Here is a 225183-nt window from a genome sequence, read left to right as displayed (position 1 = left end):
ATATTTTTTATGTATATCACAATAGTAATAGTATCCAAAATGTAGTTAAGTGGAAGTATAAAGTAGCAGATAATAGCAAAGAACTGAACTGAAACTGAAATACTCAAATTAAATACAATTACTTCATAACTAAACATAGTTGAGTTAATGTAATTAGTTAGATTCCATCACTAGTTATTCTTAACACCTTTACTGCAAGTGTGCATTGTTTCCAAATACACTGGTGTACAGTGTACAGTATATAAGTACATGGAAAGCCATTTAAGCAGTTTATTTTTTATTAAGAAAATAATTATGTGCTTGGAAAGACCTATGGCTTTTGTATATTTAGCACTGTAAATCATGATTGTACCACATGATGTTGTTTGTCAAACCACAAGTTTGCACAAATATATGCTGCCTTTGTCTTTTTTGTCAACAACACAAGCAGCTGGTGCCCCAGTAACTTCCTGTTGTTGGCCAAGGGTACAGAGAAAATTGGTGGGAAGTGAGAAGTTTATTAGCCTCATAATTTCCACTTTGCCTGCGTAAATTGTGTGTGTCCAGTGTGTTCCCATTGTTGTGGGTGTTAAGCTGGATAAACTGTCAGGCTGTCAAGCAGAACATCATGTACAAGATCTGTCACACTTGTTGTTTGACAGTACGAGTCTGTTTAGTTATAGGAAGAAGGTTCAGCTGCAGCACTCAGATGGCTGTACATGGGAAGACCTTTGCAGAGCATACGGCTGTTGTGAATGACACACATACAGTAGATACATCTGTTCTCTAACACTTTTATTACTGCCCCAATCACTTAATGCACTCTTACAGCAGATAAATGTGAATACACGAGGTTTTCCATGGAGACTGCATAATATTAATAATGGATAATGTTAAAGCAGCCTAGTGTCTTTGGAATTACAACCTCAATTGACTGTTGCACTTGAGTAAGCGAAAATGCAGAAACTGGCATGGTGAATGTGTGTAGCCCTTCACACTTTAATGCAAGAGATGGACGTTCACATTCCATCACAGACCTGCATATGATGTTGTATAAACTGTAATAGGCAGAGGCCCCTAACCCTTAGTCTTCTATCATTAAAGCTCTATCTGTAGTCATGTCTCCCCTAAAGTGTTTTGTTACAGGGGTGGCTCAGTGTGGGTGTGTATTTTCAGCAGCACAGACATTACTGAATGATCACAGATATCCTGCAGACGTGTCTTTATTATCCTCTGCCTATTCAGCTACAATAGGTAGCTATTTGTCACTCATGAACGTGACTCTATTGAGTATAAAGGCTACAATACGGTATTGAGTATTTACAGTATAGAGTTTGGAGACTTCGATAGTGTTGGATTTTCTTATCTTGCTTTATGCAAAAGTGCCCTGGTGTTTCAGATTTTGACAGGTGCTTTGGAAATGATTGCCTGCATTCCGACACTATCTTCATCATAATGTAAATTTCTGCAGAAATTCTTCCAGAAATTATTGGGAAGAAGTTTTGCATCTGTTGATGGCAGGTTCAAAACTGCTGCTGGCATTTCTCATAACAGGAAAAACAACACTACAAAGGATGCATGAGAAACAACAGCTTACCTTTTATATCTGCCTGCCCTTTGGAAGGTGGAACACAAGCAAAGCAAAAGTCCATAATTAAATGTGAATGAAAGGAACGAGAACAGAACACTACGACTAAGACAAGACCAGTCTTCAAGGCATTCTAAAACAATCACCATTGTTTATTTACAATATATTAAACTGTAATGCAAAATTTATAACAAGTGGTCAATTTGTTCAATAATGAAAATAAACAATAACTATTTTCAAAGCTAGCATGAATCATACACATATTTATATATAAATACTGTGTGCAGTCAGCAATATCATGCCTGCACTTTTGTTTTTTTTGTTTCTGTTGAAGCCAGACACTTTCATCAGGGTCAATGAAATCAAAATGCATTTCCACACTGGTGTTGACTGCAGAGAGAATAAAAATGAATAGTCTACAAAAAGCATGTATAGTAGAATCGCACACAACTTCTCCCACAATGGAAAAACATCCACAAATGTATTCCTGTCTTTCCTGGACCTTAAATGGCTTTCATAAATATCTTAATGCTACTCAGTAAATACCAGACAGATGACGACATGGAGTGACACAACAGTCAGCGACAATGAAAATGCAGGTTTCACCTTCTTGCTGTTTACATGACTTCACAGTATTGGTTATATTGGTGGCTGTAAGGTGTCCAGTTAATAAGGTTACAGTTAAATTACCCAATGAGCCTTTAAAACAGAAGGGTGGTGGTATTGTGGATCCTTCTTATTTTCACCAAAATCCACAAATCCATTAAGGATGAGTTAACACTGGTTCATTAAAACTGCATCACGGCGATCAAATTCAACTTATGAAGTTCAAATTTTTATCTCTAATCAATAGCAAATCATCCTGACAGTATCTACCTTTGAGGGGACCGACAGCTAGAGAGTCCAAAGCATGAGCTATCTCATTGGATTGGAAAACTTGTGACATGGGGGGGAAAGTGATATTGGTGTAATGACGTTGCTGTATTACAGATTCTCAGTGTATAACTGCAACAGGATGTGCCTTTCACCGTCATCGTCTACTACATGCCCTGTCGCCGTAACCGTAAACCAGGCTAATGTTCTATTAACTCGCATCAAATGGAGAAAACTTCCTAGCAGTGCTGAACGAATAATCATAACAACAAAAGTAACGTGTGGCAGCCACGGATGGAAAAATCCTGGATAGATCAAGTTGTTTTCGGACTGCGTAAGGTGCAACAGACTATGCAGTAATGCAAGCTTGTCACTTAGGGGAGGCAGCAGAGGCACGGTGAATGAACAAAACACTAATGGCAGAACACACTTCAGGACAGGCTACGTGTGTTGTGTTCACGGAACTCAAACGGATCATGCATTGCATCAAGTTTGTTTGAATTATATATTTTAGAAAATGTGTTTTATGATCTGCATTGTACTGTTCACTTTTAGAGTAACAAGCAATGTAAGAAATTACTGATCCTTTTTTTCAATCTATATATCTGTGAGCCATTTTTAGATTTATGTCTTCAGTTGGAACCAACAGGTTTAAAACTAAGAGTGTGTGATGACACCTGAGCCAGCTCCATTTGCTGAAGAAGACCAAAATACACGGCTGAAAGCTCCAAAAAAGGAGCGTTTCCAAAGCCAAAAGGCAACGTTGTTATTGGTCTTTCCATGTGATTAGTTGGCAATAAAAAAATAGAATAACACAAGACTTTTCCTTTGAATGCTGGTTGAGGATACCATCTGTTCTGTAAGTTTTTGTGAGAAACCAACAAATGACTGGTGCCCAAAGTAGAAGTACATTCTCTTTGGTAAAGGAAAACACATCAAAATTATGAAAACACAGATGGCAGAAAGGACAAAGCCAAAGTCTCTTCATCACTAAAGAATTTTGGCAAGTACTTCAAATCAAGTGGAAATAAACATAGAAAAGGCATAAAGGCATTTCTCATAACTAAACTTTGATGGCGGTCCTGTGAAAAATAATTTTGTTAAACACCAAAAACAGAGGATTCAGATGTTTCACTTTCATGGTGGAGCAGTTAATGATGCAATCCATTTGCCCTGTAAGGAAGAGATCATTTGCCAGCGAAAAAAGCACAGCAGTTCATGAAAAACAACAGCTGCAGTGAGGCCAGCTGTAGATGAGTCCACTTAAATCAAATATCACTTGTTCCAAAAAGGAAAGAAAAAGAAAAAGCCAAGGACTTTACCCAGGACTGGCAAAAAGTAAAACAGTGCACACACATATTTGAACAAAGGCTTTTTGGCAATACATATTATTTTTGTGTACTATAAGGAAAGAAGGTAAGAAGAGAGACAGAGACAAAACAGGGAAAGGATCTGTTATCGTTGCAAGCTCAAGTTCTTTGGCTCAGTTACAACCATAATGACGGGAATTAAATAGGATGGCTGCTCAAGCCAAGCAACTGCTGCTTACATGCAACCAGCAGAGTGTAGTCGTCGTTAATAACGGACGTGGTGTGTGTGCAGTAAGGTGCACACGCAGCAGGTGCTGTGTTCTGTTAGCGCCAAGTCCAAAAGACCATGTGGATTTAAAAAAACAAACAAAAACTATGAGGATTTGCTATAGATGGCTATAGCAACACTTTTGAATCATCCACAGTATGCGAATGTCTGGATTTTCCTATAGCAAGGTTGTGAGTGTTAAAGTGTACAACTGTACTGACCACATCGTCAATCAACTTTGCATGCAAGGCGAACTGTCACAGTAAAATGAGGGTGCATTTCAGACAATGAATGTTGTCAGCAAGGATGATGATGCTATGATGTGGTCTCATAAGGCCTGTCCTCGCCTTCATTGTCTTTCACATGACTGTCATATCTGTATCGAGAGTAGTGGGAGCCCTGGGCCGCCCTGCCTTCTTCTTTGTCTTCTTCCTCTTCTTCTTCATCAGATCTATCAAAGCAGCAGCGTCTTTGGCCAGGGGGGCTAAAGCGGGAAAGAAAAAGTAGAAGCTGATGTTAAAATCAAAAGAAGTGAAAAAAGTGGAAAAAGGGAATAGTACAGTGTCCATGAGAACTCAAGAACCCAAGCAAATATGGAAATCGACATCATCATTTTGACAATACATGCTGTATGCTGGCTTTAGAAGAGAATGTGAAAATTTCCTCCAAGGAAAATATTCCAAAATATTAACTCACTGGTCGGCAGGTAATCTTTTTAATGACTAACCAAAGAACAAAGGAACCGATTTAGTGCTACTGAGAAAAGTCAGTATACTGAATATGAACGAGACAGCAACATTAGTTTGCAGAACTGCTGCAACACATTTTTACGGCCACATTCACGATAACTTTTTATTTTATTTAGTCAGCAGTTGGGAAAACTACAATGTCACAGCCGTATTGCAAAGTATTGTGGGTAATTATATCACTGTATTCTGGGGAAGCCTGCACCCCGAGCAGACCCACTGGCAGTTTGCAGACAGTGGACAGCTTGGACAGCCCTCAACACTCAGCCTTTGATTTAAATGATTCATTTTATAGAGGAAACCATTGCTTAATAAAAGTAAATCAATCATTGTTTTTCTTGCACCTGGAAGCATATTGCCTGTCATCCTGTGAGTTCATCTTGTTTTAGTGTCTTCAATAATTTTCTGTTGTGTTATGTAATGTTAAGTTTTAGTTTTGCAGTGTTTTTTCCCTAAATTTTAAATAAAATTTCCTTTATTTGCTTGGATTGGTCGTTAAAGTACAGAGGTAAAACATGTGAGTAACTGTTGGCCACAAGTGCAATGCAATGTGGTGCAATGCTAGCATGCAAAACTGTTAAGAAGATACTGGAGTACTAAATGTATGATATAAAACAAATACAAAGCAAAGTGATTCCATCCTCTCAAAATGTTAGCTATTCAGTGGATTTGCACAAAGAAGAAGCCTACTGAAAGTGAAACAAATCATTACCAATATCTAAATGTGATTCAAGTCATTTTTTTAACATATTTTAATGAACTCTGCAACAAAGAATTCAGTCCCATGATCATAGCGTCATGGTCATAGTCCAGTCTTTCCACGTTATTAAACATTCAAACTACCTAAATATTGTAAACTGGGGTTAATTACTGTAAACTGCGCATCTCAAATGAATAAGCTCATTGGTGTAAATCAAGGCTTTGGATCTAATTATACAATTATGGAACCTTTAATTGACTCCTGTTATTTTTACCTTTCTGAGGCTATAAATCAATATGACATCTCAGGCTTAACTGAACCCTGAGTTAATGTCAGTGTTGAGTGTACCATATCACCAAATATACTTTGTGCTGTGACAAAATTCAAAAATCATCCAAGACATTCCTGCTCCCAAACAATCCTCTGTGAAAGCCTTAAGAGTATAAAACTCTGTTAAACAAAGTGACAAAGCAGCAGCAACAGAGGCTATTTTCACTACTGCTGACGTGTGTAGTAGTAACAATGAAATACTGTTAGCATGCTGACAATCACACGTCAAAAATGCAAAACACAAATTAGAATTTCAAACTGTGAAAGTCTAATCCTAGTCAGACTGGATGGAGGACATTTATCGCGCTGACTGATAACAGTGAAAATATCTTTGATTTGTTAGGTCACACCATGCTTCAAAAACACTCTTCAAGCTCAGTCTGTATCAGGCTACCACCTATTGAGTGCCTCAGTCACTGTCTGGCCGGTACAGGTACTTCATCACCAGGCTGTCCACCTTCTTCTTCCTCTTTTTATCTTCCTTTTTGTTAGCAGGCTGGTTCTCACTCTGTGTCCTACCTCCTCCTTCTCCCTCTAGACCGGACACTTTGTGAACTGGAGCCCTCTTAACACTACTGGAGCTCCGGTAGGAAATAGTGGAGGCACCGGAGCTCGACTCTGACCCCGTGTCTGACTCTGAATCTGAAGAAGAAGACGAGGAAGAAGAGGAAGATTCATTTCTCTTTTTGGACTTCTTGGACTTCTTGGACCTCCTCTTGGAGCTCCTGCGATGACGGTCATCTCCTGAGCTGTCAGATTCAGAACTGTGGCTCCTCTTCTTCTTTTTGTTCTTTCCTTTGCTCTTGCTTCGACGGTGACTGCTGCAGCTGCTGGCATTGCGGGAAGGTCTCAAGCAGTCGAGAGCAGATGCAGAGCGTCTGAGACTGCTGGCAGGGTAAGTGCTGTCACTATTATGGATACCTTTGCTGTCATCTCCATCATTCTTGGATTTTTCTTCACCGTCAGAGTCTTCCAAGCTCCTACGCTTGAATTTGATAGGTTTGAAACTCAGTACCTCATCAATGGCTTTCTCTAGGTCAGGGTCGAGGTAGTTGCGATGACTGACTGTTTTTATATCCCAGTTATCTACTTTGTCATAATCCCCAACTGATGACCTGGCTAGTGGCGGTGGCATGGAGATACTGCGGCCAGTAGATGAGTGTGGACTGTACGCTGACCTCTCTGTGAAGGCCACGCTTCGGCTATCATCGATATCAACATCAAACTCACTTAAACGGCAGCTGCGCGCTAGCGACATATGGGAATCTGCTTGGCTAACACTTCCAGGACTGCGACCCCCAGACCTTCTACTAAAGCAAGGGCTACCGCCATACAGTGACCGCCCACCTCTGCCTTCATCGAAGCAGGAGGTGCGCTGGCGTCGTCCAAGTGGGCTTGACGGATCTCGGCTGATGGTAGACTTGGCATCATTCTCTGGGCTTAATCCAAGACGCATGGAAGTGTGACTCGGTGCAGAGACTAATATAGCTGATTCTCTGTCAAAGTCACCCCAGCGACTGTCCATGCCTTTCCTGGCTCGGCTGCTGGCCTCTGAATAGGCCTGGGATATAACTGATTCTCTGTCATTCATGTCATCCCCTGCCTGGGATTTCCTTCTGGAGCTTACTGAGTAGGTATCATCCTTAAGATCTGAGGTTTTGGGTGTCGCCTTTTGGAAGGATAGAGTGCCTTCTGACTCTGCATTCTCTTTGAGGGCGCTCAGGAGGGCATCCCCTTTGCCACTGATGGAGTCAAGGTTGGATCGTTTTCTGTAGCTGAGGGAGCTCATCACTGACATTGGCCTGCCCGACTCTACCCCTTTGCCTTCTTTATTTACCTCTTTCCATTCCTTACCCTCCTTCCACTCTTTCCCTTCCTTTTCGTCTACATTTAAAGCAAATCTAAAAAGAAACAACAGAGGAAAGAACAAAGAAATAAAGAGAGAGAAAAGATAAGGATGAGATTTTGGCTTGAGTGGCGGGAGTAAAGGAAGAGAATAAGAAACAAATTAACCAAACTTGAAAAATCAGAAAAACAGAGATGTGACGAAATATTTAAGAATTGAGCAAAATCAGAATTGAGCAATGGGAAAAAACAAACAACAACAAAAAAAAAAACAGGTTAAGGAGAGTGCAACTGGAGACAAATTTGTGTGACAAATATAGAAATATATAAAAACCTGGCCAGCAAGTGCACCCTGGATTTTGAGAAATATACAGAAAATGTGCTTTTTTTACATCAAGACCTGTACTGATAATGTGACTGTTGACAAACAAATCAGGGTTTATCCCAATCAAAAGCCCTGGATGAACAGGGTAGTAGAAGTACATTTCTATCAAAAGCATGTAACTCTGCCTTCAGGTCCGGGGACAAGGCTGCCAAGGACAACTAGAGGAGGAAAATAGAAGACCATCTGACACAGAGCAACCCATGGCAGGTGTGGCAAGGTTTACAACATCTCACCAACTATAAGGGCCGACCATCTGTGACTGTAAGCGCTAACACTGAGATAGCAGAGGAACTTAACCATTTCTTTGCCCAGTTTGTGCTCAGCAAAGTACTGAAGGCTTGTGCAGACCAGCTATCAGGGGTTCTGACGAGGATATTCAACAACTCCATCACAGGCCTCCATCTCCACCTGCTTAAAGTCCGCCACAATTATCCCTGTCCCCAAAAAGCCAGCAGGCTTAATGATTACAGGACTATAGCAATCACTTCGGTTGTAATGAAGTGCTTTGATAAAGTCCGATCAACAGACAATGGCATCAACACAGCCTTCCATACCACACTGGCCCTTTGAGACAAACTGCTTGTAAAAATGGGCTATACAAATAAAGTTGACTTGACTTGACACTGTGCCACATGACGAAGCCGGGGAGCTACGTTAGAATGCTGTAAGTGGATTACAGTTCAGCATTCAATACGATTATCCCAGAGATACTTGTAGACACACTGCTACACCTAGACTTCCCCGCCTCCCCTTGTGCCTGGATTATGACCTTTCTCACAAACCGCCCGCAGCCTGGGAGGATTGGTCCCACGCTCAGCACTGGCTCCCCACAGGGCTGTCCCCACAGTCCCAGCAGAGACAACATGTTTTAAGACTGCTTCGCAACAATAACCTGAGGGAAAATCTGCTGGTGACATCCACCCGCTACACCACCGAGAGTCTGCTGGCATATTGCATCACTGCGTTTTGCACTGTTTCAAATGAGGCACATCTAATTTTGTTGTAGTGACGTACAATGACAATAAAGCATTCATTCATTCACATGGGACCAACAAATTGTCAAGACAAACACCAACAATATTTTACCGTCGATCCAGGACAAATGAATGCCACAGTAATGATTGGCAAATCTCAACTTCAACCCTCTTTGACCAATGTGATGTTATGGCGAAAAAATAATACTGTAATACAACATTAACACAGACATTTCACTAAAAAGCATATTTACAGTACTTCTGGAGAAAGGGAAGTATCACAATGAAGTGAGTAATGTTTGACTTTTAGCCATTATATGAAGTTATTTTTGACTGTTGTTGATCAAAACTAATAAAACCTACATCTAAATAGTTTGACTGAAAAATATGAATTCATATGAATGAATAGCTATAGCTAGAATAGAAGGATTCACACCATCTGGAATGAAGAAACACTATGTCCTACTTTGTGAAGTAATGTTTATATTGTGTATGTCTAACTGATAGGGTTCATTACAATATATTTACAAAAACAAGGTAAATGTTGGCAAAAACTGATGGGAGATTAAACAAATTATCCATCCATCCATCTTCTATACCGCTTATCCGTCAGGGTCGCGGGGGAGCTGGAGCCTATCCCAGCTGACTACGGACGAGAGGCGGGGTTCACCCTGGACTGGTCGCCAGTCAATCACAGGGCCAACACACAAAGACAGACAACCACACACTCTCACACTCACACCTAGGGGGCAATGTAGAGCAGCCAATTAACCTAATGAGCATGTTTTTGGTATTGTGGGAGGAAGCCGGAGTACCCGGAGAAAACCCACGCAGGCACAGGGAGAACATGCAAACTCCACATAGAAGGGCCCAGACCGGGATTCAAACCTGGAACCCTCTTGCTATGAGGCGACAGTGCTAACCACTGCACCACCGTGCCGCCCACAAATTATCCAATTACTCAAATTTATTAGTAATAGGACTTCTTTTCTTCACGATCCTTTCTCTAATGTTAAACCAAGACACTAGGTTTAAAACAGATCCTACACAATGTATCTCTATGAGCATTACCAAACATGTCAGTAACCTCATTTGGGTAGACTCTTGCACAAAATGTTTTCCATTTTCAAAGAAACTTGACTCACTCAAGTCACTTATTACAAGTATTACAACAAGGGGAAATGTTTGCTAGTTCAGTGAATTAGTCAATATCTATAGGGACATGCTGCTGAGAAAGAGTTTAAAACTCTTTTAAGGTTGGGAGTGGCTCAGCTGAGGGAGGGAACTTAAATCTTCTGGTAAGGAGACAAATCTGGGAAAACTGAAGATGTCAGCTTGCAGACACATTCATTTATCTCAGTGAGTGGCTCAGGTAGACTATGCCAGCTGGCCATTGGGAATGTTGATAAATCTACCACAGAGGTGGTTTGTTTGTGGAGGGGGGGGGGGGTCACTCCTCATTGAGTGGGTGACAATAAAGATGGAGTAGCTAGACAATATATTTAAGTAACAGCAACCACCTCACTTCAGCTAAGTATTCTGCTCTGCTTTCCTTGCATTTCCTCTGGGTCAGGTCACATACACCATTTCATACAGACAGGCCAAAAGCAGTTAAATGTCTAAGTAGACTGCTTACTAACTGCTGCTGAAGTGAAAGCAAGACACCTGCCTTCGCACTGACCTGGAGCTCTTGAGACTTCCATCATCGGAGAGGTTCTTCGCAGAACCTTTGCTTTTGGACAACCAGGACTTCACTCCATCCACACGGTCCTCCACCTCAGAGTCTGTGTCTGAATCCCCCTGACTGGTGAGGGATCACACAAGGAAAAGAAGTCAGCAAAGGAAGAAAGAAGCACAGGAGAGATGCAATGGAAATGAAGGTTAGGAATACAGAAAAGAGGCAGGCATAAATATTCAGCGAGGAGAGATTAAGACTGTGAAAGGGGAGTCAACTCGGATAAAAACATTCCTGTAATTTTCTGTCTCTATGGAAGTAGAGAATGAAGAACTGGCTGTAAGTGTTAGTGTGGAAGAAAAAAAGGATTGTGGCATTTATTCTCGATCAAAGTCAGCACATGCAGTCAGCTCAAAAAACCCTGTAAACACACAAACATGCCTGCAAGAGGTTGTATGGATTTAAAGATCACACAGCAACTTCTTCCAGTCGTCACTGTTAGATGAGTGCTATCGCAGTCCAGCCGTTTCAGCAATCTCTCCTGTTAGATGTGATAAGATTTTACACAACAAATGTATCGCTGAGATCTGCTCACTCTGACATCCAACACCAGTCATCACCCAAGATGACAATCCTTAGTACTCAGTTCTACTTTGTTATCTAAACTACTTATTTGAAAGTGAGGAGGAAAGCCAATCTGAGCTGTGATTGAGGTACTAATTTAATAATAAGTAGTTTGATGACATGCTGACAGCGACCAGATTTTCTCATGATGCTGGAAAGGGGGAGGTACTACTGTGATTTGGTATTACCACTTCATAATTGAGGGGACTTTTGAGACAAATTTAGAAAAGAATATCCAAATTGAAAAGAGATTCATTTGCTTGAGTTATCTTGACATCTCACAAACACTATATAGACATTCTAAATACAGATTTAACAGCTTCCACAGTGAGAAGGCTTTCAACAAGATTTTGGAGTGTTTCTGGGAATTGTTGTCCTTTCATGCAGTAGAGCATTTGTCAGGTCAGGCACTGATGTTGGACAGAAAAGCCTGGCTCACAACCTCCGTTCCAGTTCATCCCAAAGGTGTTGGATGGGGTTGAGGTCAGGGCTCTGTGTGGGCCAGTCAAGTTCCACACCACACTCAACCAACCATGTCTTTATGGACTTTGCTTTGTGCACTGGGGCACAGTCATGCTGGAATAGAAAAGGGCCTTCAACAAACTGTTGCCACAAAGTTGGAAGCATAGCATTGGCCAAAATGTCTTGGGATGCTGAAGAATTAAGATTTCCCTTCACGGAAATAAGAGGCCTAGCCCAACCCCTGAAAAACAGCAACAAAGAAGTGTCTCTGGATACTTTTGTCTATACAGTGTACATACACAAACACACATTTCCTCAACACAACTTAGCGTCTTTCATTAGACCCTCACTGCCTGTTAACAACTACAACTTTCAAACTCATACAGCCTGCTATGCAAGCTACGTTAGCCGCTACTATTATACACATCAGAATCTCTGATCGAACTTCAACTTGCACTGTAGTTTTGACAAGGAAGAAGAATTCATGACTTAAAAAATATCTCTCTGGTCTTGTAGCATTGATTCCGGGTCTTACTTAAGTTTCATCATTAGTACAACAGTGTTATAGTAAAGGAGTGCAATGCTCTGCTTTTTTACACATTCTTTCGGTACCACAGACAACATACAACTAAAAACACATACAAAAAATCTCAAATACTATGGCCCCAGTTCACCATTTAATTTGATATATTTCAGCGAAAATGCTTTTATTAGTGGCACCCTCCTGCTTTTACAGATGCTAAGCAATCAGGGCCTGCTGGAACGCAGCAGAGGTATTGACTTCTATTAAGACAATTAGCATTAACGTACAACGGCCTCTTTGCATCAGAGTACATTGCACCTTGATGTCAAGACTATTTGTTCTTTAAAATGAGACTTCAGAACGGGATTTGATGTTAAGCTGCAATCTGTGTTTGGGGCTACTATCCTACTGCTTTCTCTGTTTCTAAGTAAATATACCTCACAAAGACCAAACCACCTTCTCCACATTAAGAATAAATGGGAAAATGTTTTCAGATCTATAAATTATATCACAACCAATGATTGTGGCAAGACGGCAAAACTATAAAAACAACACTTATGTTAAAAAAGCATTTTTCTTTCAACTGCACATCAGAGAAACACCAGATTTACCTTTCATCTGGTAATTATTTTCATTGCCAGTCCTGCAAACACATGCAGTCATATGCATATAATCGTAATTTCAGTTCTTGACAGAATGATTTGGTACACAGCTGGGCACTGCACTGTTTTTCCTCTCAATTATCATTACACGTTCACAAACCACTGCGAGCAATGGAGTAAAATAGAGGGCTTGTCATAAAATTTGACACGGATGAAAAGAGCGCAACACTCATTAAGTGCCGTCAAAGCCCAGTGCTTGTGTGGCGCTGTGAAATTAAGTTGTTACAGCTTAATAGTCCTATAGAGACATCAGAGGGGTGGCTCAACAGCTCTGCATCTGTTTCAGAGAGCCTCCCATCTTGCTGAGGAAGAGAGAGACAATTTTTTTTTTTTTACAGAGCCCTGAAAGGCCCAGTACCACCTATAATTAAAGTCATTAGCAATCAGAGACAAAAGCTCCCTGGATTTCAAAGGGGAGATTTCAAATAATGGCTTGCCCACTGAGAGCCAAATGCATAGCCTACTAGCTCTCATGGAATACAATAACCTTGGATGGCAATGCTGGGCCTACATTCATGGCAAAGACATGGAGGAAGGGAGAGGAGGAAGAATGGAGGTGACGGACTCTTAAGCTGTAATTAGTTTTGCAGAACATGCCTCAACTATTAGACGATCTGGGGATTTGCTGCTGCGTGCTGTCATGATGACAAAGCACCCCAGTGTCATTGATTTTGGCACTGTGGACACTCGGCGAAGGGAGACGATGTCTACTGCCAGGTAACAGAAGCTAAAATCCAGATGTTTTCCTCTCGGACCCTTCTTAACTTTAAAGCTTGACAGGGTTTCTGTGTGGATCAGCCCTCCTAAATTAGTCTTTTACCTTTGGGGAAATTAAGTACACTAAGGTATTCTTTTCACCTTGTAACCTTGGTGACAGTGCATTTACTAGACACCAGGCCTTACAGTAGAAGTAAAAATGACAATTTAGCTCTTAGAATTGCATGCCAGATATGTTTTTTGAGGGATCATAATTGCTGCCTGGATTGGCTGCTGTGAACTGACAACATTTTTTACAGTCTAAAAAGTGTTCCATTCTTGTACTTCACAAAAGTCATAGGGAGGTGCTCAGGGTAAACGGTGGGCTTACAAAATGAAGTACTTCGACACCAGTCGCTCTCTCTCTACATTCTTTATCCACATGTGGCTATGGTTCCATTAAACCAAAACACTTGGCCTAAACACAACCAACATGGGAGCAGAGGCTGGAGAACTGGCTTGTGACTGGAGGGTCGCTGGTTCAATTCCCCTGGCCAGCAGGAAAAACTTGGGCCAGGGGAAGTGAATAATCAATGTTACCTCCCTCCTTTAGCACTGGCTGACATGCCCTTGAGCAGGGCACCTAACCCCCTAACTGCTCCTCAGGCACCACCTGCACTACCTGACATGGAAGCCCACTGCTCCGGTGGTTGTTAACTGCATGCAGTGTGCTGTGTTGACAAATGTCTCTTTTTGGGACATGTCAACTTCTGTGAAACTCCTGTACACTGTTTTCTTTAATACTTTGGTTCTGTTTTCTTCGAAATGTTGTTATTTTACTAAGATTTGCGCATAAATACAGCTGTTGTCTGCCACAGTCCCACATTTTCCATACATTCTATCCCACAGATAAAAAAAATAAAAAACACACAAGCTGCACTACATACAATGCACTACATATGTGTACATACTTTTGTGTGGATAAAAAAGGTGGAATCTATCTTTTCTGACATAATGCTCAGCACATATCATGTTACTTCCTGAAAGCCTCCTTACTAGCTAGAGACTTCTAACCGTGGTAATCCAGGCCAAAATTAAACTAATTTAATACATATTTTATGACAATCAAACCTTGTACTTACACTTGCTGAAGCATTACTGAACTTACACCAGAGCTGACTTGATCGTCGTCCATCACTGTCTGTCATGTTCTTGCCATTATCACTACTGCAATATATCCCAAGAAACAGTGTGTTTTGCACACTATAGGTTTCATATTAAGATTTCAGACAGAATAAAAAACAGGGTGACATACTAGTTTAGCCAACTCAACAGCCTAAACACTGTGTAAGATAAATATAATGCTGGGTCTGAGTAAAACTTACTACAGCATAATCGTCCAGCTGTATAACTTTGACTGTCATTACTCTCCAAGACTTTCTTATCTGTGTGCAATTTCATAATACACTAAAGAGCACACAGAGACCTCTCAGGTCTACAGCCAACAACACAATGGTGGGCAGTATGTAATTGAGTACTTCACACACGGTGTCAACCACAATTTATATTCTTGACCACCATAGCATTAGTTAAGCCCTTCTGAAAGCCTGAGGGAAGCAAACAAACACAGTGCTGAGGAGACATTAATTGTCTGTGACATTCTGCCGCCATTGGTTGTACATCTCTGTTACAGACTACTGCATTCATCATTAGCTTCCGTGGATGCTCCTGCTCTGCTCTCCTGTGTCCCTGGGTCTTATAGACGCCACTGTTTATGCCTCTGATATATGAAACTGTCGACCTAGCGAAATCCCCGTGGCTTTGGAGCACAAACAGGCACGTGCATCATTTCCAAGATAATCAGGAAACATTTGCTTGTAAAACATTCACAGCATCACATGAAAAGGTAACAATGTGCAACAAAACTTCCACAATGGGTTCTGTGCAATATAAAATGCACAAATTTAGTAATTTTTTTAGCCATACATAAAACTAGCTATGGTTGCAAAAAAAAACATCCCCTATAGTCAAAAATCTGGCCTAAAAAACTTGGTGTGAAAATCTTAGAATACTAGAATTGTTCCTTTATCCTCCAAGCCTTTGAATCAGTAGGCCAAGAAAAGACATGTTTGACCAACAGCTAAGTGAGCAATGATATGGGACACAAAGTGAACAGGTATAGCTACAGTGGCTTGCGAAACTATTTGGCCCCTTTGAACTTTGTGACCTTTTGACACATTTCAGGCTTCAAACATAAAGATATAAAACTGTAATTTTTTGTGAAGAAACAACAACAAGTGGGACACAATCATGAAGTGGAACAAAATTTATTGGATATTTTTAACTTTTTTAACAAATAAAAAATGAAAAATTGGGTGTGCAAAATCATTCAGCCCCATTGAGTTAATACTTTGTAGCGCCACCTTTTGCTGCGATTACAGCTGCAAGTCGCTTGGGGTATGTCTCTATCAGTTTTGCACATCGAGAAACTGATATTTTTGCCCATTCCTCCTTGCAAAACAGCTCGAGCTCAGTGAGGTTGGATGGAGAGCGTTTGTGAACAGCAGTTTTCAGTTCTTTCCACAGATTCTCAATTGGATTGAGGTCTGGACTTTGACTTGGCCATTCTAACACCTTGATATGTTTTTTGGTGAACCATTCCATTGTAGCTTTTGCTTTATGTTTTGGATCATTGTCTTGTTGGAAGACAAATCTCCGTCCCAGTCTCAGGTCTTTTGCGGACTCCATCAGGTTTTCTTCCAGAATGGTCCTGTATTTGGCTCCATCCATCTTCCCATCAATTTTAACCATCTTCCCTGTCCCTGCTGAAGAAAAGCAGGCCCAAACCATGATGCTGCCACCACCATGTTTGACAGTGGGGATGGTGTGTTGAGGGTGATGAGCTGTGCTGCTTTTACGCCAAACATAACGTCTTGCATTGTTGCCAAAAAGTTCGATTTTGGTCTCATCTGACCAGAGCACCTTCTTCCACATGTTTGGTGTGTCTCCCAGGTGGCTTGTGGCAAACTTTAAACGACACTTTTTATGGATATCTTTAAGAAATGGCTTCCTTCTTGCCACTCTTCCATAAAGGCCAGATTTGTGCAGTATACGACTGATTGTTGTCCTATGGACAGATTCTCCCACCTCAGCTGTAGACCTCTGCAGTTCATCCAGAGTGATCATGGGCCTCTTGGCTGCATCTCTGATCAGTCTTCTCCTTGTATGAGCTGAAAGTTTAGGGGGACGGCCAGATCTTGGTAGATTTGCAGTGGTCTGATACTCCTTCCATTTCAATATTATTGCTTGCACAGTGCTCCTTGGGATGTTTAAAGCTTGGGAAATCTTTTTGTATCCAAATCCAGCTTTAAACTTCTCCACAACAGTATCTCGGACCTGCCTGGTGTGTTCCTTGTTCTTCATGATGCTCTCTGCGCTTTAAACAGACTTCTGAGACTATCACAGTGCAGGTGCATTTATACAGAGACTTGATTACACACAGGTGGATTCCATTTATCATCGTTAGTCATTTAGGTCAACATTGAATCATTCAGAGATCCTCACTGAACTTCTGGACAGAGTTTGCTGCACTTGAAGGAAAGGGGCTGAATAATTTTGCACGCCCAATTTTTCGTTTTTTTATTTGTTAAAAAAGTTTAAAATATCCAATAAAGTGTGTTCCACTTCATGATTGTGTCCCACTTGTTGTTGATTCTTCACAAGAAATTACAGTTTTATATCTTTATGTTTGAAGCCTGAAATGTGGAAAAAGGTCACAAAGTTCAAGGGGGCCAAATAGTTTCGCAAGCCACTGTATATAGCTTCCAAAATGATGTGCCGTTTGGTGAATACAACTTATTAGGCAAGTGAAAACTGTAGCAAAAATTGATTACATCAATAATTACATATGAAACTATAGTGTCTTAATATTTAACATCCAAAGCTACACTATTTTTTATTTAGATTTGATTAAAATGGAGCATGTCTTTTTTGTTTGGGTTGATTTTTTTTTTGTTTTTTTGGGCAGAGCTAAGCTCACTGTGCTCATTAAAAAACTAAGCAGTTGTCTCTTTGACAAAATCCGGTACTTTTCAGTTCTGATTAATGATCCTTTACACTATCAGAGAACCAAATGATAGGGGACTAGAACGGCTGGGTGCCAGAGGTCACTGCTGTGTGTGTACTGCTTGTCTGGTGAGCAAGACAACTTTTTGTAAGACATTACAAAGTTTTACATTATTAAGCAGGTGCGAGTCAAAGATTGATGAGAAACACCCTTTTTTTCCCTCCCGTCAAGAGAGCAGTCACCACTGTGCCACAGTCGCATCCAGCCCTAGAGCTGGCCAATGAAATATTAAGAGAGCAAAGGGGACGAGACGCTGACTGCTGTTCAGACACAACACAGCAGTGTCCAACACGTCACCGTCAGACCAAGACAAGCTGGTAGACACAGCTGGATATAGCCCTTGGCAACATAAAGGAGAACTGTGTGGAAGATCTTGGCCTCAGGGGAGTTGACATGACATTTGTTCCTTTCAGTTCAAAGCTTTGCAAAGTGGTTAACTGCACAGGGAATCTGAGAAGGGAGGCTTGTTTCATGCTGGGGCTCCAGAAACATATTATCAGTGGTATTCATGCATCTCAACATGTGAGGGCATGCAATGAAGAGTGGAGTGGACTGGGGTTATAAGAGAATATCTGCACTGTTGATGATGCACTATCCCAGAGCCTTCAGACATAAAATCCCCCCCCTCCGGATTTACTGTAACTCCATCACTTCCAAAAGGCATTTCTTCCTGTTTGCACTGCTGGACAAGTGAGGATCTGGAACAGAGCAACTGGTCTTTGGTTCTCAGAGAGCCTGACACCAAAAGCTGATGTCTTAAAACATACCAATAATATCACAAGAATCAAAGCAAAATGAGCAAACAATAAAACTGGCCCAGGTACATTCCACATATCCTGTTTTTAAATTATTTTTTTTCCCATTGTTTGTTTTTACTTTAGATACCAGCTCATTTGTACAGTGTGACAGTCAGAAGTGATGGGCTAACTGGACCAAAACTAAGCCCAGAGAAAAATTTAGAGTTCTCTCTCTCCAGTATCAACATTTTGACTAAATGTTCAAAGACTGTAGAATGCTGCATCATATACAGTTGTGCAAAAACAAAACAAAAAAACCCCAAAATAAATAAAAAGTAGGTGCCTCACATTCGGTTTTGTCTTTTCTGATACTTTGTCACCATGTCTTGCAAACTAGTCATGATGATGATGGATGAAAAGACAGACAAGAAAAGAAAACAAGAAAACACAACAGAAAAGAAAAACATGACATGAAAATCAAGTTAAAAATAAAGCTAACATATGAATGATGCTTAAGATATCTCAGGACACATGGATGTCGTAATAAATGCTGATAACCCAATGTTCTTTTTGACAATATAACTGTATTCTATGCATGTTTTTAGGAGCATTAAGTTATTGTATCACATTGACAGGGTGATAAATGACAACTGAAACCAGCTCAACTTAAATGAGGACCTATACTTGCTTGCTTTCCTCTTAAGGAGTGCCTGTGAAAATGAACATCACATGTCTATGTTTGAAGCACAACAAGAGAACCAGGACATGGTTAACCTGGATCTGTATGAAGGCTGGAAGGAGGGGAAAGTTCAGAAATACACCTATCAGTCTCTCTAAAGCTCACTGATTAACGTGCAGTATCACCATTGTTTAATCTGATAATGTTAAAAAGATAAATCGTGATTTCACAGTTAAATGCTGAAACTCATTTCTTGACATACAACAGTTTATGTATCTGCTCAGCACATCTGAACTGGAACAATGGCTACAGCATGGATTTGCAGATACAGTTGATGAGCACAGGTTATTATTTTGGTCACGATGGAAACAAGTAACCTCACTGTGATGACAAGGCTCCAGGACCTCTATGTACCTGGCTGTTGTTCATCAAAGCTCGGTTCTGCTCAAAGACATTAGAGTTAACTTTGTAGCTTACTCTTCAGTAAGAAAACAACCAGCAGATAACAGCAGAAAGGAGATGACATTTCACCAGTGATACCTCTCACGGCAAAACATTAGATGCTACTTATTCTTATGTCACGCTATCATTTTTTTCATATTTTTTCATTTGCATAATTTCATAGGGACACTGCAACAAAGTCCTCAAATTCTTAGATACAAAAATGTGTGTTCCACAACCTGTAGAAAGAACAAGCTATTTGGTCACCTGAAAAGTAAGGTAATAACACATTCAACAGCAGGCTGTGAATAATATAGTTTTAAGAATAATATTCTTATTAATGTCTAGAGTAGAATATTCAATTAACTGTGAAAATTTACTGGCCATGAGAACAAGTAGTGTGACAATCCTTATCGTCCACTTGCTAGCCTTTTCTAGAGCTTTCAACTGCATCTTCACCACCTAACAGAGTTTGCACTATTCTTACAATAACAGCAAGAGCTTAGAGAGCTGTCATGATGATAACTAGAAAAAGCTAGTGGACGGACCTGAAGCATTCAGCACCTCATGGAAGTTCAAGCAGCTACTAACCTAGAAGTTCATTGTTTTGTACCTGTTAATGAGGTCTTCATTGTCATCACTCTCCATCTCATCCTCAATGGCTGCCTGGAGGTCACCAATCCTTTTGAAGGCCAGCTTGAGGTCAGCCTGCAGGCTCTGATTAGCAGCCTCTAAGCTCTCAATGTCCATTTCCTGTTAACAAGACAAGAATCAGCTGGGGCACCTGAGGTTGATCAGCTACTCATTTGTTGTTGATGGATGCTGTGCAGCATATCCTAAAATGTCAGGAGTGTCTGACTAAACTGCTGGCTCAGTGATAACTACTGTCTCATTACTGTCAGTTGCATCCTTACCAGCTCATGTTTTTTGCGGCTGGCCTCAGCTTCCTTTTTAGCCAGCTCACCCATCTCCTCTTTGAAGTCGCGGATCTGTCTCTGCAGACGTTTGTTCTGCTCCTTCTCTCGATTCTCACTGCTGCTGCGCTGGTCTCGTTCCTCTGTCAGCTTCTCTAGGTTCTCCTTAAGACGAGCTACAAGGCTCTGCACAATAATCGAGAAAATGTTCAACAATATGATCAGATCGTACATTTCACATAACCCAGAGACTTCAGAAACAAGCACGCAGGGCTAAACCTGGGTCAACATTTGACTATAAGCAACAGAACATCATCCAGTAAGATACTGAGACAGCCAATCAAATATGCGCAAGCAGGGATGATCAGTTACGCTCCACCCCAATATCTCCAATCAAGTCTTCTACAAATCTGAACAGTGTGACTGATTACCAACAAACTTCAGGGAACATGTTGCATCTGTCACTGCCATATTGTTTTACACTATCTAAATAATATCAGGTCCCTTCTGACTCAGTATGCTGCAAGCAGGGCTGCAGGCATGCACAGTCAACCTCTGCAGAAGCACGTCTGGTGCTCAACCAGTCAAATGCGCACGTCATTCAACTCTTCATTACTGTCTACCGGTTCCCTGCTAACGCTCACTTTGTTATTAATAATTCTTTTTATTTCAAAGGGGTGTAATGTATAATAAATCTCAATAGTTACAGTATATTTTAGAGATATCCCACAATAACAGAGATTTGTCATCTCATCTTGTCTTCTTTTCTACCACTTATCCTGGTTCGGGTCATGGGGGCAACAGTCTAAGCAGGGAAACCCAGACTGTCCTCTTCCCGGTCACTTCCACCAGCTTGTCCAGGGGGGTCACCACGGCATTCCCAGGTCAGACAAGAGAGGTAGTCCCTCCATCCTGTCCTGGGAATGCCCCGGGGCCTCCTCCCAGATGGAAATGCCCAAAACAACTTCCATGAGAGACATCAGGGACGTATCTTGGCCAGATGCACGAACCAAATCAACTGGCTCCTCCTGATGCAGAGTAGCAGGGACTCTACTCAGAGCTCCTCCCAAATGTCCGAGCACCCTACTTCTAAGGCTGAGTCCAATGTGCCAATGTGTTTAACTACCATAAGATTTATAAATCCCACATCTTACAGCCAAATTAAGGTTCATTAAGATTTCCAAAAATTGTTTTGGTGCAGATAATAGCTGCAAACTGAAGCCGAGTACTGAAGAGTTTTAAATAGCCCATTCAAAAGGTATGTGGTTCTGGATAAATGAAAAACATATGACGTTGACTGCAGGGAGCGTTAACATTATTTCAAATGTCTATGTTCCTGAAAATCATCCCCCGTTACTATTTAGTTTTCATTGTACTTTTAATTTTTAATGAGATGAGAGAGTTATGCATTTTAGAAACTAATGCTCTTGATGCAGACCTAGTTGTTCTAGGGAAAGTGAAAAACTAGAACATAGAGGAGAGACACAGTGTCTCATTTTAAAGTATCTGAAAAGATGAAATGGAGGTAGCCCAAATATGGACAATAAATAAAAAAACTGCTCCACCCACATACAAATCTTTAACATTCTTTTCCTTTTTCTGTATAATCTGAGTGTAAAAATGAAGGGGGGGGGGGGGATAAATAATAAATAATTATTAAATACTGGACCCTAAGTTAATGCAGAGAAGGACTTAAAATGGTAACTACACTGCTGCCAGGTTTTTTAAAGTGGTAAGGACTAGTGGGCTATTTGTATAATGGCTGAATTTTCATCAAGGAAAAAATACGCAATGTTACACCGTTACTGAGTATCACCTCTGAAGTAGAGATTCTAGGCACTCTCCCATCACTGATAAAGGAGCTCAGTCAAGCAATTTAAAGATGTTTTAAGACAACAATAAATGAAATACATAAAAAAAATGTAAGTAGAGGTTCATTTTTACTGGATTTAAACTGTCAATCAATGAAAGTGGCAGAATACTCCAACACTGGAAGCCAGTCCTAGTCTTGGAGATAGGGTAACTTAATAAAGACAGGAAGAGGTTTAATTTTTAACCTGAAAAGGGACTAAATTTTCCAGGATAGATAAAATAGTAGTAACACCAGACACGGAATCAGCCATGAACAATATTAATTCACCTGCACAGTGGTCGTTTGACTGACTGACAATGTCATACCTAGAGTACCTCTGCTAGCATAGCTATCCTTATTAGCATAGCTCCTTATATTATATGATAAGCTTGTTTGTATCAATAATGAACTAGAGTGGTGAAGCAGAATTATACAGTATACAGTATGTTTATATGTCTTGAGCAATGTTTTAATAGGTGGCTCCTACATGAGTCTGTTACATCTGTGGTCAGTTTGTGCATTAATGCCAGCAGCACACTGAGCGAGCTCCTGCATTAACCATTGGCCCTGTCCATATTTCACATGCTGAGTGGGTGTTGCACTGTGCCTGCTCTCATCTCTATCGATTGAGCTCCACTGCCTCCATCTTTGGTAGGTTTTAATACTCAGGTCAGCTGAAATGTTCACTTGTGGCAGTTTTTAATGCTGGTGAGAAAAGCAAACCAAAACGCAAAATGTGTCGAACACTTTGTATGTTCTCCAAACTATGGGTTACACCACAGGCTTCATCACATGACTTTGGAGGGCAAGTAGCAGAGGGTGTCCCTGTTGATGAATTAACTGGACAGCTGATTACTAAACTGAACCTGCTAAATTGAACACAGGGTCATTTTATCTCTTGGCAAAAGAGAATTTCAGTTTATCCCTGGGAGCATATGGATTTTTGTTTTAAGCAAAATCTGAAAGAAATCTGAAAATGACAGAATAACAAATAGTATTGTCAAGTGGGAGTAACACACTCTACAGGACAAAGTAAAGTGGGAATGGCTTATCTAACTGGTAGTAGTCACAAATTCTATAGAGCAACAGTACATGTTCATGTGGTGCCTTTTATGTTCAGTTCATCATGATCTTCTTCTTGAGCTATGACCACAGCATGACATTTGACCCTTTAACCAAACTCTCCTTTTTTCCACATGCTGGAGCTTTCTCCATCAAATGCCTACCACTCCTCTCAATGTCTTTCGCTCTCACCTCCAGACGTTTGACCTGTGTTTTCTCAAACTCCAGCTTGGACTCCAGTTCACGGATCTTGGCCTCCTGACGACTGACAAGGGACTTCTCCACCATGGACTGTTCCTGGAACTCCAGCTGGCTCTGAAGGGCTTGCATCTTAGACACAAACACATATTTGTGTAACATGCTGCATGGAATAAAATCAGATCATTTTTTTGTCTTTATTCAAAAAATGTTTCATGATCAAGAGTAGAAGTTACATGGGGGGTGAAAAACTGGATGATATATTTTGGAAGACTGCAGGGCCTGGGTCATACTAGGACAACTTTTCTCTTGTCATACTGGCCTAATCACTCTATTCTTCTTGGCTGGGTTTGATTTGTCTGTCGGAGCTGTTTCTAGTGAAGAAAAAATTCATGCAGCAGCAGTCATTACGTAGATGACAGCCCTAAAATGTTCCGCATTATTACTTGGCTGAGTTGGGAAACCAAGTTGGCCATCTGTGTCACATATTGCCAGTGCCAATCCTGCTTGAATGACACATCAATTACATCAAGGGTTGTATTTGTCAAGATAGCAGTGTGAAAGAAAAGAAAATGGGCTGAGGCAGTGCTGCTCATTCATGCAAGTTTGTAAATGCAGTTTTAACTGGACCCTGTAACAGTGGAAACTCTAGAAACATCACTGTGTCAGTGGAGCAGAAGGGCCTGCAGCATAACACTGACTGCCATACAGAAAACAAAAACTCAGCTAATTATGAGTCAATATGCAGAAAACCATGAAAGGAGTTGTCTGTTTCCACTTTAAGAAGCTGGAACCAGCAAATGATGATGGCACTCTTGCTTGAAAAGTTGCACAAAATCCAAGCCCAAAAATGAGACAATAAAAATTAAGTGGTTACTGGTCTTGAACCTTTTTAAATTACATTCAAGAACTTGTTCTGAAGGGTATCTCTTTGAGATAAGTATCCAAAAGTCAGAATCAGTGAAACTGAACCAGAACCATAAGAGATTGTTTCTCCATTTTTAACACATTAATGTACTGCCATCTATATACTTCAGTTACAAATTGAGCAACTCCCGTTCTAGTAGTATTTTTAACAGTTTACACAGATAGAGAGGTGAGATAGGTACTTTCATGTGATGTATTGTTGTTATCAGTGTTAAGTCAAGATTTAAGTCAGACTCAACCTGAGCAAATCAGTCAAATGGTATTTAGATGGTCAGTTTGGTTTGGATGGGAAAGCAGCTACACAGCAACAGATAGACGACCAGTGATACATTTTAATACAATAAACAAACAGCTCCTGTTTTCTTATTCACTGTGGGGCATCAATCAACAGTTCTGTGAAATGACTTCAGGGGTGGACACCAACTCTCTTACCCTGTTCACCTGGTTCCCTCCTCTGGTCTGATGAATATTTTAAAGCTTTTTAACTGGTTATTCCCGTCACATCACTGGTATGCTTAGAGCAGAAAGCCAGCATTTACCTTCTCCTGAATCTCCTGCTTCTCCTTGAGGGCCTCCTCCAGCTGGGCTTGCAGGTCACTGATCTGAGCCAGGTTCTGGGCTGACTGAAACCACACAGACACAGGAAGGGAGGAAAGTTCTAAACACTAAATTTAAATCCTTCGAATGCCAAACATTAAAAATTACCAAGAAGATTAAGTAAAACATGATGTCACCACGGTAACATTACCTAGGCAAATAAATCTGCTGGAAAGATTTTTTTAGGCTTGTGAAAGCGTATCAATTTCAAAGTGACCTGTGTGAAACATTTGAGACGAGTGCTTTTTTCCACAGTAGATGAAGCCCTCTGCTACAGCGAGTCCCACTGGGAATTCAGCTGCCTCAATTTAAACAAGAAGGATGGATTCATATGGAGCTGGTGGAGGGAAATCACTCATCATTCCATCAATGATAGAAAGGAGGCATTTTTACTCCATTTTCATTTTCACTAGCTGCTGATCTGCTTATACAGCTACATTAACATTAATTTAAAAATGACACATTTGGCAGCAATCGTATCATTTTAGAAAGGACACAGAAATTTTAGCTTTTACAAATCAACTTGAGATTTTTATATGGACCAGCAAATGTGCAAAAAAAAAAACAAAAAAAAAAAAACAGAACGCTGACATAACACTTAGCTTTCGTGTAAAGAGTCTATGGAGTATGGCACTGTGATAACTATAAACTGTATTTTTAACATAATTAAATTAGAAATGTTACTTATTCTGTTAAAAACATATTACTGATTATTTTATTTACTTAAGACTAAATATACTTTTTTGAGTTAGTAAACTGTATGTACAGTTACTTCATTGTTGTATTGATCCTGGTCGTCGTCTATAGTGTTAATCCGAGTGGCAGGTTTTTGTTTTTCTAATTATTATGTTCTCAAGACACAAATAGGACAGTTAAGCACTTGATCTCCATGAAAATGTGCAACTGAAAGTAGTACCAGCTTGTAGTTTACAATGTTGATAAGTGTTACAGTGTGTTTATAGTGTCCCTCCCACTCATTCACATACCCTATTCTTTCACCATCTACTGCCTCTGCTACTTCTGCTGAGGTTTACAAAGCTAAGCTAGCAGTGTAAACCGACTGGGCTCTGAACCTCTATCTGGGATGAATGCACAAACTTTGGTAAACTGAATCACTGGCACTGCTTTTCATGGCTGTAGCCAACCAAAGTAAATCATGGCTGACTTTCCACTCTTAAACAAACTGATTGTTTGATTGGGAAGAAAAAAATATCAGCATTTTATCTCAAGCTCAAATAAGTAATTTGGTTCATTTGGTCCAGCCCAAGTGAAAAGTGACACACTGACTTTTCACAAGCGAACCAAAAAACATAAACGAGTCATCCAGACTGACAGGTTACTTGTAGATTGTACAATGCTGAACGATGCATCAACAAGACCCCCATTTGATTTTTAAGTTGCCATATTAAAACAATCACAAAATAGAACCTGTAAATGTCAAAAGTAGGAAACAAATTACTTGCATGGTGGAATACAGATACATGGCAGGTGGCAGATACATTAGAAAGAATAAAAAAAAATTAAATCTTTTTTGAAATATTTTGTTTCATGTTCCAAAAAATCAAGTAATTAGTTAATAATTTAAAAGTTAAAATTGCATCAGAGGCATCAACTTACACATGTAATTTTCAGGTCTTTTATTCAATCAATTATTCTAATAGCACACTAAAGAAAAGCAGACCTGAGCCACAGCGGCCTTGTGTTTCTTCATCAGCTCGTTGAGGTCCTCTTGGTCTTCTTCCATCCTGGACTGCAGGTCATTCTTCTCCCTCTGGACCCGACTCAGCTGCTCCTCCAGCTGACAGACAGAAAGCAAATCCATGAGATTTGTAAACAGTGTTGTAATTAGTAGTAGCAAATAGTGTCGTCACCATGCCAGATAAAATTAGACAAAGAACGGTATTTATGTACAGAAAAAGACCAAAATTCCACAAGTAGCACCCGTGTTTCATGCAGAGTCAAGCTCTGAACATTCTGTTTAGATTACTAGTTAAATGATTTTTGTATCATAGCTTTATTATGACTTGTGAGGGAGAAATTTACTCATAAACTGTTGCGAGTTGCTTTACTAAAAATGCTTTTATACTCCTCCATGAACCTGAAATTGATTCACAACCTTATAGTGATGGAGGGGTTTGAGTGCCCTAATGATCCCAAGAGCTATGTTGTCGGTGATATTTACTCCTGGTAGGGTCTCTCAAGACAATTTGGTCCTGGGATAAGGGTGAGTGCGGTTTACAGAGACCTTGATAAAAGGCAAAGTCAAGGACAAGTGTACCCTGCCCAGAGGGTTACGGGGGCCCTGCCCTGGAGCCAGGCCTGGGGAAGGGGCCCGAATGTCTGGCTGAGGACACGGTCAGAATGGTCTTCAACTCCCACCTAAGGCTAAGCTTCCACTGCATTCCGGGGGTGGTGAGGGACGTGGAGCCTGAGTGGGCCATGTTCCGCGCTGCCACTGCTAAGGCAGGTCTCTGGTGCTTTGCTGGCAAACCTTGAATCCACTGGTGGACTCCGGGAATGAAAGGTGCCATCAAGTTGAAGAAGGAGTCCTACAGGGCATGGCTGGCTCGTGGGACTCCTGAGGCAGCTAACAGCTACCTGCAAGCCAGACAATGCGCTGCTTGGGCAGTCACGGAAGCAAACACCTGGGTGTGGGAGGAGTTGGGTGAGACCATGGAGAAAGACTTTCGGTCGGCCTTGAAGAAATTCTGATGACTTAGCATGGAAAAACAGCCCTTTGTTTACACTGTTTACAGTGGGGGTGGAGAGCTGCTGACCTTGACTGAGGATATAGTTGGGCGGTGGAAGGAATACTTTGAGGATCTCCTTTATTCCACCAACACGCATTCCTTGGTGAAAACAGAGCCGGCGGGCTCGAGGGAGGCTCTCCCATCACTGGGGCGGAAGTCGCTGAGGTAGTTAAACAACTCTGCAGCGGCGGTGTGAGGCTCTCTATTTACCAGTAAATCTTACAAATGGTCATGAGCTATGGGTAGTGACAGAAAGAAGAAGAACGCTGATACAAGAGGCACAAATGAGCTTGCTCCACAGAGCGGCTGGGCTCAGCCTTAGAGATAGGGTGAGGAGCTCGGACATCGGAGAGGGGCTCAGAGTAGAACTGCTGCTCCTTCACATCGAGAGGAGCAAAATGAAGTGATTTGGACACCTGGTTAGGATGCCTCCTGGACATCTCCCTGGGGAGTTGTTTTGGGCATTTCTATCCGGGAGAAGACCCCAGGGCAGACCCAGGACACGATGGAGGGATTATATCTCTTGTCTGGCTTGGGAACCCTATATCCCTCAGATGACTTGGTGGAATCTGGGCCTCCCTGCTGAAGCTGCCCCCGCAACCCGGCTTCGGGTAAGCGGAGGAAGATGAGACATGACGAACATCTATACCTTCCAATGCCCAACTCGCCTCATAAAGTTGCTTAGAGTAAAAGGTGCACACTATAACCAAGGAATTACCGTATTTTCCGGACTACAGAACGCACCTGAGTATAAGTGTCTTACATGATGAGGGTGTGTGCATGACGCGCAGAATGACTGTTAAAAGTTACGCTTAAAACGAGCATCTTCCTCTTCCTCTCTATGCACAACAAGATGTTTTTCCCCTAAGGAGAACCCTTCTTAGCACCTAAACAGCACAGTACATCTCTGATCACATGAGCCAGCAGCAGTTATTTAAGGTCCCAGTCATAACCAAAATATCCAAAGCTAAAAGTTATGAGTAATTACTTCATATCTTCAGGATCTATGATGAGGTAATCCTATTTCTGTAATGACTTCGATAAGATAGAACAAGTGAGGTTGGCGTTCCCGGGCGATGGATTAATAAATTATGACAAATGTGACTAGCCTAATGTGAAAAGGCTTATGAATTCATTTTCACATAGTGAGTAGATGAGGAGTCAGGGACAGGCAGAGCTGACACTGTCTGAAAAAAACAGTCCAAACAAGATGTAGAATGAACTCAAATCATTGCATCACAAGACAGCTTCAAAGTATGGTTTGCATTGAGGGTAGATTTATTTATTCCTTATCTATTTTTCCTAATACCACCCACTGCTGAGATGTACTAAGGTGTACTTCAGTAACTAAAAATATCCATGTGAAATCTGGGGCAAATTCATTTACATATCACACTTTCTTTTTTTAGATCCACTGTTGGCTTAAAAGCTTTGAAAGCAGCTCTAGCTCTTCCACGAGGGAAAAAATTGTGATGGACATGTGAAAAAAATGTGACAGTTGGCAGCAACAAACTTTCATTGAACACATTTAACAATAGGCTGTCAGTGCAATTTCAACACAATTACATGTCTTGGGACTTTTTCCTGCTCCTTTTCTCCCCTCTGAGATTGCTGTTGGCTCTCTGTGGCAAAATAAAGCTGCTGAAAACATGCATGACAATTTTCTCAAAAGACTGCAATTATGGCAACAGAACGGCGGGAGAACAGCAAAAACGTCAGACCATTTGAAAGAAATGTTATTTGCATGTTTTTCTCTTTGCTGAATTGCGGTGTATGATGTGGCTATGGCCGCCTCAAAAAAACCCCTCCATTTAGGCAATAACTATTTTTGTCATCAGTTCTCGAAGCCATTTACTTTCCCAACAGGCTGGATGTGTGCTACAGTGGTTGTCCTCAAAAACACCATTTTAAAACAAACAGCTGATGATGCATTCATGGTTGTCTCCATAGTATTACTTTCCCACCTTCTACAGACCAACAACACTGTGAAAACAATTAATTTGCATACAAAACCAAAATGATCACTCGGATTAAGTCATCCATGGTAAGTGAAATAGGAACAAAAGTTCAGGAATATGGGACCAAAAGTTGCTTTGATTAACTGAAACTGAAGTGGGCGACTCGCTTTTAATATTCACTTAAATGTTACCTGAATTAATGTGTTCCCTTTATGTTCCCTGTTTCTTTTTTGACATCAAGTAGCACTACGGTGCAAAACCTACGGTAACATCGCCCACTGGTTTGTGGATTACCGTATTGTACCCTTAAGTGCTCCATCTTGGTTTCTGGAGTGAACACATTTGGATAAAGATGGTGGAGATGAGGAGGATACACACACCACTATTCTGATTGGATCTACCTGAGAACTCGAGGACACACTGCAGCAGAGACTTGTTAATCATGCCACACGCTAAAGCATTATCTGCTTTATTGTCTAATTTACAGTAAATGGGCTATTATTAACAAAATGAACATCATGCTGTATTGATGAAGAATCGGAACTAGTGACAAAGACCATAAGCTCATTAGTAAACTTTTTAGTGAGGCAATAAATCAAAGGAGAAGTAGGGTCATTTTCCAATAAGCTACATACAATCAGATTCTTTCTGAAACCAGTGGAGTTGACCCCCGCCAGAAACAACGCAGATTTAAGGCACTTCCAAATTGGCTTCACTTTTCGGAAACTCAGCTTTTTCAGTTGTTTAAAATTTTTTGATTTCCCATAATTGCAGTCAAATTCAAAAAGTGCGTTAATAAATTCATTATTACTATAAGGTACTACAAGATGTTATTGGATAATTAAAAAACAGAAATACTTTCGGAAACAACTGACAGTAACATTTTCATTAAGGCTTTGCTGCCTTTCTGTTTACACAATGAAAGACAAAAATGAAAAACACTTGAAATTGAGGAAATGCAAAATCTATTGTATATCCATCCATCCCTCCCTAGAATCTATTCCTGACCTGGGGCTGTATCAACTTAATTATATTTACCCTTCACTGTGCCTTTCAAAAACAAACGGTCAAGCTTGCCAATGTGCCATATCTTATTTAAATCATGTCCCACAGCGTGTTTACAGTCACTCTTAAACATGTATGGGAAAAAGCACAAGGAGATTGAACAGCAATGAATAGCAGGAGAAATGTGGGAGCAAACAAGGACTGGCATGAGGAACCATACTGTCATGGGAACAGGGTAAAAAAGAAAAAAAACAGTTATATTCAGAAGGACAAAAAAATATAAAGGTCAAAAAAGAATAGTAGAGGCAGCGATAGGAAAAAGAAAAAAGAAGCAAAAACTAAAGATGTACAGAAAGAGGCACAGCCTGAATAAAGAGTAGAGTGACATGTTCAAAAAAAGCAGAAAATGAAGAAGAGGAGGATTAACAAGGATCAGGAGGATGAGTTCTGAGAGAACAGGTGTGTCCTCTAACCCCTATTTCTGGCGAAAGGCAAAAATATGACATATCTGATGCAGTCTTGCTAACACCACAGATGCCACAGGCTTATAAAAGCCTCAAAAACACAACCTAAGAGATTACCACCTCAGCTTTAGTTTTTTTCTTCTATTCACCAAGAATATTAATTAAATTTAATCATAAACTCAAATTAGCCACCTGTCAAAGATTCACTCCGTTAAACTCATTAGAAATGAAGGGAGGGAGCTGTACTGACCGCCTGTTTTGTTTTGGAGATGTCCTCCATCTGAACATGCAGGTCTTCAATCTCCACCTCCATGGATTTGCGAGCCTTAACAGCAGCTGCACAGGTGAACTCGGACTCCTCCAGCTAGATCAGACACAAAAATAGAAGAAAATTTATCTTTCTTAAGTCTAAAAGCAATTTAAAGTGATGACAACCTGGATTATGCTTCAAAGTTTGGGACAAGGAATTCGGTAATCCATCTATGGTAACACGATCTGTCATGCTCCTGGTAAAATGTCTCTAGCCTGGCCTTTCACAGCTCTAAAACCTTCCTACTGTATCTTTGGAACTGGTGTAATGAGTGTACATACAGCAGTGTGATCATGGCTATACCTGGTTCTTGAGCTGGGCGATTTCCCTCTTGCTGGGTGCATTGTTCTTTATGTGGTCCAACATGATCTGGGCGTCAGCCAGCAGAGCCTTGGTTCTCTTCAGGTCTTTCCTCAAACGCTTCTCAGTTTCTAGGTCACCACTTCTCACCTGGGAAAAAGGTACAGTGATGTTTCATGGCTTAAAAGATAAATCAGGTCAGGACTGAATTGATTTTAGCATTTAAATGCCCAGTTTTTAAATTTTGTAGCATTTATTTGCTTATATAATTACATTAATAGCTTAAGGAGTTGTCAATAATTGAACTGTTAAATTAATTCAGATTGGACATCTGGTTAAATAAATGAGTCTGTGAAATTATTCAGAAATAAAACGAGTCACATGTCTTCCCCTTTCTACAATTTTATAAAACATTAATATATTTTGACAAAATAATGATGACTCAAGGTAAAAAAAAAATTGCAACTGCTGCTTTTAAAAAATATGTTATTTTCTCTTGAACGACTAACTGTTAAATTCAATTCAATTCAATTCAATTCAATTCAATTCAATTCAATTCAGTTTATTTATATAGCACCAATTCACAACAAAAATTATCTCATGACACTTTCCAATTAGAGCAGGTCTAGACCAAACTCTTTAATTAAACTGTAAATACAGAGAAATACTGTAAATACTGTAGTTTCTGTTCTAGACAATGGACAGTAATGTTGAACGTGAGGAGTAGGGTGACAATCTGATCAAAGATTGTGAGTTTAAGAAGACAAAAAAAAGAACTCTGCTGATAAAGTCTTGAGAATTAAAATGACCTATATTTTGCATTGCCAATATAAGAAAATCTGGGGAAGTTCACACACTGGGTACAACATGGTCAACAACTTAATATACTATAAGCTGCGGTCACAATTGACATTCACGTTATATGAATCTATTTTGACTTTATTTGTTGCAGCAGCCAACATTCCTCTGTTCCCTGGATGTCCAAACTGGACATTGATTAAATCTGTAGAAACGACTCACCTCAATTATATAAACATATCCTTCAACAGCACTGGTGTCCTAGCTTTAAACCAAGTGAAATAGTACAGGACTGGGATCTACCCCACTGTGTACAATGTTACCTTGTCCTGTGCTGTCAGAAGCTTTGACTCCAGCTCTCTCTTTTCTTTCAGCACCTTCTGCTTCTCGTCATACTCTTCTTCAAGCTGGACTTCCATTTGCTTCAGCTAGTCAGAAACAAACAAAAACATTCATGGAAATGAGAACATTCCTGATTGTATCTGGTCACAAATAACAAGAGTTATTTTTTTCTTAATCTAGGTGGACTAAATATATAATGATCAGCTAAATGAACCCATAAATATTCATAACAATAACGTGGTTAGTAGATTTAGAAATGTCTTAATAATAAAATACAAAATAAAATGCAGTGATTTACAAATATTTTCCAATTTATAGTCAACTGAATACAGTGCAAAGACAATATATATTTAATATTTATATTTATATATATTTCACAAACCTTTTGGTATAATATGAATATATACTTTGAAACTGATGCCTGCAACATCCTCTATTCATTCCTTTCCTATTTGTGCTTGATGTACAACTTCAGTTGCTCAACAGTCCGAGGTCTCTGATGTCATACTAATCACCATGCACTTTCAACGGGAGACAGGTCTGGATTGCAGGTCTGCCAGTCTAACAGCTGCAGTCTTGGTAACTACAGAGGTGCACCAATTGCAATTTTCTAGGTCAGTTCCTATTTCCGATTGTTTTTGGGAGTATGACCTGCTGCTACTAATTTTATCTGATTCCGATTTTTTTTCAGAGAACTATAATTGACAACACATACAAAGAAAAATCAACTTTTCTTCAATGCAAAATAATGAAAGAACGTATTAAACTTTACCATTTCCTCTCAAAATACAACAACTGGAAAGGGCTACAAATAACAATCAACTGAAAATGAGCTGTGTACACCTCTTCATCTGGCATATTTTACTTTACCAAACAAAAGCAGGTGCAAAAGATTTATATAATAAAACAGATTTCAGATTTTCAGTTACTCTACTCTACTAATCATTTCACAGTATGCTTATAAATCTACAAGGCTGCAGTAATTCATCAGATTTCTGAGGCCTCTTGTTAACCTTATCCCTACTTAGTTTCCCAACCGTGGCAGGGAAGCAGGGGAGATTTTCCACCTGTGTTGAAGCTAACTTCCGCTTCGGGGCTAACACCTTCACTTTGCAAACAGCACTTAAAAAGCACATGGGAGCTCTGCTTGGTCTTGAGAAGTCATTGCATTTATTTACTGTTTATTAACTGCTGCCTCACAGCAAGAGGGTTCCAGTTTTGAATCGATCTGGGCCCTTCTGTGTGGAGTTTGCATGTTCTCCCTGTCCCTGCGTGGGTTTTCTCCGGGTACTCCGGCTTCCTCCCACAATCCCAAAAACATGCACATTAGGCTAATTGGCTACTCTACATTGCCTCTAGGTGTGAGTGTGCCCCCCCCCCCCCCGACAGACAAGCAGTCCAGAAAATGGATGGATGTACAGTTTTCATTTGAATATGGGTTGAAAACAACTTAGAAATGTTCTCATTCCTTGTTTATCTATGTTTTACACCTCTTCTTTTTGGAATCTAGGTATAGTTTTTTTATCACCATAATTTGCAATGAGATAATGCATAACTATATGTAACTAGAAAACACAGGGTAGATACAGTGCTCTGAGCTTGTGTTAGTGCAGAAAAGCGAATTATGTTTGGGCTAATGGGCTCGACTGGTGGAGGCCAATGATGGAGCATTCAGTACTGGTAAAGCAAAGCAAATACAACAAAACATTAACAGCAGTTAATAGCAACAAAGCTATAAATGCATCCAGATTCCAATAACAAACCACCCACTCACTCTCTCTGTCACTCACAAACACACATTTTCATCACCTTGATAATGTGGCAGTTCAAATCAGTGAGAGCCATTTTACTGACAAATGTGACTCAAGTAAAGGTCAAATAATTTGCATGATCATCTTAAACTCACAAGTGAAATTATAAATGCAGCTGGAAATTCTGTTTGCTGAAAGTACTGGAAATAAGTGACTGAAAACTGTATTTCTCTTCAAAATACAAAAATGAGAACACCAGTGTTGAGTACAGCATGACTGTTTTGTCGTATGAAGGAATTAATGCTGCAAAGATGTAAGTCATACTGAATTAACCCAGACAACAGGTAAACACGGAGAAAAAGGTAAGTTTGTATAAACAGCAAAGAGCATCAGCCACAACTCAGTCAAACATGATAAAAAGGAGGGGCGAGATATAATCTTATTTCAAAAAAAGGCCCCTCAAATGTTGGACTTTATATAGGCCCCAGGAAATATACGCATGGTGATCAAATAGCCCACAAAACTGCTATGAGCTACGACTAACACAAATGTTAAAGAAGTGTCGGACTGCAATTCTGCATTTTTCATGTGGGAAAGAAGGCAATATGTGAGGAAAGTCACTTAATGTCAATTCAGCAAAAATTATCCATGCTTAAATACAAAAGATGTCCTGTAGTCATAAAAAACAAGTCTGATTGATTTTTTTTTTCCATAAAACTACAATAAATGCATTATCGATTTTTATCAGATTTTTGGACGTTAACCCTCACTGGGAACTAAAGGTCAGGATATCTCTGTCTCTGCTTCTTCAACTTTTGCAATTCTTCATTAATTTGTCTCTTGTGGTTCAGTGTCTGAATCAGTCAAAATGCACTGATCTGAACTTGTAGTGAATACATGAATCCAAGCAGAGGATCTGAGAGGAGGAGCAAGGTAAGCCAGTTAAAATGATTGGAGATTGGTCCAAGTTTCAACTGAACAGTCTTTATGCCGTTTATTCTCAAAACCTGCACACACTGAAATACAGGCGTGTGTGCGTGATACAAGAGCATGGAGCAGCATCCACAGGCAGACAGCTACTGGATACTTACTGCAGTAGCAGAAAGCTACTGGAGGCTAATAAATACATAAATAAATAGGATGCAGAACTGAGTAACACAGAATGTGGTAAACATTGTGTATCTCTGTGTCCTGAGGCCACTCCGCTACCACTTGGTCACTGCTTTTATCTGGTTACTTTCATCTCTGACAGAAGCTTGGTCAAATGTACACTCATGTAAAGTGTCAGTAACTTCAGACTATTTTGTTATTTGTTATTGTACTGAACACTGAACTGTACGCTTGTACAGCAGCATTTAATTTACTGCAATATTCTTTGCTGTCGCCAACAAAGGTCAATGCCTCATTTGACTTTTTTTCATCCATTCTCTTGTTTTTCTTGCTTTCTGGCACCATTTCTGTTGCTTCTCCCACAACAATCACAACTGTAAAACAACAGTTTTAAATGTGTGCATGTACATTTACCTTCTTGCTGCACGACTGTCTGATCTCTTCTACTTCATCATCTTTGCTCTCAATATCCTTGGAATGGGTTTGACGCAAACGCTCCATCTCCATCTCCAGACGTAGTTTAGCCTGACAAAAAACATAGACATTGTCAAGTCTGCTCTCAGGGCTCAAAGCCTGATTTTTAACCTTATTTCCATACATTATTCATAAATTATGCTTATGTTTACAGTACAGGTTGTTCTACATACTGCTGAACTCTGAGATCACTACAGCTCAAGCAGTCATTCACGTTGAGAAATGTTTTTTTAATACACCAAAAACTACAATATATATGTATATACATATACATGGATATATACATACACTATATAGACAAAAGTATTGGGATGGGGCTGTGTGTCAGGGGTTGGGCTATGCCTCTTACTTCCAGTGAAGGGAAATCTTAATGCTGAGTCATGCCGAGACATGTTGCACAATGCTATGCTTCTAACTTAGTGACAACTAAGTAACTAACTAACTAACTAACAGTTTGAGGAAGGTCCTTTTCTATTCCAGCATGACTGGGCCCCAGTGCACAACGCAAGGGCCATAAAGACATGGTTGGATGAGTTTGGTGTGGAATATATATATATACACATATATATGCGGATGGATATAGTCACTGTTTCTGTCAGGCCGCTGAGGACTTCGTCATCAGCAAAGACTGTTAGTCCAGCCAGAAGTGGCTAATATCCCCAAGCCACACGACTTGCAAAATGTTTGTTAGGACAGCTAAATATCCTGATTGACTGGGCTTACTCAAAGCCTGTGACCTTTGTGTGTGCGTGCATGTGTGTGCGTGCATGTGTGTGTGTGTGTGTGTGTGTGTGTGTGTGTGTGTGTGTGTGTTTTCTTTTTTTTGTTTTTATGTCTTAGTAGGTGTAGATACACCTGGTATCAAAAAAGCAAAAAAATACACAGGGCTGTCAGTTTTGTTGCTGTTGTTACTGTCAAGGACAGTAATACTTGAACTCAAGTAAACAAGTACAAGCAAAATATATAAAACATGTCCCCATCAAATGCGGCACAGTACTGTAATAGTTGAATTCTGAGCACTTGCTGTGTGTCACTCTGAGAAAACAAAGCACTGAAAGCACAATGTGTCAATTTGGTATGCCAGTGGTGAACACAGCACAGCCTTTAGCAGCTTCAGACACACACACTTTTCCCAGGAGCTGGTGAAGACCCAAAAACAGGATATAAGGATAATGACTGCTGAACTGCTTCGCAGAGTGGACACAAACACCACTCCGAATGAATGTCAGGGCTTTGTCTGTCAGTTTATTTCTGTGTTCTTCTGTCCCCGAGTGATCAAAAATGAACAAATGCTGCTTTAAGACTGTCTTCAATATTTTCTTGTGAGGGAATGTTGTGCTTTGTCTGTACCTGCTCCAACATTTGGATGGTACCAGCCTGCTCATCCAGCTCTTCCTCCTGGTCCTTCACCTTGGCCTCCATGTCGCGAAGTTGCTTCCTCACCTGAATAATCAAAAACAGTAAATATTATATAAATATATAAATATTCTATCTTTCTATCTATCTCTCTCTCTTAATATATATATCTATATATATAGATATATATGTCAGACTCCAGGCATGTCTTAAGGTCATAAAGGACCGAATGACCAATTCTTTACTATTAAACTAAAAAAAGGTGAAACTGAGGTCATTATTTTTGGCCCCATCTTAGAACATCTTAGAACTAGAATAGCTGATAATATTCTCTCTCTGGACGGCATTACTTTGGCCTCCAGTACGACTGCGAGGAACCTCGGCGTTATCTTCGATCAGGACGTGTCATTTATCCATCACATTAAACAGACCTCTAAGACCGCCTTCTTTCACCTCCGTAATATTGCTAAGATTAGGAGTGTCCTCTCTCAGAGTGATGCTGAAAAACTTGTTCATGCTTTTGTTACTTCTAGGCTGGACTACTGCAACTCACTATTGTCAGGATGTCCAAATTATTCTATTAATAACCTGCAGCTGATCCAGAATGCAGCAGCTAGAGTTTTAACAGGAATCAGTAAAAGGGATCATATCTCCCCCATCTTAGCTTCTCTCCACTGGCTTCTGGTAAAATTCAGAATAGACTTTAAAATTCTCCTACTTACATATAAGTCCCTAAATGGACTAGCCCCATCACACCTGCAGGATCTAATAGTCCCATATACTCCCAATAGATCACTCAGATCACAGAGTGCAGGTTTACTTACAGTTCCCAGAATTCATAAAAGTAGAACGGGAGGACGAGCCTTTAGCTATCAGGCATAGTAGTCTCCTCTCTCCATCTCCTTTCTCTCTCCATCTCCCTGTCTCTCTCCCAACCCGCCCCCCCGCCTTTTGTCTCTCTCCATCTCCCTGTCTCTCCTCTTCCCCCTCTCCCTCCCAGGCGGTCACAGCAGAAGGCCGTCTACACTGAGTCTGGTTCTGCTCGAGGTTTCTGCCTGTTTAAATGAAGTTTTTTCTTGCCACTGTCACCATATGCTTACTCAGTGTGGGGCTTTCAACTGGGACCTGTTTCTCTCTGATTCTCTTTTTTGCTGTTTACACACCTGTAAAATGTCTATGAATTGACACTTTAAACAAAAAATTAATTGATCACGAACAGGCACTATGCCAACCAAGTGGCTGGCATAGCATACAGGAGCACCTGCACTAGAGTATGGGCTGGAAGTCCCAAGGTCAGAATGAAAAACATCTCCTAAGATGGTTGAGCTAAGTTAAAGTTAAGCTAAGCTCTAAGTTCCTCTGGGACTTCTAGATCCGGACTTACAAAATGGTGGTGGTTGAACCACTGGACATTGTGGTGGTTGACAAACAAAAAAAGGCTGTGGTGATAGATAAAGCAATCCCAGGCAACAACAACATCAGGAAGAAGGAACACCAAAGACTCAAAAAATACTGTGTGTGTGTGTGTGTAGAGAAGTTTTTTTTTTGTATTGTATTTTATATTGTGGGTTTATATTTATATAACAGAGTGGAACTTCAGTAGCACTGAAAAAAGAAGAAAATTCTATATAGAGTTTCAGCACAAAGAACTTGATGGCAAAAATGTAAAACCCAGCAATAAATACAACAACCTACAAAGATGAATCATAATAGGAAAAAAAAGAAATAAGACCTTGGCCAGAGATGCTTCATCCTTGGATTCCTGGGAGTTGAGGTCCTGCAGCTCAGCCTCAAGCTGGTCCAGCTTCAGGTTGACCGCACATACCTCCAGGTCCTTGTCCTGCAGGACAGAAGGTTACAGTCAAAAAAGATAAGAAAAGGTGAGTGAGGAAACTGCAGTGTTAACATGGGACGTGAACAGACACACATACATACATGGGTGGAGAAAAAGCAGAGCAATTACTTAGTCAGCTGAGCAGGCAGCTGCAAGGTGTGCACACACACAGAAAAAATAATCATATGACTTGTGCTCAGAAATAGAAATTAATGAGATGTGGGCATGTGTAGTGCAAACCCACAGAACTTTATTAAAGATGTAACAAAGCTAACAACTTTCTAAAGAACAATTAAGAAATGTTGTATCAAAAGATAAAGTTCAGCCAGATTTGCACAGGGCATTTAAATTTTTAAAAATATTAAAAAAAACCCAAAAACTTTAGTTCACGTAAAATATCTTTTTACCATAAAGTTGACAAAATCACATAAAAATTCCTGAAAATAACATATGAAACATCATTGCAAAACATAGCCACACCTTTGTGTCGTATTATGTTTCTATTCCATTTATCAACCTCTATGGGCTTTGTATGTCCTGTTGGGTGGTTGTTACATTTGAGTTCTTTTTTTTTTTTTTTTTTCCCCAGACATTAATTTTTAAGGGTGCTGTCTCTGCTAGACTTAATAATGCATTTGTATTTGGGGCACTGTTTCCTTTATCTTTAAAAAGTTGCATGTCAATTCACAATATAATAAGTAATAGAGTCACTATCTACAATGGCAGAGATACTGTACTGATTTCATTCTAATATGACCCACTAGCCCTAACATTTGAACTTGTGTCTTCAGTTACGATTGAGTTAGCTCAGAGTTAAGCACACAAGTGTAATTTAAAGTGACATTTTAAAGTTTTAAAGCTACTAAAATGAAATTTAAGCCATGTACTGGGAACACACACTTACTTCTTTTTTGCTTTGTGCATAAAAACATCAACTTCAGAAAAATTGGAGCAAAAACAAGTGTTGCATTTATACTTTTGTCAATTATATTTATTGTTTTCATCATCCATTGTTTTATTCCTCTTTTATTCCTTAATGCAGGCCTGTTTAATTCATATATGATGATGTTTATGTTTGTTGTAAACACTGCCATGCTGCCTCAAAATCATTAATGTAAAGGTTAAGCTGAAATAGCAGTTTGAACCAACTAATGACCTCCCTAATAGTTTTTTATGCTACGATTCAAGTTTCAACTGAACAGTCTTTATGCTGTTTATTCTCAAAATCTGCACACACTGAAATACAGGCGTGTGTGCGTGATACAAGAGCATGGAGCAGCATCCACAGGCAGACAGCTACTGGATACTTACTGCAGTAGCAGAAAGCTACTGGAGGCTAATAAATACATAAATAAATAGGATGCAGAATTGAGTAACACAGAATGTGGTAAACATTGTGTATCTCTGTGTCCTGAGGCCACTACGCTACCACTTGGTCACTGCTTTTATCTGGTTACTTTCATCTCTGACAGAAGCTTGGTCAAATGTACACAAAATATTTTTTTACCTCCAAACTGGACTCTGAAAGCTCTGTAAGCTGCAGGACTCTGCTGCTCACCAGCTGCTAACGGCTAACAGCTAACTAGCTCTCCTCCTGCCAGTTTTAATACAGATTTGTTGTGTCCTCTTGGTTTAACCAGCTCAACATTAGTAGCAAGGTCCTGCCAGCAAGAAGGTTGTGACTGAGGGACGGACTGGAACTGGCAGAATCTTCATATTTTTCATAGGCCTCATGCTGAGTAACTTTCCAGTGTAATTATAGCAACAGCATGAGATGTGGTCAGCACTCAGTTCAGTTTGTTATTTGCTAAGTGACAGTTTGTCTTAAACACAGCTGTGGACACAGGTTTGTTTCTGTAGCCTGGTTAGTTAAGTATTCTGCTGGTGACAAAGGAACTGGTCGGTCCAAAATCTGTATGTAATTACACAAATCAATAAATAAATAACCCCTATCATCTCAAAGTTTTGTGACACAAACCGGAGCACACGGGCACAAACCTCCAGCTGCTGTCGGAGGCTGAAAGCTTCTCCAGACAGCATGTCTTTCTCACGGGCCAGTTTCTCCCTCAGGCTCCTCTCTCTCTGCACCTCCTCCTGGGCTGCACTCACTTCACTGTCAAACCTGTACCCAAACACACACACTCAACCGATTAACACTGTCAAAACACGCTAATGCAGCACAACTAATGCTACTATGATGAGGAGTAAAATTCATAGCTCCTCAGTACATAAAAAAAAATCTAATTGTTTACAATGTGCTGAGCAATAACAAAACCCCCAACAACCTCTGTTTTAACTGCAGCCTACATATTTAGGAAGAGATATACAGCTACAGAGCAGGTCCCTTGCTAATACACACACTGACACACACTTCACACTTTGCAGCCAAACAAATGAGCTGGAGACTTGTCTGCTCTCTCTGCACAGCATGATGCTATAAACAATATGGAACACAATGTAGTTTTTTTTTTTTTGCTTGTCTGTTTTTAATCTTTGTTACTACAGCAATACCAGTAGATCGTACACACTTTATTGGAGCAGAGCAGAGTAAGGTAATACAACTGTGTGAAGTGTTGCTCAAACAGAACCCAGTGTCTGTGTACTAACTTCCTCTGCTTCTTCTCCAGGTCATGATTGCGGCTCTGTTGGCCCTCCAGGTGAAGTTTGGTGTCCTGCAATTCAGCTGTCATTCTTTGAGTTTTCTTTTTCAGCTGCTGGATGTTTCGCTGGGACTCCTCGTTATCGGCCTGCAGGTCGCCGATCTGCACAAACACACACATATAAAACAAATCAAAACTGAAAAGAAGACTTTTCAACACGTTGACAAGCCCTGAAACAAACATCACAAAAAGTGGGACAACTCGAGACCAATCCAGGCATGAATATAATCTATACAAATGGCTGTGCAAATGTTCACTGCAATCCATGTAATACATGAGATTATGCAAGTGTTCTATCCACCACAAATGCAAGGTCCTGCAGTCATTCCGGAGATTGTAATTTCATCACCGCTTTTCCTGTTTTCTCCATGAACCGTCCGATTTCCTCTCGTAGATCAAAGAAACGTTTCAGCACAGCACCTCGGCTTAACCATCTTACTTCAGTGTGGTATGCCAGGCCCTGGGTAATGTTATTGTCACTGAGAAGGCAGTCAACCTGACGATGATTCAGACCTCTGGCTCGGACGAAATCAACAGTTCGGAAAACCACCTCCATGATGTGACATGACAGCACACCGTTGGCTTTATCAGTCTGTGACATTCAGCATGCACAGGAAGTGGTTTGGATGGGGTGCGAATCAGCACCTCCAAATCTGAGGCCATGGTTCTCCTCCAGAAATAGGTGGAGCACCTCCTCTGAGATCTGAACTGGGGGTGGGGGTAGGTGTGGGGGTTGCTGCCCCATGCAAAATACCTTTGGGTCTTGTTCAAGTGATGGGAAAATGGAGAGTGAGATGGACACATGGTTTACCAGCCGATCTACGTTCCAACCCTCACCCACGGTCATGAGCTTCGGCTAGCGACTGAAAGATTGAGACTGCGGATACAAGCGGCCAAAATGACCTTCCTCCGTAGGGTGGCTGGTGTAGTAGGGTGACAAATATGGACATTTGGTATGAGCTGGAAGTAGAGCCATTGTTCCCTCTCATCAAAAGGAGCCAGATGAGTTGGTTTAGGCATCTGATTTGGATGCCTCCTGGGCGCCTCACTTTGGAGGTTTTCTGGGCATGTCCAACTGGGAGGAGACCCTGAAGTAGACACAGAACTTGCAATAGGGATTAGACATCCCATCTGTCCTAGGTATGCCACAGGACCCCCCAGGAGGAGCTGACAAACTTTGCAAGGGAGAGGGACACTTGGAATTCTCTTCTTAACCTGCTGCCATAGCAACCTGACTGTTGATAAGTGGATGATGCATTGATGAATAAACAAATGCACAGGATTTCATTCATTTCTTAAATATCTAAATTACTTCGAAATACCTAAAAACACAAACAGAAGGTGTGTGTTAGTGAAATGCACTCACCCTCCTCTCTAGCTGCCGTTTGTTCTGCTGCTCCACTTCCAGCTTGTCGTCAAACTCCTGCTGCAGTCTCTTCTTGGTGAATTCAATCTCCCTGATGGCTCGTTCATACTTCAGCCTCCACTCTCCTCCTGTCACATCAGCACGTTCACAGTCACAGTCTGCTTCATCTCCTTTATTTCTTACATTACACTTGCTATAAATCTTACATATTTTCAATACATTGTCACAGAAAGTGAGCAGTCCTTTGACACCCGGATTTCAGTAAAAAAAAAATAATAAAAAAATAAAAAAGATTACTCAAAGTGAAATGTTAAAAGCCAGCTTAATCTATGCAAATAAGAGAGCAGGGAAATGCTAAATGAAAATATATATACATATATATCATCATTATATATGAATTTATCACATAAGATGTTTCATTACAAGTGTTACCACCTCTCATTGCTTTCTCAGCGCTTGTGTCCATGTAGCATTTACATCCCAGCACCACTTTCTCACTTGTTCCAAATTAGAAGAGAGCATGTGGCTGTTGAGGGAAAAAGCACTGTTCCCAGTGTCTTTTTCCAGAGCACACTGCCTCTTTTGCGCAGTCACTTCAAACTCACGGCAGATATATTTTTGAGCCACAACATTTCTTGTGAGGCTCAGCGTCGCTTCACGTGTGAAATTGAAAAATGACTCCAGCAGATTTAGCAGAAAAATTCTTCCTTTCCATCAGCTTTACACAGTTCGAAATATATTCATAAATACTTGAAACAGCTTTTCTTTTTCTTTGTGGTAGTTTCCATCACATTCCACCTAAATCTGCATACTGTGCCTTTGTGGTGACTCACAATTTTCCCAGTTGGCCATAGCGCAGGCAGTAAAGACAGCAACAGGTTAACCTGCACTTGATCCACACATGCACAGTTTGATGTCAAACACTTCCCTGTGATGATAGTCACCCCTGCTGTCTTCACGTCCACTGGATAAAAGCCAGATTTCAGAAAAGCGTCTGTCATGCTGTAATGTGACTTTAGAAAACAATAGCTAATCAACATGAGGGACATCATCATAACGTGGGAGGCAGGACAAAGGACTGAGGCTGTGCAGTTCCACATAAACTCAAACACCTGGTTCCCCTATTTGATTTGTGACTATTTTCAGCCAAAGTATGCAGTATGAATGAACACACTTAGAAAAATCAATTCTACATTCACTAAGTCTGCATGCCGCACAAAGGCAGCTGGCAGCCCTTCCGCAGGGCATCTGGAACTGAACCCTTGCTTCATTTTTCACTTTAAGCCGATCCACTTCTAATGTACTTCTTCACATCTTGACTTTTGTCAAAGCTTCGATTAGACATCACCCCTGCAGTTCCTGCACCTCTACTGAAAAATTCACACTGGGCTTTCGGGAGGAAATTACCACTATTAATGTTGATGTGGGAGTATGCGTGTATGATTCACACTGAGAGTGGACAAAAATACAAAAACAGTTTGGCATTGAGACCGTTCTAGGTGTTCAATCAACTCAGGAACCTCCACATATTGAGGTTCAGTTTACAGACTGTTCAGAAAATTAAGTATGTTGTTGACAGACTAATCAATGAATTTCGTTTTTATCAACAATGTTTCTTTATGCTTAAAATTACCCCCCAAAATTTGTCTAAATCAATTCCACAATTCTGGCCTTTGATTTGTCACTGTTATTGGAACTTTGTCAGAGAGGCACTGATTCAGCTCAGAGATAATCACATAATTAATCAACAACAATTTTAAAAACCAATACATTTTCAGGCTTTAAGCCAAACTACCAAACCTCCTGATTCAAACTTGTCTATAAAAACTATTTACCCCCTTGGATTTTTTTCCACTTTTATTACTTTTATAAATGTAATCATTCAACATTTTATTTCCATAAAGAAGTGTCAATTAATTAAAAATATGTCATGTAAAATAAGTGACTGTATAGGCATTCATCCCCTTTTAAGTGACCGACTTAATTAGGCAGAGGTCCAACCAACTGATGCTCTCACAATTAGTGAAATGGAGATCACCTGAGTGCAGTGAACGCGTCAATGTATAATTGCACCATGAAAACAAAGGGACACCCCAAAAAACTCAAAGTGAAAAAGGTGATTGAAAAGTATAAGTATGGGGATGGATCCAAAAAAAATTCCAAGTCACTGGACATCCTGTGGAGCTCAGTTAAATCTATCTTTAAGAAATGGAAGGAATATTGCACATGTGTAAATAGGCCTACTGCAGGCTGTCCTCACAAACGGAGCGACTGAGCAAGAATGAGACAATTGAGGGAGGCCACCAAGACAACTATGACTACACTGAAGGAGTGAAAAGCTTTAGCAGCTGAGATGGGAGAGACTCTGCAGACAACAACTGTAGCCCTGGTTCTTCACAAGTCAAAGCTTTATGGGAGAAAGCCACTGCTGAAGAAAGATGACATTAAATCTTGATTAGAGTTCCCCCAAATTCCCAGTCTGAAGAAGCTAGCAAAGGAAAAGCAGCTAAAGCTAAAGCTAGTCAGACCTCTTCTGTCCCACTGAAAATGATGGAATTCATGACCCTTGATGATCGTTAGATAAGAACAGAGGCTTCAGGAGTCTGATAAATTCCTTCAGCCCTGATGAATTTATAAGCATATGTAAGTGATCGAAATTTGCAAAGAATCCGCCTGCTTTTATTAAAAATATTAAAAAACACGTCACATACAGTTGGATGTACAGCTCATTTTCAGTTAATTGTTATTTATAGCTCGTCCCAGTTGCGGAGCACATTATTTTGAGAGGAAATTGTAAAGTTTAATAATTACTTTAATTATTTTTTTAATTACAGACCTTATCTTTTGCCATCAGTGCTCCTCTAAAAAGAAAAAAATTAAATTTCACAGGGCTGGACATTTACATTTTCTGTCTGAGCTGTAAAGCTAGGAACTGCCTTAAAATCATATAAATTTTTATTTTTCTTCATGTTTAATAATTTGAAAGTTGAAAAAGAAACATTCCAGTTACAAAATTACAGATAAAAACAATGCCCGTTTATAATCTGAGAAGTTTGCAAACTCATTAAATTCCTTCTAATAAAACAGCCTTGGTCAAAACTGAAGTAAGAGTATTTCTGTGCTTAACAACAGACATAATGAATGGGTGAATCAGCTAATAATATGATCAAATAGCCTCATTCAGGCCACCATTTGAACAGGGCTGATATACAGTTTTCATTTGATCAGACAAAGGGAGTCTTCACATCAGCTTCTTAACAACCGGCACTGAAACATAAACATCCATTACATCCATGAGTATATAAGCGTCTGCTATGGTCAGCATGACGTAAATTTCATCATTACATCATCACGGGGTATACGCCTGGATACCTGCATGTCTCAATATTTTTGTGAGAGGAATGCGTCCTCTCATTTGCAGATGTTTGTGTTATTTTGTCATATAAACAGAATCACTACATGTCACTCAATGCAGTTCTATGTTCTGCCTGAATACTTGTTTACTACAAAGTAGTATGGAACACAGCTACTTAAGTTTTCACTTTAACAGATGTGAAAAAGCTCACAGAACTGTCAGTCAGGCTTAATTCATACGCACCCACACAGTCCTGAGAAGACAGCTAAACAGTCAAACACCTGTGTGGGTGTCCAAGAGCTTCGTTTAAACATTGACATTTTTATGGTATGAGTTTTTAAAGCAACATAATGTGAGCACCACATGTCTCTGTGGACTGGTAATTACTGCTTTGGTGGGACACTTATGCGTCTGTGTTTAGGAGTGTGTCTGACCTGTGTCATCATCATCCATTTCTCCATTGAGTTCAGAAGCCCTGATGAGTCGAGCCTCCATCACCTCCATCTCCATGGACTCCATCTGTTTCTTCATGCTGTCAAACTTGGCCTGGCAGATGAGAAATAAGTGAACATGTGTCTCCCTATAGATTCGTCCAGGAGTTTTGCAAGTTTTCATAAGATGTTGGCCAGCATGTTGGAAGCATATCAAGATATCTGAGAGACACACTGGACCAGATTAAGTCTCCACGGCCCATAAAGTAACATTTTGGTTGTTGCTGATGTAGAACTGAAATGTCTCCTAGTGAGATGATGTGATTATTGCAAGGTATGTTGAGAGTGGCTCTTCTGAAAAGTTAAGATGTTATTTTTGACCATCAGTGTCTAAGATTTGCAATAAAGCCCTGAAAAAGTTTGTGGAAAAAAAATAATTGATATTTAATTTTACAAATAGACAATTTTTGTAGAAATAATGAGTATGATGAATTCCTGGACTTTATTTTGAAACTCAATAACTTCCATCCATCCATTTTCTATACCGCTTATCCGTCAGGGTCGTGGGTGGGGGGGGGGCTGGAGCCTATCCCAGCTGACTATGGGCGAGAGGCGGGGTACACCCTGGACTGGATTCAATAACTTACTATGTTTTAATACAAATATCATATGTATGCACATCTGGTCCATTCCAGTGCAACATTCCCAACATGCAGTGAACCTTTCCTTCTGTGGGTATACCCACAATGTGCCTTTGCATCAGACTTCACTGTGAAGCCAGGCTGTGTAGAAAAATTGTATTTCCTTACTGCTAAAGAGCTTACTGCGCTATAAACTGCTACCCAACTCGATTTACAATCAAAAGAAGAGAGAACCATCTTCATTTGCCTTAATGGAACTCTGCTTGAAAAAAAAAATAAAAGTATCAAGCTAAGAAATGGTTCAGTGCTTTAAATGTATATGGTGCAGAATTTCACAGTATTCGCTTAGAAAGGTTATCCCTTTAAATCAACATTTATGAGTCCATGACTCATACAAGTATGTACAGGCATGTAGCGGTGTATTTGTCTGCAGAGAACGTGCCCTCTGCCTGTATTTTGCTGGGTCAGAGACATTTCTGGGCGTCAACCTTTGGCCAGTGTATGTGTAACCCCTGGACTTTCTAACAGTGGATGGAGCCATCCATTTGTTCACAGGCTACAGTTTTGAAGTCTAGGGTTTGGCATTATGGCTGTCACCATCTTGAAATTTTTTGGAGACAGAGGTGACCATATTTAAGTGAGACACTGAAGCTGGGGAAGACACACATAACCACACTTCTGTCCTGATTGGATCTGGCTGACAACACCGAGGACATGTCTTGTCAATCTTAGACGTCAGCTTAGAGCCTGTCAATCTTAGACGCCAGCTTTAACGTTTATTTCACCCTAAATTTCACTCTAATTTTCAAAATGAGCATTATGCTGCACTGAAGAAGACCTAAAACTGGCAACAGAGACCATAAACCCATTAGTACACAGTTTACTGAGGTAATGAATTAAGTGGTAAATATCCTTTTTTTTCTCATAAATTCACATAAGATCAGACCTCCTTTTGCAACCACTTGAGCTGCCCCCTGCTGGTCATTAGAAAGTATGCAGGATTAAAGTACTTCCACACTGGCTTCACTTTTCAGACCCGTAGTAACTTTAACGGACACAGTGAGGTTGTGTGTTTCTACCTGCAGGTCCTTCATGTCCTTCTCCAGGCGAAGTCTCTCAGAAGTCTCTGTCTCCAGCAGCTGGGAGGCCGACTCCCCAGTGTTCCGTTCATCAGCCAGCTCTGACGAAAGCTCTGTGATCTGATGAAAAACACAACACAGAGTGAGACTCACTCAGTCAGTTTTTGTTTAAGGCCAAGTTTGAGAATTGAACATATATCATTTCAAAGATGTGAATTACTGATACACATACGAACACAAAGAACCCAAGAAACTCTCAGACTTAAATTCAATTCAAGATTTAGTTGGGGAGAAAGCTGACATTGTCATTGATGCAGTAAAATAGGTCAGACCATATCACTGCCAAAGGAAAAACCAGAGGAAAAAATGATACTGACTTCCTTCAAAATGACTCATGTTCTTGATTTTTATTTGATCCATGTTCCTCTATGGCTGTCACCTTTACATTCCCTTTTTAGAGTTACTTAATACCAGGGTGCTTCTCATTTGCCTGAATTCATGTCACCTTGCGTCCGACAGAAATCGATCTGCTCCACCATCAGGATGGATGACTCAATTCATTTCTTCTGTTGGGAGAAGTGAGAAAGCTACACAGAGAAGGCTTGAGCCAAGGAACAAGACCATCCCTTGCTTTGTTAAAAATCTGTGGATGATTGGGTGTTGCAACTGACTGCATGAGAGTATAACAACAACTTCATCACATAGACTTTCCGTTTTGGTAATTTCCACATTTTACCCAGTATCTTGGGTAATATAATAGTCAGACACATGAGGAGATTGTTGGCTTTAAGCTGAAAAACATTTTAATATTGGTTAAATAAATAATTGGTTCATCAGGTATATAAATGTAAACAGTATGCAAATATATAATTCAAGGGGTGATTGCTGTCTTTACATATGGTCCAACAAAGTGATCTTTCTTAAGTAGAGAGAATAATACGCAAGTAAAGGAAACAAAAAAAGAGACTCATGACAAATGAAAAGCACCACAGGCTGAAAAGCAGCGATTTGCTTCCGTCTCTGGTTTGAAGTTCAAAGCGTGTTCTACCACTCACCATGCACACCATCACACTGTTCTACCTGTAACGCTTTACAACAATGAAGTTACCGTGCAAAGACGCACCTTGGAGTGTACTTCAAAATGTACATTCTTTTTTCTATTTGCCTTCGATTTGCCTGCAAACAAATCTCATGAATTGTGTTATTGTTGTGTAACATATTCACTAATGTGTCAATCTTCTGTTGTCTTCACACTGAATCATTATACTAACATAAGAAAACTTGTATAACGTGGCTTCAAAATAAAGTTTAATGGTAAAGCCAATTAAGCATCTCATATGCCTGATGTTTTTGAGAAAATGTTCAGAATTCTTTAAATATTTTCAGTGGATTCTGACAGATTTTGAAGATTAATGTGTGTTCAGTACACATGCCCGTCTCTTTCTGTGTGTTTACCCGACTCTCGAGGCGGTCGCTGTTGAGTCTCAGCTCATTCCTCTCTTTTTCTACCTTCTCCAACCTCTGCTTCAGCTGCTGGATCTCTTCCTGAGCGGCAAAAGACAGAAGATGTTATTGAGAGACACGATTATGAAGATACAGCAGATGGAGTGATTTAATCAGCATCCAATTATACAGCAAAGAATCTGGGTGTCAGTCTGTCTGTCTGTCTGTCTGTATATTCTCCAAATATTTTGACAGCCATTCTTCTGATGGACATCAAACTTGGCACTTTTATTGCTGAGGAACCAAGGAAGCACAATGTTGAGTGTGAAGCAGTTTGGATGGTCTATAACCAATAAATAACTGAAATTATTACATGCTGAATGAGCGATTCTATTTAAAACGATGAAGATTTTCTATCGTTTATGGCAGGAAACCAGTTGCATGTGTTGGAAATCTTACGTGACGCTACTCAAAACTCTGTGCCTTCTGATAGTAAAGATGGCTGCCTCCAGTCAGAAAATGGATAAACTGCCAATAAATGACCTGGCACACAATCATTTAAAGTGTGGGGGTATTTTAGACCCAACAATGTGGTTTGTAAGCTGTGCAAATTGGAAACATTCTTATCACAACAGGATAACTGTTACGCACAACATCTGAAGTGAGGAGCGCTTTGACAAAATGTTTACTTTTTGGGGCCAACCACGTATGATATATTAGGATTATCAACACAAGAAATGTCTTCCTGTGTGTAGTACTCACACAAAATTTTCCCGATGTTTCTTCATCGCTACCATCATGTATAAAGTAATTTCTGCACTGCTGCTATTTTGGTAACATAACATTACACATGTTTATTCAAACTTACTTAAACTAAACTAATGTTACAAACTGTTTGTGCATTATTTTTGTTGCCCCACACTGATTCAGAAATACATCTGCCAGTGACTGCATATTGCTCCAGTGATTATATAAATATATAGTCACAAACAACTACTCAAGTGAAAATAATGATTCTCCAGTTCAAGTAAAGGTGACATGACATACAGTAAAATAATCCATGTCTCTGCAGTCCTTTTGCATTTATGGTTCAGTGTTTTTGTGATAAGCAGTCAAACAAATAAAGTCTCTTATTAATATCATAACACAGCAGTGACACTGAAATTAGATGGTGATTACACAATTAAACGATTAAATAAAATACTAAGATATTATTAACATGTTTATGTTTATATTTAGGGTAAAATAGTATATTGAATAATTAAAAAATCAGATTAAGAATAACTGATAAATTATTTGCTAATTGACTATTTTTGTAAAAAAGGGTTAGGGTTAGTAATCATAGTAATTATAAGGTGCAACCCTATACTGTAAGCCATAACCAATAACAGCGCTGTATATACTGAATAAACTGTATATACTGAATGAGGCATCAATTAATTTGAGTTTTATAACTGCAGCCTAATTCTTCCTAAATTGTAGGGGTGTGCTGTTTGGTGTGCGGTTTTTCCTTTGCACCACCTCTAATACTTATCTGATAAATATCATGCAGTTTGATGGATTAAATATTATTGTCAAACAAATACTCACTGTGAAAGTGTGTATATACTCACATCTTTGCCGCGGATCTGTTCCTCTGTGAGCTGCACTTCTATCAGAGGTCTGACTGTGGTCAAGAGCTTCCACCAGGGCCAGTCTTTGACACCACGATTCTTCTTTATGTTCTTTTGGATGCAGCGGATGGCCAGATCCTGGATCTGTCACACACAAACAACAACAATGTTTAGCAGAGGAATGACTGAATAGTGTGTGAGTAGCATAGTGCATTTGCCACTGCAATCAAAAGGAAAGTGGGAGGTTTGTCCATGTGCTGTCTATGAAGAAACATCAATCTGTGTCCCCCCCCCCGCAGTGTGATATTACACACTCTACAATTTGCTGCACTGTGTCACTTAATGAAGGCACAAAATCCTATTTTTGGTCACTGAGATAAACACATTAATTTCAAAAATGGAAATGAGTCAGATTGTTTCCTTCCCAAAGGGTTGCCATATTGTGACAAAGGCTTTTTGATGAGCATGTTCAAAGCATAGGCCTCAGTGTCACTACTGATGATACACTGCCGCTCAAGGTGATCAAGTGCCAATGGTAACTTCAAATGACCATCGAAAGATCAATTCATTTACATTTACAATTTCTGACTTTCTGATAAGGTTGCAAGTACATTTGTTGTACACCTATTGTTTACACTTGTACTCTGAATATTTTCAGGACTTATTTGTGAGTAGGATGAGCTTTTTCATACACAATAATACAGGGTCATTTTTACTTTGCACTAGAATGTACACTTGTGGATCTTTATGAAAAATGTGAACAAAACAAAAATGTCTGAGCTGATCAGGGACTCCTCCAAAATAGAGGGAGAGGGATAAAGACAGGGAGAATTAAGTACTTCAAGTTTACTCAAAACAAAATCCTAACAGTACTTTGCCTCAGACTCTCCAACATTGTTTCTGTTTGTAGAACCAAACCAAGACAATCTTTTCTCTGTCATTTTCACAATACAATGTGTGTTATGATTAAAGAGAGGATTAGTCAGTCCTCACTGGCCCTTTATTATCACACACACTTAAAAAAATCAGTTGTTTCCCAGGGCGAAATCAACAAATTACAATTACTGCAGTAGTTTCTATGGTAAGTATTATGCTTTGCTACATTTCAAGGTGCATCACATACAGCAAGAGTAAAAGCAGAAGTCAAATGAGAAAGCCATGATGAAAAATGTAAGACTAGAACAGGAGAAAAGCAGCAAAAATCTACAGCAAAGAAGAAGTTGTTGTGCCTGCGGGAAGGCAGAGCTCCAGAGAGCTCCATGTCAGGAGAGGTGAATCACTGCACACAGCTGACACTCTGGAAAACACACGCATTCTAAATGTTTACATTCACTCGCCAAATATCAAGCAGCAGAAAGCAGTCGCTTTCCTGCTGGGGTCATTAAACAGGACTAAAATGCATAACAATGCAAAAAAAAAAAAAAATTAAGGTTGTTTACATCAATTATGCTTGGATCTCAAAGTCAAAGTGGAGGGTGGATGTTTGTGAGAGATTTAATGCTTAATCTCATCAACCATATTCTGTTCACAGAGAATTCACTAGTGTGTTTGTTACTGTTGTTTGCATCAATCCAGATGAAAATTCCAAAAAAAAAGGCACTACAGGAATTGTACAAAGCCATCCGCAATCACGTGACAAAAAAGCACTATGTCCACATGCCTACCCCTCAAGTAAATTTGGATTTTTACAGAAATTACTGATGCGTCAACACGACTACTATTGAGAAGTGTTGATGTAGAGCAAACGTGTGTATGATGTCGTGATCGCAAAGACAATTCAAGCTCATGAATGGAGGGTTGAGGGGCCCTATCCAGAGTGAAAATAATGGGGGCTCTCCGGTGACAAGAAAGCACACACCACCAGAACAGGACTTAAAGCTGGTATGAAGAAGGCAAAGATCAGTTGAGACTGGAGAGATACCTCAACACCAACAGCACTAAAGAAACGTCACAGGCGATCCAGAATATCCCAGGCTACAATAAGCAGGAGGCCATGTTGCTGACTCACCTGGAGCATCCCGGAACATATGTGAAGATGCTGTTTAGAGATTTTAGTTCTGCATTCATCATCCCCAGCAGAATGGTGAACAAACTGTTCAACCTGGGTGTCAGTGTGTATCGAGGACTTTCTAACAGACCACTCACAGACCGTAAGAGTGCGGTCTTATCACGCCACAGGTTTGTGTCCTGAGTCTCATTCTCTATAACCTTTATACCTGTACTACACACCAACTCACAGCACTAACCAAGTCATTAAGTTTGTGGACGACACAACTGTGGTGGGACTGATCCAGAACAATGACGAGGACGAAGTCCAAAATCTGTCCGCAGGTGTGCAGCATTTAGCACTGTCGCCTCACAGGAAGAGGGTCGCAAGTTAGAGTCTGAATCTGGGCTCTTCTGTGCAGAGTTTGCATATTTTCCATGAGCCTGTGTGAGTTTTCTCCCAGTACTCTGGTGTCCTCCCACATTCCCCCGAAAAAAGCATGCTCATTAGGTTAACAGACTACATTGTCATAGATGTGAGTGTGTGTGTGTGTGCTTGTCTGTCTTTTGCCCGCCTCTCACCTGTTGTCAGCTGGGATAAGCTCCAGCCTCATAACATCACTGATTATATACTAAAAATACGTTCATTAACATAAACATTTTTAACATATCTGTTTTTCAGGTTTGGGCTGAAGGGAAATCTTTATGCTTTAGCATATAAAAACAATTTGTACAACGCTATGCTTCAACAACAGTTTGAGAAAGACCCTTTTCTATTCCAGCATCACTCTGCCCCAGCGAACAAAGAAAGGTCCATTAAGACATGGTTGGGTGTCTGGTGTGGAAGAACTTGACTGGCCTGCACAGATCCCTGACCTCAATCCTACCAAACACCTTTGGGATGAACTAGGATGGAGATTGCGAGCCAGGTCTTTTCATCAAACATCAGTGTCTGACCTCACAAAAGCTCTATTGCATGAATGTGCAAAAAGTGCCACAGAAACACTCCAAAAGAGTGGAACCTGTTATAGCTGTAAAGCTGTCTATATATTTAGAATGTAAGGTCATTAAAGTCCCCGCTGATGTCACAATACTTTTGTCTATATAGTGTGCATTGGAAAGAACAACACCAGAATGGCGATTTCAGCTCACCATTCAATATAATCTCCCCCATGAAACTGGCAAACACAGCACATAGAAATGTATATTGGCCAAGAAAAATATCCCAAACAGTTGGTTGGCTGGTGGTCACTGACAGAATTCCATTGGGAAGTATGCAGGCGTCAACACCATCATTGGCTGGATTGATATCAGCAAGAAATCAGCAATCTTGCAGGGTGGGGCACCGAGAAGAACCTACAGCTCAGGGTCAACTAAACCAAGGAGCTGATTGATGATTTTAGAAAAAAATGACATGCTTTGTCCCTTTTCTTTTTACTTCATTTTTGATATAACAAAATATTGGAACTGTTGTTTTCATTTGCTGAAAAAAAGCATTTAAAAGTTGCCAATTTATGCTTTTGTTGCAGAGTTACAAAAACAAAGAAGTCCAAAAATATGCTTACTGGTGGACTTCACATTCAGATAACATTCAATGACTAAGTGCAACTTAGTCTCCAAATTTTTGAACACATGGAGTGCAGTGGGAGTGCAGTAGGACAGAAGAGCTGAGTAGACTGCTTTCATTATTCTTTGAGAACACGTGAACAGAGAAGCCGAAAACAGTGCAGACTGTGGAGGATTTCAAAAACCAGCGTTGTAGCTTGCTTTGCTTTAATATGCATGGCTGCGGCTGTAACTGCTGCGGAGTTTATACTGTTTACACATCTCTGTGGTTTATGCTTTGATGATATTTTATTTTGCTGTTACTTCGATGAGAAGAGTCAGCACAATATTCTCGTACTCTTTCCATCCCAAGTTGTTTCCTTTACCCTGACATAAGCGCATGTTGTTTGCCTGATGGCTGTATCTCAGACAGACTGCTAACATTTCGAGCACAAATTGAACCATAAACATTACACTAGCAGCTTGTTGAAGGGGCATTAAGAGAATTTTTCCCTAACTGCATGTAATCTAGAGAGTCATTCATAACACACAATAGGGACAAACTGCTCTCTACAGCAAAGACTGGCATGACTGGAAGGTCCTGATTACAGAAATGTTACTCATCAGAGAGACATTACAGGAAGGAAAAAAAAACTAAGTGTAGTTTTTGGTGAAATGGATCACTGAATAACTGGATGATTCCAATGAGGAATTTTCTGAAATAAACATGCTGTCTTCATTAAGAGACTATTGTCCCAAGGAATACACTGGACTGGTAGAGAGTTTTATCACATGGTGCAACAATAATCACCTCGAGCTCAATGTCAGCAAAGCCAACGAATTTGTAGTGATGGATGGAGGAGGGTCCATGGAGGCATGATCATAAAAACGAAACTATGTCTTTTGTCAGACATAACGCCCAGATTAACTTTTCAGATTAGATTAGAAAGTCCAGTTATAGGCCGAGGAAAAAAACATCTGTACAGCATGAGTGTGGCAATATGAAAGAAAAGATCAGCAGCTTTGAAGAGCAGGCTGAGAAACACTGAATTTCACTCTAATCTTCATCTAAATACTTCAGCAAATGTCTGATTCTCATATTCTGTCCAACCTCATCAAGAAAATATTCTTCCCTAAAACTTTCACTGAGCAAAAACTCAAGAAAGGCTTTTATTTTCTTTTAGGTTGATTAAATTGTAAATAATAGCTGTAAATAACTTTGAGGAGCAAAAGTTGGCAGGGATTGTCACCACTGTTTCCAGATGTTACATGTACGTGACTGATGAGCCTGAAAGACTGTTAAAGGTTGTTCACTTATGTCACAAAATGTCCACTTATTTGGAGAAAATGAAGATGAACACTGCAAATACTTCTCTTGTTCCTTTTCATAAGGGTTATCTAGTTCAGAGAAGGTCAAAATAAGTTCATTTGTAAAGGTTATAGTGCATTTTAGGTGCATTCTGAAATTTCACCCGAAAGTCAAGTAACTTTTTGTGAGTAGTGTATGCATAACAACAGGTGAATGGAAGTGCATTCAGTATGTGCTGCTGAAGCCCAGGAGCATTTTTGTTATATCTTTGTTATGCTTAGTCTACTTACATTTGTAGTGCCAAACATGGGGACAGTTTGTGTGTGTGGCAGCTGATCATGACTCATTCAGAGTAAGAGAAAGTAAAACCCTCCAACTGTTTGCCAGTCATTCATTAACACCTTCTACATGAATGACAGTAATATAAAGATTGGGTGTGCTGCAGCTGTCTTCCACTGTCCTCTACCTCTCCTTTGTAACAGACACGCACTCATGCTCGCTGCCTGAACCCACCTGCTCACAGTTGAGGAGGTAGAGGTAGGGCGGGGGGGTTCTGTCTTTAGGCAACTATTTAATTAGACTGGTTGGATAGCAGTGCAATCCCCCATGCTCCTTCACTCTCAACTGTTCCCCATGAATGTCAAAGAGATAGAGAGGGGAGAGACAGGCTGCATGTCTTCAAAGCAGCCAGTGGATATCTTCTATTTGTCTATTCCCTCATGACAGAGTCTCTCTCTCTCTCCATTTTCTCGTCCTTTCTCCAGTTTCTCATTCTCATTCTCACCCTCCCTCTCACTTGTTTCCCTGAGTGCTTTGAACCCTGCTCTCCCATGCAGGGTTGGTGGGGGGAAAACAGCGGAAATTCCTATGAGCGAGAGAATAGACTAGGAAATAAAATTTCTATCTACCTCTCTGTGTATAGGGATGCTTATCAATGACAAAACTAGGAGTCAGCACAAAACAATTGATATTAATATTATATTAATATTTAAATATTAGAAGACAATTTGGCAGATCAGTGTAATTCACCTGTCAGTGGTTTTTAGATGATTTCTGATGGGTGTAAATACTGATTATTTCTGAGAACCCAAAATTAAGTACAATAATTTGTACCATGTGCTGACAATAAAAGCAAGTGAGATGCTGCATGAGATGGCATAGACAGATGGAATCCCACAACCACTGAACAATATTGTCTGGGTTGAAGAAGAGACAAGGACTTCGCTGGAATCAAGGTGGAGAGGAGCAGCAGACTGAGAGCTCTTGCCATCCACTCAGGACTGTTTTGCTTTGGCAGACTGACTGTTCAGATTTAATGTTACACTAAAACATCAGTCCAGGAAGGAGTTCAGAGAGTCGAATAAAAAAAAGCCACCAGGCAACAACATCAGTAGTTCAAGTTCATCCCATCATGGAGGAAATTATTTCACCAATGACATTGTTGTGCTCTCTTAAGATTTGGCATGTGTGTTTTGAAAGTAGCAAATGAATACCCAGTTCGAAACACTTTATTAGGAACTTACAGAAAGCCTGAATGCTACATCTCAATCTTACTTCTCAACATTATCAAATGGAAGTAGCATGAGGCTATGGCATTGAGTTCTGTTAATTACATTATCCATGTTAAATTCAGAGGGATGGCAGATGACACTGATTATCATCTCTCCATAATCAAAACTAGGGCCACTGATTAAATAGAAAGGATGCACAAAAAAACCCTAAAACACCCCCTCCTAGTATATATAGTTTCTACAGAGCTCACTGTGTTGGTTTTTATTGAAGCTGGGGTTTTCCATACAGTACATGCTCCAAAGATGTCAAATTATTCCTTCATCAAGAACGCCTTGGAAATATTTAAGAACAGCAAAAACAAGGCTACAGTTTACTATGACGGACCCTTCAAACCTATTAAAGTGATCGTCAGCATTCTGTGCAGCAGTCTTACCTTCCTCTTTTTGAAAGCATGCCTGGCCAGGTATCCCCTGCAGGCAGCTTGGAACAAAGTGATGTTCCTCCTGGTCTGAATGTCTCGCTGTTCCTCCAGCCTGGACAGAGTCCCTGCTCTGAAGAAAACCTACAGGTGGAGAGGGGAATTCAGACAGAGTCATACACTTTTCTTAGAGGCAGGGACATCTGGTCAAGCACAGATGAAAAAAAATTTCAGTTGTGGAAAATATTTTCTTTACTCTGTTACACAATGACTTCAAATTTGGCACAGTGATAATTGGTAGGACTTCAACCAACTTGAAATGCTACAGGTTTGTGAGAGCGATTATTTTTAGGAGAAGTCCTAGCCTCCCTTTTGATAACCTTATGAAGCTATCAACAACTACAGTATCAAAGTTTTGACAACCCCGTAAAAATGTGTTCATTCATATAGCTCCATGGATATATATGACACAAAATGGAAATTGTCCTCTCAGATACAAAGACAAAATCAGTATGGCTCTTATATAACAGAGCGTGTATAAATGGAAACACAATGCGCTTAACAATTTCACAAAGAGGTCCCTATCAAGTATTATCTTGTGAGTGGGATGCTTATGACTTCCATGATTTTATATCCTCTAAACATTTACCATGACCCACCCAGTCATTCTTATCTCCTGCACATTACTGACCTCTGACATGCAACTGGCAAAGCACCGAAGTGGCACCAAGTAGAAACCCACCAAGTCAATTCAGTTTATTTATATAGCGCCAATTCACAACAAAAGTTATCTCATGACATACAAATACATACAATACATAGTCTTCAGAATTCCAATTATAACAACCTGTCATGTTTGTCCTTTGTAATGTATAATGTTGATTGCATGTGTGTTTCTCTCTCTCTCTTTCATCCTCTCTGTCCTGTCTACCTCTTCTTCCCCCCCTTCACCCAGCCGACTATCAGCAGGATGGTTCTCCCTTGTGAGTCGGGTCCTGCTCAAGGTTTCTTCCTGTTAAAAGGGAGTTTTTCCTTGCCACTGTCTGCTTGCTCAGGGGTTCAGGCTCTGAGTCTCTGTAAAGCATCTAGAGGCAGTTTTGATTGTATAAGGTGCTATAGAAATAAAATTGAAACTGACACTTTCCAATTAGAGCAGACTCTTTAATTAAAACATAAGAACCCAACATTCTCAATCACTGCTGCAAACTTTCATCCCCGGCTGAGGTAATTCCATCATGGCTGATTTCTTCCAAAAACACACCTGGTAGTATTAACCACAGACAGATTATGAGACGAGCCAAACTGGACACAGACCCAGGGACCACACGGGACTCCACTGTGACTTATCATTGAACTCCATGTGTTTCAGTGGAAGAATGAGTCTCCCTAGCAGTTTTATGTCACTGAAATGACAATTATTTGAAAATATTTAAATGCTTGATGAGTATCTCACAGTAGGGATTAGCAACTGCACCATTAGCTCTATCTGTTCAACCAAACAAATGACCTGTATCCTGAACATGACCTTACATTAGAGCCAACTGACAAACTGCAAACCTGTTCATGCTGGCAGAGAATCCTCACTTAATCCTGGGAAATATGCCACTTACTAAATAGGAAAAATCTTGAAAATGCATATTTGCATTATTGCTATGTGTTGTTACTCCAACATTTTGCTCAGTGCTTATGTTATTTGTTATCCTCTTCCCTGTCCAGAGCAACTACTCAATATTTCTTGCTCCTCTGTCTTTTATCATCTTAGCAAACAATTTGGGCAGCAGTAGTGCTACTTTCTGAATGTCAATAAGTGCCCAATTACAATTTTGACTATGAAGAGTGGGGTAACAATGCGTTCTCTGTAAAAGCATCATACATCATAATGCCTCTAACTCCTTCGAGATAATTTGCGTCTGGAGACAGACACTGCTCTCTGCTCTGAATTAGCTGGCAAACTCTTTGTGAAAGTAGATTAATTAAACAGAGTGACACTTTGTCCTTCAGAGGGTGTCACTGTTTGTAACTCCGACTCTAATTTCTAAAATTGGCTGAGCAAAGGATAAAGTACAGCTTGGAAAGTAGCCAGGAATTAAGAACGCTGTTCAGATGAAAAAAAAAAAACCCAAAAAAACAACTTTCTTTGACAGTCCACCATAGTAGGCTTTTCTGAAGCAGCTTGGTTGTGCAGTAGTATGGTCATCAGACAGTCTGCAAACAACTGTAAGAGGCATGGCCTCTACATGGAGCCACGTACAGGGTGAGACGCAAGGGACCCTGGCTAACCACAGCTCAATTTATAAGGATATCGATGTGTTTTCCCATGGTGCTGGTAGTCAGAGCTAACAGAGCATGAGCAGCCACTGTAGGACTCCTGTTGGCGTTCCTACATTCACCAGAAACAAGCTTGTGATACTGACTTAATATGTTTTAACAGTGATTTAACAATTTTGACAGAAGAAACTCACATAAAATACTTCTAGACCACCTGTAGTAGATCCCCATATGCATGCATGGTCTACTTCTTCCCACATTGTAGGCGAAGCAGAGATGAAATTCAGTGAGCCTTTAGAAGATGGCAAGATACATAGCATCACACTCACACAGGCAGACAAGCAGACCTTTTCAATTTTGAGTAAATCACAGAGGAAACTAAATCTATTGAAAAAGATCTTGCTTTGGAGGATGTGATCCTCATCATCAGACCTATGGACTGGAGGCATTGGAGAGTGTCAATGATCACTACAGGTCGCAGATAGGGTGACCAGACCCCAACAAACCTACCAACCTAAATCTGCATACTGTAACTTAGCAAACTGTGCTACTTTCCCTGCTGGCTGTAATGCAGGCAGCAAAGACGGTGACAAGTCAACCTGCACTTGGCAAATGTGTGTCCAGTTTCATTGACATCAAAGCCTTCTCTGCTTTCCTCACAGTCAGTGGATAAAAGCCAGTTTTAGAAAACCGTCTGTCCAGCAGTGGTTTGTCAGGTGAAAGCATCAAAATAAGCTACACTGTGTTTTAGTGCCCTCCACTTTGGGTGATAATCATTTCAGCAGATAAAACTAAAATGCAATATTGTGTGTTTAAAATGAACAACAAAAAGCCTCAGTACAGTATGAATGGGCCACTCTGAGCATAGCAGAGTTATGTACATGACCCAAAACACTAGCACGACTAAATACTGTTACAAGTTAAAGATTCAGTATGCTATGTCTTGGTCACACAACCATCCGCCTTATAATCAGGAATCTCTCAGTCACTGTTTTCACATTACATGATTAGCAGCAAGGGGTCTCACATTATAAACTCTTTCATTAGGAGGAATCCCTGTCTGGTCTCCAAACTATGTCTGTTTGGGTTCTCAGTAATCTGAACCATGGTAATTAAAGTGCTAGAAGGAAAGAAAAATTGATTTCTTTTTGGCTGTTTAAGACCTCTCATCCGAAAGGCTTCTTCAGTTCTAGGTACTTAACCTCTAGTGGAGTTGTCACCTTGGGGGTGGTCCTGAGGGTCTGTGACACCTCTTGCCATCTTGTGAGTCACTTGGGTCACATGAGCAAGGTGTGACTCATTAGTGTGCCCTTGTCCCACTCCATCATGTGAGTCGTTGGAGTTGTTACAGGGACGATGTGAACAGGGTTAAACTGTATGGAGAGGGATCTCAAGGCTGCACTATGGGTGGCTGATAGTTGTTGCTGTAAGCCCCCACTTCTGTTCAACAATGGTCAATCAATCCGAACACAGATGGCCACTTTTACTCCTCTCTCAAACCATCTGCCTTCTTTGTCCAGAACGTGAATGTTTGAGTCCTCAAAGGTGTGTCCATTTTCCTTCAGATGCAGATAATACAGATGAGTCTTCTCCAGATGAGACAGCTCTCCAGTGCTGTGCTGTGCATCTGTGGAGGTGTTGTTTGGTACCCCCGATGTACAGGTCAGAGCACTATTTTACAGCAGCAACACCACAATTCTCAGTTTGTGACTAGGCAACCTGTACTTAGGATGAACCAGTCTTTGTCTGAGTGTGTTGCTGTGTCTAAAGGATATCGGAATGTTGTGTTTTGAGAAAATCCTTCAGAGTTTGACAATACTGCCGCAAAGGGAACAACAATGTATTTGACAAAGGCCCAGTTTGGGTAGTCACATGTTTTTGGTGTTTTCGTAATGTGTATGTATGCATTCACTTTCTCTTCCCTCGTCCTTGGAGGAAAGACTCTCTGCCCGGTGGTGTAGGGTACTGATGACTCCAAGGTTGTGCTCCAATGGGTGGGGGGAGTCAAAGAGTAGGTATTGGTCTGTGTGTGGGGGTTTTCGGTGGACCTTAATATTCAGGCTCACGTCATCCTCAGTGAGGTCCACACAGTCCAAGAGTGGCAATTCATTTCCTTTAGTATACTCCCTGGTGAATCTGATGTTACTGTCTGCTGAGTTAATGTGTTCGGTGTTTGGCTTCTACTTCTTGGGTTTTGATTTTGACTGAGGTGTCGTCCACATACCTAAATCAGTGGTTGTAGGTGTGGCTCCTCTGAAGGAGCTCAGTGCTTTGTTTTCAACCTCCTCCATGTAGAGGTTGGCTGACCTGGGGTAAAATTGGCTCTGGTGTGTAAGGAGCTGTCCTGCTGCAGTCGTTCTTGTGTGTCTCCACTACCTCAGTTGTGATGTGATGAGGAGTGCGAAATACTCCTCATCACATCTGTAACTCCACAGACTTCACCAACAAAGTTCAGGAGCTCAAACTGGCCCCAGATGAAACCATGGTGTCCTTTGATGTCACCTCACTTTTCACCTGCATACGCACAACCGAGAAAATATGACTCCTTACCCAGAACTAAATTCCAGGTGGGGTTGGGTGCATAACAATGGCTGTAATTCCTAAATGGTTAATGCTACATTTGTCAAACCCCTCTAATTAATGTTTTCGCTTCGCTCACATTTTGAGTGTTTCATTTCAAATGGCTGTGCACAGGTAAGGCAGATTTGGTTAATACCAGGCCATTTCTTGCATATCACAGATAATCATTAATAGTGATAAAATGGACTACAGCTAAACAACAAACTCAAGCAACTATATTACAGCAAAGAAAAAGCATGCTTGGGGTGTGTGTGTGTGTGTGAGAGAAAGAGAGGGGGAGCAAGGATGGCGGATGAGGTCACGTGAGTGACGTGTCTCGCTGGGTTCAATATGGCGACTCAACCATGAGGGTTTGAATCACTCAGGTAATTATGGATGTGTGAAGTGTGTCTAAAACGGTTAGTAAGACAGGAAAAGGAGAAGAGGAAGCAGATAAAACAGGAAGGATCCTAACTGAACTGAACTGTCGTTCGGCGGGCTTGACACCGGTCCATCAACTGGCAAAGTATCAGATTATTGTTTGGCGGTGATGGGCTCAATGAGGAAAACACTTGCGCAAAGTGTAAACAAAACAACAGGCAGATCAAATTAAATTTAGCAAACATAGGACGCGACGGCCCAACAACAACAAAGTAGCTAGCAGTAAGGAGTTAAGAGCATGTTACGAACGTTCAACAACAAGAGACACAGCAGTCCTATAACAACAACACAGTTAACAGAAATTAACACGCTAACTAAGTCTCTCCCCAGACAAAATCCTCTTATGTTGCGTTGCTTCAATTCGTTGCGGTTGGAGTGAGTGTGGAGTCCGCTCTCTCGTGTACTCAGCGATCCTTAACTGAAGCTGGCAGGGCAGTTGCACGCTTTTCCGGTGGCAACGGTGCGCTTATTTCCTTAATGGGCAGCGGGAAAACAACGGAGTCCATTCAATTAGGAACACGGTGTAACCCGTGACCGGGACCCCAAGAAAAGCATGGAAGTCACCACAAGGGACCGTAGATCCCCGGGGATCCAGTGTCTCTTACCCAATGAGGTGTCAGAGTTTGAATTAAACTAAGCCTCACACCTAGAAGTGAAGAGTGAAGTTTTGACGCTCATTCAAAAAGTGAACCCTGGCTTCAGGCTCCTGGGCCATACAGGCCTCTCTATTGTTGATCTCAGCACACGGCCTGAGATACCAACAAAATGCAACGTGACGGTGTGCAGAGGCCAAACGCCAAAAAACGTATTCTTGTCCCAATATATATGGGTCTGACAGTAATTAAACAGACCTGGTGTGACATCCGACAGTAAAATGTATGCAAAACAAGAAAAATTTGTAGCATTAGTAATTAGTAATGAACAAAAAGTTCTGATTTATCTGAACTTGGGAAAAGTGGTGGGCTAACTATAGACTGACACACACCAACATTAAGACAAGGTTAAACTCCCTGCAATGTCTGAACTTCTCGAACTGACAGCTTAAGGCCCTCACTGTTCTTTATTCCACAGACATTCACACATCTAATTAACAAAACCATCAACCTGTCTTTCTCCTTGTGATTAGCTTTTTTCTCTCAAAAACTTTAAGTCTGGCAGTGTCTGACTGCTATTTGGTAACTCCTCCCCATAAAAAGGATAAGATTAAAGACAAAACAAAACATCTCCAGTCCTAGACTGATGAAGGTGAGAACAGGAGTATGAAGACTTGTCACTGCAGAAGAACAAAACAGCACTGACGTCTCAATACACACATACACACAGGTTTTGTTAGAACAGCATGCTTTCTAATTATCTTGAGTGTCACCAAGTTGAAAAGATGTTGGAACCTGAAGCAAATATTCTCCCTTGAAGATGCAACTGCCAGCAACGTCTGGTCGAGACAAGTTGCCCATGCAGAGAGCCAAAGCTTTTGACATATTGGATTTGAAGCATGGAGTCTTTAACATCATTTTTCAGGGTTTCTTGCAATGAACTTACAACTGCCATCCATAAACCACGAATTCTCAAATGAAAACAAAAAATAAAATAAAAAAAAAAATCAAATAATTGCCTAAAACAAAAAAAGCCCCAAGTAAGATCAGATAGAATTTCATGCAGTATAACAGTTCACACGATAAGTTCGTCCCATACGCACCACTCTACTGCTTTACTTTGTTAAACACAGATACTGTTCAATCTGTACTCTGCTGGTTCTCAATCCAATGTTAAGAAACTGTCAGATAAATTCAACACTTCCGGCACCTTTCACATTAAAATCTGACAAAACTGAGCCTTTCAGGAATGTAGGGATTACATCCTTTGACACACTGAAAGGCTTATAAAATAAAACTGACGGAACATAAAGTCAGCAAAGCAGACACGATTGTTATAACATGAATCACTATTGTGGCAGGAGTGTTGAGTGCACAATAGGAGCAAACAGTATCAAAATAAAGATATGATTCCACCAATGCTAAAGTAACAAGACCTTTCTCAATATACTCCTGTTTTAAATAAGGACTCCTGTCTGTAGTTAAAGTCAATTAAGGCCCTGGCCACTATTTGAGAAGTTACAGCATTATGGTTACAGTTCTTGTATGTATCGTGAGATGAAAAGTGTGAAGTGTGTAACTCCACTCACCCTGCTCAGCCCCATGTGGTAGTTGCTCTTCTCCAGCTCCATGGACTCCAATAACTCCTCCACTGCCTGGAAACCAGAAGAACAAACAGTCAGTAGAACGATAAACAAAAATAATATAAGAAACAACCTTTGTATGTTCTGGGCCTTACATGGATGCCCAAAGGACGCTATAGTACCATAGCAACAAACACCAGCTAACACAATGACACACACACACACCCCTCTGCCTGGTCTGCCTCAGGGGAGTTGAATGGATAAAACAAGTCAGACAGAGAAGCTTCTCAGGTACCTTTTCTTTCAGGTCACATCTATCGTGGCAACTCAACTATTAGAAGAAAAACTATAGGTTGTTTGGTACATGGGTCTCAAGATGGGGCTGATGCTGGGATTAAGACTCTCAATATTTTAACTTGAAGAAAAAGCAAAAATACTCATTCTTGATGCTGCAGAACAAACTACACTATATGGCCAGAAGTATCCACACACACACACACACCTCTTTATGGGGATGTTTTTTCAGGGATTGGGCTAGACCTCTTACTTGCACTGAAGGTAAATCTTTATGCTTCAACATACAGAAACATTTTGGACAATGCTATACTTCCAACTTTGAGGCAACAGTTTGGGCAAGGCTCTTTTCTATTCCAGCATGACTGTACTCCAGTGCACTAAGCAAGGTCCATAAAGACATGGAAGGATGAGTTTGATGTGGAAGAATTGACTGGCCTGCACAGAGCCCAGACCTCAACCCCATCGCCTTTGGGATAAACTGGAACAGAGACTGGGCACCAGACCTTTTCATCCAAAATCAGTGCCTGACCTCACAAATGCTCTATTGTATGAATGGACAAAAATTCCCACAGAAACACTCCAACATCTTGTGGAAGTCTTCCCAGAAGAGTAGAAGCTGTTATAGCTACAAAGCAGGGACTAACTACATATTAATGTCTATGTATTTAGCATGAAAGTACTTATTGGCATAATGGTCAGCTGTCATAATACATTAGTCTGCATAGTGCATAGTCGACAATAGCAAGGCGCTGAATTTGGTTATTGTTATTGTGTCTTACCAGAAGTAACATTAAATATGTGCAGGCCTGGGGTGGTGCTACAGGCAAGACAAAGGACATTTAAATGACACAATTATTCTTCAGATATGGCTCATTTGGTAACTCTAGTGATAATAGCAAATGTGTAAATGACACAAGACCATTCAGAACAATATGATATGATCGACCACTGGAGGCAGCAAACACATTGTGAGCGGCCACTCTGTCAGACATGCGAACCAGGTTTTTGTCTATTGTATCACATCTGCAATATGCATGCAGTCTTTGTGTTAGTTAACTAGTGTACCCTGCCTCTTACCCAATATCAGCTGGGATTGGCTTCAGCTTGGCCTGGTGTGGAAAACCTTGACTGGCCCACACAGATCCCTGATCTCAAAACCCATCACACACCTTTGGGATGAACTGGAATAGAGATTGGGAGCCAGGCCCTTTTTGTCCAACATCAATGCCTGACCTCACTATTGCTCTACTACACTAATGGACAAAAATTCCCACAGAAACACTCTATAATCTTGCGAAAAATCTTCCCAGAAGAGTGGAATCTGTTATAGCAGTAAAGCTGTCAATGTATTTACAATGTCATTAAAGTCCCTGTTGGGGTAATGGACTGTAATGGACAGGTTTCCCAATACTTTTGTCTATATACTGTATTTTGTGCACGAAGTCAACATTTTAACTTGAGTATTTTAGAGGAAAGCTCCTGGAGTGTCCTGAATGGTTAGGACATCTATTCTGGGAAATGCTCAGTACATTTAGTGACATTCCGCCCATCAGACCACTAGAGGAAAGGTCAGGCATTCAAAGTCACTAAAAAGGGTAACTCCACCGGTTTTAAATGTCAGAGTCATTTAACAGGAAGCCACCATTAAAAACTTAAGGTAATTATCATAAGTGTAGGGATCAGCATTTTTGTTTTAACAAATACTACTGCTAAAAACTCCAGATAACTCCAGATATATGTAAGGCCACTGAAACTCTCTAGTGAAAATCAGAATAATAGTACAACATGATAATAAAATAACTTCAGCCTCTGAGGAACAGGGCATTGACAGCATTTGTATGACGTGGTGGATTTCCTCATCATTGCTTGCCAAGTTGTCTGAAAATCTTTTGACAGATATAACATCTGGCTACATCATGACCTTTTCACACTGGAAGAGGAACTGACAGAACTGGGCTATAGGCAACAAAAAGACAAAACATTTTGTTTAGCTAAAAAAAAATTAGACAGGCTCAGCAAACCAATATTATCTTTCTGTGAAAACAAATTCTTTCATATTATTGCTAGGATTATATACCATTTTTTGTCTCAGAGAGCCTCCTTTCATTCATGTTCTTTCTACTCTGCTTTTCTTTCACATTTCCCCTGAAGACTGGATACCATTAGTTCTTTCTGAGTGGACAATTCTGCCTAAACACAACTCCAATCAGAACTACTTTACTAACAAAGTGTTGAGGTGTGGTAAAGAGAGCATAGATTGATTTGCTTAATGAGTCCTATTGGACCTTCTCTGTTGACACAGGGTATCCATTTGAATGTTCTTTTCATATTCCACACTGATCTATCACATGCAAATAGACAGGCATTTAGCCAAATAGAGTCACGCTTTTAAATTAATGAATAGCCCAGAAAACATTATTACACTATAAATTTTAGCACACCAAATTGAGAAGGTTTATATTAGAAGGGAGAGTCTTTCAGAACTGCTTCGGAACTTATCCACCCGAAATTTCCAAAGCAACAATACAAACAACTGATCTGACCTAAAGGGAAACTGTAGAACAGAATAAGTTAGCCTCCATAAGTAACATTATACAGGCGAGGACATGTAATACCAAGGGCCATAGCATGTACAACATTTTATACCAAGTTGGCAAGTTAGTGTCTCTGATGTTCTACAAGTTTCAATGCAATCATATAGCTTTATTCCTTGTGGGCAAGAACATTGAAGAGGGAGAGTAGCTAGCAGAAGCAGAGTACATTGGAAGGTATAGTGTTGTTTGGTCTAAGTCACTTTGTTTCCCATTTTTACAGAGCCAGGGCTGTGAACAAACACACAGAATGGACAGCTAGTGGACTGTGAGGAGATATTCACTGAATTTGACAAAATACGTATGGTGGATTTAAATCGCTGACTGCACCTTTAATAGGCACATTTTTTTTCTTCCTCCACCAACTCCTCCCCCCACTCACAAAGGCAAAACACACCTTTCTGCAAAGCTACTGTAAGCTGCCTGAGCAGAATGTAGAGAAGACATTAATCATATGCTCAGGGATGCTCCTAAACTGTTGTGCCTGTTGTACTATATAGAAGGAATGAGAAGATAATGAGAATAAAAAAAAAGTGGAAAGAGACAAGAAAATGGAGGGGGGGAGGGAGAGAGAGGAGAAAAGAAAGAGCTCTTCCTACTGTCGGTAATTAATCAGTACAGTAGCCGTATGCTGCCAGCCTGCACAATCATAATTAATTATACACAAGAGTGCTCTTGGAACAGGGAGAGGACAACGAGGAGAAGAGAGCAGGAGGAGAAGAGGAAGAAAGGGATTCTGTTCACACTGGGAGAATAGAATGTAGAAGGCAAGGAGAGAAATACTCAATCTCCACACTTTATAATTTCAACATTCTACCAACTTGGTCTGGATAGCAAATAGCTGAGATTTTTTAGACGGTACAGCATTGAATCAATGCTACCTAAAGCTTTTTTTTCTTTTTCCTTTTATTGGTAGGAGAATCGATCCCAAAATTGTTTGCGATGCGGCTGTTTAATTGGTGTATGAGTGTTTTTAGAATGGCTGAGCATAGAAATATCATGTGGAGCCTTGAATAGGGAGTGTTTCATCATCAGTGTGTGTGTGTGTTGAAAAATGCTTTGAGTAGTCAGTAGTCTAGAAAAGCATCATGTAAATGAAAGGGACTGTACCATTAAACCCCAAAAAGAGGGTTCAGCAGTCACCAAAACATATACAGCTCAGAGTGCTGAATGGTTGGAGAGAGAAATTGCAACTAACCAAACTTTATAATATTTTACCTATTGTGACTACACATTCAAAGACAGCAACAAAAATTTCCATACCTCAGAAGAGTTGAGTGTTTTAACAACTGACCCTACTGTATGTGACTTAATGACCAACAAAAAAGAGATATTTAATTTCAGTTTTACAACTCCACTCAAAATAAAATGGATTTAACTTTCAATTAGTTAGCACATCCTGACATGTCTGAGCAAGTTGTTACAGTTACAGCTACAAATGATCATTTTCTTCATCTATAGAAAAATTAACAAAAGGTCAAAAAAGATGAGGTCATTCATATACCTCCTGAAAAATAACATGGAGGATTCACAAGATACCAGCATCAGTACTGAGTTTTCATTAAACAATCCGTTTTTTTCTGAATTGCGTAGTACTAGCACTTTTAATGACTTCAGTTGTCTTTGTCTGCTTTTACTGTATTTTTGTTTTATGTTTAACTGAAAAAAAGAATTTCTTCTTCTGAAGCTATAAAGAGCAGAAAATAATTCTGTAGACAAGCGCTGCAGCCGTTTGCTATTACAATGTAAAATCATATTATCATATTATTACATGTTACATATTTTTTTTTACATTCTGTTGTGGCTCATACGTTTTCTTACTGATTGGATTAACAGAAAGCTGAACTGGGATTTTAGTCAGACTTTACCCCTAATTAAGAGCAAGCAGAATAACACATAAAGCATTAATAACGTTCAAAAAAGCAACTGTGCTTTCTTTTGTCTGTTGTTCAAGATGAAATGGTATGTTGTATGGCAGACGCAGGGGTTTCTCTATGGAATTATCTCAGACAGAAATGTCCTCGACAGGACACAGCATACAGCAGGTGGGTCAGGATAAAAAGTAAATAGGGTCCTGTACCAGCTTCAAGGGGTACAAGTATGTACTGAATGCATATGTGTACATGGGAATAAGATTAGAGTAATTGTGTGTACAGCCAAACCACTAAAGAATATGTATTCTGTTAACATGCACTGTGTGTGTGTGTCCAGCTGCTGATTATATTCTGCCTCTGTGCTACGGAGTCCTACTGTCCAAAAACTATGAAAAAAAACCCCTCAGTGATCCACACCATCACACACTGCTTCATGACCAAGAACACAAGACTCCATCCCCCAAACACAGTCCTTCTGCCAGAAGTGCAACACCAAATTAGCTGAAAATAGTGCCAAACAAATGTACAGTTTACTCTTTGAGTAATGTTTGTTAAAAACTACAGTGGATAGGTGTTTTAGGAAATGACTTAGTCTTTTTGAAAAATTAAACTACATATTTCAAGTTGTGTGGCTTCTGCTAAACATATGTGTCTTCACTAGGAACCAGTGGGTTTGGGCTCAGAGCCACAGATAGGATTGAGCTACAATGTTTTATCCATTCATATCCATGTCACTCAGTACATTTTAATATGGGGAATCTTATAAACGTTGAAAAAGTGTCAGCTGTCACTCTGCAACTACACACACTCACCCTCCTCTCATCTGTCACAATGTAGTGGCGACCGTGTTTCTTTGTCAAATGTGGCGTCAGGACATCAAAGCGCCTGCGGAACTCGGAGAACACCATGTGGTCTGGGTATCCTAGAGGCAGGGAGTGGGCACAAATACACCAAATCTTTAGGTTATTTGCATAACCCCGGTTCTCTGAGTAATATGAGTGAGAGTCAGTCAGCTGTTATAGCACTTATAAATAAGCAGGTGAAAAGTATTGCTTTTATAAATGGAATCATGGTTAATTTAATTTGGCTTTTTTGACTCTCTTTAATGTCTAATAAAAGCATAAATATTCACACCCCTAAAGTTGGTATTTAGAAGATGCACCTTTGGCTGCCCAAAGCCCAGCCCAGCCCCAAATTCTCCACTGGACTGAGGTCTTAGCTTTGACTCGGCCACTCCACAACATTCTTGTTGTCTTTAAACCATTTTGTAGCTTCCTCTGTATGCTTTGGGTCACTGTATTGCTGGAACATAAAAATAAGACCCCCACTTAAGCCCCCCTGGATTTAACTGTTCAGTGACTTGGAAATTTTTTTTGTATACATCCCCTGACTTTTCCCCTGAATTTTCAATAACCTTTTTTCACTCACAGAGTTGCTTGCAGTGTTCTTTAGTCTTTAGTTCTTTTGGTGTAATTGTAGGCAGGAATACTGATTGACCAGTGACTGGGCCTTACAGACACAGGTGTCTTTATACTACAATCACTTGAATCACTTGAATCACTTGAATCACTCTCCTTTACACTAACTGTGATACTACTAGCATCAGTTGGCTGGACCTCTGCTGAATTAGGTCAATCACTTTAAAGGGGGTGAGTATTTATGCAATCACTTATTTTACATTATATATTTGAATTAATTGACAGCGCTTTGCTTAAATCCATTTTTACGTAATTCCATTTATAAAAGCAATAAAAGGGGAAAACATTCAAGAGGGTGAATTTATTTATTTATTCTTTACAGACACTGTAGAGGACAACCATGTCAGTGGAAAACTTGTATTTTCAGGAGAAATCACTTCAGGGGCAAAGACAGTTGCTTGGTTTCTTAAGCTCTTGAAGTGGTACGGACAGTAAGAATGCTTATGGGAAAAAAGTGTTATATTTGGAAGAATTCAAAAGTGCACACTTTTCAACCAAAGGTTTTTCTTACTTCCTCTACACACCCACACGGGTGCTGTCAATTACATTTAACAAAAAGCAAACGTCACAGGTACTTCATTACCTTGCCTGTAGATGCGCAGTGCATCCAGCAGCTTGGATCCTCTGAGCTGAGCTCTGAGAAGGCCCACATCCAAAGTCATGAGGCCTGAGTCCGGGCTCTCTCCATGCGTCACACGGGGCTCACCTCCACCACCCACTGCCTCTGCTTTGGGCAGCAGGCAGTGGACAAAGTGAACCCTGGAGCGGCGCACCATGTCAATCAAAGCATCCTAAAAACAGAGAGGAGGTGACCAGGATATCAGCTTCTGCTTGCAGACAAAACAACAGCAACATAGCCAGTGCAACAACTATAAAATGGTGAAGTTGTTGCACTGGCTGCAACTTCGAAATGGTGAATATCGCTCCACTATCTTTGTATAGTTTTTAAATTGTGGTGTATGTGAAAAAGAACTAGCAAATTATATATATTTATGGTTTAAACAGCTTCCTAACTCTTTGGAGTCAGTGCTGTAGTTTAATCTAACATTGTCATCATAATGTGGTAGCCTGTGCTAGATTGCAAACCAGCAATATACCTGCAAACTGCATAAAAAAGTTTTCTTTTGTTTCCCTGTAAACCCACACATGCAGTGTCAATTCCTTTATTACAACAAAACAATTTAAGGGGAAGGAAAATGTCAATCAATGCCATTTGTACACATCCAAACTACTGCAGGAGGTGGGGTATTTATGAAGCAGAAGTGAAATCAACAGTGTGGGTGCAACACCGGTGTGCAGGGGCAGTTAATCCCCAATGGAATTAAAAAAAAAAACCCTTCAAATGCTTGAACTCAACTTAAAGAGAGAGAGAGAGAGAGAGCAGTAGAGAGAGAGAGAGATAGACAGACAAGGACAGAGAGGGGGGAGGGGGGCATGAGAGAAGGAGCACACAAGCAAAGATGCATAGGAGCAGTAATAATACCAGAAATATTGGAACTGTAGATAATGATAATGAAGTATATAGGAGGTACTATGTTCTCCTGTATATACTAATCATTCTTCAGCACAGGTAACTGGATTGTTCAAGACAGTTCAAAATATTGTTTAAACCAGTGGTTCAACACTACAAGGCAGCTTGTGTACCATTTAGTGCAGTTGACTACAGCATTTGCTTTAATCTAAAGTAATAATGGAAATTATTTAAAAATGCATGTGATGACAAAGTCCCAGTGTGCAGTTGCTGTTGACCAACACTCCAGTAAGCCAAGCAGTAAGGCTTCTATATGGATCCACTCACCACTTGGAGCTTGACCTGGATACACATGCTCTTCTTCTTGACGGCAGCCACACCTGTGGTGAAGGTTTTCCTCATGCTGGTGGCTCGTCGCAGTGCGAGCTGGGACCCACCCTCTAGACCGGCAATGGAGCCTGACAACACTGTGGCCCCGCTGGCCCGGCCCATAAACAGCCCACTAATGTTCTTCCTGTGGTGGCAGAAAATGGGACAGCATTTTGAATGCTTGCACATGATTTTACAGTTTGTCTCGTTGCCTCAGCCAGTGATTGAAACTACAATATCTAGGAAGCTGATCTGGCGGCATTAGTACTGTTTGAGGAACCATATGTTGAAGAGTTTTGTATATTAGAGGTCTGATTTTGATTTGGATTAGTTGCTATCAAGCAGCAGCCTGCAGTTCCTTGAATGACCACTTGAGGCTGGTTCCAAAAGCAAGATGATTCCTGTAGAACCCAACATTAAAATACCAAACCTTACAGGATCCTACAAGTTTTAGGATCTATAACGAATTATCTTGTTCATAAAGTTATGCTTAGAATTATGCCTCTATGAGTGAAAGCTAGTAGTGATCTGTCTGCTAGGCGTCACTCAACAAATTTGAGTGATTTAATTTGACCTCTAGGTCATCTTTGTGTTACTGGTGTCTTTTGGGGAACTTTTTTTATGATAAGTGTGCAGTAGTTGTACTTATAGACTGTCCAACAAGTCTATGCTCCACCTCTTTGTGTAGTTTTGGATTAGCCATGAGTTGGGTGGGGTCAGGAAATAAACATGGTTATCGTAAAAACATGCATGTGAACATACTAAGCGCTGTAATTCTTAAAATTATTATATTCAACAACATTGTATTGGGGTGGGGCAAGAATCTCAGAGACAGATAGTTCAAAACCTGGACAAATAAGGGGTGAAAGAACATGTTTTTTTCTGTCCAGAAGCAGTTTCCATAATCAGAACCTATTGTTCTGTTATCGCCGGGGTCTGCTCCGAGGTTTCTGCCTTCTAAAAGGCAGTCTTTCCTCGCCACTGTCGCCAAGTGCTTGCTCAAGGGGGAATGTTGGGCTCTCTCTATTTTACAATTTAATTAAAGAGTTTGGTCTAGACCTGCTCTAATTGGAAAGTGTCATGAGATAACTTTTGTTGTGAATTGGCGCTATATAAATAAACTGAATTGAATTGAATTGAATTGTTCTTTTCAAAAAAATCCCAGGAATTTTCGATCTCTGGAATTTTTTTCGTTTTGTTTTATACTCTCAGAATAGAAAGAATAACATAAAGAACTGGTTGATTTAAAAAGATAACAGGACAGGAAACCTGTTTGACCAACGTGCATCACATGAACAACACAGCACTGAATACTAATCACCACAGACACAGTACTATGTGGAACTGCTGTGAGCGGTCATACTTCTGGGAGTCCTGCAGCAGTGTGGCAGCATTCTGGGAGGCAGGATTATGCTTGGCGTGGCTCAGCCAGCCCTGAGTGTTGTACTCCACCCAGTCTGTCCCATGGCTGTGTCCCAGTAAGAACAGGTGGGGCTTCTCTCCTCGAAACAGCAGACTGACTCCTGCAACAAACAGGAAATGTTTCCATTAGTCCCCCATGATGTAAGCCTGTGGCATGGCCCCTCCAGTGCTATTCCTGGAACTTCCAAGAACCTTCTGCTGATTGCTTTAGCAGCCAGGGACAGGTTGAGTGCTCACCTTTGTTTTCTCCCTGTTCAGAGCCATAGTAGTTGAAGAGTCTCTCCAGCATCGTTTCCTCTGAACCTCCAGGTTGAACAGCCTCCTCCTCCATCAGCCACAGAAGTCCCCGAGCCTCATCCGTCCTAGCCAGAGTACGCACCTGTGAAGGAAACCAAGAGCCACAAATCCTAATTCACATACGTTGTTACTTTGCTTTGTCCTTGACAGAAAAAAACCAGACTTCAAGCCAAGATGTGAATAGAAATCTTAATTCATCACTTAAAATAAGGAGACAGTAGGGGTGGTGGGTGACTATTTACAATATGACACTCAAAAAAAGAACACAAAGTAATTCGTCCAATCAGCATAGCCTTCTACTTCGCCACATCTCTCTATTAGTATGTTCAAGTAGTGCGGATTTGCTTAACAATGAGGTTATGTGAAACAGAAAGAAGAGGACATTTAACGCCGTAGTCTCTACAAATGGCCTGGAGATTGTGGACTCCTTCGAGATCAATCTACATCTACAATTGTCAGATTGGTAGAGATTTTCTGTTTACTGTACAGGATTCTCTGAAGTCAAAAAGTTGCTGTGAATTACCACATGGGGAGGTACCTACAGCTTGAGCAACTCACGGGTTTTAGCTAGTGTTGCTATGGAAAAGAAGACAGCCAGATCTGCAGTAAACTCTATCATCACAGCTGTGAACAAAATACCACGCAAATATCAGGTTTCTACAAGTGTCATCAACAGAATTTAAAGTTTGTTGATTGCATATTGATTATTTGATTGATCCTTGGGTCGCTGACTTTTCTCGTTATGTTTTTATGCACCTCTGATATCGTGTTCTAATGCGGTTGTTCACTGTTGCACTGATGATTCGAGTGTGAGAGAAAGTGTATTACCTGTAAATCGCTCAACATTGTCTATGCAGAAAATAAACAGGATTTCTACTTCCAAAATTTTAGACAAATAAGTCTTAACACTGCTCGAGCTGAGTACTGACATCACAGGACTTGTGAGTCTTAATCTTTTTATTTCTTGATAAAATCAAACCAACAATGTGGGAGATATGGCCCGAGGATGAAAGTCACTCTACAAATAAGGCGGAGCACATGACCAGAGTAACTGCTAACTGCTGCTCACTCTTTGCTGTGGTCATCTTTGACTAAAGCTACTAGCTGCCGCTTAGCTCACAGCTGTTCAGCTAGTTGTCCTATTGACTGAGTTGAGTCTGCATGGACCACGACCCTGGATTATGGGGGGGCTGCTGGTGTTTACACTGCAAGTAGTGGGACTCAGCTCAACCAGGCTGGACACCAGACTGGGACCTAGATACGAATGGGCATTGAAACACAATATTAAACGTATACAGGGCTAAATTATGAAAGACAGCAGTGTCGCTTATTGGTTCTGCTCTTGGTACTGGAGAAAGTAAGAAAAAAGCATTTCAACATTTATTAATGCTACATAAATTCTTGCATATTTAATTTCACTAACCTCATTTCCCTTGTGTGTGAGGAGCTGTGAAGCTCACACACTGTAGTGACAATGGCAGAGAGAACTAAACAGCCAAAAGCGTGGTTACCATTCCCCAGAGCCGAACAAATCTTTTGTTCTGAAGTCAGGCTGACTTCTTGGACATTCTTCATACAAAACAGTGCTCAATCAACTTAAAACTTGTCCATCCATGTCCATATACTAGGAAAAATTAGGAAATAAAAGTCCCCAGAAATAAATGTGGAATTGTGAAATAAAGAAAATTTTCTTTATAAAATTAAAAACCTAATCCTTTATTTACTAGGTTACTTATTTATTGAAGCATACTGACTCATTTATATATTTACATTTATAATTATTTATATACTTACTGCCTAATTCATTTATTTCAGCAATTATTTTATGGGTATATTTATTTATTTCACAGGCATATTTATGCATTTATCTATTTATTTTTGTTTGAATATGTTTAATGTTTGACTATTCTGGTTACCTGTCTTTATCCACTGTTATTAGTTTATTCTTAGAGTGTCTGGCCCCCACTGGCCCAGAGGTCAGCCTCTCTAAAATAAGGAGGTGGAACTTCTGCAAACAGACAGCCTTTGATGAAAATCCAAGGTTATCCAATTCTCAAGGTCTTTCAAAATCAAAGAGAAGCTTTATCGTGCTGCTGAAACCTAATTAGCAGCAAGGTACAGGCTGGATCTTTTACATTGATAAATTCTAAATATATTTGTTGTCGTTTGACCAGAAACCACAAGCCACAGATTTACCACTGTGGCCTGTGCCAAGTGAGATATAATGTGTTTGCATATCTCTGGGTCTTATTGTCCTCTTTGTGTCCCATAATTTTGGGGCAATTCCATTCCCAACAAGTTCTCCTAACTAAATACAATATTTTTCATTGCATTGTTGTCAATGCCTTTCAAACCCTTTAATAATGATGAATTACACAGCTACTCTACCAATTGGCAGATACTGAGCTACTTGACAAGATAAGTGAAAAATACTGGTGGTGCTTTAGGAAAAGCAATGAATGGGATCTTCAAAGCCATTAGGTGCCATCCTCTGGACACCTAAGCCAGCCATTAGCCACCTACAGTATTTCAAGTGTCATTCTCCTTCCCTCTTCCACTGTGTGTGTTACCATCCATCACAAGATGAAACAACCACCTCTAAACCAGCAACCAACACGCTGAAATTGTTAAAAAAAAACATTATATATATGTGCTGTATATTATGATACAAATTTATTTCTCTGTGAATTTTCTATTTAGTGTTGGGGGTACTCTCTGCACTTTCTTACTGCTACACCGCCTGCTCTAAATTTACAATCTATGCAACTACACACACAAAGTTGTCATGAGAATTATGTGGTCTTTAATAAATCAGTAAGATCTTTCGTATTATAGAAATTCCTTACAAAGTCTTGATCAAGGAATTTCTCTTCACCAATACCATAATCCTGCACATTCAGAAATTATACTATGTCAACAACAGCTTGGGTCGGGCTGATCCATTCCTTCATCTTTCAGGTACAGTGAAAGATTTGCTAACTGAATGGCCACTGAATGTGGACCCGAAAACCTCAAAAATTCACTGAACGCAATACTTAAGATGCGTTTTAATAAAAACTACGCATTTCTAAAGGTTTCTAGTAGGTGCAAAGCAAAATGACATCACATGCACAGAGACAGTGTAGTGCAGTTTCTTGTGCTTACCAGAGCTTGGGTTGAGGCCTGGTCAATAGCTGCTACAGACAGTGAGGTACTGGACTCTATGTCATCTAAAGCAAGCTCTATATTTTCCTAGACGCAGGAGGGGATAAAGGCTTAGGTTAGTAACCTACAGACAATTTACCAGCAGAATTACACATTACAATCATGTTGATTGGGTTGTGTGAGTGAACATTTGTGTGCAATTAGAGCGATGTTTCTAGAATTTTTCTTATTTGATTTTGCAAAGCACAATAATTAATTTGTCTTTGATGCTATATTGCATGAATGTACACAGTTTGTACATACATACGTTACCTCCTGAGAAACCCCTCAGGTGGTATATGCTTGGACAGATACCACCTGAGGTTCATTCTTTATTCATTCATGATTTTGAGATAATCCAAAGGGCCATAGTGAATAAAATCCAGAATAGATTGTAGAGAGAAGAGCACCTCTGAGATAGACATGCACTTCTTTGCAGCGCGTTGGCAGCATTGTTGTTTTATCCATCTTTCAAGCCAATAAAGCCTATTGAATGCAACTGAACTGACGGGCTGTGATGTGGACAGCTTTAACTTCACTTAATAAACTATTTCCAAAGGTACATTTGCATATACAATATACAGACAAAAGTATTCGGACACCTCTTTGTTGTTGAATTCAGGTGTGGTATAGGTTTTTCATGGGTTGGTCTCAGCCCCAGTGAAGGGAAATCTTATGCTTCAGCATACCAAGACATTTTGGACATTGCCATGCTTCCAACTTTGTGGCAACAGTTGGTTGAAGGCCCTTTTCTATTCCAGCTTGTGCCCCAGTACACAAACACAGCACCATAAAGACATGGATGGCTGAGTTTGGTGCGGAAGAACTTGAACTTGAACTCCACACAGAGCCCAGACCTCGACCCCATCGAAAACCTTTGGGATAAACTGGAATTGAGACTGCAAGCCAGGTCTTTTCGTCCAACATCAGCGCCTCACCTCACAAATGCTCTACTGCATGAATGGGCAAAAATTCCCACAGAAACAAATCCTGCCCAGAAGAGTGAAAGCTGTTACAGCTGCAAAGGGGGTGGTCGCCCCTTTACAGGAATAACAGCTTTCATTCAGGTTTCATGTATAATGGTCAGGTGTCCTAATGCTTTTGTCTATATAGTGTATTTCATTAGATGAAGATCTTTTCTGTCACCACAGACATTTTCAAGGTAGAAAACAAGCTCAAGTGCTAATATGTTTATGTTCTGTCTGTATCACTGTGGAAATGGCAGCACCTCCTTGTATCTCTCCAGCTCTTGAACAAAGGTGCGTTCATGGAACAGGGTCTGCAGCCTTTCCTGGGTGTAGTTGTGGCAGAGCTCCTCAAACGTGGCCCCCCGCTGCTGCTGAGCCATCCGAGGGTTCTGGAAACCCGGAGTATCCACGATCAGCAGGGAGCACAGAGAGTGTTGACTGGACTTCAGAGCCCTGAGGACCAGAATTATAGCTTAAAGCTTTACTGATTTTTGTAGGATTATTTATTGTTATTGTTGGTTATACTGCTCAGTCTTTTCCTTGTTTGTTTCCTTTATGGCAACTTTAATGGCTACAAGTCATATCTGTGAGTAACCCTGTGTGCAGGGTATAAAGTAACCCTGTGTGCAGGGTAAGAACTGCAGCTGAGCATATTGACATAAAGGCACAAAGCAAATCTGCACAATAAGAAAGCAGACAGAAGAAATAGCACACTTATGTCACAGACACCCGCGCAACACCGCCAAGACTAATTGTTTAAGGCAAAGACACGTGCCAGTGTTTGATTTTACTTGTTTCCTAACAGAAGAAACGTTGAATAGAAGAAAAGCTGAGAGTGAGGGAAAAGTTGAGGGAGAATGAGTTAAAAAAATGTTACAAGTGTTTTATTGCTGATTTTTAAAATTTTTACTCAGTTCTTTTGAGTGTCAAAAGACTTTGCAGAGACTAGATATCTATGACTGATAATGTGACATATAAATTGTATATAAGAAAGAAAATCATGCAGAAGCACTACCGGGACAAAAAAAAAAAAAAAAATGGTGATTTTGTTTTTTGCTTTTGTATTTGCAGAAGCTCCAGAAGGAGATGCATTATCTTCTTAACCCTGCATTCACATGCTCCTCAGACGGTCTCATTTGTCCAGATGAGAAGCTGTCCAGAAGTGTTGTATTTTATGGCAAGCTTTATACCATAAAGTGATTTGGGCCCAGACTTGCTGTTGTACTAGTACATTCCCTAAAACCACTGAACCACCTTCCCCTAAAACCAAATATTTCTCTACCTTGTTGTTAGGATTAATGCTAATACATAACTTTTTTAACTAATCCAGGTCATTCTACATGGACAGTAACAACCAAATGCTACATTACAAATTAGGTTTGGACCAAAAAAAATGGACATACAATAAATAAATTAATAAAAAGCTTCTGCCAACCAAAAATTTACTTACATCCACCAAGTTTCCCGGTAATTTGACGTCAATGTCAGCAAGTCATGGTACAAATTCTGAGTTGTTTTTCGGACTTTAGGGGAACTCGTTTATTTGATTATTCTGACACCCCAAGAATGCACTGTAAGCCTAAGCACTAAAAGCACAAGTGTACTAAGTGGAGTAAAGACAACAGTTACGGTGGAAGGAAAAAAATATAAACAGAAGGAGGTAACAGGAAGGGAGGAAGGATGGACAAAGGGGAAAAAAAATACATGCTGCTAAGAAAGTAGACATGTATGAAATGTGGCAAATACATTGTGAATGCTTATAAAAAAAAAAAGAATCAATAGAAACACAATAATAAAGTAAATATACATAACCTGTTAATGAGGGAGATGACAAGAGTGAAGAGCTCAGAGTACAGACCAGATGCCATGGCCTCCAAACACTCCAAAGCTGTCACCTTAGATCCTGCGCAACAACAAGAAGAAATGCAGTATTTATCAACAATATAATTAAACTGCATTTCTCTAAAGTTATAAGTGACCCCAGTCTATCTGCTGGTGATTGATGCCAGCAACGTGGTTGTGAGCTCTTCTGCTGTGGAGTTCAGAACTGTGCACATGATCATATAAAGGGGATTCTGCAGACTGCAGTTTTGACTTTTTACCTGTGCTGTCACCTTGGCTGGCTTCATCTGATCCTCCTCTGAATGAGGTGGAGTGCTGCAGTCCCTTGGCCTGGTGCTTAAAGATAGAAGAGGATAGCTCTTCCAGAGTACAGCCCAGCAGATAGGCCGCCTTCTGAGCCCATTCATGACGGGCAAACTGTCTACGTCCCGCTGCAAAGAAAGTCAAAATTAGTTAGACAAAAGACATACAATAAAAATCTGAGGAAGGAAGATAATGAAGATGAAAGGTAAAGAAAGATGAAGAGGGATGAGAATGAAGGGGGTAAAAAGGGGGTTTGATTGAGATTCATCAGAAAAGCTGTAGTTCCTGCTCTAGCCATTCTTTTGCTTTCTCTAACTTAACTTCAGCTGAAAACACACTATAAAACTGCAAACACAACATCAGCCATAGCTGAGCCTTTAACCCAGACAAGCATCCTTTCATGGGACATCTGTATATCCAAAGGAGATATGGTCTCTCTGTTGCTTACGGGAGTGGAAGCCACTTTGTCTGCACTTGGGAAAACAACTGTGGGAGTTGTGTGAAAACTGACGGAGGGAGGAAAACTGGAGGAGGTTTAAAGAGTCAGTGTAGGTTCTCAGTCATCCGGGTCACGGTAGTTGAAGTGCCAGAAACGAAGGCAACCGGATATCTTTAGGTTGTCGAGGACGTTTCATCTGAAAGGGGAAATCCAGCTATTTAACCTCTAGCGGAGTTGTCACCTTGGCGGTGGTCTTGAGGGTCGTTGACATTTTGTGCCATCATGTGAGTCCTTATGGTCACATGAGCCAAGGTGTGACTCATTAGCGAGTCGTTGTCCCACTCCATCATTTATCAGACATCACAATCACTCCTACAACGCTGCCATAATTAATCTATAATCCCATCATTGTCTTACAGGCAGAATTACAGATCGACAGCAGTCAAGTGGTCGGCTATGTCCACATTTAAAATGAAAGATCACAGACAAAGTTGAGCCTTCTTAACTGTTTCTAACACGTCGTGTTGATCGTTTTGTCCTGTTCAGAACAACTCGCAGGATCACAGCTGTCACAGAGAGCACACCTTCATTTCTCATTTCTAACAGAGGCACGATTACTGTGCTGGACATTTTACAAACTCCAGTTTGGATTTGTTCTAAGATAAAAGAATTATTTTCCCATTAACTAAATAAGAACTCATTAATCCATTAGTGTCTATAATGAACTGTCTTTTTTAAACATAGAGGATTACTGATTAGCAACTATATTTGTAGCTTTTGTCACCACACTGCAGACATAATATCCGGGATGTTGGGGCTGCTTCCAGACAGGCATGGCAAACAGCACACTGTCAAATCTACAAACACAGCTTAATAAAACACAGTATGCATACAACATGCTCTCATGGCAAGCTCTGGCTTTGTGCATAAATAATGACAGTAGTCAGTTAACTGTGAAAGAACATATGACAAAGTGAGAGTTGAGATCACTCAAGGAGCGAAGACCAAGTATTATTAATGTGATCATTTTAACAAAGATTCTCCTCTGACCATGTCAGGTGTGGAAAAACCACGAGACAGCCCGGTGTCCTAATAAGAGGCATCTCATTAAACTCCACTCTGTCTGCCCTGCTCTCTGTGATCTCCTACACCATGTTGAATGCTCTCATACTGAATCTACATATTTTTCTGCTTTCACTGAAAGACAAGGAAGAAACAGCCTAGTGACTCAAACATCGTCTGTTTATCTAATTATTTCCAATCACAACATTGTTTGGCAAAGCACCTGTGTCACTGTGTTAAACAGATTATGACTGCGTAGCCCCTGTGTTTGATATGAAACACATGAGACACAAGGTGTATAACGTTACCTGTAGCTCTGTTGGGATTTTGGTAATTTATGTCGGTTGGCACATTTATAACAGATAGACTGCATTTTAAACTGGGGTCTGGAACACCTGCATTATGGGTGTTTTCTGATTTGTAATGTGCTCCAAAGCACACTGCAATAAAGCTCACTTCAGATTCGACAGCTAATCACAACTGATCACGTTCTGAACTGAAGGTCATTCAAAGACCACATCAACATGACGGCCCGCCCAGCCAGCCAATCAAAAGCTTAGACACAGAGCCAAAAGAATCAACAGAATCGCCGGCCAAGCAGAAACGTCAAGGAGATACAAGGACGGGTAAGTTCTGTGGTGGAAATTCAAAATGCTAACTAGTGAAGTGAAAACGAACAAGTTTTCCTTGGCTTTGGAGAAGCTGCTGAGGCGTGACTGTGGCTCAGGAACTGAAAGGTAGCTGACGTGGGGAGGCATCAGAGAGAGGACACTTTAAAGGGACAAGCAAGTTCTGATCCATGAGTTTCCATCACACACAACAGAAGGGTGAGACGGAGGAGAGCAGGGGAGAATCGTCATGAGGAACACACAACAAAGGAGGGGGAGGCAGAGCAGAAACAATAAAAATGCTAATGCTTAAGGCCTGGAAGGAATGATAAAAGCATTAAGACAGAAAATACAAACAAGAGAGGCCTGAAATAAAGTTTTTTCAAGTGAAAAACAGTCAACAGTTTGTGAGTAGTTTTTCCATTACCTTCATCTCCATCTGTGTTTGATATGGCGCAGCATGCAAACATGCAAGTAAAGAGAAGGGGGGGAGGGGGTTTGAGATCATTTAGTCACAAAAAAATATAAACATTAGCATGAAACAACACTCACAGACCACCATGATGTTTTGGAAGAGAAAGCTGAGAAGTTAGACATGACATTCCTCTGTATAAGGGCTAGCAAAGTTCAAGTTCAAGGAAAGGTTTCCCTAGAATAAAATCAGTCGCACAAAACATCCATAAGGCATGAAGAGGTCACACGATGTTTGTTTTGCATAAAATGGACGCGAACGGGAAGCGGATATTTAGCCGTGTTGACTTCATGTATGTGAACAGAGTTTAACTTTAGGGAACCAGCGAAGTTTCAGCCATAGCCAATATGAGTGACGTGTGTGTGTGTGTGGTTCACCACTAATATTTATGACAAATCAATGTTCACACACACACACAGTGTTTCTCATTATCTTAGTCTTATACTTGAGGAATGCCTCATAGTTAGTTTGTTGCACAAAAGACCTTAGCACAGAAAAAAGAAAAAATATGAACAGTTTGCCTACTTCAAATAAGTTGCAAGTTTAATTTTAAGTTATTAAACACTTTTTTGTTAGATTCTTTTCTGTAATTAGTTATGTCTTTTACAAGTTGTTGCATTTTTGTGGTCTTCTTAAATGGACCTCTTCACAGCAACTTCCTCGCCACATTCATTATATTTTCTTGGCTGTCATTTATGAATCAAATTCATTTTTAGTATGTTCTTATTTCTATTGTGTTTCTCCAGAAGTATAATGTTTTCTTCCTCTCCTGAGTTTGGTTTTCTGGTTTTCGGTTTTTACTTGGTTGTCTTCTCTTCTCCTGCTAAACAAATGGTCTCCAAGGACTCTGCTTAATTTTACTGCTGTAGAATCTCTCTCTCAGTGCAGTATATGCCTTAACATTCATCTTAACTTTGCACTTTAAGAGATATGTGCATCACCCTTTAATAAGTTCCTCAGCTAAGGAGAAATTAGGCCTTGATTCATGTATAAGGAGAAAACCTAAGGTGTTTAGGGGGGCTTTCAGTGGTATTTAAGGATCTTTATTGCAGCAACCTTAAATCCTTCACCCAGCTAGGCATTGCATTTAACGTGTTTATAGTTTAGGCCATCATCAAGAATAAACTTTCAAGCTCCAAGTTTTGGAAAACGCTGAATGTTCTTTATATCATCTGAGACAAGTCACAACAAGGTCAAGACACTAGAGGACCAGTTGTATTTTATGTGGCGATTTGAGGATTTTTTTCTGTGTCAGATCTCAAAAATGTGTGTTGCACAGGCTAATTAGTCACTTAGCCTGTCATAGATTAATCACACTGCAAACACATGTTGCTTGATTTAACTGACTACATCTCTCTTCTAACCACAACCAAGTGCTACCATGTTTTTGCAAAAATTATTTTTATGTGTTGATTCACCCACAGTAAAATGTTCTCACTTATCTGCAGTGCAATCTAGCCATGCACATACACCTTTTGGGGTCCAGTTTGGGTCTCTTTCTCTAGGTTATGTATATATGAAGACCAATGATATTTTAGACAATAATGTGATACTTTGTGGTCCTTTCAACATGTTCCTTTTGCAAATGGAACAACTTGACTGGCCTGCACAGTGCACTGACATCAGCTGTACCCAATGCCCAGTGACTTCCCAGAAATCTGAGACATGTGATTAATAACTTGGACAAATATAATCAAAACTAGCTCATATGAGAGGTTCTTTTTTTTTTTTGAATTTGGGTGACCCTGCTATTTTCTCCACACTTCAAAGGCCAAACTGCATTTAATGGGAAAAAAAGAAAACAAAACCTGCAGTCAGCTCTCTACCTAAAGTGTCCATTCAGATGCCAAGTCTGACACCTACTGGCACTTATTAGAAAGTCAACTGCTATCTGATATGTTTTCTTGAGCAGAAAGGATTTGAATTTACAGTTTATGGTAATTTGAGGTAATTTGAGCAGAACCATGTTGTCACTGATGCTGGTGTAATGAGGTGATGGAAATGAATGAATCTTGATTACAAAAAAAAGCATGGATGCTGTGTACAAGCATAAATAATAATTAAAAAAAAGAATTCAATCATTTACCAGTTGTGTTTAGTAACAACAGTTTTACAAAGTGTTCCTATGCCCAAGTAGTAATATCTTGTACATAATCCTGTGTTTCACAAAGTTCTGAAGCTGTTGCTGAAGAAGTGACAGAGCCATGTTAATTCTATCCACAGTTAGTTGTGGACTATGTGTCACAATAACCAAAGAAGTTTAATTTAGTTCTCTTAGTGGATAAAACTCAGTAAGAGCCTTTATGTAATATTTATTGTGCCTGGCTATGAAACTGAATTACATTATATTTTGAAGGTCTCATATGAATGTGCATATCTAGCCAGTTCTCACACTGGAATTGAGCACTGAGCTGAAGGGTCACCATCAATTATTAATGTGTCCGTGACTGCATGGACAGTACTCATCTGTCCACACTTTCAAAAGATTGTTTGGAAAGTATATGGGGGTATTTGGGAGCAGCTGAGGCCTAGAGGTTGGAGAAGCGGCTTGTGATCGGAAGGTCGCTGGTTCGATTCCCCCACCGGACGGGCAGGAAACATTTGAGTGTGGTGGAGTGATAATGTTCCCGCTCCCCATTAGCTGGCTGGTGTGCCCTTGAGCAAGGCATTTAACCCCCAATATGCTCCCCCACTGCTCCTGTGTGCTTCACTGCATGTTGCATGTGTGTGTGTTTCAATCAGTGATGGGTTAAATGTAGAGAAGTAATTTCCCAGCTTGGGATTAATAAAGTAACTTAAATTAAAAAAAATAAATAAACATAACCTACTGAGTACCCAATCCCTCCTAATTCAACTTTAAAAGCCCTCAGCTGCTCTAAGGATCCTCTGCAAGACAGACTTAATGAAGGTTGATGTGAGTATTCATGACAAATATCTCTGAACTGTTTAATTAATTATAACCCTTGTAGCATGAGAGTGTTTTACTGTTCTACAGGCAAAAATCAAACTAGGTCACTTAATGACACGGGATGTCACACAGTTGTACTGAACACGGACCAGCGAAGAAAACGAGGACAGGAAGTGGGATGTGCGACTGCTGTTTCAGACAGATGAAGGAGACAACATGCTTGTATTTTGTTAAAGACATGCATTTCTTTAGGTGCCCAGTACTCACAATCAGATTAGAAACCAAGATTAGTCTTAGCTGTCAGTTTTGTAAAAGGAATGAAGTGTTGTGGAGATTGTGTTCTGCTCCTTTTTTTTGCCATTACAAGATGAAAACATAGACAGTAAAAATGTCTCATTAAGGAAGGATGGGCCAGTCTCTATATTTGTAACTCTTGCATTCTTTTCCAGGTATGTTTAACCCCATTTCAATGAGCTTGTGTCCAGACTGAGCCTCTAAAATGTTACTACACATGTGCAAGGTGGAGGAGGGACACATGCCCAATTCTGATGTCTACATTCCTCCTCAGCTCATCGCCTCCTACCTTTTGTGGCTCCTGCAGCCCCCAGGTGGTAAATGGCTCCCAGGATGAGCCAGAGGGCCTTCTGCTCTTCACCAGAAATGCCAAGCACCTTCATGGCTGCCTGCAGCTTGGTGAACTGCTGCGAGGCTCGCTGTTTGTCCTCAGGCTGGAGGAAATAACATCACATGAAACTTCTGATCCCTGATAGAAAGGTTAAATGTTGCACCAGCAAGCACCTACTAAAAAATATTTATTTGATCAATAAATGGGCCAAGATGAACTCACTGCAGATACTGGTACTGCACTGTTATTGTATTGTACTGTATTGTATTATAGCCTGTACCTTACAGGCTACAATACAGGGTTCAGCAAAATAAAGAAAATGCCAAATGAAAAACAGACGGTTAAATCATCGAGTGTGACTACCTTTGACTGTGGCAGGATCCCGAAAGCACTGTTCTCAGCCAGGTGGTTAAAGTGCAGCTCCGTTCTAGGAGAGAGGAGAGAGGAAGGACGCTGGGATCAGCAAGTGAACTGCTGACGCCTCCAGATTTTGTTGAATATCCCACTATATGTATTTTGACTATCTTTTATTTACCATGCAAAATGATAATGAAATCAAAAGTCACAGCTCTGTTCATTATACAGGGAAAAGTGAACAGCAGACTGATTTCAGACACAGCTGCATCACTAAAATTGAATAAAAAAGTGACTAGAGAAATTACAAGAGCAAAAGACAAGAGCAGTAAGAAGAATGAATTCAATACAATGAGATGAGCTGAGGCTCTGACTTGAGAGTTAATCAACTTATTTAATCCAATTTAAAAAGTAATTAATTAGAATAAAATAAATAAATAAAAAACTCGCAGAACACTGAGCTACCTGACTTATTTTAAACTTTTCTATGTTTGCAAGCCGGTTTGGGTTTTTCATGCCTCCACGCCAGGCGTTATATGATCCGATTGCCTGTCTGTCTTTCCACACGTCTGTATGTCCATCAGTCTCACTCTTGTGATTGTGATATCTCAGGAATGCCTTGTGAGACTTTGGCACAAATGTCCGCTTGGATATTTCACACAAATGTCTAATAGTATAAATGATAAAGTGATGACATTTTATATCCAAAAGGTCAAAGCTTCACTGTGACAACATTTGTTTTCTGTCCATTATTCAACAGCATAACTGTTGGGAGCAGGAACAGAAGCGCAGACTGTGACCATATTTCACATTTGGTCAGATATTGAATCAGTGACACTAATCTTGGGTGTCCACTGTGAGACTGAGCTGAATGCACAGATCTTCTGTGCTGGCAGGTTAAAGAGTGTGTGAAGCATCCACATTTTAGAGTCTGTAGTTTATTTACAGCAGCATCCATGTTTGAAGGATTGCAGTCTAACTCAAGTTCATTGGCTTTGATGTTATTGAGTTTCAGGTGATTGTTGTTACACCATGTGATAAATCAGTTACAACACATACCATATGAGTCGAGACAGACATGGGTGTAAAGTGAAAACTGATGGTTGGGAGGAGGCATACAATCATGAAGCAACAACTCTAGTTTTATGATTATTTCTAATGCTAATCCCATGAAAACATATCAAATATGGTAAGAACTGGCTAACAATTAGAGCCACTGACCACAACACACTGTACGATTATCTCCTGACTGTCAACACCAGCTGACAACTGGATAAGACATGGATCAACTGTGTCTGATGATCTGTGACGCCAATGTCAGAACTATAATTACCAAAAACAACATTTCCTTGAATTGGAGAGCATTTGTCATTGAACATCACAAACAAATGTGTTTTACTTGGAAAGAATGAGACATATTCAAATTCAATGCAAAATCTGTCATTTAGCTGATATGTTTATCAACTAGCTGTAGAGGGATCACCTCAGGCTGTTGTCAGCTCCGGCCATCATGTAGTAAAAGACATTGAAGGTGGACTCTGCCTCAGGTCGTCTGCTCACCCTCAGTTTGTCCAGCAGCATTGTCTAAGCACCAAGAGACAACATAAGTCACACAGCTGCGTGATCATTATACACAGAACAGTACGAGTCCATCTGAGTGCCTGGACAGCCTCGCTCTTGTTCACCAAACCTTCAATCTTCAACAATGTGGTTAGATTTGGTTTATGTTTAAACAGTTGCTACTTAAGCTGATAACAGCAGATATTTATATTGTATGTCTGAAATGAAGGAACTCTGAAGTTGTGTGCACACCTGTTTCCATTGTTTGTGCATGTGTGTGTGTCTGTGTGGGCGCTACCTGGATGGAGGCGGAGGCCACCTGCCCCGCCTGGTCAAAATCAAGGGAAACAACATGGGAAAAGCGACTGGCATTGGTGTTCATAGACGTGGAGCTGTTGCCAAAAGCCTCCAGGATGGTGTAGACAGCCTGCCACTTCTCAGCTGTGTTAAAAAAAGAATAAACAATTTTAAAAAAGTGAGCGTAAACCTTTACAAACTGGCTAATCCACATTTCATTGAGGATTCAGAATTGCATTCATCCCTCCGCTGTTTTTCAGTGCTTGAGCATTTCGTCTACACGTAACCTTCTTGAACAGACAGCAAATATGAAATGCCCCAGCACACAGTTAGAAATTACACCAGAGACAGCTATGATGCTAATTAGCCAGGAGCAAGCGCTGAAACACACTTTAAACTGAAAAAGAACAAAGCTAACAAGAACAATGTGGATTAATGTGGATGCATATGGAGATGAACTGCTTTACTTCAAAGAGTCCAACAACAAGCCCCTGCAGAGGGATAGCAAGAGCCAGTGCTTAGTTTTACTGTGAAATATACATGTATATTAAGTTGCTTATACCCACTATTATATCCCCATGTGTAGTACACAGAATGGGTTTTATTAAGCAAATACTGTTCTTCTGATTTACCATGGTCCAAAAAAAATCCAGGCTGAACCCTCGCTTCAACATCACCATTCTGATTCAAGACCATTCTGGTGTATTGAGTTTCAGTTTCAGTTGCCCCTCTAAATAGTGTGCTTTAGATAAACTGTTAGACAAACTCCAGAAAGTTTTTTTCCCCTCATAAACTCAAAATCGATTGTAACTGCAGAGCTACAGCACAGGACTAAACACATTCAGTCATACTAGGTGATACTAGGTGCATCATTTGAAAGTCTTGTTTAGCTACATGTCAGAGATCTTCCATAGCCAATAAATATCTACGGTATTTGATAATGGGCTTTTGTCATGGCTCTGCTCCTCTCTTTTCTGTCTGCAGGCTCACCAGAGAAGATTTTGCCTGTGCTCCCAGCAATGGAAACCAAATACTGGACCAGGTGCTGGCAGTTGGTGGTCTTGCCGCTGCCGGACTTGCCCAGCAGCACAATGGACTGATCCTGACGGGTGGTGAGCAGGTTGCGGTAGGCCGACTGAGCGACAGAATAGATGTGAGGAGCCGAGTCTTCGCGCCGGCAGCCTTTGAACATGTGCATCACCTGATGGCAAAGCAAGAAAGGGAGAGAAAGCAGATACATAGTAGGAGAGGAGGACAAAAGAAGAACAAACACAAAAACAAAAAAAAAAGCATTAGCACAGTGCTGCCAATCTAATATTGCTGCAGGCTTTTCAATGTTTATGATAATCAGCATGCTTGACGTGTGCTCTGCAAGCCTAGTCAACATACGATTAATTCATTATATGAGCTGAACGCCAGGTAGAATACAATACACAGTTCTCTACCATCCTAGAAATTAAAATTACATTACACTGTAAAATTGCTTGAGGAATACTGTGTATACTATCAAAATCCTTGACCTTTTTATGTTTTCCATTTGCCAAGAAGAATTTGTCTGATGAACCCATAAGACCTGAAAATGAAGTCCAATTGTAGCTTGATATTTTCAGCTAAAAGTGTACAGAATGTTGGTGAAAGCCCATATTTGAATATATCATTCCAAAACCATCGCCATTAACAGAATGCGCCCCAGCATGCCCCAGTCATCTAGTCCAAAACCTACCTTCTCAGAGTACATGGAGGGTGTGCTGAGGGGGTTGATAATAACCATGTTGGGTCCAGCATAGGTGTGGATGAGGTTGCCTCCATAGCGCTGCCTCAAGCTGTGCATCACACTGGATTCATTTAAATAAAGCAGCGAAGCCAGGTCCTCTGATCGGTCGTACGATGGCGGGTTGGCCTAAACGGACAGAGATGATGTCATTCAACTAGCAAAAGATAGACGTGTGACCAGAAACGGAATTTTTAAGCCAAGGACAAACAGTTGAAATTGGAGTTGGTCTAAGGTCCACTGGTACTGTAACTGCACTGTAGCCCTTTCCAGCAGTGGCGTTCCAGCTGAGCGGTTGCAGCTATGCTTTCTGACTTGACCACTCAGGCTGAGGCTTTCAGCTTGCAGTCCAACGGTTGCTGCTCAACATGGAAACCTTTGCAATCCAGTCACAGATTTATAGTTTTCTTTCTACAAAAGCCTCAGTGATTCTCTTAAATAGTTGCTTAAATGCAGCTTTTATCAAATGTTACTCAAAGAGAAAGCTCTTTTCAGCTGTAGATATTTATGTGTGTACCTCAAAATTACCTAGCAGGTGTGTGTTTCTAACAGTAAAGTGTAAAGCTTGATAGCCCAGAGGAAGAAGATTTTTTACAGGTTTTATCCAGGTTTTATACACACACGCACTACTTGTTAGTGTATCAATTCATTGTTGGCACTGCATTAAATTGCTATGTATGAACTGTATGTGTCAAACTGGATGGATCCGTGCTGGTGCTCTACCATTAACCATGAGTAGCCATCTCCCAGTTACCTTCTCAACATCATCTTCGTCCACATCCAGTGTTGTCCCATCATGTTCCAGTTTGATTTTCACCTTGCCTTCTGGCAGGGAGCCGGGCTCCGTCTTCACCACGGTGGCTGGGAAGAGAAAAGACGGGAAACACCTGAGAGCTATTAGCCAGCTGAGAGTTCTCATACTCATCTGTTTATCTCAACTGCTGAATTAAAAAGGTAAACGGGAAACTGAAACGTTTATGATGGTCACTTTTTAAACTTTGAGGCTGCTAACCACCACGCTGACGGAAAGCTTCTCAGGCCACTCAAAACGAGAAGAGACGACGCAAACTTTAACTTAAATTCTGATAACATTTTACCACTCAAAATTCCACCCAGGTCTATGAAACATTTTCCCGAGCTGCTCGTGCAATTAAAAGTTTGATAAATATTAGGGTTGGGTATTATTATCGCGTTAACGCATTAGTTGGTTGGCGCCGACAATTGTTTTGTCGTGCATTAATGTAGTTTATTTTTTATTATAATAATTATTTTTAAAGTTTGTTGCTCACTTGCTCACTCAAAAAACTTGTGATGGATTTACGCGACAATAACGCGTTAACCTGCCCAGCCCCAATAAATATATGTGGTGTACGTGTGGACAACAATTAGCACCAAACTGTGAGCATACGATATTCAGCTGAAGTAATTTGTCCGTGGAAACAAACATTTATGACAGCATCAGCCAAATATGGCTCTGTTCAAAGGCGCCCTTCAGAACCTCCAAAGCTCATTATTGTACCAAAAAAAGTAAAGACGACAGATTTGCAGTTTGCTCCAGTTTGCAGTTTGCAGTTTGAACAAAGCCACAAAAAACAGCAATTTGTCAGAGCTGAAAGTGTCACTGCATACAGATTTTCACCAGCAATGGCGGATGTTAAACAATGAAGACAACTAATCTCATGCTACTTAAGTCTTTGTTTTTTTTTAGATTTTTTGAGATTTATGACAAATTTAATAAACTAATTTATTAAACAATTATTGTTTTCTAAAAAAACAACAGTGAGTGCAAAAAAATGTCAGAATTATTCTCCACTGGAACACTGAAGGAGAACATGGTGCTTTATGTTCAAAACAGACAAATAATCCAAGCTCACCCAGGGAGAAGCCATCTTTGTGAACTAGCCAAACTTTCTCTGATCCATACCAGGCCTGCTCGGCTGCAATCTGCTCCTCTGTCTTCACCTGGTGGGCAGAAAGGACAAGGAAAAAAAATGACCAACCAGCAGGGACTCGTGGTTACACCGAATCTTTCTGAAAGTATTTCCAGTCTGATACGCTAAAGGTTTGTCAAGATGACGACCATGCAGGGGATGAAAGTGGGCTCACTGAGTGCTGCGTGCTCCTTCAGGGTGGTGTGTAAAAATGTGTGTGTGCATGTTTGTGTGGAAGAAATTTCAAACCAGACAGGTGTCAAAATATCAACCCTCAGGTGTGTGTGAAGGGGGCTCAACAAATACCCCAGCAACCAAATTGCCAGAGATTATCTCTGGGTCAGAGAGTGAGGGAGAAACACATCAACAATAAAACTACAAAATATGAAAAATAAGCAGTAAAGAAGTAAAACATATTTGGATGTAAACCGAAAACCGAAAAGTATAATTACTGCTTAAATTTCACATAAGTTTAATGGGAAACGTGAACAAGGCACACTGCACTTGACAAGCAAAGGGACAGATCACAACACAGCACAACACTCCAAAGTGCAGGGTAACCATGGTGAAAGAACACTGAGGCACGGTGCAGGCCAGACCTGGGATGGCTTAGCTGCAGTGTGAGATGCCAGGAGGAGGGCCACAGGGTCCTCTTCCACTGATCCCTGGTGATTTGGCCAGCATGAAGAGGTCAGAGGTCACAGTTATATATGAGCAACAATGTTATATAGACACACACAGATAGATAAAATAAAATGGAAAAGCACACAGATAACTACAAGATCGTCTGCATAGCTGCAGACTGTGCTAATGCATCTGAACAAAGTGTAATTTGTCATACTTATGTAGCACACCTGAGAGAGAGAAATCAAATTTACTCCACAAGCATGTTAAACTATGAAAAAACCTGAAACACTAAATATACCACTTTCACTGGCGAAATCCTTAAAGAAATAAAATGGCTGCGTGACAACAACAACAACAAAAAAAGGCTGAAGCAGTGATGATCAAAGTAGCACCTGAACATAATAACCGTCCACACAACACTTGTGCGGATACAGTAGGCATGCATACACCACCATGTCCCACTACGTCACCGATGGCGATTTGCAAAACAGCCTGATGCGTCACCAAAAGAAGCAGTTAGATCATGTGTTACAAAAGTGAAGCGCAAGGCAAAAAGGAAAGCTTTTGATCGAATTATACACGCTAACGTAATATGAAGAGACAAAAAAAAAAACTTTATGAGTGTTTAGAAAGTATTTAGTAATTTAGATGCCAGCAGTGGCTCTGAGTTTTGTTATCAAGCCCGCTATCACGTCAGTTAATAACTGTCAATTTCATCTCTCCAGCACAGACAGGACGTCAGGACATGTTTAATTTAATTTAGCATGAAGAGTGGAAGCAAAGGGAGAAACTACCAGATTAGCTCTGTCAAAAGAGAAAAAAAAAACAACAACCCACATCTAACAATGCTAATTAAGGACTGTCAGCGATATCAGATATGAGCTGTTGCTTTGTGTTAGGGTAACTTCACACAGCAACACAGTGAAAACATGGCTCCTGTTCTAACTTGTCTTAAACCAACAATATTTGGATTTTCTTTTGTCGGCATATTAAATTACAACATTCAAGTCAAATATTTCAGAAGTCACTATCTCATATCTCTCTATCTCTGTACTGGATTAACAGAGACTGAACTAATATTAATATTCTTATTTTCTATAAAATGTGGTTCTATTCATGGCAAATAAATACCCTTTATTTCCTCCTTTGCATGTTTGCTAAAGTATTTAGACCATGAGACCAAACTTCCTACTAAAGACAACCAGGATCAAAATCACATTGAGGCTCATAATAAAAATCTCTCATGGAATCTGATCAGTCATAAGAGTTTGATCAGTCGTAAAACAAACAAACAAAATCCACATCTTATCCATTATATCAAATGTGGAAACTGACTGGAATAAATCTGTTAGCCTGTCAGCTTTTTGGTTTGGTCACAGCCTCGTAAAAATATTGAATACGGAATACTGCAGCAAAGGGGAAAAGGGGAAAAGTTTAAAGGATTCTGGGTCTTACACTCCGACAAGCCACATGAGTACAAATCCCAGCCAGGAGGCTCAGTGGAAGGCTGGAGGGCTGCGGTACCTGAAGGGGGCCCTGGGGCTGCGGGGCCACAGGGGGAGGGGCTTGGACACAAGACGAAACAGTGACTGCCGGTTCCAGCTTAGCCACAAAGCAGCCACACAACCACAGTCAGTCAAAAGCAAGTGAGTAAGGCATGGAGAGAAGGAAAGAGAATGTGGGAAGGAATGGGAGACAGAGGAAAATAAGGTCAACATGGAACACTGGATAAAGAAAACACACTGCACAAAAGTAGAAAAAAATAAAGCATGAAACTTTACAGCATAACGCATAAGCGAAAATGGCTCTAATGAATAACCGTTGTATCACTGTTTCCTATACAGTGATAAAATAACAATGTTATTTTTAAACTGTCAGAATAACACCGCAGGCAGCACAACATAGCAGTCGTCCCTAATTATTGTTAATTCTCTGACAAACATCATGACAAGCCCAACAACACATCTCTTGGCCTATCCCAGCAAGAGTAGGAGAACACTCTACACACTTAATCACAGGACTAGCACACAAAGACACACTCACACACTCCTAGAGGCAATGTAGAGTAGCCAATTAATCTAAATGGGGGCAGATACTCAATAACAAAGGGACAAACAGTGGGTGATGACATCCCGGGTGTGTGGGTGTGTGTGTGTGTGTGTGTGTGTGTGTGTGTGTGTGGGTGTGTGTGTGTGTGGGGGTGTGTGTGTGTGTGTAGGTGGCTTTAAAAGGTAGTTAGGTAGTAGCAGGATAACAAGTCCAGATATTAACCTGGGAAAATGAGATTCAACTTTTGAGAGAAATAATATGACAGATGAAAAAGAGGGTCATAAATAAGTAAGCAATATGGGTACAGGCAGACAAAAACAGGACAAGACACCAATAATATGCACATGAGAGCAGACTTTACAGGGGTACTGAAGATCCTCATCAGGCGTCTCTGAGCCTCCTCGGTGGGACTGAGCGGTGCCTCCTATAGGTTAAAGCAGCAACACTTTTAGACTAAGCCTCGCGATAAAGATGCAGTGAAGCCCATGACAACACACAAACAAAAAGTTACGACAAATGGATGAGTAATTTATTCCTATTACAAAATGTCCAAAACTCCACCCATACAAACACACTGTCTGTCGTCAACATTACAAACGGGTTATTGTGGGATCTGATTTCAAAAGAGTAAATGTTCAAAAACGCCTCAGGCATCATGCACAAGAGAAAAACACTAAATCCAACACACGCCACAATCCAACTGTCTGTGGAAGGAGTACAGACACAAGTAGCAACAAAACAAGCCAAACAAGTGGGTGAACGCAGCACGTGAATATAGTGAGCCAGCATAAGTAACAATATAGTAAAGTAGTAAATAGCAACCTTTGAAAACCTAGCAGTAGCAGGTTCTTAAGGTTACTGTACTGGTTAGTTAGTGGTTAGCAGTATGTGTTTTGAAATAAAGAAAGACTCAGTGAACAAATTCAATTAAAGCTCATGAGGAAAACCACATCTGCCACCTGTAAAGTTGCGCCATCTGTATCTGTTCATGGGTTTTGTTTTGAGTTCATGTCCCAGAATGCAGCACTGCAGTAACTGGCTTTATATCAGCCTCCTGTTAGTCACTAAACAAGCTAGTCTTCTGAAGTCCCTTATTTGGAGCAGTCACTGTTGGGACTGATGTCCTTGTAAACAATGCTTCTGAATGTGTGGAAGAGTAGCAGCTGTCCTCCCTGTGTGTTTAATGGTAAACGCTGTTAAAGAAAGGGATTTAAGGGCCAGAAACCTCATTAAGAGCAAGGTCCCAAAATCTGAAAACTGAAAAATAAACAACTCAAAATGAGCAAGTCGAGGAGGAAACTAAAGGTCTGCCATTGAAATGTCAACAGAATGGGAAATTGCAGCCAGGAAGTAAACAAGTACTTCCTAGCGGCTTGACAACCACTCTCAATCTTCCTGTTGTGTTCATTTGTCAGGAACAGCAATGATGTTCCCAGGTCAACTTGACCTGGTGCATATTTTCTTATCCAAAAAAGGTCTGAAAATAAAGAAGAAAATCCTAATAAGCATTGTTAATATTTAATTACTAACTCCATTACTATCTATTCTGTCAATATTTAGTGCAATGGTGTTCCTTACCTCTCACAGATAATGCTTCAAATAGGACAAATCAGCTGTTTTTCATAATTTTTTTTAATGTTTCTCCACTTTCAGTTTCACTTTTCTGACTCCCTTTTACCCCCAGTTGGACTGCTGGGTTAGGCTGACCTGAACAGTAGCTATGTGATATAAACATGCAGGGGGGTGGTTGCAAATAAGTGAGATGAACCATTTTCATGTTATATGTTAATTACTCTAAGGCAAGCAGAAGAAGTTTCATACTGAAAAAATACTAAAAATACTATATAACTATTTTTTCTTGATCTTCAAACTTTAACAAGGGTCAAATTGACCTGTAACACAACAGGAGGATTAAGGTGTCCAGCAGGAGGACTAGTTCAGTGCCCTCGGGGGCAGCCGTGGCCTAGAGGTTGGAGAAGCGGCCTGGGACTGGAGGGTCGCTGATTCGATTCCCCCACCGGACTGGCAGGAAAAATTTGGGTGTGGAGGTGTGTGTGTGTGTTTCACTGCATGTAATTTGCCAGGTGCTGCATGTGTGTTCAACCAAGGATGGGCTAAATGCAGAGGAAAAATTCAGTGTGTGTATGTAAACATAAATACACTGCCTATAAAAGTTGATTCTTTCTGCCAATTTAAAGGCCCACTACCAGAATAATCAAGACCAAAGTTGGACAGCTGAACAGACTGAGGTTACACATATGAGGTGTCTGTAAGGAAGCACTACAGTGTTCTTTAATTTATTTCAAACATGCACTTCAAACGGCCATGCACTTTCCACACCAGTGTCTCAAATGTTGAGCAGACATGCCAAGTGTGGGCACTGTACCTCTTGCTGACTGATAACAGGTTGTTGAATGGGAATGGCTCCTGGAGGGGCGGACAGTGGACCAGGATCACGAGGGGGGTGATCAAGGCTCATGGGAGTTGCATGAGGAGAGAGTTTAGGTGGGATGAAACGGGGTGGAGGAGAGAGCGAGGATGATTTTGGGGCCCCTGGGGTGGAAGGAGGATTTGCGGGGGTGGATTTTGTGGCAGCGGTTGGTTTGGCTGCAGGTATGAAGCCAGGAGGTGGAGACAAAGATGAGGGCTTGGGAGCCGGAATAAAGCCGACAACAGGTGGGAGAGATGAAGGTCTGGAATGAGTCGATTTGGAAGAAGTTGGAGCTGAGAGTGCAGGAGCCTTGCTGGGTGGATTTAAAGCAACCACAGGAGATTTGACTTCTGGTATAACGGGACCAGAGCTTGTTGGTTTGACCTCTTGTGGTTTAAGGGTGTCTTTATCTTCACTCTTCTCCTCTTTTGCCTCCTTTGGCTCAACTTTCACCTCTTCCTTCTCATTTTTCTTTTCCAGCTCTAATTTTTCTGGTCGTTCATCCTTGCGTAATCGTGGGCGTGGCTCCCTTGTCCTGCCTCTGGCCATGAAGTTTGTCAGTCCTTGTGAAATATCATCTCTGTCTTCTGTTTTGATGACGTCATGTTTAAAAGAGAATGCTGGCATCACAGCGGGCTTTGACATCAGAATCGGTGCTGGCACTGCTTTAACTGCTTCAGCTTCAGGATTGGCTGATTCTGGAGCTTTGTCTGATGGTCGGGTTAGCATACTGGTCTCATCCTCTTCTGAGGGCAGGATCTTCCTGACAACACGGCGAACCACCTTTACTACTTTCTTACGTGTCAGACCTGGGTCATCTGTAGTATCCATCTGGTTGGTGCTGGAGCCTGCCAGTTTTGTATTACCAGTGCCTGTACCATTGAGCATGCTTTTGGCCACTGTGCCATTTTGTTCTCGATCACTGTTCATAACCGGCGCTGAGCTCAAAGCAGCTTTTGGCGGTTCAGGACTCCTGAGCTGTTCCACCACCTTTGGTGGCTCCGGACTTTTGAAGCGTTCTGGCACTTTAACAGGAGTCCTCACTTTAGGAGGGGAGGGACTCCTGACCCGGGCTACCGACTCTGTAGGTAAAACTGATAGGGGACTTTTTGCCCGGAATAATCCCCTACCAGGGTCTAGAGCTGGCACTGACTTGGCCTGGTTGAGCAGCCCATTACTGTCGGGCTACTCATACAGAGAAAAAAGAGGAGGTATAAGAATGTGAATAATGAAGGAAAATCCAAGTATCATGTCTTTAAGCTAACAACATTCAAAATACTTGTACGCTACATTTAGTTTAATGTGTCTGACATCATTGTGCACGACAATTATTAAATGCTGCATTCAATATGTACTTGCTAGTCGTTTTCCAAGTTCTTTTCAGACTTCCAAAGTGACAAATAGTGCGCCCCACAAAGTCGGAATTGCAACTCGTTAATTCAGTCCCCCATAGACGACACCGAGTTGGCAAACCAAGATGGCTGCCCAGAGCATCGACCGTAAATAAAAGCTGCGGTTTTGCGTGTTTTTAGTGCTTGTTTAGCTTATAGCTATGGTCTTATTAGGTGTGAAATACCACGTAATGTGTTGTTTATCAACTGGTGCTGCTTGTAACCAGTCGACGCTGCTGGAACAACAATGGTTGAATGACGTTACAAATCAGCTGTCTTGTGTTGCGGCAAAGAGAACGCATCCAACTTGGCCTTTACCGGATGTGAAGTCACTCCGAGTCCGGAATTACGACTTATGAGTACAAATCGAATGCAGGGTGAAGACAAGCAACAGGTAAGAGTTTAAGGCTAAGCCTTAACCAGGCAGAAGGGCTGCTAACGTCAATGCATTATTAAATAATATATTTTGTTCTTAAAACATTCAGTGTCTTTCAGCTTTACTACTAAAATCAGGTGACCATTAGGGTTAGGACAACTTCTGACAGGAATATATTGTGTCCCCTCCTTCTGCCATTAACTGTTGATATATTAGCACCAAATATCAGTATTTCTATAAAACTGTTATTGCAGATGAGATTTTGGTGAAATGTGTCCTTTCTTTAAACATTTTAACTCCAGAATTATTCTGCATTCTGGCTGTACAGCTTTTTGCCAATTTATGGCTATTTTAGATTAGAATAACAGGAGAAGTATACATTGACTGAATGTCGCACGAAGTTAAAGAGGCAGTACGACTAAGAATCTAAGCACTTTGTTTTGTTTCATCTCAGTTGTCAAATTCTGTGAAATAAAAAAAAAGACACCGCAACAGGTTGAGTAAGTATATAATGTATAAAGTATTTTTTGTTGCTCTTGCAATGTATCAGCTATTGCAGAATCACTGTATTGTGATCCTTCATTGTCATGGGCTACATATTGTGAAGGTATTGTGAGTTACTCGGTGAGATGCTGATTTCCATCCCTAGCGATCACTGCTTGAAAATTCCCTGCTGGGTTCAACTTATATCACAGATAAACCCGATTTTCTTTTTTTTTTTTGCTTTAATCCAAAACAACAAAAAATATAAGCTGTGCAGAGGACTGGTCAGGCAGCTGAATATTTTATTCCTCAATAACTCTTGGAAGATGAATGCTATAATGCTACAACAGGTATTATTGAGTTTGGTTAATGAAATTTCACAAATTAAACAGAAAAGGCAACCTTTCATTTTGGGTTGTCCATGTAGCTAATGATCAAATCTAATGAGGATGCACCATGGCAGGGTTGCCTATGTAAAGAATCTGATTTAAATAAATAATGGAAGTGACCATAACAATTAGTCCATTTCTAACTTGTTCGAATAGAAACATGCAATAAATACTCATGTGAAAACTCTAAGAAAGCTCTATATTTACTTACACTTTTGCTGTCTGGCTTGTTCTCTTCTTTGATCTAAATGTGTTGATATAAAAAAAGGACAGTCTAAATCAAAAATTTGTAACTACATGAAACTGTTGTATGTTACACACCGTGCAAATCTGAAAACATGCTTCACACCTGATAGCCATTTTTGCATAAAAATGATGAGTGCACTACAGACATCCGTTTATCTTCAAACACCTTGTATTAACTACCATAAGATGTGCTTACAGATGAGCGAAAGCAACTAAATTCTTAATGTGATGCAGGCAAAGGCCACACGTATCTAAAGACACACGTTAAATGTAGAGTGTAAAACACTGTAACACCATGCAGCATAAGAGTGCTTTATAAAATGTCCAAATGAGACTTCCCTTTTGCTCCCAGAAGGAAAAGCGAGATGAGAATGCCATGTCGGCTAATCTGCTGTCATTGGCTGTGATGGATGAGATGAGAGCAGCAGGAGGAGGGGAGCTAGGACAGCAAAAATGGCCAGAATACTCAGACACACATGAATTGGAAAGGGGATTTTCAGGCTACAGAGATCATAACCTTTTCAGTGTAGACAGGGCCACGGGATGACAGCAAAGCAATGAGTGGGATCTTGGAGAAGTAGATGATGAACAGGAGAACATTTAGAGAAATGACAACAGAAATTGTACAACACACTCAAAAAAATAATAAAGATGTATAAAAATGAATGATTATTACCACTAAAGGCCTCAGAGGTCATTTACTTACACTTCTGCTGTCTAGCTTGTTCTCTCCTTTGATCTAAACGTACTCTTAATTTTTCTGTCTGCTCAGAACATGGCAAAGTTGCACTAAACTTCTAATCAGCCATGCAATCTTTCGTTTATATGTGTTCAGCATCAGGCTAAACAAAAGGGTCAGTCAGAATAAGAGTGTTAGCTCAAACCAAAACACTTGCTGAAACATGCATGCCTTCATACACATCTCCACCATGAAATCCTGCCAGGGAATATGAAAATGAATACCGTTGTCTCTGGGAATGGATTTTGCCATATCCCTCGTGTTTATGGTAATATAAATTTTCTATTTAATTTAGATCAGTGTGGTGAAGTACTCTGACTTGTTTGTTACGCTTATGAGCCAGTAACTGTTGTTCATCACTAAAAATACTGCACACATAGTTTACTATAATGCCATCAACATAATAACATAAAGCTGTAAATGCTGAGGATCTTATCCATATCACCACTCCTATTTGAGCTCTATTGTGACCAACACAAATTCAAGCTGACCATGGCCTCCTCTCAGTCTAGAACTAAACTACAAATTTAAAATCAATCTTCGACTCTAATGGAAGAGCGTTTCATGATTCAAAGTGATATTCTGTGTCAGCCAGGTAATGTATACATTTGACTTGATGTGACTGTAATCAGTTTTTACCTCACCATGAGTAGAAAAATTAATTTCGCATTTTTGGAGTAGTCGCACACAGTAATTTAACCTAAGGCTGTGCTTGAAGTTTATACCGTAACTCAAAGGGTTAAATCAGGGGTCTCTGCCTTGAACTTACCTCAGTAATTCTTCTATTCTATAATGCAATGTGCGTTTAAATAATGCATTCCTAACAGAAAATGTATGTAGAAAACTTTTCAAAAAGATTTACCACCATTCACACATGAAAGCACAGAAAGGACACTGCTGACTGTCATAGCATCATGACAATATATATTACACATTCTCTAATATTAGGACACCATGTGACCTGAGAGCACTGACTCACTGAACAAAGAACAAGCCAGCTACACACATAAACAGTATATATGGAAGCTGAGTCAATCTGAACACTAAAAAACACTGAAGACACTCCAAAGGGATGTCTGCACTGTCTCTTGCTTCCACACTGTGAGAAGCACTTGAATTTAAGTATTTTAAATTCTTAAAATTTGTGTTCTATTCACTATTTATAGATCAAACAGAGGAACCTTTTATTTACGGTTTTGAGAACACTTTATTTATCTCCACAAAAATACTAGAATCTGTATGAGAATTAATGTGGAATTCAGTGCAACTCTTTGCAGACTGCTCTCCGCCATTAACCTCTATCTACAGTGTAGCTCGGGTTTACAATCCACAAAACCTGGAATTACCTGTTGACCTCATATGAAGGATCACAAGTGATGGGTCACATGAGATCCATAATTGGAAATCCAATCACCATACAACTGGCCTTTAGTTAGATGCCTTATAAAAGTTCAGATGGTCCCAGGGGATATCATAAGGCTGCCTGTGACCATTTGTGAAGAGCTGAGTTGATGTGTCTACCAAGCAAAAATCAAGCTCACACACCTGGTAACCCACACATGCTTCCAGCTAATGTTGACAGCTGAGCAGCTAAAATCCTGTTTGTAGTTTCATCGAGGTATGGTAACCCAACATGCGTGACTTCATTTTCACACCTATTTTTCCACCTGTGAAAAACATGAAAGACCTTTCCAAAATATAGAGTAATGGTCTCAGCCATCTGATTATATCCATTCAAGCTTTTGGGACAGCTTGCTTCGACTCACGGAACTACATGTTTAATATCAACTGAAAACAAGTGACACAAAATGAAAATGCATCAAACCTCGGTACCAGCCTCAGTTCCCACTAGTTCATGCACCAGCATATAAATTCTCATTGGGCATGAATCCGCAAAACTACCTCTTCAAACCAGCAAAACCGATGTTCCACACACCTCTACTTTTTAATTCTACCACTCTTACAGATCCCCATCGGAGTGGGAAAAGGGAAACTGTCACAATGCCACAAATCTGTTACTGTAAAACGTTACTTTAAGTTGGGAAACCATTCAAGCTGACAACCCCCCCCTCAGCCAAGCGCAGTCTAAAAATAGTCCCACCAGCAGTTGAGCCTTGAGGCCCCACGCTTGTCAAAGATTTTCTAATAAAGATCTCACTTTGCATCAAAAGTTATCACAAGTTGTTCTACCTGTCAGTGAAGTAATTCCACAACTTCAGTCTTCGCAAGTCACCGATCAAATGAAAAAGCGAACAAAGCGGACGAGATCCGAGCAAGCGGTTTGAGACACGCAGAGTGGAGAGCGCAGCAGCAGAGCTGAGGAGACCAGGGGCCGTGCTGATAGGCCGGCTATTCCTGACAGTGGACAGACAAGAGATGTGGGGACAGCTGTTGTGATATGAGGGTGTTGCAAAGCGGTAAAAATAGGAGCCACTGCTCTCCAGCCACAGCTCTGCCATGAACCCCCCTCCCTCCCCCATCAACTCCACAGTCCAATCAGCAGCCACAGTGTTCAACCAGACATGCTGCTACAGTTGCTGTCATCTCAGCTGCTTCTGTGTGCACACAGAAACGCATTTCTGTATCTGTAAGCAAACGCGGAAAGGGATAAAGGGATGTAACTGAGAACCTTTTGCTTGTTGATCAGCCACTGATGAACCATTGTTGCTCAGCAATTTGAAAAAACAGCACTCGGAAGCTGAAATCACTGAGGATATCAGGATTTCAGGATATTTTAGGGACTATTCTGACACACTTGTGGGATACTGGGGTTTGTTTGTATATGAAACCTATGCCACAGATGAGACTTTTGGGTTCATAAGCGACCAAACAACGAATCTAAGGATTATTATTTGAATCTCCAAAATATCAAAAATAGTAACAAAAGAGCAGGTGGTTTCAGATCAAGCAATGCAAATTGAAACAGGAAGTTGTATATTGAGAGACAGCTACAGCTCATCTCTGTAGAGTCAGTATATCGGCTGTTCATGGTTAATAAAGCTACTACAAAAAACTAAAACTACTCTACAGCTACACCAACACATGCTGATGTTTAGCAAGTAGAATTTTCTGTACCTTATAGATACAGCTGAGGCTTAAGGAAGTCATCATAATTAATCAATCAGTCAATCAGTGTAGGTATTTTTCACCAAACAAAGAAATGGACAAAGCAGCGTTTTGACCTGTGGTTGCACCAAAGTGAGACGACTACAATTCATCCTAAGCAGAACATGAATGCGTGCCAAACTGAATGGCAAGTCATCCTGCAGTCGAGACATTTCACATGGACCAAATGAGTGAGCAGCATGCCTCTCCTAGAGCCACACAGGAAGGGTGTAGGATTTGTTTTTTAACCAATGTGGTTAAAAAGTAGTTACCGCCTTTTCATGGATGATACTGATAAGATTACCCAAGTAGTTCACATTTTTTACATTAGTTAATAGTTCATAACCTCTATGAACACCTGAGAAAAGGCTAAGATGCAGTGACTAAATGATGATTTAATCTTCCATAGCTCAGATGAGCCTACATCACCATGAAAGATGTCCTTACAGAATGTTATCGCCAAGACTCCAAGTGACAGAGAACTACATCCACATTTCATTGATCCGTAGTTATATATGTAACTCTCATTTTACATGGTAAGTCAGTGCCTATAACCAACACAAAATTAACCCGTTGCAACCCATCAACTGGCTGCAATATTTACAATATTTATAACAGTTTTCTAAGATGTTAACTATGAATTCATATAAACCAACATTTAATACAGCCTGAAGTTTCAACAGAATAGCTCAGTAGGCTGGATAGCTAGCCTGGCATGTAATGCCCAAAGGCGCATCAATTTGGTATCCATATTCAGCAGTGAGGACAGAGCTCAGCTGCTGCTCTAACTAAAAATATATGAGTTATCACAATCTTTGAGCTTTCCTTGCTCTGAATAGCTACAAAAACTAGAGCTGGGATGGTCCACCCGGTCTACTGTTGACATACCTTTGCACGGTGTCCAGTCATCATTTAGCAGCTCAATCCCATATCCAGCACTGCTGCTATTTCAACTTCGATCCAACCAAAACCTCTCTCCCGTTTGATCAGCTCTGCTCTCTCTCTCACTCTTCTTTTCTTACCATTTGTTTCACTAACTACACAGTGCTGTAACACTCTATATGTCTAGATTTGAGTGTGTTGTAAGCTGCACTGTCTTCCTGTGTGAAACTGTATTGTGCAGCAGACAGAAGGAAGCCTGACCTTTTTACACAGGCAGCACAAAGAAAAGCAGAAGAAGGACATAACATATTTTCAGAAGTAACACAGAGGCTTCCCTCTCGTTGGCAGTGAATGAAAAACCACTCATCATTTTCTTCTGACACTGCCTCTCAAAACTTAATTATGTAGTAGAATGGACACCTCCTAGTGAAGCGTATTCTCCCTTTAATAGAAACACGAAAGCTCTGTTCAGCTGGCTTCAGGGTTTAACACGTAACTCCAAAAAAACACACTTGGTCAAAATTCAATTCACCTTGTCTTTGAGCTGAAACTCTCAGGAACTGATACAGTGACTTTTCATAAACTACCCAAACGAACACCCATTCAGCGTACCTACTGATCTTCCTGCTTACTAAAAGTAGCTGGATCTGGTGTCTTTCTAGCAGTGTGGGGTGTTTTCAAAAGGTTAATAAACGTTTCAATTGTTACTCAAACAGACAACACTGTTCCTGTTATAACAGCAGAAAAGAAGATGTGGGTACAGAAAGTGTTGTTGTCTTGGTGAACCATATCTTTGATAAGCAAACCCTAAATTACACTATATAGAAAAAAACATTCAGACCAACCTCTTGATGGGGCTGCTTTTCCAGAGCTGCTTACTCCCAGTGAAGGGAAATCTTAATGCTTCAGCATACCAAGACACTTTGGACAATGATATGCTTCCAACTTTGAAGAAGGACCTTTTCCATTCCAGCATGACTATGTCCCAGTGCAAAAAAGCAAAGTCCAGAAAGACATAACTGGATGAGTTTGGTGTAGAAGAACTTGACTGGTCTGACAGACACCTGACCTCAAAACCCATCCAATCCCATTGAGATGAACTGGAACGGAGACTGCGAGCCAGGCCTTTTGGTCCAACATCAGTGCTTGGCCACACCATTGCTCTACTGCATGAATGGGCAAAAACTCTTACAGAAACACTCCAAAATCATGTGGAAAGAGCGGAGGCTGTTAAAGCTGCAAAGCTGTCTCTGTAATTAGAATGTCATTAAAGTCCCTGTTGGTGTAATGGTCAGGTGCCCCAATACTTATTATGTTGTCAGGTGATAAATACTATGCATGTTAAGCTGGCAAGTTCCGCCCTTACACACAGCATGCTTAATGTTAAATGTGAAATAATGCTCATGTTCTGATTTTGAAGCAGTATGGCTAGATGATTAAATGAAGACTGGTAAAAAAAAAAAAAATCAAAACTGGAGATAATCAAAAAATGTATGCATCCAACAATGAATCCCAAACATTCACAGTGTAACTGTGGACTTGAAAAACTGAGTGTGAAGATTTATTCATGATCTCGGAAATAGCAGTTAAACAATCAATCAAAAGTGAAAGTTCTCATGGCTATGGTAACACAAAACATCAAGTCAAGGTCAGGGACAGTTTCAGTCTTTTGGTTAAACATTGAAAAAGGCACAGCTGGCTTCAAGCACAATACTTCAAAGTCAATTTCGTGCGCTTTGAACGTTGAAAAATCTACCTCTTCGATAAAATATGAAAAGGGAACATAGTATACTCAGTTATGAAAGCATTACTTTATCTATATGAGTCAGGGTTGATTAAGTGAACAATGCTGCAGAACTGATTGAGTGTTTCCCACACAGGTAAAGTTTTCTCAAACTGTCATTGCTAAAGCAAACTAAATCCTTCCAAACACACAACAGACTACCCACCCACATTAGGACACATATCCCCGGGCAGCAGATAATCAGCTAGATCTGCAATGGCACTGCTTGTTTCCCCATCACTTGCGCTTCTGGACCACAAGATGGAGCCAGAGGTCAGGGAAAAGCACCACATGCTTTTGGACTCCCACAACCACACAAAACCTCCATTATTTCCCAGTTGCTGCCATGGTTTTCTAGGGAGGGAACAGCAAAGTGATACTGATAAAGCTCTAGCAAACTTTGCCGTGAAAAAAAAAAAATCACAGCTTTAGTTCAGCTGACAGCAGGGAGCAGTGGGTGGGGGGGTGGAGGGGCTGAGTACTGGTCGGGCTGTATTGGAAAATTGAGCTTAGCTTAAAGAAGAGGGTGGGGTAAGAAGGGTGAGGAAAGAAATGCAGTGATGTAACATCGTGTTAAAGAGTGACTGCTGCTATCCTGAATAGAAAGGAGTGTGTCATGTGTACCAGGGCTGGTGTAACTGACTTTACCAGCTTTCATGTTTGAAGATGTCCTAAATGAACAACTGAGGGTGTTTAACTGGAAGAACTTGGTACTTACTTTATTAAACCTACAATATGCAGGAAAACATCCTCAGTGCACCAGCCCTGTTGGTGACAATGTGGCTGTTTGGAAGCACACCACACACACATTTGTTTTGGAGTTGTGAAAAAACCAAGTCATTTAGGGAAGATCATTCTGTCTTGATTCAGACGGATCAACACCTGGTTAAGATTCTACTAACAGCGGCAAGAAAAGTATAAAGAAGTTGGTATAAATCTGATTCTCCTGAGCAGGAACAATGGTTTGATGTGATATTGGAAATAAGGACAATGGAAAGACTCACTTCTACGTTAGGTTTGAACGAAGGTCTGCTCGCAAATAGATGGCGGAAGTGGATATCCTATCTTTATCTAAAGAAAATAAAAGGACACTATTGGCCAATAATTTGTGGTCACACCTAAGGATAACGCAACTATTGGGAATGTTTGTTTTCTCTGTCACCACCTGGTTCACCTGCAGGCTCTGTTTGTTTCCTTTACTTTTTACCTACTCCACCTGTACTTTTGTTTACATTTTACTTTGATGACGACTGTGAATGGCTGTCGCCTCATAGCAAGAGGGTTCCAGGTTCGAATCCCGGTCTGAGCCCTTCTATGTGGAGTTTGCATGTTCTCCCTGTGCCTGTGTGGGTTTTCTCCGGGTACTCCGGCTTCCTCCCACAATCCCAAAAACATGCACATTAGGTTAATTGGCTGCTCTACATTGCCCCCTAGGTGTGAGTGTGAGAGTGTGTGGTTGTCTGTCTTTGTGTGTTGGCCCTGTGATTGACTGTCGACCAGTCCAGGGTGTACCCCGCCTCTCGCCCGTAGTCAGCTGGGATAGGCTCCAGCTCCCCCGCGACCCTGACGGATAAGCGGTATAGAAAATGGATGGATGGATAGACTGTGAATGGACGTCGATTCTTTAAAAATTGAGAAAGTATCAAAAAAGACAAAAACAAGTTGTCCTAAATTATTATTATTAACACTACTTGAGAGAATAAAGCAGAGTGTGAGAGCCAAAACAGGCATTTATCATGTAAAGACAGATAGTACAACTACAGCTTTAGTGCTGCCACTAACAATTACTTTCATGGTTGATTAATCTTCCAGTAATTTAGGCAATTAAATGAAAAATCCCACGACAGTTTGCTAGAGATCGCTTTCTTTGTCAGTCCAAATCCCAAAGACTCCTCATCTGCTATCAAAAATGACCCAAAAAAGCAGCAAATGTTTTTATTTAAGAAAGTAGAACCAGAAAATGTTTTTTGCTTTTTGTTTAAAAACGACTCAAACAGGTAATCGAGTATCAAAATAATTGCTAACCCATTTTCTTTCAATCAACTAATCAATTAACTGACTAATTGTGTCTGTTCAGATGAGTTCTTTTTTTGTTATCTTGTCGAGCACAGATTCTCCATTTGTAGATAAATAGTTGTTGTTTTCAAGAGTCCATCTCATTCAGAATACAAAGTCAGTAAAGTGACGGAATTTAAATGTTCATTTCATCAATAGCATGTGACATTCCACTGATGCACCCAATGCTCTCTGTTGTCATGAGCCCGGCTAACAGTGATAGTGTCCACGCCAAAACCCCACACGCGCACATTCACACAGATTATACGAGTACCCATTCAATCATTTTTCCTACTATGGGGCTGATTTCATTTCCATTCCCAAGTCGACAGGATTGAACATGTTTGTTCATTCAGTCCCTGAATTGCCTGACTGCCACTGCCCAGTGTGATACAACCACCCACATCTCTCACTATATGAAAGCCTTTGTTTCGCCTTGTTTCTGCAGCTTGACATTCATGAATGACCTCAGCTCCTTCTAACAAATAAAAGCAATTAAATTTAGTATTATGAAGGGACCGCTACACTACCGGTAAATATAGTACACACTCCCTTTGCCACTCTACAATATCAAGCCCTCCTCAACCATTCTCAACATGGTAATAATGCCGTTACATTAGTCAGTCTTCTTCACCAGTAAGTGATTTCACAAGGCCAGACACATCAGGTTCAGACAGTTCACTTGTTAGCCAGACTTACTTCCAAGGTAAAACCTGGCAACCTCACTGTGACGACTATAGAGAAGATATGGTCAGTCACTGCACCTGGTGGTTGTTAACCAAAAAATATATCTGACAGTTCCTAAAAACGCAATGATCCAACATAAATCTGTAAAATTATAACCTTCTGCTATGTTCACCTATCACATTTGCAGCCCCCACTACTGTTAATGTTACTGTACTGTCAAAAGAGAACATGCTTTCAGGTAAATACTGACTATATTAATAGAGTGAATGTATCAGACCTTTTTGGATGATTCATTTAACCATGAGATAGTTGCCTAAAGTTACAGGCTTCTGCTAGTGTTTGCTGGTTAGTTGAAGGATGCAGCTTGATGAAGCAATTGCAGTAAGGAAGTTTCAACTAATTCTGGATAGGGTAACTCTTGAGGTTTATAACATGGTAAACACTCCTCCACCAAAAATTTGCGATATTTCTATTTTATTCCTGTTATTCCCCACGAAGTCCTGCTAATTCCCAAGGAAAGATGACATCTTGAATATTCCCAGATTTCTACGTACTTACACTACTATTTTTGAAAAGATTACAGTGCTTGTCTATCACACATTGTGTATGCATCAAATTTGAAAACCACCAGGATTTGTTAGCAAAGAAGCTTTTTCATGTATGCATAATATCTTTCCTCTATGCTCCTTTAATAGGTAACAAAAAGTGTCCACGGTTGGAAATTAATGTCTTACTTAATCAAAAAGCTTCTATTGCAGGCAAAGTATTTGTACAGTGTGTGTAAGCAACAATATAACATTTGAGAACTTTTGCATCTTGGTAAATGAAAGGGAGCATTCGGACTACAGTTTTATATTTCTTGAGACTTGACCCCTGAGTTAGTTCATACAGGACACAGCATACAGGCTGTACGCCTGTTTAAAGTGAAGTCAAGTGTGGAGACAATACATCAGACACTGATTTTGTGTAGAGGGGTAGGAGGGTGGGAGGGGGGTCCCTGCCGCCTGAGTGACTTTCTTTAGCTCTGGTGCAGGCTGGCAGATATGGGTCAGACAGAGTGCTTGATGCTTTGTCTGTACATGTGCACATATAATTCAAATGGAAAGGTAACTTAATACACACACACACACACTATCTCCGTATGTAGAGACTCTGCAGACAAGAGCTCTACACTCGTGTAGTTAAAATCAGCCTCTGACATCATTCTTGTGTCATGAGCACATGCCAGAAACAGTGGAAGTTCCACACATTGTAGAACTGTTGACTTTTAAAAATACCTCCCATGTAAAGTGACCCAATAAATGAGTCTTCATCTGTACAGCATTAACCAGGCACTACGTTAACAGACTTGCTGCAAGGACTTAGATCAGCCAGATGAAGACTGTGAACAGGAGACACTGTCATCTCACAAAATGACACACAGACTAAACAGCTATCAGCGTTACAGTCATGTCTTGTTTCCTCGAAGCATACTGATTCCGGCTGGCCACGGTAATGTCTGTGGTGTGTGGAGGTAGGACAAAACACGGACGATGCTTATTACACCAGTCCTGAGAATCCAGCTCCGCTAACCACAAAGGGTAGGCCATCGGGGATACAACGCACAAACTAGTGATGGTTCAAAAACCGAGCAGAGGCCGTGACATTAGGAAGCATGTTACTGTCTTATACCAGTCACATGACATGGGTTGAAAGCATGCGTGGTGCCATTGACTATATTGATGATTAGGGATGTCACAGTGCAGCATCTGCACACACTGAATTCCATAATGGATGAGAGGTCACCGGGTTATCTCAGCTTGGGCTAACTAGCTGCACAGTGATTGAAATCAAGGTGGCCTGATTTGTTAGAGAATTTGTCTCTGCACTGGGATAGACTTTTTTTGTAACAATACGACGTACCGTCATACTACAGCCACGTATACCAAGTGATTAGATTTTTGACTCAGTCAGAGTGGTATTGTGTATTTTGTCATGTAACTACATGTTAAGTTAATAACTACAATGAAAGCCTGCAGTTATGTAAAAGCCACACACAGCAGTGATAGAATTCTGCAGTGGACACTGCGCCTGGTGGTACACAGTCCGCTTTCTCTGACTGACAGAAGCCTCAGGGCTTTGGTCAGCTGAGGGATGGCGGATAAAACAAAGGCATTCACTGCCCTTTCCGCTCAAACGAAAACTGAACAGCAGACAAGCTGTGTGGCACTGGACATGTGCTGAAGTGTGGCATTTTAGGAGAATGCGTATACGTGTTGAGTGAACGACTGTGTAAGACTGCCACATTACCTTGCTCTTATATTCAGTGTGTCAATGAATTGAGCAGCTCGTCATAAACAAAAGGACTCATTTGAGCAGAAAACAAAGAAAGCTTTGCCAGCTGGCTAGATTCTTCACCCACCTGCAGCCTACTATGAGACTGCAACTGGTCTGAAATATCATTTCATGTAACTTAACTGCACGTGTGTCAATATCTGATGATTACTAGAAGCTGGGTATCATTTCATTGTTTGGGAAGTTAAATGTTTTCAGACATGAACAGTCATACAAGAACTGTTTCAGGCTCAATCTCTCAGTAGAGCCCCATATCTCAAATATGATCAAAACCAATAAAAGACTCATAAGCCATATAGTTAAGAGAATGACAATTTGCTACTGGACACTGTAGTATTGCAGCAGAAAGACAAGAGGACAACAGAAATGCTGGGTGTATGTCTGAGGATGCAGGCTCCTGAGCTGCAATTTCCTCCCACACTCAGCACAAGATGTAAATAGTAACAACATCCTTCCAATAATTCAAAGGGGACAGCAATACACGTTCCCGTACTCTCCACCTCCCACTTTGAAGTTGTGGTAGTCACGCTACAATGGTTAGACGGATTGCAAAGACAGGAAATGGCAGAATAAAACCTTCCGGGCTTGGGCGACCTAGAGACGGTTACAATTATACAGATGCACAAAACATTATATGTATACCTCAAAGATCAGGGTTGCTTTAGTTCTACTATTTACAGTGTTTGGTAAAGGGTCTGAAACTCTCCTGCCTTGAAAGTCCAAGATCGCAGTACAGGAAGAAGCATCCAATCAGGGAGCTTAAAATTCTGCTGCTGTCTGCACACAGAAAAGTCTGAGGTTTAGATATGCAGAACTTCTCATAAAAATTCAGCAATTTGAATCGCTTTATTTTAAAATTTTGTGATTTATAGACACTATTTTCACAGGACAAACCATATCCAATGTATTTATGTTGCAGAGCATTGAGTATATCCCTCCATTAGCCAGCTGAGTGTGAGTGACTGAGTGTGAGTGTTCAACTAAGGATGGGTCAAATGCAGAAGACGAATTCAGTGTGTGTATGTAAAAATATATATACTGTCAATAAAGCTGATTCTTCTTCTTCTTCTTAAAAATTACCATTCAAAAGTGTAAACACAGTAGAAAAAAGGGTGCACCAGCAGATCCAATCACTAGTTCTGTCACTGCTAGTCTAGTTTATAGTTATACTTGGGTGAAAAAGTGATATGAGAAACAGTTTTGAGCAGCAGCACCGTCCAACACTCTACATTTTGGATTTAGTGAGTGACACATTTTGGCATTACTTACACAAAATAAAGCTGTTGTTCAGGCTCCCCCACTCAAAGAGAGTAGGAAAGCCTGGACAGATGAGTTCTGACTTGGGATTTAAAGTGTGGGAGTGAGTTGATGTTACGGAGGTCAGGAGGAAGTTAATTCCACAGACGGGGGGGCAGAGCAGCTGATTAAATCCAAGATATGTCCTTTTAGAAGAAGAATCGCTTTATTTTTGAGTGTGCTGGAAGATTCATATACTACAGAGAGTTGTGAAGGCAGGTCCTAATCCACAAGGTTTTGAGGAGTAAATATACAATTTAGTACTACACCCAACCAATCATGTCACACTGTCATCTCTGGTTCAATTAACAAACAGCTAGCAAAGTTAGCCCAGCTATGTATAGGATAAAACTAGAGAATGTTTATTACACTGCTCATTTAAGTGATATCTGACAATTTCACTTTCAGCAGAATCTGTCATAATTCGCAATTTGCTACCTAAGTCATACTGCAAACAACAGGGCTGGAGAGCAGTCTGTTACTATAGAAACAGCCAGGTGCTTGGGTGTGCTTTGACTGTACTGCTGTGTCACTGTGTTTAGTATAGGAAGAAAGGAGGACGCTGACACTGTGGGTTTTTCAGTCAGCAGCAGTCAGCACTGAGAGAGGCAAAACAAGCTCTGGCATATGACCAGGACAGAGACACTGACACAATGCTACTGCACCACCGGCCTCCAGCTCGCACATTCTCACATGGTTACTGCCCTCTGAAGGGGAGGGAGGGCGGCACGGAGAGGAAGCAAGCGGGTTTATGGGAAACATGGTCTTGATTTAAGCAGTAAAGACCATTAATAATACTTCCAGAGGAAGAGAGGGGTTACTAAACATTATGGGTCAGACATTTCCTGTCACAAAACTCGTTCAAATACCTCAAGCCCTACATTTTTTGAAAACTGGCACCAGCATCATTTTAAGTCTGAATTTGAGTTGTTGCCAACTGATGCATCCCTACCAATCACCTTCGCATTAGCCTCATTAACTTATGGTTACTTTAGCAAAATATCACAGTCATTTTAACGATGATGCATTTATCGTTCTTATATCAACACATCCCATGAGAAAAAAAAAAAAAAACCATGAGCACACAGCCCTGAAGGGGCTTCAATATTTAATAAACGAGTGGCGGAGGCCTGACTGCTGATCCAAACTGTCTGGGGTCTGTTTGTGAATATCCAGTTGCATAGCACAGTTGAAGTTTGTTGCAGAAGTTTGCAATTATGTAAGGTGATTTACAACACCTATACAACTGCATTGATCTCATTTCTCAGTTAACGTTCTTTATTATCTCTCCTTCTGACAGTGAAAAAGACAACACTGGACTGCAATTCCTCAGTTTACAGCTGCTGAACTTTTCAGACCTCTCTTCTTTGCTCTGACAAGTTTTTCCTTCAGCAGACTTCTCTATAATTCATCTGGCCTGCAGCATCTCTGTAAATAATTCAGTTTGCAAGAAAAAAAACGGGGGGAGGGGAGGATCTCCACACAACAGCAGCAGAGACATACTTAACATGAGGCTGGTGGGGAAGCTGGAGCAAAATGGCCGAGCGCACTGCCACAACGTTTAAACGACCCTACACTAACAGCACTTCTCTAGTGTCCACTAGCACTCGAAATATCTCAGCAACATAGAGTACATAGAGCAGCATGCCCTCTGAGCACTGACCAGGGCCCAGATCCCACCACAATGTTTGCTTATGAGAAAACAACAGCTATTTAGTGATATATGGCCAATTCCAAGACACATTACATTTATGACTTTTTACACTACTGAAGATTACAACTCAGGATTTTGACATCTTACATACACTCAAGGACCAATCATGGGAGTAAAGTACAGGGTGCTTTAAATAATATCAGCAAACAATAACTGTTGTAAGCAGAAATACTTTGTGGGACAGTTGATTGGTGACATACAGCAGATAAAAAAAAAACTGCTGACATCTGAACTTTACGAAACTTTATTCTGAAAAGCAAGGATTCATTTGTGCTGCCTGCTATCAAAAGGGAATTATTTTATTTCACTGTATAGTAGTGAAATAAAAGGGGTTGGATCTTGCAAAACCTTGAAAGATGAGGTCCAAGAGCTAATTTCCTCCTAGCACAGCATGCTAAAGTTATTAACTTGTGATAACCTACAACTAGTCAGCCAGTCACTTGAAAGCAGGCCTGCTAACGATACATATAAGACGGGGGCAGGGGGTGAAATGGCCTCTGCGATTCACTGCAGCCCTCAAACTTATCGTGAATTTCAATAAAAATTTCAATAAAGTCATTTGCAAAGACTTCAAAGAGAGATATCAAAGAGACATCACAGAGACATCAAACTTTCAACCATGTTCTCATTGTAATTTCACATTATTCAATAGTGTCAATGAAATTCAAAGTAACTACAACATAACATGGAGGCTGTAGCTAATAACAGATGACTTTACATGTGATAGTCACTTCAGCTGTCGGTACAATTGTTTTTTTATACTTTATACATGTCCTTCGTCTGCTCTTTCACCACAGACCGTTGGTGCTAATCTCTCTTTCAAACTAAGTTTGTGAGCTCGTCCTCTCAGTTCGAGAAGCAGTCGGACACAGTAACACACACAAACAGGTTTTGTTTCCATCAAAAACAAAATTAATCCACAGATTTCTTTGGTCCTCTGAGGCTGGAAGGTGAAGAAGTGAACTGTGTTGGTTGATGCAACCAACAACAGAGCTGTTCCCGTGCTTAGCTCTAACTGCAGAGATGACGACTGCAAGCCCGCCGCTTGTGAGAAAGAAAACGGCAAACCTGCGCAAAGGCAGACCTGAATCCGTGGGTGTCGAGACTCACATGGGGGGCAAGATCTTGACGTCAATAGGGAAGCAAAATCAAAACGGCCCGCAGGATCCCACATTTTCTGATCTAAGCTGCTGACACACAAGTGACTGGATTGTCATATTTCACATTTTATGAGTGGCTAGGCTCTCTAAATAAACAAATATATGTGTACAAGCACTGAAAAAGAAATTCAAATTTATAGTTAATGCCAAGAGTAGCAATTGGCAGTTTGTGGACTGCTTTTTGCTGAGTTTTAAGTTTTGTCAGAAATTTAGAAGCAAAGCTTGTTTTTTGTTTGCACTGCTACAAGGTGATAACAGTGACTCAGTGGGTGGACTAGTGGACTAAAACAGAATCTGTCAGGCATTTAATCACCAAGATAACAACAAAGGATAACATATGAAAGAAACAGACTGCCACAGTGGACTTCTTTCCCTCCCTTTGAGGACTGTCACACAGCTTCATGTTGAAGTGTTGCTTGTGAACTTGTACGCGATGGTCGCATCGGAAATGCGGTTCCTATGTTACTCTGGATGGTACAACCCCACCACCACCAGAAATGATGGTAATTTAATGTTTATTACATGTACTACTGGAACCGATTAACAGTCGATCTTGGCCAAACTGCCTCTGATCCACATTAGCGTTCTGTTAAAAAGAACACAATACAAAGCATTTCTACTGCCTGGTTTGTATAACTTGTAAGTGTTCTAGAATATAACACAAGTCGGGACTCTCATTTAATTCATATTTGCTCAAAGGCTGTATGGAAGGTCTGTTCCCGCATATTCGCACTTTACGCAATTGGCATAGATGAAATTTCACATAACAGACTGAGAAAGGAGAAAAAGACATGCATTTAATCCTTACCAGCCGTGTGTGTGTGTGTGTGTGTGTGTGTGTGTGTGTGTGTGTGTGTGTGTTGGCCTGGAGACACCTACTGCAGGAGAACCTACAACTGAGGCGAAATTAAGTGTTTTTGGGTTCTGGCGATGGAATGAATGGAAGACCAATCAAGCGACCAACCCCTCCCCAGGTGTTGCAGCTAGAGAGATCTAGGGTTGAGCAGGTTTCTGGTGTACATAAGTGGTCCCGTGGGACGAATGTCACTGCCTTTGGTGTTCTTCTAACCTCAGCTTTATGGACATGGACAGTTTTGTGGTTTTTAGTGAAATGTCTCAAAAACTACTGTATGGACTGCCATTGAATTTGAGCCATCGCGTACTCATGTTCCCCTCAGGATTAACTGTGACTACTTTGCTGTTAAGAAGAAATTAACTTTTCATCTAGCACCAGAATCAGGTCAATATAAGTGTGCAATACTTATAACCGCTTAACATCAGTGTGATAACATTACCGTGAGCATATACAGACGTTAGCATATAGAACAGCCTCAAAGAGAGGGTACTTCAATCTCTCAAATGTGTTTATTTATGTGTTATGTGTGCTTAACCTGTTCTCTGAACAGGAGTGTGATCCTCAAACACGTGATGAAAAATTGTGTTTTATTGCCCACATGTTGATATCCATAACAAATAACTACTGCTGGCTCTCTAATTCTACAACACTGTCATTCCTTCAGTCACTCTGAACTCTATTATCAATCCACAAACTGCATAACAAGCGGGTATGACATTTCAATGAAGCCTCAATTTTTTATATCGTTCATTTAGTCTCGGCAGCTAAATTCTTTCTGTCTGCTATTTCTGGCTCAGTGTGTGTATGAGAGTGTGTGTGTGTGTGTATGAAAGCACATCATTTCCTGTAACTAAATCAAATCAAGTGTGTGTGACCAGTGGTTCAAGTATCACTCATCACGCTGCTGCCAACTTGTTCTATGGCATTCCTGTCTGCTCCCTTGTCTGTCCTGACTGCAATGTGAACCTTCACACCCTGAGGGTGACAGTAAACGTCTATTCATCTACACCGCAGCACACTAGCATCAAAACCAGTACTGTTCATTTACAATGCAACCATACTAAAACAAAAATACAGACGAGGCACACTCATCTATGCAGTAGTACTGTTCTGTTGGAGTCCAAATATGTCCGATGAAAGCAAACTTCCAGTTTGTGACTGAAAAGCTTTTTGATCTCTGAAAAAGGCAGCTCTTGTTCCCAGTGTGTGGTTAAATAAATAATCATGGCATTCAAAAATCATTTTAAGGGATTATGGAAAAACACAGTGAACCTTCACCGTCAGACTAAAACGTTTCACCTTCAGACAACTATTTCTATTTCCAGATACTCAAATCAGAATTACTGTGAGCACAGAGGGCATTTTGTTCACAAGAATTAGGCTGCACGGGTGTGTATAGTTTGACTCATTCATACCAGGCTGAAGGTTATACACAGTCAAAATTTCCATTTGTTGTCATTCACCCAAGCCTCCCATATGTAACCTTGTCCACAGACTGTTAAAGCATAGAATTATACTGTACATTGCATAGAAGGTGAAATCTGATTGAAACTATTTTAGAAAAAGAAAAAAAAAATGCACACCCTTCTTGCATCTAATTTTCACAACTCAAATCAAATCTGAACACACAAGCCCTAATGTACAAAGGCTTCTGTGCCTGTTTTTCAGGCATAGACGTGACGCATCCTGCATTTTCTCTGTCTGACGAAGAGAAGGAGCAGGCTGGATTGGCAGTTTGCAGTACTGCCTTTGTCATTGTGTGCCTCTCTTCACACCGCACAGGTACACATTTAAGGAGAAATGCTAACAAAAATTTATAAAGTCACACAATTTGCAATGGGCAGTTTCACAGTGAAAAATTCTCCAACTCTCAAGTCTGGATGGTTGTGCAGGAGGAAAGAAACATGCAGGAAAAATACCACAAATAACAAGAAATTACACTATTGCTAATGATCATGATATATGATTACTGTAACACAAATGAATGTTGGACAGGAAGTTCTGGGTTGTGTTCATAAAAGCACCAGTGAACTGTAAAATAACTACAGGGTGCTTTCTTCCACTTACATGTGCCACTGGTTTCATTAACCTCGGCCTTAACATCCCTATTATCCTTCTGCATGTCTTTGATTTGTCCTACGCAATTGATAATGTCATATATGAGAACAATTATGATATAGTTTTATGAGTGGTAATTTGAGTGTTGAGCATGAGGGCACATACTGCTCAGATTTACTTTCCCCTGCTGCTCCCTTCTTCCTTTCCTGTCACAGACTGGATACAGAAACAGAAAAAGGATGCAAATGTCAACACAGCATACTGGTAAACATTAAGACACAATTAAAGGGCTACAGGAAATGTGTTTGACCGAGAGGCTTAAAATTACTGGATGAAAGTCAACTATTCATAGATCTGCACATGAGAAATGTGTGTGTTCGTACAGATCTGTAATCAAGGAAGTCCAATCATAAAAACCAAGACGATCTTCAGGTTTGTCCTGTTCTCAAATACATGATATTTCTCATCTCAAACAATGTGGCTGATTCCTTAAATTGTGGAGCAGCAAGTCAAGTAGAACACATTGAGACAACTCCAGTTGGTCATGTACAGCTGAAAAACAACTAGCCAAAGACAGTACATCAGCAGTCTCTTCTAACTGTCTACAGTAAAAGACAAAGAACACCTTGTTTGCAGATAAATCAAAGTTTGATCTTTGTGTTTGTATTTAGAGTTTGGTCTAGGCCTGCTCTAATTGGAAAGTGCCATGAGATCACTTTTTTTGTGAATTGGAGCTATATAAATAAACTGAATTGAAACTGAAATTGAGGCGACAGCCACAGAAGCCTGCAGTAGAACATTCAACCTACAGCCAAACACAGTGCTGGGAAAATTCAGCTGTAGAAACTTTTAGGCTATTACTGGACCACTTAATTTCATCCATCCATCCATTTTCTATACCGCTTATCTGTCAGGGTCGCGGGGGGGCTGGAGCCTATCCCAGCTGACTACGGGCGAGAGGGGGGGTACTGGTCGCCAGTCAATCGCAGGGCCAACACACAAAGACAAACAACCACACACTCTCACACTCACACCTAGGGACAATGTAGAGGAGCCAATTAACCTAATGTGCATGTTTTTTGGTATTGTGGGAGGAAGCCGGAGAACCCGGAGAAAACCCACATCAAAACATGCAAACTCCACATAGAAGGGCCCAGACCGGGATTCGAACCTGGAACTCTCTTGCTATGAGGCGACAGTGCTAACCACTGCACCACCGTGCCGTCTCCACTCTCTAGATGCTTTACAGAGACCCAGAGCCTGAACCCCTGAGCAAGCAGACAGTGGAAGGAAAAACTCCCTTTTAACAGGAAGAAACCTTGATCAGGACCCGGCTTGCAAGGGAGAGCTATCCTGACTTAAGTCCCTTTCACACATTCAATCTATCCCTGAAATATCCAGGAACATTCTCTACACGGGGTCATGTGTAAATGGGAGCAGGAACCGATATTTAGAGTAATCTGTACCGCCAATGTCCCACCTCAAGGCCTCCCAACATTTCAGGGACAAAGCCAATATGGATGTAATGTGAATGGAAGCAGTAACAATGCAGGTGCGAGTACGTGAAGGGTTACATCCATCAGAGAAAAGAATGTGGAATCACAAGACTCTGCTGACGAGATATGAAGTCACTCTTGACTCACACATTGAACGAAAAAGAAGCAAATCAGCGTGTTTATAATCTGAACAGTTCAAAACACCACATTTTCTGCAGCCCCTCTTCTCTTTGATTTTTGACACATATATGATTTTTAAGCCTACCTTGTAATTTATGACATTTTGTATTGTACAGTTTTATGAAGGTGCTGTTTTGAGTGTTATCCTGTTTGTCCAAAACAGCAATGCCTAGCATAGTGTTCCTCCATCCGGCAACGTCTGCATGAACTTCCTCTCTACACCGCAAGTGACACAAAGGTCACCAGTATTTTGCTGTGACGAGCGAGGGCAGAAACATTTAAACACTGATGAGCTGCCAACCAATCATGCACACGTTATATACGTCTAAATCACAAAGTGACAAATTGGAAGAGCAGGATGAGACAGGAATCTAGAACTCTAGAGAAGCTATCAAAGTGACAGCGTTGTTGTCTTTATGAACATAGTCTTGGACAATGGACTGCTTTACACTGTGAAAAACAGTCGATGAATGTTGAAACTGTGCATCACTGTCACAGTTTTTAGAATAGAGAGTGTTCTCTTTATCAAATCAATCCTGAGACATTAAGTTCTCTAGCTCCTCCACCGGCCCTAAGCCTCATTCCTCTTCCTCCATAAGAAAATCCCAGGGGTAGAGGGTCAGGAAGTGGCCTATTTGTTCCAAAGCAGATTCCACAAATACCAGAGTGAGACCTAAAGGGAGAGGCATGTTTCCTGTTGTTTCCAGTCAGCCTGTTCAGACAAGTGAAGATGGCTTCCTGCTACTTTAACCTACACTCACTCCCGCTCTCATGTTCTAGCCTCCCCTCGCCTTCTAGGATCCTTCAATTAGGATTACTGCTGCAAACATTCAGACAGCAAAAGTCTTCAGCAGATCGACAAGCTAATAAATTTGCTTCACAGTTTCCACACAGTGGCTGGGAGAATGAAATACAGAAAAATACGCCACGCAAAGAGGACGCCAACTTCCTCAGCAACAATTTGCACCGTACATATTTTTAACATGGGAAGCAGGAGAAGTTTAAGTTTCACACCTCATGCACACATTTGAATACATTATTAGTTAACGTATTAGTATTTTTCCCTTTTTGCCTTTCTGCTTTTCTTTCTTCCCTTTTTGTTTTTTGTTTTTTTTTGTATGTGTATTTGAGAAGAAATATGAGGAGAAAGAAACATACAATAAAGGAACCTATTCAAATTCAAACTCTGGCTTTGAATGCATATCATATGACAGCAACGTTCCTTTTTGTGATACCAGCTGGGAACCACATGCCATTGGCCCCGATGCTTCTCCTTGTGTTCCCTGAATCACCGTACTGTTATATTACCAAGTACAGGCAGAAGTGCTGTAAAACAAAATCAGTATTCAGTAAGTTCTTAAAACTAATTACTTGAGGTGTGTAACTAAGAATTACACACCTCACCAACCCAATAAAGCGATTTTAGAATAGCTATGTTGCCGAGAAATAGCTCTATCAATGTTTTGGGCAAGTACCCCAGTCCTTTGACATCGAGTATATTCTGATTCCAAATCCAATCGGAAACTTAGAACTATTATCCTTTTTCTATACCGCTTTATCCGTGCAGGGTCGCGGGGGGGCTGGAGCCTATTCCAGCTGACAGCGGGCAAGACAGGAAGTCCTGGTCACCAGTCAGTCGCAGGGCTGACACACAAAGACAGACAAATCACACACGCTCACACGTTAACATGCACTCCTGAGGATACACCACAGTGGATGATGAAGAGGAGGAATGAGAAAGAGTAAATACAGATGTTCTTTAAAATATCCATAACTATTACTGGATCATTATCGAGCTACTGCAAGTACAACAACAGCATTAGATTAGATTAAAAACTGAATTAACATGTCTACATATAGCTCAATAGACCAATCAATTTTCTTTCAATTTTTAAATTGGAAGATGTGCACTATCTGGGGGCCAGAGATCACAAATGACATGAAGAAGACTCTGGGTGGTGATTATTCTCGGTCCCTGCGGTCTGTTTTTATCGCTCTACATTAAATATTGATTAAATGTTAAATGCTTAACTGACTGACTTGTTTTAACATTGAACATTTAAATGAATCAACCTATAGACAGAGGTAATGCCAAGGCTAAAAAAAAAAGAAAGAATACTAAATCTGCTGCCAAATAGAGGAATAAGTAACAAGCATGAATCAGAAAGCAGGAGTTAAGACACAAGTGAAGCACCAGCTGCATCCTACAGAAAAAAAGGCCTGGCTGGTTTGAAACATCTCAGACAGCAAGTAGAGAAGTTAAGGACAATCCGTTCTAATCAACTCTGGCCTCTGCCTGCATGTACAGAGCTGAATGCTGCACATCAGGTTTTACAAGAGCAACTCAATGACCTGGAGCAGGCCCCTGATAAGGGAATGCTCGTTACAGTTAACATGGGTTCTCTGAGGTGCGCTGCTTAACTGCCACCACACAATTAAGAGAAATGAAAAATTCCATTAGAAAATTTTAAAACTTACATGTTTATTATGGTATAGCTAGAACTGGTCTGCCATGAGTGGGTGTTAACCCCAAGTGGAAGTGGTCAGCTGTCCTTTGTTGTTTCATGCAACAGGGCCATCAGACTGCAACACTCAGACTGCAGCTCGAGCTCGCGTTGTCTTACAATTTTTAGGTGACCCATTCCAAAACATACATACATATCTTGTGCAGCTTGAGGCATCTATATCATGTCTGTGTACCTGTGTGGACCATGTGTCTACCCTTAGTGCCTCATGTCTGTGGGGAAGACTCTTGGTCCAACTGCACTGACAGAATACTGAATAACTTGAGCTGTTAAATCTCAACTGTTACTGTCTTTGAATAGCCAGAACACTGTCTTGGTCAACTCAATCCTCCTTCTATTAGATGATTTCTCCACTTTATTACAACTTGGCTATAATTTGGATCATTTTGTATCAGTTATGATGACACTATCCTTACAGGAGTTTTGGCTCAGGTCCCTTGGGCTCTTAGAAAATGTTTTTTTGGCATTTTATACTATACTTTGACATTTCATAAAGCAAATTAATAACTGATCAATGAAGAAAACAGAACACTGTGAAAACAAACTTTGGAATGATGCCATCATTGTGAGCCCCTGCTAGTTTGTTCTGGATTTGTCAGCAGCTTCACATCCAATCATTGCAGCTATCACGGAAAGAATAGCTGAAATGATGGGTTGAAAGCATACTGCATATTTTGATCTAAATATATCAAAGTATTGCGAAGAAGTAAGTTAGCAGTGTAGAAACTATCCATGCTCTGTAGTTTCTAAATATTAGCTGGCGCTGTCATTTTCAGATGTTGCTGGCGGCAGGTTATCATCAGCTGTTTTTTATCAGCTATAGAGTTCACTGATGAGGAAATAAGTTACGCTTACAACAGTGAGTAGTGTGCGTTTCCATAGTGCCAACAACTCCTCTGTAGCTGATTGTGATCAAATTCAGAAGTCCCTTTCTCCCTATTAAATATCTGTCCATATATATCAATAATTATATAATAAGTAACGTGTGTGTGTAATACACACACACAAGAAAAATGTTTATCTTTATCAGAGTGAGGGATCAAAAGTGTTATTCAATATCTGTTCCAAACTCACATATCATATTGGCACCAATATTGAAACATTTTTAAATGATCAAGCTCAGCCCCATTCATTAGTGGATAAGAGGGCTGTATTACACAATATGTATAAAAGCTAACATCAAAAAAATGTAGTGTCCCTTTAAAGCTTCTGTCAGGACTGAATGATAGGCCTTCTGTCAGCTTGCCTTTATTTAAACCAGTAGTCACGCTGGTGATATCCATTAAAGTGGACAAACAGACATAGACAGGCCTACTGTTTAACACACTAACAAATCAGCTGCACAGAGAGGCTGATGAGGGATTGTGTGTGTGTGTGTGTCTGACCCAACATTGCCTTTACACTTAAACAAAGCTCCTCCAGTACGCACTTCCTGTTTGCTCCATGAAAATCATTACAGCAGCTCCTCACATGACACAAAGTAAGTCTCTTATCCAGTCATAGGCAGAGAGGGATTTTTACAAACAAACAGCCACTGTGGGAACAAAAAAAAGATTTTAAGTCAGTCACTGCTTGTCTCTCATAGTGAAAAAGACAACATGGCATACATGGAATCAATCTCTGCCTCCCGTGGCACATGAATTCAGCTCTGGTGAGTGGAGCGACCACAGTCCATTTCAGTCTGACTGTATCACAAGGACCCTTGAACCAAAGCCAATTGAGGCAAACAAAGCCCTCTGATGCTGCCAAGCAGGCCTTAGTAGAGGACACTCAGCTACTGTTAATGTGGAGTATCTGCACACACTGAATACAAAAGTACATACTTTTAAGACTGATTCAAAAGAAAAAAAATAACTGCCTAAATAACTAGGTTACTCTATGCTTGATTAATCAGTAAATCGATCAATAATTTGTTGGAACATTCCCAGTTTTTCAGAGGCATACTACTTGTTTAGTCCACGCAAACATTGCACCAGTGTGCAATGACATAAAGTAGAGGAAAGCAGCAAATTCTGACAATACTCTTCATCATCATCTCACGGTTTATTCAGTCTTATGAGATATGTGTGTATGTTTAAGACTATTTTGTAACCGTCTGAATGGTTTTTAGTTTTCCAGCAGATGCTTTACTGCCGTACCTGCCAAATTCAAACCTAAAGCTATTCTATTTGATTGTCAGATAGAAAGCAATGATGAGATAAAGTGCTCAACAAAGATACAATGCAGTTTAAAAAAAAATTAAAAAACTCATTTTGTGTGAATAGAAGACTGAACTGTGAGGGTTGATTGACAGGTTCATGATCTAAGACAGAGCCAATTTTAGAAAACCTACCATATTTATTTTTAAAACACAGTCTCCTACATTTATACACTTAGTTCAGCAGTTGAGAAGCATACAGATCCTTTTTTTGCAGAAGTCTGTATCTTAGATCTCCAGAAAGCGGCCCACAGCAGCTAAAACATCATCAAAATGGCCATCAACGAGCTCCTACTTCATATCGGGGAAGAGGAGCGAGTCTGCGGTCCTACCACGTCCTCATGGACTGACCTGGGTGATAAGGCTTTGAGACTGAGGTACTGGATAACCCCATGAGGCTAATGTTTATTTTTTCAGACAGCGGTGAAAGGCAATTTCAAATCACATGAAACAGAAATTCAGCTTCAATCTTTCTTCATGACCACTGAGTTGGATTGCACTTGCATGGAAGAGGAGTTGTAAGACGCATCTGCTATGCTATCATATAACTCAGCATGAGTTATGTGACATAAACGGTAGTCTCATTCACTCGTTAAGTTCAGTTGTTTCAACTTTGCCATTTTTATCGCTGTTAAGCTCCCACAAATTAAGATCAACACATTGAAAGTGAGGGAATTATGCTCACGGAGCCTCTGAAAGGTCCCTAATGTGAAACATGTGCCAAAGAAATGTTTCTATGTTGACAGGAGATTAACAAAGATTTCAAAAAAAAAAATCAGTAGATACAACTAAAAGTAACATTTCTTTGAAAGGCCATGTAGTCAGAACATGTAAACATGCCTCTGTTGTGCTGAACTACTACTGTGACATGGACATTATTCTGAATTTACAAAGACAACAGGTAAACATGGAGGAAGCTCTGGATTTGCATTAACAGAGAGAACTGGACAAATGAGAAATGAAGGCCGAGTTCTCTCTGCTGCTCAGCAAGGGCTCTGTGCGGACTAAAACCTGCCAACACGTCACGCTGACACGCCCTCATCAGCGAAGTCGCAGCAAGCGTTGTGCCTGTGACAGCTGATGTAGTTAATTGAGATAAGAATGGCTTAGGTGTGGTTAGACGTGTGGTGTGTCACAAAGGACATTATGAACCTTTTATGGACCATGAGAGGAAGTGACTCAATCAGTAGAGGACAGGGATGTACGTATATGTTAGCATAAGACAGTTTTCAAACACGTACGTTCAAACTTGATTCAACTTTTGCAAAATTTTGCTCAAATATATTTACATGTAAACCTGCATACCAAAGACAACTCAAGACAAGACAACAATTTAACCAACCCCTCCCTTCTCTCATCTTAACACTGGCAGTTGGACAGTGAGAGGACACTTTATAGAAATCTGAGTGAGAAAATGATTGATAGCAAGTGGAAATGCCAAACAATCTGTGCACACAAAAATAGCAGTAATATTGAAAAATACTAGCGTGCCCCAATATCACAAACCATCAATATTTATACATCAAACATTGACCTTGATTAACAAATATATTTTTTAAAAAAAAGAGTAGAGGATTAGGATTAATCTGGAGAGAGAAACACACACACACAAGCAAATGTAAAAAATCCGCAGAGCAGACTAGTACTCTGTACTTGCATAATGTCCAAAGGAGACAGGTCGTTTCAGTTTCAGAGAGGATATGTGGGGGTGATTGTAAACAAGCGCCATTGCTGATCACTGACAAAGCACACAGAAAAATAGGATAAGACTACAGCAAGCAAAATCTGCCACAACATGATCATGTGATTAGATATGTTTCAGTAGAGTCTGCTACAAACCTGTGACTGTGTTTAATTTGCAGTAAATCTGTCAGTTGAGAAGTCTTAAAGTTTTCTTTACAAACCAATTAACAGCATAGTATAGTTAGCAGGACACTCTGACTTCACCAGGACCCAGCCAGCATAACGTGCTCAGACACACAGACATGATGTCTCAGAAACAGCTTGAACACCTAAATACAATATTCCTGAGAAATGCAACTCCCTGTTATCAGGCTGCCCCAATAAGTCCATACAGACTCTCCAACTACTCCAGAATGCTGCTGCACGTGTACTGACAAAAACTCATATTTGAGAACATATTTCTCCTGCACTGGCTTCTCTACATCGGTGGCCTGTAAAATTCAGAACAGACTTTAAAATACTCCTCCTCACATATAAAGCTCTAAATGGTCAAGCGTCAGCTCATAGTACCTTATTATCCAATCAGAACTCTACACTCCAAGGATGCAGGGTTACTTGTGGTTCCTACAGTCACCAAAAGTAGAACGGGAACCAGAGCCTTTAGATATCAAGCTCCCTTCCTATGGAATCATTTTCCAGCTTCGGTCCAGGAGGCAGACACCCTCTCTATTTTCAAGAGTAGCCTTAAAACATTCCTTTTGATAAAGCTTATAGTTGGGCCCGGCTTATGCTGGCCCGTAGTTATACCGCTAGGAGATCTCCCATGATGCACTGAGCTTCTCTCCGATCCTCTAACTCTCCTTCCACACATATTCATCTCCCATCAATGTACGTCACTAACTTGACTTCTTCCCCGTCTTTGTGCTTACTCATTTCTCAGGTTCCCACGGATTACGTCTGGACCTCCTGCTGTGTCCTGCTTGACACTGACGACTGTTATTACCAACTGTTATATTTCCACATTATTATTACTACTACTATTACTACTACTACTATCTTAGCTCATGTGGGTTTTGTTGGGTCTCTCCAAAAATCAAATTAAAGAGTTTGGTCTATACCTGCTCTAACCGGAAAGTGTCAGGAGACAACTTTTGCTGTGATTATAAAACAGATTCTAACACTGGGCACACTGAAAATTTTAAATTAAAAGAGAATCACGACATAAAAACAGAAGACCAAAGAGAGTGTAACCGTTATATGCACAGAAAGCGGACTATACTTACATTTCGGGCCTCCCTGCGCTGCCCCTCGGTGTTCCTCAGCCAACAGCGACTCAGCTCACTCAGCTCCAGGATGGGCTGCACCTTAAGCCTCACTGTGTCTCCCGACTGACGGATCATTTCCACTATTTCATCCCGGGTCTTGTTTTCCACATTTCGGCCATTTATCTCCACCAGCCTGTCGCCTGGCACCAGCCCCAGTGCCAGGTCCTTGGTACCGGCGCCAGGCTCTGCAAAGTGGACCACTCGTCTGTACACTCCTCCATCAGGACTGCGGTCCAACATAGTGGTGCGACGCAAAGAAAACCCAAAGTCACCAGTGTTGCGGCGTTGGAGCTCCAGCTCACGTGTTTCCGGTTCACTCGGTGCAACCACAGCTGGGAGCTGCAGCTGTGCAGGAAAGGTCTTGTCAACCACTTCAGGGATGCAGACTTTTTTAGCGGCTGGTGCTCCAGGCTGCTGCTTGAGGCTGTGCTTGCGGAGCATGCTGAAAACTTTGCTCTCCACCTGTGGGGACGGGGCAGCAGAGTTCTGGCCTGAAGGGGTGGAGCCCTCCGAAGGGCTTTCCTCTTTGCTCCTCTGAGAAAAGGAGAACCGTTTCATCATCTGACCCACCTGTGAGGAGTTCTGCTTGGCAAGCGAACCAAAGTGAGCCACCCGATCACGTACCGAGCTGCGGTGTCCATCGTGTCCTCCACCGCCCTCACCCTTCAGGTCATCAGTGGAGCTAGCGGCACTCAGCTGGTCATCCAGAACCATGCTGCTTCTGTTGCTCAAGCCATCCGATTCAATGTCGGTGAGTGTGAGCTCATTGCCGCTGACCACTTTGATGGGAATGGGATTGGAGATCTCCAGTTTGTTCTTGGACTCACGCTTGGCCTCCCTCTTGAGATTGAAGAATCCACGCCGCATGCTCATCTCCTCCAGGCTGCGCAGCTCTGCTGCAGACATTCTCTCCTTTTTGTCTTTCTTCTCCTTCCTACTCCCGTCCCTCTCCTTATCCTTCTTCATCAGGTTAAACATGGTGAAAATCTGAACACGGTCCCTCTGTCCAATGTGGCTCTTTTTTTCTTTATTTTTTAACAGAGCTAGAGGTCTACTTCACTTGTCAGGCTGTGATAAACAGAGACAAATCCCCTGGGAAACAGACAAGGAGAACAAACTGTCAAACTCACAAAATACTAAATTTATGCAAAGTTGTCTTTCATTATCATGAGAAGTTGGACAACAATGACAAAAATCATATTATTTATACACCAATTCAGGGGATGATTGTAGGTGCACTCAAAAGATATTTGCACATATCTTAATCATCATCAAACAACGTTAATATACAATGACTCTTTTCAACAAGCTGGAACAGTCAGATGAGCTTAGAACACTGTTTCTCTTGGCTTTAATTCTAGATTTAGTAAAGTAATTACAAGTAATATATTTTTAAGCAATTGACAACATTGTTGCTTTATTAATTTATTTCACCTCTATATTTTTTTGTAACTGTTTATGCACACTTTTTGCACTCTTCTTGTGTTCTTGTGAGCTGCCACAACAAGTGAATTTCCCCACTGCGGGATCAATAAAGTTCATCTTATTATAAAGTAAATGTTGACTGCACAGCGTAGTGGCTATAAAACACCGACACTATCTGCATTTGAACTGGTTCCCTGTAAACTGCATTACTTTCACTGGGCAATTCTGTCTGCCACCGGGCAGGAAACCTCCTGGGAAAATGAAGGCTGACTGATGGTCCAGTCACCATTTCAATGTGCTTTCATGTCTCCATTACAGAATAAATGAATTAACTCATCCTTCTGTACTGTGTTGTTGGTAGGTGCTGAAACACAAAGCAATCCAGTTGTCTCTGTGACAGCAACAACTACAAAAGGCTATGGAGGGAAAGTCGTCTGTTTCCACTTTAGGATGCATATCACAATAATACTACATAAACGCAAATTCAAGATATCGCTTCTCATACCATATGTTCATTGGTCAATCCACAGTCAATTTGTCAACAACAATTTTCATAATCAGTTGATTAAACCATTTATAAATCATTAATCATTTTGTATAAATAATTGTATATTGCAATATCGTAGTATGTCAATTTCTATGGATCAGAATGTTTCTGGATAATTAAAGGCTTTTATATCACTGTAAACTGAGTATGTAAGCAAACCATGCAATTTAAAGACTTGTCCTCAGGCACCTCGCACATGCAATGGATTTTTCACTATTTTATATATTTCAAATCATTTAAATAAGTGATAACTTAACTGTAAATTAACTTAGTTGCCATTATTGTAGATGTTATGACATCAGTATTATAACAATGTATTGCCCCTCAAAGAAGAAGCATCAAGCATACTAACTCACCTACCTCTCACTAACATTTGGCAAGTGCATATTTTGTACAACTTATTTAAGAGAATATTAAAGCACGATGAGCTCAAGACTGAAAATCAAGCGACAACATCGCGTTTCTTGTAAGCAGGCGTCCAACGTGCATCCAAAACTTTGCCCAATTTCGTGATTACTTGTAACTGTGCACATGTGCAGAAGGCCTTGTGAAAGGAAGACCTACTCAACAGAAGACCTCCAACACACACATTACATTACATTACAGAGGCCCAACGAAGGAGCTTGGCAGGACCAAAACACATTCCTGGCTTCATTTTCAACTGGGTGTCTCCAAACCCTCAAAAATCAGGGACTCCTTCCTGCCATCCTTTCAGCCTGGTTCAAATTAGCCGATGAGTGACACACACCGACTCCTCTCTGCGCAGGCTGGAATCCCAAACAACCAACCACCGCCTACTTTAATTATGGTATAGGGAATGTTGAGCGTAGGTCTCCTGTTCGGAATACCAAGTAACGTTACTTCCAGCTATTATTCAAATGTAATTAAAGTCTATTTCGTGCCGGACAAGCGTCAAGATGCCATGGATTAAAAAAAATGGTCATATGCTAAAATATGTTATAGTTTATCACGGAAAACACAACAGACACATAACATAACAGCTCAAAGCACTCAATACGACTCAAGTCATAAATAGATATTTGACAAAACTGCTCGTGGATTTTGTCAGAACAGCAAAAAGTTTCCTAATATGTCTTTTCCAGTCATTAAGTCTGTTCTTCAGCTATGAGCAGGGCCATAGTAACAGGACAGCTTTGTATCAACATTAGCGTCACGTTCCGCCTGTACTAACCAGAGCATTGGAACATTAAAGTGCAAAGGCTGTGAAGAAAAGGGTCTGCCTGTTCTTTTAAGCTCTCTTCTGTCCATCCAGCTTGTCTGCGGAGGTTAAAATGATGCCACCACCTCGCACAGTAACGTACACAAAGCAACATTAGCTCCAAACCACACTCGATATGAGGGTCGGGACAAAAAGCATGACAGAGCTAAAATATGTGTAGCTTTTCGGCTACATTAGCTAGCTGAGCTGCTGTTTCGTAGGTGGGGGTAACGTTACCTACTAAAAAATATGTGCGTTTATGTTCCACGGCAAATGAAAAAGCTTCGAAACAGTGATTTATTGTATTTTTGGTTAACTTTACAGTGAGTAATCTAACTAGCTACCTAGCGTAATTGGCTCAAGTCACAGCCTTAGTTCTCTGCCTTCGTTTTTGGTGAGCAAATCCTTGAACAACACATTGGGATGCTGTGAAAATTACCCATTCAGCTCGAGTGACTGCCTGCCTAAACGCTGCTCTCTTCAAGCGAGTGTCCCCTTACGCTAAGCACACGTTTATTAATAAGAAGAAATACTCACTGTTCTCCTGTACAGCAAATGGGGCACAGCTGGTAAGTGGGCGCAGCACGGCTCGCAGAGGACAGAAGCCGCAGGCTGGCTTTTAGCTAACGTTATCAAAGCTGGCTGCTTTCAACCCAGCTCTGAAAGGTTCAATCCGCCAGCTAAAGGCGGTCAGTCAGCTACCCCTGCTGGACATACGTTAGAGCTGTATGGTGTCTGCGAGGCCGCCTTCCACCAATAGCTCATGTGCTGTTCTTTATCAGCCAAGGCCACGATAGTGCAGAATAAGGGATCAATGTGATGTAAATGTTTCTCTGCTTTCCCCTTCTGATAAAACACAAGCACATAATAACATTGGTAAAATATAAGGTTCTGACAGAACACAAATTGCTTGTGAAATTGACAATAAATCAGTGACTGTTAATTCACAATTGATTGGTTTTGGGGCATGTTCCTGCAGTAGCCTTCTCTCACCTGCATATCTGGCAGTCTGCAAAATGTTCTGCTTGGAGCCCTGAAAACCCTGGACTTGTTGTAACAACTCAAACCTGGATGATTTTCATATGTTGCATATCTAGTAGGGGTTCACAGTACTTTTTAATTCAATTCAATTTTATTTAAAGTACCAGTTCATAACACAGTTATCTCAAGTCACACTATAGGTGTGTAAACATCCATCCATCCATTTTCTATACTGCTTATCCATCAGGGTCGGGGGAGCTGGAGCCTATCCCAGCTGACTACGGGCGAGAGGCGGGGTACACCCTGGACTGGTCGCCAGTCAATTGCAGGGCCAACACACAAAGACAAACAACCACACACTCTCACACTCACACCTAGGGGCAATTTAGAGTAGCCAATTAACCTAATGTGCATGTTTTTGGTATTGTGGGAGGAAGCCGGAGAACCCGGAGAAAACCCACGCAGGCACAGGGAGAACATGCAAACTCCACATAGAAGGGCCCAGACCGGGATTCCAACCTGGAACCCTCTTGTTATGAGGTGACAGTGCTAACCACTGCACCACCGTGCTGCCCAGGTGTGCAAACAACAACAAAAAAACAACAAAAAATAAGAGAATCAGAGAGAAACACAGGGCAAAACCCCACACTGAGTAAGCATATGGCGACAGTGGCCAGGAAAAACCTCCTTTTAACAGGCAGAAACCTCGAGCAGAACCAGACTCAGTGTGGACGGCCTTCTGCTGTGACCGTCAGACAGTACTACCTCTCTAATATCCCAGATAAGTCTATTTGGATTTCTCTAATTGTGGGTTCATGACAATTTCTTTGTAAGAAGTCAGTGAGTTGGAACTCTTTGTGGTATGAGTGATCTCCAAACAGTATGTAAGATAAACCATTTAAGGACTCTAAATTTCTTTTATGTTATTATTTGGGGGGTATTTCATGCCTTTTTTTGGACAGTAGAGAACTGACAGGAAGACAGAGATGTGGACCCACACATAATAAATCAACAGTCTGATTCAAACAGTGGTGCAGTAAGAATATATATTTTTTCAAGCATAGCCCATGTCAAACATTCCATTTAGGGTAGTGACAGTGCTTTATGGTCATCGCAACACGTTTTAAAGATTCAGTATGTAGGATTTTGTGACACCTAGCTACTGTAGAAACATGGCAGTGCCATGGTGGATTCCGTGGAAGAGGATGTGGTACTTCTGTAGATGTAGAAGGCTCATTCTAATGTAACGAACACGCAACAATTCATAATTTCAGGTGATTACACACTAATGAAAACATCATTAATAATGTTCTATTTTTGACAGCTGGATACAAAACTCCAGCTGAGGAATGTCATTAGCTTTTTGTTGGTAAACCAAAGTACCAGACAACTGAAATTTTGACCTGATAATATTATGTACATATTTCAGCGTATACCAAGGAGGTGTACTGACCAACATAAAATATTGCCTGACTACAGAATGGCGGATAGTAATGGTGAACCAGAAGAAAATACATGACAAATCTGCTCCAAGCCCTGAATATAGACTAATGCATTTAGGCTAAACTTATCATGGGAAAGTGGGGGAAAGCATCTCATTCCCTGTGCCACAGACCTGTGTGGGGAGTCAACCCACAACTGATATAATGTATGTAATTGTTTATACCATTGTGACTTTCTAAGCACACATATTAATAATAGGCCTTTTTCACAAAAGCTTTCACTGAGCTTGTTATTTACAGTATGTTTGCTTTTACTTCTGTGAGATGAGAAAATTCTTCAGATCTTGAGAGCAAAATGTCTGTTAACTCACAACAGTGAGGGACCATCCTCGGATGTCTCAAGACAAAAGGTGCAACCTGACTCCAACTTGCCTCTGTCTGAAAAAAAAAAACGTTGCTAAGGAGTTGCTACAGCATCGCTTCAACACATCTCACGTCGCACATCTGTTGTTCGGCAAGCTGTTTAGAAGACTTCATCTTACGAAAACACACATATGGTGGGTAACTATTCTTATCAAACATATATGTAGTTTTTAAACATGCACTGTAGGTCTATAAGAAATTAGATCTAACTGATAAGGATGCTACAATGTTATTACCTTTTATATACAAATATGTACATACTATAACGTTTTCTAGACATCAGTGAGCAATGGAAGCAAGTAGCTAATACTACTTATTAATATATCTTATAATCTGATCATTTTCATGGCATGAAATGAACAAGCTGTGTAAAAAGTGTATGTTGAATCCTACATGTTATCACCATGACCTATTCAATAGGGTAGAATGCAAGGTGCAGGGATTCCTATGTTACTTCAGACTTTTGTGAATTTGTGAGCCTCTATAAACCAAGCTAGCCAAGCCAGCTGTTTTCTTCTGCCTCTGGTTTTTGTGCTAAGCTATGCTAATACCTATCTGACTCTGTCACCATACTTGACACAGACAAATTTAATAAAGATATGGGAAAGCGTCAACATCACAAAAATAAAACAAATTTACAATACAATACAATACAAATTTATTTGGAATAAAAGCAAAGGAGAATGGCAAAATTTGAACCCAAACAATCTGCTGTAAACATCACAGTTTTCCTATTTAATGAGGGTTATTGTGTGGTGACTTTCTGTCTTATCTCCAATTAAAATGATTAAATAATCTTGACCGGACACATTTTGTGATGTTGAAGACCAAGGATTATCTAAAGATTACATCTTCACAAATATATGAATATATAAATTTATGCAGTTCAACCCTCAACCTTCAGCACTTAGCAGAGCAGCATAAAACATCACACTTTATTATGTACTGTATGTATGGAACCTTCAACAGATAGACCTGTGTCATGGCATATCAGGAAACTACAGGACCCCTGCCTCAGGTTCCAGTGTATTATATTGGGATGCATCCAGGCCATAATTTAGTATGTCCAGCTCCAGTAAACCATGAAGCAGCAGCTCCTCCACCATACACGCAGCCTCCTACACTGCCCACACCAGGTCGACCTGTAGGATGCCCACCTGGACTGGAATACCTCACTCACCTTGACCAGCTCCTGGTTCATCAAAGTGTCAACCTGGCTGAAATTATTACTGGCTGGGAGATAAACAATGCTTACACAATCAAAAATAGTTTGGGGCAGCAGATATTTGTGGCTACAGAGGACAATGACATCTTCATCATGCAGGCATGCGGCCCTGCTCGACCTTTCACCATTCGCCTGCACGATAACACGGGACAGGAAGTCTTGACCCTGACTCGGCCTCTACGGTGCACCTTGTGTTGCTACCCCTGCTGCCTTCAAGAGCTGGAGGTGCAGAGCCCTCCAGGTAACCCCATAGGTTATGTGGAACAGAACTGGCACCCTGTTTTCCCCAAGTTCACTGTCCTGAATGAGATGAGGAATCCCCAGCTGAAGATCAAGGGCCCTTGCTGTAATTGTAGGTGCATTTCTGATGTCATCTTTGAGGTGACGTCTTTGGATGAGTCAACTGTGGTGGGACAGATCAGCAAGCAGTGGGGTGGATTCATGCAGGAAGGCTTCACAGATGCAGATAACTTTGGCATCTCATTTCCAATGGATCTGGATGTGAAGATAAAGGCTGTGATAGTAGGAGCCTGCTTTCTCATTGATTTCATGTTTTTTGAGGATAAACCACAGCACAATTAATAAACAATTCATGACCTAAGCTTAAAACAGACTTTTTAATGCAGTGTGCTGACTGATTACATCATAACCTTGACTTTGCTCTGCTATCCCCAGACAGCACCGGTAAATAAAGAATATGCAATTTTTACCCATCTGTCACACCGCGGTGAGGTAATGTCTTGTTTTGGGTTTTATGTCTCATCATTTCCTGTTTTATTTTGAAGTGTAACTCTCCTCTCGTTTCAGGTCACTTGCCCTTCCTCGTGTCTCCAGTCTGATTGTCTCCCCGATTACCCGATTGTATCCACCTGTTCCCCATTACCCTCATGTGTTCAAATAGTCTGTTTCCCTTGTCTTGTGCCAGTGTGTTTTGTCCTCATGTGATCACGCCAGCGCTCCTTGTCACAGCCATAGAAGTCTGTCTAGTAAGCTCATTGTTGCATCCTCTTTGAGAGTGATTTTTTGTTGTACCTTCTATAGCTCAGTTTATTTTTCTGGTAAGAATTAGTCATAGTTTTCTCCTGTTTCTAGAGTGATTTTTGGTGGTTGATTTATTCATTTTGTTAGTTTAGATTTTCCTCCAGTTGGAGTGATTTTTTTTTTTCTTAGATTTATTACCTTACATTGTAGAATTATTCCTCCTCTGTGAGCATCTTTTGTTTTGTAAAATTTCATAGCCAGTTGTTGTTTCCTTTTCTCCTCTTTCCATTGTTAATGTTTAATAGCTGTGTGTTATCCTCTAAAGAAGAACACACGTTAGGTTATTTTCATAGCCTCATTGTTTTTTCACTCTGCCAAGAGGTTCGTCTCAGACGTCTTTAATTAAAGTCTGAACTTTAGAAACTCAAGTCTCTGCACCTGAGTCCTGCTCTGCTCCAAACAGCAACTTAAGAATAGATGAGAGGAAATCAGAATTGCTATAATGCCCATCTCACCCAGAAAAAAACAAGAGAAATTTATTTTTTGCATGTTTTAGTTTTTACGTCTATTTCTAAATTTCTGTAAATTGTTCTTGGATTAAGAGCAACTTAAACTGGAATTAAATTCCTTTTATCTATACCTATACTTGGCCAATAAAGCTTATCCTGAGCAAGTCAAATGTCTGCTCTGCTAGCTTTGCTCCTGTCAACTGGAACAAATGGAAATATCTTGGTTTGGCAGCTACTCACTAGCTTAGGTCACACAAGCTCACAGAGGTGACTGTCAGTAGCTTTATGTGATGGTTTCTATGGTTTGTCAGTGGTACACAAGCCTAAGATCACCATGTGCACTCCAAGTATCAGTGAGAGTGCTGTAAGTACACACCACTGGACCACTGAACAGGAAAAAAATGAGCTGTTTTGAATGACAATCATGCTTCACTATCTGGCAGTCTGATGGATGACTACGGGTTTACCAGATGCTAAAAGAACATGACCTACCTGAAAGTGCCAGATCTGAATCTGATCTTTCTTACAATTCCAGATCTTGATGTGACCACTTCTTCATTAATCAGCTTCCAAACATGTTAACTAGCCCATTTTATCTTTTAGCACGGAGGTTGTTTAACTTAACTTTTATGACGATTAGAGATGTCTCATATGACTCACCACCAAGAGGAATTTTCTAAGAGATCTGGAGCAAGGAAGACTTCAGGAGACCAGATAATATCTTACTGCACTGTTTATTTATTGAATAATGCCATCAAGGGAATCAGAACACCAGAAAACGGTGCAATGCCACATGATTTTGCCTGTCTTCCTCCAAAAGATCACATTTAAGTTAGGAGATTTCTGATGTGTTCTAAAATAATTGGATATTTAGCCAAAGCATTACTTCCATATCTACTGTTCATTATGTTGTATGCTCTCTGCTGCACTGAGCCTCTCTGTTCATGTGTACCTGGTCTCCTTCACTGACAAATCTCTATTCCCTCTCTCCTCTAAGTCTCCTGAACAGATAACAAGCAACATTCTGTAATAGGTTAGCATGAGTGAAGAAAAATACCATCACAAGCACCTCTCAAAGCTCTCCACATTCATGATCAGACTTATACACTGGTGTTTCCATGGAGGGACAACAGGACAATGTGCTAGCTAGGCAAGTCGCATGTGGTCACACCAGGGAGCAAATGTTCCTGAGAGGGATGAGGGATGATTACCGTGGCAGAGCAAGAACGTTTTAGCAACTTGTAGAATACTCAGGAAAGGGAAAATGAGAACATTTAATTGCTCTATATCTGAATTGTTATTCAATATTAAGATCTGCGATATGTGAACTATGTGTGTTTAGCACTTGAGAAAGACTTCAGATTCCTGATACAATAACTTAACCAATAGTTATAGTAATAAGTTATAAAATGTTCTGACTGATATTAAAATAACTTTTTTACCAATAATTGCTAATATTCAGTTTAAGGTGGGTTATTTTGACATAACTATCTCAACTGACATCGTGTCAAAATGTTCATGACTGAATACCTGCAAAGCAAATGAAATTGCCATTAATTTAGTTCTAATTAGCAAATGTTAGCATGGTAACACACAATAAGACTTACACACAATGAGAATTTTACTTTACCTTAAGCTGTAATACCAGCCTTCAAGAAAAATGAGTTTAAAATAAATTTAGTTAATGACAAGATTTTTTTATATTGGTCACAGGTTAAGAACTCCTCTTCTTGCTTTCTTATGGGCAGTTGACAGATAAGAAACTAGAAATAAAGGAATAGTGTAGTAGTTGTGTTCTCTAAGGTGTTTACAGATAAAGGTCTATCTTGAGAAGTTTGTAGCTTTTTTAAAATATAGGTATCTACAGTAATTGAACTGTTTTCTTGCCTGACCAGGTTCAACAACAAAGAACCGATCACACTATAATGCATGTGGTCATACTATAGTTTCATGTCACAGTGTTTTAATGATTAGCTTAGACAATGACAAGTATACTGCACTACAACATTAATTTGTGTTAGCGTTGTTAGCTGTATTCAGTTTGATGCTAATTAAATCCAGGAGTTATTATGGGGTTAAGTGTTGTGATTTGCAGTACTGGTGTAGTTTTTTGTCACCATTACTTGTGTCCTTGCACTGCATTGCACAGAATTCAACCAGACCAAATTCAATTTAATAACTTACTGGACCTGATAACCATTGGTACATTTTTTATTTAAGAATCAATATTTCCAGGAAATGTAGAGCTTAATAATGCAAAAATGAAAATGATTATTTGAAGCATGAATACACAGGAAGCAAATACAATCCAGTAAATAGTCAAAGTAATCCATTAGCATTAGCATTATTAGCATTAATCCATTAATTCATTGATAAATGTAAAATTAGCTGTCAGGGATGCCAGTTTATGTGTAAGATATCAAAACCAGTGACAGGTCCTTTCTCTACACTATCACAGAGGTCAGACTGACATCACCTTCGATCTCCAGGGTGGTAATTTCTTGGAGCCGAGGGAAACGGTGCCTAAAGGTGTGTGCCTGCATCCCATTGACCACAATCCTGTAGGACTGACCCTCACAACAGATGGTCATCTGAAAGAAGAAAGGAGCATTTTAAAACCACGTATTTCTGAACACCTTTTCTGATAACAGTAAAACAAACCTGCCAGCCACTGTGTCTTTTTGATACCACCACTAGGGGACACCAAGGTCCCACATAAAGGGACTTTTAAATTTATGTCAGGCTCTAATGGGAAGCAGTGATCCACATCTGTTAAATAATGCTGTCAGGTCAGCAAAACGGTCCAGTTAACACACAGACCTTGATGAGTGATGATTGGTTGCTTTAAACTGAACTGGACACGCTGGAAGTCACAAACTTATGCTTAATTTAATTTTGCATTCTAAATCCTCTTCAACAGTGCTGCATTTTTTTAGAACTGGAAATGATAGATAAATCAGTCTGATCATTCCTGTATGCTTTGACTACCTCAAACTCACTTCGTGTCACTATCTCTGATTCGCTCTCTTTTTTTCAATTCAATTCAATTCAATTCAGTTTATTTATATAGCGCCAATTCACAACAAAAGTTATCTCATGACACTTTCCAATTAGAGCAGGTCTAGACCAAACCCTTTAATTAAGTTGTAATACATAGAGCCCAACAATCCCCCTTGAGCAAGCACTTGGCAACAGTGGCGAGGAAAGACTGCCTTTTAGAAGGCAGAAACCTCAAGATGGGCGGCCATCTGCCTTGACCGGTTGGGTTGTGGTAAGACAGTAGGGAATGAAGAGAGAGCACCGTCAAAATTCTACAGGAAAACATCTTTCTACATTCTTACTTTATCCTTAGAATTTTGAGATTGAAATTAATTAGTGACCTTGCTGCTCAAATCTCAAAATGACTAACTTTATTTCAGAATTCAGACATTTACTGTAGAATTCAGTCACATTCTCCATACTAAAACAGTGGAATCCACCAAAATCAAGGAAAGAATAGTAGCCCTTCACGATGTTTTGAGAGGTGGAGTAACTATGCACTACGACTACAAACTGTTCTTGGAACCTGCTGCTGTACCAAATGTAAGCCTGTTACAAGTCACGTTACACCTCCACTTGCTCAGTGTGTAGAATCAGTGAATTGAAGTGGTACCGTGAAAGGCTGTCCCCTGTAGAAGGGCATCCCTCCACTGCGCTCCTCAGTGTTCCACTGATTACTCTGCTTCGTGTTTCGAACCACAGTGTTCTCGTTGAAACGTGGATTGTAATGCAGGGCAATGCCAGAATGATAGCTAAGATTCACATGAAATCTGAGAGGAAACACAGAGGAAAGGGTGAGTACAACATGGGCCTGGACCACCTACATGAATGAGATTTAAGTCTTCAAAGAGGAACTGCACCAATTTTACAAATGAAAGTCAGATTTTGAGTCACAGAGACTACTCTTAGTCGATGAAAAAAGTCTCTGGCGAACATAAAATGAAAAACATTCGTATCCACTCATAGTAATTGCCATTCTGGCAAGCCACACACAATGCGTAATCAAGTGGGTTTAGTGCTTCATCTTAAATTAATTAAGCCACGGAGTCATTGTAACACCAAGAGGTGCTAAGTGATTTTCAAATCAAGTAGCCACCACGAATGTGACTAACTCTGAAGAAGAAGAAGAAAATTCAGCTATTAGTGTCATTGTCACATTCACTGTTTTTGAATTGTTAAGTTTGCGAGTTCTTCAACCTTCTCTGGCTGGCAACTCCAACAATGTTGTATCATTACGTTGCTTAAGAGAGAGATGAACTTTATTGATATCACAGCAGGGGGAAAAGAGTTCTAAATTAAATTAACAGTTTTAAAGTAAATTAGTTTCAGTAAGTAAGTTTTAAAGGTCCAGTGTGCAGAACTTAGGATACCCCTCACCTCATCCTCCCCTTCCAAGTCTATAGGAGAACCTACAGTGGCTGCAGAAAAGAAACATTGTGAAGGCCCTCTCTGGAGCTAGTGTTTGGGTTTGTCCCTTCTGGGTTACTGTACATACATGGCTACGCAACATGGCAGTCTGTGGAAGAGAACCCACTCCCTCTGTAAATACAGTATAAAAGACTCATCCTAAGGTAATGAAAACACAACGATTATACACTAATAACAACATGTGAGTATTAGTGTGAATACTACATTCTGTTTCTACCGGTGGATCCTCCTAAATCGCACACTAAACCTTGAGGTAAAAGTTGATAAATTGGCAATGCTTGTCTTTAGAATGAGGAAACAGCGCTCATGTTCTGTTTAGAGACCACAAAAAGCATAGTTGACCTGATGAGATCAGTGTCTGAGTCAGGCATGGGAAAGGTAAAACAGATCCATCAGAGGCTATTTTATGTATTCCCTCAAAGCTGCGGTAATACGTTTAATGTGCATCATAGCTCAACATACAGCAAGTACAGTCAGTTCAACAGTTTATCCCATCTCATTTGATTTTCTAGTTTTAAAATTTAGACTATCATGTCATATTGTCAACATGCAAAAGAAAGTTTAAAATGAAATTCTGGCTACAACACTGTGTGTCCAAGTGCAAAGAACATGCTCCTGTATCAGGAATACAAACATACAAAACCAACATGCTGAAAACTATTACCTCTCAGCTGACGAACTCTCTTCCACAAAAAATCCACAGATCACAACTACTGTGCACACACAGTCGATAGTCATGAGGTGTAACGTTATATTGTTTAATGTCAATAATATTGGTTTCAATGTAAAATTCAGCAACAATTGTCAAACCTTGTAGAATTAGGGTGAGGAGTTCCCTGGACAGTGATGGTCCTTCCAGGACTAAGTCCACCACTGATTATGCTCCTGTATGGAACAGTCTGAACAGAGACAGAATAGGAAAATTAGTAATTCACTCCAAACCCATCCTTGTTTTAAACTACCGTTAATTTATGCTAAAACTGCTGCTAGTTTCTGTCACCCAGGCAGTGATACAGTTGATATACACCTGCTATACCATCAGCAAATTGCATGTGGCCAAAAACACATCATGCTTTAAAGTTTAAATCTGTAGAGCTTTATTAATAATAATAATAATAATGATGGTGTAGTGTTGTGTACATGCCTTACACCTGCTGTTTCTCAATTTCACTGGTCCATTTAACTCACTTTATTTTCTAGCTTAAATGTGGCAGTCAGTATTGACTAGAAACCATCTTGTTTAATGTTTACCTCAAACCACTGTTTTATATGCTTTAGAGTTTGTTTCATAGAAATGCAACCTTGGAGGCAGTCCATATTTGTGAGGGCAACTATGTACTGGCTGATGCCCTCTCCAGAAAGTAAAAGTGCTTCTTCAGAACTACTTCTTACATAAACAGTTGAACACTTTCAGGAAACCCACATCGGATCCTGATCAGTCAGCTGTGACTAACTGATCAGGAAACAGAGCCATGAACTTCCCTTTTTTAGATTATTTTTTTCACTTGACTCAATTGTCTTGTGACTTTCCATGTGAACAACCATTTGCATTGCTATGAATGTCAGGAGAGATTGAAAGATGAGCCATTAACCATCAGTTTAAACAATATTGCACCACCCCTCTGTCTATGACAACTGGCTTTTCAAGTTCATCTGCATTTTGTTATTTACTGTATGTTAATTATTTTGTATACTGGCTGCTAAAACAGTATATTATGATAATTGTATCCACATAAAGGTTACAATGGCTCATTTGAATTCAAACACTAGACACATGCATCTATTATCTATATCACTTATCCGTCAGGGTCGCGGGGGAGCTGGAGCCTATCCCAGCCGACTACGGGCGAGAGGCGGGGTACACCCTGGACTGGTCGCCAGTCAATCACAGGGCCAACACACAAAGACAAACAACCACACACTCTCACACTCACACCTAGGGGCAATTTAGAGTAGCCAATGAACCTAATGTGCATGTTTTTGGTATTGTGGGAGAAAGCCGGAGAAAACCCATGCAGGCACAGGGAGAACATACAAATTCTGCACAAAAGTGCCTAGACCGGGATCCGAACCTGGAACCCTCTTGCTATGAGGCACCAGTGCTAACCACCTGCACCACCGTGCCACCTTAAGTTAAATTTCCATTCAGCTCTACTGCATTGGGTGCTGACAGAAATCAGAGCCAGATATCTCAAAACCTTGACAAATGAAATCAAAACTATCTGCATGGCCAGATACTACTATGAGTAAGGAAATGTGAACTGTTATTAATAAAACCCCTGCTTTTTAATGTCCACATTTGACTATGTTTCTTTTTCTTGCAATTTGTGTGAACTGCCCCTAGAGCAGTTCTGTAGAGTGGTGGTAGTATTGTGCCTCCATCCCGCCTTATACTCACAAGCATTGCAGGAGCAAATCCAGGCTGTGATGGGAATCCAGGCTGTGAAGGAAAACCAGGCTGTGATGGGAATCCAGGCTGTGAAGGGAATCCAGGTTGTGAAGGGAAACCAGGCTGAGATGGAAACGCAGGGAATGCAGCCTGCGAGGGATAGGCTACACTTGCAGCGAACGCAGGCTGAGCAGGAAATGTCAGGGAAGTAAAGACAAATGGAAACTTGTTTAATCTTATTCACCTTTCCATGATATAGTTCATATAATGGGAATATTTGTAATGGGAATTGATATACAGTACATGAAATACAATTAAAGTCACATGTTTTTGTTTTTTGTTTTGTTTTGTTTTGTTTTGTTTTTTGCATTTATTCTGCTAGCATCCTTACCACAGTATCCTGGAAGCCAATGGAGGAAATTTCTACTTTCCCGCTTACTGAGATGGTGTCCACCTGGAGAAATGGAATACGATGCCTGTACTCCATGAAGTGGCAACCATTGACACTCAGCTGGAGGGGGAGAATATGAAATTATAAGCTCATTTCTGAGTACATATTTTCCATGTACATAAATATTATCTTTATCTAAATTTATTTTTGTTGACTTTGTCTAGTAATTCTACTCCAACCAGTTGCCAGTCCCTGCATCCCCACTATTACTAAAATAAATAATCATATAAATGATTCGAATGAAGACTACTATGAAAGCCAATTTCCACCAATGTGATGGAAAAAAAGATCTGCTAAGTCACTATAATGAGAAGCTTTCTAGATATAATGACTTGGTATCTCATAATGAAGAGTTGAAGACTTTCTCAAAACAATGAACTATATCTCAAAATAAAACTTTCTGAAAACAATTTCAAATCAGTGATTTCATATATGAAAATAAAATAATTAACATTACTGTGAGAAAGTTTCTCATTGTTTTGAGATACTAAGTTAACATTTTGAGATATTGAGTCACTAAGTCAGTAAGTTGCTAGACATCACAAGGAGATTGAATCAAACGGAACTGGACTTGGTTATATGTCTCTCATACAAGAGGCTTCATCAGTATATATATAGTATCAGTAAAGTATTTAGCCTCTCTGGAGTCACATGCAGTCCGATGCGACAAGTAATGCCCAAACCTGTATATTATACCTGTACAAACACATGGCCCAACACAGAAGGGCTAATTCTTCAGGCCAAGACTCAGCTGTTTATCTGCACCTAAAGGACTTACACTGACAATGCCATCCTTTCATCTATACCAAGAAGAATTAATAACTTGGCTTCCAAAAACAACAGTCATTCAATCATCCCAACACCACCCCGACAGTCATTACAATAAAATGGGGAACTAAGAAAGATGACTCCGATGACCTTTGCTGACTACAAAGGTCTGACACCAACGAACCATCTGTATTTCCCCACCAGCTGGTCAGACTAGCTTAGTCTAGTTTGGATGAGCATGAACTGCAATTGCAAGTCATCATAAAAACTTGGATGACTTGCAGTTTTCTACATCTAGTTATAGGGCTATAGCTAACGTGGATGGCATTACCTTGGCATCCAGCCCCATTGTAAGAAATCTTATTTTTGATCAGGATATGTCCTTTAACTCACACATAACTCAAATTTCAAGGAATGCCTTTTTTCACCTTTCCCAACATTGCAGAAAAAAGGCACATTCTGTCTCACAAAGATGTTGAAAAACTAGCCCATGCATTTGTTATATCCAGGTATTAAATAGTTAATAAATAGTTATCAGACTGCCCCAATAAGTCCATAAAGACTCTCCGACAAATCCAGAATGCTGCTGCATGTGTATTAACAAACACTCCTTTTAGAGATCACATTTCTCCTGTACTGGCTTGTCTACACTGGCTGCCTGTCAAGAGTTTAAAATTCTTCTGCTGTTCCCTCATGTCCCATTAATACACGTCACTAACTTGACTTCTTCCCTGGAGTTTTCGTACTTTCTCGTCTCTCAGGTTCCCATGGATCATGTTTGGACCTCCTGCTGTGGTCCTACTTGACACTGATGACTACTATTACTATTATTATTACATTACAAACTAGACTGGTGCAAGAACGTGGACATGGTCTACAGAAAGGGCCAGAGCCGCCTCTACTTTCTGAGGCGGCTGAAGTCCTTCAACATCTGCAGGACGATGCTGAGGATGTTCTATGAGTCGGTGGTGTCCAGTGCCATCACATATGCCGTTGCCTGCTGGGGCAGCTGCCTGAGGGTGAGGGACACTAACAGACTCAATAGAATCATTAGGAAGGCCAGCCATGTTGTGGGAGAGGAACTGGACTCTCTGACAGTGGTGTCTGAGAGGAGGATGTTGTCCAAAATAAGGACTATACTGGACTTTCCCTCTCACCCTCTCCACAATGTGCTGATCGGCTACAGGAGCTCGTTCAGCATCAGACTCTTACTCCCACGATGCACCACAGAGCGACACAGGAAATCATTCCTGCCTGTTGCCATCAAACTGTTAAACTCAGCACTGTGACGGACACACTCACTTATATATACAATGTATATATTGTTTTTACACATGTACATACCTGTATTTTTAAATTTTTTTTAAAAAATTTGAACACATTGTAAATACCTGTACTTTGAGACTTTAGATTTATGTAAATAACTGTACTTTTAGATTTTCGATTTACACTTATCCTGTTTTGTTTATCCTATTTTTATACCTTTCACTTTCCTTTCTTGGTCGGGAATACTGCAAGTGCAATGTCTGTAAGAATAAGAATTTCCCTCCAGGGATAAATAAAGGAATTCTGATTCTGATAATTATTATTATTACCGTACTACTACTAGTATTAGTAGTAATACACACACACACACACACACACACACACAAACAAACACACAGACTCTCTTGCTTTTGTGTTTTGTGTCAAATTAGAGTTTGGTCTAGACCTGCTCTAATTGGAAAGAGTCATGAGACAACTTTTGTTTTGATTTGGCGCTTTATAAATAAATTGAACTGAATTGAAGTGATGAAGCTCCTTGGATGAGAGGTAAAATGTCCTTGACATATAATCAAGTCCAGTTGCATTCGATTCAATCTCCTTAAGATAGCTATTACCTGGGGAACTGAGAATATATATATCCACATAAAATTAAAATTTTTAAATTGTGTACAGTTCAAAAGGTTATTCAGATCAAACTGAGTACATGATTGACTTTACAGACCTGGTAGGATTCGCGGGAAACTGTGATGAGCAGGTTAAAGGTTGAGGCAGCAGGAAATGGAGAGGTGTACCTCCTCTCTTCAGTGCCCCAGCTGCCATATTGGAAGGTGTTGATCACCACATAACCCGGGTGATTGTCATACCTTGGGTTAACGTGGAGAGCAACGTCTGCATTGGAACTGGAGCCACACTGTAAATTCACATGGAACCTGGAGGAAAATCAAAAGTCATCATTTTTTTTCTATCCCTGTTATCTTTACATGTTATTTATACATGGGGAGATAATAATGTTAGTAAGAGTGCAGCCAGAAATACAGAAAATAATCTGTAACTGGGAGAATTTTATCAAGTAAAAAAACAAACAAAAAAAAATTTAAAACATGCTCCACTTGCTAATTATTCTAGTTTTTTGAGGGAAAATTCAAATGTTTCATGATATGTTACTTTTGGTACTTCACTGCCTCCAAATGGTAAAGGCTGAGAAACAATACAAAGCTGAAATAGCACAAGAGTGTGACTCTGACCTGTCGGCTCCAGGCAGGACTCGTCCACTGACGCTGATGGACTTCCCCTCCCGCAGACCACCATGGATTGATCCAGTAAAGGGGATTTTCTAGGAAGGACAGGACTTAATCAGTTAATAAGTGTTTGTCATTCTAACTGCTGACATACAGTTATTGTATGTCAATTGGAAAGGTTTCAATTGGGAAAGATTTTCTTAAGGATGGAAATGGTTCTATGGTTTCTACTGTGATAACAGTAGCTTAAGCTTAAATTACATTAGTCATATTTTGGTTGTGTACATGTGTAAAAACATGTAATATCTAGTGAGTGAGGTATATGATAATTATATGTATGAAAAGTTCTGTAAATCACAAAAAGGACGTGCTCATTTTTTGGAGTTTTGCTGGCATAGATTTGTACTGTAGCACCACCTAGAGGTGAAAAACATCCAATTTCACGGTTGGTGATTTAGGATAGCATCCAAAACTGGTTGCAAGTGGATCCTGTTTTATTAAGAACCACCCACTGAGGCTGTTGGTACTATGCTTCATGCACAAGTTCGTGGAGAACTCTTCCAAGTTTCATTTTCTTAAAGACCGCGGAATTGCAGATGTTATATTGTGGCCAGCATACAAAGCCTTGTGAACACGTGCTCTGCATGAAATGGCACAAAACCACGTGGTTACGTTCAGGAAAAGATCTGTGAGATGTGTTTGGTCTCCTTGGTGAAAGTCAGATCCACTGCTCGACCTCAAATTTCAATCTGAATAATACGTCGACGAATGCTGCAAAACCACAACAATAAGGTGTATTATAGTCCTTTTGTATTTCCCTAACGATAGCTACACCGGTGTGGTTCCGTCAAATTCTGATCACTTTTATAGTCAAAATCGCTGAAATCCTGTATTTCCTGTTCAAATACAACGGAGAGACGACAGGTGAGGGGCTCCCCCCCAGATGGCGCAGTCCCTCACAAAGTGGGCTGAGCGCGTGCACTGGGCGCGTGCTTGTTGCCATTTGTCTGTATGTTTGCAATGTCCTGCCCTGAGACACTTTGATCATACGTTTTAATTGCCATAGTGTTCGGTAATGTATTTCACTTATGTGTCTTGTTGATCAGACAAAAACACATCCCTGATCACTGGACAAGAGAAAAGATCTGGCTGCCTTTAACCATGGCCATGGATTAAAGAAATGGAAACGAATTTACATTAATTAAAAGGATTCTCTGAATTTATTTGCACATTCTTTTTTTCTGTTATTCATAAAAAAGGGGTAAAAAAAAATGAGAATTTTGCTTACCCCAAAATTTAGTCCCGTTAAGGACCCTTTCACCCGAACTGTGGAATTGCAAGAGTAAATATACTTCCTCTGAGCCGCTATACATTTAAAATTCTTCAGACTGAATTCTGAATATATGCTATTTTATTTCTATTTCTATTTTATTTTCATTTATATGTTATTTTATATGGTTACTTTAGCACGTAGGCCTATATTGTATTTGATATTTTGACGTACATCTGGTGAACTACCGTAAATGTTCGTTCGAAAATTGTTACAGAAAAATTCCGATAAATTTATCAGATGTCAAAACGAGTTTGTTTTCACAGTTAACACACAGAATATACTTTATATGTCAAACCTTGAATATCTGCAAAATCCTGTGAGTAAAAACAAAGTGGCAAACAGAAAGTTAACCGTTACACTTAATGTAGAGTAACTGCGTTAAATGTCATGAGTCTCGTGGTTTTCCTGCGGTGTAGCAACTGTAATTTTAGCGGGTCTAGTAGGTGGATTTCCCGAACTGAGACGTACGTTTACGGTTTCTCTTTCGGTCCATATTCTGATGTCCGGATTTCATTTCAGGGCTTTGTTGTTTTCCAACATTTAAGTAAACAACGGGCCTATAATTTGTAAGCCTAATTGGTGGCAGGCTACAATATAAATCAGAGTATACTTCGGCTTTCATTTTATCCACATTCTGCCTATAATCCACCAACTTAGACCCCACGGCTCGTTTCCTTCACTCGGGGAAATAATTTCTAGGCTAACACTGCTAAATTTCACACTGCTCGACAACGCACAGATAAAAAGTTTTTTAGTATTAAAAAATATGCACAAAACGCACGAATATGTGGTAAATCTGTTTTGCCGTTTGAGAGCAGCTCTTCCTCTTACGTTACGCAAACGATCACACAAGTCTTGTTTTGTTGCGCAGAACTCTGCCGATTAGCGAGGAAAGCGTTACATTATGCGTCAGAATATCTCGACGGCTGTGGCTGCACTTCTTCTCCAGGCAGTCCGTCAGTGCAGTTAACGGAACGCAGCTGGAGAAAAGGGGAAAAGGCAGAAGCAGAAAGAGCACTCTCTACCGTCCGATCAAACATCACCGCAGGAACATGATGAGCTGAAATCATACAGTTTGAATCACTTACTGGGTTGTAAAAAGGTGACTGGTGACTAAAAGCCATTGTCCGAACTGGAATCGTGCAGTTTTTCTGAGTTGCAGGAAGTGTGCTCTAGACTCACAAAAAATGCAAAGTGACTTTGAACGTTTATCGCACTCATAGGTTTCGATTTCTCTGGAGTAGGCGTTGTTTTGAGCGTAAGATCTGCACACACACCTTCCGCAATAATCATCAGACTGTCACAATGTGCGGTTAACGTGGCTAGAATGTTATTTTATCATGTTAACAGTTTTAATACGGACAAAACTGCTGTTCTATCCACGCGTGTGTCATTTGGGTTAATCTCACTGTGGCTGCAAACAGAAGGAGGCAGCTCTCTGTTAGGCCTACATTTAAAACTATTTCCCAAAGTCACTGTTTTGGCTTTGTTGCTTATTTCAAACAGCCTGCGTCAGTTCCCAGACATCCATTGTGTAATTATGCTCAGATGCATTTCAGTTGTAATCTAAGGTTTTAAAAGGACCATTCCAGGGTTTCTGTACATCTCAGCTCATAGTGCTTAACGTGACCCAAAGTAGCAGTCTCTCTTGTGTTCCTTTCTTCATCCAAAGTAATGAAGGGAGGAACATAATATGTTTAATTTAAAGGCACATGAGACTCAAAAAATGGAACAAGGAACGAGAAAGAAGTTCATGCCTATGCAACTATGCTATGCGACGTGCAAAACTACCAGTCCTTATTATCTCAGGTGATTTAGACTTTTAATGATGCATTGTCAGAACCACTAGAGCACGTTTGTTTTTGTTAAAGTGCTTATATTGTTATCATGTATTTGTTTTTAAACTATTTAAGTTAATGCAACAGTTTGTGCATATTTAAAACAGTGTATTACACCTGAAGTTATGTTTATATGCTCTTATTGTCAGGAAGCGTCGCTGACACAGAGGGCTGAACCTCAATGCAGAGTCACAAACAGGCAGGGGAGGCAGGCAGGCACAAAAACTCAAAATCACACACTCACTGTGACAACGGAAATCAAGGAAAAACTGTGGCGACAAAAAACATGGCATGAGGAAACACTGTGGTGACGAAGATCAAGGTAAGACAAGACGAAACAATTCCTGGCATGAAGCAAACAAGCATGAGTACAATATCAAATGCAACAAACCGACAACAGTGACACGGAAGACGAGGACTAAACAGACAACATAACCACAGACAGGTGAAACATAAGGAGAGGAGAAAGCAATCAAGATAAACCAAAGCAAAGCTACATGAAAAAAGGGGGGGGGGGGTCATCAGGGTTGACGAATGGGTCTGCCACAGGACCTCCCGCCGAGGAGGCCGCGGCTCATGTCCCATGTGAACCTGCATATTTATTATTGCCAAGTTGGCTGCAAATTGAGAATGTGTACTTTTCATACCTAACATCAGGTCAGTAAGATGTAAACTTTGAGAACTTTTATTTTCTGTATCTTGAAATAAACCCTCATTCAGCTTTTTCCCTGCATCCTGTACTTGTAAGACAAGAAACTAAAATGTTAGTTTCACTGAAACTAAATGTTCAATGAAAGCATAATCAATGTGACAGAGTAATTGTGGGGTTTTGGGGGGCCTGTAATGGTATGGGGCCCGGGGCTGACACCTACAGTGTGTTGCTCAGGCGGTAATTCTGCATTTCTTACTCGTCTCTGTCTGAAATATGGACAAACAGTAAAACACAGACCATGTTCATCCATGCTTGTGATGCATTGGTATCCTTCCTCAGGGGCATTAATACTTTGCCAAACTGGCAGACTTGGCTTGTGAACAAATAGGAAAGAAAAACATTACACTGGTAGAAGTGCACTTGTTTCATTAATGAACCCACCAACTAATGTAAATGATGAATGAAGCTATCAAAGTCACTGTCATGTGAGGTTGGCCTGAATATATGAGTCTAAAGTCAATTAGTCCAATGGTTCCTGGACAGGAAACCAGTAAGTGTGTCCTCTGAGCTCAGTGTAACTGACTGTGGGAGATTACCTACTTCAGTGTGGACTTTGGAATCAAACAAAGCCTGATGTCTACTGCTTATGTAGTAAAGCGCTCATAAATTCTAGGTGATATGTGACAGTTACATCAGGTTAGCACTGAATAGATAACCAACTTTAATGGAATCCATACTGCTGAAGGTAAAACACAATGGTTCAGTATTACTTTAAACTCAACATTCCACATGATGCCAGTGCAGAGCAGCCTCCTGTCGAAGTGAAAAAGGCAAAGCGCCAACCAACATCTCCGTCAGCTGATCCTCTTTTAAATGCTTATGCAAATTGAATACAGCTATCCTGGAACATTTCTGTCTCCTCTTAAATGTGTTACAAGCTATAGCTGAATAGAGGACAGATCCAAATGCGGGTTCTCGCTTAGAGATTTATTCATAGCCAAAGAACAAAATAACAAGCTGGACAGGGGAACTGGAGCTGGCGATCTGAAAGGAAAAAAGAAGATCAGAAGACGAAAGAGACTTTCAAAAAGGTTTTCTAAGATTGCCATTGTACTACCACGTGGATAAGCTGAAGAACTGGTGGAGAGTGGATGCGGACCAGGTCCTTAAGTACGGAGCGGTGAACAGGAAACAGGTGGGCTAAATGACACAGGTGATTTCACTCAGCTCCAACTCCCCGTCCTGCCGGCACAGCTGTCCCCAGCGTGCCTGAAGGAAAATAACAAAAAAAACAACAAAGGAAAGAACAGCCGAATATCCGGCCACAATCGTAACAAAATGTCCCCTTTAGTAGTCCTGTGCTGGACAACAATGGGTCTTTGCTTATATTTTTCAATTAAGAAAAATCAAAATTACTGTTATTGTTTTTGTTGTTGTTATTGTTGTTGTTTAATGGCCTGGTTTAATTCTATTTGAAAAAAATATATACATTTAATAATCTGAATTAGATATGCAGTCCAGCCCTACACCAGGAATACTTGGGATCCAAGGGGAACACATTAAAATTACTAACAGCAGGGAAAATGCCATCACAGTTGCAACCTTAATAGCTTAAATTTGTGGACTGCAGATCATAGAGACCCCCTAAAGCATCTTCATGTCTCCAAGATATCACATTTGTAAGAAACTGAAAAAGACTAACATTCTAAAAAGTACTCCAAAGTCTCGGTTTCATGTGCATCTGTTTTGGTGTTCTTTTTTTTCTTTTATTTCCTTTCTATCTTTTGGATTATTAAAAAAAACAAATATGATGAATACTGTTTTAAACCAATACTGTTTGCATTGCACATCTTCCATGTCCTTTACAAAGATACTTGGAAAAAAAAGCACTGTGAGACCACTGCAGACCAGTTTTAATGTCTTCATTTGTTCACACCTGAAGTTTACAAAATATCAACACATTCTGTACAAAAATATTAACCACTCTACACTCAAAAACAAACAAACAAACCAAAAAACAAAACAATTCACCAACAAAAGTTTACAGTGTCTAAAATCTACACATAAATATGACTAAAATGCTTGAAAACCTTTGAATAAACACAAACACTGAATATCAACTACACCTCCAGCACTGTATATACATATATGCATATCCATTGTTGTCCCACTGTGCTGAGGAAACTCATTACATTCAATGAACATATACTGTACTCTTGCCCAAGGAATACAATACAACACACACACAGCAGCAGCAGCACAATAGCGTATTGTGGTGAGAGAGTGCACACACATACACACAAGATACATATCTGTGGCAGTACCACAAGCTTCTTTATACTTTAATGGAACTGTTGTTTCCTGTATTGTCCTCAGCTCATTATTCCTTCTGCCAGAAGTAAGACTGATTCAAACAGGATGTCATGTGACAGTTCTGTCTATCTGTTAAAACACACAGCCAAAGCCCAACCCCACAGACGCTTTTCAAGCGTCATGTCAAGTACTTTTGCAGTGCAGCATAAGGCATTGGTCGGAGGTTAGGAACCAATTTTCAATTTTGTTCATACCATGGAATGCAAATTTAAGTATTGAATTCTAGGGGTATGCACTATACAAATGTCTGTTCACCCAAATTACAATAACACAGATTTTCTCATTACCTCTTGTGCTATCTCTCCGTGCAGATACTGTTTTTTCTTTGTCCAAGTTTGTCTCAAAAACACATCCATTCATCCATCCATCCATTCTCTACACCACTTATCCATCAGGGTCGCAGGGGGCTGGAGCCTATAGTCAGCCCATAGTCACTCTGGACCAGTCGCCAGTCAATCGCAGGGCCAACACACAAAGACAGACAATCACGCAATGTATGGGCAATGTAGCATAGCCAATCAACCTAATATGCATTTTTTTAGGACTGCGGGAGGAAGCCGGAGTCCCGGAGAAAATAGAATAGAAGGACCCAGACCCAGAGTCAAACCCATAACCCTCTTGCTGTGAGGCAACTAATCACCAGGCCATTGTGTTGCCCTGAGACAATACAATGAAGAGGAATGGCATAATCTTTTTGGTGCTCACAACCCTGATCATTACAGTTTTCGATCCTAGATTCTACAGCCATGGTGACAGCTCTGTGAATTGTTTGTGTTTCAGCAAAGAGATGTTCCTCTTTAAAATTCCATTTAACAACATTGTTTTGGAGCCAGAACTCTTAAGACATAAACCTCAAACAGTGAAACAAATTTGCAGAGACAGATAACATTAAAGGTAAATGGCATGCATTGTATGAACAGGTTTTGCAATGTACCGGTATGTGAACCAACCCCTTGTGATGGCAAATGTTATTTTATAAGAATTAGTAGTCAGAGCTGAGTAACACTTGTAACTAGCAGCCTTCCAGCTATGAAACAGTGACAGGGCAATCTGTCCACTCACCTACAGATACAAATAAAGACTTACATTCATAAAGAGCTACAACAGCCAGTGGTTAGAAAGTGAGAGGAACCATTTGGCACAGCTTAACAAAAGAAAGCTGTATCCATTTCCCTGTTTTTAGATTGCAGGCTTGCTAACAGAGTCGTTGACTGACTGGACTTTGACTGGACTTTTTATCTGCTGATTGACTGATTGATTTTTAACACCTCCGTTCGGAATATACAGAGCGCCTGAGCTCTGGCTCATCTCAAGCTCAGCCACGGCCATTGCAGATTAGTAAAGACAATATTTCTAAACAAGTAAATTTCATGCTTCAGAGATGCACGCTACTCCAGCAGAATTAGACCTGGTGCATAAAGGTAGAGGACAAATAACTGCCAATAAACCACTCACTGTCAAACCCGGTACACACACACACACACGCGCACACACCGGCTAGAATTTATTGTTTCTAGCCATGGCCATATACACTACAAGTTACATTAAGATTTGTGAGATACGTCTCTGCTTCCACCATCTTGCTCCTGGGTTCTGACTGTTCAAATAGCTGACAATGAGAGTTTTTTTTTGTTTACTACTTTTGGATGTTCCAGTGAAAGAAATGCCAAATCAAAGCAATAAGGAAAAACATTTCAAAGGTTAGAAGTTGTAGTTTTATATCTCAATAGCTAACACTTTTCTTTAAACTACCATAAAGTTAAGTGACTGATCTGATACTAAATTAAGATAGCTTATGTTGTTATTTTAAATAAAATAATAAATCAATAAGATGCTCAATACAATATTTATTAATCATTACCAATATACATTTATGAGATTAGAGCTAATTCTATTATTCATTTATTTCCACTAGCACAAAACATTAAGATTTGTTTATCAGTGCAACTATACACTGCAACTATACCCAACCCTGCTGATGCACTGTATGTTTATATTTGTTGAACATAATGTGAGCCTTAAAATGTAAATTTTAAATTCTAAACAAAACGACATCATAGCAGTCATTTTACATGCAGTAAGAAAGAAAGAGTATACTACAGCATCTACACGTAAAGATACACTGGAAAGCATGTTGGTGTGAAAATCTCCATTCAGCTCTATTGTTTGGCATTTGTGACAAACCAAATTTTGAAAATTGGTTAAAGTTCAGCACAGTTGTGATCATTTTGATTGTGGATAAATCTCCTGCCTCCACAGACCTCACCGATGTGGCAGCGGCATAGACGTATTGATCCAATGAACAGCAGAAAGCCAATGTAGTATCTAACTGTACACATCTATGGTCTCTGGCAGCTGCATCGTAGGGGAAACTGTGTATATTGGCCATTCCATGAAAGACTGACTGTTAGGTATACGACACATTTCTCATTTGTGCATATTAAAACTATAGTATAGACCCTTTGTTGTCTTTTTTCCCTTAGATTGTGAATTATTATGCTTCCAAGCTTTTATGGCCTGCCTTTGCAATATTGGATTACAGCAAAGTGCAAGACAAGGGTCACATGAGCAAACAGCACTAGCCGACGCAGCACTTGTGCTTCACTATGGGTGTCAGTTAGCACAGATGACTTTATCTGCAATAGTTGTGTGTCACTCTATTCTATTTCGAAATAGTACCGAAAAGTAGCCTGCCTTTGCTGTATCCAACTGTCACGTAGCTCTCCTCTTGTGCGTCTTTGAGGCCCTTCAAAAGTATTCTAAATCCTACACACACACACACACATACACACACACAGGACATCATTTTTGTCCCCAAGCTCTACATAGCTTCACTTTTGATCACAATGTGAGCAAAATCACCAGATATATATCAAATATGAACATGCACATGTATACACAGTGTGCATGTGAGCCCTAATAGCAGTGATGATGATCCCGTGACCTTCACCAGAAGAAGAACAGAGTGAAATAAGGAGTGTTGGAAAACAAATGAAACAGATGCATAGACAGAAGTCAGAATGACCATGGAGATCAGACACAGCAGGGACGGGCAGAGGTGGATCAGTTGGCACCAAGAGGAGAGCCAATCACAGAGAGAGGAGAGAGAAGAAGAGGTGAAACACATGAGAGAACCTTACTGCTGACAGTGAGCAACACTGCTCAAGTGTCTGGGAGGAAAGATGAAGGAAGCATGGAGGGAGCAACAAACACAATCTTAGGTATAGCAAAAGGTGAGATCTCTCCTCAAAGTAAAAAACAATAGTCACATTAGACAAGGTAATGTAGTTTAGTTGATACTCAGCAGGACAGTTTCATAGTATTCACATTCCTGTACAAAATCCTATTTACAACATTTTCAATTTGACTGATATTGTCTTGTTCCATTTTGCTTCATCTCATTCTGTTTACAGGACATGAAAATGAGAGCTTGTCAGAATCTTATCAACTAAATAAAATCACCACTTTGGTGGTGCGAATGATGCTGTAGGCAGGTTCACCCAGGACCTTCTCTTTCTATGATACATACTCAGGCGTTTTCCAGAAGTGTCCAGGATGGGAGAGTCTGCGGTTCAGTTTGGGGAGTCTCTCCAGCATGCCTGCCAGCTGGGTAAAAGTCAGTCTGTTGTCTGCTTCCGAAGACCAGCAGGCAGACAGGATCTCCTGTTGGGATGGACACGGGGGGGGTTATTACATACTGCAGGATTCTGTTGTGATTTCTCTGAAAGTTTATAATTTAACTGCAACTGTCCGCATCACCAGCAGTTATCAGCTATGACTTTGATGTAAATAATAAACCGATAAAACTTTGTATGATGAGTGTGTTATGGGGGCATTCATTTATTCATACATTCATATGGGGGCTTTACTTAACACATACTTGTCATAGTGCATGGACTCTCATGTCATACTATGAGTCCTTAGCACAGTTGATTACTAAGGTGTGTACAAGTAGTCATATTGTATCACAAGCCCCATCAGTCAACCTCTAGTTAAAACTAGACAAGAGCATCCATAAGCTTACGTAGCTTATAACTGAACTTATAATTCATTCTAAGCCTCACTTGTGTTTTATGACTGTTGATATAGTGTATCGGAAAAGAATATGTGCATTTATGAATTTAGTTTTGAAACATTATGAATTTATTATAGTACACTCTGATAATTGAAAATGGAAAATAAAGACAGTGGTTAAGCAAACAGAAAAATAGATCCCCAGAAATGTCCACGGCACAACAAAATAATGAGAAAATAAGAAAATACAGGCACAGATTTTCTCCTTCTTTCTCTGTATATTATGCATTTAAGTTAGCTTTCTTCAGTAAACGTTCAATTAATTAATTCCTAGTGGTTGTTATCAGAATTTACTCTCTTACTTTAGAGCACAGCAAGTCAGCTGGACATGAAAAAAACTCAAATTTGTCTACATACAAGCATGCAATTCAACATATGTGGTGTTAGTGTCAAATAATGAATGAATATGAAATGGTGTGTCAAAAAGTGTTTGCCCCGTTCGTGATTTCTAATGGTTTTGTATGTTTGTCACACTTAAATGTTTCAGATCATCAAACAAATTTAAATATTAGACAAAGATAACACAAGTAAACACAAAATGCAGTTTCTAAATGAAGGTGTTTATTATTAACGGGGACAAAAATCCAAACCTACATGGCCCTGTGTGAAAAAGTGATTGCCCCCTAAACCTAATGACTGGTTAGGCCACCCCTAGGAGCAACAAGTGCAATCAAGTGTTTGCGATAACTGGCATTGAGTCTTTTACAGTGCTGTGGAGGAATTTTGACCCACTCATCTGTGCAGAATTGTTGTAATTCAGCCAGATTTGAGGGTTTTCGAGCAAGAACCCCCTTTTTAAGGTCATGCCGCAGCATCTGAATGGGATTCAGGTCAGGACTTAAACTAGGCCACTCCAAAGTATTCATTTCGTTTTTCTTAAGTCATTCAGAGGTGGACTTGCTAGTGTGTTTTGGATCATTGTCTTGCTGCAGAACCCAAGTGCGCTTCAGCTTGAGATCACGAACAGACGGCCTGACATTCTCCTTCAGGATGTTTTGGTAGACAGCAGAATTCACAGTTCCATTTACCACAGTCTTCCAGGTCCCGAAGCAGAAAAACAGCCCCAGACCATCACTCTACCACCACCATATTTGACTGTTGGTATGATGTTCCTTTTCTGAAATGCTGTGTTACTTTTACGTCAACTTTTGTCTCATCAGTCCACAGAGTATTTTCCCAAAAGTCTTGGGGATCATCAAGACGTTTCCTGGCAAAACTGAGACGAGTCTTTATGTTCCTTTTGCTCAGCGGTGTTTTCGTCTTGGAACTCTGCCATGTAGGCCATTGTTGCCCACTCTTTTTCTTATTGTGGAGTCATGAACACTGACCTTAATTGAAGCAAGTCAGGTTTGCAGTTCTTTGGATGCTGTTCTGGGGTCTTTTGTGACCTTTTGGCTGAGTCGTCGTTGCGCTCTTGGGGTAATTTTGGTCTTTTCTGGTTTCGGCCATTTGTGGATAACAGCTCTCACTGTGGTTTGTTGGAGTTCCAAAGCTTTAGAAATGGGGGCAATCACTTTTCACACAGGGCCATGTAGGTTTGGATTTTTTTTTTTTTTAGAAACAAATTTGTGTTTACTTGTGTTATCTTTGTCTAATACTGAAATTTGTTTGATGATTTGAAACATTTACGTGTGACAAACATACAAAAAAAATAAGAAATCACGAAGGTGGCAAACACTTTTTCACACCACTGTAAATAATTTAATATAATAATTAGCAACAAATTACATAAGAAAGTACCCTGGGCATCTTTCAGGCTCATTTTCTTGTTTTACAGTTACAGTATTTCAGCCTACCACACTTGGCCACTCTTGTGTTCCTATCTCAGCTATACCCAGACTCCCTCTGAACTAATTAGGATTTCTGGCTTCAACATAGCAGTGAGTGTTCTGATCTCATGTCAGTCATGTTCTTCTAAGATCTCTGTAACAGACTCACCGTGATCTCCTTTCCCAGGTTGGCACCTGCCAGCTCCTTTTTAATGCCCTCACTGCTTCCCACTAGCCAGATTTTAGCTTCCACAGGGTGGTTGGTGATTGGCCAGCCTCCAACCTGCAGCTCATACCAGATTGTGCTGAAAATTACACAACACAACAGTGGGATCAGGAAAACTATGCTCACAGAGAAATCCACTTGTTATTTCACATTATTTACAAAGAGTCTTTTACATTCCCTCTCTGTCCATGTCAAGCGAACTGAAGCAAAATGGTCCACAGAAATGGACACGGACATGATGTTTTCAAAATATCTGTACAGTAAGCGCTAAAAGAACATGTTTGAATGTATTTGAGAGATTAACTTAACACTCTTGTGCTTCATCTTTTCTCAGCACTTCCGGAGTACATTGCTGGATCCTGAGCCCTCTATGGCCCTGCCTAATGCACTGATAGTGCTGCTGGATCCAGAACCCTCTCCATGGCCCTGCCTGGATCCTGCTGCTCCTGCTCTGCACTGTTCTCTCTATCCTCCCTGTGTCTCTCTCTCTCTTCTTTTTCTCTCTATCTCCCCCTCTCCTGTCTCTCTCCATCTCCCTGTCTCTCCTCTCCCCCCTCTCCTGTCTCTCTCCGTCTCCCTGTCTCTCCTCTCCGCCCTCTCCCTCCCTGCGGTCACAGCAGAAGGCCGTCTACACTGAGTCTGGTTCTGCTCGAGGTTTCTGCCTGTTAAAAGGAAGTTTTTCCTCGTTTTGCCCTGGGACCTGTTTCTCTCTGATTCTCTTCTTTTTTTGTTGTTTTTTTCTTGTTGTTGTTTACACACCTGCAAAGTGTCTTCATAACTGTGTTATGAATTGGCACTTTAAATAAAATTGAATTGAATTGAATTGAACTTGTGACACAAAAACAACTGGTGTACTACTTCATCAGCAGAGAGAGAATTCTTCATCACCAAATACAAATAATTAAATGAATAATAAAAACAAACTGCAATCATAATTTCAAAATAGTCGGCACACATTCCTGAGCTCCTGTTACCCTTTATACAATCAAAAGTTGGAAACCTCACCCTGCTTTAACATACCATTTAGTCTAAACTGAGCGCTTGCTGACTGGCCTAAGCAGTCTGTTTAAGTGTAATCACATTAATCATTACCCAAATGCATAAACATCAGCAGCTTTGGAGAAAGGCAGCTGATCCTCATCAACCTCTGGGCTCATTTTTTTAACAATTTCTGGAGCCAGGTAGTAGATCCATCCCTGAGGTATCCGCAACACATTGTTTCTTCTGAAAACACACAGACACACACATACAGCACTAATGAAGAAAACAACCATGGATTACCAGAGAGATCCATTTGTTAGAGTACCATTTATTGTATGCCTACCTGCCTTCTTGTACCACTCCAGACATCCCAAACAGACCAAAGTCTGTAATGACCACTCTGTTTGCATCATAGAACACATTCTTTGACTTCAGATCCTTGTGAATGATACCTTTGGCATGCAGATAACCCATTCCCTGTAAAGGAAATTGATTTATTGAACAAAAAAGACTGCACATATTCATATCTTTTCCAACGCTGCATTCAGAAGCTCTCCTCCTTTCTTCTTTGAGTCTAAATATCTTCCTGTATATCTTTGGTATTTCTTTGCTTCAATTCCTTGTGACTCAGCCAACATATTGTTTGTCATTGCTGGCATACATATGCCATATAGTGTATCTCTGACAAACTAAAATGATCTGATAATATCAGGCTGTAAAGGGGCAATTTGTAAAGCTAGAAGGCCCTAGTGGTGGGAGGTTTCACCATGATCAACCGGGCTCCACAGGCACTGAGACCAGCAGGGCCTGTCTGATGACAGTGGATGCAGTACAGAGGTGATTTACAGGTGCTCAAAGAGGACTATGACTATGAGAGAGAGTTGTACAGCAGCATTGGGTAAAAACAGTGTGTAGAGCAGGAATCTTTTCACTCCTACTATGTGAATTGAGAATATACTGCATTTTGACCAAATCAGACAAGCAAAGTTTTGTTGAGTTTAGTTTTGTTTTGCTTGAAGAAAGTGTGTTGTACAATGAGTCAATAAGGCAGTTAAGATAATCTTAGTTAAGTCTAAAGACAGAAATTTGAATTCATTAGAAGAAGTACAGTTGTATTTTATACTTTACTAAGGAAAACAGATGTATGAATATTTCCTTTCTTGACATTTCATGGGTTTGTTTTGTTTACTTATTAAACTAAATGCTAAGAGAGCTTGTGAAACTTAGGAAACCTTTAGTGATATACATCTACCAGCTGAAACTACCCAGATGGGGGCCTATCCATCTGAATAAATGTGACATAAAATCAACAATGTTCTTCCTTCACATTCTGTTAGTACAGTGAGTTCATTTTTTTGAATGTTTTAAACTAAAATACTGGGCATGTCTTACAAGTGCGTCTTTGATAAACATCAATTTGCTATGTGATCTTACATTTCACAGATTATCAGAAAGCATCATACTAATGATCGTGATCAAAATGCTTATTTTTAGTTTTGCCCATTCGACAAAGCCTGAAGGTTGCTCACCTTAACAATCTCCTGAGCAATCTGTCTGGTTTTATTGATGTCAAGCATGTGACCTCTTTCTCTTACAACAGAGTACAGAGTCAAACCTTTACAGAAACTGCAAAGAAAATACATACAGTAGTGAACATGAATTCGCAAATCAATATCAGAACATAAACTGCAGAATTAGTTTGGATTTTAGTTGATGAGCCATGCAGCAGTACCTGGTGATAATGGCGAGGTGGGGAGGAGCCATACAAGCGCCCATGAACAAAACAACATTCTCATGTCTGGTCTGCCTGTAGTTCATCACCTCCTTCTTAAAGAGCTTCAGGTGATCCTGGTTGTTGCCGTCGATCTCCAGCAGGCGAATAGCCACTTCACCGTGCCAGCGGCCCTTATGCACCTTCCCCCACCGACCCTGGACAGTCACAATGTCTGAGTCAAGTGCGTCATTTGTGTTGATATTTTATGTTTTTATACCAACATGTAGCGTGTCTGTTTGTCTTCACCTTGCCAATAAGCTCTCCCAGCTGCAGCTGCTCATATGGAATGTCCCACTCCTGCAGGTACACGCTGGTTTGGCTGACCTTACGAGAGATGGGGTCCCTCCAACGGCCAATGCCGCCACGACGACATAGGGATGAAGGCAAATCCTCCAGCCCATCCTCATCACGTTCCTCTGTGCTTTTTTTTCTGCTGCACTGGCCACTTCTCTCCTCATCCTCTTTTGGATTCTCTTCATCTACCTCCTCCTCCTGAAACAAAGGGCAGAATAAGAGAACTGACCTTAAGTTAATGTACAATTGGTGAATTAATAATTGTGTTTAGACAATCAAAGTTCAGTTCAAAGCACTACTGAGAAGTGCATTAACAAAAGCAATGTGACAACAATGTAAGCACGAGGAAACTACAATTCAAGCTAAAAAGCATTATTTAAAGGTCATACAATTGTACACTGGTGCATAGTAGCAGCATGGGCTCATGGGACTCATGGGACTTTCCACATATACAGAGGAATTCAGAATTCTGACTCAACCCCCAGAATTAGTTTGTTTAATTTTTTTTTAAATGCAGTAATATATGCTTTTTATGCATAATGTTCTGTTCCTGAAACAAGTCGGCACAATAATCAATCCATCCGCTAATCATAACTTGAGGGACTCTAATGTGAATAGACTTTTTCTTTTCTGTACTGTGTACAGCTGCAGGTACTTGTTTCCTGTGTATTTATTCTTTTGAATGCACATCCTTCCCTTATTTTTGCATGCTTTGCACCCTCTATATCCTGTTTGCTGCTGTAACACTGTAATTTCCCAGTAATGGGACTAATAAAGGATTATCTTATCTTATAATTATCTCTTCATGTCTATAAAGAATGTAATTTTGGCTGTTCTAAATTTAGTTACTCCCCAATGATGACTTCTTTTATCATCCACTGATGAAAACGTCAGTAATAAAAAAAAAAAGCAATACAGCAACACATACAGAGAAATTCTGAAAAACCACATGAACACATTCTTGTGAAAGAAAGTCATACTGTTTCTCACTTCTTCTTTTTGGTGATGTAACTCACTGAATGCAACTGCCAGTACTCACCCCTCCTTGGTCCTCTGCTGTTAGCTGTGTGTGAGTGAGCGCCACCTGCGACACTCTGAGAGAAAAACTACAAAAATCAGTAACTGGCTAAATTTATGTATGTGTCTATGTATATCTAAGACTTCAAAAATATGAGAAGGATTTATTAGCTGATATTAGATTTTTAAAATCGACACATAATATAAACTAACATAACGATAAGCATCCTATGTGTAGATGTGTGACTCAGATATGCAAATAAACTTGACAGTGTTCTCTGGTGAGCAGACTATGTAATGCTGACACTGTTTCTAAATTACCTCAAACACGTCTTGACATTTCCTATTATTTATCAGCTGACACAATTTTGTGACAAGCTAAGAACAGCCAATATGGTACTTGGTACGTTGCTGTCTCTTACCCAGGCTCATGGTAGCTGCCACAGTGTTGAACAGCAGTACACGTGGAAGCAGGAACATCTGTTGGAAAACACAATTTCATAATATTGCACTACTACAAGAATAAATCTCAACATTCAAACATGCTTTAAATACTTTACACGTTCCATTTTCAATTTTGAAGAGAGGATGCTAAATGCTCTATGTCTCTTAAACTATCATGATAGACCCCTATGGATTTACCTGCACCGTGAGGGTCAGGTGTGGTATGGCAGGAAAGAGAAGAAGAGAATCATAAGTGAACTCAAACACTCTCTGTAAGCTCTTACTGTAAATGTCAGCTGCTGTATGGAACTTGGAGGAAAATGATTTTATCACCAGCTTGAGAATAACTGCTGGTTAGCTACAATTATTTCACTTTTTGAAACTAGTTTCATTGTCGGAGACTTTTAGTTTAGTAGTAAGAGTCAACTCCAAAAACACTAGATCACATATTTCCTATAATTCTAGTTATAATAGAATCCCGCTTTCAGAATCCATGTATATGAACATGGACACCTCTGACAAGCAACATTTTGAACATTTTCCTGCCAAAATATACACAGTTATTAGTGATTCAATCTTATCCAACAACCCTCTAGTGAATTCTGCCCCCATGAAGGTTATGCCATTTTAGAGAGGTGTTGATCCAACTTTATGGTCACTTTGGAGTTTCAAGTTTGCGCTGCTGCTAAACAGCACATTACTAAACTCACAGGTGTTTCTAATATTTTGTCCAAACCATTTACATATTGATTAGTATAGATGAAATATTAGAAGCATCTTACAGTTTAACCCAATACAATTATGGTATTTTCACAACATAATTTCTGTTGGTTGTCTCATCCTAAACATACTGCTGAAGAACCTGTGCTGTTGGAAATTTGTTTACGGCTGTACATTTGACAATTCTTGTGTATGTGAGTGATACCAGTGACATGGTGTTGACCTGGGAAGGGGAAACAGTTGTCCCGAGAGCCCTGTGGTGATGGGTTGAGTGGGGGGGTCGCACTGACACTAGGGGGGTTACTCTGCTGGAAATGTGCTGGAGAGGAAGGTGTGGAGGAGGTCGCTGATGATGGGTTACTGCTGGAGTCCAGCTGGTTTAAATTGGGGGTGTGATCCTGCTGACACACACGTGTGCACACACAGGCACTTACAGATACAGATAGATAGAGTATTCGAGCAACTTTAAAGAAAAGCTAAGGAACCTATACTTACCCTTTTGGTTATTGCCTTTGGTAAGGTACCAAACTGCAGTGGGATCTCTGCTGTGTGATCAATCCGATTATTGATATCTGATGGCACTGATTCTGCTCTTCGCATTCTTGGCACTGCAAGTCAGATTAGACCAAACAGACAAAAACTGTTTTTTCAGGCTTCATTTAAAACTAGAGGTACTGTTTTCAGGGCCAGTATTGATAATGATTATTAGTGACCAAGCAGACAATAGCAAATCTTTGGAACTGCTATAAATTTACAGTACAAATTAAAATAACCAGTTCAACCAATGGCCAGAGTAACCACTGATGAAATGACTCAAGTACTGCAATTAAATACAACTATGACATACTTTACTTGAATATTTCTTTTTTTTTTTTATCATTTCACTACATTTTGCAGGAAAATATTGTATTTTTTACTCCCCTATGTTTATTTTAGTAAATAGTTACTTTACAAATTCAGATTATTCAGTGTTGATGGGCTATTATTTACTTACAAGTCAAATCAGAGAGAGAATTCTACGGAGTCAGAGTAGTGCATTTTTAATTAATTAATGTTTAATGCAATCAGACCCAAAAAAAAAAACCCCACTGATAATCAGAATCTGAAAAATAATGCCCCCCCCCAATAATCAGTCTATCCCTTCTAAAAACAACAGACAGGTCCTTGTTCATACTTTGAAAGAGGTTTTTCTGGTTGTAATATTCCTACTAGATATTTCTAATGCACTTCCATTGTCAGTGTTGGGGGAACTAGATGTGTTATGCACAAATACATTCAAAAGTGTATATTATGCTATTATCAGGCTTCAGTACTGTCTTTTTCAAACATTGTGGGTTACTACAACCTTACCAATACATCTCAGCACAGAAACTATGAGAATTTTACACTAAAAAGTAGGGCATATAAATGATCATCAGTTGAGGCAACTTAATCTGAATTCTATGATTAAAAACCTGAAACCACAACTTCGCCACTTCAAAAAAGACAGTAAAATGGCAGACAACAGTCAGGGTCCAAACCCCAGGTTTCTACTGGATTGCAGCTTTAACAAAAGCAGTTCATTGATTGGTCTCTCTTGATCATGGATAGAAAGATAACTGAAACATTTAGTCGCATTCTGGGGGTGGGGGGCCTAGTTTCATGTCTTTTATCTTCTTTTCTTCAATTACCTATCAGCTCCGTGCTGTCCCTGATTTAATAAATGCAATACGTTGTTAAAAAAAACATCTAGCGCATGCTATGGTTTTTGAGTGATGTGTGACAGGAATAGTTCTGAGTGTATTAAAACTGAACATAAAACGAGGTAGAAGACTCTTTAATAACAAAAAAACACAGCAATAAGATGTTGCTGGCCAACAACTGCACAAAGACTTTTGACTGATCAGGCTCACAAAACTAAGCAAAATGTTCAGATTGTCATAAGCGTATATAGCAGTGACAGCTGCATTTGTTTAAACCATTTCAAAACCAAACCTGTTCCTTTGCCTGTAGACTAATCTAGGTTGTCAACAAGTCACCATAACTACATTGGCATCTTACTGTACTTACTGTATGATCAGTCTAAAGACATGCTTCAGGTATCTAACCACTGTATAAGCTTTTCAACCCATACAATGAATGTTTAGTGTTGCTTACATGTGGGAAATGATATGCGACATGAGGGAGCATCTTTGGTACATTTGTTGTGGCACTTTAATCTGTAAACAGAAGAATATGACATACCTTAATGAGACCATAGCATGTATCAATAAAAAGAGTTGGGGGGATCATATTTATTTATCCTCCTACCTGCAGTGCTTGCACTTGACACCAAACATCATGCTCTTGCGACACACTTGACATGTCTGGGACAGCCAGGACTTGGTTGAAAACCTATAAAAAACAACAACAACAAAAAACTTTCTTTGTTATAGTAGTCGGATGCAGTTTAAATGTAGTATTAAAGTAACAAGAAAAGTGCTAAGTTTTTTTACCTATGGTAAAGGGAGATGATTTACGCAGCTGTCTTTCTTTGCACTCTTTGACTTATTATGAGGAAAGATTGAAGCGGTATTTCTGTTTCTAACAATTGAAAATTCTCCTCCATGAACTGCCACCTTATTGTGGTGGAGGGGATTGAGTGCCCTAATGATCCCAGGAGCTATGTTGTTGGGGGCTGTTTGCCCCCGGTAGGGTCTTTCAAGACAAACTGTTCCTGAGGGAAGGGTGAGACAAAGTGCGGTTCCAGGCACAAAACCAAGGAGAAGTGTACCCTGCCTGGAGGGTTACAGGGGCCCTGTCCTGGAGCCAGGCCTGGGAAAGAGGCCCATCAGCAAGTACCTGGTGGCCGGGCCTTCAGCCATGGAGACCAGCCAGGCCAAGCCTGAAGCAGGGATGTGGGTCTGTCCTCCGGGGAGTCCACCACCTGCAGGAGGAGTCAAAGGGGTCCAGTGCAGTGTGAACTGGGTGGCAGACAAAGGTGGGGACCTTGGCTCACTGATAGGGAAGGAGCCTGAGCTTGTGCAAGAGCTTGAGAGATACCGGCTAGATATAGTAGGGTTCACGGCTACATACAGCTTGGGCTCTGGAACCAGTCTCCTTGAGAGAGGTTGGACTCTTCTTTTATCTTTTCCACAGCTCTCTGCCTGTATGTTGGGGTTTACCCCAGTGAACGAAAGGGTTTCTTTCCTATGTCTTCAGATCAGGGAACGGGTCTTGACTGTTGTTTGTGCTTATGCTGCAAATGACAGTTCAGAGTACCCAACCCTTTTGGAGTCCCTGGAACGGGTGTTGGAAGATGCCTCCACTGGGGATTCCATTGTTCTAATAGGGGACTTCAACACTGACATGGACAACAACACTGTGACCTGGAGGGGTGTGACTGGCGGGAACGGCCTGCCTGATCTGAACCCGAGTGGTGTTCAGTTATTGGACTTCTGTGCTAGTCACAGTTTGTAAATAACTTGGCACCAGGACATCCTAGGGCGCAGGTCAATGATCGACTTTGTAGTTGTATCAGTGGATCTGTGGCTATATGTTCTGGACACCCAGGTGAAGAGAGGAGCAGAGCTTTCAACTGATCACCACCTGGTGGTGAGGCCGGATAGACCTGGCAGACCTAAACAAACTGTGAGGGTCTGCTGGGAACTGGATGAGGACCCAGTCAGAATGGTATTCGCCTCCCACCTAAGTCAGAGCTTCGGCTGCATCCTGGACGCAGGAATCCATGGAGGAATTTAAAAGCAAAGCACTGTGTTCCTTCAGAGCAACAAAACCTAGCCACTGATTTATGTATGTGCATGACATCTGGGTCAAACTCAAAACCCAAGAAGTAGAGGAAGATCCTAAGGGAAATAAATGACCATTCCTGGACTGTATGGTGCTCATTGAGGATGATGCAAACTTGAACACTGAGGTCTATCAGAAATCCACGAACATAGATCAGCACCTACTTTTGGACTCCCACCACCCATTGGAACACAAACTTGGAGTCATCAGGTTGAGAGTGTTCCTTCCAAGGAAGAGGGAAGAGAGATGGAACGCACACACATCAGGGAAACATTAAAAATGTGTGGCTATCCAAACTGGGCTTTTGTCAAATCAACTAGGAAACACAGAAAACAACACCAAAATTCAACCACTGATGAACAGAATAGACGGAAAAATGTTGTCATTCCCTGCGCGGTGGGGTTGTCAGAGAAACTCAGAAGGATTTTCTCAAAGCACAACATCTCAACACACTTCAAACCCTGCAATACCCTCAGACAAAAAGTGGTCCATCCTAAAGACAAAACACATACAGACAAACTACACAACGTGGTATATGCGATAAAATAAGGTGAGGAGTGCTCAGACTTTTACTTGGGGAAACCAAACAACCACTCCACAGAAGCTTGGTACAGCACAGGAGAATCAGCTCATCAGGGAAAGACTTGGCTATATAGCTGGATCTCAAAGGATAAGGGATACACCTTTGAGGACGCTAATGTTCACATTTTGGACAAAGAAGATCAAAGCTTTTAGAAAGGTGTTAAAGAGGCCATCTATGTCCAAATAGAACATCCATCATTGAACAGAGGTGATGGCTGGTTGCCTTCACTTCTAGCACTTCAACTAAAGATCTTAATTTCCACCAACACACATTCCTTAGCAGAAACAGAGTGGGTGTGTTTGGGAATGGCTCTCCCATCACTGGGGCGGAAGTCACTGAGGCAATTAAACAACTCCGCAGTGGCGGTGCCCAAGGGTTGGATGAGATCTGTCCTGAGTACCTCAAGGCCCTGGATGTTGCGGGGCTGTCATGGCTGACATGCCACTGCAACATTACGTGGTCACTGGGGACGGTGCCCTTGGAGTGGCAAACCGGGGAGGGAAAAAGGGGGACCAGGGGGTGTGTTACAAGTATTGAGAGATCACACTCATCAGCTTCCCTGGGACAGTCTACACCAGGGTGCTGGAAAGGAGAGTACATGCCTTAGTTCAAATTTGGATCCAAGAGGAACAATTCGGTTTTCATCCCACTCATGGAACACTGGATCAACTCTGCAGCCTCGCAAGGGTGCTGGAGGGGTCCTGGAAGTTTGCACAACCAGTCCACATGTGTTATGTGGACTTGGAGGGCCTCCTGTGGGGGGTTCTCCAGGAACGTGGGGTGTGCTGTGATGCAGACGCTGTACCGGTATGTCATGGAGAGGAGAGAGGTGAGAAAGGTGAAGCTCTCGATTTAGTCAATCTACGATCCAACCCTCACCTATGGTCACGAGCTTTGGGTAGTGACCAAAAGTATGAGATCAGAGATACAAGCAGTCGAAATGAGTAAGGAACTTGGACATCCAAGAGGGGTTCAGGGTAGAGCTGCTATTCCTTCACTTCGAGAGGAGCCAGTTGAGGAGGTTCGGGCACATGGTCAGAATGTAGTAGTAGCAAGTAGCTTTGGGTGGCTCTGTGGTACTTTGGTGTTCAGTGCACAGATAGAAAGAGAGGCGGAAACAGTAGAGACCTTTACTCTAATGAGACATCGCAAAGCAAGTTACTGGTATTTTGGTGGAAACTGTGTCTTAGACTTTGCATTGAGAATATACATCTCAGAACCTCATCTGTTTCTGGATCAGCATCACACATCTACCAGTTTGGTGATTTTATCAAAGAGAGAAAACTAAATATTTGTAAATGTAAACATACCATTTTAATTAATCAGTCTTCAGTCAGTGGATATGATTAAAGCAGAATTTAAAAAAAGCTTAATGTGAATAAGCAGTAACATTGATAAACCACTCTGCATGGATCTATAAATTAATTTGAGTTTTTCAGTTCAGTAAATTTCTGCAGCCATCTGAAGGTAGTAGTGTATATATGTTATTGTTATAGTTTTTCTTATTTTGCACTATGGGACAACAACTTGCATTTCATTGTTCAACTCTGTATTGTTGAATGACAAATTGATGAAGAAGTGCAGCCAAGGAAGTAAGATGTAACTACTGCTTTGTACTTGTCTTCATGGTTGTGCGATAAAAATAATTACTGTCTCAGTTTCTGCAACATGTCTCCAGTTGTCAAACAAACATCCATGAAAAAAGAATTTGTTTGAAGAAGAACCTCCACAATCTCACACACTGATCCACACTGACATTCTTTAATCTGAACCAATTACACCCTGGTGTGATCAGATTAAGTGTGCTTGTATCATGTAGAAACACAGAAATACTGCATCAGCATGAGAAAAAAATTATGACCAAGACATACAGATTTAAATATGACGTGCCAAAAGTTTACCTGGAGTGGTGCATGTTTGTGAAGTGTGGCAGCACCAAATTTCAAATTTCAACAAGACAGCTGGTGAACATGTTGCTCCATAAAGGCTGGATGTGTATATAAACAACTGTCTCCTATCACCTGCTCAATATAAACCTCTCGGTTAACACAGGTTTAACTACTCAGATTGAATCTAAGTGAATCAGTTAGAACTGACACAGTTTACAGTGGATTTCTGATAAAAAAACTATGTCACACAGACAGTTGGTCAAGGCAAACTGTGACACAGAGTGACTGTGTGGTAAAATAAACAGTTGCTCAGACTGTCCTCTCGTCATTGCTCAAATTCCTGGTTTCTCACAACATGATTTATACTTTATATACAATTTTCTAGACTGATGCGCTGACTCCACAGCAGTTTATATCAGAGGGCTTGCTGAGAATTTGTATTAACCGTTGTCAGAGTTACACAGGCAGTTAACAGGAAACCACAGCAAACTTTTAAATCTATGAAAAATGTTTATAATCATCATCTAAATAGTTGTATCATGTCTCCTGTGGCTCTGGCAGAGCTCTGAGAAAATCTTTAGTTTGGGGTCACAATAGAAAGCAGTCATGAAGCTCCATAGATGGAAAGTTCAACTTCATGGAAGTACAATACTAACTGATTTATACTTGAGGTAAGGGTTTACAGTGCATACAGAAGTCCCCCAGTGGGTATTTAAAGTGTAGGGTTTGATTTACAGTTGAGTGTTGGATTTCATGCATGTACTCTAATTGTGGTTACAGTATTTCATTCTTTGTGATAAAGAGCAGTGCTCCACTGCAGTGTTTGCAGAGGAGATGGATGTTATGATAACGATAGTGAATGCCCTTCTATCAGATGTGTGTTAATAAAATGTCACACATGTCAAAATTCTCCATTGCCATTAGAAACGTGCAGGAGAAAACAAAAGCAGCAAGTGACAGATCTTGCAGTTTCCACTTGATATCTCTGTAAACCACTGTAACCCAAAATGTGTGGTTAAATTTCTGAGTAGGTGCAGCTTCTATATAGCCTTGAGAGTGGCAACTAACTCTCCCCTGCAATTCAGCTTCATAAAATGCCAGACAAAGGAAAAATTATCAGTGACCTTTTCAACCTTTCATACAAAGCCCACAGTCACTAAAAGTAATGTGACACATCAATCACAGTTACTATTCTGAACAAGCCAGGAGGTTGATAGGCGAAAGTAACTGACCTGTGTGTTACAGCTAGGCCAATGTCTCTCCTCAGTGTCTGAGGGGAACTCCTGTGCATGGTCACATCTGTGAAGAACATTACCATGTAGCATGTCATAAACAAAAGCACAAACAGAAACAAACGGGATCACAGAAGGACTAAAGGACAATGGCCGCAGAAATCCAGTTCACTATCTGTTGTAAGTACTTACTGTCCAGCATGGTGGTGTTGGCAAACATCATGTATGGGGCTGAGACCGGAACAGGGCCTGGGGTTCGGGCAGACAGCAGTGGTGAGTGCAGTGCTGCTTCCTCAGGACTGTTCCCACAGCCATTGATATGAATAGCAGCCAATACCTTGTTCTTCTTACAGGCTCTGCAAGGACAGAGAGAAACTGTGACAGTCCACTTCGAAAATCGAAATAAATGTTATTTTTTCTAAATTTTATATATATTAATTTTTTTTATTTTTTTTTTGCGACAGACAGTAGCAAGATGACAGGAAATAACATGGAGATGCAACAAAGATCTCTAGATCAAAACTGTGGTTCATGCTTGGCATCTTGACCTGGTATTTTTGATTTAACGAAGATGCAATATTGATGTATATATTTGCTGAGGAGGATCGGTTCTCTGGCAGAATCCTGGGTGCTGCTTATTCTTTGAGAGCTTCTTTAAAGAGTAGAACACTTTCTGCCACATCTAACTGTGTAACAGTTGTTGTAAATGGTTAATTTCTTGTAATATAGCTGACTGAAATAACTTAAAATTGCAGCAAATTTTTTATTGTTTTCCCTTGCACTGAACCTTTTGATAAAGCAGTGGTTTTACATTATTTTTAAATTTATGACCTATGAAATGAGTGAAGCTACACCTGAATCCTCATGTCTTAATATTCATATCGCTGTTTCATATTTAGCAGCTGAAAGGAAAGGAGATACGACTGATTCTGAAACCCACTTATGTGTCGCTGGCTCCTCAATGCGGTTGGTCAGCTGTGATTCGTGACTCTTGCTTCTCGTCAGTACGATGTTGGGGAGGAGCTGCAGCAGTTTGCGGGAAGGCAGCGGTGGTGTGTGTGAGGGCTTTGGCGTTTGTGTTTTTGAGGCTTGGGTGGCTGAAGGGGTGCTTGGCTCTCGTGTGAAGGCATCAGTCATTTCCTCAGCTGGTATGTAAGGTTGCTGGTCAGTCGAACAAGGTACCACTGATATGGAGATGGAGCGGCCATGGGTGCTGGTGGGTCGGTGGGGAGTGAAAGGGCTGCCATTGCTGGAGGTAGGTTTAATGGGAAAGAGGACATCACTGTCCTGGTGTGGCTCAGAGCTGCAGGAGTCAGGCCTTGTGTCACCTCCTTGTGTCAAAGAGTAAAGATTACAAATTAGACATTAGTGTCACAACTTACAAAAAATAAATATAATCAACTGAACTGAACTGTTGATTCTCATTTACTGCAAAGATTTAGTAACAACTTGCTACTACTTACTAATAACAGCAAAACAAAAAGAATAAACAGCAAAAATGCTGGAATCATTAGATTTAAGGACTGGATAAAAACATAGTTTGAATGGAAGAAAAAGCTTTCCAGAAATTTCATGAATTGACAGTGCTGGCTTGAGATGTTCAGACAGGATGTTTTGAAGCGGAGACAAACTGCTTGAAGCCCTTTGAGACAAACTGCTTGTAAAAATGGGCTATAAAAATAAAGTTGTCTTGTCCAGGTTATACTTCATGATAATGTTTCCAATGAGGGCTTTCAGACTGTTCGGGCCAACAAGGACTGCACAGAGAGTGGTAAGCAAAAAGGGGGTGGGGGGTTTAGTTGTTGGACTCCAACCATATTATTTGCCAAGACAATTTTCACATGCTATTGTGGCAGCTGTTTACATCCCTCCCTCCACGCCTGAGTGCCCTCGTCATTATCTTGGGTGACTTCAACCATGCTACAATAACAAAAACACTGAACATGTGCTGGGCTCAGTGTAGCAGGATATGGCCTGATTTACCATGCCTCCTGGGCCAAGAAGTGACATGTGTAAGTTGTTTTTTTTTTTTAAACCACGCTAGCTGTGCGTTGTGGCAAGTTACAGCTGGTATTCACTACCTGGTTCAGAGTACAAATTTTATAGGGTCTGGGGATAATTTCTTGCATACTACCAAAACCTTGAAATTACAATGGAGCCCAGGTTCATGTTATAGCCCTTTTTCTCTTTATTCTATTCTATTTTATCTTGTTTAATTTTATTTCATTCTATTTTATTTGAATTTTATTTATTATTATTATTGTTATTATTATTTTAATTAATGTTTCAAGTCATGCTTTTGTTGTATCATTTGGTTTTCTGGTTGCAGAAATAGTTTTGTTTGGTTACTTGTTTATATGAACTGTTTTAAAACTGCTGTTATGTACTGAATTATTTCAGGAGTATTTTTGCACAGCCTGCATCTGGCGGTACAAGACATGCAAGGGCTTGTCATTTCTAAATTGTATTTTATGCAGTTCCTATGAATGAGTCCTTCACAGCATGCAGGGTAGTGAGTGTTCCTGGTTCACCTGTTTCATTAGCACTCTTCAGACAGGAGAGGGCGGAAGTGAGGCGAGAATGGTCTTCTGAGTTGGAACCCAAGCGTCTCATGGTGTCCTTCAGCTCAGAGCTGGACATCTGCAGCAACCCGTCCACTGAGAGTTTCCCTACTGCAGCCTGCAGTTCACAAAGAGGACATCTTTATCAATGACTGCTATAAGGACAAGACGAAGCTGCAACAATCAAATCTGATACAACAATAATCGGTAGGATATACAGTATTTCTGAGATCCTATTTGTCATTTTCTATACCGCTTATCCATCAGGGTCGCGGGGGGCTGGAGCCTATCTCAGCTGACTACGGGCAAGAGGCAGGGTACACCCTGGACTGGTCACCAGTCAATCACAGGGCCAACACACAAAGACAAACAACCACACACTCTCACACTCACACCTAGGGGCAATGTAGAGCAGCCAATTAACCTAATGTGCATGTTTTTGGTATTGTGGGAGGAAGCCGGAGTACCCGGAGAAAACCCCAGATGGGGATTCGAAGCAGGAACCCTCTTCCTATGAGGCGACCACCATCGTGCTAACCACTGCACCACTGTGCCACCTTTGTCTAAGTTTTTGTAATTCTTTGTCTATGATGTAAAATGTCTTCTGTAAGTCCTGATCCCTGCATTCAAGCTTACTGAACACTTTTCTGATACATGCAACTCTGTCACAGGAAAACAGCATCAGCAAAATGCAAAACCAAAATACTACAGTAAATTCACAACTACAGTTTCAACAATCCTCATTCACGTTGGGGCCTCTGACAGTTTCAACAAAAACAAGGCATTAGGAGCATCTCAAAGGCAATACAATGTAAAGCAAGATGTTTTTGTTATTTTGTCCACCCCTTTTAGTTTAAATATCTGTAGATACACAAAAGTGCAAAATGTTCAGGTGACCAGTAGAGAAATAACATAGGACAAGAAAATAACAACCAAAACCTTGTTGTAAATGTCACTTTACATACAGGTATCATATGCATTCCATGCAAAACGGAAAATCTTTACATGCTTGTCATGTAAATGGGAGACTGACAGTTATCTTACAGACAGTTAACAGTTGCAGGTCTTATCAAAAGTAGCAAAAGCTAGAACCTGAACACAGTATCTCACAGTATATGCTTTGTGTGATGTAGTCGTTGTTGCAGGTTCCTAATACAGTTGAGTGTACATTATATGATGCAACCTGAATGACATATTGGACTAGAACCAAACCAAAATCCACAGGGTCCCTTGGAATGTGTATATTGGTAGACCTGTTTCAATCTAGGACAGTGTCAGAAATATATTTTTTATGTTCTACTAACCATTCTAACATGATCTTTAATTATGACATCAGTCCAATGAAAGTTTCAAGATGTTGTTGAATGTTGCATCTACAGAAAGGAGCACTGGCACTTGGAAGGTTTGAGGCACTCAACAACACGCCTGTGGCAAAGGCATCTCCACCGCACAAGAACCAGGTGCTGTGTCTTGACCCAGCTGAGGTCAGCCAGACCCTAAGGAGGATTAATCCAGGAAAATCTGCCGCTCCCGATCAGATACCAGGCTGTGTGCTCAAGGAGTGTGCAGAACAACTGACGCATGTCCTTACAGACATATTCAACATCTCCCTGCGTCAAGCTGCTGTGCCATCCTGCTATAAAGCCACAGCAATCATCTCGGTTCCTAAAAAACCCACAGTAACAACTTTGAATGACTATCGCCCAGTAGCACTCACACCCATAATCATGAAGTGCTTCGAAAGGCTGGTCAAAGGACCCATCATCTTCATCCTACCCACTTCACTCGACCCACTTCAATTTGCGTATTGCCCAAACCGCTACACCGAGGATGCCATATCCACTGCACTCCACCTGTCCCTGGAACACCTGGAAAATAAGAAGTCACTGGGCCACATGCTGTTTGTGGATTTTAGCTTGGCCTTTAATACCATAATCCCACAGCATCTGATCAACAAACTGGGCCCACTTTGACTGAACACTCCACTCAAAATTGGATACTGAACTTTTTAACAGACAGGCCTCAGACCTCAATTTGTACGGGGAGGGAATAACAGGTCAGACACTTATGCTGAACACAGGCTCTCTGCAGGGCTGTGTTCTCAGTCCCCTACGTTACACCCTGATGACCCATGATTGTTGTGCCCAGTACAACACAAACCAAATCATTAAGTATGCGGATGACACAACAGTGGTGGGTGTCATCCAGGACGGCGAGGAGAAGCACTACAGAAAGGAAGTGGAATTTTTTGTAGACTGGTGAAGCAGTAACAACCTTCTCCTGAATGTGGAGAACACCAAAGAACTGATGATCAACTTCAGGAGGAATTGGCCCGTGCACAACCCACTCTACATCAAGGCACAAGACACTGCTGTGGAGATCGTCCCACACATCAAATTCCTGGGGTTCACGTAGCCAACAACCTCACCTGATTGCTGCACATCTCCTCCACTGTCAAAAAGGCTCACTAGTGCCTACACTTCCTGCCCAGGCTAAATAGAGCACACCTCAGCCCATCAATCCTCACCACCTTCTACAAAGGCAACATCAAGAGTGTGCTAACCAGCAGCATTTCTCTGTGGCATGAGAGCAGCAGTGCCTCAGACATGAAGACACTGGGGACAGTGGTGAGGTCAGCCGGAAAAATTATTGGGGTCACACTGCCACTCGTTGGGGACCTAGCAAAACAACACTGCTTGTTGAGGGCAACAACATCAACAGGGATGCCACTCACCCCTGTCATGGACTGTTCTCTCTCCTACCCTCAGGCAGAAGATACCACTGCCTGCCATGCAGAACGGTGAGGGTCCGTGACAGCTTCTACCCAACCGCCATCAGACTTTTGAATACCTGAAAAAACCTCAGACTTTAACTTTAACAGACTTGAACATTTTTTTTTATCTACCTCTGTTTATCTACTTTACTAAGAACTGTTTGTATATACTCTCTTTGCACATACTCTTTTGCACATACATTTTGCACTGATACATTTATTTACATTTAAACATTTATACTGCATCCTTATCTGACCTGGTTTTTATTCTGTTTTTTCTTTTTTTTCTCTCTTCTTTTTATTCTTGATGTTTATCCAACTGTTTTTTGTTGTGGCCTAATGCATCGTAATTTCGTTCTGCAGTGCATCTCTGATGTTATGTTTGAATGACAATAAAAGAATCTGAATCTGAATCTGAATCTATCTCTCTGATTCTCATGGGGGTAGTTGACGGGGACACTCTTTAAGACCTTCCTGATTGTTGCATCAATCCTGAGGTCCTGGGACTGCATTCATGCAAATTGTAAAGGTGTGGGGGGGCTAGAGAAATGCTGAATGGGAGGACACAAAATTTGAAGGTTCTGTCATCGAAGGTGAACCTGAAGTTGCACTGACCACGACTCAGCTGGATCATCTCAGACACCTCCCAAGCACACCGGGGGGCATCCTATGTTGTTTGGGCCTCCTACAACATTTTATGTTGCAACAGGTCCAAACAATATAAAATGTTACAACAGGCCATGGCCCTGCCAGTAGCCACTGCTTGTTCCCTCATCAGCCTTGCTAAGAGGGAGGATACCTGCTGCAGCCCAACATGCCCTTCTCCCAAAAGCTTTGCCAGTGCTCCAGTGTTGACCAACTGACCCCGGACAGCCATAGCTCCGTGCATTTTGGTGAGGACGGCATCCATCATCCTAGTGTTTCTGCTTGGGCAATTCAACGTCGTGAGAAGACCAGAACCCCGGTCTTTCCCATTCTGGCTGTCGAGTTAAAACAATTCATGGAGGAAGCTGGATGAGTCCTCCTCCCTCAAAACACATTCTATACAGGCACCATCACTTGCCTTAAACAGATTATTTCAAGTAGTTGAGAATGCATCTGACATGCACAATGGATGATATGACATAGATGATGTAGATGGTATTTGATTTTTTTTTATTACTAATTTCATGCAACATATAATTTACTTCCATTATAATGTACACCTATTGATAACAGCATATAATAAACATATAACATTCATGAAGGAGATATTGCAGGGCTGTTGGATTAGACTGCACTGGTTTTAGCTCAGTGGACCTGATTTAACTCTTCAAATGTAACATTGCTTGGGTGTGTGTCTAAAACTCAACAACTGTTGAGAAAAATATCTGTCTCTTGAATGCATTATATGTAATTTCTCCCACTAGTGAGGTCTGTCAAAACAATGAAAACAAGAGACTTTTCGAACACTGAGCATCATTTTCTCCTTAAATACAGGGAAATTTCAAACCTTCTTTTGCACAGTTTTGCACTCACTGTTAAATAGTTGTATTTGCAGAAACATTAAATAATAAATAAACTAGTTTTGCTTTTTTATAAGCATCTCACTTTAATTTACTTTCAGTCACTTACAATTTAGCTGTTGAATACCACGAAACTGTGTGGTATCAAAACCAAAATAACCAAGAGAAAAAAACCGACCTCATCACAAAAATGGTTGAGGTTAATACGTCATTGCAAAGGAAAAGGGCATAAAGTAGACAGAGGAGGGAAAAAAAGAGTTATGAGGGTATATTTAGCAGTACAAGAGTGACTAGTCTGTCACCTAAACATTTCCCTTGCATATTCATATTGTCCATATTCTCTCATATGTCATATACGCTTCAATGTGGTGTAGGTCACACTATGCAGCATATCATGCATATCATGGCATTTTTATCTAAACCATATTCTACTTGAGTAATATCAGTTGCTAGGCTGTGCTTTTATCCATGTTCAAGGTGTCTAAAAGGCCACAGCTGGGGATTTAAAACGCTAACAATAAAGCTCAGGGGCCTGATGGATATAATGTTGAATTCTACTAAACCATTCAGCAAGGACATATTCCCTGTACTTCTACATGTATTTCCAACATAATTTGAAAACAGACATTTGTCACTAATGTTTCCCATATTACTTTAATAAATAAAAATAATACATAGTGGGAAGTTAATACATACTGATCAACCAGGTTTTACGAAAAATGGGCACTCATCTGATAATACGATAAGAAATATGAGTTTGGTAGGAACTTTATGCATTGGATCAGGAAAATATTATAGGTGTAAAAATTGATGGATGCATATATAAAATATCATTATACTGTAATGACATCATCCTCTTCATTGCGGCTATAAACCTCTCACTTTATCATTTGAACCAGATTATTAAATCTCATAAAAATGTTCAATAAAATAAAATCAAAAACTGACTAAGGATGTTACCAGTTATAATTCATAAAAAGTGGTGTGAGGGTCTACATAAAATAATTTCAACTCTCATAAGCCACGGTAAAAGGGCAAGATGCTCGCACATAATGATGTGTAGTCCAAATAAAAATGGTGAACTACAACTGCCAAACTTCTAATGTTTGGCTTTGGCTGTTAGCAAGCAGGTGTGTTGACTCGACTTTAAAAAAAGACTGGAGACATACTGAAGTAAGTATTTTTAAAAGTTCAAATATTAGTACAGCATCGCTGTACTTTGTCAAATCACTTCCAAAGGAAATTTTGGGAAGCCCCACTGAAATATTGTTTACCATATAAAAACTACATAAAAAGACTGTCAGATTCAGCACATCCACTTCTACAAATCAACCACTGTGGTTGAACCCTCATATAACAATAAAAACAAAAAGATCATAAAATGGAGCAAATGGATAAACAATGGGATCACAAAAATTTCTCAAATAATTATCAATAACCAATTCAAAACATTTAACAAATTAATCTCTGAGTTTAACATCTTTGAGAGTGAATATTTAAATTACCTCACCCTACGACATGCTATTAAAAAGTGCTTGCCATTAGATAAATTTAATGTAGACACCCTTAATCTTGAAAAGACACTATTTAGCTATAGTTTGTTCAATAAAAATATAATAAAACTATCTATAAAAATATCTATTGTCATTATAATAATGGCATTTAAAAAAAGAAAGAGGGAGAGGGGGAGAAAAAGGAGGCAAAGGAAGAGAGAGAAAAAAGGGAAAAAAGTGTGTATATTTGTATAGGTATAAAAGTGTATATGTATATTTGAGAACTTCCAACTTCCAGCTTGTGATTGTATATATCTGAAGGTTGTATCACATTGTATATGTTGCAGCACAAATATTTGTTAAAAATATAAGCTGATTCACTGATGGAGGCAAATTAGTTTGGGTTGGGGCTGAAAACGGTAACTTCATGTGGTTTGACTTGAGGAAACTACTTCTTGTCTCCCTGTTTAGGTTCACCTTTATGCCTCAGTCTGTTCTACTCAGTCTCTGGTTTGGACCAAGGATATCCCGTCGTTTCAGAGGAGTTCTCTTTGAAACTTTCGCAATCACCTGCTGCTCAGCTTTTTGCCTGTTTATTCCCTGTTATTTTGAATTCAGTTTATGGTCTGGTTTGTACTGAACATTGAATTGTTCACTAAATATCTTATTTAATCGTTCCTCTGAGTCTTTCATCGGCTTTTAGGAGCCCTCTTTAAGCACAGTCAGTAACAGTAATACTATGTCTCTGTGACCAGCTGGGCAAGCTTCAACAGAGTTTATGCAAGTGGAAAAGGGAAGGTATTCTGAGAAAAGCTAGGTCATCTGACAGCTGGGTTTCGGGATCATGGACCTGTTACGAGGCTAATTTACTATTACTGCTAATTTACTACCACAAATAAAAGACACTGATAGCCAGTCAGTATCAAGAAGCATGAGATTCCATAGTTTACCATAAAAACCATTGAGGAAAAAAAGGTCCAGTGTTCATTTATTTCTGGATTGTTGTAAAATGGCAGCCCCGACGCAAGACTGGATTCCTGGAATCTGCTGGCAAACTGAAAACAGGGTTTACTCTACTCTCTACTCTACTCTGCTCTTTTATGGGATGTTTTCTCAGCTCTTGGTGTGTATGTGTTTGTGTCTGTGTGTATAAGGAAGAGAAATGGGGAAACGGATCAGCTTAATCTCCTGGAAACTGGCTGTCGCCTACATTGTGTCCATGGTAAATACAATGGAAAGGCTGGAATAACAAAAGATTCTGTGTTTGACATGTGTGATGTGTTTGAGACACAATGCTGGGACTGAATATAAGGCTTTTCCCAACAAATGTTTGATGTTGTGTGCAAGACTAAAATTTTTATGTACAGCTGAATCTAATTTCGTGAGCAGTCTGAGTCAGATCATCTTCCAGCCTTACAACCTTTTTAGTATAAAATTTCCACAGATTGTGTGTCCTTGTTGAGCAACAGCAAGGATATGATTTATTGCTTGCATGTGTATAGAAATTGTGACTGGTAATCTTTTAAAATACTCTGGTAATTTGGTTGCTGGTTGTCTTTGCATGTCTTTGTATTTCTACTGTATTTCTAAAATCCTGGCTATACCCATAACTCACAGCTGTCAGAGCATATGTATTTTTTTTTTTTTTTTTTTAGTTTAGATTAACAGCAGTGGATATGTTGGGACCATTACTATTAACAACACCTTTCAACTGTTCAACCACACCAGTCAGACCACCTCTGGAGGACAGAATAGAGATCCAAGATGAAGTCATGCTAGCACAGCTTGGACTTAAGTCTACACCTGGCTAATGTCCAGTTCAAAACTGGGACACAAACTGGCCAAGCAACAGAAAATCAGGGACTCTTGTGCCCACATTTTTACAGAGACCTGTCTCCACTATAACATCCTGGTGCTCCACTGGACAGGTAGAACTGTGTATCCTGTGAGAAGGTACTCAGCTGTCTGTCTACTGTGTGGTGGAGAGGGTGCTGTTCATTGTCCATGATGGATAACAGTTTGTTCAGCGTCCTCCTCTCCACCACGGTCTCAAAAGACTCCAGCCTGAGACCGAGTACAGAGCCAGCCTTCTTGATGATCTTATCAAGTCTGTTGGTGTCGCTGGCTCTGATGCTGCTGCCCCAACACACAACAGCAAAGAAAATAGCATTGGCAACAACAGACTGGTAGAAGATCTCCAACATCTTGCTGCACACGCTGAAGGATCCCAGCTTCCTCGGGAAATAGAGTCTGCTCATCTCCTCAGTCCAGTCTGTTGCCGATCACCACTCCCAGGTATCTGTAGTCCTCCCTCTCTTCTACCACTTCCCCCCCGATCAGTAGTGGCTAGCAAGTGTAGCAAGTGCAAGTGCAAAATATGCTACACTCACGGTATTCCCTCTGGGTCTTCACTAGCACTGCCAGTTCATCTGTCTTATTCCCCAAAGACCTCATGTTCCCCATTATAATCACCAGGACTGCTGGCTTATGTCTCCTCCTTTTCTTCCTCCATTTGGCCCTAGACCTGCAACCCCGGTATCTACTCCATAACTCCTGCAGGACCACGGGTCTGTCTCCAGGCAGCAGCACAGGCTCATACAGCACAATCAGCTGTTCACAAGTGTAAACAATGTCCCCGCCACTATTGGCAACGTTCTCTGTTACAAAGAGCAGAAAAAGTAACAAAAGAACACAAAGAAAAGTAATAAAACTATGTCCAGTCACAACTTTTATGAACAGGTTTTTGTCACGCCGTGTGTGTTTTTGGTTATGTTTTGTCTTTTGGTGTTTGGTCCTTTTTCCTGTTTGTCTTGCCTTGTGTTTCCATGTATTATGTTCCAGGTTTTTGTCATGTCCTGTTTTACTTTGAAAGTGTCACTTCCCCTGTGTGTCTCTGTTTCATGTAGCTTTGCTTGAGTTTATCCTGATTGCTTTCTTCTCCCTAACGTGTTGCATCTGTGTCTTATTGTCTTGTCTTTATAGTCCTCGTCTATCCCTCGTCACGTTTGTCAGTTCGTTGCTTTTGTACTCATGTTTGTTTGCTTCATGCCAGGATTTGGCTTTTGTAGTCTTTTGTAGTTTGTCATGCCATGCCATGCCATGCCATGTTTTTTTGTCACTACAGTTTTTCCTTGATTCCGTTGCCACAGTAAGTGTGTGATTTTGACTCTGCATCAGGGTTCAGCGCTCTGCGTCAGCAATGCTTTTTGTGCCAGTTTTGATTAATCAGAAAAACAAACGACCAGGAATAACCCAACAAATAAACAAAGGTTATAAAACACGACGGGAGATGCCACTACAGGCTGCCATCTGGAACGACGCCAAGTGAGTGAAAATAAATTAATTAATTAATTAAAAAATTAATTAATTGAATATTGATTAGCCAGCGACTGGCTTTTCCAGACACAGGTGTCTTTAAATTACAATCACTTGAGATGCATTCACTGATTCCCATTTCATTTAATTGTGAGACTACTGGCCAGACCTCTGCTTAATTAGGTCAGTCACTTTAAAGGGGGTGAATATTTATGCAGTCACTTATTTTACATCATATACTTTAACTAATTGACATAACTTGAAATCTGTTTTCAGAGTGTTTTTCTGTCAAATTTCTGTCAAAAAAGTCAAATTGTGATTGACCAGACTATTGAATTGACTATGATCACATTTCTAAAAGCAGTAAAAGGGGAAAACATCTAAGGGGGTGAATGTTTTTGTAGCAAAAGATGTGACAAGGATGCTGTGTCTGTTCTTCATATGTTCATGTTATGTTCACATTCTGTATGTTACTTGAAACATCAAATGTACTGAATTGAAAAGTGTTATCATTGTTGTGATCATCAGTTACTGTTAGCACAGAAGCTACGTGTCCTACTGAGCATTACATCTGCTGATCCTGTCTTTGGATATTCTGGATTTGTAAGAGTTTGGAAAGTCCTGGCAAACTACAATTCTGTTGAAATGGGCATTAGAGGCACATGTGTCACTTTTAACAATCAATGAAAAATCACATATTTCGTTGCTTAATTTGTGGTTGAGGACCTGCTAGATGACTGTTGCAGCCTATGTCATGCCCTCCACTTCTGCCTGGTATGCGTGTTCTCTCTCTGTATTTGACTGAGTGTGCATTCATTTCTCTAACCTTCTTTTATTCTATTTTTTTTTTTTTTTTTTTTTTTTCTGGTAAATACAGGTTAGAGATGGCACTTGATAGAGACATACTTAAGTATTTAATTGCACTGATAACTTATTTCTGAGTATGAAATAAGTATCCTTGAATCCATGAAGGCAGGTGTGCAAGACCCAGTGCTGTAACTTACCAACTGCATCCTATTCTGCAGTTAAGATTCCTACAAAAACTCAGCTCAACCACATGCTCCCTGCCAGACATTTTGCAGAACTTTTTACAGAAGAGCAACACAAGGCATCACAAAATGTAATTTTGTAATATATTTCAATGTATTTATCTGTTGATCTATACCTTGCTCATATTCATTTCCTTGCCAAGATAAGTTTAAGTGGATTTAAAAAGAGAGGACCTCAGAAATCTTAACAGAGGAAATGACAAAAAATTTTGATATAAATACCTTCCAGGTGACAGATCTGTTTTCTATTTTAAATACAGCCATCAATAACACCCTCATTAAAGAGCAGGGCAGAGGAATGAAAGCTTATCAAGTTGGTTGCTTTTAGTTAGCCTCAAAATGGCATGATTAGTTTGTTACATGATAACACTGTGAGGAATAGATAAAGATCAAATTGGTCCATGAATTTATAATTTGTGTAGAGGCCCACCCTATTTTTTTTCTGTCAAAAAGTAAATACACATGAATGCTGCTAAATCCCCAAATGAGTCTTTCAGCAGCCACTTTTTTCCTGGTGTTTACTGTTGATTTCTTGACTTGTAGAATGTGGTTGAACGGCGTAGTTGCCAGCTGTACATAAAAACCACATAAATACCGGCATAAAAACCAGCTGAGCAAACACAGTAAATATTTCATGTATGTGGGGTGTGCAGAATGTGTGCGAAAGAGAGACGGTAAGAAGAAAAATATCACAGTAAAATGGTATAATAGACAAGAGAGCTCTTTGCATATAAAAACATTACTCATCAATCTTTGGTACGTTGTGACACCTTGTATGATTTTTAGCAATGAAAAACAAAATGCACATCTGATGACACAAATACATATTGTTTGTGATATGTGCGTGAAGACGAACACAAACACAACAACCGGTTTGGTTTCACAAGCAGGTGAATCATGTTTAGAGAGCTGGTGGTGTATGTGGTGCAATGACACCTGAAGCCCAATTTCATCAAACCCAGTAAGCTTGTGGTGGACTACAATGCTTCAAATATGGATGCCGCTGCAAAGAAGCTAGAAATTGTAAAACACCAATGCTTCACACACATCTTTGACCCAGTGGTGAGAAAAGATCTACACAATCAGCACAGTTTCAAGGTGGGCCTTTTGGTAATGTTTTTCTTACAGATACCACCAGATCCTAACCACAGATTGTCATATGTCATTCTGATTGGCTACGGGTCCTATCTAATATGAGCCAGTTTAGATACCAGAGAAGACGAGACACACAAGTGGGGGGTGAAGTGAAAGTGAACATGACATGACACCTCGTTATGAACGGTTATGACCCTTGTCACAACGTGTCATTCAGTCAGTTATTCACTTTTAATGTCAAGTTCAATCTCTGTCAATGTCTTTGTTATAACAGCTTGACATTAACTAAGACGATATATAACAATATAAACTGCCACAGCAGACAAGACCACCCAAAAAACTCAAGCACCAAAACCAGTGTTATTTTTTATTTTTCATATTGAACACATAATGTCCTTCATTGTCAAACTTTGGCACCTATATTACTTGCAATGCAGCTCAGCCCCTGGCAGCACAGATGGTATTAGTAGTTTATGAAGTCTGGAACTGCTAGCTTCAAGCAGAGATGAGAAATGGGCTACACAAACCTCTGGAAGTTCAGTTCTTTCTAACTCCACACCCTCAGATTTGCTGCAGTTCCACTTTTATGCTCCGTCACAAGTCTTAAAAATATGCTTTGAGAAATGATCACAATGAGTGTCATGTTGCAGAATGTAGCAACTGAGGCATAGTGAAATGGTTACTTAATTAACAGTCTTCTTTGAATATACAGTGAACAAGGCAGATGGCCGCCCATCTTGAGCCGGGGTCTGCTGCGAGGTTTCTGCCTTCTAAAAGGCAGTTTTTCCTCACCACTGTCGCCAAGTGCTTGCTCAAGGGGGAATGTTGGGTTCTCTGTATTACAAAATTTAATCAGAGTTTGGTCTAGACCTGCTCAAATTGGAAAGTGTCATGAGATAACTTTACACTTTACACTATTGACACTATATAAATAAACTGAATTGAATTGTATTGAATTGAATGTGATTTTGTTTTCTAGCAATGAGAATGCTTTACTTTTAACTTTCATGAAAAAATTAAAAAGTAAATAAAAAATAAAGGTTTGAGAAACAGACTTCACACTTTGCAAGCTGACACATACCAATACCTGGGCAGTGCCTGGGCATGCCTCAGCTGCCTGTGTTTACAGGTGACGAAAGCCTTAAAAGAAAGGAAGGAAAGAAGAAGAAGCACTGACAGAAAAACAGGGCAGTGACTGAAAAAGACTGAGCAAGAAAGAAAGACTCTTATAACCTCATAAAGGTAAATCACAAATAAAGCAACCAAACTGCTCAAGCAAAATACCTTAATCGGTCACTAATTACCCATGCACTTCTGAAACTTCTGAGTGAGGCATACAGACTGGACGAGAGGGGCAGATTCCACACTAAAAGGCATGTCGGTCTGGATATGCGCCTCCACCTAATAGGCAAACAGAACTCCCGAAACTCACCACTGCCAACTATGATATACAAGACACAACAGCTGAACAAGCACAAAACACACACGCATACACACCTAAGGAAACACCTCTTTTAACCATTCTAACACAGGTTGTAGATACTAAAAGCTGGCAAGGCAGATACAGTAGAGGTAAGGTATTGTACATTACCATGTGGTTGACAGTATCTACTGAACACTGGAGCTCCTGCTCTCATAATCCAGGCACTGTTATAGAGTAATCCGTGAGCACAACAGGCTGCTGGGAAACACACTGACACAGAGCCAATAAATCTTCCCAGAGCTCTTATCACACTCCCTGTTTTTCCTCCTCCTTCTTTCTTACATTGCCCTCCCCCCCTCTTTTTCTCTCAGCAAAGCTTTCCACCCAGCCACTCAGTAAAAGTCTGTCTTCCTGACATGCCAAAGGTGTGCATCAGCGACCATTAGCAACCATGTACGGGACATTTAACTCCCTCTGGAAAAAAAAATCTGAGTCATTACAGTTTCATTTTCACTTAGCTTGTATTGCTATTGCACTATTTAGTCTGACAACTGGGTGTGTTTGTTCCATGAGTGGTCCTCTAAATAACTGTGAGTGTTTCTTCCTTTGATTTTATTTTATTAACTAGGCCACTTTGCAAATGTACAACGATTTTACAATGAACACAGTTTCTTGATTTCAAGATCCTAGCAACACTCACTCAGTTCATTGTTATCACTGTGATAAGCTAAGGTTTTTCAGTGCACATGTCTAATGAGAGCACCCCACCCTGCCTTGCAAGAAATCCTCCACTTCCTCTGCATGCCTTTTTCCCCCCACCAGACCCTTCCCCTGTACTGTCCAAAGCCACGCCATATAAGACTAAAATGATAATGAGAGGGCAAGGAGGGAGAGAAAAGAAATGGTGTGGCGGGGTTGTATAGTTGGCAGGAAACAGAACATGTGACCTGAAACTGGTGATGCTACAACTACAGTCCTAGATTGTGATATTATTTCTGAATAGAACTGAAGCTGTTATATCTAGTTTCCCACCTGACAGCAAGGTAAAGAACTAAAAATATATTATTCATAGATTTTTAGACAGACCTTCGTCTAAGGAAGCTACGGTAATAAACATTTTGAACCGGTCCAAAACAGCACATTGCTCATCTTACAACACAGTACTCCCCAATCCAAAGTGGGGTCATGTCAATCACCATCTACTGCTGATAATACACTGACTATGGACAAGTACCTCATACAAGTAAACTTCAAAATAACATAAACTATTCCTTTAAGAAGTAATGTGGTGACAGGGCAAATCAAAATAGCAATCTATCTACTATGTTTATCAAGTTAAGAAGGTTCTTGATAACACTGTGTGGACTTAGATTGGGTCTGTGTTTCAGGTCAGTCCTTGGTTCATTACATATATGTGCTGTCAGTTGCCTTAAGAACAACGCATAAGGTTGTAATATACACAATCCTCTTGCCCAATCACAATACTACTACCTGTTACTAATGAACCTGTTTCCCCGTGGAATGTTCCAAACAGGTGTTTTTGAAACATTCCACCAGTTTCCCAGTCTGTTGTTGTCCTTGTCCCAACATGTTGCTGCCATCAAATTCAGTAAATGTATTCACAAAAATCACTGAAAATGATACGGTCAGACATTAAAAATTGAGAATATGACAAAAAAGATAAGCAACTGAAAACACTGTGTTTGATTTATATATTACGCAACATCAGAGTGCCACAACCAGCTGGTCAATGGTGGTTTCAAACAGAGCCATAAATAAAATAGTTTTATCAGAAACTGTGAATCATTGCAACCTTCAACATACACTGTCATAAATGTGCTCAAAACAAGGTGCTGAATCACTATAGATACCTCACATGAACAGCTAGGGAAAAATTCTACGGTATGTCCCACATAATGTCACATAAAATCTGTTTGTTGTCCTGGTTCTACAAGGTACCCAGTGACATCAGGACAGCAGAAATTCCCCACATCTTCCACTGCAAAGTGAAAAACTAGCTGTTCGGACTGAATAAAACATCAGCTAAATAAAAAAAAAAATCTATTTAATTTAACATAGAGATCAGTAAGAATCAGACAAAGAGCCAAGATGCTTTGACCATATTATTGTAAGAATTAGCAACTAAAGATCATTTTTACAGTTGGGTTAATCTGCCAGTTACTTTTTCATAACAACATCAGCAAGTCCTCTTAAAGCTAGAATAAAAATGTTTAACATTTTTTGATTAAAATATATATATATACTGTATATATAAACATTATTTTGTTATCAAAAGGTTACTCTACTGATGAAACTAAATGGTTCCAATCTAATGAGAACATGAGCATAGCCTTGTATCTCCTGTTTAAATGAAGGCCATGCACTGGAATGAAGGGATCTGCATATCAGAACACACAGTGCGTTTCATTTCTGCAGTTCATCAGAAAAAGAGAAGGAGTCTTATTACATGCCATTATGGTGACCAGCCTCCAGCTGCCAGCTCACCTCTCTTCCTCCGTCATGGTTTAAAGTGTGTGTTTAGTCAGTTTCACCTGCTTCTTGTTACCTCCCCTTTCATATGCTTTTGCTCTCCTTGTGTGTTTTGTCAGTTTGTCAGCATTTCCTGTGTTTGGTTAACTGTGTTTAGTGTGTCCTTGTAATTTCTGTATTTCTTCCTTGTGATCCCTGTGTTCCCCATGTTTGCCTTTTTGATTGATTACGTTTATATCATATTATTATATTATTGTTTGGACAATCAATACCTGGACTCCCAGCTGCCTGAGGTTCGCTTCTGTTCCCTGAATTTGTAAGTTTCTTTTATTAAAGTCTTTTGTTCACCTTACCCTCATGTCAGTGTCTGTGCTTTGGGTCCTCCCTTCAGTGACATTCCTAACATTACCTCTGTCTGAACTGAACTGTCAAAGCCATTTTAACACTGTGGAAGCTCATCTGATTCCAGCTGTGCCCCTGGCAATATAGCTCACTTCATCCACAATACATGACAGGAATGCACATGCAAAATCTGAAACCAGGAAGATGTGCATACTAATGAATTGTTTGAAAAAAATATAGCCTTTGCTTTGTATAAACTCAGTCAAAAACATTTACAGATTATCCACAAATATAACCTAAACAGACATGGTCAACACAACTGGTGTCACCTACTAATCCTGTTCAGTGACCATACGGTACATTCCTGCAGAGTGACTCGCAGCATAACCTGAGCCACATTTCACAGAATAACAACTGTTGCTGGTCAGGACACCGAGGATTGCCAGGGACACAGGCTCAACAATTGAAGAATGTATATATTGTCCTCTTGTATATGCCAAATTAATGGCATTGTGCTGAGCTCAGTGGTGAAAAGCAACTGAAAGCGTCACCACAGAGGGTGTAGCATAAGCAGCACATTAGCAGAGCTGCAGCAGCTTCAGTGTGTTTAAGTACAGTATTAAGTGTAAGTTATCCATGTTTTGGAAGTCGTCAGGGTTCAACACACACTATAGGTGAGCACACTGTAAGTTAACTCACAGATTTCTTTCAATGGAGAGTATGAAATCTTCATAAAACTGAATGTCCATCCAAATGGTCCAACTTCAGACAGACTGCATGTTGGGATTACCATCTTGCTGTGTTTCTCTGCTCTTTGATTTCTGCTGTTTTTTTCCTTTTTTTCTCTTCTGATTCATCTGTTTGCCAGTTCACTTACTTGTCCAATCCAATCAAGTATTTATTTGATAAGTACACGGCATTTACTGGTTACTTTACAGATTCAGATTCTACATTCTACATTTACCGACAATATAGTAAAAAGCTGCAATAAAACAGACAGCAATGCTTTGATTCTCGCACGAAAATGTGTTTGCTTCGCCTAAGTTTGACTCAATCAGCAGACTTTCAAACTGCTCAGTCTTTGATACAATTCTTCTAATGTTCAGATGTCTGTCAAGCAATCATTTCGGTTTAATTTGTTGTTTGTATTTCATCTGGTATTGCAAGCCAGTCATGGATTACAATAAAAGCTAAATGACCACACAGTTGTAATCATCGGGTCAGCCTGTCACATTGCGAGGAAATTTCATTGGAGATCCCACCCACTTAAGAGTTAGTATATTGACTCCACTACCTATGATTACAGAATATGCAGTTTGACAACTCTAAGGTAACAAAGTCAAAGCTTGCATAGTACTGTCACTGTCACTCTGGCTGGCCCAGCAACAAAGCACCATGAGCACTAAGAGCATAGTGAGGTAGGGGACTATCCTGCCTCCACCGTACTGTATATTGAATAGACTGTCTCAGTTTGGCTCCAGGTTTGAGGTTAATCAGTCATGTAACACAAACCATGCTTACCAAGCAAAGTCTTGAATTTGCACCCAAATCACACTGAACTAGTGGTGCAACAAAACAAAACCACTATGGAGGACATATGCCACTATAGTGTGGAAGAAGCCATGTATGAAAACAGATTGCCTTCACACAGAATCAAGGCTCTTTTCTCAGGTCAAGTCAAGTCAAGTCAAGCCAACTTTATTTGTATAGCCCATTTTTACAAGCAGTTTGTCTCAAAGGGCTTAACATAACATCAGCAACATCCTCTGCCCATCGACCCTCACATCGACTAAGGAAAAACTCCCAGAAAAACCTTTAACAGGAAAAAATGGAAGAAACCTCAGGGTGAGCAACAGAGGAGGGACCCCTCACCCAGGACGGGCAGACGTGCAATGGATGTTGTACAGGCAGGAAAGCAATTTGCAACATGAGAAATGACATTACTAAAAAGACAAGTAAAACAAAATCCCAACTGTTTAGTTTCACTACTTGCTACCACCTCAATATGATTTTAACATTTCACAAGACTGAAATTATAATAATGAAATTATAATGAACTGCTGTAACATTCATGTATTTTTTATGTGCTGTTGAAAACCACTATCCTATCAATTCTATTCAGTTCAATTTCGGCCCGTAGGGAGAACCACCCCGCTGATAGCCAGTGCACAGAAGAATGACAGGCAGATGTCAACAGTAGACATTGGGTTGGTCATAGAGCCGGCTACAGTTCAACATGAAGATCTGGATGGAGAGATACCTGCAGTGGAACACACTCCTCTCTCTTGGAGGAAAACAGTGTGTATCCAAAGAAAAGTACACCATTCCAACGGTCATTTCAGTGTTGACTGATTGTCCTACCTCAGCATGCTGCACATGATCCTGTGAGGTTTAGTAAAAGTCCAGCTGCTCCCATGCAGGCTGCTTATCAGCCTGAGCGTCTCCTGCTCTCTGCTACTCTGCGTTTGTGTGCCCACCTGTTGCTTCCTCCTCAGCACGGTGTCAGGACTCGCCCTGAGGCCCAGCTCTAACCCTGCTTCCAGTGTCTGCGTTCACTACTGTTTACAAGGCGCTTTCAAGTCTGCCGAGCTGTGCGCTAGCGGGTATGTGTGCCTGTATATAGATAGGATGCGTATGTGCTTGTGTCTGTGTATGTCTGTTGATATGTGCAGAGGGTGGTTTGGGTGTGTATAAATAGCACATTGGGGAGTGACAGAGGCTTGCAGAGCAGCTGACTCAACACATTCTAGTTTGGGTGAGTGCTCATCACACAGAGAGTATGGCCAGTGCTATTCAAAACACTGCAGGTCTTTGTTCACCTAACACACTGCAGCACAGCACTATCACACCTCACCAGTGTCCTTAGTCTTAGAATTTTAGAGAAATTCTAATTCCAGACCCTTGAAACAGTGATGCATTCAGATGGCATAGTAAAGAAACTTGTTGATACAATCCTACAAGCTGTCAAATGTCACTTCCTGTTGCTCTGTGTGTGCTACTGGTTGCGTATTTTGTTGCTCCATAGTTTATCTTCCCACAGTTAAACATTTTCGTTCATTTTTCCACTCCACTGTAATGAATACTTCACCTCGTGCTTTTGAATTCACAGAATCCATCAGTTCCCCTCACGCACTCACAGCTCAACTTTTTCTCACTTATCTTTCAATCGTTTAGCGTCAGTTAATTTCTGCTAGCTTAGTATATTGATCAGCAATGGCTTCTCTGTCTCCCTCTCTCTCTCCTGCCCTCTCTCGCCCAGTGTGTCACATGTTTAGCTATTCCTCTGCCTCCTTTAGTGAGATTTGTACGTGTGAAGCTTACTAGCAGCACTGGAGGCGAGGCTCAGCAAACTGGAAACGCGGCTCCGCACCATGGAAACCAAATCATTAGCTACAGTAGTTAGCCAACCCCCAGTAGCGGGTGAGGACCGACCCAGTGTAGTCCTCCTAGCCGACCCCCGGAAAACAGGGAGGCTGGGTAACTGTGCAAAGGAAGCACAGTCCTAAGAAACTGCCCATGGTTCACCCCCAACCCATTCACCTTTCTAACAAATTTTCCCCACTCAGCAACACGCCCGCTGAGAAACCAACTCGGGTAATTGGCAGCTCTATGGTGAGAAACATTCGACCATAGTCAAACACATTCCTGGAGCCAGAGCTAGTGACGTGGAATCATATTTAAAACTGCTGGCTGACGGGGTTGTGTCCAGCAGCATTTATATGGGAATTCTCATAGTTTCTATCAAATCTAGTCCTTATAACAAATAAAATAACTATTATGAATGATTTTAATATTGATGTGCACAATAACAATGATAGCCTTTGTACAGCATTTATCCCTTCATTAGATTCGATCGGCTTCTGTCAGTACGTACATAAAACAACTTGTTTTAATCACACTCTTGACCTTGTTCTAACATATGGCATTGAAACTGAACATTTAATAGTTCCCGCAAAATCCTCTTTTATCGGACCATTGTTTTTCAATTTCACCTGATCTGGCATGGCAGTCTCAAATCACGCATAAAGGCCCTACAGAGCAGCCTATCACAGCGTTAATTGAAGAAAATAAAAACAACCCCAGGTTTCTCTTTAGCACTGTAGCCAGGCCTGTTAAGAATTTCAAATGGAGGACCCAAAATGCAAACTTTAATACTTGAAAGAGGTAAACAAAGAGACATTAATAAAATAAACTTACTCAAACAAAGTAAACTGAAGATGGGTGGGAATCCAGGCAATAAAAGTACAAATAAAGATATATTAAAAAGGCAAACAAGGTGGCTGGGGAGTTCAGGTAATTATTTTCCAAAAAACAAAGAAATGCGGAGAACACATGGAGCACGAAGAACAACAGGAACACCAGTAACACACAGGGCCAGGAACACAGAGCACAGACAGGGTAGCAAGTGGATGTAGGGAAAAGTGAACACAGTAAACACAGAGGAACTGACAAACCACACAAGAAGAGAACAGGTATATTTAAGTACTAGGGACTAGACACAGATGAAAACAATCAGGGCAGGGCAAACAATCAAAAAGGAGGGAAAACAGACTAAGACAGGAAATGAACAGTTAAACAGGAAACAAGAGGAGAAAATCTACAAAATAAAACAGACAGGACCCTACTTAGCCCTTCCTTTCTAGACATGATAAATCTGTCTCTAATAACAGGATATGTACCACAGTCCTTTAAAATAGCTGTAATCAAACCTCTCCTTAAAAAGCCTGCTCTTGATTCAGAGGTTTTGGGCAACCATAGAAGCATAGACCGATATCTAACCTTCACTTTCTCTCTAAGATCCTTGAGAAAGCAGTTGCTATCCAGCTACATGACTTCCTGCATGATAACAGTTTGAGGATTTCCAGTCTGGTTTTAGAGCTCATGACAGCACAGCACTGGTCAAAGTCACAAATGATCTTTTATTGCATCAGAGTACAGAGACAACACCCAAGGGTGTTGTCTCTTGTTCATGTTATAATAATGAATTCTCCTTACACACAAAAGTTAATCACGGAGTTCCCCAAGGTTCTATGCTCAGACCAATGTTATTAACCCTATATATGTTCCCCATTGGTGATATTATTAGGAAACACTCACACACATTTTCACTGTTACACAGATAACAAGCAATTATATTCATCAATGAAACCAGATGAAGACAATCAGATAACCAATCTTCAAGCATGCCTTAAAGACATAAAAATCTGGATGACTTGCAATATTCTACTTCTAAACTCAGACAAAACTGAAGTTATTGTGCTGGCCCCTAAACATCTTAGAAACAATTTATCTAGGGAAATAGCTACCTTGGATGGCATTACCTTGCCATTACCATCCAGCCCTAAATGGTCAAGCACCATCTTATCTTAAAGAGCTCATAGTACCATATGATCCAACTAGAATTCTACACTCCCAGGATGCAGGGTTACTTGTGGTTCCTTCAGTCACCAAAATAGAATGTTAACCAAAGCCTTTAGTTATCAACCTCCCTTTCTATGGAATCATCTTCCGGTTTCGGTCATCTACGTTTAAGAGTAGAATTCAAACCTTCCTTCTTGATAAAGCTTATAGTTAGGACAGGCCTAGGCTTGCCCCTAGTTATGCTGCTATTGGTTTAGAGTGCTGGAGGATCTCCCATGATGCCCTGAGCTTCTCTTTACTTCTCTAATTCTTCTTCCATACATATTAATGCACGTCACTAACTTGACTTCTTCAGCAAAGTCTCTGTGCTTTTTTATCACTTAGGTTCCCATGGATCGTGTCTGGACCTCCTGCTGTGGTCCTGCTTGACACTGACGACTGTTATTACCATTACTGTTATATTTCCACATTATTATTATTACTACTACTATCATCCTACTATCATACAATCCAACTATCATACAATCCTTCAGACAGGAGGTTACGGTCCATTCGGACCAAAACCTCACGCCACAAGTACAGTTTCGTCCCCTGTGCTGTTAGACTGTTGAACACCAACTGACTAACATGCTGCCCTGCACCTTAGCAATTGATTTTGCTCATTCATTGTCCACCTGCTGTTCATTTGCACTGTTTACCTCACCCGCTTGCACTATACTCCACCCTGCACTACCTCACTTTTGGACTACCTCCAGAAAAATATTTATTTTACTTATTTTATTTTGTGTTACCTTATTCTATTTTATTTTTATTTTATTTTATTCTTCTATTATATGTTACTTGTTACGTTCTATGTATGCACCAATCACCAAGACAAATTCCTAGTAATGTGAAACCTCTTCACTTATAATGGCAATAAAGTCTTTTCTGATTTTTTCTGATTTCTGATTGTTATTGTACTGTACTATACTGTTATTGTCATTCCAATACTGTATCACTGTTGCTATGCATCTCTGTCTTTGTACTCCCCTCTCTGGCGCTCTCTCTCTCTCTCTCTCTCTCTCTCTCTCTCCCTCTCTCTCTCTCTCTCTCTCTCTCTCTCTCACACACACACACACTCACTTACAATTCAGCCATTCAAGGCAGATGGCCGCCCACATAAAGCCAGGGTCTTCTCCAAGGTTTCTGCCTTCTAAAAGGAAGTTTTTCTCCGCTAATGTCACCAAGTGTTCGCTCTTGGGGGTTTTGTTGGGTCTCTCTGTACCAAAATTTAAATTAAAAAGTTGAGTCTAAACATGATCCAATTTGATAGTGTCATGAGACAACTTTTGTTGTGATTTAGCGCTATACAAATTAATTGAATTGAATTGAATTCACTCAGACACAGTATTGATCAAATTGTATCTAAGTGTGGAAACTGTCAAGTGAACTGATTCCAATCTTCATTATTGAATTTCAGATTCAACTATGTCCATGTTCCTTGCATTCAATCCTGCTTTGGATTCTAGACAAAATTCAAGAGCCAAGATGTGAGAATGCATACTAAAAGATGGAAATAACTAAAACAACTACAGTATTGATACATCTCATTGAATAAAATAATGTGTCAGAAGCATTCAGGTGTGTTCTCGGGAAAATATTTTGCTTTCTTTTTGTTCGACCTGCATCAACACATTTTTTGGCCACTTTGGGCACAACAAAACACGCATCTTCACAACATGCTAAAAAGCAGACAGCACGGCAACGCAGCACAAAACTCATGGTTCAGTTTCGTACGGATCATGAACCAGCTGTGTTCTGTTACACCATTAAGAGTTACACACAAAACATTGAACAAGATTTTATGCAAGAGCCTCATGTAGCCTCACGTCAGCCACAGTCCTCACTGTGTCATTGTTGACAAAATAACCAATAACAGTAGACTTTTGCTTATAGCATGGCCACACACGAGCAAAATTGTTTAATTACAATTAAGTTCACAGTAATTTTGAGACAATACCATCCATGTAATGGATGATGTGGCACATTACCATTACCAAACTGAATTAAATTGAATTGAACTGTGAAATCTCCAACTTGCTACTTCTTTCCAATGCCAATATTAAGAAATTTTTAATTTACCAGCCATACTAACATGTTATAAAAATAATCTTTGTGCCCTTGTGTTGATTCAGAAATGTTTCAGGTGGAGTGGCATGTTTGCCTGCAGAACCCTATTAATCAGCAAATTAATGAGTGAATTTGAATTAACTGATAACAAAGCAATTTGCTGTCTTTTTACCATGGATGTGACACTCCCGTGCATAGATTCCATAGGACTGCCAACCAGGTCAGCGGTTCAAAGCCTGGCCCCAACCAGGTGTGTGAGTGTGCATGTGAATAGTTAGTGCCTCTGATGAACAGGCAACACCCCCATGATATTATCTGCCACCGGTGTATGAATGTGTGTGTGAATGGGAGAACATTGAACATTCATCAAAATGAAGATAAACAGAGCATGATGCTGTATTAGTGGACTTATACATAGCTCACAAATAGGTTGTCTAATATCATTAAGCTCACCTTTTGACATGTCCATAACATGCAAAAAAGGCACCGTGTAAATATACACTATACAGACAAAAGTATTGGAACAACCAGCCATCACACCAACAGGAACTTTAATGACATTGCTTTCTGAATACATGGATAGCGTTGCAGCTAAAACAACCTTCACTCTTCTGGGAAGAATTTCCACAAGATTTTGGAGTGTGTCTTTGGGGAGTTTTGCCTATTCATGGAGTAGAGCATTCATCAGGTCAGGCTTACAACATCCGCTCCAGTTCATGGCAAAGGTGTTTGATGGGGTTTGAGGTCAGGGCTCAGTGCAAGCCAGTAAAGTTCTTCCACACCAAACTCATCCAAGCATATCTTTATGGACTATGCCTTGTGCACTTAGCACAGTTGTATCTGTTCAGAACATGATGGTTTGTATTTGTAATTGTCATTTACATACCAGTTTGTAGTTTTAACTATTGGAGAGGTAGCTGTTACATTTCTTGACAACAATTCACACACACTAGTGTTTTACTGATGTGCTGTGATGCACAAACAAGGACCACAATTTATTCCTGTTGTATGTGATTTTCCTCGATTTTTATGACACTTCAAGATTAAAACCGAGCCTGCATTTCCGCTCATAACCTTCAGAATCCATCCAATATGAAAGAGCCAGTGAAATCCACAGTTTTTGGATGAATGTAGCTCTTCCTTAAATAACATTTATGTGTCATATCATCTTATGTGATCCAATTTTAATTTTCCTCAGTGCATTCATCTCAAAGAGACCATGGCATTTTGCCAGAAGATGGTAGACTGCTCCCTGAATAGGAAGAAGTTGCAGCCCCAAGTCAGCGTCTGCTCTGTTCTATGACCTAAGTAAAGCTGGGTCCAAGTTATATTAAGTTAAGTCAGGTAGGCATGGTCCTATTTTATTGTTACAGGTCTCTGGTCTGTTTCAATACAAGTAATAGCTGAAATAGATGAGAGCAGCCATGCTATCAGAATTGATCATCACAGGACAAGGATTTTTTGGATTGGATTTTGGATTTTTTGGATCAAGGATTTTTTTCTTTGAGATGACATGAGAAGTGTCGACTATAAAGTGCAGGAAAAATGACATGGAATGGTGTTTCATGTGACTTTCATGTGATCTACCTATATAAGGGTCTGTTTTGGTCCACTACATAATGGGCCAGGTCTGATTATCATAGGGTCTATTTGGATCAGGAAATATAAAACTGACTGGTTAAGACTGAAGGTGAGGCTATTAATAATCACTCATTCCACGTTCAAAGACTAAAATTAATTTCCTTTGCTGTAGGTCTGTATCGAATGGTTTGAAGCTTTAGCCTTTTTTTGTTTGCTTGTTTGATTTCGCAAGTCTATTCATTCTGCTAAAATACTTTACTATAAAATACTTCTGAACAGATGCAGGTAAAGCTTTGCCTACACTAATGTTATTAGTGTTAGACTATTTGTAGAATTAGATTCCAGCTGTGGTTGTGCAGGATTGTTTCCAACTCCTGATCGTGATCAGACAGTTCAAATTAAAGTCATTGTTAAGTTCAAAAGTCAGAATTTATTGAAAAAGAAAGATATAATCATTTACAAAATCCACAACATGTTTTTAATTGGACAAAATAAACTTTTAATCTATATTTATTTGTATTTAGGTATTGTTAAGAGACTTCAGGACAGACCCATAATATGTTGAAGGTATTAGATATTATACAGCATACAGTGATCCCACTTTGGGAGCGCTGCATTGGGAGAAATATAGTATATAGTATAGTTTACCTTGCTGACATCACGGCCCATGTAAGTTAGTTAAGAGGCCTCATTCATTCATTGGAAAAATGGCCAGCAGCTGACCAAAGAAGGCAGCACTTCCCTGCATCTGGACCATGTTCAACTGGTCATGGCTGAACAAGCTGTCTCCATGATTACCAAAAACAAAAGCTGAAATCCACCCTGACTCTGTCAGTCCAACTCCAAAACACGTCAGAGACTGCAGTCTTTCAAAGTTGAGACTGAATGAAAACATTTAATTTCACAGATAATTATTAGTTAAAATAAGGATGGTTTGCTAGCATTTTACTCAATTTAAATCCAGTATCAAATCCACTTATTGAATCTGAATTCCTTTTAATTCCTTTTCAAATCTTGATCGTTTAGACTAAAATAACTACACATTTTTTGGCTGAGAGAGTAGAAACACTACTGTTTAAAAAGACTAGAGCTAGACCTCGAGCATAGCTGCAGCTAATCTGATCTGCTGTTGGTGGTCTGTCATTTCCTCCTCACCTTTACTCCTCTCATTTCTGTAATGCTATGGTATCATTTTTCTCTTCAAAAATTAAACATATCCATCAGCAACTTCCACCCACCTCTGCACCAGCCCAGTCCTATTTGCCCCCACCCATTTGCTCTCAGCATTGACCCTACCCTCAGTCAATGAAATTACCAAACTTATTCAAAAATCCAAATCCTCAACCTGCCACTTAGACCCCCTTCGCACTGTTCTTGTAAAGTCCTACCCTCCCCTCTCTGTCCCCTCTCATCACGGACATCATTAACACCCTTACCACTGGAGTTGTCTCTTCCTCTCTCAAAACAGCCGCTGTAACTCCAATACCTAAGAAACCCGGCTCAGATCCCAATACCCTCTGTAATTTTCGTCCGATTTCAAATTTTCCAATCATCTCCAAAATTCTTGAAAAAAACAGCTGCTGTCCAACTCCATACCCAGCTATCCTGCAATAATTTATATGAACAATTCCAGTCTGGTTTCCATCAACTCCATAGTACTGAGACAGCACTTCTCAAAATCACTAATGACTTCCCCCTTGCGGCTGACTCTGGTTCACTATCCATTCTCCTCCTGCTTGATCTGAGTGCGGCCTTTGACACAATGTCACACACCATCCTTCCAGACAGACTTTCCTCTACTGGCATCACAAGCACACCTCTCAAGTGGTTTCATTCATACCTTTCAGGTGCACTCAGTTCATTCAGTTAAAATCATTCACCTCCCAGGCAGTCCCCATCACCACAGGTGTGCCCCGGGGCTCTGTCCTGGAGCCCCTGTTGTTCATCGTTTACCTTCTCCCCCTCTGTCACATTTTCTGCAAACATCATATCCACTTTCACTGCTGCACAGATGACACCCAGCTTTACCTTAACCAAACCCAACTGCACACTCCCACCTTCCTCCTCTGCAATTGCCTCCTTGAATTAAAATCCTAGTTTACTGCAAACTTACTCAAATTAAACAGCAATATAACAGAACTTCTTCTGACAGGCACAAAACCCACATTAAGCAAAGTCCATAAGTTCTCTATTCCCATCGACGACTCCTCCATCTCCCCCTCCTCTCAGGTAAAGAGTGTCATCTTAACAGCACTCTCTCCTTCACCTCCCACATCAATAGTCCCGTTTCTTCTACTTCCATTTCCGTAACATCAATCGTCTCTGTCCTCCCCTCATTTCACTGCCATTCTTGTTCACAGCCTAGTCACCTCTCGTTCAGACTACTGTAACTCCCTTCTGTTTGGCCTCCCACATAAAATTCTCCATAAACTACAACTGGTCCAAAATTGAGCCACCCGTATCATCACACGCAACCCCTCCACCCATCACACCACACCCATTTTACAACAGCTCCACTGGTTCCCCTTCACACACCGCATCAACTATAAAATACTTCTCCTCACCTTTAAAGACATCCCCAACCTCACCCGGCCATATCTCTTTGACCTCCTCCATATTGCCACACCCTCAGTTCCTCCTCCTCCTTCCATCTCGCTGTTAATCCTGCTCGCCTTGCTACCAAGTAGAGCATTGAGCTGCTCTGCTCCCCAGCTTTGGAACTCACTTCCACCTGACCTCCATAACACTGACTCACTCCAAAATCCAAACTCAAAACCCATCTGTTCAAACGAGCCTACTCCCTCTGACTACAACTGCATTGTCCATTTTAAATTGTATTTTATTGTCTCTTATTGTTACTAATATTGTGTCTGTTTTTATGATTAATGATGTAAGGTGACCTTGAGTGTCTAGAAAGGTGACCATAAAGAAAATGCATTATTATTATCATTGTTTTAAAATTTACAGCTACATTTATTCAGCTGTTTCTGGGTTTGTTCCTTATATAGTTTTGTGTCAACAATCAATAAAAAATCCTGTTTGTGGTTTGAACACACACACACACACACACATACATACTTGTATGAATTGTGGTGCAAGATCAGCTGTAAGGAGCCAGTCCTCCAGTCTTGGGTATCCAGCCAGAGCTTCAGACCTCTTCCTTTCTGGTACTGCCTGTTTTAACTGCAACTGGGTCCACATGTACTTGATTAACTTCACCTGTAAGCCAACACAACACAAGCAGGTTCATTTTGTTCCACTAAGATGTAATGATAATGATAAGCTTTTTAATTCCTCTGGTCTTCATTACAAAACCTGTATGCGACACTAAGTTAAGGGGAAATTAGTGGAACACATTATTTCCAAACAAAACTCAACCTTCTTGTTACATCAACCATAAATGTCAAGCAGTGTATTTATGTAAAACAAGAGCGAGAGATGAGACGTAGTTCAGTTTGAGGAAATCCCCAACTGGTTGTCACCGCCAAATGCCTGCTGTTAAAGTGCCTATCAAAATGTTAAAAGAAGTGAAGCAATTTCAAGACCTTTTATAAACTTCCTATAATTTTAAGTTGTTTTAATAGCAAATAACTTAAATTAACTCCAAGGCTCATGATGACCTGCTGTACAAGAACACTTTGGAGTCTGCTGATAATAGTTTGATTTAGTTTTTATCAATTATTTTTCCTGTTGGAGGTGGCACAATGGCCTCACAGCAACAGGGTTCCAGGTTCAAATTCTGGTCTGGGCCCTTTTGTGCGGTGTTGCATGTTCTCCCTGTGCCTGTGTGGGTTTTCTCTGGGTACTCCGGCTTCTTCCCACAATACCAAAAAAACCCATGCATGTTAGGTTAACTGGCTACTCTACATTGCCCCTAGGTGTGAGTGTGTGTGCATGTGTGGTTGTGTGTCTTTGTGTGTTGGCCCTGTGATTGACTGGCGACCAGTCCAGGGTGTACTCTGCCTTTTGACCGTACTAAGCTGGGATAGGCTCCAGCCCCCCAGCGACCATGACTGATCAGCGCTATAGAAAATGGATGGATGGATTTTGCTTGTTGAAATTAATGGGATATTGTTATGATTTTAGAAACTAATTATTAAAAATGCTGTAGTGAAAGAACAAGAATGTAATGACAGATGTGGCCTATTTTTTTAAACAAAGAAAAATACAAAAAAACTTTACGTTTACAAGGTGCTCTTGAATGAAAGCACCTGAAAGCACCATGAAGTCCCTGTCACTGTGTGTGCATAAACTCCAAAACAGTAGCACGAACATCATGCCCTTAAGCTACAACAAAACATATCGGAGACCTTTTAGTATGTGACTGTTTTTGGTACAAACATTTATTCACGAAACTTGTGTTAATTTTAGACTCTGGTGCAGGTTTATGACATCGAAGCATGCTTTACTGGTCAGCAATTACAGTCAAAATCTATACCTTGCTGTATATTCATATCATTATTACCATTTACCCTTAGAATATACTGTATAATAATTTTCATTTGATATATCAAATGTGAGAAAGCATTGTTGAAATGTGAATGTCTTGTCCTTTATGGCCACTCCAAGCACTGGTACCATTAATGTATGTATCTTGTGGCATGATCAGGTTTTTGGAAATGACATCTCACTTGACTGTGGTGAGCTGACCTAAACATAACACAGCCTGGCTGAGCAGTAAAGGAAAGAGGTGCACTGGATTTCAAACACAAGACAAAATGCAAGCATCATATTAACTGCTTTATCTGCATTATTTTGTTTTCATAATTGTTGACCAAAATTGTAATTGAAACTAAAATACCCAGCTACCAGATTTCAAGCGAGCAGAGCCTTCTTAGCCAACATACACTATACAGACCAAAGTATCCAGACACCTCTTTATGGGGCTGTTTTTCAGGGTTTGGGGTGGGCTCATTACTTCCAGTGAAGGGACATCTTAATGCTTCAGCATACCAAGAAATTTTGGACAATGCTATGCTTCTGACTCTGTGGCAACGGTTTGGGGAAAGCACTTTCCTATTCCAGCATGACTGTGACCCCGGGCACAACACAAGGTCCATGGATGAGTTTGGTGTGGAAGAACTTGACCGGCCCGTACAGAGCCCTGACCACAGATCTTTTGTAAAGCCTTCCCATAAGACTCGAAGCTGTTCTGTCTGCAAAGCTGTCTATGTATTTAGAATGCAATGTCATTGAAGTTCCTGTTGGTGTAATAGTCAGGTGCCCCAATACCTTCGTCTACATAGTGGGTATGATCAATGACAACATAATTCTCTTGTTTCAAGACAAGGGGGAATTGGGGAAATAACTAGCATAAGACCAAACTTAATATTCTGAGGGTTCAATGGGAATTTTTCTGATACAGTTAGTTCTACTCTGATGCTTTTTATGCACTCATGCATTATTTACAATAATTAATTTCCTTGGTAACACCTGAGGGTTGTACTAATAACTGGAACAATCATAAAGTTCTTATGAAATGGAAACGCTGTTCACAACTTTAAAGTGGCCGTGGCTTAGGTACAGATGTATTCTAAAGAATTCTTTCAGCAGCCTAAATTGTAAGGATGTAGGGTACACTTTGTGCATTAAAATTGCTAATAAAGTGCTGTCCATGTTGGGAGAAAGGTTATGGGAGGTAGCCTGCCCATAAGCAAAGCAGCACCTTGTACTTGAATGGCTTAATGTCAGATGCACTAGTGCTTATAGATCATGCACCAGCAGGTTAGTCATCGACATGATGCTGTAGGCCTACACCAATCAACCATAACATCAACACATTTATAATGCAATGTTCACACACACCACCCACCCAAGCATTGCACACACACTCTCTGTTCCCATTAGAAGCAGTAGCCTCAGCCCAGCATTTTGACGACAGCTCAAGAATGCCTCAAAGACCATAACAACAGCCTGCATAGTCAGAGGTCAGAGTTGTTTTGGCAGCACAAGGATGACCTACAAAATATTAAGCAGAATCAGAATCAGAAATACTTTATTTGTAAAATATTGAGCAGGTGGCTTTAATGTTGCAGCTGATCAATGTACTTCTGTGCACTGTGGCAGTGAAAATAAGGAGATGTGCAAAATAATTTGCACAGATAAGTAAAAATAAAAACTACACAAAAAAGGCCAGAATAGGGATACAATGATACTACAATACACAAGAGAGAGAGGCAGGGAAAGAAAATGAAATGAAAGAAAACAAGAACAGGCAGTTAAAAAACCACATGGGGTTTTCCTAACCATCAACACTTTGCATAGACTGCATATTTATATTAACAGTCTTGTATGCGTGAGTTATAATGGCTGAAACAGTGTCTTGTTTGCTTCAACTATTTCCAAGTCCATTTCAAACAGTTTAGTGAACCTCTTTTAGTTAAATCTTAAAATTTCTCTACATTATCACCACACTGACAGTGTGTAGTGTGCGTTACAAACACAGCACTAAACATGTTGTTTCTGGATTCATTTAGGCATGGAAACAAACAGTAGAATCTTACAGGAAATCAGTATGCAGAGCAGGAGCAGCAGAGCAACACAGAGCTGCAAAAGACATGAGCACAGAGGGTGCCACCTTTGGTTAACTAGCCATGACCCAAATATAAAGATTCACCACAAATAGCCAGGGTGTATTATTGTGTTTAGGTGAGTTCAGCATATGACAGAGGTTTTCAAAGTGGGGGGCAGGTGTCCCCAGGGGTTTCAGGGGAGGCACAGTGAATGGAAGTGAAAAAAATCTTAGTTATACAAGTTAATCATCAGGTAATCAAAAGAGGTCACAAAGTGATTTGGTGAAAGAGACAGTCCAGAGATATAGTAGTTTTAGGGAATTATACCATACCATTTTACCCACTTTGCCAGAGTCAGAAACTAATCAGCTCCTAAGGACATACAATTTTTCACTTCCTCTGGATATCCAGGTACTGAACTATACAAGTGATTTGTTTGAGCGGAGGCCCAAAATGTCAGATTTTGAAAAACCTCTGTATATGAATATGCTTCAATGCACAAATGCATCGAAGCAGTAATACCTTATCCCACATATCTCACATGGCACCCATGTTTTATAGAAATGTTGCAAATTTCTATTCTCACACATGGTGGGGGCAGCTGTGGTCTAGAGGTTGGAGAAGCGGCTTGTGATCGGAGGGTCACCGGTTCGATTCCCCCAACGGACGGGCAGGAAGAATTTGGCTGTGGTGGAGTGATTAATGTGGAAAAGGCTCCCCCCCCCCTCATTAGCTGACTGATGTGCCCTTGAGCAAGGCACTTAACCCCCCAATATTCAGTATGTGTATGTAAAAATACATATACTGTCAATAAAGTTGATTGATATCACAAAACTCCAGCACTTTTTAGTAACATTTGAGCTAACATTTGCATTTAGAATACAGTACATTTTTTTGGTTGCAGTGGTACAAAACATTTTTAACAATAATTCAAATGGCATGACTCCACAGCTCTAAACAGCTCTACTGAGGTTTTAGCTTAGCTCTAACTGTTTTGGTTTCCAACCCACAAATCCAAACATCAATCCCAGAAACAACTGGCAGCTGGTTCAGTATAAATGCTCTGATACCTGCACAAAAGAGATGTCAGACACAGCTACATACTGCTGGTGAGCTGTAGCTGGTGAATATAATGAGCATTTAGAAGCTAAAGAACCTGATATTTCTCTCTGGAATTGGTGGAGACCAAAGCAAACCTCCAGATGATAGCTAATGTGGCTCTGCTCTGCTTTGTTTGAGCTCAGTGAGGTTTTTGTTGAGTGTGAAACACTAATCTGGTGGAGACTGGGTGGTTGGGTGTCCGATGTACATGTGCATTTGCATGTGCGTGGATACACATGAACTTGTAGTTATGTATTTGAACGTAATTTTGGATGGTATTTTGTATCTGCCTGTTCAAATATTTAGTGCTTTTGTGTTTTATTGCTGTGTCTATTTTAATGTAGCCTGTGCCAAGGCACAATCAACACTGTCAGGCCTTTATGAAACTATGGTCATAGAGGAACCTCTTTTGTTATCGGACATGAACGATATAATTAATTTCTGCATCCATTATTTTTGCAGATACTCAATAGATGCCATACACCATCACATCACTTTTCTAACAGTTTGTGACTTCGTTCAAATCCAGTCTGCGACATTTGATATTAGCATTGTCAATGTACTCCTAGTTATAATTATTATGAAGACATCCATCCATTTTCTATACCGCTTATCCGTCAGGGTCGCGGGGGAGCTGGAGCCTATCCCAGCTGACTACGGGCGAGAGGCGGGGTTCACCCTGGACTGGTCGCCAGTCAATCGCAGGGCCAACACACAAAGACAGACAACCACACACTCTCACACTCACACCTAGGGGGCAATGTAGAGTAGCCAATTAACCTAATGTGCATGTTTTTGGTATTGTGGGAGGAAACCGGAGAACCCGGAGAAAACCCACGCAGGCACAGGGAGAACATGCAAACTCCACATAGAAGGGCCCAGACCGGGATTCAAACCTGGAACCCTCTTGCTATGAGGCGACAGTGCTAACCACTGCACCACCGTGCCGCCCATTATGAAGACATGAATTCATTAAATGCATTAAAATGACACTGCATGTGAGTCAGTTAACGAAGGCAATATATAAAAAAAGACAAATTTAACTGTAAAAGCATCTTGTATACACCTCCACCACTCATCCATCTGTAAGATGAGTCCCAGCACAATAACATACTTGTCTTCTCCTCCCACTGTCTTTAACGTCACGTTGATTTTCTTGCCAAACAGGACATGCTCAGAATGCGTGGGAGGAACCACAGCTAAATTTAGCTCTTGCTGCAAACACGTACACAGCAAGAGCTATCTGCTCCTCCCAGCCCATGAGAGTAGGCAGCAACAGCCACTCCTCAGCTACACCAGACATCAAGCTCAAAATTAGATTGAAAATGAGTCGGAGAGGAAACTTGCCCATTTGAATGATGCATGATGAAAACACAGCTGCCTGACCCTGATATTGATTGTGGTAAACACTTACAATTGAACCAAACAAACCAAACACTTAAGAGGGTTTGAGCAATGTATGAAAAGAGCACAGTGACTCACCTTACTGTCTAGCAACTGACCAGTGACTATTATCATGAAATAATGTATGACAAGTGTATTTGGTCAGTCTTTAAACAGTGATGGGTGTCACATTCATAGGTTGTCATTTATTTTGATGGGCTGCTATTCTCAAGAGGGTGAGTCTAATGTAATGTGTACTAGAAATTAAATTTGTACATTACAAAATTGTTTCCCAATTACATCATGACAAAGTCACTTTCTGGATTATATTCAGAGGCAACTTTTTTCTTTTTTTTTTTTAATAAACTACCTTTGTCTAGAAAAGGGACATAGAAAGTGCAAGATTGTAACAACAGCATTCTGAGTTAATATACAGAGTCCTGTCTGTGGTTTGGCTTAAGCAACCAAAACACTTTGGTTTAAAAGCTTAAATATATAGCATTCACTGCCACTAGATATCACGCTATCACACTATGTAGTGTACTATTTTGCTGCAATAAGAATCTGTCCGAGCTGCCATGTTGAAAATGGTTGTGAAGTTGACAGAGAGAGATTTGCAGCTGTCTAGACTATAAGATGTAATAGCAGTCACATGGTAGAGAATGATGTCACACCACCCGTGTGACATCATTCTCTGTTCAGGATGTCATTATTTGCTACTAATGTTGAGGATTTCCAGTCTGATTTTAGAGCTCCTCACAGCACAGAGACAGCACAGGTCAGTGTCACAACGACCTTCTACTGGCATCAGACTTAATTGGCATTAAAGAAACTACATTCAGCCAGTTTCAGTCCTATTCATCAGATCAGTCTCAGTTTCTTCATGTTAAAGTTTCTTCAGTTTCTTCATGCCAAAGTTAGTCATGGAGTTCCACAAGGTTCTATTAGTAATGTTATTAGGAGACACGCAATAAAATGTCATTGTTATGCTGATGTCACACAACTATACTTATCAATAAAACCTAATGAAACCAATTAATTAACTAAACTTCAGGTATGTCTTAAAGACATAAAAACCTGGATGATTTGCAATTTTCTACTTCTAAACTCAGACAAAACTGAAGTTATTGTGCTGGGCCCTAAACAGCTTAGAAACACATTTTTCCTAACGATACAGCTACCCTGGATGGAATTATCTTGGCCTCCGTCCAGTTGAAGGTGTGCTTTTAACAGTTTACAGATGTCTGTTTTATAAACAGTGGATTGTGGGGATCTGTGTACTGGTCCACAGGGATTTCTGTGGCAGTACTGGCAACTGGGATAACTTAGCATCAAGACTGTACCCAGCACTCTTATAAGTGGCCAAGTCCACCAAACGTCCTGCTGTAGTCTTGCTTTCAAGGCTCAAGCTTGACCAGAAACTAGTTGCCACTGTACTCATGTGTGTGCCTGTGTGTGGGGGTGCGCTTGAAACGGGAAACAAAACGACTTTTCTACTTATTGAGTAAAATTTCAGGATGTATTTTCTTGTAAATCCACGTGCATGTATATGTGCTATACACTGTATTGTAAACTGGACTGTCCTGCTGCTGGCTTGGCAGCAGTCTGACAAGCTCTATTAAAAGACAGGATTTATTTTATGTGTCATACTTACAACAGTTTAAAGTTTTCTGCTCCTTGAAGTCGGACTGTTCTGAATAAAACGTATGATGATTGATCATCTAATCCTTTGTCTGATGTTTTATTCATCCTGAAGGTCAATCTGAATTTAATTACTGAAAATGTAGACTGGACTAGCTGCATGAGCAACAGTGTAACAATTAGGGCAGCCGTGGCCGAAAGGTTGGAGAAGCAGCTTGTGATCGGCGGGTCACCGGTTCGATTCCCCCACCGGGCGGGCAGGAAAAACTTGAGTGTGGTGGAGTGATTAATGCACTCGCATTAGCCGGCTGATGTGCCCTTGAGCAAGGCACTTAACCCCCCAATATGCTGCCCACTGCTCCTGTGTGTTTCACTGCATGTAATTTGCCGGGTGTTGCATGTGTGTGTTCAACTAAGGATGGGTCAAATGCAGAAGACGAATTCAGTGTGTGTATGTAAAAATATACATACTGTCAATAAAGTGATTCTTAATTCTTAATTAATGAGCCTTCATGCATAGTACCAGCACCCTGAAACTAAAGTAGCAAAAGAGAATTTATCCATCATTCATGTCAAAATGAACACCTGAGCTTCCCCTGCTGTGACGAAATATCTTTCGTGAAGAGGTTTAATACATTTTAACAAATTTGCTACCTGGCTAAAAATACAAATACTTGTCTCACACGTCATTCTTTCAAACAAATTTCACTACATTCAATACTTCTGACAGTTTCTAACGTGTAAGGATTACCAGTGACGAATGTAATTTGACACTCCTCTCGATTCGCCATTTTTAGTTACAGCAACCAAAACAACAAAACAGTATTAAAACAAACAAAAAAAAAAAAAAAACAAAGTCTGTAGTGACAATACAGTGAGCGTTGTCACTCAGATCAGCCGATCTGATGGCGCTAGAATGCGACAAAGCACATGTTTAAAACGATTTCCAAACAGGCAAGAAGCTATCGGATCTTCCGCACAGTGACGCTACAGAAGTTCTCAGAAGACCGAGCCCAGCTGAAGCAGCAGCTCATCTCCTCCAGCCTACCTCTAAAGCGCGGATCTCCTGCTGGGTGAGGTCGTTGGATGCGGCGCATCTGGTCCTGAGAGCCAGCAGGCTGGAGATGGAAATGTCAACCAGGTTCTGGATGAGCTGGCACTGATGCAGAGCTTCCTCGGCCTCTCCTGGCTCTGTTCTGCTATGGACCATTCTGTCCGCCTGTCTGTCCATTCCTCGGCATCGGCACGGCTTGTGTCATCAACCGGCGACCTTAAGAGGTATCGCTCTCTGGCGCTTCCTCTGCACAACGCATAGTTTCAAACAAGTTTCCGTGTTTGCATTTCCATGAAGCTGCTTCAAGCGTCCTTCGTCAAGGTACCTGAAGTAAGAGCGAGGCAGCAGAAAGTTTAAAACCAGCCTTCAAATTAAATATCTGAGGATTTCTTGAGTAGCCTGAACACTGAGGACAGAACCGAGTTCATTTATGGATGTTTACGTTTAAAAACAACACATTAAAGGCCCAGAGTGTTTGATTTAATGACCTTTTGCAGATGCATCTTGCAGACTGCAGCCCAGTAATCCTTACCTCACCATTATTATGGATCCTACTGGTTTTCTTGGCAAGACCAGCCCTAATATACTTCTGATTAGTTGCCTTGTTGGCTGGGTTGGTCAGATTTGGACATGAGTAGTGAGACTGATAAGGGTAAGAGCATCTCTGCCCTGACTGGATCTCACTGAGAATTTGACAGCAGGCCACAGAATACCCTAAATTATACCCTGCTGGATCATCTGTTTTACTCTAAATGGGACCATAATTTGCAAATGATTTTTAATAAAATCATGCCATATTGAGTAAGACTTTAAGCTTGTGCCTGAGACCATAAATTCACTAGGAAACTGTTTGCTGATGTGTTTTTAAAAGCAGTGGAGCCGCCACCTGCTGGCTGGCTTAAGTGCTGGCTTAAGCCACTTCCTGCCACACCGGGAAGTTTCATCTCTAAATGTGCAGTGTATGGGTGGTATCCATTAATAACACCTCATCTCACTCTGCCTTTATAAGCATGTCAGAAAACAGTGACTACTAAAAATGCAAAAGGCCATGTCTAGAGCCAGGATTTGCATTGTCCATTTTGGGCAACTAGAAACATTGCAGACTCTCTGGAGGACACGCTCAACCGAAAAAAAAGCTTGTTACAATGTAACAAAAACCACAGCAATTTTTGTATGTAAACATAAATAATATGAATACATTTATACCAGTAGATCCTTCTAAAGCGTACACACTGGACCCACCCACAACTGAATATCATATAAAAGGATTCTCAGGTATCACATGAGGGGGGAGATCTATAATGAGTGGAGGCAGCACATGGGAACAGCAATTTAGTGCAACATGGATGTATTTGAGAAACAGGAATAACTTCCTTTAGGGACATTAATTACAGGCATTTGACCGCAGACCAGCAAATATAATCTGTAGTGAAACTGGAAAACTTTGATTTATAAAACAGACATCCTTTAAACATCCATTTCAACCCCATTATCTGTTCCATTTACCGCCTTTGATCCTTAGGACTACTTTCCATCATTATACAGGCTGGCCTATTTATATACAACAGTTGAAGAATTGAAGAGTTATACAGCACTTTTATCTTCCATCCATCCATTTCCAGGGTCACTGGGGGTTGGAGCCTATCCCAGCTGACAATGGCCAAGAGGCAGGGTACACCCTGGACTGGTTGCCAGTCATTCATAGGGCCGACTCAGGGCTACACAGAGTAACCAGAGTACCCAGAGACACAACATCCAAACTGTGTACTGATGGGCCCAGGCCGGGATTCAAATCAAGAAATCCTCTTGCTATGCCACCCCACACTTATTTATTTTAACGTTTCAGAGTTAGTAAATGTTTTGTTTGTTTTTGGTTTTTTTTTGGGGGGAGGTACATTTTAAAGTGTATAAAACTGGTTGTTTCTGTAAATTCGTGCCATTATATGGCTGCTCGGTGCTTTTATTTTGAAGAATATATTTAGATTTTCCTTGTAATTGTAGTTAACTCAAGTAACTTGATACAGCACTGGCAGTTTGACGGTTTCAAACACATGTTCATACACCTGCTGCATCTGATGTCCCCATAAGCTCTGATATCCTAAATGTTTGCCACTCATCTGCATGATTAATAATATAACCTGGAAAACAATTTTCAGCATATGAGTTTTAACTGATGAAAAACGCTTTTGTAAATGGAGAACAGTTTTCTTAAACAGTATAAAAAGTGTCATTTACACGCACTTTGGATAGTCTTTGTGATAAGTTAGAAGATACTGCCATCTGCTGCCAGAGCCATGTCAGTGAGGCCTTGGAGTATGAGGTGAAATAGCACACACAAATAACGGGCCGTCCTTCAACCAGCACTGCCAAGGTGTGACTAGCTTCCTGTTTGTCTGCGAAGAGAGAAGAGGAAAGAGACATTTCACTGCAGTGGTTCAGTGAAGTGTCACATTATCATTACTTTACACCTAACCATGCCCTTTTAACCAAGTGAAGTGATGCGAGGAGCACGGACACTAGACTTAAGGTCAGATTAGTCATTCTGCTGCTGACTGGATGAAGGGTCAACTTATATTAGTTTACTCAGTCTACTCAGTCATCACTTGATTCTAAAACCATCTGTGAGTCCTTCAATTTCAGCAATTAAGCACACTTTACACAATAAGAATTCCTGTTCAGGAAACTGAAATTGCTGATTTAATTTAACCACAGGATAAACTCTAGCTGATATTAGGTGCTTTCACCACTACGTGCAAAAGGCAAATGGAGGGAACCTGTTCTTCCTGAAGTGCAGCAATTCCAGTTGGTGACTACAGCTCTTCTAATGGCAAAGCATTCTCTACTAAGTGAACTTTTAATGATTTGGTATTCTGACCTATGAACAGATCTCTGCTACATGTGACAAGAAGAACTATAACAGAACTAATGTTGTGTTCTGTGTGTGTGTGTGTGTGTGTGTGTGTGTGTGTGTGTGTCATAGGCATGACCTTCCTGAAAAATATATGATCCCAAGGGAGTCTTCTTTTTATTAAATATTCTTTTAACTTAACATTTTGTCCGCCAGTACCAACACAGTGAGGTTATTTGGATATTTGTGTTATGTCAGTTTGCTGTGTCATGTGTTTTTGAGTAAAACATTTCAGCCACAGAAACATTGCATTAACACTAAAATGATTTTTACTTGGGTTTCTAGATTATTAGGAAAGTGAAAAGAATGCACTGCTTTTGATGTTTTGTTGGCTCTGTTTACTTGGTATACGCCTACATAGTAGATACAATAATGACTACAGACTAACCTCTGAGAATGAAAATTATTTTTAGCACCTACTGAGTGTTTGTCACTCCTTTATGGAAGGTATCCTGACTTAGTGCTGTGAAGTCTGGTACTCTAGCTGCACCTTTCTGTGAACCATGATTCCAACAACACAAGCTAGGTTACCAACATAACACATGTAGCTCGCTTTTTGGCACTCATCAGACACTGCTAGGGCAAAATACAGAGTATTCTTTTATGCTTGGCTGCCACAGGTCAAAAATAAATTTCCAAAGCACTTTCCTTTCTTCCTATAATATTGAATGCAGTTCATTCGCCCTTAGTCTGCAAAGCCAGGAAATAAACACATTTAGTTGTTGTCTTACAAAACAGGGTTTCTCAATTAAATGTATTTTGCTGCCCCATTCATGCTACACACATACAAGTGTCTTATTTAAAAATTAATTAAATAAATGTTATTTATATACATTTACTCAACCAGAAAGTAAAAATTATATCATGTATGTTTTTGACTGGAAGAATGTAAACAGCAGCAAGAAGACAGTATTGTTAATATGGTTGGCAACTTGACATGAAAAACTCAATATATGGGAAATATTGTCCATCAGCATTGATTATGTTTGAACACCAAGTGTCATCAGAACATGGTCGGCCCATTGAGTGTAGCAGCTGGGTTCCAGGTATCGTGATGAAGTCTCTGCAAAGCTGTGGGCACAACAGTCCCACTTTTCCCATTGCTGGGTCCCATTTCCCCCATTCCATGTTCCTGCAACTGGACTTTCACTGGGAGCAGATTGAGAAGTCGAGTAGTCTTGCATACAAACTGAGTTAGTTTAGCTTATAGTATATATTGTATACTTATGGTTTAGCTATTACAGTGGGCAATGGGCAAGACTAATGCCACTGCCATGCCATTGCCATTCTGTTGTCAAGCATTTACCAACAAGAAAAGCTGACCTATTGTGGATATTACTGAGCACTTACAACCACATTTTAGGAATCAGCCATTGATTGCAGTTTTCTAGATTCAGTTAAAGACTTGTTGCATTTTTTGCTATCAGAAATCAAGTTACCTCAGAGCCAGATGGCGCATGGGCATCTGCTTGCAGCCCCTCTCCCAAACCTCATCTTGCAGAATTAAGCAGAATTTCAGATGACCTCAGGATGAATAAACCCAAACAGGTAGTGGATAGTTGACAGTATCAAGTTCAGCTCTTTTCAGGGAAGAAACACACTTTTGTTAGTAATGTTACATGGATTACATTAAGAAGATTCTGTTCATCTGGGAAACACCAGCTGCAGCTTTATTAGAGCTGACCTGAACAGTGTAGTAGATGTGTAGTGTAGTAGGCAGGTGATAATCATATTATTTTCATCATGTATATATATCTGTTGTTTTCCTGATTTGTCATCTAGCTTTTAAGTGTTTAAAAATAGTCCGTCTTTGTCAATGTCTGTTTGCCAGTAGGGAGTTATAGATATGTCAGAGACAATATCCCATGAAGTTTGATGTGTAGTGCTGTCTATGGTGCAGATGCAGATGTCACAGTGTTGCTGTTTTAGTGTGTTTTGTGCTAAATGTCTGAATTTGTAAAGTTTTGGAGGCACTTCCTGTTTTATTTTGTTATGTGTGTTCAGTTTCCTGTTCGGTCTGTGATTCCCTGTGCTATTTGACTGCCCCTGTTCCCTTGACCTGTTCAACCTGTGCATATATGTAGGGCTTCCTCAACCATGTGTCTTTGCCAGATTGTTTATGCTACTTCGTTGTCCCATACTTTCCAGTGTCCAGAACTTGCTTGTATTTGACTACTGATTCTTTGCCTTACCCCACCTGTGCCTTTGCCTGATCCTTTTGACTGTCTTTGGTTTTGAACCCTGCCTGTCTTATTTGGATTTTGGTTGTTGCGTAGTCCCTATCTGTTGTCCTTTTTTTGGTTGTATTTGGATTTTGACCTGTGTCTGGCCTATGGATTAAAGTATCTGGATTGAGGACCTTCCGTTGCCTTGGTGCGCTTGTGTCCTCTCTGCTACTGAGACAACCAGTCTGTTGGGACATTACAGAATTGGGCCTCAGGCTGTTTGGCGGGACCACATGGCTATTCTTATAAAAAAAATAGCTTAACTTTCAGGTTGTAATTAATTCATATATACTAAACCAGATTTTAGAATATCATTAAGATATTCAGTAAATAGATAATTTCAGGGTAGTCTTTTAGCATATAAATCTACACAATATTATAATATTCTTATAATATTAACGATTCTGAATCTGTTGTTCATTGATTGTCAGAGCCTGCTCATGAATCCCTAACGCCCAACCATTTCCTTTGACTGCTGACTGCAGTTTTTACTTTCTTGCAAAACCAGTATGTTGGCATGACTATGCATCAATGATGACCTAAAACGACTTTATGTTCTGGTAGGTATGTTGCTCTCTGGTGATTGGTTAGGAGAAATCTAAACCACTCTTCCCCACAGAGTGGAGGCAGTGTCAGAATGTAGATAGAAATGAAGTACAACAAGTTCACAATTCAGTCTGATATCAGGCAATCATTTCCCATAAATTTTTCATTTCACCCTTCCCCCCTATTAAAAGTCCATGTCTTTCAAAGTCCATATATTTCATACAAGCTTTCTTTTCTACTTCCCAAACTGAGTTAGTATAGTATATTGTATAAATAAACTTACCTTTGCACACAAATGCATAGCCCCGTGTGTTAGGTAGGTTCAGCCAGACCGGTTTATATATTTGTAGATGTTAAGTGTTTTCTCTTCTAAAATAATATTTATTTAAGTTTTTATAAATTGTGGTTATCAGTTTATTCTTGATAAATACCTACTGACGTATTTGTCCTGTATTTGTTCTAGATAATTCTATCAGAACATATTTGATAATGTGAAGAGAGCTGTTCTCTGCAGCTCAGCTTGCTCTGTATGGCTCCACACTGACACACACACACACACACACACACACACACACACACACACACAGTCTTCGCTCTAATATTTAATGATTCATATTGTGCAGACTTACATTTGTCCCTATAAGTGAGGTGGGTTGTCACGGTGTATCTAACTTATGTTACTTTACGTTTTTCAAGATCAGAAGACCAAAAAGTTATATAAGTTGCAAAATAACTTGCTCTGTCACATGTTTGAATTCCCACGATGTCGGGACATGCACTTTAAAATCAACAACATTTTTTTTTTTAAAACAGTTTTCACTTTCAGTTCAGTTTCAGGTGTTATGTGAGGCCTGACACGTACCACATTTCGCCATCACAGCACCACACTTTACTCATAACTCGCACATCCTCTGGTGCATGCTGGAATATTTGTTTTGCCATGTGTTGTTTTATATATATATATATATATTTGTTCTGGTATTATAATGCATGATTAAAAAAGAATTAAATGATATAACTGCAATGACCAACAGACGAAGAGTTGACTAGATGTTTTCTTTGTTTGTTTTGTTCTTCGTCCTGCCTGCTCACTGCTCCACCCTCCTGTCCTTGCGGGCCCATACATAACACAGTGATGACTCACTTCCTCTGTTTGTTGAAATCTCTCTTTCACTGAGTTTCAGATGCTTGTAAAGACACATGATAACAGAGGGAAATATTTAAGAATGAAACTACACACACAAACACAGCTCAGGACTATTTTGAGGCAGGCTTTCCCAAATGTCCATTTGATTTGCTAATATTATTTTAGTGATGTAATGACTGACATACAAAACAAGAGCTACAAGAACTGTTGTGTGACAACTAATTAGTATACGTATAAGTCATTTAAGTTGAAATTCATACCTACATACCTTCTAACTTCTTTTGATGAAATTTTGCATTCTATAAAGAATTATTACATATGTTACATACACGATATTGCCAAAAGTATTCGCTCATCTGCCTTTACATGCATATAAGCTTTAATGATATCCACAAAGGGACACAATTGCACCAGAGCCAATGTCGTAAAGGCACCACAGCATTGTTATCATTTCCTACTTTGCTTCCAGACCTTAATCAATTGAACAGATGAGACTTTTTGTGCCTTGAGTTGGAGCATTTATTAAAGTGGAAACAGACAACCCCAAATGATACTATAGTTGGGGCTGCTGTCGCTGTTGGCATTAGCAATCTGTTTGTTTTTGTGATATATGTTTTACTCCCTCTTATCTATTCTATTTCTTATTGTCTTTTACCTGTTTTATCAACTGTATTAATTAATATTGGAAAGATTTGTACTAACATACGTTTAATCAGATTGTTCATTCATCATTTGTAAAACACTTTGCACATTGCACTAAACTGTGCAAAAGCAAAATGTGCAATTCAAATCTAGTCTAATGATTGATTGAGTGGACTGTTTTTTTCAACATAAGGCTAATGAGTTACCAGAAGAAACATTGTCATGATTTCTGATGGGTGTCTTTTACCTAGATAGAAACAGAGCTCTTTGAAGTTAGTCACAGTCGTGTTTGTGTCCTCCTAACCTCCTAATGTGTAACTGCAGATATTAACAGTTCAGGTCAATAATAAACCTGAGCACAGTTCATGTGCACACTGACCACAGAACTGTGCCTGTGTGTGTTTGTGTTAGCTGCTGGTAGATTTCCATTCAGCTCATGGGAGGATCCCTCTAGCTATAACGTACTTATGCAAATCCTGCTGTCATTGCTGCCACAGATAGACTGAGCTTTACAATGTTTGTATAAAACCCATTTCCTTACTGGTCATTGTAAATCTCTGTGGCATTTCAGCTGACAGAGCTCTGTTAATTTCCATATTAAAAACATTTCAATTGCATACTGAAATGTACAGTTTCTATGTTTTCTTTAAGATAAACTTTATGCCAAATTTTTCTAAAGCATGAATCTACACTCACTTCACAAGTTGAGTGAAACTTTGGATGTGGGAAAAGACAATGCCTTATGCGTCCTTTGGTCACTCTGAGCATTGACCATGAACGTTGTTGGGTTGCTGTGGTTTAATCACATACATGACATATTGAAAGACAAGCTGTTAATATACAGTATATGTTTGAAAGCTATATATTACAATTTTTCCATATTGTGCAAGCCTATGTAGCTAACATTGCCTTGTCATGTAGTGTGTCCACACTTCATAAATACCACATGCGCACTGAGTCAGAAGGAGTCAGTGCTCTGCAGGCCTACCACCAGCTGAGTGTTGTAAGAGCAGCTCACTTTAAATCCCCATTTTCCCTCGCATGCAGCTTTATTACGACAATTTACAAATCACAAATTTGGGCTTCTTTTTGATGAAGCTGTTTTACGTGTTACTCTTTAAACACAATGACTGATTTTTCACCCAGTTACACCGACTCCTCACAGCCTCAAAATAATATTAGTGGTGTAGTGTAAAGTGTCCTCCAACACTTGAAAATAATGTTTTCTTAGTTGTCAGCATCACCTAAAATACAACAACCACAAAACCAATACAAATAAATTCTGTTTTTGCTTTTCAGACTCTTGGTAGTTTCATTTAAATCAGTTAACACTGAGACTATATTAGTATTGGGGTTGTTTTGGCTAGTTTTTGAAGCTCACAAGAGTTGGCAGCACTACTCTCTTGTTTCATGTCCCTTGTAATGATGCTGCTGTGGTTATCCTCATCTCTGACTTTGCAGATGCTGATTTCAACTCAGGATATTGCAACAAACACACAGTTTTTTAACCATAGCCATAACATTAATACCACTGACAGGTGAGAACAGAATTATCAACGTGTTTGATCAACACCCTGCAACTACAAGATCTTAGACAAAGTCAGAAATCCTTATTTCAAGCATTGCATCCTTTTCATTACCAACAGATATGGTATCTGTCTGTCTGTCTCTATGGTAACAGAGTCTAAGTAGAGTCTAAAACTGTTGTGTTGTGTAAGACACTGTCAATTTGTCCTGCAGAGAAAATACAGTACAGAACAAATACAAAATACAAATACAATACAACAAAAACAATTAACAAAGTTAAACTATTGCTTTAAGAACAGAGTAAGGACCTGACCAGATCAGGCAGAGACAGCTTTTATCTTTAATGACTAACTTCAATTCTGAAATGGTAAGAACAGGCAAAGATACAATCTGCACATTCCCTGTTAGCTCAGTTATCACTTTTATATATACAATGACTTCCAATTTCTCCAAAACAAATGGCAACCAGGTTTGAACCCTGCCAGTTCACCTTGATAACATTGCACAATACAATTGATTGACAAAGGTCTGATACTCATGGTAGTTGGCATGATGGCAAGGAGCTTAGACCTGCATTTTGGATTTATATTTCCAAGGATATTGTACCCTATTAACAACTTGTTTTATTATGTTTAGGATCCTCCTAGATTACAGATCCTCTACTATGGAACCATCTTCTGGTTTCGGTCCGGGAGGCGGACACCCTCTCTATATTTAAGAGTAGACTAAAAACTTTCCTCTTTGATAAAGCTTATAGTTAGGGCTGGCCTAGGCCGGCCCCTAGTTATGCTGCTATGGGCTTAGACTGCCGGGGGCCCTCCCATGACGCACTGAGCTCTTTCTTCCTCTCCCTCTCCTTCTGCACACATTCATGTCCCATTTATGCATATAAATAACTGAACTTCTTCCCTGGAGTCCTTGTGCTTTCTTATCACTTAGGTTCCCATGGATCGTGGTTGGACCTCCTGCTGCGGTCCTGCTCGAAACTCACTGCGATTACTACTGTTTAGTCATAATCTATTTTAATTCTATTACTACTTTGCTGCAGCTGCTACCATTATTATTGTTACTAATATTGCTATCATAATCACCATAGTTCCTTCTGCATACTTCACTGTCATTATCATTATACATTACAGTTCCAATACTTCTGTATTATTACTGCTGCTATGCATCTCTGCTTGTGTGCTCCTTCTCTCACACCCCACCCCCTCTCCTTCTCTCTCTTTGTTTGTCTATCTTTCTGTCTCTCTCTCCTGCTCTCTCTCTCTCTCTCTCTCTCTCTCTCTCTCTCTCTCTCTCTCTCTCTCTCCCAACACAACCGGTAAAGGCAGATGGCCGCCCATCAGTCACATGGCTGACACACAGGGACAGACAACCAAACATTCACACTCACACCTAGGGGCAATGTAGACTAGCCAATCCGGAGTACCCGGAGAAAACCCACGCAGGCACAGGGAGAACATGCAAACTACGCACAGAAGGGCCCACACTGGGATTCAAACCTCTGTGTACCAGTCTGCAAGGTTGCTGATTTCCTCTTGATATGAATTCTCATCGTTATAATAATCATCCATATCACCATGGTATTACAGTGTGAACCAAAGAGGTCTTTGCACACTGTCCTGGGTTGCCCTCTAAACCTAGGGTCCTTAGTTTGTGCTCTGCTACCAATCAGTTTGAGAATTGTAGGAACCTCTGTTATTAAAGGCACCCCAAGAATCGCAGTGTAGGACAAGCATTCACTCATCTGCCACTCAACAAAAATCCACTATTTACAACCTCAGCAGTGGTCCAGACTTCAAAGACAACATGTCTTTCACAGACAGTCAGTGGATTTGGTATTCCACAATCTTACTTTTTCAGATACCTCCAAAAAACTGTTTTATACCTTAAACTCCTACCAACTGACTGGAGGACTGTTTTATGTTGCTCTACTGAGCATATAGCTCAGATTGTACTGCCAGTGGCCTCATTCTCCTTCAGCCATCTTAAATCAAAATGTTAGGATGACTTGGGTGAGAGGATATCAGATAAAATCTGGAAATCGTCAGTTGAAATGATCCACACAACTTCCACATGTCTGACATAGTTGAATGCAATTTGAAATACTTTGTAGTCTCCATCTCTTCAGGAGTAGGCTTGCCCATCTTTTTCCAGAATTTGACCCAACATGTTAATAGTGCTACCAGGACCCAACAACCCTTATTTTGGGCAGAGACTGCTAAAGGCTAAGTTCTCTGAAACACTACTGTATACGTATGGTCAGACAATAGAACCATATCTAGAAGATTCTGGCATTGCTCACAGAAATCTGAATCTCCCTCAAGTCCACTTTCTTCCATTACCCCGAGGTCCAGTTCTGATGCTCACATGCACATTGTAGGTGCTTTTGGCAGTGGACATAAACTGTGTGCTATGACACCTTTCTGTCAGAACCAGCATTTCATTTTTCAGCAATCTGAGCTACAGGAGCTCTTCTATGG

At 40.4% G+C, this 225183-nt stretch overlaps 4 protein-coding genes across 21 annotated transcripts; 1 reads left to right on the top strand and 3 right to left on the bottom strand.

Moving 5' to 3' along the window:
• Window positions 1-1698: 1698 nt before the first annotated feature.
• On the bottom strand, window positions 1699-134535 carry myo18ab (myosin XVIIIAb). Of its 14 annotated transcripts, none has more exons than XM_046388095.1 (49): window positions 105471-105754; window positions 102881-102980; window positions 102507-102539; window positions 99612-100841; window positions 97587-97649; window positions 96632-96778; window positions 95149-95214; window positions 94493-94580; window positions 93373-93479; window positions 92571-92747; window positions 91838-92048; window positions 90849-90991; window positions 90474-90574; window positions 89000-89063; window positions 88595-88739; window positions 85059-85070; window positions 82480-82650; window positions 82190-82280; window positions 80638-80830; window positions 79371-79457; window positions 76167-76308; window positions 75871-76030; window positions 74466-74652; window positions 73251-73458; window positions 72002-72111; window positions 66434-66499; window positions 58999-59127; window positions 52214-52357; window positions 50613-50702; window positions 49158-49277; window positions 47441-47552; window positions 43652-43779; window positions 42233-42387; window positions 41624-41747; window positions 39524-39631; window positions 37786-37878; window positions 36376-36486; window positions 33082-33186; window positions 31964-32110; window positions 31601-31714; window positions 26855-26971; window positions 25116-25199; window positions 23644-23781; window positions 20538-20723; window positions 20237-20376; window positions 18852-18896; window positions 10680-10802; window positions 6192-7695; window positions 4367-4502 (listed from the first exon to the last, which is right to left on the bottom strand). In XM_046388095.1, the coding sequence occupies exons 1-48, from the start codon at window positions 105737-105739 to the stop codon at window positions 6204-6206; spliced, it is 8376 nt and encodes a 2791-aa protein (XP_046244051.1). In that variant the 5' UTR covers window positions 105740-105754; the 3' UTR covers window positions 4367-4502; window positions 6192-6203. The 14 variants fall into 14 exon arrangements, with proteins under 14 accessions (XP_046244061.1, XP_046244062.1, XP_046244063.1 ...); XM_046388099.1 differs by having other exon boundaries at window positions 96701-96778; XM_046388105.1 differs by lacking the exon at window positions 6192-7695 and having other exon boundaries at window positions 1699-4502; window positions 10668-10802.
• Window positions 134536-136426: 1891 nt separating this feature from the next.
• LOC124058998 (phospholipid scramblase 1-like) lies at window positions 136427-138582 on the top strand. Its single transcript, XM_046388658.1, has 2 exons — window positions 136427-136787; window positions 137623-138582. The coding sequence occupies exon 2, from the start codon at window positions 137636-137638 to the stop codon at window positions 138458-138460; it is 825 nt and encodes a 274-aa protein (XP_046244614.1). The 5' UTR covers window positions 136427-136787; window positions 137623-137635; the 3' UTR covers window positions 138461-138582.
• A 2979-nt stretch (window positions 138583-141561) lies between these two features.
• Window positions 141562-152526, bottom strand: LOC124058665 (galectin-9-like). The gene is made up of 8 exons (XM_046388094.1): window positions 152369-152526; window positions 149954-150042; window positions 149431-149638; window positions 146616-146735; window positions 146234-146410; window positions 144646-144734; window positions 143021-143177; window positions 141562-141959 (listed from the first exon to the last, which is right to left on the bottom strand). The coding sequence occupies exons 1-8, from the start codon at window positions 152402-152404 to the stop codon at window positions 141813-141815; spliced, it is 1023 nt and encodes a 340-aa protein (XP_046244050.1). The 5' UTR covers window positions 152405-152526; the 3' UTR covers window positions 141562-141812.
• Window positions 152527-155665: 3139 nt separating this feature from the next.
• On the bottom strand, window positions 155666-213879 carry LOC124058664 (kinase suppressor of Ras 1-like). 5 transcript variants are annotated; one of them, XM_046388088.1, is made up of 19 exons: window positions 213697-213879; window positions 205090-205230; window positions 177446-177593; window positions 175855-176245; window positions 175107-175270; window positions 174915-174981; window positions 169732-169815; window positions 169579-169640; window positions 167938-168050; window positions 167666-167843; window positions 166701-166758; window positions 166301-166355; window positions 165214-165459; window positions 164926-165122; window positions 164723-164819; window positions 163537-163670; window positions 163305-163436; window positions 162156-162291; window positions 155666-159806 (listed from the first exon to the last, which is right to left on the bottom strand). In XM_046388088.1, the coding sequence occupies exons 1-19, from the start codon at window positions 213877-213879 to the stop codon at window positions 159660-159662; spliced, it is 2733 nt and encodes a 910-aa protein (XP_046244044.1). In that variant the 3' UTR covers window positions 155666-159659. The 5 variants fall into 5 exon arrangements, with proteins under 5 accessions (XP_046244044.1, XP_046244045.1, XP_046244046.1 ...); XM_046388089.1 differs by having other exon boundaries at window positions 167666-167840; XM_046388090.1 differs by lacking the exon at window positions 205090-205230.
• Between the last annotated feature and the right edge of the window lie 11304 nt (window positions 213880-225183).

This window comes from Scatophagus argus, chromosome 5, assembly GCF_020382885.2.
Source record: "Scatophagus argus isolate fScaArg1 chromosome 5, fScaArg1.pri, whole genome shotgun sequence".
NCBI lineage: Eukaryota > Metazoa > Chordata > Actinopteri > Scatophagidae > Scatophagus > Scatophagus argus.
The sequence above is the reverse complement of the archived record's forward strand: the minus strand, read 5'-3'. Positions and strand labels throughout refer to the sequence as shown.

Bases quoted from the DNA above. Each gene is read 5' to 3' on its own strand.
- LOC124058664 (XM_046388088.1), bottom strand. From the start codon at position 213,879: ATGGACAGACAGGCGGACAGAATGGTCCATAGCAGAACAGAGCCAGGA. The intron at 165,460-166,300 runs GTGAGTACTGGC...CCTTTGTTTCAG, and splicing joins CAGCAGAGGACCAAGGAGGG to GAGGAGGAGGTAGATGAAGA. The intron at 163,671-164,722 runs GTGAGCAACCTT...TTTCCTTTACAG, and splicing joins TTGCTCAGGAGATTGTTAAG to GGAATGGGTTATCTGCATGC.
- LOC124058665 (XM_046388094.1), bottom strand. From the start codon at position 152,404: ATGGCTTTTAGTCACCAGTCACCTTTTTACAACCCA. The intron at 150,043-152,368 runs GTAAGTGATTCA...TGTCCTTCCTAG, and splicing joins AGTCACCTTTTTACAACCCA to AAAATCCCCTTTACTGGATC. The intron at 149,639-149,953 runs GTCAGAGTCACA...ATTTTCCTCCAG, and splicing joins GTCCTGCCTGGAGCCGACAG to GTTCCATGTGAATTTACAGT.
- LOC124058998 (XM_046388658.1), top strand. From the start codon at position 137,636: ATGGCATATCAGGAAACTACAGGACCCCTGCCTCAGGTTCCAGTGTAT.
- myo18ab (XM_046388095.1), bottom strand. From the start codon at position 105,739: ATGGCAGAGCTGTGGCTGGAGAGCAGTGGCTCCTATTTTTACCGCTTT. The intron at 102,981-105,470 runs GTAGAACAACTT...TTGCTGTCCTAG, and splicing joins TGGAATTACTTCACTGACAG to CTCCCCTCCTCCTGCTGCTC. The intron at 66,500-72,001 runs GTGAGTGTGTGT...TCTGGTTTCCAG, and splicing joins TTGTGACAGATGAGAGGAGG to GCAGTGGAGGAGTTATTGGA.